At 50.4% G+C, this 288,358-nt stretch overlaps 1 protein-coding gene across 2 annotated transcripts; it reads right to left on the bottom strand.

Annotated features, from left to right (window-relative positions):
* Positions 1-104,376: 104,376 nt before the first annotated feature.
* Positions 104,377-273,976, bottom strand: MMP16 (matrix metallopeptidase 16). 2 transcript variants are annotated; one of them, XM_059673170.1, is made up of 10 exons: positions 273,531-273,972; positions 187,139-187,287; positions 180,871-180,993; positions 177,014-177,318; positions 148,896-149,057; positions 133,402-133,613; positions 118,660-118,798; positions 113,255-113,405; positions 111,042-111,157; positions 104,377-105,776 (listed from the first exon to the last, which is right to left on the bottom strand). In XM_059673170.1, the coding sequence occupies exons 1-10, from the start codon at positions 273,660-273,662 to the stop codon at positions 105,442-105,444; spliced, it is 1,824 nt and encodes a 607-aa protein (XP_059529153.1). In that variant the 5' UTR covers positions 273,663-273,972; the 3' UTR covers positions 104,377-105,441. The 2 variants fall into 2 exon arrangements, with proteins under 2 accessions (XP_059529153.1, XP_059529155.1); XM_059673172.1 differs by lacking the exon at positions 148,896-149,057 and having other exon boundaries at positions 273,531-273,976.
* Between the last annotated feature and the right edge of the window lie 14,382 nt (positions 273,977-288,358).

The following is a 288,358-nucleotide window of genomic DNA, read 5'->3' as shown; positions in this document are numbered from 1 at the left end:
TAGAATTACTAATTAACATTGTCATATAATCATCACTAATAATTTTCATTATTTCTCATCAGATTGCGTTCCTATCTGTTAGAAATTAGAAGTGATCCTAAAAGGTAATCCTTGCGCCTAGGTCCCCCATGCATGTAAAAGTGTTCTTACATAAACCAGTAAGTGAATGATTAGAAAGACAGACACACAGGCAGATTGATAGATACATCAACTGACTGGTTGATTGATTGATTGAATGATTTTAGAAGGAGTCTTATTGAAGAATTCTTTAAGAAGTCACCTCTCAGAATCTTTCATGTGTCTTTGCTTCAGGTTTCAGCAATTCCATATGGTTTAGGAAGACAGGTTTCTACAATTATTTTATTCATCTCAATTCCATGTTTTAACCACTTCAACTCTCTCATTTTCCTAACATTCACCTCTTATAGGCAGGAAGCATCTCTGTTAGGCATCTGCATTGTCAGGAAAAATGAAGAAATCCTTTGAAATTGGAAAAACAAATGACTGGATGCCCTATTGTTCCCCCTTCCATGTTGTCTCAAACTCCCACCATCTTTGAGCTAATTCATGACTCTGTAAGTGGCAGAAAACTGATAATTGTTGGACAATAAGTAATTGTTGTCCTCAGAAAGGCAGCGACTTTTTGTCTGGTGGGACACAGCTGAAGAATGCCTAGCGCCCAAGGGTAAATTTATACACATCACACCAACAGTCATTGTTACCTCAAGATGTGTGGTCATTGAGTCCCCCCAGAGAGAGTTGGAACATTTCACTGATTCTTCCATTAACTGATAAGTTAATTGAGATTTTGGACATATGTTCATTTTTTACTGATATGAGATAGTAATTTTCCTTTGAGTAAATTTATCCTGTGATAGCTCTCATTCTCCAGCCCTTTGACCCTTTGGTCCTTTAGGTGACTTGCCCCACCTCCATCTGAGTGCCCGTGAGGATGCTGGTGGATTTCATTGTGAAGGGGCAGAGTGGACCGGGGTAGAGTGTCGGGAAGATCTGATGATGTCAGAGAGGAAAGAACGGTTCAGGCTCAGTGTAGATTACTCACAACAAAGTCATGACTCCTCAGCATTAAATTATATTACCAACAGCTCTTTACATTACCTTTCTTTCATCCTCCAAAAAGTGCAGGAAGAAGGAACATTCTGACATATAAACATGGCAAATACATTGACACAATTGTCCATATAAATTAAGAGTCAGAGGACATTTGTGATGACCTTAGTCAATTCTCAGTCCAAATTGTTATGCTTTTATTTTCATTTTTGCTTTCAACATATAGGTAAAATCCAAGCTCATTTTATGGGACAGTTTTTTGTTTCTTTCAAAAGTTTGGAGCTTTATAAGAAGCTTTTAAAATTTCATTTCACTAAAGCAAAAAACAATTATGGCATCTATATCTGATATTTGTAGATTAAGTGCTTGAAAACTGTGTTCTAGCCCAACCAGCATGGCTCCTGAGCATTGACCTATGAATCAGGAGATTATGTTTCGATGCCCGGTCAGGACACTTGCCCAGATTGCAGTCTGGATCCCTAGTATGGGGAGTGCAGGAGGTAGCCAATCAGTGATTCTCTCTCATCATTGATGTTTCTATCTCTCTCTCCTTCTCTCTTCCTCTCTGAAATCAATAAAAATATATATTTTTAAAAAATTTATAAATATGTGCTCTGAAAATCTTCACTGAGATTTAAAGAACAGGTGTATATTTTGCATTGAACTTTTCTTATCTTTATTGCAATATCATTGACATTCCATAAAACTCACCCGTGGAAAGTCTACAGGTTAATGATTGTTAGTATATCCACAAAGGGAGCTGCACCTGCCACCACTTCCTACTTTTAGAACATTTCATCACTCTCCTATGGTAGTCAATTCCTCACTCCTGCCCATTGGTCAATTCCACACAATCACCATTTATTTTCTCTAGGGCTTGTCTATTCTAGAGGTTTCATCTCTACAAAATTATATACTGTGTAGTGTTTATGTCTGGCTTCTTTCACTGAGCATTGTGTGTTCAAGACCATCCATGTTGGACCATATAAGAATTCCATGTCTTTTTAATGACAAAATAGTATCCCATTGTATGGATATTCCATTTTTTACTTACCCACCCATCCGTTAATGGACGTTTGTGTTGTTTTAATGTTTTTGTTTGTTTGTTTTAAAATATATTTTATTGATTTTTTACAGAGAGGAAGGGAGATGGATAGAGAGGTAGAAACATCAATGAGAGAGAAACATTGATCAGCTGCCTCCTGCACACCTCCTACTGGGGATGTGCCGGCAACCAAGGTACATGCCCTTGATGGGAATCGAACCTGGGACCTTTCAGTCCGCAGGCCGACGCTCTATCCCCTGAGCCAAACCGGTTAGGGCTGTTTCAATGTTTTTAAAAATGTTTTTATTGATTTCATTTTTTAGGGAGAGAGGAATTGAGAGTGAGCGAAACATCAATGAGAAAGAAACGTGATTGGCTGCGTCCTGCAAGCCCCCTACTGGGGATTGAGCCCACAACCTAGGCATGTGCCCTGACTGGGAATTGAATCAGAGACCTCTCTCTGCATGGACAGCACCCAACCAACTGAGCCACACCAGCCATGGCTGGGTTGTTCTGACTTTTGGGATATTATGAATAATGCTGCTATGAACACTCTTTCTTGTACAAGTTTTTGTAGGGAGATAAATTTTCCTTTCTCTTGGCTACATATAACTAGAACTGGAATTTCTGGGTCATATGGTAATTCTACTTACATTTTGAGGAACTTCAATACTGTTTGCCAAAGTAATACAATTTTACATACCCACCTGTGATGTCAGAGGGTTCCACATCTTCTAGCATTATAACAAAACATGTTATTAATTTTATCACTATTATTATTGTCATCCTGATAGGTATATAGTGACATGTTGCTGGAATCTTGATTTCCATTTTCCTATTAACTAATGATATTGAGCATATTTTTATGAGCTTATTAGCCATTTGTCTGTCATCTTTGAAGAAGTGTTTATTCTAGTTGTTTGCCCATTTTATATTAGGTTACTTATCTTTTTATTATTGTGTTTTAAAAGTTCTTTCTATATTCTGGATACAAGTTCATTGAGAGATATTGTTAGTGCTTGGACTGTTTATCCCAGCAGAGATGTTGAAACCTAACCCCCAGTATCCTAAAAGGGGACCGTATTTGGAAGTAGTGTTGGTGCTAACATGATGTCAAACTGGAGTAGAGTGGTCCCTTAATCCACAATGACTCCTGCCTTTGTAAGGAGAGACTGGCACAGCCCCTGAAACAAACATCTGCACACGCAGGAGAGGCTGTGGAATTGGGCGAGCTTAGTCTGGAAGACTTCAGAGGCTCAGGGAAGAGCAGGAGTGCCTTGAGGAGCCTGTTGGTGGAAATGTGGATGTGAAAGGCAAGGCTGGTGAGAGCTCAGGAAGAAAGGGCACTGACTCTAGAGAAAGCCTCTAGCACCTTAGAGAATATTATCAAGGGCAGATTTTGCTAGAAATATGTTATAGGTGTAGAAATAATTTCACTCTAGACATACACATGTGTGTGTCTGTGTGCATGTGTGTGTGTTTATTATAAACTGTCCCAAATCTTCCTGACAGCGATGTGTAAGATATAGTGTGTGCACCAAATTATCTTTCTAATGTGAAAATGAAAATCTCAAACACAACTGCAACCAAGTCTTTCAGAGAAGACTTATATTTAGTTAGGCTTAATGCGTTTAGATTTTATGTTATGTCCGGAATTTACACACACACACATGCACAGACCCCGGAAAAACTCTTGACATGCACACAAGGAGCCATGAAAGTTTAATGGCAGCATTTAGAATAACAAGATGCTGAAGCTCGTGGAAAAGTGTGTGCATTGGAGACGAGGACATTCTGTGTAGCAATGGCAGGGGGAATCAGAGCCCTGGAGCTGCATACACTTCCTCGCAAACTTCAGGTTGAAGAGTAAGCTCATTACGGAAACACTCCCTGTCTGACGCTCCATACCAGGTGTGAGCACAGGGAAAGCCGCCGGAGGGCGTTTAAGGACAGACAACCCAATGCCGTAAAGGCAAGTGAGAAGGAACGCCAAGGCCCAGGGCCAAGAGAGGCCTGCAGAAGGGCTGATTCTAAAATTTGTAGTAAAATTTAAAGGACCTAGAATAAGCAAGCTCACTTGGTAAAAGAACCATGTCTGAAAGGGGTAGAGCTAATACTACTAGATTTTAAGACATAATGAAACGTCAGAAATCAATATAGCATGATATTTGCATCAAGATAGATCAATAGCCGAAACCGGTTTGGCTCAGTGGATAGAGTGTCGGCCTGCAGACTGAAAGGTCACAGGTTCGATTCCTGTCAGGGGCATGTACCTGGGTTGCAGGCACATCCCCAGGGGGTGTGCAGGAGGCAGCTGATCGATGTTTCTCTCTCATCGATGTTTCTAACTCTCTATCGCTCTCCCTTCCTCTCTGTAAGAAATCAATAAAATATAAAAAAAAGATAGATCAATAGATAGATGGAATTGAACAGAGTGCAAAAATATGTGCACCTACATAGAGACAAATTATTTGGAACAAAATATAAAGGCAATTTAGTGGAGAAAGGATGTTGTTCCAATAGGTGATACTGAAACAATTGCATATCCATAGTGAAATTTAATGGATTCCTGAACCAGGCACACAAATTAACTCAACATTGATCCTAGACCCAAGTGTAAAACCTAAAACTTTAAACTTCCAGAAGGAAGCAGAGAGAAAATCTTTGGGACCTTGGATGAGGCAAACACTTCTTATATATAATGTCAAAAACAAAATATAAAATAAAAATGATAAACGACCTCATTCAAGTTACAAGTCATCTGCTCTTTGAAAGGCACAAGTGGGAGAATGAAAGGTGAGCCTCTAACTGGGAAAACAATTTACAGAGAGCAGATCTGAGAAAGGACTTGCATTCAGAATATACAGAGAACACGCCAAGTCAATAAACAGGGAAAATGGCCAAAACGTTGAACAGTCACGTTACCAAAGAATACACATTAGATTTCAAATAGGCACATGGAAAGATGTTCACCATCATTAGGGAAAAAGAAAATTCAATCCATAGAAGATTCCACTACCCACCTCTTACAGGGTCTAAATGGACAACAGGGACTGTGTGAGGGGTTGGGGGGATGTGGAGACAGTTGGCCCCTTGTGTGCAGCTGGGAGGCCTACAAAACGCTGTAAGCACCAGGGAAGCAGCCAGACAGCTTACAATGTAGAGCACACTCCTAATGAACCCTCCCGCTGTCTTACTCCTACATACTCTCTCAGGAAGAAAGAGATGTCTGTACAAAGACTTGTGTACAAATATTCACAGCAACTTTATCAGAAATAGTCAAAAGCTGGAAACAACCAAATTGCTCATGGGCAGGTGGATGGAGATCTGGTGGCCTATTCATGCGGATGGAATCCGCCCGAGAAGTCACAAGAAAGGGACTTTGACTGTGGGGAACTGATATAGGGTTGAGCCTCGGACTGACCTGTTGGCAAAGTCACAAACAAGTCCCAGCTTATAACACTTGACCTTATAACACTCCCTAGATCTTATCTGGGAAGCTAATGGGCTGAGGGAAGTGCAGGAAGTGTAACTATGGTCAAAACAGGTGAAACTCACAAGAACTGTGTAACTATGGTAACCACTACCTTGTTTACCTCTGACTATAAAAAGTTGATGCGGCCTGAGCACTAGTGGAAGTCCTTCCTCTTGAGTTGGACTTACCCGCCTGGCCCCCAATATTCCCAAATTATCTCTTGTCTTTTCTCTTTCATTTGTGTGCAGCTCCTCTTCCAGATCCTGAACCCTGAACCACGTGGGACGTGGAGGGAAACATTTACAACATCGACACACTTAACAGGGGGTGGCTCTCACCCCTCTGCCGAAGAAGTCAGATAAAGGGAGCACCGCATTGGTCCGAGTCTGTAGAACCCTGTCATGTGTAAGCTCACCTGGATGACGGGGTGCTGGTCCTGGCCTCCGGGGAGCGATGACAGGAGGTGATGACGGGAGGTGGTACAGGACTTCAGAGACCAGGGACAGTTTCTAGCCTGTGATGGCCACAGTGTCACAGTGTCAGTTGGAAGCTTTGGGCATGCACCTTCCCTGTCCATCAGTCAGCTCTCAGTAAGGTGGTGAGGGAGTGAGGGCACAGGTGAGGCTGAAAGGATTCAAACTTTTGAACAGGAAGAGGAAATCATGGAAGTGTTACAGGAGTCAGCCAGTCAGAGGAAGACAACGGTCACATGATCTCCCTCACCTGTGGAATCTCATGAATAAACTGAACTACCAAGCAAAATAGAGCCAGACTCATCTATAGAGAGCAGGAGAGAGCTAGGGTGGGAGAGGAATTGAGCAAAAAAAGGAGAGAGAGGAGAGAGAGAGAGAGAGAGAGAGAGAGAGAGAGAGAGAGAGAGAGAGAGAGAACTCCTGGACATGGACAGTGGCATGGGATAATGGGGTGGCGGGGAGTGGGTAGAGGTGGAGGAGGCATAGATGGGATACATGGTGATGGGAAAATTAAGTTTAATTTAAAATTTTAAAGAAAGAAGGAAAATGCACATTTCAAAGGCATACATTTGTTGAGGAAATTAGGAGGAAGCCGAATGTGACACAGGAAGGCATGGTCCATCCCAGGCAGAGCTGCCATGCCCAGCTCCCCAGTGAACCGGGCCCCACCTCCACCAAAGGCAGCGCAGGGCCAGGGCGCAGGAGAGAGGTGCCTGCGGCCAGGAGCCTAGATGGCCTGCTGCAGCTGCCTGGCGATGAGGGGCGGGGACCATCAGGGACCGGGCGGCTGGAAGGGGACTGGCTCCAACCCTCGCCTCCGTCTCCCTCCCAGCATGTCTCTAGGTTCCAGGCGTCTGCTCTGCTGGTTCCAGTGAGTTTACTTTGCAGTTTTTAGATCTGCAGCAAGGCGGAGCATCGCACAGAGAGCCCCATGTTTCTCTCCCCTGGCCACACCCCTTTGTGTCTGAGACATGGCAGTGGGTACACATGACCGCGGGAGGCTTTCCTCCACCCAGAACCTGTGAGAAGTTGCGATGCGCACCCCTGGGCTCTGGGACCGGACGCACAGCCCACTGCACGCAGGGAGCACTTGGCTGGCCCAGGACAGACCAGAGGCCAGGCTGGCGCGCTGCCTGGGGTCAGAGCCACACAGAGCCACGCCCGCTCCCGCCTGTCCTGCCAGCTCCCCCAGAGGTTAGTCTGCTTTTCCTAGGAGCAGAGGGAAAAGGACAGTCTCCTCATGAAAGCCATTTGTCACCAGAAACAATCTTACTTAAGAAGGAAGAAGAACGTTCAATAAAGTAATTAGGAAGCTAAAAATGCTCTTTAAATGACAGCATTTGAAGCCCTCACTTGCCCTTTCCATCCAGCGTTGGCCGTGTCTATCCCAGGCCTGTGGCATGACTTCTACCCTGGAATTGTACGTGCAGGTCCCGCCGCTCATCTGACCTAGGAATTGGCAGGATTTGACTGACAAAATGAAAGCCAGCATGTTAGTCCTGTGACAGCTCTCCATCCACCTAGACGGTCCACCAGATCTCCATCCACCTGCCCATGAGCAATTTGGTTGTTTCCAGCTTTTGACTATTTCTGATAAAGTTGCTGTGAATATTTGTGCACAAGTCTTTGTACAGACATCTCTTTCTTCCTGAGAGAGTACGCAGGAGTAAGACAGCGGGGGGGGGGGGGGGGTTCATTAGGAGTGTGCTCTACGTTGTAAGCTGTCTGGCTGCTTCCCGGGTGCTTCTCGGGCCTAGACCTGCGTACGCCTTTCTCAGTAGTGACACCAGAAGTGTTAGCGATGATTTGCCCGCAACAAGGGCCATGTTGTCAAATTAGCTGTCACACCACCAAGTGCAGATAAAGCCAGGTCTCAGTTTAAAACAGAAAACTGTTTTCTAATGAAACCTATGAGCTGCTGGGGTGCGGGAGGGGAGTTCTGTACACAAACTGTTTAAAATAAATAACATTTTTAAATAAGTTGAATTGCCTTTAATTGGTTTACTTTTAGTCACTTTTGTCCACCTTATTACAAGTTCTTTTAAACTTAACTTTTTGTTCCTGGGAAATTTGTTGATGAGACACAGCTCGATTTGTTGCCCATCTCTGTTGGGGACTGTAGGAACAGTAACCTTGCAGTGTGAATTTCAGCGTTTTCAATTTCCCTTCTTGGAAATAATTTATTGTCACAAATTTCTGAACACCCTACCACACTTAGCACAATGGCCTTGCCCATAGTATATGACCAACAAAGATATGCTTTAAATCAGGTATGGATTTAAAATAGGCTATTTTTATTTTTCTGCTCTGTCCTTAACTTGAAAAATATTTATTATGCCTAAAATAATTTTGATTCTTGTTGAAATTTTCTTCGTAACACGCCACCAGTTGGAGTGAAACATTTATCTTGGTTTGATAACTGTGCTCATAACCACCACTAATCTAGGCAGGACCGTCCCAGGCGAGCTTGGGCCCTAATTTGTTTATCTGCTACATCCTCATGGAATCTTGGGCAAATTTCTTAACTCCCTCAATCCTCTATTTACTCCCCAGTAAGGGAGGTTAGGCAAGACCTGGTTACCCCTTTAACAGATGTGCGGGTAAGCATTTATCTATTTGATAGATAACTTTTAGCTAGACACATTTAATAGATAACGTTTCCTCCCTTAACGTAGAGTGTTGGATATGCTTTAGGAAAGGCGAAACAAAACCTGAAATGCTCCCAGTGGTTGGTGTCTACAGCACAGAGAGCACAGGGAGTGATGATGTCACACTCAGAGACAGGTGTGAGTCCACTCCAGAACGTTAGAAAGTAACTCGTTCCAGAACCACAACTTCACTGCGACACACACATGGGGTGTCATTGCTGTGGTTGAGAACCAAGAAATGAATGATCTGAAGTTGTTTCAGGGCCTATAATCTACTCTAACAGCATGTTGGATGCAATGTGTGACCACGGCCCCCCGCAGCCCCTGCCAACCATGGTGCTCGCTGCAGACAAAACCGGTGCCATCGGCTTCAATGCGCATTGTTTTCTGCCGCGGGAAGCCTTCCTGCTGCAGCAGCCGATGGCATTTGGCTGTCGTCCTGAGACTCAGCTTCTAGTATCACTGAGGCCCCTGCAGGGCCTGGGCCCGGAGGAGCCTCCCTCCACGGGCTCTATTAGCTAAGAACCTACCGCTTTCACTGGCCACCCACACGCGGCCACGTAAAGAAAGAGCACACACGCATGAACACGTGGCTCAATAACACCAGCAAAGTTCTGCTTCGCAGCAAAAATAAGTCTCCCCAAAAGCGTGATTGCAAGGTGTAAGTGACCAGTACTTCGAACAGCAGTCCGACAATACAAATAAAGTTTAGCTGGATTGGATAAATGGGTTTAATACAAATCACAGGGGAGTGCTGACTGCAAGCTCACCAAGGGCAAGGCGCTGTTTGTGTCCAGTAAACTGTCTAGAGAGGATTCAGAGAGCCGGTCACTGCTAACGCGCCCCTCTCCTCTCGGAGGAAGACTGTGCACATCGTTTTACTTCCCACTTGGCCAATCCCACAGGCCCTTTTGCCTCGGGCGGGGAGCACGCCAAAGGAGGTGATGTGGACGGGCGCCTGGAAGCTGCGTGTTCAGGGTGGGGCTGTCCTGTGTGAGGACGCACATGCTGCCCACCGTGCTGTCGGGAGGCGGAATGGTGTGCGCACAGGTCGGTCAGAGCACAGCGGTCCGCTAGCTGGGCAAGTCGCTGCCGTACAGCTGAGGGCAGCTCCCATGGCTCTGGAGGCGGCGGCAGAGCTTGAGTGGAGCCGAGGTCATTCTTCCCACTTCCTCTTGTGAGAAGCCATATGTTTCTGACTCTGAAAATGGCAATGAAATGATAACCTTGGAGGCTTTCAAGCTCTCCGCCAGACGCCCAGACCACGCCCTCCATGGACTGAATCCCTCACTCATGACCCGATGGGAAAGGAGTGGGTGGGAATAAGAGGTCCCAGACTTTTAATCTGTTTCTGATTTTTTAACAGTTCACTTGGGAGGAGACCAGCACATTATTTCAGAGTGGACAAAAACGGAACATTTTATGGAAATAGTGTAGTAATAGCCTGCTTCATTACTCAATAGAATTGTTAGCCCTTTTAGCAAGAGGAGATGGGCTCTTAGAAAGCCAGGGAGCGTGGGAGCACAGCAGGTCACATCTGGTTCACTCCTGACGGTCACAGAACCAACCCAGCATCTGGGGTTTGGAAGGTTTCATTCCAACTCAGAAATCTCTCCACGCTTGGCTTGCTTGTTTCCCTGCAGACATAGGTACTTCAGGCATCTCAACAAGTTGGACTTCCTTCCACTTTAAGAGATTATGGTACATGCGTCCATATATTTTAACACAATGCTTATTGACCAGTAAAAAAACAGAAATAATTGCAGATATATGTTAGCGGTGCATGAAAACAAAAATTAAAAGCATGAAGCATGTAAAAAATAAACAGAATTCTACCTTCCACTACGAAGAGACTCATTCTGTCGTGGGAGGAGCAGGATCCAGCTTACCCTGTGTGTCATATGACCTTTCTGCCCTGTGGGCCTCAGCTCGCCCCAATATCCAAAGTGTCAGATTCACCTACAGCGTGTTCCTCACAGTATCAGCGTGGCCAGGAGACCAGGGTCACAGCAAACACTGCACTGAACAAAGTTACATAGTCAAGGAAGAGGCTATGGCAACCTGGGAGAGCAGGCTGAGCCGGAGCTCCGCTGCGTTGCTGCCGGGCAGGAGGGCTTCTAGGTGCTGCAGGGAGCCCCAGGCGAGGCTGCAGCTGTCGTGGGGTGTCGTGGGAGGTGTGGTCGGTGGCTGTGTCAAACACAGTGAGTTTTTCCTGAGTTTGCAGATGTTTTTCCCGGGATTAGCCATCTGTGGTTGCCAAGTGACATTCCTACAGTGGGGCCCCTACACTCCCACAGACTGGGACACTGGCTCTATCTTCCTGCATGATGGCATTCCAGAAGAATGGCTCTAGGTCTGAAGGAAGACTTTCCTGGGGTGGAAATCTTTCAAGAAACTTTTAAAAACATTTCCATTCCAAAGGGACAGAAGAAGAATGTATAATTACACGTTTTCTAAAGCAATGCTCTAAGGCAGTGGTTCTCAACCTGTGGGTCGCGACCCCTTTGGCAGTTGAACGACCCTTTCACAGGGGTCGCCTAAGACCATCCTGCATATCAGATATTTACATTATGATTCATAACAGTAGCAACATTACAGTTATGAAGTAACAATGAAAATAACTTTATGGTTGGGTCACTACATGAGGAACTGTATTTAAAGGGCCAGAAGGTTGAGAACCACTGCTCTAAGGAAAGGGAGGTGAGGGCTGAGAGCCTGTCTAAAGTTCAGTCAAACTGAGAGGGGCGCTGGGCCCTCTCGGTCACCCCTTTATGGCAGAAAAGGTGCAGCAGTGGGCACATGGCCAAGGGACCCACTGGTCCTACTAACTGGACAGGGTGACAGTTCAGCGAGTGACCTTCCAGTACAGACTCGGAGGTAAGACTCTGCGAGGTAGGAGCCATTCTCTGAGATGCAGTCCACACCTCGAATCAGTCCACATGATGTGCTCCATGTCCCTGACAGGCAGAGCCCATAGGTCCAGGAACGGAGGAGTGGACATGGGAGCCGCCCAGCTTACCACCATTCTCTGGGACTCACTCAGGGAAAATGTCGCTGAAAATTCAATTCTGTGGGTCTAGAGGTCATGATTGTCAGAGCACAGGTGCCTTTCCGTGGGCTTGGCAGTGTTCACACTCAAGGTCAGTGGTGGCTGCTTCGCCACTCCTGGCCTCTCGGGCCTAGAGACCAGCAGGCTCCATTGACTGCCAACTGCATCTCTTCTCAACATGGAACTGAGCATTTGAACTTGGACACAGGGTGGGAATTACAAGTGGCAAATGCTATGCATGAAGGCTCCCACTCCACCCTCAGGGTTGGCTGTGAAACATTCGCCCGCCCACCACCGGCAGCAGGCGGGGACGGAGTCCTAGTGGAAGCATTGACCTTCACAACTTTAAAAATAAAAGTTGAGAAGATTGTATGGAGAGTTCACATGAGCTTTGCACCAGTGTTCCCTGTTACCAGTATCTTTAATTAAAATAAGTTTGTTATAGTTAATGAACCACTATTGGTACATCAACCAAAGTTCATACTTAATTCAGATTTTCTTACTTTTTACCAAATGTTATTTCCCATGAGCTCACCCTCAACCCCACCTTGGTTGTGTTTTCTTAGGCTTCTTGTTGTTACGGTTTCCCTGACTTTTATGACTTGACAGTTTTGTAGGACATCTCATAGTTGGGATTGATCCATCTTTCCACGACTGCACTGGGGTTATGGTTGTGGAGGACTGCAGAGGTAAGATGCTGCCCTGGAAGGTGCATACATGAACAGGGCTCATCACCACCGATGAGCCTCGATCACTGACCCAGTGCTGTTTTATGGGCTCCTCCCCCAGGAAGTCCCTGCCCCTCCTGCTTCCCTTTTCACAGCCCCTCCTTTAGAGTGGAGACTGGGCTCTGCCTCCTCGAGGGCGGAGTGCCTATAAATTGTTTGGAATTGTCAGGACAGAGATTTGTTGACTCCCCCTGTATTTATATCAGCGTGGTCTCATGGAGATTTATTTATCCCTCATCTGTCCTTGCTCAGATGGCCCCAGCTTTGGCCTTGGGAGTTCCTCCAGCGAGCTCCTGCCTGCCCCTGACACAGATCCAGCACCGAGGTCTGCCCGGCCCATCTTGCATGCTCTCGGCCTCTGTCCTAGACAGCCCTTCCTCCAAGGAGAGGTCATGTTCTTTTGTGGAAGTGGTCTAGGTCCACCATCTTGTTATTTGTCTCGTTCTGTCCCACTTTTCTTTGATCATTACTTCTTCATTTCTTTCTTCTCTTAGAACAATCAGGCATTTTTTAAAATATCCCATTTATCTTCCTCTAGGGGCATCTTAGTTTCACAGCCTTGTGTGTTTTCATCAGTGATACTGAAGATTTCAGTGTGCTTCTTGATTCAATAGTGCCTCTCTTATGTGTTTTCCCCGTTAAGATAAGCAAAAAACCTTGCAATGGTTTAACCCTATCAACTCCCTCTCACTTTTTGCACTATTCCTGTGTCATATATTTTCTACTACATGTTATAAATCCCACATTTTTCTTTATTGAATAAGGTATTACATATGTGTTCTTATTCCCCCACTGTACCACCACCCCCCACTCATGCCCTCAACCCCTGGTGTCTGGTCCATTGGTTAGGCTTATATGCATTCATACAAGTCCTTTGGTTCATCTCTCCCCCTTCACCCACCCTTCCCTACCCTCCCTCTGAGATTTGATGGTCTAATCGATGCTTCTCTGTCTCTGGATCTGTTTTTTGTTTATCAGTTTATGTTGTTCATTATAGTCCAAAAATGAGTGAGATCATGTGATATTTATCTTTCTCTGACTGACTTATTTCACTTAGCCTAATGCTCTCCAGTTCCATCCATGCTGTTGCAAATGGTAAGAATTCCTTCTTTTTTACTGCAGCATAATATTCCATTGTGTAGATGTACCACAGTTTTCTAATCCACTCATCTGCTGATGGGCACTTAGGCTGTTTCCAGATCTTAGCTATGGTGAACTGTGCTGCTGTGAAAAAAATCCCACAAGTTTTTAACAGCTAATTTTCTTCACTCTTATCCATACGTTTACCCTTTCTGCTGCTTATTTTCTTCTTCCAATTGTATTCCTCTGACTGGAATCATTTGGCTTCTTTCTAAAGAACTCACTCAGTGTTCATTGTAGTGCTAATATCTCAGCTTTAGTTTTGTCTGATAATATCTTTATTTTGCCTTTCTGAAAGATATTTTTACTAGGATTCCTCACAGGTAATTTTTCTTCTAGTGTTCTAGAAATGTATTTCCATTGGACTGCCTTTGTAGTTTCTCTTGAAAAGTCAACCATCAGTCTGCTTTGAAGATACTGTGGGGTTTTCCCACTGCTTTAAATATTTTTTCTTTGTCTTTGTTTTCACCGGTTTTATGATAATGTGCCTACATTTGGTTTTCTTTATCTTTTCTTCTTTAGGGAATACTGAATTTCTTGAATCTGTTGATTAAGGACTTTGATAAGTTTTGGAACAATTCTCAATCTTTGTCTCTTCAGATATTTTCTCTCTCTCCTTCTGATACTCCTGTTACATATGTGTGATGGTTAATTTTATGCATCGTCTTGATTGGCACAGACAGCTGGTGAATAGTATTTTTGAGTGAGTCCATGAGAGTGTCTCTTGAAGAGATGTACATTGGGCTGAGTAAAGAATTCAGATGGCCCCCAGCTGGTGTGACTCGGTTGGTTGGTTGGTGAGCCCATGCACCAAGGGGTTGCTGGCTCAATTCCCCATCAGTACACATGCCTAGGTTTCGAACTTGATTCCCAGTGGGGAGCATGCAGGAGGCAGCTGATCAATGTTTCTCTCTTTTTGATGTTTCTATCTCTCTGTCCCTCTCCCTTCCTTTCTCTAAAATTAATAAAAACATATTTTTAAAAAAGAATTCAGATGCTATCATCCCTGGAGAGGACTGAATAGAAGGAACAAACAGGGGAAGGAAGGGTGCGTTATTTCTCTGCTTGCGCTGAAATGTCCTCCTCCTGCCCTCAGGCGTCTGGCCTCCTGGTTCTCAGGCCCCAGTTCTCAGGCCTCTGAATCACATAGCTCCACTGGGTCTCTGGCTTGTGGACGGCAAACCGTGGGGCTTCTCGATACCCATAACCACATGAGCCAATTCCTATAGTAAATCTCTTCTTGTTTCTGTGTCTCTGTAGACCCCTGATTAATAGAACGTGTTTCAGATCTTTTGACTATTTCTCACATGTTTCCTTGGCAGAAATATAAAGTGTTTGTGGGCCATGAGAAGATTAACATTTTTTCCTGAAGAATATCAATAGCAAAACCAACAATCTTTCAAAATATTAGTGATGAATATCAGAATCCAGTGATAAAAGTGTTTTTACCTAATGTTAGGACAAAAATGAATAAATCTTATCATAGATGCTTACCTAACTATGAAATTTATTTTTAATATAATGTTCTGATTGTGAGAGGTGGTTTTAATTCTCATGTCAATGTAATTCAGAGACACCACCTGAAACCTCAGTTAATTTTCTGCCAAAAAAAATTGTCTTCAGTTTTATAAGCTAATGATTTAGGAGGAGAGATGCTAATACTTATAGGAAACAGCACAGTTGGTTGAGTTGCAAGCCATTCATTTGTCCTTGGCAAGACAAGGCAGGTTTCATAATGTTAAAAGTCATTTGACTGTACTTGGGGAGCGTCAAATTGCTTTAAATGGCCTGTCCTGTTATAATATGGATTTATTAGCTTTCAGCCATGTCCTCTAGTCCAAGGTATAGCTTAAACTATCTCTAAAGAAACACAGTTTTCAATAAAACTAAGTCCATACTAATGTTTATTGCTCACATAATGCACTTCCTTTTGATAAAGTTCTAGAAGATTAATAACATCAGCTGATATTTTAATATCGATAAATGTGCTTGAGTAAACACAAACATAGAAACATTTATATAGCTTATATTGAAGGAGGGAAGATAATTACTAAAACATATAAGTTCTATGTGTGTCTATGGGAGCTATTGCCTTCCAGTAGCCAGAAAACACAATCTGAGCAGTTAAATGTCTGGAAAGATTAGATTTAGCATTGAATAAATGTACTTCCATGTGTATATTTTCTATATTGCCTAAAGTATCCTCTGGTATTTTACTAATCTAGAATTGCCCTTCTCAGCTTAAATATACTAGAATTCCTCAGATCCTCTCTATTTGAATTTTGGTCAAACCATAAAGCTCTGTGATAGTGATTGGATTTGCAATCAGACAGACCTAATTTTGAATTCTCTCTATCATTTACTATTGGTCTGACCTTGGGCAAATTAATTTCTATGTAACTCAGTTTTCCCATCTTGAAAATGGGAATAATAATGTCTCATTCACTAAATTGTTAGATGAAAAGATTGACATAAATGTATGCAAAGTACTCAGCACTGGAACCAACACATTGCAAATATCAGGATTAATATTATCATAACTAATATTAACATGCTCCCTAAAAACAATTGTAGTTATAAGATATTGCTGTGTTTTTTATATGAAACTGCTACAATTTTTGCTCTAAAACACACACTTTTTGAGGCAAAGAAAACTAAGTTCCTTTTTTATAAGAATTAATATAAGGAATAAAGTGCTTTGCTGGCGTTTCATCATGGTTTTTGCCTATTAAAGTTTATGTGTTTTGGGTGTAATTCTTCATGTGCTGTCTTCCAGGCTAGCCCAATAGCTGACTCCTAGTGAGAGGTCATCTTTCTGGAGAATTTATTATATTCCATGTGGGAACTTGGAAGAGTCCCAACTCTAATTTTGCCAACCGAATCTCTTTATAAAACCTTACATCCTATTTCCTAACAACATGTTATAAAACAACAGGCTTTCCTTGGTAGAGGGGAAAGAAAAGGCCCTATTATTATTTTTTTTTTGCTAAGGCTCTATTTTAAAACCATAGAAATATTAAGTAAATAAAAACATTGAAATATATTTTTGTAAATCCTAGTTCTAGCTGTCGCTTACACCTACCCATATGCTCATGTGCCCACCCTCACAAGTACATACACATTACATGAAAGCCTTTCAAATTCCATCATAAACACACTGTATAACTAAATACACATGATAACTACACTGTATACTGATTGAGAAAGTGAAGAATACCTCATTTTAGAGGCATTCTTTTCCTATATCTCTGACAAAGCATCAAGTTTTTTAAAGTTTTCATAATTTAACTTGGGGATGATCTAAGGGTAAGTGCTTGTGTTTTTATTAGAGTACCAACTTGTTGGCTATGATTTCAACCTTAGTTGTTTTTTTCTGTAACCAAAGTTGAAGAATATAGTTACATATATATATTGTTTTTTTAGGTAAATATGCTTACCCTAGAAAACATATTTCTTGGCTTCTTAGGCTTTTGATGGTAAATGTCATAACACATTAACCCTTATTAACATATGAACTCTAGATAAAACCCAGCCTTCTAGGAAAGATGAAAAGTCTTCACTTTTTCAGCAATAAAACTCAGGACGCTTCAGTTGGGTATTTAGTGCTTCCTGCCACATTAGCCGTGACACGTACAGTGGCTTCTTCTGTCTGTGGTTCCACAACCTCAAACATGGCTCCATCCACAGCCTCAGATGGCAGCTTGGAAGGCTGCCACATTCCAGTCCACAAGAAAAGGAGAAGTATGAGAGTGAACTCTGCCCTTTAGGGGACCCACCTAGAAGTTTCACCATCCATCACTTCCAGCACAGACACTGGCCAAATGTGGTCATATGATCTCATCTGACTTCAAGGGATGCTGGGAACTGTAGTCTTTAGTTGGTTTCATGCACCCAGCTAACATTGAGGGAGAAGAGAAGGATGGCCTAGTTACTGAAGGAAAAAGGAATGACAGATATTTGGTGAAAGTCCCGGGACGTGGATTGAAGTCTTGGCATATTGCCACATGTCGTTACTTCCAAGAACCAACAAATATAAAATGTACAATTAATTTATGTAACACTATGGAAACACTGTTAAGCCATGACACAAAGAATTTCTTATTCATTAGTATTTCATTTTATATCTTTTGAAATTATTCTTTTAGACCAATTAGAAATGCATATAGTCAGCTCTGACCCAGTCATCAGTGGCCACGTTTTCCACTCAAGGGCTTAGCACAGTGCTTGGCACAAGTAAATGTAGTTTTATTATTACTATTTCTTGAATGCACTGAAATTGTGAAATCCATAGTCCCAGATATATTCAGCATTTTTTATTCTTACTTCAATATTGAAATTGTACAAATGTGGGACAAAAATAGTTTTATAGTTGTTCATATGGAAAAATAATACAGTAATTAATAAATAATAAGATAAAAATAAACTCTGTGTTTCACATACTCACAACTGTAAACCTACTTTTTCCCCATCCTGTATACTTTGCCAGAAAATTATCCATTCCATCTAGGTTTTCAAACATATTATACTATTTTGCAGTAATTACAATATTCTTTATTTCTTGATAATTGTTCTCTCTGAAGTACTTACTCATTCTTTCACTCTGTTTTATATGTATTTTTATTTTTCTTGATCAGCTTTGCCAAATAATCAACAATCTTCTAACATTGTTTTTATCTTGATTGTTGAGATTATTGCAGGGGTCCCTTTGTTTTCCCCCCATAGCTCCCCTCCACCCAGTTCCCACCCCACCCCAGGCCTTTGCCACCCTCTTGTCTGTGTCCATAGGTAATGCACACATGCAGATAAGATCTTTGTCTAGTCTCTTCCCGCACCCCCACACCCTCTCCCTCTGAGAGTCCTCAGTCTGTTCTATTTCCGTGCCCCTGGTTCTATTCCATTCGCCAGTTCATTCTGTTCGTCAGATTTTTTTATTCATTTGATTTTTAGATTCACTTGTTGATAGATATGTATTTGTTGTCACTTTATTGTTCATAATTTTTTATCTTTACCTTTTTCTTCTTCTTCCTCTTCTTAAAGGATACCTTTCAGCATTTCATATAATACTGGTTTGGTGGTGATGAACTCCTTTAGCTTTTTCTTGTCTATGAAGCTCTTTATCTGACCTTCAATTCTAAATGAAAGCTTTGCTGGGTAGAGTAATCTTGGTTGTAGGTTCTTGGCATTCATCACTTTGAATATTTCTTGCCACTCCCTTCTGGCCTGCATGGTTTCTGTTGAGAAATCAGCTGACAGTCGTATGGGTATTCCCTTCTAGGTAACTGACTGTCTTTCTCTTGCTGCTTTTAAGATTCTCTCTTTGTCTTTTGCCCTTGGCATTTTAATTATGATGTGTCTTAGTGTGGTCCTCTTTGGATTCCTCTTGTTTGGGGTTCTCTGTGCTTCCTGGACTTGTAAGTCTATTTTTTTCACCAGGTAGGGAAAGTTTTCAAATAGGTTTTCAATATCTTGCTCTCTCTTGTCTTCTGGAACACTCATAATTCTGATGTTGGTACGCTTGAAGTTGTCTTAGAGGCGTCTTACACTATCTTCATATTTTTGGATTTTTTTTTCCCTTTAGGTTGGGTGTTTTTTGCTTCTTCGTATTTCAAATCATTGACTTCATTCTCAGGATCCTCTAATCTACTGTTGAATCCCTGTATATTATTCTTTATTTCAGTCAGTGTATGCTTAATTTCTGACTGGTCCTTTTCCATTTTTTTGGCATTCTTACTAAGATCCTTGAAGGACTCACTAAGTTCCTTGGAGGTTTTTATAAGATTCTTGAATAACCTTATAATTGTGGTTTTCAACTCTATATCCAGTAGTTTGCTTTTTTCCATTTCTTTCATTTGTGACATGTTTATTTGTCTCTGCATTTTGGCTGCTTCTCTGTGTTTGTTTCTATGTATTGGGTAGCCGATAAGTCTCCCTGAGTTGATAGAGTGGCCTTGTGTAGTAGGTGTCCTATAGGGCCCAGTGGCTCAGCCTCCCCAATCACCTGAGGTGGACACTTTTGGTGCACCCCTTGGTGGACTGTGTGCACAGCTTTGTTGTAGTTGAGCCTTGAATGCTGTTGGCATCAATGGGAGGAATTAACCTCCAGGCCAATTGGCTGTGAGGACCAGCTGCAACTACAGTGGGAGAGCTGCTGTGCAGGAGACACCCTTATGGGGCAGGACTTGCTTCAGTGGGGTTTTGGTGCTCTCTGAGTCTGCCCCTTGAGTGTGACACTTATGGATGTGAAGAATTATAATCTGGTATGGTCTCACACTGACCACTGGGTACACTGGCTCTGGGGCCTCCAGGGAGGTGCAAAGTCAGCCACTGCCTGGGGCCACCCAGCAGGAGCTACAGAGAGATCTACAGATTCCTCCTCTTTGCATTGGGTTTGGAAGTGCCCAGACGAGGCCCAGCTGTGAAGCAAGGCAGGCTGGTGCTGGCGCTGGCCTTGGGTCTTTTATTGATAGCTTTGGGGCTCCCTGAATCAGCTGCTGCTTGTTTGACAGGTTTTAGGCTGAGGAAGGACAGGCCATTCATATGCAAAAGCCTCTGCGCACATCTTGGGTGGAATTATAAATTGGGTGGGACAGGGTCTCAGGGATTCTCCAGGGCAGAACAAACAGAAATGGTTGCCAGTTAGCCCAGCAATCAGGGAGGTCTCAGCACAGGAACAATGACCTGTGAGCACCTCCAAGCCGTCCCCATGTTCCTGCCCTGAAGCCAGGTAGTCCAGTTTCTCCCCATATGTGTCTGGGTCCCCCAGAGCCTCCCCAGCACTGGAGCTCAGAGCAAGCGGGAACTTGTAAGTTCAGTTCATGGTGTCAGCCATTTAAGAGGAGCAGCTTGGTCTCTAGCAGCCTGCGGGTCACTCAGCCCCAATCCGCACTGGTTTTTACAATCCATAGTTCTTACTCCCCGTAGGGACTTCTTACCCCAGCTCTGGGACTCTTGGCTGGGGGTCTGGTGTGGGGCTGGGACCCATCACTCCTCCAGACGGCCTCCGCAGAGGCCATCTCCCTAAAAAAGCAGCACACCCGGGTGCTGGACCAGACCGGTCCGTGCCTCCGCACCTCCTACCAGTCTCAATGCGCTTTCTTCTTTACCTCTCTAGTTGTAGGACTTCCACTCAGCCAGCTTTCCTGCAGTTCTGGATGGTAGTTGTTCTGTATTTTAGTTGTAATTTTGATGTGGTTATGGGAGGCAGAAAGTATAGGCATTTACCTATGCCACTATCTTGGTTCATGTCTCTTACTAACATTTTTAAGAACTATTTTCCAGGTTTTTTACTTGCTTGTGTTTTGTTGTGTGTGGGGATGTGGTTATTGTTCTTGATTTCACTGGTTTCTCCTATATATTTATTTTGACATTTTCTTTCTGTGTTGGCTTTTTTTTTTTAGCTCTAAGTATTAATCTGCCTTATGCTGTCTTTTTCTATAATGACTAGAGGCCCGGTGCACAAAAATTTGTGCACTGGCTGGGGCGGGGGGGGGGGTGTCCCTCAGCCCCACTTGTGCCCTCTCACAGTCTGGGACCCCTCGGGAGATAACAACCTGCTGGCTTAGGCCCGCTTCCGGGTGGCAGAGGGCAGGCCCAATCCCTAAGTGCCTGCCCCGCAGCTCCTGGTTGGGCTCAGAGCAGGGCCGATTGGGGAGTTGGGGCGTCACCCCCTGTCATGCAATGAGCAGGGTGGATCAGGAAGTTGCGATGCCACCCTCAGTCACACTCAGGGTAGGGCCAATTGGGGGGTTGGGATGCCGCCCCCTGTCATACTCAAGGCAGGGTCGATGGGGAGGTTGGGGCACCACCCCCTGTCACCCATAGAGCCGGGCCAATCAGGGGGTTGGGGCACTCCCCCCTGTGACACTCAGGGCAGGGCCGATGGGGAGGCTGCAGCTCCACCCTGTCACACACAGAGCAGGGCCCATGGGGGGGTTGGGGCACCACACCCTGTCACACACAGAGCAGGGCCGATCAGGGGGTTGGGGAGCTCCCCCTATCAGGCACAGAGCAGGGCCGATCAGGGGGTTGGGGCACCTTCCCCTTTCATGAAAAGAGCAGAGCGGATAGGGAGGTTGTGGCTCCACCCACTGTCACACACAGAGCCACAGGGCAATCAGGGGGTATGGGTGCTGCCCCCTGTCACACTGATCCCGGTGCCAGGAGGCCTCTCAGCTCCACTGATCCCAGTGCTGGGAGGCCTCGTGGCTCCACTTGACACAGGGACAGTGAGGCCTCCCTGCTCTGCTGATCCCGGTGCTGGGAGGCCTCGTGGCTCCACTTGACACAGGGACAGTGAGGCCTCCCTGCTCTGCTGATCCCGGTGCTGGGAGGCCTCGAGTCTCCGCTGATCGTGGTGCTAGGAGGCATATTACCATTTTACTATATAGGATAGAGGCCTGGTACATGGGTGGGGGCCGGCTGATTTGCCCTAAAGGGTGTCCTGGATCAGGGTAGGGGTCCTGCTTGGGTGCCTGGCCAGCCTGGGTGAGGGGATGATGGCTGTTTGCAGCTGGTCACACCCCCTTCAGGGTGGGGGTCCCCACTGGGGTGCTTGGCCAGTCTGGGTGAGGGGCTGAGGGCCGTTTTCAGGCTGGCTAGTGACTGAAGCTCCCAGCCTCTCCTTTTTTCCTTTTTTTTTTTTTAATTCTGGGATTTATTTACCTTCTATGGCTGTCACTAGAGCTGAGAGCTGGCTTTAGCTCAGACCTCGGCTGCTGAAAGCAGGTTTCTGGACTTTGTTTACCTTCTGTATTTGAAACTTTGTTGCAAGTCCAGCTCTGAGATCCCGGCTGACTGAAAGCAGGTTTCTGGGGTTTTGTTTAGCTTCTATATTTGTAACAATGTTTCTTAGAGAGCAGCTCAGAGCCCAGCAGCGGCAGGTGGGGAACCTTGGCTTCCTCCGTCACTGGAGCAAGCAAGCCTCCTCTTCGTGTCAGTTGCCTGGCTGCCGGCCGCCATCTTGGTTGGCAGTTAATTTGCATATCTCCCTGATTAGCCAATGGGAAGGGTAGCAAAGGTACAGCTAATTACCATGTTTCTCTTTTATTAGATAGGATATGTATTATTAGTTTCCAAACCGAAAGAATTTTTTAGTTTTTTTCTCAGTTGTCATTCAAGAGCATAGTCCATATGATGTGATTTTTGGATATGATTAAGGATTCCTTTGTGTCTTAGTTTGATTTTTGTGAATGTTCCATGTGTGCCTGTGAAGAAGTAGCTTTGTATTCATTGGAAGTAATGCTCTATGTATCCGTCCAACGTACTGTGTACATCACTTACAGCTATGGTCCTTGCATTGACAAACGTCCTTGGAAGGATCGGATTGACAGAGCATTAGATGCAAGCAATTCACGGACGTACCAAGGGATTTACTTATCTTGGGATTTCAAAACAGTGGCGTGGTCAGTAACGTGGCAGAGAAACTGCAATCCTGTCTGGAACTATGGGGTTGAAATTCCACAGTCCCCATCGGGAAGATGGTAGATCCTGAACACAGTGTCTGAGATGGAGAGGCTCCGCCAGCCCTGCAGGAACCGAATTCTCCCCGTGGGCCTTTTCTCGTTCGCAGGCCATGTGCACAGTATACTGACCGGCACAGGTATGTGCATGGTGCTGCCTCTTCCAGATCTAATTCACCCCATCCATCCAGCTTTTATAAAAGATGGCCATGGTGATGCCTTTCCTAGTTTATTAGTCTGCTTCTGTGCTTGTACTGCCAAGCACCCTCTGCGTCCCCTGTGTGTTCCTGTCAGCCTGGACGCTGGGCTGGAGGAGAGAGGGTGGTGTCAGTGACCGCCCCTCAGGAGAGTCTAGTGGGGGTGCTCCTGGGACATAGGCCCCGGTCTTTCTCCAGTGCTCTGTCTCCACTTACCCGGCAAGCCCCCCAACACTGTTACAGACTGAATTCTGCCTCCCCGACTCCTGTGGTGAACCAACCCCCCCATTTGATAGATTTGGAGACCGGCTGTGGGAGGTAATTAGCCTTAGGGGAGGTCACGATGAGGTCCTTGCCCTTTTAAAAAGAGAGCAGAGGCCATGGAAAGGCAGATGGGCCCCTGTAGAGACCCCTCCCAAGGGCGGGTCCTGCCTGCTAATTGATCTTGAACTTGCAGTTTCCAGAGCTGGGAGAAAGGCACTCCCTCCAGTGGCTCCCCTGCCCCAGGCTGGGAATTCTGTTCAGCAGCCAGAGCAGACAGGCACCTTCCACCTTCCCCTGCTCCTTTCCAAGACCTGCTCTCCTGGGCAGGGTGGGAGGAGGTGGGAGGGAGCAGACACACTCCTGTGGCCTGACAGCACCCGGAGGAATGCACCTGCTGGAGGAGAGGTGGGGACAGGTGGGTGAGAAAGCCTCTCCATGACACCTGAGCCTCTTTTGTTTTTTTGTTTTTGTTTTTTTTTATTGCTTAAAGTATTACAAAGGGTATTACATATGTATCCATTTTATCCCCCCGCCCTAGACAGTCCCCTAGCCTCCCCTATCACCCAGTGTCTTATGTCCATTGGTTATGCTTATATGCATGCATACAAGTCCTTTAGTTGATCTCTTACCCCCCTACCTCCTGCCCCCCAACCCTCCCCGGCCTTCCCGCTGCAGCTTGTTTTGTATTTTTAATGAATCGTTAGTTTGGGAATCAATTTAGATCAGTGATGGCGAACCTTTTGAGCCCGGCGTGTCAGCATTTTGAAAAACCCTAACTTAACTCTGGTGCCGTGTCACATATAGAAATTTTTTGATATTTGCAATCATAGTAAAACAAAGACTTATATTTTTGATATTTATTTTATAGATTTAAATACCATTTAACAAAGAAAAATCAACCAAAAAATGAGTTCGCGTGTCACCTCTGACACGCGTGTCATAGGTTCACCATCACTGAAATTTTAGATGTAGAGGAAAGTTGCATAAATAGTACAGAGTTCCTTCTGCGCAGGCCAGACCCGCCCTGGCCCCTCCCTCCCGCTCCTGCAGCTGGGGAAGGTGCTGGGGCCTGAGGGCCTGAGGTGCTGACTCCTCAGTTGCCGCTATTTTAGCTCTATTATCCCTCCCAGGACTGGAGAACAAGGATTTCTTTCTGAAATCCTCCCAGACCTGACCACACCCACTGTTCACTGCGCCGGGTGACCTTTGACTTCCTTCACCTCCGGTCACAGATGTCCCCGAGGGGCAGTCACCTGTCATTCTCCTTAGTGGGACTGGGTCTCTAACAGTCCTGCCTGCCCAGCCCCCACATAGCCATGGTAACAGACTCAACAGGGGATGGGCGGGAACCTTCCTCCAATGTGCGCTCTCGTGTCCCCTGACACAAGCCCACGGGAAACCAACGTGACTCCAAGGTGTCATAAGTGTGTGAAGGCAGATGCTGTGACATTCAGTAGTTTCACTTGTGAGGGAGCTTTCTTTCTTTCTTTACAAAGAAATGAGAGCTCCATGGTAGAAAAACTCATGTGGAAGTTGGGGACATCGAGGAAATCGGGGACCCCCAGGAATTCAGGGACCCCAAAGAATTCAGGGACACCCAGGAATTCGGGGACCCCAAGGAATTCGGGGACACTGAGGAATTCAGGGACACTGAGGAATTTGGGGACACTGAGGAATTCGGGGACACTGAGGAATTTGGGGACACTGAGGAATTCGGGGACACTGAGGAATTCAGGGACACAGGAATTCGGGGACACTGAGGAATTCGGGGACACCGAGGAATTCAGGGACCCCAAAGAATTCAGGGACACCCAGGAATTCAGGGACACTGAGGAATTCGGGGACACTGAGGAATTCGGGGACACTGAGGAATTCAGGGACACTGAGGAATTCGGGGACACTGAAGAATTCAGGGACACTGAGGAATTCAGGGACACCGAGGAATTCGGGGACACTGAGGAATTCGGGGACACCGAGGAATTCAGGGACCCCAAAGAATTCAGGGACACCCAGGAATTCAGGGACACTGAGGAATTCAGGGACATCGAGGAATTCGGGGACACCGAGGAATTCGGGGACACTGAGGAATTCGGGGACACCGAGGAATTCGGGGACACTGAGGAATTTGGGGACACTGAGGAATTCGGGGACACCGAGGAATTCGGAGACACTGAGGAATTTGAGGACACTGAGGAATTCGGGGACACAGGAATTCGGGGACACCGAGGAATTCAGGGACACAGGAATTTGGGGACACTGAGGAATTTGGGGACACAGGAATTCGGGGACACTGAGGAATTCGGGGACACTGAGGAATTCAGGGACACAGGAATTCGGGGACACCGAGGAATTCAGGGACACAGGAATTTGGGGACACTGAGGAATTTGGGGACACTGAGGAATTCGGGGACACTGAGGAATTTGGGGACACTGAGGAATTCGGGGACACTGAGGAATTCGGGGACCTTGAGGAATTCGGGGACACTGAGGAATTCAGGGACACCGAGGAATTCGGGGACACTGAGGAATTCGGGGACACTTAGGAATTTGGGGACACAGGAATTCGGGGACACCAAGGAATTCGGGGACACCGAGGAATTTGGGGACACTGAGGAATTCGGGGACACAGAGGAATTTGGGGACACTGAGGAATTCGGGGACACCGAGGAATTCGGGGACACTGAGGAATTCGGGGACACCGAGGAATTCGGGGTGCCATGGACATCAGGAATGTTGAGGTGCTGCCTGGCACATGGCGCCCTGATTTTGGAGGGACCAGGCCGTGAGCACTGGCCGCTGCCTTCAGGCTCTGACATGCAGGCAGCAGGGAGCCCACCTCGCAGGGTCCACTTCAGGCCTGGACAGCGCAGCGCAGGCTCGGGGTGTGGCAGGTGCCACGCCAGGTGACCGCAAAGGCTGGCCGGGGAGGAATGGGTTTTAGCAAAATCCACCTGCAGTGTCAGAATCCAGGTCTGGGTTACCCCAAGAGTGGATGTGGTGACTACCTCATGCACCAGGGAGAACTTGGTGCGGGGGGGGGGGGGGGGCGACTAGGAATATTTTGATTCTTGGTCCACGTGCTGGTTATGTGGGTTTCTTTAGTTTTCAGAAGTCATCCAGCCGGGTAAAGCGGCCGAGCATTTTTCTGCGTGGACACAGCACTTCCCAAAAAATCCTCCTTACACACAGGTTTCTGACCCTCCCCCGCCCCTGCCTCACCCGATGTTCACTGCAGTCATCGCCCTCCTGTGTGGCTGGCCCCATCCTTAGGCCTTTTCATGATCTTATACTTAAAACAAGTTGCTTCTCTGTTCATTTTGTCAGGCTCTGCCTCTTGGCATTTTTTTCCAAATACTAATGTAACAGCATCTTCTGCTTCCCAACATGCGTGGGAGAGTTTGGAACCATATTGATGTTCACCAAAACACGGCGTTTTTATATTTTGATGAAGAGAATGATGATATTATTTGAGATATAGCTGTCAATGGAGGAAGAAATCATCTTAGCCAGGTAACAACAGCCTTCTGTTCTTTCATTAAACCCATATCGCTCAATGCTTTGAAACCAAAGGATTTTTTTATAAAATAAATGTTTCTACGTTATGTTCAGTTGCTGAATTCATGGTGAAATAAATCTCAAATCTCCATTCTGGACCTGTTTGGTCCAAACAATTTAATTGTATGCTAAAGCCTGCAAGCATGTGCACCTCCCACATCCCAGGATCTGAAAGTCCCTTGGTACACTGGCGTACACCTGTGCACAGCGGAGCACGTTTGCTGGGAGTCCAGAGGGGACGAGTAGGCAGAACTGGGCCTGCTGCCTGCTCCGCACCCTTTCCCACCCATGTTGCTCCTAGCACCAAAAAGAACAGGCTCAGCGGACAGCGGTCACATTTCAGGGCCACCCTCCTTGCTTGGGTGGTGGATCTGCCATATAAAGGGCGCGCGCCCACGGGCCATATGCTAGGCTCCTGGCTGGTGGGATGGCGGGGTGCTCAGTGCAACTCATGATGCGCCTCCATTCAAGCTTTGCAGGGTGGCCGGCTGCTCAGAGTCCCCTGGGTGGGTGCTGACACGGTCAGCTCTGTGGGGACTCCCCACTTGTCTCTGACACAGCTCACCTCACGATTCCCCCTCCACCTCCGCTGCTAATCTGGAGAGTAAGCAGGTTTTCAACCCCATTCTGCTGGCTCCTCATCTTTCTCTGAGCAGTGCCCTCCTCGGGCTGAGCAGGAAGGTGTCTGGTCAGCGAGAGGCTCCTCCTCGGTCAGCCGCCCCTCCCTGCACCGCTGTCCGGGCCCATCTCCACACGGGGGTCCCCGCCACAGAGGAGGAGGACCTGGACCTGCTGTGTTCCTCGGTAAGCACATTGCTACCACGTCAAGAAGCCTTGCAGTTACTGCTTACACCTTAAAAACTTCAGCGTTAATGTGATGAACAAGGAATCATGTTCCTTCTGCTCTAAGTGTGCATTTCCAACAGGAGACATTAATAACAAGATTCAGATTAATGTTTGTTTTCTCCTCCTTTCCCACAGTTTAATAACTGCCCACGTCCTTCAAATAATTGACACAACAGTATTGCTTTTCCTAATCTGAAATTCCAGAGGGGAGTAGATTGGACCTGGGTCAGGAATAAGGACACGGTGATAGGATGACATCAGCACCATGGTTTCCCTGGTGTAAAGGCTCAGGAGAACTCCTTTCCTTCAACTGTCTCCTTATTGACCCATCGTTCATTCAAGTCAATATATTAACAATAACAATTGGTTATTTCATTGTGGGGAAATCTCCCATTTCACTGTTCCTCATCCTGAACTCCATCCAATCAAACTTTGATGAGGATTCTCATCCACAGGTCATTCCCATGACTGTCTTTTAATGTTATACACACACGTCAGACATACAGAGTTTACACACACGTGCACACACAGAGTATATGCACATACAGAGTATACACACATGCACATACAAAAAGTATACACAGATATGCACACAGTGTATACACATACTAGTACATGCACACACACAATACACACACACACAACGTTGTGGTAATTCTGGATAATGTCTGTGACTAAGACCCATGGTCATATGTGTGAGTTAGGGCCTTTGGCTGCTAAATGTGTACTGACTCTAAGGGGGAAGCCTCCAAATTGTGGTTGTTGGGGTTTCCATGGTGTCCATCCTCCCACTTGGCTGAACTGACCATCAATGAAAGCACAGGTGGGCTCTGGTCAGAGGACCCTTTCAAGGGCAGAAAGCTCTGGGATAAGGGGGAAGGCGCGCCCGGAGGGTGAAGGAAAGACACCTGCAGCCACGTGAAACGAGGAAGAGATTTAGTAGAAAAGGTTTTATTGTGCTTGGAATGTGTGTTTTTGTCTAAAAATACTCACATTCAACCACTAAGTCCCAAACACAGGGGGCTCTCTGCAGGATGAGCGCTTTCCTGCAAAGCCCTGTGGAATTGAACACAGGAAGGAATTTCAAAATAATGTGATCATTTTTGTTGGGGGTGTGATACATGTGATTTAGTTAAGATAGTATTTAAATTAGTACTTCATTAAAACTATTTTAAATTAATTTTTAAGCTCTAGTGCAGGGTGAAGGTTAGTATTTCCAAGTGATGAACACAGAGAATGGTAGTAGAGGAAAGGGTAGCAGTCATCTCAATTGTACTTGCAGCTGGCGAAGGGCTACATATGGGCCACAACCTGACCCAGGCCCCGGCAGGAAGCCCCGCAGAGCTGCCTGCCCGGAGAGGAAGCACAGCGAGGCTGGCGGAGCCCGTGGAGGGATGAGGAAGTGGACCGTGTCTGAACATCTCCCTCACAGGAGCATGTGCAGAGCTGAGGCTTGTGCCTGAATAAGAAAGGGCGGCTGAGCATTTGCAAGCTTGCTGTTGGAGAGTAGGAAGAGTTGTCCCCAGCAGAACGGGGAGATCTGGGGAAGCATTTCAATCCAGCCTAAGGAATCCTAACAACCCCATCTGTCTGCAGCGGGTGTGTCGCCTTCGTGAGTAAATCTCCCATTCACGTAGCATCGTGTTCATATTCTGAGCTGGGCACTCCCCTCTCTGTGGCAGATACCAGGTTCAATAAGACCTCCTTCATGTCATTAATGATTTACTTTCGAGAAAGGGAAACAGCATGCAAAAAATACCTTCAAACAGAACTGCAGTAGACAGTCACTGGCCTATTTGAAAAATCTCCCAAATCCCTCTTTAGAACAGGACTTGGCTAACAAAATGTGTGCCTGCCTGGAAGAAAATAAGACCAGCAGGAAATACTGGCTGACATTCCCAAAAACCAACTTATTACTTTATTGAATTTATTGTTTTTATTCCTTTTCAATGTTAAAATATTCATTTTTATGAAATGATGAGATTGTAGATGGTGGGTTGTTTGTTACTTTTTTTAAATATATTTTTATTGATTTTTTACAGAGAGGAAGGGAGAGGGATAGAGAGTTAGAAACATTGATAAGAGAGAAACATCGATCAGCTGCCTCCTGCACACTCCCCACTGGGGATGTGCCCGCAACCAAGGTACATGTCCTCGACCAGAAAAAAACCTGGGACCCTTGAGTCCGCAGGCCAACACTCTATCCACTGAGGCAAACCGGTCAGGGCTGTTGTTTTTTAATTTGATGTTAATGTAATATTAACGTAAAAAACCATTGAAACCTGTAAAGAATTTTTGTGAGTTTATTTGAGCCAAACTATCAACATATGCCAGGAAGCAGAACCTCAATGACTTGAGATAATGCTCCGGAGAATGGCGCGGTTACATTTGTATTTATACATTTGCAATCAAAGGAGAGACATAGGTGGGTTACATGAAATTCATTGGTGATAGATTAAGGAGGAGGGACAAAGCAAAGCAGGGAAACCCCTGGGATTGGATAAAAAGTGAAATGATGGACACTTGCTTAGGTGGGTGCAGGATCAATTAGCATGATAATAAAGGAATCTGTGGTCTCTGTCCTGGTGCCCAGCACATTAGGTTGTGCCCCAAGGGGTCCGGAAAAAGGGAGGTTACAAGTTACCCAGACATGTCAAGGGTGTGTTATCACAGATGCAAAAAGACAGACAGGCTCAGTGAAGGTAAAGGTTGACCTTGTCAGTGAAGATACCGGCCTAGGACATAACTGCCCACCATAACTGCTTTTAGTTACAGTTTAATTTCAGACCATCCTTTGTGGCGACTGTAGGTCTGAGTTTGCAAGACCCCATGCAGGCCTCCCCTGGGCTTGTCAGGTCAGCATGTGGCCCCTTTCATCCACAGTGTGAATAGGGGAGTTTTCAGCCACCATGTTCACTTCACTCCCTCTCTCGGATTTGGTCTGTGATGGTTGCCTTTGTAGACCTGGCCGGTCTCTGCGATGAGGCTAGCACACATTTTATTTTATTATTTTATTATTATTATTTAGCGCATTTTAGACCTCCCCTCCATCCGGTCTGCAGAAAGAGTACTTGCCGCTGGCTGGTGTGGCTCTGAGGGTTGGGCATTGTCCCGTGCACCAGGGGCTGCTGGTTTGATTCCAGGCAAGGCACATGCCCATGTTGTGAACTCAGGTCCCCAGTGGGGCCCCGCAGGAGGCAGCTAATGGCTGTGTTGCTCTCACATCACAGTGATGTTTTTCTCTCTCCCTCTCCCTTCCTCTCTCTCTAAAAATCAATAAAACAATTTTAAAAATAAATAAAACAAAACAAAAACAAGCAGTACTCTTCTGCGGTGTCTATTTCTCCCTTTTCTACGTAGAAATGAGAATGTCGGTAGAAATGTGCTTGGCAGCACATTTCCAGCAGAGTGAATGTGAAGGCAGGGCGTGTCCTGTTCCATCAGGAACTGTTACTCGCTTGGCGCTTTAGTCCAGTTAAATAAAGAGACATTTCCACCAGGTTTGGTGCCCCCCAAACCAGCTTTCTCCCCGGAGCATAAACGTTCATTCCGTGGCTCTTGGGGTCCTGACTGGGGGGTGGGGGGTGAAGCGACAATGTGAACTTGAATCTGGGTTCCGTGTGCATGTAACAGAATTGGCAGCAACCATGACAGGCTACATAAGAACAATGTTACACTGAAGTCAGAATTTTCACATGGCTTGAAATAAACCTGTCATTGACATTTCAGAGAGCAGACGCAGGGGTGTGCTCAGGTGCACACAGGAGCTCAGCGGCTCCTCCTTCCATCGCTGCTTTTCTTTCTAAGTTCCCCGTGGCAGTGGCACCAGGTGGCACATGTGGCCACAACATCACGCCCACCGCCCCGACTGCCGTGGCTCTATGGTGGGAGTTGCACAGGCTTTATCTTGAGCCTGACGGCCGCACGTGATGCCACGCTGTGAGCCTCGGAAGTTCATCACACCTTCTGTCCAGACCCTGAGGCCACAGTCCACTGACTCTGCAGTCACCAGTGCAGCTTCTATGTGCAGCCAGAGTTTTCAGTCGCAGTGGAAGGTTTGCATAATTTGTGGCTTTTGCTCGCCCCTCTGCTCATCTCGCTTTGGAAAACACATTAAAGATGCATTTGGGAAAAGCATTAATGCTGACAGCACCATCTCACTGCGTTTTGTTTTGTTTTTCAAAAGAATGGACTCCAGGGAAAGGAACGTGGCAAATGAAAGATCTGAGCACACCCGGGCTTTCGTCAGCCGTTTGCTTTGCTCGTGATGGAAACCAAACGCCGAGAGGAGGCGAGGCTGGGCGCGTCCTTGTGGGCAAAGCATGGAAAAGCCCGTTTTCAGGGATATTGATTCTCTTGAAAGGTGTTCACTATAATTTACACCTTTAGCCGAGGTCCCCTCTAGTGCTCTCCAAATTAATCTCGAGAACAACCAACCAACCTGAGTTATTGTCACGGAGCCTCCCCACCCCTTTAAGAGCTGCTGAAGGAAGTCGGTCGGCAGAAGCTCAGTCACTTCTGGCCAAACCCCCGGGTGTGAGAGGCCCTGACTGGGGGACAAAGGCGGCGCTGCTCCGAGGCGGGCCCCGGGTGCGATGTTAGCTAACGGGGACGTGCTGGCCTGGACCAGATGGTGCGAGACGGCGTCTGTATGTTTCAGGAAACAGTGTGAAATCGTGCCACCGGCTCCTATTTTCAAAGATCAAATCTTGACACCAGTTCATTTCAACACAAATGCTTAGGAGAGACCGTTTCTGCCAGGAACGCCCTTGATGTTGGGGCGGGGCGGGGGGGTGATCAGAGAGGACCTGGAGAAGTGTGTTCTGAGGTCACAGTACCAACCTAAGCTGCGGCAGGAAGTAACGGGAACAGGGGACACTATTCCGGTAACAGGGTAGGACCGGTCAAGGCCACCTTGAGGAGTGAAATACACCAGGTTTGAGCAACTCTCATGCAGCCTTCAGCTTAGAGGAGGTGCTGTGTGTGCCAATAACACAGAATTCTCCCAGGAAAGTCCAGCCCAGACAGGGACAGTCCAGCCCAGACAGGGATGGTCCAGCCCAGACAGGGACGGTCCAGACCAGACAGGGACGGTCCAGCCCAGACAGGGACGGTCCAGCCCAGACAGGGACGGTCCAGACCAGACAGGGACGGTCCAGACCAGACAGGGACGGTCCAGCCCAGACAGGAAGTCCAGCCCAGACAGGGACAGTCCAGCCCAGACAGGGACAGTCCAGCCCAGACAGGAAGTCCAGCCCAGACAGGGACGGTCCAGCCCAGACAGGGACAGTCCAGCCCAGACAGGGACGGTCCAGCCCAGACAGGAAGTCCAGCCCAGACAGGAAGTCCAGCCCAGACAGGGACGGTCCAGCCCAGACAGGAAGTCCAGACCAGACAGGGACGGTCCAGCCCAGACAGGGACGGTCCAGCCCAGACAGGAAGTCCAGCCCAGACAGGGACGGTCCAGCCCAGACAGGGACGGTCCAGCCCAGACAGGAAGTCCAGCCCAGACAGGGACGGTCCAGACCAGACAGGGACGGTCCAGCCCAGACAGGGACGGTCCAGCCCAGACAGGAAGTCCAGCCCAGACAGGAAGTTCAGCCCAGACAGGGACGGTCCAGCCCAGACAGGAAGTCCAGACCAGACAGGGACGGTCCAGCCCAGACAGGAAGTCCAGCCCAGACAGGGACGGTCCAGCCCAGACAGGAAGTCCAGCCCAGACAGGGACGGTCCAGCCCAGACAGGGACGGTCCAGCCCAGACAGGGATGGTCCAGCCCAGACAGGGATGGTCCAGCCCAGACAGGGACGGTCCAGCCCAGACAGGGATGGTCCAGACCAGACAGGAAGTCCAGCCCAGACAGGGACGGTCCAGCCCAGACAGGGACGGTCCAGACCAGACAGGAAGTCCAGCCCAGACAGGGACGGTCCAGCCCAGACAGGAAGTCCAGCCCAGACAGAAACAGGCCCGGCTTTGTTGTGTAAAAACCACATTCCTCTTTGCTTTGAAGCATCCCACAGATTCAGGCTCCAATCTCCATCAGGCTGTGACTGGATACACATTTGGGGTAAATACCTTGGTCTCCATGAGCACCCATTCCCGAAAATGTCACAAATAGTAGCTGTTTTCGAAGAGTATGACTTAAGTACCTGCTCTGGCTTTGTGGTATATATTCACTATGCATTTGTCAACTCTTTATTAATTTTGGGTGGAAACAGCATTGACCAAAACTCTACCAATCTTACGTTCATCGGAGGAAGCCAAGTCAAGAAGCAAGCCCCTGACACCCACACCGCCTGGCGGGTGGTAACCGTCACCTCTCTGCCCCCTCGACACTGGCTGGTGCTGCAAATTCCTGGGATGAACTCAGCGCACAGGCCCAGTTTCTGAGACCCCCGTTGCCAGGATACCACTGGGACCTTTTCACACCGTATTTTCCTTTCGGGATCCTACTCAAGAGGTGGGTCCTCCTATAACCTGGGACATAACGTGGGGCTCGGCTTGACAGAGCAGTCCCCCGACTGAGCTGCACGCAAGGAGCCATGTTCAAGTGAGCAGCGTGGCCTGGGCCATGACCACTGTGGGACGCTGGAGACCTTTGCTCTTTGAGGGCTCAGCCCTGGTCTGCTTCAAATTCGTCCACCTCTGCTGTGCTCAGTTCCTCAAACACTGTGGTCAGTGAGCGCAGTGCGAAAATGGCTGTGCTTCAAATAGGTTAATTGTGCTGCCGAAAAGGATGTGACGTTACCCAGGTGGGTCTAGAGTGGAGAAATCTCCTAGTTTCCTCCCAAACTGAACGAATAACCATCACAGAAAATCCAAGCACCATGGTCCCTGGACTCTGTGGAGCCACAGAAGGGACAAGCATTTCCTTTGGCTACGGAACGAGGGTGTTGCTTAGCAACAAGAATCAAGGTTGAATGAGTAGGTCAACGATGTCCAACAGACTCTAGTAATAGTCAGACCGCAGACCTGGGCTGGCAGACCCAGCCGCTTCCCGGAGGAAACCTGGATCCTAAAGCTCAGACGTCCAGCCTCACTGTGTGCTCCCAGCAACAGCAACTGATTTAACCTTGAATGTAACATAAAGTGACAGGAACCCCTGGTGAGCTCCATCCCACAGAGCCTCAACACATGGATGTCCCCGTGTTCAGGTTCAAGTTGACCAGGTCCGTTCTGTCTACTCGCAGGACAGAACGGCATCTGCTAGTAGCGGCATCTGCTGCCAGTCAGCCATCAGCCCACGCAGGCGGGTCTCCTCCCTGGGGCCAGCTGGTGTGTGGGGGACCCTTTGGTAAGATGGCATCACACCCTCCATGTCTACAACATTTTCATTCTCCTGAACAAAAAGTCTGGGAATCTGACCTCTGGGACCCTCATGTAAGGGGATCATAGGGCTCGTGTCTTTTTGGTGACTGGCTACTCAGCAAGTCCTCGAGGTTCATCCATGTTGAGACGTGACAGAAGTTCCTTTCTCTTAAACCTGAATGATTTTTCAATGTCTGCTGATGGCTCATTGTGCATAGCATTCATCTGTCGGTGAGCACCGCTTCTCCCCACCTTCTGGCGGTTGTGGATAATGCTGCTATGAATGTGGGTGTACAAGTATAAATAAAAGATTCCAAGGGAGTGCATGAAGCCCAACTGTCCTAAGAAGCTTCTGGATTTTAGTTCACAGATTCTGTGGATGAGGCGGAGCGGGCTCACACTCCGCACCCAGCAGCAACAGCACTGACCAGTCTTGTGTGAGCTTTGTTCCCGCTCCGTCCCACGCTGCCCCCAGTGGCCCTGCGTTTGTCTTCTGACCGCCCCTCAGCCTCCGACGCACATGACATGGGGCCTCTGCCCCCATCTAGGAGCTCAGCACAGTCAGGGGCCCCACAGGGACCCCAGGGTGGGGGACCACGCCGTTCCCTCCAGGATGGGTTTTAGTACCATTTCTCCAAGGAGAGTCCAAGTCCTAGCTAGTGTGTCCACTGAACCAGGGGTTGAAAAAATGCAAAGGATCTGAGACATGATGGCCAGCTGCTTGCTGAGACAAAAGCTGTGGCAATCTTAGATGGAGCTTCAGTCAAAGCACAAACAAAGGAAGCTGAGCCTCCCCGTGTGCCTGGGCTACATCTACAAACAGCTCCACTTCAGAGTAAAGTATCAGCCAATCCGTTCCTTACGCGTCAAAAGCCTGATTCGTCCGGTTTTTTCTTTTATTTCCTTCTCTTTCTCCGACAGGTGCTTAGAAGAATTGACCCAATCCACTGTTACAATACCATCTCCATGGACTCCGTTTAGAATGCTCCCTGCTTCAGGCTCAGGCTGTAGTCACTGAGCTATTAGCACCATCAAAATCCTTTCAAGAATCTTTTTGACTTAAAAGGGATAATGATTCTACAATAAATTCTTCCAGAACAAGAGGGTTTATTTCATCTCTCTTCCAAACCTACAGTAAAATGACATTAAACTTGAGGTGCTCCAGCACCTATTATAAGTAGAATTCCCTGCAATAAAGATTTATATGAAAAGTTAGTTCTCTTTTTCAAACGTTTAAATGTTCAAGTGTGTGTGATGCAGCAATATAACTCAGCATGTTTGTCTAGGGCAGTGGTCGGCAAACTCATTAGTCAACAGAGCGAAATATCAACAGTACAACGATTGAAATTTCTTTTGAGAGCCAAATTTTTTAAACTATATAGGTAGGTACATTGTTATTAACTTAATTAGGGTACTCCTGACGCTTAGGAAGAGCCACACTCAAGGGGCCAAAGAGCCGCATGTGGCTCGCGAGCCACAGTTTGCCAACCATGGGTCTAGGGGAGTTGAGATAAAATACTCTATCGAGAAGCCAGGAAAACATGGAATAAAATGTCAAGGTCCAAGTTCTCTGTGGATGAGGCAGAGGGCTGCGTGTTGGAGCCGAGAGGAGCACAGGCAGCAGCAAGGAAGTCTCAACAGAGACTTCCATTTATTATCGGAATTTCAAGGTCATTCGCTGTTCTCTATGGAGAGTATGAAATTAATTACTTTCTATTTCAGGGTTAACAATAAGAAGGCAATAGAGCAGAAGTGGAGATAAAGACGCATAGTTCAGTAAACAAGACTCTAATAAATTGTGACAGGTCGCGGTTGGCCGCATAGTCAGAAAGTGTACTGGCGCCCACCTGCGAGCATCAACTCTAATTTAGAGGTTGGGGGGTGGGGTATGCTTGAGTATTATTTCTTGAAGAGATATTAATTAAAAACAGCGTCTGCAGGTAAAAGAACCCTTCACGTATAAAAAAATATTCATGTGAAATGGACAATGGGACACGGACGTTGGAGCGGTCTCATCCGCCTATTGCTGATGGGACACGACCAGCCGAGGGCGCTGTCACTGTTCCTGGCTTGAGCAGCCTACGTATGATGTCACTACTAAAGGATGTCATCATTTACATATAGCATGACAGCACACATCCTATTCAAATTAAAATTCATTAAATGTTAATTATCTACAAAGTATTTGAAAAACTGATTTTGTTTAAAAATGCTGATAATGAGGGTATGCTTTGTTTTTGATATCTTGGTTTATTACAGAATGTGTAAAAATTCCTTTACACGTTAAAGTGAAATTATCCCTAAAAATCATACTCATTTCAGGTTTGTGCCGGGGACAGCTCCCCGCCCCCCCCCCCCCCGGCCTTGCCTCCGGGGGAAGAGCCGGTCTGTGTTCTTTCTGGACATTATTTTTCTTGACGAGTCCCATTGCAAGGAGTCCCTGGCCGCCGCAGGCTTTGGTGAAGTTGTGCCCAAACCGAACTGAATCCAGTGCAGCCAATGGAAACTGGCTGCCAGCAGCGGCCCAGCTTCTGGTGTCCTGACCTCTTATTTTTTGAGTGGACATGAGCCTCGAGTAAAGTATGGTCTATTCTTCAAAGGAAAATGCATTTCCAATGAAATAATATTAAGTTAAAAAGATCAGAAGGATCTTTAATTTTAAATGAATGAAAGGGAAATGTCTTTATCTCATTAAAGAATTGTCTCATCCATGTAGGGAATAAATTAGCAAAGAAAATTTAATTAGTAAAATGACAAATAATTTCAGTTTTGTATTGTAAAACAGTGGTTTGGGATTTTTGTAAAAATGAAACAATATTTCCCTTTGGGATATATAAATTCAAAACGTTTTAATTGATGTTTTCCATCTTCCTTCTATTTTTGTTTTAAAGTCGTCTTCAGAACTGTTTGTGATAGAAATATATTTTCCTCTCATCTGTCCACCTAATAGTTAAAAAGTTGTGTGTTGCTGATACATATACTGGGGATGTGAGGTTTGCCTTTAACAATGGCTGTGAAATAGTATGGACTGAGCAGGGGCAGCCTGACCTCAGAAACGTGCTTTTGTCAGCCCAGATGAAGACTGACACGTAGAAGATGTAAAAGGTCAGATATTACTAACCCGGTAACCTCACTGGTGTGTCCACCTGCCGTCCCCTGTGAAACGGACACAGGCAATGAATGATTTTGTTGACGGAGAAGTGTCTTGACTGCAAATCACCAGATGTTGGCCATCCCTCACTCCCAGCCATTGTGTCTCGGGCCCAAGAGGCCAGTGCCCAGCCTCGGCCGGTTGTGAGCGGTCAGTCAGCAGCCGTCCTGGAGGAAGCCCCCGAGCTGCCCTCGCACCTGCTGGGGCACCCGTGCGCGTCCTCGTGGTTCTGAGGAAATGCTCACACCTTCTGGACACGCAGGTGATGAGCTCCTGTGGGACTGGGAGCACGTGGTTCCCTTCCTACTTCTCCTCCTTCCGTTGGTGTGTCACAGTGCCTTCTCCGCCCCAGGGCCAAGCCCCAGTCCCAGGGCTGTCTCACCTCCGCGGCTCCCACCGCCAGCGCTGGAGCCCTCTCCATCACCCGGCGCCGGGAGCTCAGGTGCCTCCCTGCCACCGTGAGGAAGGACCCCGTTCACCTGAGCCGCCCAGAGAGCCCCTGTCAGTGCTCTTCCTACAGCAGCCTCTCCGGGTTCATGCTGTTTCTTTGTTCTGTGGGGCTCCAGGTCCCATGGGATGGAAGCTGAGGATGCTGTTTCCGCAGGGCCAGCAGCTGGTCGGCGGTTTACTGAAAAGACTGCTTTCCCGAGTGGTCGCCCTGTTCTCATTGCAGCGCCCGGCAGTGCCCCCAGCATTTCTGGGCCTCACTCCTACTCCTCCATTCTGACTTCAACACCACAGCAGTCCTAAATCTTTGCATTCAGTCTTGAAGACAGGAAGTCCGCCAACTCTTATTTTTCAAAACTGTGTTAGCTACGTGAGATTCTTGCCATGTCCATGTGCACTGAGGAACAATTGGCCAATTTAGAGGTGTATAAAGTATGAGTAAAACTCATCAAGCTATGCTTTAAGCGTGAGCGGTGTTTTGCACATGATGTTCTTAAATAGTGTAGGGCTTCACCTGCAGGGCGAGGGAATAGACATGCTTTCAAAACTCAATAGTGAAAAAACAAAATTTCAAACAGAAACTGTACAGAAGACAGGAAGCGACATCTCACCAGAGAAAAGCAGACACAGTGGCAAGTGAGCAGGTGGAAGGTGTCTTCACCCGCCACCGGAAGTGCAGATTAGACCCCGGGGCGTAGCTCACACCTCGCGGACGGCCGGGCCAACACAGGGACAATCCGGCGCTGGCCTGGCTGCCGGCCACTGGCCGGGACCCGAGAACCTGGGTCCCTCACTGACACAGCTGGTGGGGATGTTAAACTGTACAGCCAACCTGCAAATTGATGTGGTGTTTTCTTTAAAAACGAAATCTGTAACTACTATGTGACTTAGAGCTCGGGCATTTGTCTCTGAGAAATGAAGACTTATGATCTCACAACACCTTTAAGAGTGAATATTCCAGATTCGTGCCTAATCACCCCAAACTGGACTCCACCCAGCTTTCCCAGGACGGTGAATGGGCAGGCAGGAACAGCACTCCGCCGGGTGCTGCTCAGCAGTACCAGGGCAGGGCCATGCTCACACACACTCGGGGAGACTCCAGAGAATGCTGGGAAGAGCCAGTCTTGAAAGATTACCCAGCGTGTGACTTCGTTTGTGTGACATGGTCAACGTGACGGAATTCTGGAGCTGGAGGAGGGATTGACGGTTGCCCGGAGTTAACGAGGTGGGGGACCCAGAGGGTCCGCTCAGCAGAGCTACAAGGGCAGGAAGGAGTTCCCTCCCTCTCCTCCCTGTGACTCGGTGCGGCTGTCTGTCCCATGTCCCCTCTGGGGAAAGCAGATAAGGCGTGCATGAGCTCTCTCTGTATTATATGAATCCACAAATATCTCCAAATAAAGAGTTAGGATCCCCACACAGAAAATAATATCTCCCTGACACATGTGACATATAGAGACCATTTCTCTCTAAATTGTAGTGAAATAGGAATTTTTAGGGGTGCAATTGGCAGGTTTAGAGAATTTTTAAATTAAGGGGATACATGGAAAAAACAGAGGGCTACAGAGATGCAAAAGGGTACATTTCTATAAGACAAGGGAGTTGAGAGAGGCAGACGTTGCATTTCCATAAGACAAGGGAAGTGGGAGTAGCAAAAGGTCTATATTTACAAAATAAAGAAAGAGGAAGAAAGCCCAGAGGGAAAGGGAGAGCAATGAGGGAGGAGGGCCTCACACATCCCTATGAGGTTTGACCTTTGTGCTCAGGAGTTGCTATAGTGACCGAATCCAAGGGGATAGTGACCAGCCAGAGGGGATGTCACGGCACAAAGACCTGCAGCCTTTACAAACCGGGAAAAGGAACTCTTCCCCTCCCGACATGGGTGTCTGCTTGTTCCTCAGTAAATTTCCACCTGCACTAACCACCTTCCACCCCCGGCTTCATTCTTCAGCTCCGACGGACAAAGAGCCCGGAAGCCATCCTGCCCAGGGACACCGTGTGGTCCAGTCCCAAACTCCCATCAGCAGTGTGACTGCCTCACAGAGGGCGCTGGGAAGGCCGCGTGCTAACTGACCAGCTCAGGGAAAGCCTGCACCGCGGCCTCGCAAACGGAGACCTCGAGGAACCATCCACCAAGGATGGTCTGAAAGCCAACTTTTTAACCTAAAGAGTTTGTGGCAGGTCGTCATGTCCTCAGCTAGAATCTTCCCTGACAAAAGTCAAAACGGAGGACAACTCCCCTCTCCCAGGCCCCTCAGGCACAGCCCCGCCCGGGCAGGGGCCACACTGCTGTGCCGGTGCTGTCGACGTTGACTCCCCCTCCAGCTGTGGGAATGCCTGTGTTAACTGTCCACGTTGGCTCCCCCTCCAGCTGCGGGAAAGATGTGGCACTTCACTCCACAGACCCCAAGGCTTCCCCTTTGCTTTCTCCAGCCTCCCTAAACCACCAGGAATTTCCGGAACCCACTTACATCTTTTCTTTAAAATTATAACATATAAACTAAGGTATAAAGCTGCCATTCTCTGGAGCATTACCTCAATGTGTTGAGATTTTGCTTCCCGGCAATTGTGGACAGTTTTGCTCAAATAAACGAAAAAAAAAATCTTTATAGATTTGATTGTTTATTAAATTGACAAGACTTTATAAACTCTACTGCCATGTTACAGTTTTGGCTTTACACCAGGGGTGGGAACATCCAGCCCCTGGGCCGGGTGCCCTGCCAAGGCATTAGGGACAGGGACGAGTTAACTAAATGTTTGACCAAATATAAAAGGCTGACTTTTATGTTGATAATTTTGTGTGGCCCGTGAGTGATGTTATAGATATCCAAATGGCCCTTGGCAGAAAAACGGCTCCCACCCCTGCCTTCAATGGTCATGCATTTCAAAGAACATAATAGAAAAAGGCTGACTTTAGTATTTTCCCATGTAGACTGCTGGGGTCAGACCAGACCTGGGTTCAGCAACCTGGGTACTTGGGTTCTGGCTAGGAAAGAATTCAGTGCCAAGACTCAAACTGTAGAGAACATTTATTGGGTAAATCCCAGAGGTGGAAGTAATTCCTAGAAGACATGAGCTGAGGATACAAGTTACAGAGGCAAAGGGAGGGCCTTGGGGCTTGGGAGTGAGGAAGCTGATGGTAATGTGCCTGGGGGCAGGGGGAGGGGGAGGGGCAGGGGGAGGGGGAGGGAAAGGCGTGGGCGTGCTCCTGGGAGGGCGTGCTCACTGGGCCCTCCATCCTATGGGCTTTAAGGGTGGGGGCCTTAGAGGACATCCCAGGGAAGATCTCAGTAGAATATCCGGCAGCTTTCCCGGGGTGTCCTTTCAGGGCTCTGGTCTCCATGATGGATTGGCCGGCACCTGGGCAGGGGGTCACTGTCCAATGCAGCTGGTCCTGACGTCAGCCGTGGCTGGTTTTGCTGCTTCTCTGGGCCTGGAGCTGAGATACAACTGAGGCCTAGATGTTGTCTCTAGGGAGGGAAGGTCAGGGGTCCAAACCGCATGACCTGCCATATGCTAGGGGGGAGAGGTCACCCTGGGGGTGAGGTTCCCCCTACAATCGTCCTTTGCTAGGCACCTGGGGCCTTCCGCCTGGAGATCCTTGCTCTGCTCATGTCGAACTGCCCACCACACGTCCAGTGCTTTTGTTTTCACTTCCTAAAGTTCTAAACATAAAAACAGAGATTTACCTAGTCTCTTCCCTTTTTTAAGTGTGAACACTGGTCCTGTTTTTGTTTAACGCTGCATGTGTTTGCACGCGTGTGTATGTGTGTGCATACGTGTGCATGTTTCACGCTTTATTCCAACTTCATAACTGCTGCTGTGGAGCGGTTGGCCCGGCAGCTGTTCATGGGACCGGCACCTGAATAGCACCCGTCTTAACACTTTCCAAGGTTTAACCAGGAGTCACCGACCCCAAAGTGAGGATGGAGCCCCAGGAGGAACCCGGGAAGCCAGGGGCTCTGAGATGCTGTTCCCATCGTCATCACATCCAGGAACTCCAGGAAGCACGGGGCGGCCCACAGTCCCGAATTCCTATTCTACTCGCCTTGGCCTTCTAGGCTGTTCCTCCCGCCCACAGCACCCTCCCCCCTCCCCCCATTTCTACCCCTGGCTCTTTTATGAAAGTCATGTTCGAGGGACTTGCTGTCGTTTGGGCCCTGGCGTCACCGGGACAGACCAGGTTTTGCACCCACCACTTGCCTTCGGCTGTCGCTCGCCAAGTGCACGCCTCGTCCTCCACAAACAGTGTCCTCGCCGCTGTAGCTGCGCCCCGGTCTCCTTAGATGCAGTTCATCTGTGCCAGCTGTGCTTTGTACCTGAGTCATTCCCTTTCACATCCGCGTGCACACACGCAAGCACTGTGTACACGCACACACACACACGCACTCATGCACACGCACACACACCATGCACACACGCACGCACACACATGCACTCACACACATGCACTGAGGAAAAGGCCACCCTCCCTGAAGGAAGCACGGTGCCGTCCCTGCAGCAGACTTTGGATGAGTTAAAAAATGAAAATAAAAGTGATCAACTCCTCTCGCCTTTCTCTCTTCCAAATGAGATCATATTAATTTCTTCCTCTTTTGCCAACAGAATATATTTTTAAATTATCTCAGATCCTCTCACCTTTGCATCGAGATCAGGAACATGTGGCGTCCACCCTGAGACGAACACACACTGCAGTCGCTCCGGGCGGGGCCTGCGGCATCATGGCCACGCACACAGGTGCTTCCCTGGGAGCAGCATCTCAGCGTTAGGTCAGCTTCTGCTCATTCCCACCCTCAGCTCTGCACATCTTGGTCTGCGTGATCACTACGTCTCAGCAGCTAAAAGTCTGGAGTTGCCTAAATGTATTTCTGTTCTGTTCTGTCTCCAAGGAAATGGTTGTTATCCAAATTATAAACAGATTTCACTTATGGTTTTGCATTTCCAACTTATGTATGACTCGCTGCCACTGTTTGAAAACTGTGCTGTATTATGACTTTAGAATTAACATATTGTCCTATAGAAATAGTATCATATTGGGAAACTAGGTTATACTGAAGTGGGTGGAAAGATGGGCCTTTTGCTGAGTATACATATTTGTACAAATAAAACATATAAAGTGACTTCTTTTCTAAATAGAAGAGTATAAATCTAACTATGCTTATTAAGACCATGGCCTTATTTTATGGTTCAAAAGATGGACTCATGCTGGTAGCGACCACAGGTTGCATGCCCAGCAGCCAGTGGGCAGTGCCTGCTTCCCTCATGTGCAAAGGAAATTAATTTTGATGAGCAAGAGTGACATCAACATAACACATCTGTCCATACTTTCAATCTTTTAAGACATCCTGAAATACCTAATTAAGGCCCCAGAGGTTAAAATCCTGAGTCAGAGGAACAAATAATTTCTTCCTTGACCAAGTGCATTTTATATCATGGGGCCATTGGTAGTGATTATTTTCATTCTACCAATATCTACCCGGTAGAAGGATTAAAATTAAATGCATGAAGGGTTCACCCACGCTGCTAGAAAAAAGGAACGAGAGAAAACCAGTCGGTATTTGTCCCTCGGTCCAGTCCAATCTCATTACCAAAGATTGTGGCCTGAGAAAGACATACCCCAAAGAGGAAGCCGAATTATTACACTTTACAGGGGCTGGTGCTGGGCAGGGCAAACTCAGGAATGTTCTGCCCTTAGAAGAGCAGCTGGGAGAGTGCTAGGAAGCCCTGTGCTCTGCTTCCTCGTCCTAGTAGCCAATGGCCACCAGGGCTACCAGGGGCCTGCCCCAGGCTCTGCAGAGCCAAACCCCGCGGGAGCCATGCCTCCGGGGAGCCACGCCCCAGTCTGATGATAAAGAAGCAATCACATTTTTTTCGAAGTGTTGTGAAATTTTGTTGGCAAAGAGACGTTCCTGAAATGTCTGTAGCAATGTCTGTAAATTACATTTCAGAAAATAAATTCCAACTTTAAATAATGGAGTGATCCAATATTTAAATTTATCTCGAGGCAAGTAAAATTTAAAGTTTAAAAAGTATGTTGGAAAGTAAGTCCCCAGTAATCTGTTTTCCATCTTCTGTTTTAACTATAGGGTGTGATTTAGAGCTGGGCACCCCTATGAAGGAAATTCCAAATGTAGGAACTGGAAACCTTGACTTCTAATTGTCATGGAGCTTTGTGAGGTAGAGTTCTGGGTAACCATGACATACAAATAAAACTACATTATATGCTGAGGAAAATTGCAACTAAAGCCAATAGGCTGAGAAAAATCACCAAAATCTTGAATTTAAATGGTTATTTATATAAATACAAACGTTTTATGGAGGTAAAATTCACATGATGGAAAATTAACTATTTCTTTTTTTCTGTGTAAAATATTGGGCTTTTTATTTTACTTTTTCACTTGTCTTTTTTTGAGTGTCAGTTTATGGGTAAATCTTTATCAATTTTATCTTTAGCTTTTCCAAGTAATTTCAGTTAATATGTTACCTTTATTTTTGAAATTTATCTTTATTGTTGAAAGTATTATAGATGTCCCCTTTCCCCCCATTAACCCCTCCACCCCGCTTTCCCCACCGAAGGCCTATGGCACTACTGTCTGTGTGCATGGGCCATACATATATGCACACAAATCCTTTGGTTCATCTCTTCCCACGCCCTACAATGAGCCATTTCAAAGGGCACAACTCAGTGGCATTTAGTACGTTCACAAGACTGAGCACCCACAATCTCTATCCAGCCCCAAACAGTCCCACCCTTCATTCCAGTGTCGTCTGCCTGTGACAGAGGCACTCCAGCACCCTCCCGACTCCCAGCTCTGGCAAGCACCCACCGCCTGTGCTCCCAGTGGATGTACCATCTAGGACGTTCCACATACATGGGACCATACAGCAGGCGGCCTTCCCCGAGCAGCACCGAGCAGCACCGAGCAGCACGCTTGTGAAGGTCACGCAGGTGGCAGCACCTGTCAGGCTGTCATTCCCTCTCGCTGCTGCTGACACCCCGCTGAATGGAGGTGCCAGTCTGCGCATGCCCTCCTCTGTCTGCGGGGCTGGGCTGTCGCATGCAGCGCCCTCTGAACAACCGAGCTTACAGAGGGCTCATGGCGGCTGGTCCTGCCACCGGAGTACATGCTCTATGCCAGTGGCTATTAGTTCTTTTATAGAATATACAGTGGAATTTAAACTTAAAACGAAGAAACGTGGGCCAATTCTGCGAAAGCCATCCCTCCAACCTTCGTAGTTACTAGTATGTAGATAGAGGGTTTGTGAACTTCCTCACACCCAGGCGTGACAAGGACGTGTAAAAATGTTACAACCCTTTGCGATAGCATGGAGTGACCTGGAGAGCATCATGCTGAGCGAAATAAGCCAGTCAGAGAAAGACAAATATCACATGATCTCGCTCATATGTGGAATCTAATGAACAAAATAAATTGATGAACAAAATAGATCCAGAGACATGGTGCATGGAACAGAGTACAGAATCTCAGAGGGAAGGTGGTGGAGGGGGGTGGGGGGCGGGGAGTGATCAACCAAAGACCTTGTAAGCATATGTGCATAAGCCCATGGACACAGACAATAGGGTGGTGAAGACCTGGGGTGGGGGCAGAGGCAGGCTAGGAGGGGCCAATAGGGGGAAAAGGGGGACATATGTAATACTTTCAGCAATAAAGATAAAGTAAATTTAAAAAAAATAGTTAACAGCAAAAAAAAAAAAAGAGAGAGAGAGAGAGAGAGAGAGAGAGAGAGAGAGAGAGAGAGAGAGAAAGGTATAAACGAAGAAGAATCCTGCTAAACATGAGAGTAAGATCAGCGAGGTTGGTGTCGCCTTTCAGCAGGGCTCCGTGGGACACCGGGAGTTCACCTGCACTGTCCACCTTAGCGACAGCTCAGTGCCAAGGCCTTTAAAACCTGGCAGCACCTCACCCTCCCGGCCACAAGGACACATTGTTTTAGCACAGATGACCACAGAGGTGCAGGGTAACAGATTCAGATCCAGCCGTGCAAAGGGTAAGGAACGGGGAAGTGAAATGATTATCTTGCTTGAAACTGCCCCAGGGGCTTTGAGCACGGCCATTCCAGTGTCCTGACCCGGGCAGGCCTCCTGCTGGATCCTGAGCCATAGAAGGGATGTTATAAATCCTATTAAGTTCTTTCTAAATGATAACAACCTTAGGTAGTCCCCACCCCAGCCCCCACACAGTCACCCCAAAGAAGAATGGGGTGTATTTGGAGAGCTATGTAGCTGTTTGGAAAGACACAGTAACCCTCCTGCATGTGGGCCAAGAAGCTACGCAGGACGTGTGAGGCGATGTCTCCCAAATTAGACCAGAAGGCAGCCTTGCAATGTCACTCAGCGTAGGCTCTACCTCCAAACGCAGCCACTGCGGGCTGCCCCGTCCCTCCGCTTCTGATGCCTCTTCATGTGGCTCCTGCGGTGCCTCAGGGACTATTCCGGCGGATTCCGGATTCGCCGTCTGTGCGTCTTAGGCAGCAATGTCCCCTTCGCAGACTCTCAGGGCCGCGCTCCCCCTCCCAGCCTTTCCCTGGCTGGAGGCAAGGGGGCTCGCTGAGAAGGACCTGTCCTTTCCGAGAGGAGATGCTGAGTCCTGCGTTTCCTCCCTCGCGATTTGCCTAGGGCTTTCCGTCGCTGGCAGTGTGTTCTCATGAAGATAGGTACCCCAATATCTAAAACTACAGGGACATTTTAATACCTGAGTCCTCTCCCTAACAGTCCTGGTGAGGTCACCAGACAGGAATACATATTTCTCTCGCCAGTGGATTCTGAGGATATGAATTGTGAAAATGTCAGTTCTCTCCCAGGTCAACTAAAACCTCATCTCGCAAACAGGTGCGAATGTTAGACTTTGAGCCTGGAAATAACACCTGAGCCCATTTACTTTTCTCAGATAAATGGCAGTGTGACCGCAAATAAACAAAAACACAGCGTGTGGAGACTTCAGCTGCAAGAATATGAATTACATTCACCTCTGCTATTTATACAATAAAATCCCTTAGTTTTCCAAAAGACCGAAACTTAGCATCGTGAAATATTTCAATGGTAGCAGATGATCAAGTTATAGGAATCTCACCAACTCTTTGAAAATTGAATATTTATGGGAAAATGAGATGGGACACAAGTTGGCCGGCAGCAACTCCTCCATCGTCCACGTGGCTTATTTTTCTATTTGTAGATAAAAGCTCTGCTAATGTCTATAGATGTAGGCTGGGAGTGGCTACAAGGCCCATCAACCATAGCATTTTGAATTATTTATTTTGAAAACAGCACTGATAAAGCCTTTGTCATGGGATCTTAAGAAAAAAATAAAAACACAAGTCTCTGTCTGCACCCAAAGAAGCTTGGCCATATACACACCAGAGCACACACGGTGAAGCACACGCAGAGAACACGTGTCTACCCCCATCACTGGCTTCACGGCGGTGAATAAAGTATCTCCTGAGACAGTGAGTTCCCCAAAGGCCCTTGAGGTTAAAGTTCAGACACTACACAATCGAGTTCCCAGACTTTAATTCTGAGATGTTGAACTATGAGGTCGAGGTGGTGTCGAGCCACTCAGGATGCAGTGGCTGTGGAGTGCGTTGAGATTGACTATTCAGCCCTAGCCAGTTTGGCTCAGTGGATAGAGCATTGGGCTGAGGACTGAGGGTCCTGGGTTTGATTCTGGTCAAGGGCATGGACCTCAGTTACAGGCTCAATCCCCAGCCCTGTTCAGGGTGCATGCAGGAGGCAACCAATCGATGTGTCTCTCTCACACTGATGCTCCTCTCTCTCTGTCTCCCCCCCTCCCACTCTCTCTAAAAATCAATGGAAAATATCCTCGGGTGAGGATTAAAAGAAGATTGATGATTCAGCCCTGGAGACACCGTACCTACTGTCCAAGAGTCACCAGCCTCCCTAGTCACAGGACAGCTGGCTCCCCTGCCGCAGGGGTGTGTGAAACAGACACTGAGGGCGTTTAGTTCAGTAGCTGCTGCTCCACACCTTCCTCCTGACCTTCCTGCTGCCTTTGTTAAGGACCGTCCATTCTCCCTGAGACCCTCCCGAGACACTGCCCTTGCTCTCCTTCCGAGGTCAGCGGTGCTGCTGTGGCGCTTTCATTGGGTCACCGTCTCCGGCTCCTCTCAGGTGTGTAGGCCACCTGCACACTCACCTTCTGTCACACCCAGTTCCTTCATCCCACAGCCTCCACTCCGCTGATGTGCTGATGGATTCAACGATTCAGAGCCTGCCCCGAGCGTTCTATGAGTTCTAATAATGTATTCTAGCTCCAGCTTCTCACTAGAAGGTTCTACGAGTTCTTCTGCCATGCCCTCCATAGCTACCTGCCCCGATGAATCAAATCACCCCTTTCCCCACTTCCTGTTCTAATGGTGGCCGTGGGCCTGGGATGGTGGTTGTCTCACGTTCCTTCATGCCTCTCTGTTGTCACTGCTTGTATTTCATCTCCATTATTTATCTTCCTCTTAGTCCCACTCCCACAGCCTCCACCGGCCCCTGTTTCCCAGAAATCTCTGGGTTTCCTTCTCCTCCTTTCCCACAGCCCCATCCTTGTCCCTTTGTTTAGAACCTGTCCTGGCTTATAACTGCAGAGCCAGCTCCGAAGGTCCTGTCTGGTCTAAGGAGAGACCGAGTCGCTTTCAGAGACCACAGACCGAAACTATACGCCATGCAGCAGGGCCTGCACAGCAGGGAGCACTTGGAACTCCAGCTGCACTGGAACCAAGCCCCCCACCCCCTTATGAACCAAAGAAAAGGACAGGACAAACGGGAATGCTGGGACCTTTCACAGCTCAGGGGCCGCTGTCCAGGAAGATCTGTGCTGACATCCCTTTAGCATAAATGGCCAAGCTCCAAGGTCCTCCAATCAGAACTAGCTGCCAGGCCTCCCACAGCTGCTCCCCTAAACTCTTAAAAGTCCCTAACCTAGTGCAGCCAGCAAGACGGATCTGAGGCCAGCTGTGCCTCCCATCGTCTGCTTTGGGCCTTTTAGCTCAATCAACCTGGCCTTCCTCAAAATGCAGCAGATGAAAGACTCTGCAGGAAGGAGGACACGGCCAGGTTATGTGGCTGTCAGCAGGCTGAGGGCATTTCTGGGGTTTATCACTAAAGATATTTAAAGTTTTTGTCAATAGTTGACACATTAGAACTCCAATTTTAACTGCCCTATCCTATTGAGTAATCAGAATAACTTAGGATGAGCCAAATGTTGGATTCGGCCACAAATCTACCATCTATTTTCTGGCAAAAATCTGCTTTTCTGCTGCAAGTTCAGTATTTGGAACGTCAAACAACCAAATGCCTACATCAGGGATATCTTCCTGGAAACTGAACCTGCACACACTGATCATGCGATCCCACAGGCCGACAACAAATCGGAATGAGACCAATAGAAATTGATCAGGGGCCTATGAGCCACTTACATTCGTTTTTAATATCTGGATACTCACTTCCAAATAAGGTTAGCCTCCTAGAAATAGCCCAGAGTGAAGCCCTCTTTGGGTGTTTATATGGTGAAATTCTATCCATTGTATAAAATAGACATTATATTTATTATTAAATATTGTAAACAATTCTAATTTTATGTATGAAAACTCTTGTGAATAAGCTTCAAAACAAAGAGAGAAAAACCCTCCAGTTAATATAATTTTTATAAGAGAGTCTATTAGTTCAATAATGTATGAAAAATATGTTTGAGCCAACATGTTTATAAATGTTAAATAATAATTTGAGCGGAATAATAGAGATGAGATTTTAGTATAATTTTAATATTTATGGGGTTGTTTATGAGCCATATGTCTATTAAACATTAAGTAGTGACTAGCATTCATAATACTAAACAAAAAGACACGGCAGTCTTTGATTTTTTCATTATTTAATCTCACTTGGGCCACGCGTCTTCCCAGTAAAATAGTTCTGTTGGAGAATTCTCCATCTCTTGTCAAGATGAATTGAAAATCACCTAAAACTTACATGAGCAGGAAAAACCCCGTCATGTGTGACCGCCAGTCACATGCAGACGGATGGCCCACATACAAGTTGAAAGAAAACAGGGGCATATTCGAGGAAAAATGTCCCCCTGATATATTTGTTCTTAGGAAGCATTAAAAAGTGGACTTTGGGGAAACTTTTTTAGATATTTGAAACTGTAAACACAGAAATCCAAACCAAAGCTTGCTGAAATATTGGCCACTGACTGCCAACACCTCAGTGGTTCTAAGTGGAGGGTGTGGTGGCCAGGCTGATTCTGTGCGTTTATTCTGCCCCCAGTGCCAGGACACCCGAGGCCGCATGTGGCACCAGGTTATGGACAAGATGACTGGAGGAGGGGGAGGGGGAGGAGGAAATAGGGGCAGCAGGGTGAGGAGAGGGGGGAGGGGAGGGGAAGCTGGGGAAGGGGGCAGCAGCATCTCTCCTATTCCAGCTGGTGGAGGCAGGGGGAGGGGGCAGCAAGGGGAGGAGAAGGGGACAGGGAGGGGGTAACACAGGGCGGGGGAGGGGGCGGCAGCATCTCTCCTGTTCCAGCTGCACAGGCTGCTCAGCCCCAGCCCCGGGAAGTGACTGTGCCCTGTCTGCCCTGGGGGTGGGCAGGAAGGGCAGAAACAAGCACAAAGCACAGGGGGGCAGTTTTCAGCAAACACCATATTCCACCAAAGGATGGGCACCCAGAGAAGTGCCAGGGACCGCCAGGCACAGCTGCAGCATTTCAGTGAACGGGAGGGAGCCAGGCCACGGACTCAGACAGTTCTGCTCTAAACCCAGGTCACCCTGAGCCGCCGCAGGGCCTGGGTACGGGCCTGGGCTCCGAGCCTTAGTCTTGTTATCTGTGAAATTCAAATACCCACCTGAAAGACTGTTGTGAAGGCGAACATTTTTAAAAGTCCTTCCCAGTTGTGGTTTCTGCCCTCAGTCTTTCTCCCCAAATATTTCCTCGGTGAGATACCGGCACGAGAAACAAGAGTCACGTTTACCGCCTGTTTGCATCTTATCTATTTGCTTCTCCCCCAGTTCGCTATCTGCTCATGTGCTTGGCGCTGGGGAAGGGCTGTTTATACAAAAGTAATGAACGCTCTTAGCCCAGGACATAGACGCTGGTAAGCCCCAGCCTGTGCCGTGTGAGCTGCGCGCGAATCTGGTGGACGTGGGCCTGAAGAGCACAGAGGAGCGCTGGCCGCCGGCTCTGCTGGCTGGAGCATCGTCCTGGGCACCGAAGGTCAAAGGTTGCGGGACCAAGTCAGGCCACATCTCTAGGTTTCAGGTTCCATCCAGTCAGGGCTCATGGGGGAGGCACCTGCTCAATGTATTTCTCTCACATCCGTGTTCCTCTCTCTCCCACCTCCTCCCTCTTTAAAGACATCCTTTAAAATGGCTGACAGAACACAGGAAAGGAAAACTCCGTGTGGGGGCTGGGCCCTCGCGCCTCCTCCGCTGCAGGAGGCAAGGCCACCTCAGGGCTCACAGGGTCTGTGCCTGCCCTGGGCGCCCACAGGCCCTCTGCCACCTGCTGCGTTACCCGCCATCTTCCGAACCACACAAACTCTGTTTGCCAATCAGATGTTTTGTGGAAGCCAGTAATGACCCCTAAAGACACCCCGCCCCCATGCCTGGGACCTGAGGGTGTTAGTGTGCCTGGCAAAGGGGGGGGCGGGGAGGACTCTGAGATGGGAAGTTATCCTGTATTATCCAGGTGGACCCTCCCTGCAGCCACAGGGCCCTTATAAGAGGTCAAAGGCAGAAGCAGCAGATGGGATGATGGCAGCAAGAGCTGGGGATGATTTCCGGAAGGGGCTGCGATCCAAGGAGCGCGGAGACCTCCAGGCCAGAGGCGGCCACTGGACGGGCCGAGAGCCTCCCGAGAACTAGCCCTGCTGGCCCACCGCTTTCAGCAGGGAAGCCCCTTGCAGACCGCCAGCCGCCAGCCCGTCAGTGATCATTCCTCACAGCAGCTGCAGGAGCCTGAGCACACATGTTTCATGCTGAGCTGGGTCCCAGGACATTCCTTCAAGATGGGAGACACCCTGCCCACAGCGGAGTGGAGGTCTCCACCGGTGGGTGGGCAGCCTGCGTTTCTTTCTGAGGTTAGGTCATCTCTTTTCTCCACGACAGCTCCCAACAGCAGCCAACTCTTTCCAGCACAAATTTTTACTTAAAATTCACATTTCCCATTAAAATGCAGGCTTCTACCTTCCTTTATGGAAAAGGTGGAAATCCAGGTAAACACAGCATTCTGCATGGAATCAGTAGTTCAGAGTTGTCTCCTTGAGTCAGGTAGGCTATGTGGCAGTTGGAGGTCTAGGTGACACTCCCTCCCCCATCACTCACCTGCCAGGCCACCTGGAGGTCTAAGGGTCACTCCCTCCCCCATCACTCACCTGCCAGGCCACATGGAGGTCTGAGGGTCACTCCCTCCCCCATCACTCACCTGCCAGGCCACCTGGAGGTCTAAGGGTCACTCCCTCCCCCATCACTCACCTGCCAGGCCACCTGGAGGTCTAAGGGTCACTCCCTCCCCCATCACTCACCTGCCAGACCACCTGGAGGTCTAGGTGACACTCCCTCCCCCATCACTCACCCGCCAGGCCACCTGGAGGTCTAAGGGTCACTCCCTCCCCCATCACTCACCTGCCAGACCACCTGGAGGTCTAGGTGACACTCCCTCCCCATCACTCACCTGCCAGGCCACCTGGAGGTCTGAGGGTCACTCCCTCCTCACTCACCTGCCAGGCTAATGCAGACACTGGAGTTTGTTATCAATACTTGACACCATTAAAATGCAGGAGAGACAGTCAAACACTGCCTGGGACCCTGGGACCCAATCTTCCCTGAGGAAAGAGACGAAGAATGGGTCTGCAGAAACGGGAATGGGATGGGAATACCAACAGTGTAAATGAATCAACCTGAAAACAAATGATGTATTATTTTGTCATAAAAGCTTGAAACAAGCAGTGACATTCAAACCTCGTCTCAAGTGATGAAAAAATGAGAATTAGTGACAAGTATCAGGGAATGTGGCTCCTCCATGGATCCAAACCCTGAGACATCCTAGAAGTAAGAGGAACACCCTGGCTGGGGCAGCTCAGTGGGCAGAACATCAGCCTGTGCACCAGGGGCTCAAGGACTCCATTCCCGGTCAAGGGCCTGTCTCTGGGTTGCAGGTCCCATTCTCGCCCCCAGTTGATCTCGATCTGATCTCTCTCTCTCTCTCTCTCTCTCTCTCTCTCTCTCTCTCTCTCTCTCCTCTCTCATCTATCTCCTCTCTCATCTCTCTCCTGCACCCCTCCCTTCCACTCTCTCTAAAAATCACTAGAAAAAAATATCCTCACTCCTTGGTGAGGATAAGAAGAGGAGGAGGCCTGGAGGTGGAGGTCTCAGGCAGGCAGGGCTGGAGGTCCTGGGAGGAAGGAAACAGCGGGTCAGGACAGCGGGGGAGATCTGGGGCTGAGGTGGGAGGAGTGGAGGACAGGCTGGCGCTTGTGAGTGCTTGTTTTCCGTGCACAGCAGTGTCGGGCTAAGGCAGAGCGAGCTCCGTGGGTACAGGTGTGGCTCACTCAGTGCTGGGACCCAGTCCACGCTCAGCGCCTGATCCGGTCCACACTCAGGGCCTGACCTGGTCCACGCTCAGCTCCTGACCCGGTCCACGCTCAGGGCCTGACCCGATCCACACTAACCGCCTGACCCCGTCCACGCTCAGGGCCTGACCCGGTCCACGCTCAGCTCCTGACCCAGTCCACGCTCAGCTCCTGACCCGGTCAACGCTCAGGGCCTGACCCGGTCCACGCTCAGCTCCTGACCCGGTCCACTCTCAGGGCCTGACCCGGTTCACGCTCAGGGCCTGACCCGGTCCACACTAACCGCCTGACCCGGTCCACGCTCAGCTCCTGACCCGGTCCACGCTCAGCTCCTGACCCGGTCAACGCTCAGGGCCTGACCCGGTCCACGCTCAGCTCCTGACCCGGTCCACGCTCAGGGCCTGACCCGGTTCACGCTCAGGGCCTGACCCGGTCCACACTCAGCGCCTGACCCGGTCCACGCTCAGCTCCTGACCCGGTCCACGCTCAGCTCCTGACCCGGTCAACGCTCAGGGCCTGACCCGGTCCACGCTCAGCTCCTGACCCCGTCCACTCTCAGGGCCTGACCCGGTCCACGCTCAGCTCCTGACCCGGTCCACACTAACCGCCTGACCCGGTCCACGCTCAGCTCCTGACCCGGTCAACGCTCAGGGCCTGACCCAGTCCACGCTCAGCTCCTGACCCGGTCCACGCTCAGCTCCTGACCCGGTCCACGCTCAGCTCCTGACCCGGTCCACGTTCAGCGCCTGACCCGGTCCACGCTCAGCTCCTGACCCGGTCAACGCTCAGGGCCCTGTGCTGGTGCCAGTCTGTGATGGCGACTTGGCTGCTCAAACCGGCAGGTGTGGCTGAAGTTTGGGGAGCTGGAGCCCCCACAGGGACCTGGACCTGTCACACAGGAGGAGGAGGAACACTGAGGACACAGGAAAGCCGCCCTCCAGGGCTCTGCACATCCCTTCTTGCCCCAGACAGGCAGCGTGTGCAGAGGGCCTCTCTCCGCATATGTTTCCAGGAAACAGTGGCAGGAGCTGCCCTGGGATGCACCCGGGACAGGTCCAACCAGGCCACCAGGAGGGAGCATTCCTGTGCCTGCCAGGGAGGACACAGAGCCGTTTCCTCCTGACCAGGGGGATTCCTGGCCTTCTCCACTGGGGACTGGACAGGGTTAAGTTGTGGGGAGCCTCTGGGGTGGAGGGTGGGGGGTGGGGGGCGGGGAGAGAGGCCTGGTCTCTGCACTCTCTGCTGTGTGAGGAAATCAGCATTGCTTTGGCGCTTGCAAGGGAAGGCCAGTAATCTGATGTGCGCTGGTGTCCCTGCATTCCTGGAAAATGTCTTCCTTGTCCTCCAACCACAGGGAGCAGCTCAGCGCTGCCCAGGAGTTAAGATTCTCAGGAAAAATCACTCCCTCCGGCCTCTGCAAAGCTCCCAAGACTGGGAATCTGTTTCGTTTTACAAATGAAAGACCTGGGAGGGGAAATGCCTGGGAAATAGGATGAGAAGCTAAATAGGCAGGTTGTGGTCAGCATGACAGGGAACACATTTCCTCAGAATAAATGATCCCAATGATTCGTTTTTGTCCATTAAACGTGATGAGAAATGTGGGGAACTTCTGTATGAAGGGCGTTTGGAACATTCTGTTAAAACTTTGCTTCAGCCACGGCGTTCTCACCCCTCCCCAGCCAGCCTGCAGCCCCCCTGCCTCCGTGTGACCTCCTGCTAGTCGTTACTTGTTCCGGGCTGATGAACAAGCCTCCTGGGGTCTGTGGCCACTGGGGGCGGCCTCCTCCGGCTCAGAGAGTTTACTCACAGGCACCTCCCGCCTCGCTCAATGGAGGTCCCTGAGGCTTCCAATGTGGCCGTCCTGCCTCACACATTCTGCTCCATCTGCACAGTTCCTCATTCAAGGGGTTATTGTCAGCATCCCCACAGGCGGCATTCTCTTCCTCACAGGCCCCTACGTGCCCACGGGCTCCTGTTCCCAGGCCCCTGTCTGAGCTCGTTGTGCTTGAACCCTGGACCTTTCCTCAAAGCCTGGTCTTTTCCTGGGACCATCATCTTTTCCTTCTTTTTTATTTTTGGCAAGTTATTTTTATTTTTATTAATTTTTAATTTATATGTACTGTTGAAGTATTACAGATGTCCCCGTTTCCCCCCTTAACCCCCACCCATCCCTCTCCTGCCCCCTCCCCAGGCCTTCACCACACTTTTGTCTGTGTGCATGGCTTGTGCATATATGCATGTAGGTTCTTTGGTTCATCTCTTCCTGCCTTCTCTTCCCTATGAGATTCCACAATCTGTTCTATGCTTCAATGCTTCTGGTTCTATTTCCTTGGTCGATGCATATTGTTCATTAGATTCCACATATACGTGAGATCACGTGATATTTGTCTTTCTCTGACTGGCTTATTTTACTCAGCATGATACTCTCCAGGTCCCTCCATGCTGTCTCAAAATGTAAGAGATCCTTTTTTTTCACTGCTGCATAGTATTCCATGCTGTAAATTACCACAGCTTTCTTATCCACTCAGCTACTGATGGGCACTTGGGCTGGGTCCAGACCATAGCAGTTATAAATAACTCTGCTATGAACATAGGGGTGCATACATTCTTTCTGATTGGTGTTTCAGGCTTCTTAGGATATATTCCTAGAAGTGGGATCACTAGGCCAGGCTAGAAGGGAGTGGCAAGAAATAATCAAAGTGATGAATAGCAAGGACCTACAACCAAGATTGCTCTACCCAGCAAAGCTATCATTTAGAATGGAAGGTCAGATAAAGAGCTTCACAGACAAGAAAAAGCTAAAGGAATTATTCATCACTACCAAGCCAGTACTAATGAAATGTTGAAGGGTTTTCTTTAAGAAGAAGAGAAAAATATAAAAAATATAAACAATAAAATAACAAATACCTATCTATCAACCAGTGACTATAAAAATAAAAATAAATGAAAAGGAATCTAATGAACAAAATAAACTTATGAATAAAATAGAACCAGAGGCATGGAAACATGGAACAGACTGACAGATCTCAGAGGGAAGTGGTGGGGGGGGGGGCGTGGGAGGAGATTAACCAAAGAACATATGCATGTACCCATTACCTGTGGGCACAGACAACAAGGGGTAAAGGACTGGGGTGGGGCGGGAACCTGCTGGAGAGGGGCTGGGGGCAAGGGGACATCTGTAATGCTCTTAACAATAAAATTTAAAAACTAAAAATAAATAAACATACAGGCTCAAGAATTTGCTCAGCCCTGGGGGGGGGGGGCGGGATATTTAGTAATATTAGCTGCTATTCTCTGCAGAGCAATTGCTGCAAGCTTAGTCCTGCGCCTCCGCCACACCCCTCTACCCTCAGCTCTAAAGGTGGCCTCACCACCCCTTCCCCGAGTCTCAGCTCCCTCCTGCTTCTTGGTCTTTTATAAGCCATGTGTCTGATTTCCTTTTGTTGTTGTTGCTGTTGTCCTGAGTGGCTTTTCTTCTTTCTTCTTATTTATTTTTCTATTTCCCTGCAACTCACACTCACTGGTACCCCCTCCAGGACTGTGATTCGAATCCCTGCTCCTCCTCCCAAGGCCTGCACTCATCTCTAGATCACTGTCCTGAAGATGGCCCCTGGCGCTCAGTCCCTGCTGGTTCCTGACACAGAGCCCCTGACTCCACGAGCTTCTTTGTTCCCTGACGTTCTCCTGCTGCCCACAGACAGCCCCCACCCACTGCCCATTCTGAGACTGCAGAGCGCGACAGGCTTTCGACGCCATCTCGGTGGTGAGTTAGACTCTTCGCCTTCGCGATTGTCGTCCCCACTCTGGCTGTAAGGAAAGGAGTCTCGATTGAGAAGTCGCCACTAGAGAAGGTGAAGACTCAATGGGCCTCAGGTCTCCCTCACTCGCTGGACTAATTGAGGGTTTTCAGGGGCTGGAGGGATGGGGATGGGGAGGTGGTGGCAGCTAGTTCTAATTGGAGGACCTTGGAGCTTGGCCATTTGTGGTAAAGGGTGTCAGCACAGATATTCCTGAACAGAGGACCCTTGGTGCTAAAAGGTTCTGGAGTTCAAGTCCCAGGACTGTCCTTTCCTTTGGCTGTGAGGGGAGGACCGATATTTGGGTGCCAGTGCCGCTGGAGGTCCAGGGCTCCCCTCTACGCAGGACCAGAGGTATGACCTGCGGATTCGTCAGGACAGGGCCCTGTGGAGCTGGTTCTGAGGTTATAATTTTCTCCTTTGTGTTGTTTAACCCTCAACCTTGAGGGACATAGGGAAACCGTATCCAGGTTTTGTTACAGGGAGAATTAGCTTTCTGATGGAGTCAGGTTGGTTTGCCCATTGTGCCCCTCTTACCCCACTCTCACAATCCCACATGCCAATCCCTCCCTAGGTGGTCAGGGTAGGCACTGCGGGGTCATTGACAGGCAGAGCCAGCAGTGGCACAGGCAGCAGAGGCCAGTACATCTGTGCCCTAATGCAAGACCGCGATGATGCCAGACCGAGATGATGCGAAACCCAGATGATGCGAGACCCTAATGATGAGAGACAGAGATGATGCGAGACCCAGATGATGCGAAATCAAGATGATGCGAGACCCAGACGATAGGAGACACAGATGATGTGAGAACAGATGATGCAAGACACAGATGATGCGAGACAGAGAGGATGGGAGACAGAGATGATGGGAGAACCAGATGATGTGAGACCAAGATGATGCTAGACAGAGATGATGTGAGACGGAGATGATGGGAGACCCAGATGATGCGAGACCCAGATGATGCAAGATGGAGATGATGTGAGACTGAGATGATGGGAGACCCAGAAGATGGGAGACCCAGATGATGTGAGACAGAGATGATGCGAGACCAAGATGATGCCAGAGGGAGATGATGTGAGACCGAGATGATGGGAGATGCGGATGATGCAAGACCGAGATGATGGGAGATAGAGATGATGCGAGACCCAGATGATGCAAGACCGAGATGATGGGAGATAGAGATGATGCAAGACCGAGATGATGGGAGATGCAGATGATGGGAGACCCAGATGATGTGAGACAGAGATGATGTGAGACCCTAATGATGCTAGACCAAGATGATGCAAGACTCACATGGAGTGAGAACAATATGATGCAAGACCCAGATGATGTGAGACCCAGATGATGGTAGAGGGAGATGATGCAAGACAGATATGATGGGAGACCGATATGATGCGAGACAGAGATGAATGGAGACCAAGATGATGAGAAACAGAGATGATGCGAGAAAGAGATGATGTGAGACTGAGATGATGCGAGACAGAGATGATGCGAGTCAGCAATGATGCGAGACCCAGATGATGCGAGACCCAGATGATGTGAGACCCAGATGATGCAAGATGGAGATGATGTGAGACCGAGATGATAGGACACGCAGATGATGCAAGACCGAGATGATGGGAGATCCAGATGATGCGATACCAAGTGATGCGAGACCCAGATGATGTGAGACTGATATGATCGAGACCCACATGATGTGAGACCGATATGATGTGAGACCCACATGATGCAAGACTGAGATGATGTGAGACCGAGATGATGTGAGACAGAGATAATGCGAGAGAGAGATGATGCGAGACTGAGATGATGTGAGTCAGCAATGATGGGAGACCCAGATGATGCAAGACAGAGATAATGGGAGACAGAGATGATGCGAGACAGAGATGATGCGTGTTAGCAATGATATGAGACCCAGATGATGCGAGACCCAGATGATGCGAGACCCAGATAATGCAAGACTGAGATGGTACGAGACCCAGATGATGCAAGATCCAGATGATGTGAGACTCAGATGATGTCAGACCCCGATGATGAGAGACCCAGATGATGCGAGACGGAGATGATGTGAGACTGAGGTGATGTGAAACCGAGATGATGCAATACTGAGATGATGCTTGCAGCTGCTGAGAAGTGAGTGTCTCAGCCTGGACTCCTCTGGCTCCTCCCTGTGCTTCCTGACCATTCACTGCAGGTTTTTGGAGAGGAATCATGTCGTATAACTCCTGACATAGCACGAGTCCCTCTCCTCCAATAGGGTTACAGTGTAACAGCAGCAAAACAAGGAGAAGAAAGTCCAAATCCACAGAGCACTTAGTAACCTCCTTGCGCTTACCCTCTGAACATTCCACACGTTACTAGCTCAACCCTAGAAAACATCTTGTCATGTGGCTTTGATGATGATGAGTTTGGAGAAGCGGAAATGTAGGCAGGGAGCTAGCATTGCCAGATGCCCCAGCTGGCATGTGGAGGCGCAGGGCTCGGGTGGGAGGGGGGCTGGGGCAGGAAAGGGGGCGTGGCTGTATGCCAGGGGCCACCTCTGTGCTGCATCGAGGGGGCAGACCCTGCTTCCCCCGAATCAATCTTCCATCTTCCTTTGCTCACTGAGGAAGAAATGAGCATCCAGGCAAAGCAAGGGGACTTGGTGACTGCTGTATTTCAGGGGCTCCACAAATTGGGTGGTGGCTCAACTGGGGGGAAACCGGGCTTCCAGGACACGCCTCCGAACACCTGTCCCCCTGAGTGGAGAGACCCTTGTGTGGTCGCTGCCACCTAGGAGACCCAAGGGACCTCACCTCCTCTCATGCTGGCCTGCAACCCCAGGCACTGCAAAGGCCATGTTTGAATTCCGAGCCAGGTCATGAAAACCCAGTTCTCTCGCTGCCCTCCCGGGACCGTGCTGTGAGAGGTGTTGGCAGGGACCATGATTCCACCAACTGCCAGCACCCTGGCCAGTGGCCGAAGCCCCAGGGGACATCTCCACAGCAAAGGCCAGACAGAGAGCCGCATTAGAGCCGCCCTGCTAAGCTGCTCCCGAGTGTGTGACGCACAGGAACTATGAGCTAATAGATGGTTATCAATAAACCAGTGATGTCCAACTTGTCTCATCTCATGGCACATATGAACTAATTACTGAAATTCTGCAACACACCAAAAAATATATTTTTGCAGGTATAATTTTGATTCATTCACACCAGACAGCTATCATTGTGTTGGCTGTTGTCATTTTTTTAGCTGACAATCTAGGGGAAAAGAGGTCAGTGCCCTAATAGGTGCTGCATGTGTTAAAAACTCTTGCGCACACGCTTGAAAATTGAAGATGTAAGCTGCTAAATTTCTGTAACTAATACATTCATTTGATAAGTAATAATAACAATCTACACTAATAAAAGAGAAACATGGTAATTGGCGTACAACTGCTACTCTTCCCATTGGCTAATTAGGGAGATATGCAAATTAACTGACAGCCAAGATGGCGGCCAGCAGCCAGGCAGCTTGAAACTAACATGAGGCTTGCTTGCCTCAGTGACGGAGGAAACCAACGTTCCCCGCCTGCGGCTGCAGGCCTCTGAGCTGGCAGTTTAAGAAACATCGTAACAAATACCACCAGGCTTCAGCCAGCAGGATCGCAACATTGTAAGCAAAGGCCAGAAACCTACTTTCAGCAGTGGAGGCCTAAGAGCTGGAGCCACGCCTCAAGCTAAAGCTGGCCCAGAATAAAAAAAAAAAAAGGAAAAAAGGAGCGGTTGGGAGCTTCAGTCACCCCCAGCCTGAAAACAGCCCTCAGCCCCTCACCCAGACTGGCCAGGCACCCCAGTGGGGACCCCCACCCTGATCCAGGACACCCTTCAGGGCAAACCAGCCGGCCCCCACCCGTGCACCAGGCCTCTATGCTATATAGTAAAAGGGTAATATGCCTCCCGGCACTGGGATCAGCGTGACAGGGGGCAGGGCCCCAACCCCCTGATCGGCCATGCTCTGTGTGTGACAGGGTGTGGCACCCCCCCTCCCCCCACGGGCCCTGCTCTGTGTGTGACGGGGTAGAGCCATAACCTCTCCATCGGCCCTGCCCTGAGTGTGACAGTGTCGGCGGCCCAATCCCCTGATTGGCCCTGCTCTGTGAGTGTTAGAGGGCGGCACCCCAACTCCCCTATCGGCCCTACTCTGTGAGTGACAGGCGGGAGCTCCTCAACCCCCTGATGGGCCCTGCTCTGTGCGTGACAGGGGGGAGCTCCCCAACCCCCTGATGGGCCCTGCTCTGTGTGTGACAGGGGGCAGCGCCCCAACCCCCTGATAGGCCCTGCTCTGTGCGTGACAGGGGGTGGCCCCCCAACCTCCTGATTGGCCCTGCTCTGTGCGTGACAGGGGGTGGCCCCCCAACCTCCCCATCGACCCTGCCTTGAGTGTGACAGGGGGCAGTGCCCCAACCCCCCAATTGGCCCTACCCTGAGCGTGACTGGGTGGCATCACAACCTCCCAATCCGCCCTGCTCTGTGCATGACAGGGGGCGGTGCCCCAACTCCCCAATCGGCCCTGCTCTGAGCCCAACCAGGGGCTGCACCTAGGGATTGGGCCTGCCCTCTGCCACCCGGGAGCAGGCCTAAGCCAGCAGGTCGTTATCTCCCGAGGGGTCCCAGACTGCGAGAGGGCACAGGCCGCCGGGCTGAGGGACCCCCCCTCCCCCCCGAGTGCACAAATTTTTGTGCACCAGGCCTCTAGTAATAGTGATAACAAGCCCCCGATCAGTTATTGGACTGCCAAGAGCTAACCCCTCACAAAACAAAATAAACAAGGTTTACGGTGTTCAGAAGAAAGTCCTTGTAAACTAGAGCTGAAGCTCACTACTCACAATAGTGTGCAGTTTTTTGTTTGTTTTTTAATCCTCACCCAAGGATATAGTTATTGATTTTAAAGGTGTGGGGAGGGAGACAGAGAGAGAGAAGAACATTGATGTGAGAAAGGTTGATCGGTTGCCTCTTGTGCACGTCCTGACCTGGGATTGAACCTGAAGCTTGAGTATGTGGCCTGATCTGGACCCAAACACGCAACCCTTTGGTGCATGGGACAATACTGCAACCCACCGAGCCACCCAGCCTAGGCCAATATTATCTTGTCTGATGGATTTTTAAAAATTGAACCTTTCATAATAGCGTGGCCTTGACATAATAGAGTGGCTGGTTTGAATTACAGAACAGTAAGATGATTTATGGGCCTATACATCATGTTTTAGTACAAGTTCAAAAAAGGTGAGTTAAAGTACAGATTCTATAGGTCAAGCTGTGCCTCAATTTTGCAGGTTTTTTTATAATCTTGAAATTCAACTCCCAAGCACGCCAGCCCCCACATCCCACAATAAGCAATAGCAATCTATTAGGAGCCCTAGTGGTTTGGCTCAATGGGTAGAGCTTCGGCCTGTGGACTGAAGGGTTTCAGGTTCAATTCCAGCGAAGGGCACATGCCTGGATTGTGCACTCGATCCCCAGTATGGAGTGTGCAGGAGGCAGCCGATCAATGATTCTCATCATTGATGTTTCTATTTCTCTCTCCCTCTCCCTTCCTCTCTGAAAGCAATAAAATATATATATATATATATATATATATATATATATATATATATATATATATATTAAAAATCATTAGGAAAACCTGGAGAGGAGGGAGAATTGGGAACTGCATGACCCATGCACATGTTGCCTCCACAGCGGGCTCTCGGGTGGTGAAAAGTGGTGCCTGAGATGACAGGTCGAGGGGCACAGGTTCTGTCCTGAGCCGGCTGGATGGGATGCGTCCTCAGAAGATGGTGAGCAGTTTCTACCAGGGCTGAGTGGCTCTGGTGCGGGCTCCTGCTAACGCACAGAGCCAATTACTAAGAAGCAGGGATTATGTGGGACTTCGGAAGCGCTGAGAACACCATGTCCGCCACAGCGAGCATATTCATACCACGGCAACGCAAATCAGCGCATGAGTTTGGCTGTGATGGCTGTTTTTGTTTTTCTCCCCAGAAAGCCATTTACCAGTAATCTGAGCATCGAATTCAGATATTTGAAAAACTAAACAGAAAGCCAATCTTGGATTCCTATTTTCACAATTTCATTCAACTCAGGTCAGCTTAGCTTCCACTGTTTGAGTTTTTTTCCATGTGTAATCTGTTCTCTGGGGCCCTTGTCAGAAGAGGGAAGTAGCCTTTTCTGCTCTCAAGGATGGATCTCACTAGATTACTGAGGGCACAAAAAGGCAAAAGCAACATTTGATCAGAGGAAAACCTTTCAATGCTCAGCACTCCAGACATTCCCAGACAAGTGCCTGACCCATCTTGGGCCGGTATCGAACGCAGATGGGAACTTGCTACCTGGCAGCTTCTGTGACAAGGACAGATCAAATACTGCACTATTCAAAATGAAGTGCTGTTTGCATATCCAAAGTAGATACTATTTTAGATGTTCCTCATTCACCGATTTCTATGATTTATTTCAGGAATTATTTGAAAGGAAATAAAAGTAAATTATTTTTGAAATCTTAAATGTTTGTTATGTAGTTGCTGAAATGTGCCATATACTACCATATAATTTCATCTGTAAAAGAAAAATGTAAAATATGAATGTACAGTAAACAAAACAAGAGCCCATAGACATCCTGATATGATTCATTATTTATTTAACTGTCACAGCATTTTCACTAAAATCTCCTGACCCGATTCTGAACGTGTGAAGAAAGGATATGATTACGATTCAGAGCAAGAGCATTCTCTATTTCAATACGCAGCCATCCAGACCCCCGTCCGATCCGGACCTGCCTGCGCTGGCACAGGAAGTGCAGCCCCAGTGAGGAGAAGGAAGCCTCAAACTGGGAGAGTCTCACTCGGAGACACCAAGCGAGGCCGCACGTGAGCCGGTGATGGAGGCCTCACCTCAGGCCGGACTTCGTAGACCCAGACTGACATGGGTGGTAACGAATGCGGCGTGTCCTATGCAGAACCCACTCCGAGGCCCTAGGACAATGAGAGGTGCTGGTCTATTATTTGTACATGTTTTATTATCGTTAAAAACGCTCCTTCCAGAAAGTAGTTAGTCACTTCTCTTGGAGTTTCCAGAGGGTTCTGAGCTCGGTGTCTCTGAACTCGGTGTCTCGGTTACAGCAGCACAGGAAATGGCACGTGAGGCGGTTTACGAGTGGGGACACCCTTCACAATGTGTAGTAAATATGACGTGTAGTGTGTCTGCATGAGCCAAGGTGCTGGCAACAGCAGAATCAGTGCCCTCGACTCACACATTTGAGAGAAGCTCCCTATCTGCCATCCCTCCCCCCGCCCCAATGCTGAGCACAGCTCTCAGTGCCGTTTCCTGAGAGAAGGCGCAATGAATAAACAGTGGATGAACAGCTACTCAATGTTTGAATTCTTTCCCATGAAAAACACCCCCCGAAGGATGCATTGCAAACGTCCCACCGTATTTTGTGTTTTGAAAGACTTCTCACCCCAGGATCACATCAATGGCTACATTCATGGGGCTGAATAGCCAGGCAGCAGCCTGCACGAAATGACTCATCGCGCTGCGCTTTCCCTGGACCGGCTCGGGCCCAGGCTTGGCTCCAGGGACCAGCGAGGCACAGACAGGAGGGGTGGCAGGGCCGCTGGCGGTGGCGAAGGGCGGGGATCCGGCGGCCACACCGCCCTGTGGATGAAGGGCTCCAGTGTGGCAGCCTGAATGAACACTGCTTCCTTGTGGGCTGTGCACACACTGATGTCCGGTAGGAACGGAATCGGCACGTCCCCTGAGCCCACAGGACGGCATCTCCTGCAGCAGCACCTGCAGTGCCCATGCCCAGCTCCGCTGTGGGCCCAGCCGCCCAGGCCGCATGTCTGAGCAGGTTCCGGTGAGCAGTCCGGAGGCCTGGGCTCCAGGGGCCGGAGGGTTAGGCTCCAGTTAGTGGGTCTGCCTGTCAAAGTATTTTTCCTTATGTTTACAACCAGTGACTATACTGAGGTACAAAATTAATCAACAGATGCAGGATGACTTAGAGATGAAACTCTGGTTAGGGACTCACAGATGATATGATTTGTTAAAATTGGAGTATTTGTTTAGCTCTATCCTACCTCAGCCTCCTAACCACGTGGCTGCTGGGTCAGGGCTGACGTGAAGAGGAGAGGCACGCGGGAGGCAACCGTCTTCAGAATCTCGTAATGAATGTACAGTGAGAGCAGCAGGACCTCGGGTCTGTGGGCCTCAGGCGGTTTCAGTCCAACTGGAGACAACATCCCAGTTCTGTTTCAGCCCCAGACCTGGGCCAGTGGTGACACCAGGGGCAGCAGCACCATGGCTGGCATCAATGCGATGACTAATGACCCCCCTACCCTAGCACTGACCAATCAGTAGAGACCACGGCCCTGAGTCCCTCGGCCACCATGACTAGTTTTCCCTGGATAACCCGTCCCCTGGAAGCCACGGGGGAGCCAGGTCTGAGCACTAGCTCTCCTGTGCCCCCAGGTGTGGCCACTTCCTAAAACTACCCCCGCTGCCTTTGCGGCAGGATCCCGGCCCTGTCTGGCTGAGCTTCCCTGTGGGCACCCCAGCCTTTGGTCTGGCTCCCAGGGAGGTGTTATCAGTGCCCCATCTACAGAGAGAACACGGTGCTCAGCATGCACAGGTGGAGTAACTTGGCCCAGAAAACAATGGGCACCGGCTGGAGCCAGGAGACAAACGCGGGCAAAGGCGAGGAGCCCGGCCCGTGGCTGCACCGAGCGCCGCGGCTCAGGCCACAGCAGCCCCAGTTGAAAATCGTTTGTATCACCTCGAGGGCCGCCTGACGGATCCTGATCTGAGCATCATCTTCCTACCCCATGTGATTGTAATTCTTTTTCTGGCCTTCTTAACATTTCCAATTCTTATGTCAGCTCTCTCCAGGCCACCCAGAGCTTCCCAAGCCCTTCCATCCTCCCGCACTTCAGGCCTTGCCCCTGCTGCTACTGTGACAGCGGGCACTTCCATGGGGTGGCCTGCAGCTCGGCCCTTCTGCGCCTTCAAACCAAAGGCCTTGTGGGAGAATCCAAGTGAGCCTATCTTACAGGGAACCTCCCTCCATACAGGTGACTCTTATCTGAATCACGCGTCGTCAACATGAAGTTACGTGCTGTGGTGGTCAATACGGGATTTGGAGTTGAATCCACCCCCGACCGCCTCCAGACTGAGGCCTGCAGACCTTATCCCAGGGGACAGCTCTTATTCCATGTGAAAGAAATGCCCTACGGACCTGGCCAGGTGACTCCGTTGGTTGGAGCATCGTCCTAGGCACTGAAAAGACTTTTGGTTTGGTACCTGGGTTGCAGGTTTGATCCCTGGTCTGGCAAGTACAGGAGGCAGCCAGTCCATCTTTCTCTCCCTCTCTCTCTAACAATCAACAAAAACATGTCCTGTGCATACCTCGTGGACGGGCTGTAATGTTATGAAATGCAAGCTACTGGGACAGGCCCTGCCGCATTCATGCAGCCTCCCATGTGTCTGAAATGGGATTCCATGCCTGGAGGTGCAGGCATTACCCCGCCTCTGGGGGAGGGGGCTGGCAGCACCCACTCCGCCAGCACAGCCGCTTCCTGGCTAAGCCCACGCACAGAGGATCACAGCGAGATTCAGGGAAGTTGTCACTCCTCATAGCTGAGACCAGGAAGGTGGAGTTCAACCCTGAGTGACTCTCGCGGTGACTGCACCAGAGTGCGGTTCCCATGATTGAACTCTCTGAAAAACAAAAGCCAAAACAAACCATAGATGTAGGGTGTCCCCCCAAAATATGTACACACACTTTGAATAATTATAAAGGCAGTGTTTATTAAAATACATTTCATTTTCAAAATTGAGCTGTCAGCTGTTAGTGTATACATTTAACAACTGATAGCTGTTATAATTTTGGTTGTCCCAAAAATTATATTTATACTTAAAGCATTCAATTGTAATTATATTTATATTTAAAACACTCAATTGTATTACTCTTAATGCATTGTATAAGTACAAATTTAATTCTATGCCAATTCTGATGAGCCATTTAAAAATATTTGAATCATTCAAACATTTTTTCTGTAAAATTACTTCTGGAAACTGTACTTACAAAATGCTTTGCAGAAGAAATACTTTTGCTTTCTCAGCTACTTCTGTCCTACGGGCTCCTTGCAGTGACACCCCCGTGTGCCTGAAAGCGAATGTGAACACGCAGCCTTGGGTGGGCCTTGTAACCTCCCCTCAGCCACCCAGGTGGCTTCAGTCCGGCGGCCACAGAGCAGCGCCGTTTATCAGCTGTGATGTTCATTACTGGCCTCGGAAACGGAACAGATGTTCATTAATTAAATAAAGCAGAGGTCTATTTGAGGTTTTTACATTCACTTTATGATGCTCAAATACTTTTCCTCAGTGGGTAATATATTCTGGTTTGGTTTTGGTTTTTTGCTGTTTCTTATTACTTTGGGGAAGGACTTTCATTGCTACAAAGAGAAAATGTTTATATACCTAATAAATAGAAGCAGGGGCCCTAAGCTCCCTAAAACCAAAGTTCACCCAAGCACCAGCCACACTGCAGTGACACCACAGCTCAGCGCAGCTCCCCGCGGAAGCCCTCGGGTCCAGGTGCGACCCTTCCTCCACAGCTCATCCGCACCCACCCAGAGGCCCACCCACCCCGAGGCGGCACCCACCCATCTCCTCCTCTTCCCCCTCCCCTCCTCCTCCTCCCCTCCCCCTCCTTCTACTCCCCCCCTTCCTCCTCCTCCCTCTCACTCCCCCTCCTCCCCCCTCCCCCTCTTCCTCCTCCTGCTCCTCCTCCCCTTTCCCTTCTCCTCTTCCTCCTCACCCCTCCTCCTCCTCCACCCTCTCCCCCTTCTCCTCCCCCTCCCCCTTCTCCTCCCCCTCCTCCTTCTTCTCCCCCCTCCTCCTCTTCTTCATTAACATCAGTAGCAGCAGCAGTAGCAGCCTTTCCCTCCCCCTCCCCCTGCCCCCAGGCACGTTACCATCAGCTCCTCACTCCCAAGCTCCAAGGCCCCTTCCTTTACCTCTAGAACTTGCTTCCTGAGCCTGTGTCTTCTAGAAATTACTTCTACCTCTGTGATTTTATAAATAAATTAGGGGCCGGGTGCATGAAATTCATGCACTCGGGGGGGGGCGTGTCCCTCAGCCCAGCCTGCCCCCTCTCACATACTGGGAGCCCTCAGGGGATGTCCCCTTGGGGATAGGGCCTAAGCCACAGTCTGGCCTCCCTTTCTGGCCTTCCCAGGCTGATCAGGGGAAGGCACCAGCCCCATCACCCCGCTGCTACAGCCACTGCCAGTCACCACAGCCAGCAAGGTTTTTTCAACAACACGGACTCCAGTCCCTTCACCATGAAAACATGACAACTTTCTTTAGGCATTTTCAAGATGTGTCTTTCATATAATAATAATTTCTTTATTATTTTTTTTATCCTCACCTGAGGATATGTTTCCATTGATTTTTAGAGAATGTGGAAGAGAAAGGGAAAAACAGAGAGAAACATCAAAGTGAGAGGAACACTTTGATTGGTTGCCGCCTGCATGAGCCCTGACCTGGGCTCTGGCCAGGGAGGATCCTGCAACCTAGGTACATGCCCTTGGTCAGAATTGAACCCAGACCCTGCCATCAGCAGGCCAAGGCATTATCCACTGAGCCAAACCGGCTAGGGCAGGATATGACATTTCTTAGCCCTCCAGCAGCGGACCTTCGTTTTTTTTCACCAGGAGTGAGGTGAAAAACCCTAGATCACCTTTTTGGATTCTTATTACCCAAGTTACTAAGAATATTACCAGTGGCATACAGGGAGCTTAACCAATGAGCGGTCAGAAAAGGTGTTTCCTCTGTAGTTCACACCAATTGCTGGCTTGCCCCTCCCCCCCCCCCCCCCCCCCCCCCCCGCTGCTCGCCAGGCCTGTCGCCTCTGGCCCAGGCTTCAGACCTGGGCAGGGGAACCTCATCTCCCCTGATCACCGGCTCTGCCCTCGCCCAGGCCTGACGCCTTGGCCAGAGGCGTCGACCCCCATCACCCTCCAATTGCCAGATCTGCCCCTTGCCAGGGCTGACGCCTCTGTCAGAGGTGTCAGGCCTGGGCAGGGGACCCCCATATTCCCCCGATTCCTGGCTCTGCCCCCCACCCAGGCCTGATGCCTCTGGCCCAGGCGTCAGGCCTGGGAAGGGGACCCCCAGGCCCCTCCGATTGCCAACTCCACCCCCCTCCCAGGCCTGACGCCTCTGGCCCAGGCATCAGGCCTGGACAGGGGATCCCCATCTCCCCCCGATCACCGGCTTCTGGGGCTGGCCTGCCGCCCGGGATGGTGGCTGCGCTATCCCCCCCTGCCTGCAGTATGCAAATTAGCCGCCATCTTTGTTGGTGGTTAATTTGCATAGCATGCTGATTAGCCATTGGGAGGCGTAGCGAAGGTATGGTCAGTTACCATGTTTGTCTATTATTAGATAGGATTGTTTCTTACAGTCTTGGTCTTGCTCTAATTCTTTCCGGGCCAGAACCTGAATACTGAGGCTGCTGAACCCACTCTGGTCTGACCCCACTGCTCAGACACCTGGGGCCGTTCCCACCGCCCACAACACAAGGAGGGCAAGTCCATTACCAGCAGGGATTTCATGCGGGTAAAGGTGAAGGAAGACCTTCTGGAGAAAGTCTGCTTTGTGCTGAAATTTGTATAACAAGGGAGTTTGTTAGCAAACACAGGGTCTCTCTCTACACCTTCACTTTGCTTCTTCAACTCCTATGGGCTCATTTTCCTTCTATTTCTTCCTGCTGTGCTTGGAGCAGAGACCTCCCTGACCCGCCTTGTCCCTTCCAGTCCAGGCCGCAGCCCCAGGCCACTGGCAAGGGGTGGGTTTCTCTTACATCACGTGTCGACCCACAAGGCAGTCAGGATGTCACTGATGGGACAGCACACTGTGGTCAGAAACGCCCAGCCGCAGAAAGGGGCCTCGGCTCCATGACCCACCATTGCTTCACGTGTCACCGAGTGGCGTCCTCTGCCCTCCACCCTCAGGGCTTTCTTTCCCATGGTTACTAGGGGCCTGAGGGAAGGTGCGGTCCCATTCAAATTGTCTCACACCCAACTTCACGACAGCAAAGAAGCCGTTAGTCACAGACGTGCAGGCCTTGCGGACCAAGCACCTGCCAAGGTGTTTCCTCGGGTGGACAACGAGGTGGTCGAGGCCCGGGGCTTTGCGCCCCTTTGGCCAGACCACTCTGTCCACATCCTGTGAGGTCTGTGCATGGTCCGCGCTCCCCACAGGACCCCCTAAGTCAGCCTCTGGTCCCAGACACTGTTAAAGGCAGCTAGAAACCTCTGCATGCTCCCGGTCCGAGGAGTTACATTACATATTCTGTGCAGTGGCCTTTTCATCTACCATCTTGCTCATGTCAAGGGCACAGGGGCATCTTTTACCTTAAGCCAGTCTGGGATTATTCCAGAGAATATCGGGATTCTGGGACCACCCCCGTGGCCAGCATCTGTGTTTAAGGGCCGCGTGGACTTGGCCAGGGTGACTCTCCCACGGGCATTTGTTGCTTCGCTGGGAAGCTGGGCCGAGAGCCAGCAACGCGCTTTCTGGGGGAGCCAGTGTGGGCACATTCTGGCCCTCCTGCTTCCTGCTCCAGCCCTGCTGCTGCAGCTGCCCTCACAGCTCGGTGGGGGGCGGGGTCATTATTGGGAGAGGCACCGGTGCTGCCCACTGTTCCCAGAGCCTGGCCACGTCGGCTCCTTCTTCTGCTCCTTCTGGCTGCTCCATTGGGCTTTCTGGAGGTTTCAGTGTCGCGAGCGCCCCACGCCCTAAACGCGGGCTCCTCTATTGGTGATGGCGGTATTTCCCGGTGTTTCCACATCGTCACACATGCAGAAACGGGGAGCAAACAGCTCTTTGAGGCGGTGGGGACTAACCTAAGGGTTCCAGCAGCCCGGGCTCTCCCAGTACCTGGGGACTGAGGTCAGCATTGGGCACATGTGAAGCCTGCCCCTGGCATCCCTGTGTGGGTGGTGCAGGCCCAGGTTCAAACAAATTAGACAATAAAGCAGCTTATTTCCCTGAGACTGGACGGTGGCCCGGCGTTGGCGGCAGCTGGTCCCTTCGCCACTCAGGCTCTGCTCAGTCTCCCCAGCGTTGGCTCCTGCCCACTGGTCCCGCTGGCTCGCCTCCACCTGTAGACTCAGGAGGCCGAATTGCAGGGGGGGGGGGGGGACTGTCCCACATCACAGAGGGGTCCCCATTGCTACACTTAGGGAAGGAGCAAGGACCTGGGGAGGGCCGTCTTTGGGGAAATGGTTTTAACTTCTATAAAACATGACGCTATGGGAGGGTCCTTGGATAGTGGGAGGTGGGCAGTTGCTCCAGGGTCTGCCCTGCGATCGCCTCGTGTTGCCCGCTCATCGCTGCACCTGCAGGCCACTCCTCCTCCCCACGGTGCAAGGCGGACCAGTCAGCTCGTGCGCTCGGCTCAGTGCAGGTTCCTGATGGCACAGATGCCTGAGACTCCAGAGCCCTGGGTGGGTCTCGTGACCTTGACAGACACAGATCACCCAGTATCCCTGGCCCTGAAATGACCTGTGCACAGCCCTGGAGTCAGAACAGATGGCGTCACTAGAAAAACATGTTCAGGAAGAGGGAGACCGTCACAGTCATTCCGGGTTCCCCATGGTCATCGGGTCGCAGAGTGGTCATGGCAGGCACGCCAGCCTGGGCCATGGACCGGCTCAGACCGCCGGCCTCTGCATTTCCCGGAAAGTTCTTCCTGCCCATCACCATCGCGACCACCCAAGGGGATGGAGGAGAGTCCCCCACTAGTGGCCGGCGGACCCCTGCCACCCTGCGGAGGCCACAGCTTCGAGGGCAGGCCTCCCGGGCCCTGGCATCGGCTTGACGTGCCTGGGAAGCAGCCCCTGGAAACAACGGGTGCCTGGTACACTCGCCTCCAACAAACCCTCTGCGTGTGGCCCCACCACCAAAGGCCTCCTGTACTTCTGTTGTGAAGCCTGGAGCCTGACTCTGTCTATTTACTACTCCTTCTGCTGAATCCTCCTTCCTAACTGAATAGAGGCCCTAGGGATCAAGATAACGGGTTTAGGTGCGAAAGACAATCCCTTAATACGGTTCTGCCGCCCGTCTTCTGCTACGACGCTGAAACTGGATGGTGTGGAGCTACCCAAGGCACCGCTCACAGCCACACATCGCAGTTTAAGTTCATACAAAAGCCATTTTTGTGTTTAGTTTGGACTTTTCAGGCTCCTAGTTACAGCCACTCAGCCAGCTTGGAGCGGGCACAGCAGGGAGAGCGGGTGGGGCTGACGGCCTCCCTCTCCGTGGGCACGGGGCCGGGGCTCAGCTTCCTCGGGTGAGCAGCATCGCCACGCCCTGCTCTCTGGTGCCCAGGCCTCACCATGTTGCCGTAGCCGCGGTGCCGGTCGGTGTGGGCTGACCGCCAGGGCATGCTGAGCAGTTTTACCAATGGCCCTGGCACAGCCTCACAGCTTTCCAGCCAGGAATGTCTGCGCCCGGGGCCGGCTCCAGGCTCAGGTGCCGAAAGCACGGATCCCAACACGTGTGATGGGGAAACATCACTTTCCTGGGCTGGGTTTGTGGCCATGGGGATGTGGTCATGTTTATAACACAAACTCCAACCAGAAGCACGGCCTGAGGCGGAACTGTCTTTCTTCCCAAGGCCGGTCGGGGTGAGGCTGCCTCCCATCCCCATCCCCCTGGCACCTCCTGGTCAGACAGGCCCCCAGCGCAGGGGCCGGCGCTGCCGCTCACCTGAGCTGATGCACAAGTGCCCTGCCTGGCCGCGAGGGCTGCGGGACACACGGCTCTCGGCTGGCACCCGGCCGCCCCAGGCAGACTTTGTGGAGAAAAACTTTTCAAGCAAAACACTGCATGCGACAAGCTGGACACCAGAGGATACACACCAGGTGACTCGCTCTGTGTCGTTCAGAAACAAGCAAGCCAACAACTCGATGGTGTCACAGTGAACATGGAGGCACCCTTGCCCGAGGTGACCGCAGGGAGCAGAGGGAGGTTTCGGAACTTTCTAGAATAAAACAGTGTGCTAGTTTGTAAAATGCATCACACTGTGGTCTTGTGACCTATTCTATGTCTATGTTATACTTTAATGCAGGGCTCCTCAAACTTTTTAAACAGGGGGCCAGTTCACTGTCCCTCAGACCATTGGAGGGCCGGACTATAGTTTAAAAAAAACAACTATGAACAAATTCCTATGCACACTGCACATATCTTATTTTGAAGTAAAAAACCAAAACAGGAACAAATATAATATTTGTATTTGCATGTGGCCCGCGGGCCGTAGTTTGAGGACCCCTGCTTTAATGAAAAGGAAATCGGGGCCTTTCTGCAGACGCGGGAGACCACAGACCAGAACCCCTTCAGTCTGTCATCAGAACGAGCGGCCGGACTTCCCAGCCGAGAAACCACATGAGGCAGCGGAGCTCCGGGAGGAGCCTGCATCAGAAGGCTTCGCACGCTTCACATCGCAACGGATCCAGGACTAAACTTCCCTGGATACACATGCACATAAGCCTGAAGCATGTTTTAAATTTGGTTCATGAAATGAGATTTCATTGACATTTTACACTGTGCTATTTTAAACTAGTGCAATTTGTCTTGGACTAACATGGAAAAACAAAATGGCTATTGTTTTAAAAAAATGGTAGAAATATATTGTTGACAAGATATGAATTAAGTTTATTTTCTACAAACTGTCACTGATGAGGACATGGGTAATACCTTTCATGTTTCTGAAAAGTAATCTGTACATGGGGGGAGGGGATAATAAATATTATTTCTAAATAAATAAAGTAAACTAGTGCAATTTGAATTAACATAAAATGCACAGCATTTAGAATCATCCAACTTTTTTCTTCTTTTTTTGAATATTAATACATTTATTAAATAACTAGAGCTCCGGTGCACGAATTCATGCACAGGTAGGGTTTGACCTGCCCACCCTGATTGGGGCTGATCAGACCAGGCTGGCTGTGGGGGAGGCAATGTGAGGTTGGTGGGCCAGCCCTGCCCCCCAATCGGGGTGGGGTGGGGGGCTGATCAGGGGTTGGGCTGGCTGGGGGAGGGGCCACAGGCTATTGGCTGGCCAGCCCTGCCCCCTGGTTGAACTCCTGACCAAACTCCTGGTTGAGGGGACAATTTGCATATTAGCCTTTTATTATATAGGATTTGAATGTAATATAGGTTTCACAAACAGTTGACCCCTATCTCAAGCTTATTTTTTTTCCTTTATTGATTAAGGTATTACATATGTGTCCTTATCCCCTGATTGCCCCCCACTCCCACCCCCACTCTTGCCCTCACTCCCCTGGTGTCTGTGTCCATTGGTTAGGCTTATCTCCATGCATACAAGTTCTTTGGTTCATCTCTCCCCCTTACCCCCACCCTCCCCTACCTTCCCTCTGAGGTTTGACGGTCTGATCAATGCTTCTCTGTCTCTGTATCTGTTTTTGTTCATCAGTTTATGTTGTTCATTATATTCCACAAGTGAGTGAGATCACGTGATATTTATCTTTCTGTGACTGGCTTATTTCACTTAGCAAAATGCTCTCCAGTTCCATCCATGCTGTTGCAAATGGTAAGAATTCCTTCCTTTTCACAGCAGCATAGTATTCCATTGTGCAGATGTACCAGTTTTTTAATCCACTCATCTGCTGATGGGCACTTAGGCTGTTTCCAAATCTTAGCTATGGTGAATTGTGCTGCTATGAACACAGGGGTGCATATATCCTTTTTGATTGGTGTTTCTAGTTTCTTGGAATAATATTCCTAGAAGTGGGATCACTGGGTCACATGGGAGTTCCATTTTTAATTTTTGAGGAAACTCCCTACTGTTTTCCACAGTGGCTGCACCAGTCTGCATTCCCACCAGCAGAGCATGAGGGTTCCTTTTTCTCCACATCCTCTCCAGCACTTGTCGTTTGCTGATTTGTTGATGATAGCCATTCTGACAGGTGTGAGATGGTACCTCATTGTTGTTTTGATTTGCATTTCTCGTATGATTAGTGACTTTGAGCATGTTTTCATATGTCTCTTGGCTTTCTGAATGTCCTCTTTCAAAAAGTGTCTATTTAGATCCGTTGCCCATTTTGGAAACAGACAGATGTGCATGGACCCCGAGCAGGCTGCTTGCTTCTGGCCGCACAGCTCTGTGTCCTGGGAACTTGGATCTAGCGTGGGGCACTGGCCTCACAGGCAGGAGTGAGCCTATAAATGAACCTTAAAGCAGCTTCATATGGTTCCCATCCTGGTAAGTCCACCTGCAAAGGAAAGAGTTTTCCTCCATTTTCTAAAGAATAACAAAAACCAGTGAAGGAAAGGCCACCTGCTATGAAGCCTGAATGTGTGGAAGGACACAGACCTGAGGCGACTCATCCCTCCCCCATGGCCACTCCTGAGTGCCATGAGCCAGTTGTGTGAGACACTCCATGGCCTAGACCAGTGCATGCTAGCAGCTAGCTGTGTCTCTTCTATGGTTGATTTTTCAAATGTGACGGATATTTATTTAGCTTTAGAGTTCTTTCTTTCAGTAAATGATTGATATTCCTCTATAAAGGCCTATTGATACATTCAGTAGGTCAAATAATTAGAATGAGTTTAAAAGCACATGCTTGTACATGAGGGACAATCATCCTCCGTGGAAATGTTGCTAAACTTGAAGATCTGCCCTTGACCATGGACATTGGGTGAATTGCCAGGGAGGACATGGAGTGTGCCATGAGGGTGGATGGTAACTCAGTGCAGAGAGAAATCACATTTCCCCACCATGAGCAACAGTTCAAGCCCCTTGTCCAGAAACCATGCACCCTGAGCCGAGTCCCCATCCCTGAAGCAGTCCTTGGGCTGTGGCCAGGCCAGCACAGCCTTCATCGGTGCCGAGGCCCTCGCTCCCTGCACACAGGGCTTGGTGGGGATACATGGTGATGCCCCAAAGCAAGACTGGCTACAGTGCCAACCACTGAGCCGGTCCGCCTCATTCCTTCCACAAGGAAAACAAGGACAATGTTGACCTACCAGTTGCATATGCCGTGAACTCAAACAGGGAATTGGCAGCTTCCTCATGCCCCAGAAGCAGAATCTCAGAACCAAAAGAGCATGTGGCCCATTTTACACTCTCATTTCACAGGGGATGGAAGGCAGCTGCCTGTGGGCTGGAGGGGAGGATCTGGACCCACACAGACATCCCACGGGCCAGCAATGCCACTTCTTGGCTGCATCCCTGGATACATTATTAATATTACTGATAAATTATTGATATTACTGATAGCACGCAGCTCACGTTTACTGAGTACTTGTCACATGTCACGCGCTGTACCAAACACCTTGTATGCCTGCTCTTCTTTAGCTCTCACAGATGCACAGGCAGTGGCTTTATTCCCAATTTTTAGAAGAGGAATGGGGCTTGGCGAGGTGGAATGAATTGCTGACATGGGTAGAAGCTCTTGTGTGAAACTCTCATTCGTTTGACACTGAAGACCGTGCTATCACGGGCTACCCTGTCTGGTACTGTTTTCCATAAATGTCCTGAGCCTCGATTTTCCCAACTATAATGCTGTGTAAAGATAGCTGGTTTGTGACAATCAAATAAACACATGTGTGGCAGCAGTCAACCCAAACTCCAGTGATAACAGCTCCTGTTTCTCAACATGCAAGTAGTGATTTGCTCTTGTTGTTAAATCCCTGTGCACCACGTGGGCATCATGTTCATTTCAAGCTAATCTATCTAATAACAGGGTAATATGCAAATTGGTTGGGATGCTGTCACAATAACAACCAATCAGCAAGCTGCATGCACAGTGGATGGGCAGGGACTTGCAGCGTTGGGGACGCGATGGGCTCAGGCAAGCTGCCAATGGCCATTGCTGCTGTGAGAGCCCAAGGCTCAGGCAATGAGGGCTGGGCGAGGCTCAAGCAAGCCACAGTGGCCGCAAAGGCCGAGGCTCAGGCAGCCTCGTGGCTGGCAGTGGCAGCAGCAGAGGCGTGATGGGGGCATCACCTTCCCCTGATTGCCGGATCGCCTCCTGCAGAGGGAGGCCAGAAGCAGCAGCAGCAAGGGGGTTATGGCGATAGTGCCTTTCCTTGATCAGCCAGTCTCCTGAGGGATCCCAGACTGTGAGAAGGGGCAGGCCAGGCTGAGGGCCACACTCCCCCAGTGCATGAAATTCGTGTACTGGGCCTCTAGTTGCTACATAAAAATAATGAGCTTTGGCTGGATAGCTCAGCTGGTTAGAGCATTGTCCTGATACATCAAGGTTGCGAGTTCCATCCCCAGTCAGGGCACATATAAGAGTCAACCAATGAATGCAGAAATAAGTGGAACAGCAAATCAATGTTTCTCTTTCTCTCCTTCTCTAAAAACAATAAATAAAAATTTTAACAAACAAAATAAAAATAACGACTTTTGTCTGTGAATTTTTTTACAACTCTTTTACCTTTTCCCATTTCCTAGGACCCACGAAACCTGTTTCACACACTTCATGTAGGAAAATGAGATCATTTGAAATATTAGAAAGTGAGGAGGCAGCCTGCTCTGTAAGTCTGACACACTGAAGTCCAAGGGAGTTAGAATTTCTTGAAAAAAATGTGAGCAGAAAGCCCCTGGACCTGGCTTGTCCACCCTGCTTTGTGCCCTGAGATGGTCATCGGGTGTGGCTGGGAAGAGGGCAGCCCGTCTTGTTACCGTGACTGTGGAGGTCCAGGACCTCAGGCCTGCGGGGCCCACCAGGGCTGCCTGGGACCCACCCTTACAGGTGTTTCTCTAGATAATGAGCAGGGACTGATGGCCAGGTCAGGGGTCCCTAGCTCCTGGCACCCCTCGGCTTGCCACGGGCTGTGTGCAGCACTGCATGTCAGCATGAGTGAGCTCAGGGACGCTGGGGTGTCCGGCGGAGTCCTGGCTCGTGCCACCCAACTCTACAGCTCCGTGTCCTCAGCTCCACAGTGAAGAAGGGGGTAGAGGGTAAATGGAGTGACCTGTGAATGTCTGGCCAGGAAGTCATGAAGTCACATCCTCCATCTCCTTTTCATAGACGAGGCAGCAGGCGCTGAGAGCCTGAGACAGCACCAATGGGTTTCACTTGCGTGTCCAGTGGAATATTTCAGAGAGAATGGGGCCCTCCGAGCGTTTATCCAGTGTCTCCCCACTCTGGATCATGGTCCTCATCCCCACCCTGGCCTCCTGCCTCAGTTTCCCCTTAGAATTGCCAGAAGCATGCCCTGGCTGGTTTGGCTCAGTGGATAGAGAGTTGGCCCGTGGACTGAAGGGTCCCAGGTTCGATTCTGGTCAAGGGCGCAGGCTTGGGTTGCGGGCTCAATCCCCAGTAGGGGGCGTGCAAGAGGCAGCCAATCAATGATTCCCTCTCATCATTGATGTTTCTATCTCTCTCCCTCCCTCTCCCTTCCTCTTTGAAATCAATATATATATATATATATACCCGGAAGCTGCGGGTAATTGCTACACACCAGCCCCCATGTGTCCTGCTCCCTCCTGTCGTTTCTCACAGACCTGCGTCATTCCTGTTTAGATGGAGACCAGTTGGGGTTGTGAAAAGTATTTTTAAAATTGCTCTCTATGAGGTTAAAACATAGCAACCATCTGAGAATTAAACAAAAACAGGCTTTCAGTACATTTTCAGACTAAAGAGGACCACCCCCTGGAAAGTATGGATAGAAATGAAAGGTCAACTTCGCATCTTTTTGAATTTCATTTCCTTGCCTTTATCCATTAAAACAAACATTTCACTTTTTAGCTGTTTTTTAAAGTAGATTATCAAAGTTTCCAAAACTGTTTTTAGGTTTAGCACTAATATCAGCTACTCACAGGTCTTCCTTGTAGAACCTTCTTTCCATTGCCAACCGTGGATTCACGCTGTGCCACTGTGTGCAGTTGTTGTTAGCACAGCATGGGCTGGCAGGCCCTGGCGCGTACCTGTGGGCCCTGGTGTGTACCTGCGGGCGCTGGCGTGTATCTGCGGGCCCTGGTGTGTATCTGCAGGCCCTGGTGTGTACCTGTGGGCCCTGGCATGTACCTGTTGGCCCTGGTGTGTACCTGCGGGCCCTGGAGTGTACCTGCGGGCCCTGGCACATACTTGCGGGAGGGGTGGCCACCAGCTGGGAGCTCGCTTTATTGCAGCTGAAAGGTTGCTAAGCAAATAGGACCGAGGCATTCCCTTGGAGTCAGAGCCGATTCGCCATGATGTCCTTGGGCTGGAAGTGAGACCCAGGGAGCTGGGACCCCGGGGGCCGTTCCTGATACTGTAACCCTAACGTCAGTTCGGGAATAAGACTGTGAAATATGGATGGTGAGTCTGCTTCCTGACTGAGCCCCGCAGTCTCAGCCAGAGACTCAAAGGGCACCTCGTAGAACTCGGTGTCTGCCACCCAAGAACGCAGGCCATGGGCTCCTGAGAGCCTCTCTAAGCACCAGGGCACAGGGAGGTGGAACTGGCAGCCCCACTGGGGGGCAGGTGCCTTGATGGATGGCCCACCATAGCACTGGCTCTGTAACCAGTGGGGTGTGGGCTCCAGGGAGCAGACGGCTGGTGTGCACCTTGGGCCCCCAGGAGGGAGCTGGGGACCCACCAGGGCATTTATGTGAAGCCACAGTGACCGAGAAGGTTCAGAGGGAAAAGTTCAAGCCTGAGCCACAGGGTGGTGTGACTGCAGGAGCCTTTGAATGACCAGTAATTGGGGTGAGTTTTCTCAAAATGAAAAGTGCTGTTTCTTTATGAGAATGAGCCAGTGGTTGAATCACTTATTGCAAGTAAATCCTGGGTGGGAGGGTGTGGTGGTGATGTCATCATGGTGCCTTCAGGCTGATGTCACCACGGTGCCTTCTGGCTGATGTCACCACGGTGCCTTCAGGCTGATGTCACCACGGTGCCTTCAGGCTGATGTCACCACGGTGCCTTCAGGCTGATGTCACCACGGTGCCTTCAGGCTGATGTCACCACGGTGCCTTCTGGCTGATGTCACCACGGTGCCTTCAGGCTGATGTCACCACGGTGCCTTCAGGCTGATGTCACCACGGTGCCTTCTGGCTGATGTCACCACGGTGCCTTCAGGCTGATGTCACCACGGTGCCTTCAGGCTGATGTCACCACGGTGCCTTCAGGCTGATGTCACCACGGTGCCTTCAGGCTGATGTCACCACGGTGCCTTCTGGCTGACGTCACCACGGTGCCTTCAGGCTGACGTCACCAAGGTGCCTTCTGGCTGACGTCACCACGGTGCCTTCAGGCTGACGTCACCACGGTGCCTTCAGGCTGACGTCACCACGGTGCCTTCAGGCTGACGTCACCACGGTGCCTTCAGGCTGACGTCACCACGGTGCCTTCAGGCTGACGTCACCACGGTGCCTTCTGGCTGACGTCACCACGGTGCCTTCAGGCTGACGTCATCACGGTGCCTTCTGGCTGAGGTCATCACGGTGCCTCTGGCTGACGTCACCACGGTGCCTTCAGGCTGATGTCACCACGGTGCCTTCTGGCTGATGTCACCACGGTGCCTTCAGGCTGATGTCATCACGGTGCCTTCTGGCTGAGGTCACCACGGTGCCTTCAGGCTGATGTCACCACGGTGCCTTCTGGCTGATGTCACCACGGTGCCTTCAGGCTGACGTCACCACGGTGCCTTCAGGCTGACGTCACCACGGTGCCTTCAGGCTGACGTCACCACGGTGCCTTCAGGCTGATGTCACCACAGTGCCTTCTGGCTGATGTCATCACGGCACCTCTGACTTCTGTAATCATGGTGCCTTCTGGCTGCTGTTTTGGGTTCACAGCTGCTCACTCATCAGGAGAGACATGAGCCCTTCCCACAAGGGCTCACCCAGCACCACATGGGGCTGGAACCCATGCCCTTCCACCTGTAAGCCCCACAGTGGATGCCCTGGCATGTTCCCCAGCACTCGATTCCAATGGAGCTGTGTCCCTGCCTCAGCCTCCAGGAGGAACCGCCCCGCCAACACTTTGATGCGAGGAATCTGTCCTCCGGAACAGATGGCATGAGAACACATTTGTGTTGTTTTAAGGCACCACAGGGGCAGTAGGAGACCAACACAAGTCATCCCCACAAAGCAGCCTCTTCTGTGAGCTGTGGGAAAGAAGGAAAATGATCTTGGGCTTTGTTCCTCTCTCCGGCCCAAATGGCGAATGACCTCAAATGCTCTGTGAGCAATAGACGGGCCGTCCTGGAAGTGGCTCAGGACATGGGCAGGGGTGAGATGTTGGACCTGCTCGTCCTGGGTCAGCATGCTGAGTCCTTGCATCTTGGTGTCTCTCCACCTGGCTGTAAATGAGCCAGGGCCTGCCCCCCTCAGAGGGGACCGTTTACCCTCGGCTGCTAAGGCTGGTAAATGCCGTGAAGATGATAAACACTAGTCTTTATTTAGTCAACTAGACAAGAGGACAGTTAACTGAAAGTAAGACAGGAATGTGCCTCACAGCAACACATCTAATGGAGCTCTTGTAGCTCCAACCAACAGAGACCTACTAGGATATGTAAAATGCTGTTTCCATAATCTGCCCTATCACAGTGATAAATTAAGGCTTAGGGCTCCCAATGCCTTCTTTATCTCAACTGCTTAAATCCGATTGCTTTAATTAAAATTGCACTGAGAATGCATTTTCCAATTTAGACTTTCAGAGGCCATTGGGGGTTTGTTCTATTACATCCCAATCATGTTACCATGTTTAAAGAGTCACCACTTAATTTTCTCAACAGTAAAAAGCAATTTTTTTTCCTTAAATTAATAGTTTTTGTTTCAACGAACAAGTCACAGCACAGAGCTGGTCACAAAATTAGCAGTTGCTAAGTGAGTGGTGGATGGAGATATTTTATAACCATTTCAGCTCTGAAATCTACCCTTACCTTTTGCTTGAGACATAAAGAGACATTATATTGCAACAAGAAGACATTCCAATTCAGTAAAGAGAGTAGAAATAATAAGTAGAGACCACTGGGTCCATTTGGCATTTCATGGTGACTGAAGGATCACCTGCATGCTATTTGTATTCCCAGTGAGGAATAGGACAGCAGCAAAGAACCCCAAACCTGGTAACTAGCCCCATGGGAATAAATGTGGGTGGTTGTGATATGGGTCCCGCACATCCATCCTTTTTGCAGACATTCTAGGTACTACAAACCACCAACTAAGAGAGACCCTCTACCTCAAGGCCATAGCCAACCTCCCTTCCTCCTTCCACCTTCTCTCCCTCTGCTCCTTCCTCCCTCTCTTCCTTCCTTCCTTCCTTCCTTCCTTCCTTCCTTCCTTCCTTCTCCCTTCATTCTTCCTTTTCTCCTTCTCTTTTTTCCTTTCTTCCCTTTGTGTTTTAATATAATTTCAGAATTACAGAACAAAATCAAGAAGAATTTAAGGAACTCTTATATACCCTCAATGAGGAACAAGGAGAGAATTACCTGATATCTGCCATATCAGACACTAAAAGTATGGAGACTCCTTACTGTTAGACAAGTCCATGTAATTGGAATATTAATAGCTTTTATTATTCACATTAATTATAATACTGTATGATAATGACACATGAAAATGTAAGCCAAAATAGTTCCTGTTATACTAGTTTCTATTTCTGTTATTAATATCTTACAAAATGTCACCCTTTTTAAATACAAATTTGTTTCCTTTTTTCATTTTGATTGATATTTTTAAGTTATTTTAAGGAATTTAATTTTAAAAATAAGAATTGGTTCTGACTGGTGGTGAGAGTTAGAGATCAGGCTAGTTTTCCCTTAATTAGGTGCTCAAAATATTCTGTTCCTCCACAGAATGCATTCATTATTTTTCCTTAGGAGGGAGCATGTGTGTTCCAGGCAGACAATAAGCTCAGAGGAGATAATAATTTAATTTCATTAACAGTGACACCACAGCAGTGTTTAATTTATAAGTGTAATCGCTGAATGGCCGTGGAGTTTTTAAATTGCAAAACTCCAGAAAGAAAGAAATGGCAGGGCACCTGCCTGGGAGCAGGGGCACAGAAAATAAGAAAAGACAGCCTTTGCCATGGCCCACAGCCTCTCCTACACCAGGACAAAGAAAGTCATTGGTCTGAAAGATCGAAGCTCTTAGGAAGGCTAGAGTTTCAAACAGGGCTCTTTAAACCTTCTCACCCCTTAAAGGTGTTCAGGATGGAGGGTGAATGTGGAATGATTGTCAGGGTGGCGGGCCCACGCAGAGACCCACCTCGTCTCAGAGACACAGCTGTGCATTTCAAGCTCAGCTGGTTGGAAACTGAACACAGTCCAGAGCCTAGAGCTTAGAAGGCAGGAGGCTGGTACAGGGACCGGTGGCTGCCGCCTGAGCTGGGCCAGCCAGAGCCTTGCCCATTGGCCCGTTGGCCCAAGGCCATCCCAGACACAGGGACATGCCCGCTGGAGAGCGTGGCCAGCGGTCAGAGCTGCAGCAAGGGACATGCTCTGTGGTAAACAGGAGAGGACAAAAACAGCAACCCTTTCAACAGCAGCAGTGGATCTCAGTGGCGCACAATGACCTTTTCATCCATCAATTAGGTTACAAACTAGAAAGTCACGGCAGGTGAGGATGCTCCGCCCGTCACTTCAGGGCCCCGTTTCAAATAGGAACCACCAGGGCGGGGAGCAGGGCCATGCCGTGACTGATGGCGGCGACTGCACACACTCACCTGAGGAGGGGCCGCCTCCTGAGCAGCCAGGCTTGACTGCGGTCCAAGTTGAGCATCATTGTCGGGATATTGACTAATTCACAGCCACAGGCAAGTTCAAATGGGAGCGTTTCTAGTGCCAAAGCTACAAAAAGCCTTTCACTTAGAAGAACAGACACTCGGCATCACCTCTTCATGCTGACATCTTTGTCCGTTGCGTTAAAAGCACCTGACAAGTGACACACCCGTCCCCACTGTCCGTGTCCCCCGGTGTTGGCTTGGCGGCACGGGAAATGATAGCGTCTGTTGGATAAGCAAAGAACGTTCTCAGGGAAGAATTACCCAGCAATGGCCAAGGCTGTTTCCAAACCTTGGCCAGACACCAAGAATATCTGAGGCATTTGTTAAAGGAATTCAGCAAGGCCGAGGTGAGGCTCAGGAATCCACGTGGGCCGCCCCAGTCCTTAAATGTTCCCTGTAGTCAGCGCTCTGGAGAAGCAGCCCAGCGCTGTGTTTAAGGGCGACGCTCTACAATCAATACCTGAAATGTGTGAGCTAAGAGATGAAACTGTTTTACCCCAAATAGTCCTATTGGTTCCCGACTGTCCCAGTAACTCCGTGTCCACATCTCCACGTGGATTCCTAACGGGACCTCGCCATCCTGATTCCCGCAGCCGGCATCCAGGGAACCTGGGACGGAACTGCCAGCAGCACGGCCATCTCAGGAGCTGGAGGGCAAAGGGCCAGGGGGCTCCCACAGCTCACTTAGTGGTGTGCTGGGCTCCTCACCACACCTGCCCCCAGGGAAAGAGGTTTCCTAGATAAACATCTCAGTAGCTTTGCTTCTAGTTTAAATACTTGAATGTCTACTGACAAGCCAGCTGACAACGTCACAGTGCTTATATTTTCAGAAAAAAAAGTTCTCACATCTAAAGTCTCTTGATATTTTATAGCCAGAAAATTCGAACCATGAGCAACGCCATTGTGGTCCTCGCTGTGAGGAAGCATCGCTGTGACAGCGACTGCCCTGTTTCCAAGAACAGAGACAAGGAGGCCTGTCCTCAGCACATTGGTGACTGATTCCAGTCCATCCCGGCGACTCCCAGGCCTCTGGTAAGACTCACGCGGAGCCTGTGGCCTCCTGTGGACATTTGAGGCCCCCTCCAGCCACGGCGGGCAGGGAGTCGACCTGGAAGAGTCTCTCCCGCCTGCTCTCTCTCCAGAGCCGTTCGAGGGGGCCATCAGCATCTCAGGTGACATGATGCAGGCGGCTGTGCAGCTTGGGGAGGTGGCCCTGCAGGCGCACAGATACGTGTACCACGCTTTCCTGCGACCTGTCTGCTCTGGGTGCGCCTGGAGGGAGCCGTGGCGCGCTTCCCCTGGGGACGGGTGAGCTATTCGCTCAGTTCACAGCAAGTGCCAGCAGCCTGTGGCTGGAGGCCTGGCCTCCCGCAGGCAAGCAGCAAGCCAGGAGTGACCTTGCAACGTGAGAACAGTCCCCTGATGAGACTTCATGCCCCTGTCTCTGAAGTTGGCTCTGTCCACTCTGCCAAAGACGAGTGTGGCTGTAAGTCGATGCTCTGGGCAACGATGGCCGAGAGCAAACGCCTTGCGCCAGGGATGGACGCCTCTTCTTGGGGCCCCTGCTGACCAGCAGCCTTGACTGTCCAGGAAGCCAGTCACAGGCCGTGTCCCCAGGTGGCACTTGTGCCTCCTCCTTGATGGGGGAGCCCACTGATACGTTGTGTTATCAGCGTACGGAGGATGCTCTCACCATCCTGAGGAAGAAGAGCTTTCTGTGCACAGGGCAGAGGTCCTGGGACACGCATCCTGCACGTCGGCCACTGGCCCTGTGGCGCCCGGCTCAGCGGGCCGGCTTCTGTCACCAGGCTGACTCCTTGTGGGGGTGACAATGGTTCATTTCCCCTCAAACTAAACGATAAGGAGGATCTGGCCTCACAGGAGGCAACATAGCAAAGGTGGACCGGGCCCAGCGGGGAGGCTACTGGCCGTGATATTCTCCACAAAATTGGATACAGTTTTAAAAATCATCCCCGGCTCAGTGCTGCAGGCCCGGTGACAGGGCTGTGCCGTGTATGTCGGGGCAGAAACCACACCTCGAACGCCTTCCACGCGTCAAGTCTGCCTGATGGACCAGCACGACATCCGCCATCGCTCCCAGGCCCTCCCCAAGCTGCCTGGCTGGCCAGCGTGGTGTTCGTGCGTGGGGCAGTTCGACAGGCTTTGATGTTTGGAAGCTTTGACAATGGCCCTCACTTTTCCACGTCATTCCCGGTCCCTGGGAGCTGCCTACTCATCATGTCCCAGCAGCACAGAGGCCCCACCAGGTGCCTTCCTTAGGGAAGCACCAGGGGATTGTGGGGCCCCCTAGGGTCACCTGCCCCATAGGACACCGTGGAAGACCAGAGTGCTGCTTAGGCCCCTCGCGGTCAGCTAGAGCAGCGTGGGTGCAGACATTGCCCTGGAAGCCTGGTCCCACCTTGCCCTCGAACAAGATCACGCTGAGCAGCGCACCGGTGCTTGGGGCCGGTCGCGGGGAAGGCAGAGTCCAGCTGTGGTGACGCTGGAGGCTTGTCCTCAGCGGCACCTGGAGGCACCTTTTCTGTCCATAGACGCCCAGTCTCCGCACCCTCAGGTCTGAGTAGAGTTCGGGTCGGCCCAGGGCCCTCCAGCTCGCTGCGAGGGCGGACATGTGGGCGGCTGTACCGCGCAGGTGGGACTGGTCGGGATGCTCTGCTTTGGTCTCGGGGCATTAATGATGAACACCCTACCTCCAAACACCCAGGTGTCATGGTCACTAACCCCCCTTGCCGTTATGAGTTAATTATAGCAACGTGAGCTTTCCTGTTCTTAGAGTCGATCATGGAAATGGAGTTAGAGTCCTTGTTGGAAGTTGTAAACTTGTTTCACCTGCTTGTTCCCCCCGCCCCGGCACCTCTTTCCGGTGGAGGACACCCACCTCCTGCAGGGGCCCGGCCTCATCGGGCACGGGGGCAGATGCGGCGAGCCCTGCGTTCCGTCTCCCTACGTGTTTGGGTTCTTCTTATTCTACCAGGACCGTTTGTGTCTCTTCTCCAACTTCCTGAGCCCACAGAGACCTGTTTTCCTGCAGGTCCCCAGAGCCTGGGTGGTGGAAAGCAGCGAGACTTTGTAACTTGGGTTATGGAAGCTGTTTCCTCCAGTGTTTGACATTATAATTATTTCCTTTGCAGGGAGTGTTGGAATACAACTATAGTTTTTAGGCCTGGAGACAATTAAATGTATTAAGAATGAGGCAAGAATTTTACTAACTTCTCTTTTTCGAGGCAACTCCACTGAAGAGGGGGCCACGGGGCTGCACACGAGGCAGAAGCAGCCCCATCAGGTTGGGGGAGGTGCACCGAAGCTCCGAGTGGACCGGGCGGGATTCGGATGCTATAACCTTCTCACGTCAACAGCTGCATTTCTTCTCTTGCTCAGCCCCAAGATCTTCACACACGACATCGAAGGAGGCTGTGAACTGCAGAACATTGAAATCCAGCAGCGCTGGGTCAGGGGAGGGCAAGTCCTGGCTCGCTCAGAACTGTGGCTGAAAAGGAAGAAATTCATAGTCCTTGGTTTTCAGCAAATGCCCAAGCCAAGCAAATAGGAATTTAACTTATGGTTTTCTTCCCTCCTCCTGCCATGTGCAGGCAGCCCCTGGACCCTCTAACACCAGGCCTCCAGCGCTCCTGTTCCAGCGGGGGTAGGAGATGATTTATTCATCTGCCTGCCAGGGGCTAGTCATTATGTCCCCAAAGAAAACAGGTGAATTCTCGCCATTCTATTCTCACCAGGACAGCTAGAGCACTCCTCGTCCTCCTGTCCACCTTGGTTGGGCTCAGGTGCCTGCCGAGACAGCGTCCCTGCCTGACTAGCCAAGGGCAGCGGGTCGCTCATGGAATCACAGGAGGGCTGGTGGCAAAGGCGGAGGCATGGAGTCCCTTCACGACCTCGCCTTTGCCTGTGCCTTTGAACTGGCTTTGCACGGTCTCCTCCATGTGCACTGGGCTCCTGTTCTGGAGTAACTCGTTTCCCGCGTGTGCTGTGCACTCACTCTGTAAGCCGCGCTTCTACCTAAACAATCCCTTCCTGCTGCTCAACTGTCAACCTTTACTCTTGTTTTCTCCTTTATCACGTCTTCCCTGACAACCCGGGTGGTTACCACCTGAACTCTCTCAGGATCTGGTTGCACCTGTAAGCCTATAATATTCCTCATGCTCCATTACAGGTTATGTTACATGGTGCTATGTATCTCATGTTATGTGATTACAATAAAGTTAATAATTTAAGTAAATTTGACTGCCCTATGTAGCTTTGCATAGCCTATGCCCTGTTGTTGCTAATATTTGAAATGTAACAAATATTCAATTAATAGCAAATGATTAGACAAATGAAGCAGCTTCATATTTTTTTTTGGAAAGAATATAATTCTACTGTAACCCCAATAAATTGACAGGCGACATGCCAATGTCATAGTACTTTCTTAATGCTTACAAATACTTCTCTGCCAGCTCTTCAGCCCTCCTGTTTCTGAGCACCCTCTTTCAGGGGGAGCATGTCCTGGAGGTGGCTGGCATCCGGCCCCTGTGTAACGCGGCTATTGCTCACCCGTGACCTTCCTTTGAAGACTAGTTCACAGTCAGTGAAATTAAAAGGCCTGTCTTTCCTAGGCTTTTATCAGCCAAAACAATTGACCAAACGTCTCCCTAAGGAACGGGTTAAGTGTCCTTGGAAAGCAGTTGCCAGTAGTCACATGGCCCCTTTCTCTCTGCTGAGGGAGGGGCCACAGGCACTGTAAGGGTGGGATCCGACACACGGGAACATGCGGGAAGTGGGTGAAAAGGAAAACAGTGGCACCATGAGTGTGAGGACTGTCCCGGGGCAGCTGTGTCCATGAAATGTGGGCATGCTGACCATTGCTTTTGTGCTTTAATGTAGGGTCAGATTAATGCAGTTACGTCATTTAGAACTCATTATTCTAAAATAATGCTGTGAAAAAACATCGTAATGCCCACCTGCCCCCCTCATAGTCCTCTGCTCCAAAACCTCTCTCTCTCTCTCTCTCTCTCTCTCTCTCTCTCTCTCTCTCTATATATATATATATATATATATATATATATATATATATATATACTAGGGGCCCGGTGCACGAAATTCGTGCACTGGGTGTGGGGGGGGGGAGTATCCCTCAGCCCAGCCTGCCCCCTCTCACATACTGGGAGCCCTCAGGCGTTGACCCCCATCACCCTCCAATCGCAGGATCGGCCCCTTGCCCAGGCCTGACGCCTCTGACAGAGGTGTCAGGCCTGGGCAGGGGACCCTCATTTCCCCCCATTACTGGTTCTGCCCCCAGCCCAGGCCTGATGCCTCTGGCCCAGGCATCAGGCCTGGGCAGGGAACCCCCAGACCCCTCCAATTGCTGGCTCTGCCCCTTGCCCAGGCCTGATGCCTCGGCCAGAGGCGTAGACCCCCATCACCCTCTGATCACCTGATCGGCCCCTTGCCCAGGCCTGACGCCTCTGCCAGAGGTGTCAGGCTTGGACAGGGGACCCCCATCTCCCCCCGGTCACTGGCTCTGGCCCCCGCCCAGGCCTGAGGCCTCTGGCCCAGGAATCATGCCTGGGCAGGGGACCCCCATCTCCCTCTGATCGCTTGCTCCACCCCCCGCCCAAGCCTGACGCCTCTGACCCAGGCTTCAGGCCTGGGCAAAGGGACCATCATATCCCCCAAATCCCCAGCTCAGCCCCCCACCCAGGCCTGATGCCTCGGCCAGAGGAGTTGACCCTCATCGCCCTCCGATCACCAATCACCGGATCGGCCCCGTGACCAGGCCTGAGGCCTCCGGCAGAGGTGTCAGGCCTGGGCAGGGGACCCCCAGCTCCCCGCAGTTGCAGGCTCCGCCCCTGCCCAGGCCTAACACCTCTGGCTGAGGCGTCCGGCTCGGGCAGCGGGGACCCGCAGCTGCAGCGGCCCCACGATCGTGGGCTCCTCTTTAGGCCCAGGCAAGGGACCCCTAGCTCCTTGGACTGCCAGCTTCGACCGTGTCCAGCTCCCATCCCTGGCTCCACCCCTACTTCCTGCTATCACTGGCCAGGGCAGCAAAGGCGCCTGATTCTCCGATCATGGCTGGGGGGCAGGGCAAAGGCGGCCCCAGGGCCGCCTTTGCCCTGCCCCCCAGCTCTTAGCTCCCCGCTGGGTTTCCGATCACTGTCAGTGGCAGGGGGCTTTTTCCTGCTTTCCCTTTCGCCTCCCTGCATTGTGCCTACATATGCAAATTAACCGCCATCTTGTTAGCAGTTAACTGACAATCATAGTTGGCAGTTAATTTTCATATAGCCTTGATTAGCCAATGAAAAGGGTATTGTCGTACGCCAATTACCATTTTTCTCTTTTATTAGTGTAGATGTATATATATATATATATATATATATATATATATATATATATATATATATACTAAAGGCCTGGTGCACAAAAATTTGTGCACTCGGGGGGGAGGGGGGTCCCTCAGCCCGGCCTGTGCCCTCTCGCAGTCTGGGACCCCTCAGGAGATAACGACCTGCTGGCTTAGGCCTGCTCCCGGGTGGCAGAGGGCAGGCCCAATCCTAGGTGCAGCCCCTGGTCGGGCTCAGAGCAGGGCTGATTGGGGAGTTGGGGCACTGCCCCCTGTCATGCACAGAGCAGGGCAGATTGGGAGGTTGCAACACCACCCTCAGTCACACTCAGGGTAGGGCCGATTGGGGGGTTGGGGCACCGTCCCCTGTCACACTCAAGGCAGGGTCAATGGGGAGGTTGGGGGGCCACCCCCTGTCATGCACAGAGCAGGGCCCATCAGGAGGTTGAGGAGCTCCCCCCTGTCACACACAGAGCAGGGCGGATCAGAGGGTTCGGGCGCCGCCACTGTCACACTCAGGGAAGGGCCGATGGGGAGGTTATGGCTCTACCCTGTCACACACAGAGCAGGGCCTGTGGGGTTGGGGGGTGATTGGGGTGCCGCACCCTGTCACACACAGAGCAGGGCCGATCAGGGGGTTGGGGAGCTCCCCCTTATCAGGCACAGAGCAGGGCTGATCAGGGTGTTTGGGCATTGCCCCCTGTCACGAAACAGAGCAGGGTGGATAGGGAGGTTGTGGCCCTGGCCCCTGTCACACACAGAACCACAGGGCGATCAGGGGGTTTGGGCGCTGCCCCCTGTCACGCTGATCCCAGTGCCGGGAGGCCTTGCGGCTCTGCTGATCCAGTGCTGGGAGGCATATTACCCTTTTACGATATAGGATAGAGGCCTGGTGCATGGGTGGGGCTGGCTGGTTTGCCCTGAAGGGTGTCCTGGATCAGGGTGGGGGTCCCCACTGGGGTGCCTGGCCAGCCTGGGTGAGGGGCTGAGGGCTGTTTTCAGGCTGGCGGGTGACTGAAGCTCCCAACTGCTCCTTTTTTTCTTTTCTTTTTTTTTTTATTCTGGGCCAGCTTTAGCTCTGGCTCCAGCTCTGAGGCCTCTGCTGCTGAAAGCAGGTATCTGGTTTGTTTCGGTTCTATAATCGAAACACTGTATCATCTCCAGCTCTGAGATCCCAGCGGCTGAAAGCAGGTTTCTGGGTTTTTTTTTAGCTTCTATATTTGTAACTATGTTTCAAACTGCAGGCTCAGAGGCCGGCAAGGCAGGCGGGGAACGTTGGTTTCCCCTGTCACTGAAGCAAGCAAGCCTCATGTTCACTTCCAGCTGCCTGGCCGCCGGCCGCCATCTTGGCTGGAAGTTAATTTGCATATTGCCCTGATTAGCCAATGGGAAGGGTAGCGGTCGTACACTAATTACCATGTTTCTCTTTTATTAGATAGAATATATATATATATATATATATATATATATATATATATATATATATATATTTACAATTCATTAATATTTTTATTTTGAGTTGTAATCCATTATTACTTCAAAAAGATCCACTTCAGGAAACATCCAATGGATGCTGACTTACCATTAAAAGTAAGTCATCAATGTTTGATTTATAATACAGAATACACAATAAATTATATTTACATGCAATTACTAGACTATCACACACAAGGTAAAAAAAATACACTATTTTTATGTACATTTTTTAAGATTTACATTTTCATATACAATTTATAAAATTTAAAATTCTCTGTACAGAATTTCATGTGTACAGAGTTTATAAGTCCATTATTCTTATGGCTGTACCACCACACAGACATGCTCAAAAGTGTAACACTACACACACTTAAGTTTTCTTTTCTTTTTTTACTTTATATTCAATCTTGGCACCCATACACTAATACCATTATTTTTGAAATGTGAATTACAAAGGAAGTAAAATGTAATCATGCAGACTTTTTTTATATATGAAAATGAGATAAAATGTGCTACTTGATCAACATTTACCAATTCCACAGTTACCCAGTTCTGATCAAACCTCTATTGATATTTTTGTCTAATCTTCCCCCAACCCCTCCTGGAATTGAGCATCTCAGGAATTCTAATTATACATCTACTTTTACCTTTAACTCAATCCATTTGAGGCCTCATCTCTTTATTTCCAACTTGGTTTCCTCTCTACCCTCCCCACCCTCGCAGAGTTCACTGTCAAGCCTACAACAGCGTTCAGGACTGAGCACTGAGGTGGACCTTTCTTACAGATTTTCAAGACGGTTTCTGAAATGAACAATTATCTTGCTTTTAGACTCGCTTTTTAAAATATTTTATTTACTAGAGGCCCAGTGCACGAATTCGTGCACGTTTGGGATCCATCCGTCTGGCCAGGCCCAATCGGGGCAGATCAGGGCTGGGGGGAAGGGAGGGGGCATTTGGCTGGCCCTGTTCTTAATCAGGGTGGGAGAGTCCAATCAGTGGCAGGCCAACAGGGGGGAGGGGCCACTAGGTTGGCCAGCCGGCCCCACCCCCTCATCCCCAGTTCGCTGGCCACAGTGGGCATCATAGTGACCGGTCATTAGGTCTTTATGGCCGTTATGGCAGCTGGCTTCATATATATATATATATATATATATATATATATATATATATATATATATATAGATTATCAATTCTCCCTACACCTTCCAAGGCCTCCCAGAGAATTTCCCACTAGGTTATTTGCATCATGTAATTTATTGGTTTTACTCTGTGTGCATGTAGGAATGGCAAGTGCACACACATGCACCCTCATACACTCACACACACATGCAGACATGCTCATAGACACACACATGCACACACAGAAACATGCACACTTGGACACTCAGGCACATGCACACACACAGGCATACACCTGTACAGGAGTCACCACTCTACTTCCATTTGGACTAGTTGCTCTCCCGGGTTCTTACCCTAGGATTTATCTTTGCTGGTGTAACAGGAAATTAAATTGGATTTCCTATGAAATGGATGCTCTGTTTCTCAGATCTCATGTACTGTTATTCTTCATTTATTTTGCAGTTTTCAGGAGTATGTCCCACAGTGGCTTCCTAGGTTAGAGAAGAGCGCTCAACAGCCTGAGTCAGGGAATGGCAGTCCTGATGGTGCCACCTTGGGCATGCTGCCGTCTGGCTGTCTCTGTGGCTGGAGCATGTCACAGCCTCAGTCTGTCTGTGAGTGTCTGGGGCGGGTGCATGTCACAGCCTCAGTCTGTCTGGCTGTCTCTGGGGCAGGTGCATGTCACAGCCTCAGTCTGTCTGGCTGTCTCTGGGGCAGGTGCATGTCACAGCCTCAGTCTGTCTGGCTGTCTCTGGGGCAGGTGCATGTTACAGCCTCGGTCTCTCTGGGTGTCTCTGGGGTGGGCGCATGTCACAGCCTCAGTCTATCTGGCTGTCTCTGGGGCAGATGCATGTCACAGCCTTGGTCTGTCCAGGTATCTCTGGGGCGGGTGCATGTCACAGCCTCAGTCTGCCTGGCTGTCTCTGGGGCGGGTGCATGTCACAGCCTCAGTCTGCCTGGCTGTCTCTGGGGCGGGTGCATGTCACAGCCTCAGTCTGTCCAGGTGTCTCTGGGGCAGGTGCATGTCACAGCCTCAGTCTGCCTGGCTGTCTCTGGGGCAGGTGCATGTCACAGCCTTGGTCTGTCCGGGTATCTCTGGGGCGGGTGCATGTCACAGCCTCAGTCTGTCTGGCTGTCTCTGGGGCGGGTGCATGTCACAGCCTCAGTCTGTCCAGGTGTCTCTGGGGCAGGTGCATGTCACAGCCTCAGTCTGTCTGGCTGTCTCTGGGGCGGGTGCATGTCACAGCCTCAGTCTGTCCAGGTGTCTCTGGGGCAGGTGCATGTCACAGCCTCAGTCTGCCTGGCTGTCTCTGGGGCGGGTGCATGTCGCAGCCTTGGAAGAACCTCTCGCCAGCCCTTTGCAGGACCCCTTTGCTTCTTTCTTCCTTTTGATGGAACTTCTGTGTCTCTGAATTCAGGGTTCTCTTGGGTTTTCATCACTTAGTGGAGCATATCTTTGTGCTGAGAAGGCTTTCTCCGCAGACGGGGGAGAGCCTGGGTTGGTTCAGAGTCACCCGCCTGAGAGGGACAGAAAGGCCACCTCTCTGCTACCTAGGAAACGCCAGGGGACTGGGGCAAGGTGCCTTCGAGGAGGGGCTGAGACCACAGGTAGGCCAGGCGGGATCTTTTTTGTAGAGGTGCTTCGCACCAGTGATTCCAGGATTGAGGTTAAGAACATATAGGGAACTTCCGTAAATTCACAGGAATTACTTAGGAAGTTCGATGTGGAAGGGGAAAGAGCTGAACTGTCATGTCCAGGAGCCAGCGTTTCACTGTGGGCTGCAGGGCAGTGGGTTCGGAATGGGCTCCGGTGCAGACGGGGAGGGAAGGAGGACCCCCACGAAAGGCTGAGGCCCCATCGGCATTAAATCCTGTACCCAGTAAGACAGGAAGTTAGAAAGGCTAGATTTAGTATTAAATATACCACTTGAGGACACAAGTTAAGAGGAGTGGCAAGGAGTGCAGGAAACAGGATGGAGGTGGGACAGCCCTGGACATTCTTGAGGGTGGCTGAGGGCATCGAACTGGTTTGAAGCTACACCATTCAAATACTTCCTGTAAAAGGTTTACAATAGGCAAGTACTATCACTCCCTCAAAAAATCACATTTATTGTCCATTATGTGCTCAGGGTGTTATTAGCGCTACCTGGGTTTTTTGTTTTCTCCACAGAAGGTGACTAATTTGGTCCCTGACTGTGGCAAAAGTCATGCGAGGAGGGTCATATCATCATATATTTTTACATCAAATAAACAACTCAGGTACCTAAGAGCAAAAGATGCTCAGATGGGTAATTTTAACTTATTTTTTTCCTCTTTGATACAAACACACACACAAAACCAACGACAAGGGATAGTCATTTCCTGGATTCAGACTGATATTGGCGGTTACACATCTGTAATAGCCTTATAAAAATAGGGTTATCTTTTGTGTGAAAGCCTCTGGAATCCTATGGAGCTGGAGTGAGCTGGCTAAGCATTAGGTTCTGATGTGCTGGTCTGTGAGTCCTCCTTTCAACTCTCTGAGATCGACCTCCAAGCTCCTGGGTCTCACCCTGGACACAGACTCCACACTACAGTTCCCCGGTCCTCTGGCCCACAGCTGCGGACAGTCCCCAGGGACCATCACCCTTGCCCAAGTTCCTCCTCTGAGGGGTTCACCATTTGTGAGATTCATTTCTTGGTTCCCAGATGTGGCCCTGACTTTGCCCAGGAGAGTAAGTTGCACTTTGTTTCATTCCCAATACCATTCCTAAGTCTTCCTAGAACTCAGATGCCCCTTGGGGACTCTTGAGCCATCCTTCTGATTATCAGGAAACTTGTGGTTGAGCACTTGGCTACATGCCACTACTTGGTATTCTAAGAAGATGAACATGAAAATGTTAAGTTGGAGTGTTTTCCTCTCTGTTCTCCAAGTCGGTTCCATGCCCATGGCCACCCTCTTCTACAGGCCTATCCTACCGAGAATGAGAGGGGAAAGCATCCTTACAGGAGATGCGGACAAAGACTTGATATAAACATCAGGCCCTTGCGTTAAATTTACCCCGACGGCCACGATGTATGACTTTAAACAGTCAATTATACTCACTTATCTGACACTTCTCTTTGTCATTCTCAGGTGGTGATGCACTCCCAACATATTGTAGGCTCACAGGCACCTGCTTCCTGCCGCATCCCTGGTCACACATACCATCCAGTTAGTAGTTCAATGATTCTCCCATTGCCAATTCAGGCAAACACACAGGAGATTTGGCCTGCATTTCTCAAGGGTTTTCCTTTTCTGTTTTATTGTGATTAGGAAGACACAGATAGGAAAGGCGACCTCTATAGATCACAGTCTAAATGTTTACCCCAAATGCATGCATGCCATTCACCCAGTGAGACCACAGTGTCTGGGAGCCATTCTCTGTCCTCCTGTTTATTAACAGTGGTTTAGTTACAACACATGAATGGGTGGTAACTACAGAAGAAGCCACAGTATGCAAAACCAGGTAGCCCTTCCCGAGAGTAAAGCACAGCAGACAAAAATGCCCCTCAGATCCCTCCTCGAATAGACACAAAATAAATAGCAATTAATAAATACAAAAATCCATCACTGCACAGCCCTTTACGCTTCAACTGCTGTGGCAGGAACCCCGTCGATGATTCCAGCTCATGACGTGCGTGTGGTCAGGGTCGCACAGCAGTCAGAGGGTTACAGCATTGTAACATATGTGTGTGGGGGAAGGTCAGTCATGTTAATGGTCTACGATGATGAGAGCAACAGCATGGACCCTCGACCTTTAAGGAGGCAACACTATAGGAGTTAGAGAGAAGGTTGGTGAGCTGACACATAGACTAGCCAACATTTTATTTAACAATGTGCTATGCTGTCTTGATTTACCAATAAAGATGTGTGAATAATAAACACTGTTCAATGCATTGATCAATAAAACTAATGGAAAAATTATTTAAGCACCACAAGATTTCCGGGTTATATTTGACAGTCATAATATATGTTAGCACCATTTATTTAGCCATATATTTGCACACAAATGAGTTTTGTGTTTGTCAGCAAAAGCTATCTGAGAAAACACACATTCATGCCAGATTTAAGATGATATAAATGTATAGAACCCTGTGTGAGCAAGAACCACTGGCAACTAGAATCCTGAAAACCCACTCAATGAATAAATGTGTTCTTTCTTTATTTTCTTGCACACGGGAACCTACATATTATCAACAACTCCATGGAATTGCGCTGAGTGGGATGGGAGCAATCCAGAAGCTTCAAGTTGGATGTGATAATCTCGCCAAAACCGAAAACAGCATGGGACTGAAGTAAAGGTGAGTGCTGTCAGACCGCTAAGTTGGCGGCCTGAATAGTAAATAACCTAGTGTCCCCTCTGCTTCACAGCTTCCTGCTATTTCAATGAAATCCGCATTCAGTTTATGCACCAAATTCTTTTAACTTCCCAGAATCACAATAGAGAATGGAAAAAGGTTTTCTTAAGATGCTATAAAACGTGTATTGTTATTCAGGAGACAACGTCCTTTTCAACTGCTTGCTTATTCTCATTCTGAAAGAGAAATGTCTGTGCAATATTTAAAATATATATAGTATTTATTTGACAAACTAAATTTATGGGAGTTTCCCTCCTTAATCTACTTAGTAATATATTATATATATTCCAAACCTATATTACCTGATAGCTCATAAGGATGGCAATAATCACAATCACTACCAGGTGGTCCTCTATTGGAATCGTGAAACATGATACAGGTATACAGGTGTTAAAATCTCTTGAAGATAGATTGCTACTCCCATAAGGCAGGCAATTTTCTCAATGTCAATAATTGATTCTTTTAAAAAACCATTGATTGACTATGCACTAAGCAGATTTTAGGTTGTCAAAAAGTCATATTAATGCCAAATTGAACTAGTAAACTCCATTTATTTCCCTCCTATAATATAAAACAAGATATATTTGTTTAAAATTATATACCTAAAAAATATTTCAAGACTTTTAAGCCTGAAGCAAATTTTTATGGATGAGTCTGTTGAACCCCTGAAAATAGAGGTTTTTCAAGAAATGCTGATAACAGCATTTCAGCTATACAGCACAAAGCTGTCCCAACCCCATCCTCTTATTTCCTCTCTTTTTAATATATATGTAATTCTATATAATAAAAGCCTAATATGCTCAATGTCCAATCATTTGACTGTTCAACCAGTCGCTATGATGTGCACTGACCACCAGGGGGGAGATGCTCCGACCTGTAGGTTAGCTTGCTGCTGGGGTCCGGCCTATCGGGACTGGGCGAGATGGGCTGGACACACCCTGGAGCCCTCCTGTGGTTTCTCCCCACCTTGATCGTGAACCTGAGGGGTCTCTCAGCCTGGCCTGTGCCCTCTTGCAATCTGGACCCCTTGGGGGATGTTGGAGAGCTGGTTTCTGCGCGATCCCTGCAGGCCTTTAGTTTACACATAAGGAGAAGCAGAGCAATGAATCAAGAGGTTGGGCATTCATGTCCTCATGATGTACTTTAAACACAACTATTTTTGTATGTACTTTTTCTGTGCAATGATTTAAGACACATAATTCAGAAGCAGACTTCTTTAGCAGGCTAATAAACAGACAGCAGCAGTCATACCAGCATTCCACGCTCCTGGGGAAGTAGCTCTAGAAAAGGTAGAACCCAATGCTAGAGATTGGGGGCAATGGGGTGACTGGGTCTACCTTTTGCCTGAAACCTGAGGCGGCTGCTGAGGACAAAGGTGTGTTGTCTGGGAGCCACAGCTGAGGGCTCACTTTTGCTTCTCACAAAGGGCAGGGAAAAGCAAACTGGTAAAAAGAAGGTACACATGGAAAGAAATGCAAAGATAGGCACAGAGCGCATCAGAGACCAGATGGCACACGCCTCCCAACCAGAGTATTTCTGGGCGATAAACAGAAAGCAAACAAGTAGTTCCGAGTCCGAGGAGCAGGAAAGCTGGGCACCCCCACTCCCTCGGCTTCCAGCCGGTGACACTGAGAGAGAACTGTGTCTCTGGCTGCAGAGGGATGGTGAGTTCCACGTCAGCTACAAGGAAGGAGGTGGCCTGGAACCCAGCGCCTCTGTCCCCAGCAGCAGCAGTGCCACGGAGCTGGAGGGAGGGCGATCTGCTTTGTGGTGTTAATCCAGGGCAGCGAGACTGACGCAGATTTTAGGATGGAATCATTCATTCAAGTCAAGAATCCTCAGTGCAGCGAGAATCTCATTCAAAGCGACACATTGGGAGGGAGGGAGGGCGAGTGAAGCGCGCGCCCGCTCACACCAGCTCACACCAGGCTCCTTGGCCGCCTCCTGGCCAGAAACATGCGTTCCTTCTGAGGTGGCCGGTGAGCAGGACTGCGCTGTCCTGGGGAGCCTCCCCCCCCCCCCGGCCCTCGGGGCACCCCACGGCTGTGTGGGTCCCATCATGTGCGAAACGCGGCACAGCATCCCGCCTGCCTGTCACCAGCGCTACCGAAATGTTCTATTCCGAATGGTATTTTTTTCGTGGAGAAAAACAAGTGGATAAATACTCAGATGCATCTTCATGGTCAAAAAGGCCATCCTTTCACTCATGGCACCTGCTCTCCGGTCCCGCAGTGACGTCAGGGTTAATGACCTCTTGCTCTGATGCTGAGTGGCCCTCGAGCAGGATACAGGGTCTCATCTTCCTCTTTATTTTGTCGCTTTTCTTCCCTCCCCAGGGGCGGAGGACCTGCTCTGCAGAGACGCGCGGCGGGTGCTGGTCAGCGCGTTCCAGCTGCCCGTGTCGGGTCCTCCGGGGCACAGCGCCCGGGATCCCGCGCCTCCCAGTGTGAAGAGCGACCCTGTCATGTTCAAAAGTCGGACGGCTCATGTTCCCTGACAGGCTCACAACTGTGTTTCCAAAGCGAAGGCTGCCACCTCGGGACTCGACCAGAAAATTGAATGAAATTTTACAATATCACAAAGGTTTCTCCCTCGATTTCTGTGAATTTGTTGACTCAGTCTTCATTCTTAAGCTTTCTATGCTGTTGGTTTAAATTTCAAAGCGGACAGATGTGTAAAATGGTGGAAGTCATGTGCAAGTGGGTGTTATTCATCTGACCTGAACTACCCCAGCGTCATTTCAAAATGACGCCGTGGAAACAGACGAGAGGTGGCCTGAGCAGCACATGGCAGGCCGAGGCCGCGGTCCGGAGGCCAGGAGGCTCGGGGTCTGCGGGCTGTGGAGGCAGATTTCCGCCCAGGGACGGCTCCTCTCAGGGCGCCGGCTGCGCCTGTCCTTCCCGGAGGGGTGACTGACACCTGGTGCTGACAGCTGCGGCCTGAGGGTCAGGTGTGCTTACCCGGGGGCTCCAGGCTCATGGATGGGCCACTTCGCATCACTGGTGTGAAGAGAGTGAAACTGCACTTTCTCGGCAGTTTTATCTTGTGAAATAAGATTTCCAGTTGCACTAGGTGTGTGCTACAGTAGGTTTCTATATTTTACAAAAGACTTATTTTTCCTCCTCCTCCATTTCCTTGATGTCTCATCAACATCATACTCAGTTTCGTGTGTATGGTGTGGGACCAGGCCTCTTTATTACGTAAAGTTCTAATTTTTAGAACAGACCTATGAAGCTTTTCTGATGTAGCTGTGGTTCCCTCGGGCAACGGGGAACCAATGGCATGGAGCCCGCTCTGCCGTCCTAAGCTGCAGCCACACAGGTCTGTCTCGGGGGGTGTTCTCTCGCCACCTCTCCCAAGATCACCTGGTGGCTGAGGCTGCACATGTAGCCATTTATAATCTCTCACCTGAATGTCAGTCCTGGTCAGACAGAAGTCTCTGTTTGGCATCTGTCCTATTCTGGAATGTTGCTCCTAGGACCCAGTCCACACATCAGCCGTGTGTGGACTCCCCGGGGGGTTGGGCAATGTCCTCGCATTTTTAGATCACACACAGAAAGGGGATAAAAACAAGCAGCGAAGCCATGAAACAAACACACTGCATGTCAGGAGAAGCTCACAGGCCATCTGACTAGAGAAAGTTCTCTCTGCTTCATTCAGTAAGTTGGTCTTTTTCCTTTATTAGTAGTTATTTTTGTAAGTTATTACTTAGTAATTTATTACATCCGATTCAGAAGCTGCGCCCTCTGGCGATGACAGAAGTTGTCCTCACAGAGTCCTCTGCCTGATCGGGCACCGAGGCTCCCTACAGGCACCGTGCCCGCCTGCTCTGACCGCGGCCCTGACACTGCGCTCTGCCAGGGCCCGGCGTGGACTCACTGCTTATGGCGATAAAGACGAATTGGCTATGTTAATTCTTCTCAGTCCTGTTAATATTATATAGAACAGCAGCATTTGGCTAACATTATAAACTAGGTAGTTGTTTATAACAAGTAATGAAAAATTATGAAACAGAAGAGAAGTATTTGTTGTGCTTGTGAGTGTTTTCATTTCAGCTTGGGAAACCCTAGGATAGCCTTTCCGTGGGCGAGTGATGGGAGGTTGTGTGTCTGTTGACACTGAACGGCCCACTGCATGGCTGACCCACGGAAGCCCCCTCTCCTGGTGTGCTAGGTCACTGAGTCCCGCTCCCACGGCCGTTAGGATTGAGCTTCTTTTCCCCACACCCCATGAGAGAGGAGTCAGCAACCACGGAGCGGCCTGCAGTGAACACCTGGATCCGTGCTCGTGACTACGTTACGCTCCACGTCCTCTTATCCCCGGTCTCGCGGCCTGGGGCTGTGAAGGTCCCAGGAAGAGAGGCTGTGCTCGCCTTGTCCTCCCACCTCCGCTCCGCTCGTGCTGAAGTGAAGACGAACCCACACTCGCCTGTGACGTCCTAGAATCCAGGCGTGGAGCCTCCCCCCTCAGAGGCACCGTTGTTTTCTAGCCTCGTGCACTGAGTCTTAGGGTGAACGAGGATATTGTGACCAACGAGTAAAGAGGCAGAAGATTGCTTCATCGGTTTCTTTCTCATTTTAAAGAAAAAAAAAATCAAATGTCCATGTAGGTTAATGGAATTCCTCAATGATTCACACACGTCATCAAGCGACATAGTTCCTCATTTCAGTCTCTAGCAAAATGTGTAATTCCCCACCAGAGTTCCTCCTGGACAGTGAGGTCCCGAAAGGAGTGAACCTCCCACTCTCTAAACACTGAATGAGCTTGATGTGCAGACAGCCCTTCAAGCTGAGTGGACATGAACTTGGGAGCACCGGAAACAGAGTGGCCTGCAGGGGGCGCTGGCCCACATACAGCGCCTCCCACACCTGCTCAGTCCATCTGCATGTCCTGCCTTCGTGGGGAAGCCACGCCTCTGTTTGAACTGGTCTTGTTCCTCAGCCTGACGCCGGATGCGTATAGGACCGTGCGCGGCCCTGCAGTCACCACGCTCCCAGCCCCATCATAAACGTGGACCCGAAAGGCATCCCATGCCTCATGCTACATGGAGGACACGTATGAAGTCAAGGCGGCCAAACTACCCATTTCCAAATAAGACGGTATCCCTACTCTCATTACACACCACCTGGCAGTGGGTGTTACTAGCAAACGAAGGAGAAATTCCTGCTAGTATAAAATTCCTGCTTTGTATAAAGCCACACTGGCCATTAAAGTATTTTGAAGTTTGTTTTCCCACCTCTTATTTTATATTTGTACTAAAACGATGAATTTAGACTTGGAAGTATATTAAAGGAAAACGAAGTCATTTCTACCTGCAGGGCATTTCCCGAGGGTAAGAGCCAATGTCCATCCACACACCGGACCCTGCTCCGCCCGCCTCTCCGCACCACAGCAGCTCCGCCTCCTGGGCTGAGAGAGAGAACTGGCCCTCCCTGGGGAGCCATCCTCACTTCCTTCCTTTAAGGCCAGTTTGCAGGTCAAAGGGCAAAGGGCAAAGACATAGACCAGGACTCTTTAAGAGAAATGTTTACATCAGACAATGTTTACGTTGTTGTGAACGACAGTCAACAGGTTAGCAATCAAGTCCAAGGCACGCTGTTCATTGTCACAAAGCTCACACCTGGAGGCTGGCTTTCGGGGCGTCCCTCTGACCTTCTCTGATGCAGCCCCGCCCGGGGCCGCCACGCCCCCTGAGAAGTGGGCTCTGAGGATCAGCAAGACACCTGCCAGGGCCAACCTTCCCAGCAACAGCTGCTGACAGCACCTGCTCCGCAGCTCGCGGGAGTGGCGCCACTGTGGCTAGGACACATGGCACTCAACAGTGAGAGGCTTTGGGGGTCCTGGCTTTGTTGGTGACCACCGCCGGCAGGACATCCTCATCCCCAAGTCGGCACGGCAACGCCCTCCCGGTGCCCCACGCCCTGCGTTCCCCTGCAAACCCCAGGCAGCGGATTTTAAAACAGAAACTCCCCATGTCTGACCAAAGGGAGAAAAGACTTGGGCTGTTAGCATCAGCTGTTCAAATAAAGCTTCACTCTTACAAGATACATAATAAAATACCTTTTTATTTGCCAGGAAACCTTTTGGCCAGTCACATGGTCTGCGTCTGCCATGAATGCATGTCCGTGGTACTGTAAGTCACTTAAAAATTACATGGGGTTTGGAACACCTGCTTTGAACAGCTGACCTTCCAGAACCTGCTGCCACCAGAGCCTCGTTGTTCAGATTCATCAATGAGCAAGAAAGCAGCCCGCGAGGGGAGCTGACCTGGCGGTTCTCAAAGGCTCGTGCTCCACGCGGACCTGGCCTAATGCACAGCTGCCCCTTCCAACGCCTCAGGGGCACACTGCTTCTCACTTGCTAGAATGATCTTCCTGACAGGCCCAGGGGAGGCCCGGGGCAATGGCCTAAACAGCTTGGGGGGTCCCACAAGGACAAAGGCGAGGTGGCAGGGAGGGTCTGGGACACTCCCCACAATCCGAACCCTGTCTGAGTGGAGCTCTGAGCACAAGGGGACGGGCGAGGGCCTGCGAGATGGGGTGGGAGGGAAGGGGTGTCTTTAAGGCTGTTACTATATTGCGGAGATTCTGGCCTCTCGGCTGGAAATGGCCGTCCGGCCCTCTTGGCCGCTGCCCAAACAGGCTGGCGTGGGCGCCCAGGGTTGGAGCGCTCTTCTTTGGAGACAAAGCTGGTCTGGGTCTCATGCTCTCCTGGAAGTTCAGTTCAACCTCTTACAAATTTCTTGGTTGCAAAGCAAAAATGCGTGGGTTTTCCGGTTTGCTTTTCTCCCCCCAGGAACGGGCTCAGACTTCAGAAGGGCATCCTGTTCGCACGTGTAGGAAGAATCTCCCCCGGTTTCCATCCTGAAGATGTGCCGGTGCCGAGCGTGCAGAGGAAAGGCCTAGAAGGAAGGACAAAGAAAGACAAAGACGCGGGCGCGGGGACCTGCGTCAGGGGACCGTCCCCGAGACCGAATTCCACCCGCGCAGGACCAGCAGCCTGTGGTGCACGGTCAGCCCCGGCCAGGCCGCACCGCCCGCTCTGAGCGAGGAGCCAGCATCGCAGCCCGTGTCTGGACTCTGCAGTGACCGCGCAGGGACGCGCTGGCCGTCACACCCACTCCTGCATGGAGCGCTTGCAGTACAGTATGTGGCGCGGCGTCCCTTTGCGCTTGAACTGGAGCACGGTGTAGGCCAGCGCCAGCAGGCACAGCGCCAGGATGCAGGGGATGACGATGGCCACGGCCCGCACCGTGCCCGCCGTGTTGTCCAGCTTGATGACTATGTCCACGTCGTCGGGCGGGCTGTGTCCTTCTGTGTGTCTGTCTGTGGGTCCGTCACAGCCCATAAAGTCCTTCAGGATGGATCTGGGGTATCCGGGCTCCACCTTGAGTATCTGGTTGTTGAATTTCCAATACTCCTTTCCTTTGTAGAAATATGTGAAGCCTGGGTGGGAGGAAACAGCACACAGAGGAAACACTTATTTGTGAAAGTGGGTGAGTGAGACGATCAAACAGACTACGTAAGCCCTGGCCAGGTGGCTCCATTGTTAGAGCGTCGTCCCCATATGCCAAGGTTATGGGTTTGATCCCCAATCAGGGCACATACAAGAATCAACCACTGAATGCATAAATGGAACAACAAATCGATGTGCCCAGGACCCTGTGCCCAGGACTGTGCGCTCGGTGCGGGAGGCCCAGCCCGGGAGCAGGGCTCGCTGCTAAGGGCATAGAGAGACAGGCCAAGCACCTCTACCCCGTCCACACGTCTGCCCTGGAGGGAGACTCCATCCATGGCTGGCTCCCAGGACCGAAGGCATAGGACACACCCCCGTGTGACCGTATCCGTCTGCGCGGAAGAGGCTGCCACGCCTGCTAGAGCGCAGCTCTGTCTGCCGCAGGTTGTGGCTCCTCCAGGAAACCCCTCAGGGGGCTTCTCACCATCTGTGCCTCCCAGACAATAGGCTGCCTTTCCTCATCTGAACCAGAAATATGAACAGATCATTCATCTCCAGGCTGAGGGGGTTCTTGTCTGCCAGGGGTTCTAATAAGCAAACAGGCATCGCTAGTGCTTTGTGCAGGGTCTTCATTTTTGGCTCTAGGTCCCTCATTGAGCCTCCTGTTTCTGCCCTCACTTTCTTACCCACTTAGCCGCTGTTAAATTCATGTCACTTACCTGTACTTTACAGAACTTCAAAGCCATTATTAATTAATCCCTTAGATCTACAATTCTATCTTTAATAGCTAACATATATTTCACGGGGAGAAAGGGTCTGAGGAGGCCCGGGGTCTGGCAGTGCATGTGACCTATGCTCCAGACCATGAGGATGCAAAGCTCACCCTTCCCAGCTGATGACAATTCGACTACAGATAGGTGTGTCTTCTGGAGGACTGGCTCTACGCTTTTGTTGGTTTCGTTGGCACACCTCCAGTTTTCCTTCCTGTCCATAACACCTTCAAATCAAGTTTCTTTGTGACCATCCTTCTTGGGTTTAATTCGTGTTTTTATTTTTAAGAATAGTTTATTGATTTGTTTTAAAGAGAGAGGAAGGAAGAACAGAGAGACATCAATATGAGAGAGTAGCATCCATCAGCTGCCTCCTGCTCGGTCCCCTACTGGGGATGAGCCTGGAACCTGGGCATAAGCCCGGATGGGGAATCCAACCAGCAACTTCTCCCTGTTGAGATGACGCCCAACCAACTGAGCCACACCGGCCAGGGCTGCATTAATTCTTGCTTTGAGATAAAATTCAAGAGACCAAAAGAAATACTTTACTGTCATAAGTACTTAAAAACGATACTTGGGGAGCTATGTGTTTTGAATAGTATGCCTACTTTAGACTGAACGCTCATTAATGGGTTTTCTTTTTCCTCTGTTATTGAGCACTTACTATGGAAGAAGAAGTCCTGTGCTAAAAAAAAAAACCTTAGAAAATGGCATCTTTTACCCCTTATAACTACTCGGTCAAGTAGAACTAATTACCTGTACTTTCCAGGCAAAGATACTGAGGCTCAGAGATAGTTCAGCCTCATATGTCCTGAACACGAAAGCTTTTTCTAAGACTGGGGCCTTTTGCAGAGCGCCTGCCCCTGAACAAACACTCCTCGGCCACACAGCACAGGCTGTGACAGACCGCATCCTGACAGACAAACGGACCAAACAACTCTGACATCTTTCAAAAATGCAGGCCCGGCGGGCCGCTGCTCCCGGGCCCTCCACTGGGGAAGCCGCTGTGCCAATGCCGATGCCAATGCCAGAGAGCGTGCCGTTGCTTTTCGTGGTGACGGGGAGTTTCTCAACCAAGACCACTTGCCAAGTGAAAGCAGGCTGTGCCGATTCAAATCTGTCTGCGGGAGCTGCTCTTCGATGACACTCATGACCCCAGTGCGACCATCAGCAAGCGTGGGTGCAGCCACGGGGCGGGCCTGCTGAGCACTGGACACAGGACGATGGGGCTGAACAAGGGCCTTGATCTAGAATTCCACAGACCCTCCACACGGGCTACTGAAAAACTGGAAGCAACAGCTTCTGGTTTCGGTTCAGCCTAATTACCAGGAGCTACCGGGTATCCTGTGGAAATCCAGAAGTTTCCATTTTCATGTTGATCCGATCCGCAGGCCAGTTTCACATCACACACTCCAAACACAGAAGTCGAATTGTAGTTTACTGAATACATGTGTTAGAGATAAGAAGTCCAGTCGGTAGCAATTAGAGGGGGGAAAATGTACTTGAGAAGGAGCCAAAGTCTTCATAATAGAAATTTGTTATACCTCAAAACTCACCTCAGTCAATAATTCAGGACTTTTTCCATTTATGCAATGTCAGTTGGTTGAGAAAATGTTTATGTATTCATTTTTCCTTTTTAGGGTGGATTTGATGTAATCTGCTTACTTACTAAGAGTAGCTACTTCAGAAGAATTTTAACCTAAATTATCATGTTTTAGGAAATTCACATGTCAGAAGTAGGCTGCAATTGGCAAGACAAAATGCAGCACTGTTAAAAGTAGCATCTTGTATTAACCTTGACATTGCATTTTCAAGAGCCTTGGCCAGTGTGGTGCAGTGCGTTGGGGCTCCACTCCCTGTCAGGGAACACAGCCAGGCAGTGGGTTCCACCTCCGGCCAGGCCTTGGACAGAGGCAGCCATCGGTGCTTCTCTCACATTGAAGTTTCTCTCTCTCTCTTTTCTTTCCATTCTCTCTAAAATCAATAAAAACATGTTCTCGGGCGAGGAATAAAAAACAAAAACTGCATTGTCTAAGGAGAGGACCTGAAATAGCTAGGAAGTGGGGCTTTACAGCAGTTAACGGAATGATTTAAAGGGGGTAAATACAGAGTCTTTACTACACGTTTATATAAGCTAAGTCTCACAGGATGGGAAGTGGCCTAGCCCAATCATCAACGCTGCTGCAGTAGCTATGCATGGTGCCAGGTGGGTACAGACTTACCCAGGGGTCACCTCATAAGCTATACCACTGAGTCAACTGTAATTACAAAAATAAAAAGTGGAGGAAAAACTTGGGCTGTAGCTTAAACCCTGTGGAATGGCGAGTGCTGAGTCTTCCCATGCCCTGTGCATGAGTCAAATGCCACTTGGATTTTTGCAGTTATTTCTGGGGCTGAGAGCGAAGAGGAAAGTAAGAAAACTGTTACATTAAGATGGCTACAGGTGAAACAGATGGCGACGGCTCAGGAGGCACGTTCCTGACTGCCTGGCCTGTCTGAGCCCCACACCCGGCCACATCGGGAGGCTGTGATGTTGGGAAAGAGGGTTAACTTTTCCTCTTCCCTGGAGGCCGTGATCGAGCACCTTCCTGAGGCTGGAAGTTCCGGGTTAGTCTCACTGCTTTTATTCTCGTGACAAGTCACTTCAACCAGCTGAGGTGCTCTCCTCACTATCTGTGCCACAAATGAGGGAAAGAGGTATTTGTGTTGGGCAGTTGATGAGAACATGAATCCATACAGCACAATCGAAGTCTGGGAGGCAGGCACCCAGCAAGTGGCATCAAGAGGTCCTAGTGCATTGGTCAAGGTGGCAGAATTAATACCAGGATGTATTACAGGATGGCATAGTCCACTTTAATGCAAAAAACAGCCTTCAAAAGTATATATCTAAATTTTAAGGACTGTAAACATAATTATCATTAGGAGGGAATTCCAAGGGAGAAAGGCCTGCGTGGGAGGGAGGGGGATAGACAGAAGTTTGGAACGGAATCATCTCTGATTTTACGGCCAACAAATGCCACCTGCATGGGCGTACTCACAGGGAGGTCCTGTGGGTCTGAGTGTAAACGCAAACATGTTGACTGCAGAATCTGAGCTGCCTCTTTCATACACACATAATGGAAGCAACAGAAGAGTCTGAGTTTAAGGTAAGAGGCCACGGCACGAGACTTGAGTAGAGAATGAAAACGGGGAGGTGGCTGTGGGGAGATGAGACCGAGAGCTCCCCGATTCGGGATACTGCGCTTACAGAACCAGGTTCAGGCTGCTCTCCCCACTCCCAGAGCGCAGCTCTGAGTGGCGGCAGGGAGGACACTGATTTCAGCAGCTCACATCTGGAACGGGCACTGGGGGACCGCCTGGCAGAGGTGATGGGCGTGGGCACTGACGGTCGTAACCTCAGATTGTGAGTGCAAAGATCAGCATCAACAGTGGGTATTCAAGGAGGGTTTCCCCAAAGATGAAAAGCGAGCTGCTGAGAGGTGCCGGGGCGGGCCAGGAGACACAGATGCGCTGAGCTGGCACCTGCAGGTTTTGCTCGTTTGTGAGCAGTGATTTCCCCAACATGCTTTGTGTCTCTGTCAGTACTTTACAAAGTTATTCTTTGCTGAATGAAAAGAAAACATTCATTTCTGAATACAAGGAAACAGTTTTCTCCTTCTGAAGCTTAGCGTTAGGTGGCAGGCAATGCACATTTTTCCGGTATTTTGGACTCACAGGGCATCATTTTCTTCTGTTTCCTGTGATAAGTCATCTGATGGGTGTTTCTTTGTTATTTTGGAATGCTGTCTTCTTCCCTCCCCTTGTTCTGGGAAACTGTGCTTAGACTTTATTTTGAATTACTATTATTGCAGTTTAGTCTTATTTAGTATCCCTGGTGAGGGAGAAGTGTTCAGCGGGCCATGCACCATCAGGGAGCGTGGACTGCCCACCGCCTGGCTGACTTCCCTCAGGATCCGGCTGAATCCCAAACCCTGAGAGGGCACCCGGGCCCGGGGGCCACTCTGGCCCGCTGCTCATTGGTGATCAGTCAGGCCTGGCGTTCTGAGCGGATCCTCCTGTCTGCTGAGGACCTCCACTAACAACATGCGTGAAAATAACACCTTCAACGTGCCCTGGGCCTCCGCCACGTACACCATATCGTCTCTGTGACAGCTCCTGCCCAAGGTGTGTGATTATCTGCACATGGATTTTAATAGAAAAATCAGTGACACTACTTCACTTGATCTTAGCCAAAAGGCCGAGAAGCGATAGTGACGCTACTTCAAAGGTATCCACACCCCCCTTTTAAAAAGTTATGTTCCCTTTTCTTGTACAAACTAAAATAAATTAAGGTTAAAAAGACATCTGGAGCAGAATGTGAAACGTAACTCGAGGAAGGGATGGTCGTACACATGGTGACGCGATGCAGCCTGCAGGGCACTGCCCAGTGACCGCGACAGCGATGGCTAGAACGCACACGCCCGAGGGGCGTGCGGCCGTGCCTACCGTTCTCCTTGTGCACGAAGGCTCCCTGCGGAGAGTCGGGGATGCCCTTCCAGACGGTGATGGGCTTGGGGTAGCCGGGGTCCATGGTTTTCATTTCCTCACTGTACCTCCAATACCTACAGATGACAGAGAAACAACACACGTGTTGGGAGGTGATGTGCGCAGCGGCAGCGGACACCACCCCTCGCTGCCTGCCGCCCGGACCTGCAATGATCTCAGAGCTGACTTAGCCTCTGGGGAGACAGCGGGACCAAAGCACGGATTCTGTTTCCTTCCCTGTGTCTGTGAACACTGGGTATGTTATTGTGCACATAGTCAGTCTGCTAAAGTTAATAAAAAATTACATTTACAATCCAAAAGGGTAGCATCAACCTATGTATTTTTTAAAATCTTCCTCAGGCAGCAGAACACTTTTTTGGGAAATAATCTCAAGCAGAATCTTGCTCCATTTATTCCTTCTGCAACAGCTGAGTGCGTGCTGCATGCCTGGCAGTATAGTAGGTGCTGGAGACACGCGTGGAGGGAGGGACAGCTGTTCTCCCTGCCTTACGTGTGAGGGGCGGGAGGGGCCAGCGCGATGCCAGCAGGTGCAAAGAGCGAGTAAGAAGTGACAGCAGACGGAGTTACCCAGGAACACGGGCCAGCCCTCCAGCGCTGGGACAGACCCCTATGTTCTCAGCCTTGCAAGCTGATGTCTGGGGTGTTCTAAGGATCAGCAGTAAACTCGCCTATTTCAGGGCAGACAGAACGTTCTAGGCATGATGTGATGTGATCACAGCACACCCCTCAGGGGGATCCACTGCTCCTGTTCAAGAGGAGGGTGCTGGGAGGAGGATGACCAGCAGGCAGGTTACAGCCAGTCCTGTCTGGTTGTAAAGTCTTCCCTTTCCTCTACATGCAACGAATGCTCCCCAAATTCACCTGACAACCATTTCTAAATGCCGCTGATCATCGGCTAAAGCTAGTGTTTGACCAACAGGTTTGAAAAATCACACACTTTGTGCATGAACTTGGAACTAGCTGCTTTGGCTAAAACCATGAAAAAATTATTTTCTGGTCTTTTCTGGATACTTCCTGGGCCAGGATGGGGGTGGGTCCTTGGTCCACGGGCTGGGCTCCGGGGGGAGGTTCTGCTGTAGATCCCTACCAGCCTCCCGCAGGTGAGGGGCACACGGCCCTGCACACGGCAGAGGGAAGTGGCTCCAGGAGGGGCCCCAGGACAGCCGCAGGCCGCGTGTCCCGCAGGAGACAGGTGTGTCCCAGGTTCACATCACAAGAAAAATTGAGTGTGCTCTTCCGTTTGATGCTAGTGTAATCCCACAATCACAGAAACAAACCTGTATTTTGACTTCTTTCTTTGAAAACATCTGAGTTTCTCCAAGGTTAAGCCTAGCGTGAAGTACGGCATAGAGCCTGGGACTCAGTGGTGAGGAGATGCTGAGAGGTGAGCTGGGACACTGCATCCTAGAGCTGAACGCGATGAGGACCAGTGTGGGTCCGAGGGTCCAACTGTAGCTCAAAACGGACCGGGCAAGCAGGGACCCGTGGACGAGGCCCCGCTGCGCGTGGGACAGAGGAGTGAGAGGCCTCCCTCTGAACTTGCGGAGCTGCTGAAAGAGCCTCCCTTTCAGCTCCTCCCTCTCTGTGGTTAGGAGCTGTCACGAGATCCCTGCTTGCAACACGATTACATGTCCAGCATCTCGAGCCTGTACCTCCGCCCAGGTTTCATGCAGAAAGAGGCCAATGGGAGGTAGAAATAAGTAAAGACAAATACATTCTCAATTTCTCAATATTTTCCCTCAAAAATACATATAAAATATGTAAAATGTTAAAACAGGTAAGTATTGTAAACATATACCATAAGGAAGAAAGCTTTTGCTAAAAAGAACTTTTGAACCAAGGGAAGTACAATGATAAGAAACCGCAAGGGGAGGGGAGGCCAGGTAGCCTGGCCTCCTCAGCTTCCGGCCTGTCAGGCTACAGGGAAGAGAAACAAATGCACGCCACATGTTTGAACTCATAAATGAGTCTCCTGTTTGGGAGAGGAAGATTTATGTTGCTTGTTACTTTAAAATGTGTTAAAGACATTTCGATTCCAGATTTCCATAGCCGATCTCCTCACAACCAGCTCTTTCCCCCACACAGGCCTGCGGTAGGCGAGAGACCAGCCTCTCTAACCACTGAAGGGCCTTCCCTGGCGACTGCATACTGACCTGTTCCCCTTGAAGAAGTAGGTTTTCCCAACGTCCTCCCACCAGATGGCGGAGTCAATGCCGTGAGGGGGGATCCCGCTGCCGAGAGAGACCAGGTCGTGCGGGTAGCCCGGCTGCAGCGTAGTGTCCTTGAACACCCAGTACTTGTTACCTGTGGGAAGTGAGTGCAAGTGCACAGCACGCTGATTCAGTGTCAGAACTGGGAACGCGCCCGCGGACAGTGCATTCCAAACGGTGCCCGCGACACCCACAGGTGGCTTCGCGGCGCTCACGTGTGGAACCCGCACATTATTTCTGAACACCCATGTTATTTCTGAAGTGGATATGGTGAGTAACTATTTAAGAACCCAGTCAGCATGGTGGACTCAGTTAAGAAACAAAGACAGACCTACAACTGGCCCCATGCAACCGTCCTGAACCAAGGATCACGGATGCTCTGTCTAGAGCAGTGGTCGGCAAACTGCGGCTCGCGAGCCACATGCGGCTCTTTGGCCCCTTGAGTGTGGCTCTTCCTAAGCCTTAGGAGGACCCTAATTAAGTTAATAACAATGTACCTACCTCTATAGTTTAAGTTTAAATAATTTGGCTCTCCAAAAAAATTTCAATTGTCGTCCTGTTGGTATTTGGCTCTGCTGACTAATGAGTTTGCCGACCACTGGTCTAGGGACCCAAGGCCCTGCTTGGTCCAAAGCTGCGTTGTCTGCATCCTGCCGCCCTCAGACGCTGAGCCCATTAAAGCTCTTCTCTGAGAAAACACTTCCTTGAGACCAACCCCTTCCCTTCATGGTCAGCACCCGTAACCCCGCAGTCGTACAACCTCATCCACGTGTCTAGCTGTCCCCACCCCTCCGTGTGAGGGAGGAGAACATAACTGACCTTAGTTTAGAATCACAGAGCGGGCAAAGTGCTAGAGGGAAGGAACTGCAGTCCGTTTACTGCTGCTTTGGAATGATCTACAGACAACAGTCTGCAGGCCCTGCCCCGGAGGCTGCCCACTCTCCCGCTGCGGCTCCGCTCCCGGGACCCACCGCTGCCTTCCCTGCACTCGGCTAACACCTGCTGCCTGAGCGCCGGCGCCTCCCAGGGAAGCCATCCCCCCCCTCATTTAGTCTTTGTGTTGAGGTATAATTGACATGGAACTTTACATTAGTGTCAGGGGTGCAATGTAATGATTGCACATTTCTATAAACCGGGAAATGACCCCACAATAAGCCTCGTTACATTACAACTTTCTTTTTCTTGTGCTGAACGCTCAACATCTGCTGCTGGAGCACCTTCCACGTGTGCAGCAGTGTCAGTGACTGCAGTCCCGTGCTGCCCGGCCCGGACACGCTGGCTTGTCATGGAAGTGGGACTCCTTGACCCTCTTCGCCCAGCGGCCTCACAAGCCTCCTCCACCCGGCAGCCACCAGCCTGCGCCCTGCATCTATTACTGTCGTTTGTTTTGTGTTGCAGACTGCACACATACGTGTAATAACACAGTGTTTGTTTTCCTCTCTCTGCCTTATTTCACGTAGCATACCGCCCTCTAGGACATCAGTGTTGATGCAAATGGTAAGATTTCATTCTTTTTTAGGGTTGAGCAGTGTTTATTTATCCATTTACCAATCAATGGGCACTTAGTTTGCCTGTATGTATACCTTGGCTATCTGTAATAATAAAAGCGTAATATGCTAATTAGACCAGAGGTCCTTCCTTCTGGACAAAGCCACAGTGGGCGGGGCTGCGGCAGAGCCCTTGCGTGAACTTCCGGCATCGGGCCTCTAGTTGTAAATAACACTGCAGTGAACACTGGGGGTGCATAGGTCTTTTCACATTAGCGTTTCAGTCTTCAGATAAATACCCAGCAGTGAGCAGCGGGGTGTAAGGCAGTTCCGTTTTAATTTTCTGAGAAACCTCCGCATGTTTCCCATCACGGCTGCACCGTCTGCATCCCCACCTGGAGCACGAGGTCCCCTGTGGCGTGAGCATGAGAAATGCACACAGAAGCTCCATCGGCCTGCTGTCCAGGCATCACAGGAGAGGCCCATGTGTGAGAAAGAAGGTGACAGTTCCGCCAGGAAATTCTTATTATTGTATAAGCCCTTTTTTTTTTTAATGTGTTTTGGAAATACTTCCTTGGACTGTGGGTGTTTTCCATCTGGACAGGGAGAAACAATCAGACTTCCACTACAGAAGACATCAATTCCCTTTTTTTTCCTGCTAGAAGCAAACCTGGGGGATTTTTAAAAAAATACACTTATATTCTCTTTTAAAAACAAAGCAAGACAGGAAATCACCAGCAAGCATTTGTCAGGTGGCAAGATGAGATCCCAGCAGTTAATTGTGCACAAAATTAGGAAAATCAACACCTTGCCTGCATATTTGTGGCACAGAACTCAAGAAATAACTCAATGATGATTACGAGTTATAAATTTAACTCTCCAGTCTTTACTAAGGACACATAGGGAGACAGTTCCTTCCGCATCTTGATGAGGAAAGATTTTCACATCACAAATTGGAAGTGACTTCATTTCTGTTATTTAGATGCTGAGTATATGAGATTCATAGTCAACTATTTTCCTTTTTTAAACACAGGAGGTGGATGTGTACCACCTTGCCACTCAACAGTCTGGTTCTCTAGGAAAATATCGCCTCCTTGGCAGGCAGAGGCGTTGACTGAATTCATAGGCGCTGCCATCACCAGGAGCAAGTGGAACAAGCTGCTCCTGGTGGCACTGCTCTGGGCAGAAAGTAGAGGGAGATGCCAGGTCTGATTAAAGACAGAGAAGTTACAAATAATACAAACAGCCTTGCTTATCGTTTGGGGCTGGAGAGGACATTACAGATTATACACTCCAGTAATTCTTTAGTGAGATCCATCCACCCACCCACCCATCCACCCACCCACCATCCATCCACCCACCCACTCATCTATCCACCATTCATCCATCCATCAATCCATCCATCATCCATCCATCCACCCATCCATCCACCCACCATCCATTCATCATTCATCCATCCACCCACCCACTCATCCATCCACCCACCCACCATCTATCCACCCACCCACTCATCTATCCACCATTCATCCATCCATCAATCCATCCATCATCCATCCATCCACCCATCCATCCACCCACCATCCATTCATCATTCATCCATCCACCCACCCACTCATCCATCCACCCACTCATCCATCCACCCACCCACTCATCCATCCACCATTCATCCATCCATCATCCATCCATCCACCCATCCATCCACCCACCATCCATGCATCATTCATCCATCCACCCACCCACTCATCCATCCACCCACTCATCCATCCACCCACCCACCCAGTCATCCATGCATCCATCATCCATCCATCCATCCATCCACTCATCCATCTGGTATCTGTCCACTAAGAGCCTAGTATAGTCCATCACTGAGGGAGCTGTGGATACAATGATGGAAATACTCAAGGTGCTCAATACGGTGCAGTTGAAGGACTGGCAGAGAGGCCAGACACTAAACAAAGAATCCCACGAAGAACTTTTAAATTACATGCTTATTCCTGCATCGGAAAATGTCGAATGGAGTTTTAAAAAAGTTTATCAAGGGACAGGCCGTGAGAGCCGGCACAGGGTCAGGCACGCTGCCAGCCGCCAGCAAGGAAGCAGGCTGAGTACCCCTCCTCCTGCTCCTGCTGCTCAGGAGACAAAGAAGAGTTGGGGGCCTCCCCATCACGGACACAGAATCCTGGACGCCAGGAGGGCAGAGTTACTGGGCACTCGCTGAGCCAAACAGGGGCCATGCAGGCACATGTCCCAGCTGATGCTCCACCTGATTCCCCGCGAGGAATGCCAACCACGTTTCCAGTGGAGGGACCGGGCACAAGGAGTAAGTAACTCGGCCACTGCACAGGGCCAGTCAGCGTGTGAAACCGCATCTGACTGCAGCCCCCGTGTCCTCACGGCCGAGGCCGGACCCGCGTGTCCTCGAGGCCAGACCATCCCCCATTCCTTAAGGGAGAGTCGGCGAAGACAGAATGAATTGTAAGGACTCTTGCCTTTGCCTGGAAGTTCAGCCTCACTTGGTACCAGTGCCCCAAAGGCCAGGTCTCGTTTCCCTCAGCCTCGCTACAAACGCTGATCCTGAGGTCACTTGCTATTTGTTGTTAGGAGCCCCCTGTCTTTGCCTGTTTAAGCTCATTTCTGTCCTTTGGGTCCTGGGCGACACAGCCCCTCCCGTGGGTCTGGACCGGGCTCCCGGGGTTGGCTCAGCCGCGCTGCACACAGCCTGCGGCGGCTCAGCCCGGCTCTGCCCGGCCCCACAGACCTGAGGTTATTGTTCTGAGCAGAGCAAGTGCTGGGACCGGCGGGCCAGTCCCCTGCGCTCACCCTGCGTGCCAGGCCCTGAGCAGCGCCACCAGCAACGCCTGCCACTCAGGCAAACAGCAAACAATGCATCTCACGGGACAGAGTGAATCCTTCATGAGCAATTTCCTAGTTTATTGTAAACTATTTAATATAAACTGATTAAATCAAGCAAAGTCTGAGACGGGAACTAGATTTCATTGCATAAAACAGCAAGCAACTTCAAAAATCTTTTAAAAAGAAACCCAAACCCCTTACTTCATGGAAAAATGGCTTTTTGTTAGATTGTTGGTTGTTTTTTTGTTGTTGTTGTTAATCCTCACTGGAGGACATTTCTTCCATTGATTTTAAAGTAGGATTTTTTTTTCCTTTTAAATGTTTTTATTGATTTTAGAGAGAGAGCGAGAGATAGAAAATCAATGACAGAGACTTCTATTGGCTGCCTCCTGCACACTCCCCCCAACCCTGGGGATTGAGCCCCAAAATTCAGGCACATGCCCTGACTGGGAATCAAATTGGGGACTTCTTGGTGCATGGGTCGATGCTCAACCACTGAGCCACACGGGCTGGGCAATTTTCCATTTATTTTAGAGGGAGTGGAGGGAGAGAGAGGGAGAGGGGGAGAGAGAGAAGCACGGATGCTAGAGAGACACATCAGTTGGTTGCCTCCCACACGTGGGATTGAACCTGCAACCCAAGCACATGCCCTTGACCAGAATCGAACCTGAGACCCTTCTGTGTGCTGGCTGATGCTCTAACCACTGAACTACTGACCAGGGCAGGAAAAATAGCTTTTAAATCATTCATTCATTCATTCATTCATCCATTTCATTCATTCATTCATCCATTCATCCATTTTACTTTTTTTGGTGCTTTTAAGCAAAATCTAAAAAGTCTACAAATTTGACTTGTACATGGGATACCACATGGAAAAACATAAATGAAAGAATTAAAATTTAACTTCACTGAATTTGTGTTTCTAGGCAGCACCAGTGGTCCCTTCCACCAGCAGGAGTGCCGGGCCACCTCCTGATGGTGCAGTGGACAGGGCAGGGGCCGCCTCACCTTTGAAGAAGACGAAGTTGCCCTCATTGTTTTCGTACACCGCGTCGATCCCCGGGGGCAGGCCGCGCCAGAAGTAAGTGATCTGCATGGGGTACCCGTCCATGACCCTGTTGTTCCTCACCCGCCAGAACCACTGGTCCTGCAAGCCAAGCACAGGAGGCGTCAGCATCACCCAGGCCCGCGCCGAAGCCACTGCCTCGCACACGCGGAGCAGCACGACACCTGCCCCCACTCTCCCGGGGCTTCCAGCCGCCCTCCCAGCGCTGACCCACGGGGTTCCAAAGGTAATGGAGAAGTCTCATCCCGGCACTGAGGTTACACCCAGGGCCTCCCCGGGGGAGGGGGGAGGGGGTGCAGCCCAGGCCCTGCCAGGCGGAGGGAGCCAGCTTCTGAGCCGGAGGCAGGAGGGGTGGTGAGCACCACAGGGCAGGGATGGCGCCTGCCCCCACCTGCACCCAGCGCCCTGAGGTGTCGTGGAGTCCTCTGTCACCGTCCACTGTGTCCTGCTGGGGCGATGAACTAACGGCCGTGGAGAATGACCAAGTGGTCTTGAGGAAGTGTGAGCGTGGACCCCAGGCTTGGGCACTGCCCACCGATTGCTCCCACACCCTGTGCAGGGGGCCATTTGGTGGTGGTTTCCTGGCTGTGCAAACACGCGTGAGTGTGATGTGCTCCCGTGGGTCTATTTCTTCTTTTGTTTCTCTTGCCCAAGGAGATACATCAGAAAAAAATATGGTTACGAGAAGTGTCTGAGAGTTTTATGGTTTTGAGTCTAACGTTTATGTCTCTAATGAACAATAAACTAACAAACAAAATAGAAACAGACTCATAGATACAGAGAACAGACTAACAGCTGTCAGAGGGGAGGGAGGCTGGGCGGCTGGATGAAAAAGGTGAAGGGATTAAGCAGAAAAGAGAAGCAAAAACTCATAGTTGCAGACAACAGTGTGGTCATTACCTACCGGGTGGAAAGGGGTTGGGGGAGGGGGAGAGGGTAAAGGGGGTGGTGGACACACAATGCAATATACAGAGGATGTATATCGAAGTATACACCTGAAACCTATGTAAACTTATTAACCAATGACACCCCGATAAATTCAACAAAAAAGAAAAAGACAGATTCTGTAACTGTGTGTGGTGATGGATGTTAAAAAAATAAAGTGGGTTCCCCGTTCAGTGACGGTCCTGAGCGGAGAACACGGTGTCCTTAGCTCACCTATCAAGAATTCCCATCCCTTGGTTTGTTTTTTTTAAATATATTTTTATTGATTTCAGAGAAGGAAGGGAGAGGAAGAGAGAGAAACATCAGTGACGAGAGGGAATCATTGATTGGCTGCCTCCTGCATGCCCCCCACTGGGGACTGAGCCTGCAACCTGGGCATGTGCCCTTGACCGGAATAGAATCCGGGACCCTTCAGTCTGCAGGCCAACGCCCTATCCACTGAGCGATACCGGCCAGGGCCCATCCCTTTGGTTTTGACCCCCCCCAAAATGTGACATTTACAATAAAAACTAAGTCCCTGCTGGATAAAGTGTAGGCTCTTTTGACTCGATGTACCCAGGGCAGTGTATCCAACTTAAATTTTTAAACATCGAATCCAATTAGTCACCTCAATCATGTTCTATACATTTATCATGTTTTATTTTCTTCATTGACCTGTTGTTCTCTGAATATTTGCTCATACTCCCTGCCTCCCAGGGGGCTGGAGCCCCCTGTGCCATTGGGACATACCCCTGGCAGCCCTGGTCAGCATCGAGCCCCAGACAGGGAGGAACAGCCGGCGAGGGGCCGGGAGCCACCACTCCGTGGCCGGGTGCAGGGCTGGACCCACGGGAACCCTCCAGGCCGTCCGCCCGAGCCCTGCCCTCTGTGGGACACAACCCCTGTCACCGCCCTCTGCTCATCCTCCCCTCCCGGGAGCCTCCTCATTCTCTCTTCCTCCATGTCCTTACACACTCAGCACAGGCATCGGGGACATTTCCAGGAAGCCCTGCCCGCTGGGTGAGCTGCTGTTTGTCCCCACGGCGTGCAGTGTGTCCCGGGCCAACGGGCCATGACCGGGTCCTGCTGTGGCCGGTGGACAGGAGTCTCATGTGACACAGGCGGAGGCCGAGGTTTAATGGTGCCATGGAGTACTGCTTTCAGCTTCCTCTCTGGTCATATTCTTTCCCCCAGACCTGCCCACAGGGCTGAGGAAACTGGGGGCCGAAAGCCTGGGGCAGTGAGCAGTGACCCACACGGAGAGAAACCGAGTCAGAGCCCTCTGCCTGCAGCTCGGAGCGGCGAGGCGGGAGCAGAGGCGGCCACGAGGGATGGGCCCAGGGAGACACAGTGAGCGGGCAACAAAGGAGGCCAGGGCTGGGGAATGAGAGGTTGCCTGAGAGACAGGGTGGGCTGGCAGAGAAGCCCCCGCAATTACTCAGCAAGGAGCTGGGGGTCCTGAGGGCGGGGCTCGGGTTCAGGAGGCTGTTGCCACAACAGGGCGTTACCAAGGCCTCCGCTGCCTCCTCTGCCGTGCTCTGGGGAGGCCTCTGCTCCCCGAGTGGCTGGGACGTATGTACTGAGGTGGGGAGCTCAGCAGGTGAGTGCCTTCCTTATGCTCAAAGAACATCCTCAACAAACAACGCCATTGTCACACGGCAGTGACGGCTCTAACCCAATGTGTGTGTTTGTGTGTGTGCATGTGTGTGTGTACGTGTGTGCATGTGTGTGCGTGCGTGCTGGGGACCTCCGTGGCCACCTGCGCTGTCCTGGGTGATGCTGCGACGCTCCCGTCCACACTGACTGGTTTCCTGGCTCCTGTGTTGCTAATCAAGTAATTCCTAAATGCAGCCAGGGTCCAAGGCACGGGAGAACGTCCACTGAGATGGGCTTTGGGTCGTTATGCTTCCCGCGCCCATCTTTAGCAGAAACACTGCAACTATTTTTAAGTTTTGAAACAAATGTTCAACTACAGTTGACATTCACTTAGTTGCAGGCGCACAGCATGGCGGTGAGGCATTTATATACCTTACGGAGCGACCCCGGCGAGTCCAGCACACAGCCATCGGTGTCACATAACTGCATCATCAACATGCTGACTATTCCCCACGCGGCGTGTTGGTCCCCTGGCTGTTCTGTAACTCTTGGTCTGTACTTCTAACCTCCCTCTTTTCACCCAGTCCTCCAGCCCCACTCATCACACTGACGGGGGCGTGGGGTGCGGCTACCGCCCTGCAGGTGGGGTCCGCTGAACCCCGGGAGGGAGCACAGGCAGAGGCCCAGACCACCCCTTCCGGAGGCCTAGCCGCGTGCTTAGCTGGGTGCCTTTCCTGCCTCTGCGCTGCTGGTTAAACCACAGGGTCATCCTGTCTTCCCAGGGACCCTCCCTCCCCCCCGACTGGAGCAGCCCCGTGCCTGCCTCGCCCCGCGCCTGCCTCACTCCCGCTGCCCTCAGCAATGGCACATGAGGCACATTCATTGGACTGTGACATGGTGACGGCCCCTCCCGCACGACGCGCTGCGATGCCCCAGACCCTTGGAGGCGAGCGGGGCAGGCCCGCATGAATATTTATCGCACGGATAAATCAATCAGGTGTTGGGCGGGAAATGGCCACTGAAGGCATCGCGATGGAAATCAGCTTTTGTGAAAGGTAAGGGCACTTGTCCCAATAAAACATTTGCTTTTCTCTCCCAATCTGGTCTTTGTCATTTTTCGTCTCCAACTTTATTTCTGACGTTAGCCACCCGAAGTGCCACGCTGTACACACACCTGGCCTGCGGGAGAGGCGCCGAGAGCCAGCTGCGCGAGGCCAGGTCGGCCGTCCGGGCGGGGCCCACTCCAGAGACGGCGGCATCTCTTGGGGACACCGGGGACCAGTTCAGTCTCCTGAGCAATGACCAGCGCCTGTGAGCTCAGGTCCTAACGCCCGAGGAAACCCGTGCAGGTGAAGTGTGGGAAGGGGTGCACCTGGGCGCTGTCCCGCGAGGGGCACACAGGCGGCTCCTCCAGGGCATGTCAGCCTGAACGGGAACCGCGGGGCCCGAAACGCGGGGACCGCGCCAAGGCCCACCGAGCGCCCAGCTGTCGAGTCTCCGGGCTCCCAGAGACCGTCCCGTGAAGACGGCAACTGTGTCCGAGGCTCCTTCTTACCGCGGCTCCTGCCAGACATGCCCTCAGGCATGAATACGTCCTATTCCCTGTGGTAGCACTGCCACGCAGGAAACTGACAGTGTTACCGCAGCGGCCGCATCGGCCGGTCTTTGTGACCGTCGTTTGGGAATTGAGTCCTTTCCAGCCTGAACTACGCAGCCAGGCCCTGAGCCCGGGCCCAGCCCCCGCGGCTCGGCCACCTTGCGGGGACCACAGCGCCCCCCCCCCCCCTTCCCCAGCCTCCCGAGCACACAGCGATTATGACCTACAGGCTTGTTTCCTTTTATAGCCACATTTTTGTTATTCTTTACATTTTATTACAAATGAAATTTTCCTGTTTTAATATTGATTGTTTTTTCTTAGAAAGACTGAAATAAGGGATATACCCATGATGAATTACTTTCACAAAGTCTAACTTATGGAATGGTTCATGATATTCAATCTCTAAATACTTATTCAGGATTCTAATCCTATAATTTATTTTTGATCTTCTATTTGATCTTTTGTTTATTGGATCATAGGGGGTGAGGTTGATATGCACAATAAAAATATCTTAACCAGTCGCATGAAAAGTTTCAGGATTCAGCATAAAGGTTTCTCTGTCCTAAGGGACTTCAGAATTCTGACTGGGGAGGTGATGGCTGAGGGGACCCGAGGAGCCAGCTCTGACATCAGCTGCTGTAAGCTTCAGCTCCAGGGTTTAAACGGTCTTTGCTTCACGTTCTGACCATGAAGACCTGTGGCTCACTAGCTTGTAGTGTAGCCAGGAAACACACACACGCTGTTCCAGGCGGGTGTGGCCCAGCACACGCTGTTCCAGGCGGGTGTGGCCCAGCACACACTGTTCCAGGCGGGGTGTGGCCCAGCACACGCTGTTCCAGGCGGGTGTGGCCCAGCACACGCTGTTCCAGGCGGGGTGTGGCCCAGCACATGCTGTTCCAGGCGGGTGTGGCCCAGCACACACTGTTCCAGGCGGGTGTGGCCCAGCACAGGCTGTTCCAGGCGGGTGTGGCCCAGCACACGCTGTTCCAGGCGGGATGTGGCCCAGCACACGCTGTTCCAGGCGGGATGTGGCTTAGCAACCACCATGTACTTCACAGAAAACTCCTGTCCTTCAACAGGGCAGATTAATAATGCGATGCCTCTTTTTTTTTCTGAATACAGTTTCAGTAAAAACTATACGTACGGAGGAGAGAGAGGTTGGAACTTCTTTAACAAAGTCCCATGTTTGGATATTTCTCACCCAACGCTGGCGGGAGGCCTCCTGCCTGGGCCTCTGGCTCCCCCACAACTCCAGCGCCTGTGAGGTTTACAGGTAAGACCTCGTTTAAAAAATCCAATGCTGACTCACGTGTCTCCGCAGCCAACATCTGCTCCACGCTCTCCTGAGCTCGGTGCCCTGCACCCTGTCCCCACCTGGTCACTTCCGGCAGGTCTGCCTGCAGAACAAGCCTCGGGCTCCCCACCGGGCACGCAGGACCCTGGTGATGTGGCGCCTCCCTCCCCCCCACCCCACTGTGTCTCTCCGGCTGTTGCTCAGTTTCTTGCCTTGAGGTCCAAAGTGACTTCATTCAGTTTGCACAGCACCATCTCCTCATCCCCAAGCTTGGCAACTCTGTGTGGTTCTCACAGGTGCCGGGAGAGGCCCCACAGCTCCCTCCCGGTGTGGCCCTGCATGCTCCCGCGCCTATGCCCTGCCTGTGGCTGCAGTCACCGTCAGGTGGTGGTCAGTGACTGGTCCCCGCCCCGCGCCTGTGCCCTGCCTGTGGCTGCAGTCACTGTCAGGTGGTGGTCAGTGACTGGTCCCCGCCCCGCGCCTGTGCCCTGCCTGTGGCTGCAGTCACCATCAGGTGGTGGTCAGTGACTGGTCCCCGCCCCGAGGCCACATCTCCCGGCCCTGCCATCGGGTCATGCTCAGGCCTCGCTCTTATTTGGTAGCCAGTCTACACTTGGTTGAATTACAGAATTTAAAAAAAAAAATCATACAAGAGGGGGTGGGCGGCCCTCGGGAGCAAGGGTGCTAAGGAATGCAGCCCCACTCTCCGTGGCGGTCCCCACGGCCACCCACGCATGCTGTGGGTGCTGACGGGCAGGAAGGGCCTTGCGGACGCTGACAGCGTAGCTTCTGCCCTCACTCCCGCGCCACACGCTGTGTGAGCCTCAGTCTACTGCCTACTGTGCTCGCTGAGCTGACAAATTTTCCCAAATGACAGCTGCAGCGGCATCTATATATAAAAGCCTTAGTGACTGGACGACCGGATGACCGGCTGGTAGCTATGATGTGCACTGACCACCAGGGGGCGGATGCTCAATGCAACAGCTTCCCCCTGGTGGTCAGTGCGCTCCCACAGCGAGAGTGCCACTCAGCTGACAAACAGGTGCCAGATGCCGGGCTCATGGCTGGCAAGTGCAGGTGCGGTGACACAAACCTTTCCAGCGGACACGCCCCCTGCGCACCTGAGCAGCAGCAGCAGGCGCTGCAGGGCCAGGATGAGCGGGAGCGGCGCTGAGTCCAGCCAGGGCTCAGGCTCCTCCCCGGCCGCCTGCCACTTCCCGCACTACTTTGGGCTGAATCTAGTCAATTAATAAAGTTCTCTGGGTTGCCTGCCAAGTATCTTGACACTTTGCATAATTTTAAAAGCATTTCTATAGTAAACTGAATAAATTCTCACCTTGGTGCCTACAAAACAACACAACTAGAAAAACAAACATCAGCTGACTCCCCAGAGGCCGTTGCTATGGAGACAGCAGGCCCCCTTGCGGACGTCCTCGCTGGCCAGGCTGACTTGCTTATCACACTTGTCCCTGCAGGTTGAACAGGACATGCCCAGTCATGGTCGAGGGAAAATTCCAATGAAAACGTTAGCAGTGTCTGCCCACCTATAATTGTGAAAATGATTCGGCTTCACCATCACTTATATTCCAACTGACAGTTATCTTTTTAAAAAATATATATTTTCATTGATTTCAGAGAGGAAGGGAGAGGGAGAGATGGAAACACCAATGATGAGAGAGAATCATCAATCACCTGCTTCCTGCACGCCCCACACTTGGGATCAAGCCCACACCCAGGCATGTGCCCTGATGGGGAATCAAGCCCTGACTTCCTGGTTCACGGGTCAATGCCCAACCACTGAGCCACACCAGCTGGGCTTTAGTACCACTATATTTTAAGCTATTAAGTGTCTATTCATCATCACAACAGTACACGGTTTAAGAATCCACTCATAATTCCATCAATCTTCAGTTTGCCTAACATCATTTTCTTATAATTTCCATGCCTTGTCAACACACATATTTCAAACAATGCAATTTATGATACATACATTTTTATATTTTGCTATATTTTATTTGCATATCCATCATAATCGTGTCTCTCTGTTTTTCATATAATCTCCAACTTTAAACTTCCAAATGACTGCATTACACTCCACTGAGTGGATGGACTATATGCTCCGCCATCACCATGCTACTGGATATTCCTGGATAGTTTGGGTTGCTTGCAAAATGTGTTCTACTGGCAAGAAAGCAGCAGAGTGAATGACTGTGCATGGGCTGTTATTGTGGAAACTGTCTATTGCAAGACAGACTAACGCTGCAGTTTATACCTGAAATACTTTTTTAGTCTTCATTTGCTATGGATATTGTCTATAGCTCTGTTAGATAATCACCTAAACAATATATATATATATATATATATATATATATATATAATATGCTCTGAAACTTTAAAGCAGCATAAGAAGCACATATAGAAGAATTAAAAATATAAAACAGTCAAGAACCTCCATGGTGGGAGTGAAGCGCGGAGAGGACGGAGTTGGAGCAGAAGCTGTGCTGGTGGAGTAAGTTGTTATGAATGCAGCCAACGACCAGGCGCTGCTAGTCCAGTGACACGTATGGGCCACTTCTTCTGTGAGGAACATTATTTTTGAATTATATAGTCTAAATTCTTATTAGAAAAGCTATATATGTATTTTGTTACTATGGCTCAAAACATCTTCCTTATTCTTGTTAACAGTTTTTATTTGTTTTTGTTGATTTCTATGGAACTTTTCAGTTACACTATCTCACAATCCTATCTAATAAAGAGGGAATATGCAAATTGCCACCACACTGACACAAAAGATGGGGGCGCCCAGTCCCCTCAGCCCTGCTTGTGGGGGAGTGGCAGGTCCACGGTGTGGCTGGACCTGCCTTCAGCCCCCCAGCCGCCCAGGGCCGGCCTGAGGCACAGGCAATCCTCCCATGTTGGCTGCCCAGCAAATGCCTGAGGCCGCCCGGGGCTTAGGTAACTAGGGTCGGCCGTGCTTGCGCTGCCGGCAGTGGCTGCAGCAGAGGTGTGATGGGGGCATCGCCTTCCCCTGATTGCTGGGTTACCTCCCACCTCTGAGGGCTCCCAGACTATGAGAGGGGGCAGGCCAGGCTGAAGGAACCCCCTCCAGTGCATGAATTTTCATGCACCAGGCCTCTAGTTTGTAAATAACGGTGGTGGGCAGCTCCCTGGTTTAAATATTTATACATGCCAGAGTGTCTTGCAACAGATGAACAGCCGGGGCTACCAAGGAACTTGGAGAACGGCTGCGTGTTTAATAGCCTCACAAAACCGCCAAGACACACATGTGCTTCCTGGGATGCTGTGCGCAGACCCTCACCTCCCTTTGGGGGGCAGATTGAGGCTCCGAGGGGCCCCAGTCCCTGGTCTGAAGAGCTGGCCCGAAGCTGGGAGGGTCCTTTTTTTGCACTAAAAGAACTCTAGGTGTTGGAGAGTTTTCTTCCTTTTCTTGGCTTCAGGATGACTCTAGTTAGGCTGCTTCCTTTCATGTACACCCGAGCCTGAGCACCGAAACCCCGCCGAGTGCTCCTGCTGCCTCCTCACGCCACAAAGGGGCTCAGTGCCCCGTCCTCATCCGCCCCAAGGAGGCTGAGCCGCTTCCCTGGGCCACGCGGTCTCCAGGCAGCACCCGGACACGCCCAGCACCGCCTTCAACCCCTCTCCCAAGGACAGAGTGGCTTTCCGTGTGGAGTTTCATCTCCCTGTGCAGGTGTGCCGGTCCCAGAGGCGAGGAAGCTGCAGGGAGGCGGAGCTTCATCCTCCTACGTGACCAAGGAGAAAGTGGGCTTCATTTCTGTTCCCAGACGGAAGGGAAGCACTCAGGTGAGCACACCTGGCACTGATCCCAGTGTCATCAGATCCCCTGCGCAGCCGCCAGGAATTACGGGAAACTCCTGCTGTAAAGAAAGCTTCCTCTCTGATAAGAAAACAGTATTGCCTGATGATACTAGTTTTAATTTATGTCAAGATTGTCTTTTTTTAACCTAAAAATGATACATATAGAATTTGAGTAAAGAATAGTCCTGGAACCTCTGGGCAGGGACTGACCCCGAGCAGCATGGAGCACTGTCCATATCGTTGCATCAGGTCAGTGCTGCATCCACAGGAGATGCTGGGTTCAATTAAAGGGCGTGACCCCGAGCCCAGCCATCCGCTCGAGCCCTGTGGAACCCAGTGAACCAGCCCTGCCCTAGGGTGCCTGCACTGCCGTCGATGGACACACCGTGGTGAGAAACACTGAGAGAACAGGAAGTAGGGCGTGCTGGCTGATGCAGACAGTGAACAGCAAAATCTCGCGAAGAGGCTCTGGCTGAAGAGTCCTGGGAGAGGTTGGGACAGATACGTGAGGAGGGAGCTGAGGACAGAGCCAGCGAGCTTTCTCACTAGAGACATGGAAACCAGAGCAGGGTGAGGGCTGAGGAGATAATGTGGCTTCTAATCTGTGCTGAGAATTTATAGTAAAAAAAAGTAAAAAAATCAAGCTACACTAGAAAGAGTGACATCAAATAGTGGGTGACCCTAAAATATCAAAGGGACCCTGAATCAGGAGCAAACGGTGAGCAGTCAGGCTGCGTCTGCGGAAGGCAGGGAGCAGGGCGGCCAAGGGTCCAGGAGGAAGACCAGGTTTGGGGGCATGACACTCATTGGAGGTCAAGGTCGTTGGGCCTGTGTGGGTACCAGGGAGCAATCAGACCAGAGTCAGCGACACAGGAAACAGAAGCTGGGGCTCCATCCTGGCAGGCGTTCCCATCCTCAGTGGACGTGGGACCATCCACGCAGAAAACCAGACGTGGGCTAGGAGCAGCAGGGCTGGCTGGGGCTGTCTGCACCGCATCGCCAAGCCCCAGCCCCCACAGTAGGGGCTCAGTGCAGATTTCCTGCATGCTCACTGGCTGAAGTAGACTGTGAAGCTCACCTTTCTCTGGAAACTGCCTTTACCTCTTTTTGGTGGTGAGCCTGAGTGTGAGAAACACAGTCTGGAATCAGGAGACCCGTGATCAACGACTGCTTACAAACCTGCCGGGGTCCAACCCCAGCAGGTCCAGGGGTTCCCAAAGGTGTGGATGGAGTCGGCGAAGAAGGAATGACACGGAGACAGCGTTCAGTTGATCAGCAGCCTAGCCAGGATCTCCAGCCAAGTTCTGGTCTCGATCTCCAGAGAGGTTCTGCTTCGGATCTCCAGCGAGGTTCTGTAGCCATGTTCCCTCGCTAGGTTCTCCAGCCAGGTTCTGTCCAGGCTCTCCAGTCAGGTTCAGTGTCCAGGTTCCAGTCAGGTTCTCCTGCCAATCTCTGTAGTCAGGTTCAGTCCAGGATCCCTTGCCATGTTCTCCCGCTAGGCTCTGTCTCTAGGCTCCGAGGCCAGTCCCTCTCCAGGATCCTCCAGCATGCTCTCTCCAGCGAAGTTCTTCTGTCTCTAGTTCTGTGTTCTAAATTCTGTCTCTTTCTATCTTGTTACATCTGTATTTATACCAGTTGATTCAATCCTATCAATCTCTATTACAAAGGTTAGGGCGTTTCTTATCTCCATTCCAGGGAGTTAAGATTATGTAGCTTAAGCATGATTGTTCGTAGTTAAAGTGATTAATTACCCGCCTGGCACTTAGTTGAGGGGTTTTATTCCCTCCCTAACTTCAGGGGAAAATCCCTACCTGGGGGAACAACCTTTCTTGGAGAGGTGACCTTGGTTAAAACACAGTGCCAAGAAGGTGAGCAAACATATTAAGAACCGTATGCCATATATGCCAGGTCCCTTGAAACAGCAAGGATGGACCGGCTCCCGGCAAATTTCCCCTTTTTTATTTTTTAAAAGCAAGCATATATGTTAAAAGATCAATACAGAGTCTTATTTCTTTAGATTCAGTATGGCACATCTTCTTAATCTAAAGATCAATACAGAGTCTTCTTTCTTTGCACTCAGTATGGCACATCTTCTCAATCTAAGAATCAATACAGAGTCTTCTTTCTTTGGACTCAGTATGGCACATCTTCTCAATCTAAGAATCAATACAGAGTCTTCTTTCTTTGGACTCAGTAAGGCACATCTTCTCAATCTAAGTTCTGTACTATCCACCTTCTTACCCTACTTATCCTCTATAGGGGGGTCTGTAGTACCCTGGTGGAGTCCTATCCGTCCCGAGCGTGGGGGTTCTCAATGGGGGGGGGGCTTACCCAGGGGAATCCTGTTCCAGGGATTCCCAAAGGTGTGGACGGAGTCGGCGAAGACTATCCACCCTCTTCCTACGGTGGAGTCCTATCCGTCCCGAGTGCGGGGCGCTTACCTAGGGGAACCCTGTTCGGGAGCCATATGCCGGGGTCCAACCCCAGCAGGTCCAGGGGTCCCCAAAGGTGTGGACGGAGTCGGCGAAGAAGGAATGACACGGAGACAGCGTTCAGTTGATCAGCAGCCTAGCCAGGATCTCCAGCCAAGTTCTGGTCTCGATCTCCAGAGAGGTTCTGCTTCGGATCTCCAGCGAGGTTCTGTAGCCATGTTCCCTCGCTAGGTTCTCCAGCCAGGTTCTGTCCAGGCTCTCCAGTCAGGTTCAGTGTCCAGGTTCCAGTCAGGTTCTCCTGCCAATCTCTGTAGTCAGGTTCAGTCCAGGATCCCTTGCCATGTTCTCCCGCTAGGCTCTGTCTCTAGGCTCCGAGGCCAGTCCCTCTCCAGGATCCTCCAGCATGCTCTCTCCAGCGAAGTTCTTCTGTCTCTAGTTCTGTGTTCTAAATTCTGTCTCTTTCTATCTTGTTACATCTGTATTTATACCAGTTGATTCAATCCTATCAATCTCTATTACAAAGGTTAGGGCGTTTCTTATCTCCATTCCAGGGAGTTAAGATTATGTAGCTTAAGCATGATTGTTCGTAGTTAAAGTGATTAATTACCCGCCTGGCACTTAGTTGAGGGGTTTTATTCCCTCCCTAACTTCAGGGGAAAATCCCTACCTGGGGGAACAACCTTTCTTGGAGAGGTGACCTTGGTTAAAACACAGTGCCAAGAAGGTGAGCAAACATATTAAGAACCGTATGCCATATATGCCAGGTCCCTTGAAACAGCAAGGATGGATCGGCTCCCGGCACAAACCTGGTCACGGGGCGGAGGACAGCTTTTCTGATTCTGTTTTCTCACTTGTAAGACAGAGACTAGCATCCATCTTGCATTTTCATTCCAAGTTTTTGAGATTAAAATGCCCAGCATACACCCAGGCACATGTGAATGACCCAGAGTCCACGGGGCCTGTGAGCTAAGAGGGGGTCTCCCCAGGCACGCTCTCTTCCCTTTGATCAAATCTTCCGCATTTCTGAGTGTGTCATTGGTTACTTTGTGCTGCCATTACCACATCTATATTTCCTCCCTCAGCACACGGACTTCCCAGTACACCAAACACTAGTCTCCTTATCGTGCCCAGGAAATTAGACTCTGCGTAGCCAGTGTGGCCTGTTTCTCCTGATCCTACAAGAACTGAAGCTCCCACCTGCCTCGCGCCCGCAGCACGAGCTCCCAGCAGGGCCATGGTGCCCGGGATGCTCTGGCACATGCTGCTGCTCGTGGGAACTGGGGGATGAGTTCAGAAATTATGAAATTATGTGACAAATCCATCGGCAGGTGGAGCGTAAAAGAATGGAATGCCTGCCAGAAGTTATCTTCAACAGAAGTAATTCTTAGAAAAAAGCAGAGACCAGTGGAACCAGAAGTTAACTTCCGGGAGAGGCTAGAAGCTCTTTCCTGTAGAGCAGCTCGCCAACTCGTGGTCCGCGCGCCACTGGTGTCCGTGAGGTTGGAAAGGCTGGCGACCGCTGCTGTAGAGTTTTGATGAAGTTATCGGGGAGCGGGGGGGTCCGAGAAGAATTCAAACACGGGTGATTCTCATACACCTGTCTTGCTAACGGAAATAGCGGCTCCTGCATGCTCCCCGAGAGGTGGCCCAGCGACCTTCCATTCCCAGGATCCTGGGCCGGCACCTCGTCAGGGGCTCACTCCTCACTCGGCTCCCAGTGAGCAGAGCAGGGAGTCGGCGAGAAGGACCGTCAGACATGAAGACCCGCATCGCCTCCGAGAGTGCGGTCTAAGGGCTCTAACAGAGTCTCAGAGCCGTGAGGTGGGCATGTCGGTCACACACTACGACACCACGGGGTGACGACCGGAGTTCAAACTCAGCCAAAAGGGTGGAAGCAGAATCCCTCGCTTGTCATGGGGCGACTTGCAGGATAAACAGAAATGACCTCATAAGCTTTTTATCGGACTCCTTGCATCGTAATTCATTAATCTGCTTAAGGCGGGCGGGCGGGCGGGCGGGAGACAGCTGCTGGAGCGCTGCAGGACCTTCCAGAACGCAGGAATCTGTCCCGGGCGGCAGCCGGGAGCACAGTCCACCAATCACACCCTCGCACCAGGAAGGGAGCAGAGCGCTCTGTCTCTAAACATTACATGAAATCTGTCTTTCTACGTACAGCCCCTGGCAGATAGGAAACCCTGCATAAGTCAGAAAATATTTCACTATTTATTGATTTGTGAGCACCAAAAATGAGGGCACATTATTTTTAAATGGATGCTATTGGTAAAAATGTGGCTCTTTTAATACTCTAATGCTAATGTAAAACATGTTTTTCATTAATCTTTAAGATCAGTTTACAAATATTGAGGGAGAAAATGACTTTTCAGTATTATTCTATATTCACGTTTCAATATTATGTGACTTCCTTTACTACATTGTGTATTAGTGTGATTGAGAACCCATGGCATTAAAAAGCACATTTATCAAAACGCAGAATCTGTTTTAGCTTCTAACCTTTAAGAGATAATGTGAACTAGGTAAGCACAGACGCCTGACTCGAGAACACAGCAGTGTGTGTGTGTGTGAAACGAGAGGGAGGCCTCGTAGAGAACAATCAGCTCACAGGCCCCAGGAGACCAGGTCAGCGCTCTCCTGGACACCACGACAGGGCTCTCCTCCAGACGGGCCTGCACTGGCGCCTCCGGGACCTCGCCGGCAGCTCCTCGCGGGGTGTCCACTGGGCTGGCCGTCTGTTCCCAGGACGGCATTTCCTCACCCTCACCGCCCAGCACCTCGGCAGCTCCGGTGAGTGCGCCCGGCAATAGGTGGTGCCGTGTCTCTGCTGGACACTGACGCCCGTGGGTGCCTTTAGTTTTTAAGACGCTTTTGTGAACCTTCTGGTTGTGAGCCGTCTGGGAAGGTGGCGTTAGAAGGCACGAGGACTGATTTTCGAAAGCTACACCGTGGGCCCTTCAACTGCCCGTGGAATGAGAAACCCAGCTCCTACCTTGAACACAAACATCTCCCGGCGGAGGATGGCCAGCGTGTTGAAGTTGCCTTCGCAGATGCTGGGCTTGGCCCCGGGGTAGGCAGGCCTGCCGGTGGGCGGCCGCGGCGGCTTGGGCCTGTCGTTCCTGCGGGGGTCGGCTGGGGGCACGGAGCGGTGCGGGGGTGCTGTGGGCAGAGGTCTGGTCGGTGGGGGGGTCTTGTCCGGCGGACCTGAGGGAACAGGAGGACAGCACTGGCTCATTTAAAGCTGGGGGTCTGGACAACGTGCCCCGAGAGACCGCCGTCCGCAGAGGCACATGCAAGGGGCCTTTACAATCGTGCATTTCTGAGAAGCAAACTGTCTGACCCAACACACCATGACCGCGTCGCTCGGAAACCGGGAGCACAGGCTCCCTCGGGGCCCAGCAGCCGGGCTTTCCTTCGTTAACCTTTAACGACAGTTTTCAGAGCTTCGCCACAGGTCTCTGTGGAAAAGCTGTTTTCAAATCCCTCTTGGAAGAAGGTGGTGTATAAATAATAAATAAATGAAAATGAATACTGGAACCTCACATGTAAGCCCCACCAACGTTTATCCTAGGTTTCCAGGGACAATGATCCTACGCAAATATTTCTAAAACATAAACATTAACGAATTAGTGCTATGTCTCCAATTATAGTTTATAATCTTTTCCCGACTCTTACCATTCTCTTCTCAGGAAATGCTTGGACTGATTGCTAGAACAGTTTCATGTGAATACAGAATCGGAAACTCCCTCTGATTAAGGCACCACCAGAAACACCAATGCAGAAGGGTTTCTAAAGAGAGGGCTCTGAATCAAGCCAAAGTTTACACATGGAATTTGGTGCAGATGCAAATCATCATTCCTCGAGGGATTTGTGTTTCTACAAAGAAGCAGTGACAGAGAGATTAAAAATGGTGCCCTAGCTGGTTTGGCTTAGTGGATAGAGAGAGCATTGGCCTACAGACTGAAGGGTCCCAGATTTGATTCTGGTCAAGGGCACATGCCTGGGTTGCAGGCCCGATCCCCAGTAGAGGGTGTGCAGGAGACAGCTGATCAATGATTCTCTCTCATCGTTGATGTTTCTTTTTATATTATGATGATGATGATGATGAAAAACATATAAAATACAATATTCCATCTCCCCCCCACCCATTGTAGTTCACATTCAATATTATCCTGTATTAGTTTCAGGTGCACAGCACTGTGGTCAGACAATCATATACTCTACAGAGCAGTGCCCTGATATTGCAAATACCCCCTGGCCCGTACTTAGCTATTACAATGTTATTTTTTTCCTCCATTCACCTCTCTCCTGCCACTCCCACCCCCAGCAAATGCCCTCACCCCCTAGTGACTCTAGGGACTATGCCCATGGGTAATGCTCATACGCCTGCATACAAGTCCTTTGGTTGATCTCTTACCCTCACCCCACGCCTTCCCTCATAGTTTGGATGTCTATTCCATGCTTCTCTGTCTCTGGCTCTATTTTTGTTCATCGGTTTATGTTGTTCATTATATTCCACAAATGAGTGAGATCATGTGGTATTTATCTTTCTCTAATTGGTTTATTTCACTTAGCATAACACTCTTCAGGTCCATCCATGATGTTGCAAATGGTAAGCATTCTTTCTTTTTTGCAGCAGCGTAGTATTCAATTGTGTAGATGTACCACAGTTTTTTAATCCACTCATCTGCTGATGGGCACTTAGGCTGTTTCCAAATCTTAGCTATGTTGAATTGTGCTGCTATAAACATAGGGGTGGATATATCCTTTTAATTGGTGTTTCTAGTTTCTTGGGATATATTCCTAGAAGTGGGATCACTGGGTCAAATGGGAGTTCCATTTTTAATTTTTTGAGGAAACTCCCTACTGTTTTCCACAGTGGCTGCACCAGTCTGCATTCTACCAGCAGTGCACGAGAGTTCCTTTTTCTCCACATCCTTGCCAGCACTTGTCCTTTGCTGATTTGTTGATGATAGCCATTCTGACAGGTGTGAGATGGTACCTCATGGTCATTTCAATTTGCATCTCTCAGATGATTAGTGACTTTGAGCATGTTTTCATATGCCTCTTGGCCTTCTGTATGTCTTTTGGAAAGTATCTATTTAGGTCCTTTGCCCATTTTTTTTTTTGATTAGGTTGTTTATCTTCCTCTTGTTAAGTTGTATGAGCTCCCTATAAATTTTGAAGATTAGACTCTCATCTGAGATAACATTGGCAAATATGTTCTCCCATGCAGTGGGCTTTCTTGTTGTTTTGTTGATGGTTTCTTTTGATGGTTTTCTTTTGTCCCATTTGTTTATTTTCTCTTTAATTTCCATTGCCCTAGGAGCTGTATGGGTAAAGATATTGCTACAACAAATGTCTGATATTTTGCTGCCTGTGGTTTTCTCTAAGGTTTTTATGGTTCCCTGTCTTACGTTTAAGTCCTTTATCCATTTTGAGTTTGTCTATGGTGTAAGTTAGTGTCCTAGTTTCATTTTTTTTGCATGAATCTGTCCAATTTTCCCAACACCATTTATTGAACAGACTGTCTTGACTCCATTTTATGCTCTTGCCTCCTTTGTCAAATATTAATTGAGCATAATGGCTTGGGTTGATTTCTGGGTTCTCTGTTCTGTTCCATTGGTCTATATGTCTGTTCTTGTGCCAGTACCAGGCAGTTTTGAGAACCGTGGCTTGGTAATACAGCTTGATATCTGGTATTATGATCCCTCCAACTTTGTTCTTCTTTCTCAGGATTGTTGTGGCTATTCGGGGTCTCTTTTATTCCAGATTAATTTTTGGAGAGTTTGTTCTAGGTCTGTGAAATATGCTGTTGGTATCTTAATGTGGATTGCATTGAATCTATAGATTGCTTTGGGTAGTATGGACATTTTAATGATGTTGATTCTTCCAATCCATGAACACAGTGTATTCTTCCATTTGTTTATGCCCTCCTATATTTCTTTTTAAAACATCCTGTAGTTTTCCGAGTACAGGTCTTTTACCTCCTTAGTTAAGTTTATTACTAGTATCTTAATTTTTTTGTTGCAAAGGTAAATGGGATTGCTTTTTAAATTTCTCTTTCTGTAAGTTCATTATTGATGTATAAAAAAGCAATAGATTTCTGGGTGTTAATTTTGTATCCTACTACATTACTGAATTCATTTATTAAGTCTAATAGTTTTTTGATGGAGTCTTTAGGGTTTTCTATGTACAATATCATGTCATCTGTGGATAATGACAGTTTTACTTCTTCTTTTCCAATTTGGATGCCTTTTATTTCTTCTTCTTGTCTAATTGCTATGGCTAGCACTTCCAGTATTATGTCAAACAGGAGTAGTGAGAGTGGGGATCCTTGTTTTGTTCCTGTTCTTAGAGGAAATGGTTTTAGTTTTTGTCTATTTAGTATGATGTTGGCTGTAGGTTTGCCATATAAGGTTTTTATTATGTTAAGGTATAACCCCTCTATTCCCACTTTGCTGAGGGTTATCAAGAAAGGATGTTGGATTTTGTCAAATGCTTTTTTTGCATCAATTGATATGACTATGTGATGTTTATATCTCAATTTATTTATGTGATGTATCATGTTTATTGATTTGCGAATATTGTACCGTCTTTGCATCCCCAGAATAAGTCCCACTTGGTCATGGTATATTATCTTCCTAATGTATTGCTGGATCTGATTTGCTAGGACTTTGTTAGGACATCTATGTTCATCAGGGATATTGACCTGTAATTCTCTTTCTTTGTGGTGTCTTTATCTGGCTTTTGGATTAGGGTAATGCTGGCTTCATAGAAAGAGCTGGGAAGTGTTCCTTCCTCTTGAATTTTTTGGAATAGTCTGAGAAGGATAGGTTTTAGTTCTTCTTTGAATTTGGTAAAACTCCACTGTGAAGCCATCTGGTCCAGTGCTTTTGTTTGCTGGAAGTTGGGGTTTTTTTTGTTTGTTTGTTTGTGTTTTTTTTTTTTATTACTGCTTCAATTTCCTCCATAGTTATTGGCCTATTCAGATTTTCTGATTCTTCCTGATTGAGTTTTGGAAGGTCATATATTTCTAGGAATATGTCCATTTCTTCTAGGTTATCTAGTTTGTTGAAATAGAGTTTTTCATAGTATTTTTTAAACAATCCTTTGTATTTCTGAGGGGTCTGCTGTTATTTTGCCTCTTTAATTTCTGATTTTGTTTATTTGGGTCCTCTCTCTTTACTTCTTGGTGACCCTGGGTAAGATTCATCAATCTTGTTTATCCTTTCAAAGAACCAGCTCTTGGTTTCATTGATCTTTTATATTGTTTATTTTGGACTCTATGTTATTTATTTCCACTCTGATCTTTATTATTTCCTTCCTTCTGCTCACTCTGGGCTTTTCTTACTGCTCTCTTTCTTATTCTTTAAGTTGTAGGGCTAGGTAATTTATTACAAATTTTTCTTGTTTTTTAGATAGTCCTGTTTTTTAGATAGGACTCTCAAGACTGCTTTCACTGTGTCCCATAGATTTTGGATTTTTGTGTTTTCATTGTCATTTGTTTCCAGGATGTTTTTAATTTCTTCTTTGATCTCTTTGGTAACCCAATCATTGTTTAATAGTATGATATTTAGCCTCCAAGTGTTTGAATTTTTTATTGTTTTTATTGTAGTTGATTTCTAATATTATGTCATTGTGGTCTGAGAAGATGCTTGATATGATTTCAATCTTCTTGAATTGGGAGAGACTTTGCCTGTGTCTCAATATGTGGTCTATTTTTGAGAATGTCCCATGTGCACTTGAGAAGAATGTATATTCTGTAGCTTGTGTGTGAAATGTTCTGAAGATGTCAATTAAGTCCATCAGATCTAGTGAGTCATTTAGGACTGCTGTTTCTTTGATGATTTTTTGTCTAGAGAATTTATCCAGTGATGTCAATGGGGTACTAAAGTCCCCTACTATGATTGTATTGCTGTTGATCTCTCCCTTGATATCCTCCAGAAGTTTTTTATGTATTTGGGTGCTCCAACATTTAGAGCATATATGTTTATCAGAGTTATATCCTCTTGTTGTAGCAATCCTTTTAGTATTATGAAGTGGCCTTCCTTTTCTCTTGTTATGGCCCTCACTTTGAGGCCTATTTTGTGAGATATAAGTATTGCTACCCCAGCTTTTTTTTCATTTCCATTTGCCTGAAATATATTTTTCTATTCCTTCACTTTCAGTCTGTGTGAGTCCCTTGTTCTGATTTCGATCTCTTGTAGACAGTATATGTATAGGTTATGTTTTCTTACCCATTCAGCCACTTGATGTCCTTTGATTGGAGCATTTAATCCATTTATGTTCATGGTTATTATTGATAGGTACTTGTTTGTAGCCATCTTCATTCTTTGTGCCTGTATTCTTTCTTGCCTTTTTATTTCTTCTTTTTACAATAGCCCCTTTGGCATTTATTGCATTGCTGGCTTGGTAGTGAAAAACTCCCTTAGACTTTCTTTGTCTAAAAAGCTCCTAATTTCCCCTTCAATTAGAATCACAGCCTTGCTGGATAGAGTATTCTTGGATTCGGTCCCTTGCTTTGCAATGCTTTGTATACTTCATTCCATTTCCTTCTGGCCTGATGTGTTTCTGTTGAAAAAACATTTGATAGTCTAATGGGAGATCCCTTGTACATAACTTTCTGTCTCTCTCTTGCAGCCTTTCAGAGTCTCTCTTTGTCATTAACATTTGCCATTGTAATTACAACATGTCTTGTGTGGGTCTTTTCGGGTTCATCTTGTTTGGGACTCTGTGCTTGTGTGACATTTTTTCCCCCAAATCAGGGATGTTTTCTGTCATTTCTTCAAATAGGTTTTCTAATCCTTGCTCCTCTTCTTGTCATTCTGGCATGCCTATTAAATGTATGTTACTTTGTTTCATTTTGTCCCAAAACTCTCCTCCTGCTTTCTAATTTTTTCCTCCAATAGCTGGTCAGATTGGGTGTTTTGCTGCCTTATCTTCTAATTCACTAATTCGGTCCTCCACTTCTTCTAGTCTACTGTTGAAAACTTCCATTGTGTTTCTTACTGTAGCTATATCATTTTTTATTTCCTCCCGATTCTTACATAAGTTGTTGATTTTTCTCATCCATCTGGTTTATGAACAGTATGACCATTACTCTGAATTCTTTTTCTGACATATTGCATGCCTATGTTTCATTTAGTTTCTTTTCTGGGAATTCCTCCTTTTCTTTCTGTTGGGGGTTGTTTTTTATCTCCCCATTCCTGCTAACACTGGTCCAAAGCTTGCTGGCTGGATGTGCAAGGCTGGGCTGACACCTTGGTCTTGGGGGGCAGGGAATGCAGACAGAGGCTTGCCTGTGGGACTTACAGGGCAGGAGCCGACTCCTCGGTCTTGGAGACAGGGAACTCAGCCAGAAACTCACCTGTGGGACCACAAGAGCCGGGGGGATGCTGCAGGCTTGGCGGGTGGGAAAAAGTTCAAGACTCACCAGCAGGCGCTTGGAAACTACACAATGGGCTGGCGGGAGACAAGTGCACTCAGGGACCCTCAGGAGCCCACATCCAGGAGGCTGGAATTCAGGTGTCTGGGTCTGCAGCTGAGGTAGAAGATCTTTGGCTGGAGTGCCTATAGGGCCCATGATGGCGTCTGAGGCTAGTCTGGGTGGTGGTGAGGCTGGGCTCCTAGTCACAACAGCTCTCTCCTTCAAGATGGTGTGGTTTCTGTCAAGCCGGCCACCCTGGGAGTGATTTCAGCAGTAGCAGAGGCTCTCTGTCTAGGATAGCCTGGTCTGCCAGCCCCTGGATGTCCTGCAGGGTCTAACTGTCCCTCACTCACACACACACCACACACGTCCACACATTCCCCTTTCGCTCCCTCACTCACTCACACTCTCTGTCATTTCCATTCTGCTGGACACCATCTTCCTATCTCATCATCACTGATATTTCTATCTCTCTCTTGCCCTCTCCCTTCCTCTCTGAAATCAATAAAACTATATTTAAAAAAATGGCAGTAGAGTAAGTGGATGCTGCACAGACATGCTCCCAGGACCAAACTAGAATTACAACTAAAATATAGGAATAATACCCTAACTGGTTTGGCTCAGTGGATAGAGCATTGGCCTACAGACTGAAAGGTCCCAGGTTTAATTCCGGTCAAGGGCATGTACCTTAGTTGCAGGCACATTCCCAGTAGAAGGTGTGCAGGAGGAAGCTGATCGATGTTTCTCTCTCATCAATGTTTCTAACTCTCTATCCCTCTCTCTTCCTCTCTGTAAAAAATCAATAAAATATGTTAAAAAAATAAAATAAAATATAGGAATACTCCCTGAAAAATCAACTGAAGACTTCCTGGAGAGAACCCTCATAACCAAGGATGGAAAGTGGAGACCGCATAGAGACTGAAGTTTCAGAGGGATATCTCAAATGTGGGGTGTTGCCACTGAGAACTCTGGGGGTTAATCCCCAAGCTGGGCCCCCCATCAGAGAGCACCAAAACTGAGAAGGGTATGCACGTAACAACTGGCTGTGAAAAGCAGCAGGGTTGCAGTAGTCTGCAAGGAAGAGACAACTGTTAATGTAGACACCCTCTTAAAGGGGCAATGCACAAAAGCTGTGGAGCCATCCACCTTGTGCTCTGGCAGAGGGAAGGCAGAGTGGACTGGAGCTGTGTGAGCAGAAGCCAGTGTTGGAGGCTCTGGGATTAGACCTCAGAAGGCAGACACCCTGGTTTCATATGCTGAGTCATTCCCTCACACTGTGGAGGTCATCTATCTCATGCAGATAATTGCTATCTAGGCTGTTTTGCCTGGGGAAGACAGGTTACCCACCTTGGGAAACACCTTGTCCCATGGTGTGGAGTTGCTGAGGCCCATTAAGAGACTGAGAATAACAATTTGCCTCCAGGCAAAGCAAGTGCCCCACCCTGATGGGAAAAACTCTCACACCTGTGGACAATTGCCTGAGGGCTATTCAAGACTAAATCCAATCAATCTGCAAGAGGAGGCTGTCTCTGAAGGCGTTGAGTCTTGGTCAGAAACAATAATTGAGCCCTAGCTGGTTTAGCTCAATGGATAGAGTGTTGGCCTGTGGACTGGAGGGTCCCAGGTTTGATTTTGGTCAAGGGTGTATGCGCAGGTTGCAGGCTCAATTCCCAGGAGGGGGCATGTGGGAAGCAGCTGATCAATGATTCTCTCTCATCAATGATGTGTCTATCTCTCTCCCCCTCGTCTCTCTCTCTCTCCCCCTCCCTTACCTTCCTCTCTGAAATAAATAAAAATATATTTAAAAGGAAACAGTGGTTGACACTGTCCTAACTAGAAATTTAAAGGTGTATCAGATCTACTTAATAATCAATCACAAACCCAAACAGGCATCCAAAATGTGGAGAAAAAGAAATAACCTCCAAATGAAAGAACAAGAGAATTCTCCAGAAGAAGACATAAATGCAGTGGAGATAGAAAATTTATCTGACATAGAATTCAGAATAATGATGGTAAGATGTTCAACAGCATGAGAAAAGATACAGTAACTATGAAAACAGAAATAAAGAATGAGATAGCAAAATAAAGCCCACACTGGAAGGAATACATAGCAGATTAGGGGAAGCTGAGAATCGGATCAGTGAATTTGAGACAGGGTTGAAAAAAACCACTCAATCAGAGAACCAAAAAGAAAAAAAAATAATTTAAAAAAAAACAACAGGAGGACAGCTTAAGGGAGTTGTGGGGCAATGCGAAAAGTAACAATATCCACATAGCAGGTGTGCCAGGTGAGGCAGAAAGGGCTAGAGAATGTGTTTGAAGAAATAATGGCAAAAAAAGTTCTCTAACCCGATGAAGGAAAAAGTCTCACAAGTTCAGAGGCACATAGAGTCCCAAACAAGAAGAACCCAAACAGGCTCACGCCCTGACACATCAAAATTAAAATGCCAAAAATTAAAGACAAAGAGAATCTTAAAGGTAGCAAGAGAAAAGCAAAGGGTTATCTACAAAGGGGCTCCCTTAAGGCTGACACCTGATTCCTCATCAGAAACTACAGGCCAGAAGGGAATGGCATGAAGTCCTCAAGGAAATGGAAAGCAAGGATCTAAGACCAAGATTACTATATCCAACAAGGCTATCATTCAAAATAAACAGTCAAATAAAAAGCTTCCCAGACCAAAAAAAAAAAAAAAAAAAAAGGCTAAAGGAGTTTATCACAACCAAGCCAGCATTACAAGAAATGGTAAAGGGACTGCTGTAATGAGAAGAAAGAGAGAGAGAGAAGCCTAGGCATACAGAATTAAAAAGGCAAGAAAAAAGAAAAGAAAAAATTAAAACGGCAATAAATAAGTACCTATTAATAATAACCTTAAATGTAAATGAATTAAATGCTCCAATCAAAAGGCATAGGGTAGCTGAGTAGATACGAAAACATGACCCAACTAAATGCTATCTACAAGCAACCCACCTCAGAACAAAACACTCACACAGAATGAGATTGAAGGGATAGAAAAAAATTTTCCATGCAGAGGTAAAAGAAAAAAAAAATGCTGGTGTAGCAATACTCATATCTGACAAAATAGACTTCAAAAGGAAGGCCATCACAAGAGACAACAAAGGTCACTACATAATAATAGATCCAACAAGAGGATATAACCCTGGTAAACATATATGTACCCAATATAGGAGCACCTAAATATATTTTTAAAAAAATATTTCTAGAGGACTTTAAGGAAGACATCGACAACAATACAGTCATAGTAGGGAATTTTAACACCCCTCTGACTTCACTGGATAGATCTTCCTGACAAAAAAAATTAACAAGGAAACAGTGACCCTAAAGGACACACCAGGATCAGATGGGTTTAATTGAAATTTATAGAACATTTCACCCCAAAGCTACAGAATATATATTCTTCAAGTGCTCATGGGTCATTCTCAAAGACAGACTACATGTTAGGACATAAAATAAGTCTCTACAAGTTCAAGAAGATGAAATCTTGTCAAACATCTACACAGATCACAGTGGAATGAAATTAGAAATCAACTACAGTAAAAACACCCCAAAACATTCAAACACCTGGAGGCTAAATAGCATGTTATGAAACAATGAATGGATTACCAATGAGATCAGAAAGAAATAAAAAACTTCCTACAAACAAATGAAAATGAACACATAACAACCAAAAATCTATGGGACACAGCAAAAGCAGTCCCAAGAGGGAAGTTCATAGCAATAGAGGCCTACTTAAAAAAACAAGAAAATTAATAATAAACTATTAACCCTACAACTTAAAGAACAAAAGGAGAACAAGAAAAGCCCTAAGCAAATAGAAGGGAGGAAATAATAAAGATTAGAGCAGAAATAAATGTCATAGAGACAAAAACAAAACAAAACAAAAAATCAATAAAACCAAGAGCTGGTTCTTTGAAAGGATAAACAAGATAATGAACCATTAGCCAGACTCATCAAAAAACAAAGAGAGTGGACCCAAATAAATAAAATCAGTAATGAAAGTGGAGAAGTAACCACTGACACCACAGAAATACAAAGGATTGTAAGAAAATACTATGAACAAATGCCAACAAGCTGGACAACATGGATGAAATGGAAAAATTCCTAGAAAAATACAATCTCCTAAAACTGAATCAGGAAAAATCAGAAAACCTGAATAGTTCAATAACTACTGATGAAATTGAAGCAGTAATTAAAATAAATAAATAAAAGAAACAAACAAAAAAAACTCCCAGCAAACAAAAGCTCTGGATTAGATGGCTTCACAGGGGAGTTTTACCAAATATTCAAAGAAGAATTAACACCTATACTCCTTAAACTATTCCAAAAAAATCCAAGAGGAGGGAATACTTCAAAGCTCTTTTATGAGGCCAACATTATCCTAATTCCAAAACCAGATAAAGACACTACAAAGAAAGAGAATTATAGACCAATATCCCTGATGAACATAGATGCTAAAATCCTCAACAAAATATTAGTACATCAGATCCAGCAATATATTAAAAAGATCATACACCATAATCAAGTGGGATTTATTCGGGGGATGCAAGGCTGGTACAATATTTGCAAATCAATAAATGTGATACATAACATAAACAAATTGAAAGGCAAAAACTACATGATCATATCAATAGATGCAGAAAAAGCATTCAACAAAATCCAACATCCATTTTTGATAAAAACCTCAGTGAAGTGGAAATAGAGGGATCATATCTCAACATAATAAAGGCCAAATATGACAAACCTACAGCCAATATCATACTCAATGGGCAAAAACTAAAACCATTTCCCCTAAGAACAGGAACAAGACAGGGATGTCTGCTTTCATCACTCTTATTCAACATAGTACTGGAAGTCATAGCCACAGCCACCAAACAAGAAGAAGAGGTAAAAAGTATCCAAATTGGAAAGGAGTAAGGAAATCTGTCATTATTTGCAGATGACATGATATTGTACAGAGCAAAACCTAAAGACTCCACCAAAAAACTACTAAACTTAATAAATAAATTTGGCAATGTAGCAGGATGCAAAATCAACACCCAAAAATCAATAGCTTTTTTTTAAAAAATATATTTTATTGATTTTTTACAGAGAGAAAGGGAGAGAGATAGAGAGTTAGAAACATCGATGAGAGAGAAACATTGATCAGCTGCCTCCTGCACATCTCCCACTGGGGATGTGCCCGCAACCCAGGTACATGCCCTTGACCGGAATCGAACCTGGGACCTTTCAGTCCGCAGGCCGACGCTCTATCCACTGAGCCAAACCGGTTTCGGCAATCAATAGCTTTTTTATACACCAATAATGAATTCTCAGAAAGAGAAACTAAACAAATAATCCCACTTACCATTTCAACAATAATAATAAGATACCGAGGAATAAACTTAACCAAGGAGGCAAAAGACCTGCACTCAGAAAACTATAAGACTTTGAAAAGAGAGATAGACGATGACATAAACAAGTGGAAGAATATACAGTGGGGCCTTGACTTACGAGTTTAATTCCTTCCGTGACGGAGCTTGTAACTCAAATTACTCATCTGTCAAATCATTAAGTGAACGAGTGAGACATGTGATGCTGGGCTGATGTGGTGTTCACTGTGACGTTCGCTGAGCCAACTAGCGGTGGGGTATCTGAAGCTGGCTCATAACCCAAATTTTAGCTTGCAACTCAAAGCAAAAAATCAGCCAAGAGACGGCTCGTATCTCGAAAAACTCGTTAGTCGGGACACTCGTAAGTCAAGGCCCCACTGTACCATGCTCATGGCTTGGTAGAATCAGCATCATTAAGATATCCAATCTACCCATGGCAATCTAGAACTTCAATGCAATCCTTATTAAAATACCAACAGCATATTTCATAGATTTAGAACAAATACTCCAAAAATTTATATGGAATCAAAAAAGACCCTGTATAGCTGCAGCAATCCTGAGGGAAAATAAAACAAAGTTGGAGAAATTACAATAATGATTTAAAGTTATACTACAAAGCCACCATAATCAAAACAGTCTGGTACTGGCACAAGAATAGGCATATAGATCAATAGAACAGAACATAGACCCCAGAAATCCACACAAGACATTATGCTCAATTAATATTTAAGAAAGGAGGCAAGAGCATACAATGGAGTCAAGACAGTATCTTCAATAAATTGTGTTGGGAAAATTGGACAGAAACATGCAAAAAAATGAAACTAGGCCACCAACTTATACCATACACAAAAATAAACTCAAAATGGATAAAAGACTTAAATGTAAGTTGAGAAACCATAAAAATTTTAGAAAAATCCATAGGCAGCAAATCTAGGACATCACTCATAGCAATATGTTTACAGATACATATCCTGAGGCAAAGAACACTAAGGAGAGAAGAAACAAATGGGACCACATCAAAATAAAAAGCTTCTGCACAGCAAAAGACACCATCAGCAAAATGAAAAGGGCGCCCACTGCGTGGGAGAACGTATTTGCCAATGATACATCCAATAACGGGTTAATATCCAAAATATATAAGGAACTCATACAACTTAACAAAAGTAAGACAATCCAATTAAAAAATGGGCAAAGGGCCTAAATAGATACTTCTCCAAAGTGGACATACAGATGGCCAAAGGACATAAGAGAAAATGCTCAAAGTTACTAATCATCCAAGAGATGCAAATTAAAATGACAATGAGGTATCACCTCACACCTGTCAGAATGGCTATCATCAACAAATCAACAAATGACAAGTGCTGGCGAGGATGTGGTGAGAAGGGAGAGCCCTAGGACTCCCACTACTGGTGGGAATGCAGACTGGTGCAGCCATTATGGAAAACAGTATGAAGTTTCCTCAAAAAAATTAAATATGGAACTGCCATTTGACCCAGTGAACTCACTTCTAGGAATATATCCTAAGAGACCCAAAACACCAATCAGAAGAATGTATCCACCCCTATGTTCGCAGCAGCACAATTTAAGATCTGGAAAGTGTCCATCAGTAGATGAGTGGATGAAAAAGTTGTGGTACATTTACTAGTTCACCATGGAATACTGTGCAGTAGTAAAACGGAAGGATCTCTTACCCTCTGAGACAGCATGGAGGGACCTAGAGAGTATCATGCTAAGTGAGATCACATGATCTCACTCAGATGTGAAATCTAATGAGCAAAATAAACGGATGAACAGAGAGAATCCAGAAACATGGAAGCCTGGAACAGACTGTGGACTCTCAGAGGGAAGATGGGGGAGGATGGGTGGGTGGAAGGTAATTAGTCAAAGACCTTATATGTATATATGCATAACCCATGGGCATGGCCAATTAGGTGGTGAGAGGCTGGGGCAGGGTGCCGGGGTGGGCTGGAGGGTGTTAATGGGGGAAAAGGGGGACATATGTAATACTTCCAACAATGAAGATTAAAAAAATAAATGAAGAGTATTCCAAGATAAAAGAGAGAGCGAGAAGCAATGACCTGCTTGCACATAATTTGCAGACCTTCTGTCTAGACCAGCCATGGGCAAACTACGGCCCGCAGGCCGTATCCAGCCCGTTCAGCTGTTCTAAACGGCCCGCAGAGCCGAAAGAGCGGAGGGTTCTCTTGCTCTCCCCTCCGCTCCTTCACCAGCAGCAGTGTTAACATGGCAACATCGGGAAACACGGCCGCAGCTCCTTCTTCTGAGTCCAGTTTAAGACCCCATTGTGGCCCTCAAGTCAAAAAGTTTGCCCACCCCTGGTCTAGACCCCTGACTCGGCCCAGGAAGGACCTGCTAGCTACCTTGGATACTCATCGGCGCGTCCAGTGTCCCAGAAACATCGCCTTTCTGAGTCTCCCCCAAAAATCAAGGGTCACACACAAGTGGATCTGTGCTTTTCAAATCTGTTTTAACCCTGTGAGAATGCTTACCACTGAGATATTGCAGTTGACGAGCTAACGAATGCACACAAAATTAATGAACTTAAATGACGCCCCTAAGACTGCAGGCAGCCTCTCCTGGCACTGAGAAGTGGAAGCGGGAAGCGCACGTGCCAGTTTAGCACAGCACATCCTCCCTCTGCAGGCGATGAGCGCCAGGAACTGAACAGCCCTGCGGCATCAACGCCCTCCCGCGGCCAAGGTTCCTGTGAGGGAGCTGGGGTTGTAGTCGACATGTGTAATAGTCCTTTCCCTTCATCGTATTCTGCATTCTAGACTGAACCCATAAATAAAAGTGACTGCACTGCACTAGAAGTTCACTAGGGTTACATGTGAGTCAGCCTAGCCGTCTGTTAACGCTCACGCCCTTGTTCGTTAACTTTCATTCTTAGTATTTATAGGCCTTTGAGGTCATTTCATTATGTCCAACCAGCAAGGGTATTTGCTGCAACTTCAAAAGGCATTGTCTATGAAATATCTAACAGCAGCATCGCAACCCGGGAGACAACCTGTGCGTCTGCCCCAAAGTCTCAGTATCTTAGAAGAAAATCTTCTATTTCTCGCTGTTTTTATTGGTTACATTCATTTATCACATGTTTTTACCTGAGCTTAAACACTAAACTTTATCAGAGCTTTGCTATGACTACAGGTTTCGATGGAGCTCAGTGAGAAAATCTTTTCCGTGTTACAAATTCCTCCTGATCTGTCTATCAGGCATCTTGGATTACAGCCAACAACACCTGATGGACTGAAGCCTTCTGCCAACAGGTCAGACTGTTTCCCTAGTATTTGTCTCTCAGATATACCGAGAGCACCTACTTCAAAGAAGCAGGAACAGCAGGAATTCTGGACTCCTCGGCAGGGTTAAGCAAACAGAAGCAGTGGTTTAAAAAATACAACCCATTTTTATACTTCAAAAAATAACTCAAATAAATTAATTTCTTAAAAAGTATAGAAGTCCTGCAGGTGGCTGGACTGGTTAGAGCATCACCTGAGAGTCCACGGCAGTAGGTTCAATCTCCAGTCAGAAGCAACCAAAGTCCGCGCCAATAAGTGGAGCGAGGAGCTGGCCTCGCTCTACCTCCTCCTTCCCTCTCCCTAAAGTCTATACATTCAAAGCAAGAACAAGGCAGAAGCAGCGGTACCCACCGTAGATCTTCTGGATGCCCTGCAGGTCGTCGCTGGGGAGCTGGAAGCTGTCGGTCTCCATGTACTGGTAGAACGGGGCCATGATGGCCGTGGGGTCGTTGGAGTGCTCCAGGCCCAGCGCGTGGCCCAGCTCGTGCACGGCCACGAGGAACAGGTCGTTTCCTGTGCGGCGAGAAGACAAGGCTGACTGAGGAGCACCCAGAGCAGCGCCGGGCGGACACTCGAGTCCTCCACATGCACCCAAGAGCAGTGGGGGCATTGTGACCTCCACTTGCTTTCTCCCTGGATGTCCTGCCTGTGCTGGTTCACAAGGGGGTGGGGAGGGGGCTGCGCAGGACGCCACACGCATGCAGGCACGGGGAGGGATGGACAAAGAAGGGGAGCTGAAAAAGCACAGCAGCGTCAGAAATGGCTGCTCCTGCGTAGGGAGGTCGGGCTCTGTGTCTGCCTGACCAGCCTGCGACGCAGGAGCCCTTTGGTGAGCCCCCTGGACGCGGTTCTAACAGACTCAAGAGAGCAGGGCAGCCGTGCCCGCAGCAGCAGAGGAGAGAGGGAGGCTCTGGGACAAGCTGCCCTGTGCCCAGTCATCCTTGTGTTTATGGAGCTGCAAATAGAACTCGGGTCATTATTTACGTATTTTTCCTGCTTATATCATTTTTTAAAATTAAAAAAATTCTGTTCCAGTTGACATATAACATTACATTAGTTTCAGGTGTACAACACATTAACTGACATATAATTTACTAAGTGATAAGCCACTAAGTCTAGTGCCCACCTGGCACCACAGAGTTGGCACAAGATGACTGAGCATGTTCCTAGGAGAATGCAGGCTGTCACGTGAAGACTTATTCTTCCTCACTGACTTAGAATGTGTGTAGCCTCGCCGTCCTGGTAACTACATATGCTCTGTGACTACAAACTCCAATCAATTAATAGTGGAGCTGATTCCATCCTTTAAGTCAGAGCAAATCTCAGACCAGCCCTGCAGTGCTGAGGGCACAGCAGGCGGTGCAGGCTGCGGGGTGCACTCATCCCTGGTCCACGGCCCCTCACTGTTCACTGCATGCCTACATGCTGCAGGCACTGGTTTAGGCCTCACTGACACAGATGAGAGCACATCATACAGAAACCCATAGCCTCAAAAAGTTATATTCTAATAGGGGAGACTGGAAAGAAACAGGATAGGAAAGTAAGGCATACAGGTGTTACACAGTGAAATGATAGAGAGACATACAGGTGTTACACAGTGACATGATAGAGACGTACAGGTATTACACAGTGACATGATAGAGATGTACAGGTGTTACACAGTGACATGATAGAGAGACGTACAGGTGTTACACAGTGACATGATAGAGAGACATACAGGTGTTACACAGTGACATGATAGAGACATACAGGTGTTACACAGTGACATGATAGAGAGAGAGACGTACAGGTGTTACACAGTGACATGATAGAGATGTACAGGTGTTACACAGTGACATGATAGATAGAGACGTACAGGTGTTACGCAGTGACATGATAGAGACGTACAGGTGTTACACAGTGACATGATAGAGACGTGCAGGTGTTACACAGTGACATGATAGGGAGAGAAGTACAGGTGTTACACAGTGACATGATAAGGAGAGACGTACAGGTGTTACACAGTGACATGATAAGGAGAGACGTACAGGTGTTACACAGTGACATGATAGAGAGAGATACCCAGGTGTTACACAGTGACATGATAGAGAGAGACGTACAGGTGTTACACAGTGACATGATAGAGAGAGACATACAGGTGTTACACAGTGACATGATAAGGAGAGACGTACAGGTGTTACACAGTGACATGATAAGGAGAGACATACAGGTGTTACACAGTGACATGATAGAGACGTACAGGTGTTACACAGTGACATAAGGAGAGATGTACAGGTGTTACACAGTGACATGATAAGGAGAGACGTACAGGTGTTACACAGTGACATGATAGAGAGAGACATACAGGTGTTACACAGTGACATGATAGAGAGAGACGTACAGGTGTTACAAAGTGACATGATAGAAAGAGACGTACAGGTGTTACACAGTGACATGATGAGGAGAGACGTACAGGTGTTACACAGTGACATGATAAGGAGAGACGTACAGGTGTTACACAGTGACATGATAGAGAGAGATATCCAGGTGTTACACAGTGACATGATAGAGACGTACAGGTGTTACACAGTGACATGATAGAGAGAGACATACAGGTGTTACACAGTGACATGATAGAGAGAGACGTACAGGTGTTACACAGTGACATGATAGAGAGAGACGTACAGGTGTTACACAGTGACATGATAAGGAGAGACGTACAGGTGTTACACAGTGACATGATAGAGAGAGATATCCAGGTGTGACACAGTGACATGATAGAGATGTACAGGTGTTACACAGTGACATGATAGAGAGAGACATACAGGTGTTACACAGTGACATGATAGAGAGAGACGTATAGGTGTTACACAGTGACATGATAGAGAGAGACGTACAGGTGTTACACAGTGACATGATAAGGAGAGACGTACAGGTGTTACACAGTGACATGATAGAGAGAGACGTACAGGTGTTACACAGTGACATGATAAGGAGAGACGTACAGGTGTTACACAGTGACATGATAGAGAGAGACGTACAGGTGTTACACAGTGACATGATAGAGACATACAGGTGTTACACAGTGACATGATAGAGAGAGAGACGTACAGGTGTTACACAGTGACATGATAGAGATGTACAGGTGTTACACAGTGACATGATAGATAGAGACGTACAGGTGTTACACAGTGACATGATAAGGAGAGACATACAGGTGTTACACAGTGACATGATAGAGACGTGCAGGTGTTACACAGTGACATGATAGAGAGAGACGTACAGGTGTTACACAGTGACATGATAAGGAGAGACGTACAGGTGTTACACAATGACATGATAGAGAGAGATACCCAGGTGTTACACAGTGACATGATAGAGAGAGACGTACAGGTGTTACACAGTGACATGATAGAGAGAGACATACAGGTGTTACACAGTGACATGATAAGGAGAGACGTACAGGTGTTACACAGTGACATGATAAGGAGAGACATACAGGTGTTACACAGTGACATGATAGAGACGTACAGGTGTTACACAGTGACATAAGGAGAGATGTACAGGTGTTACACAGTGACATGATAAGGAGAGACGTACAGGTGTTACACAGTGACATGATAGAGAGAGATATCCAGGTGTTACACAGTGACATGATAGAGACGTACAGGTGTTACACAGTGACATGATAGAGAGAGACATACAGGTGTTACACAGTGACATGATAGAGACGTACAGGTGTTACACAGTGACATGATAGAGAGAGACGTACAGGTGTTACACAGTGACATGATAAGGAGAGACGTACAGGTGTTACACAGTGACATGATAGAGAGAGATATCCAGGTGTTACACAGTGACATGATAGAGACGTACAGGTGTTACACAGTGACATGATAGAGAGAGACATACAGGTGTTACACAGTGACATGATAGAGAGAGACGTACAGGTGTTACACAGTGACATGATAGAGAGAGACGTACAGGTGTTACACAGTGACATGATAAGGAGAGACGTACAGGTGTTACACAGTGACATGATAGAGAGAGACGTACAGGTGTTACACAGTGACATGATAGAGAGGAACGTACAGGTGTTACACAGTGACATGATAGAGAGGAACGTACAGGTGTTACACAGTGACATGATAGAGAGGAACGTACAGGTGTTACACAGTGACATGATAGAGAGGAACGTACAGGTGTTACACAGTGACATGATAAGGGGAGACAGGCAGAGGGCGGGAAGCTGGAGGGCACATGGAGCCAGGACACGCATAACTTTGGACAATGGTGACATGTGGCTTCTAGTCTGAGCGGTGGGGCCCTGCATGGTCTAAGCAGAGCGGGGATCCGCTGGAACGGACAGTGACCAGGACGCTGTGGGACCCTTGGGAACTAGAAGCAGGGTGTGCCAACCTGGGACGTCGGCGCCAAGATGCGGGCGACCTGGCCTGAAGCAGGAGTGGCGGAGGCCGAGGGAAGCAGTGACATCCTGGGTGTATTTAGAAAGGAGGACGACAGGGCTGCTTAGAGAACAGAGTGCAGGTGCGAGGAGAGAAAACGGGAAACAGCCCAGGCGAACTGCTTGTGTGTGTGCGTGCATGTGTGTGTGTACGTGTGTTGTGTGTGTGCGCATGCATGTGCGTGTATGTGTGTGTGCGTGCATGTGCATGTTGGTTTGCTTGGTGAGGGTGAGCGTGGGCAGCATCACCAGCAGCTCATCCGAGTGTTCAGTCCAAGATGCCGTGGGAGTGGGTTCTGGCTCCGTTGCAAGAAAAGGCACTTCCTGAGACTCAGGGCGCGTGATCTTTATTCCCATGGAATCGAACGACTGGCCCCTTCCCCCCGTCCTGCTGTGAAGAGCCCAGCCTGTCTCGGGCAGGGCCGGATTAGGCCACGGCTACTGTCTGCTCCACGGGAAAGCCCGTCCAGCCCAGCACGGTGGCTTAGCGGTGCTCCCACTGCCGTGCATGGCGTGTGGGGTCTGCCGGGCCGGAGCCATGCAGCTGCTATACCACAGGGCTGTGGAGGCGCACAGGCGAGTGCGGGTCACAGAGCCAGTGTGCAGGGAGCAGGAGCGAAGAGAGGGGCTTCGCCGATGAGCCCTGCTTGCCCTCTCCAGACAATTCTTTTTTCCAAGTTAGACTGACAGCAGCACCTTCCCTGCCTCACTCTGCCTTCACGTCATGCACCCCTTGTGCTTTCTTCCTGTTATGAACATTAATACACCGTCTAATTATGCTGATAACAGCTCCACCTCTGACGGGAAGGAGGGCAGTGTGCAAGGGCCCCGTCTGGCCGGTGGTGGGAGCCCTGGTGGGCCCTTAAGACTCTTCTGAGGCTTCCCTGTGCTGAGACAGGAGGTCCTGACTGAGGAGACGATGGAGGCAGGAGCGAGGAGAGGCCAGGCTGGCGCCCAGGGTGCACGGGGGCTGCGGAGCGCTGTCACCGCACTGGTGCTCAGGGACCGAAGGGAGGGGGGTCGCTGTGCGGAGGTCTCTCCCAGCCTCAGCCCACGGTGTGTGTGCGACATTGGGTGACGACTTCACCGGTTTTGGTATCAAGGTGAACAGGAAAGGGAGCGAGAACAAAGGGGCTGTGGGTATGTGAGGGCGTGACTGCTCGCTGTGCATGTATGTCCCACAGGCAGGAAGCAATAACACTGTGGGGTGAGGCAAGTGATGAAATCAATTTAAGACCAACTCCCACATCCTGACGTCCAAGGATATTTGTATCACGGAGCAAGGGAGTGGGCGGGACAGATGCTCAGCGGGGGTCAGAGCAGAGCCTGGGAACGGGGGCTGGTTAGACTCTGACCATCAGAGCAACGCCAGGGGTTCCGGGCGAGGATGCCCAGCACCGAGAGGCCAGCTCCAGATGAGCATCAGCATCACTGAAAGGAGATCCTGAAAGGACGTAAGGGACTGGGGTTAAGGCTGCGCTCCCACTGCCTGCCAGGGAAGCCCGCATTCCTCAGCGAGGTGAAGGGCCCTCCTCGGGCCCGCCTCCTCCCAAGGCCACCTCCACCTCCGTCCGGCACAGGGCATGTGCTTTTCAGTGCGCGGGCCTCTGAGCTGTCTTCCTGGGGGGACCCCCTTCGGTGTGCTGGAGGCGGACGGAGCAGGTGATGAGATGCACCAACGCCCCCTCTCTGCGGAGCCTCCCGGGTACGTGGCCTGTGCGGCCTTGGCCTGCCGCTCCTTCAGCAGCCCCTCCTCTGCCCTTGGCGCTGACCGCACCCATTCTTCGGCAAATCTTCCCCATCTACATTGAGTTCTTTAAAGACCGAAATGCTGCAGTGACCAAGGCCAGAGGGCTCACGCAGACCTGCCGGCCGAGCGAGGGCCCAGCCCCACGAGGGAATGAGCGGGCAGTTTCTGGGGGGAGTACTGCTCGGAGTTGGAGCTGCAGGGTAGGATGCAATTTCCACCTGGACACGGGGCAGGACTCCCCCAGCTCTGCTGAGGTGTAACTGACAAGGAAATCGGCACCACATTAAAAATGCACAGAGTGGGGACTTGATACACATGTGCTTGGAACGGACTCCCTTCACGGAGCGAATGAACACACCCGTCACCTCGCACATCCACTTTCGTGAGAACCTCGTTTCTGCTCACGTTTCAATTACACAACAGTGATCACGGCCGCCACTGGGTTTTTCACGAGGTCCCAGGCCTTCCTGTCCACAGCTGAATGCGTGCCCCCTTCACCAGCCTCTCCCTCCCACCCACCCAGGGTCTCTGACTCTCGTGCAGAGGACTGGAATGGAAAAGAAGGATGAGAGACTGAAGAGGCAGCTACTCTCACTTGGCTTCAGACAACGAACTACAGTGCCTGACACGTGTCGGCAAATACCTGTGGTCACAGGTACTAAAGGGGACCCGTCCAGAGGAAATGCCTGGGGGCGAGAACGGTTTGCTTTCACTGACTGTCCTGGAGGAGCTATCACGGGGATGGCAAAGGTCAGGCAGGGGAAATGAAAAGGCACAGGACTGGCCGGCCGCCATGGCTCAGTGGTTGAGCATCAACCTATGAACCAGGAGGTCACAGTTTGATTTCTGGTCAGGGCACATGCCTGGGTTTCGGGCTCGATCACCGGGAGGGCGGGAGGGTGTAGGAGGCAGCAGGAGGGTGTAGGAGGCAGCAATCAATGATTCTCTCTCATCATTGATCTTGCTATCTCCCTCTCCTTCTCCCTTCCTCTCTGGAATCAATAAAAATATATTTGCATTTACTGGAAAACAGGAATTTTTTTTCTAAAGATGCTACTCTGAATAAGAAACCAATGCAATGTGGCTACTGGGGTCACACAGTGAGCGTGTTCCAGTCACAGACGGAGACACACACAGGAGGAAGGAGGGGCACTTATGAAGGTGGGGAACGAGGCGTGTGTGCACGCGTGCAACATGGGAGCAGACCTCAGGCGTGTCCACAGGCATGCACAGCTGAGAAGGCGGCGGGAGAAAAGGAGCCACCGGCGCTTTTGGATGTAGAATATAGAACACAGACTCAGCATGCGCACCTTTAGGATTTCAAACCAGATGCCTTTGCTAAGATACACATCTGACATCACAAGGCATTAGGGACAGAGCTGCCCGCCAGGCAGCCAGGGAGTGTGGCCGCAGGTGCTCCCGTGGGCTCAGGTCAGGGCCGTCCTCCCCCAGGCACACCGAGGACCAGACACGGATCTCAAGCAGCCGAGGACCCACCAGGGACCTGAGCACAGGCCGGGGCTCCCGGGACCAGGAAGAGCCCGGTGATACCTGAGCTCAGTGCTGGCTCCGAAATACCTGTGGGCACTCTTGCCTGCTTTTGGCCACAGATGCAACTTCCTGGTCAGAGCCCCAGGGCCCTGTACAGGGTTACACCTCGTTTTTATTCTTCACCTGCACAACCTGCTGCCTGTGCACCCGCTCCCGCCCCAGCGAACAGGCACGGGGTGCCTGGCTCTGGGGCGGCCTCAGGACCCCTGCACGGTTCTCACAGGAAGACAGTCTCTGAGTCACATGTGGTTCGTATATTTGACCAATAAGAGAACCAACAAGTGAAACAAGTACCCGCAGCCGGTCCTGCATTTCAGGGACCTGCTGCCCTCAGGTCCAGCCAGTGCTCCGTCCACCCGGGTCCCAGGGCGGGCACTACTCGTCTAAGGAAAAGCGAGGCTGCAGGGCACTGAGAGATCGACAGGAACCGCCACTCGCCACAGCACTGTAATCAGAAGCCCTGTCCGAGAGCTCCGAGTAAGTGTCACTCTCCAGATGACTGGCAGGCACGTAACTAACCCTGCACCACAGTGTAAAGGGAACATTGTTAAAGAAAGTGCCGCCCTGTGACTTGAATTCCACTAGAAACAAAAGTTGCTGTCACGTGGTGAGCTTTAGAGAATTAAAAAGTGCCCGGCCGCTTTCCTCGGGTGAGGGTCACAGTGGCTCCCGGGGCTTAGCACTGCGTCCCAGGTCGCGGTTCTGCGCACGCTGACGGGGGCACCCAGGCCAGGGTCAGCCTCCGGCTCCCACAGGAGTCCGCTGCTGCCCGCGCCCGGTGGGCTGGCAGCTCACTGGCATCTCTGACCTCCAGTCTCAGAACCCCGGCTGCGTCTGATGAAGGATCACGCATTCACTATCACTTTCGTGTCATCATTACGTCTACGTTCATCTAATGTTCCTTCGCCATCCACGCATTCCACATGCTGTGCCCTGGGAGGACCACATACGCCAAGTATTAAAAAAGGATGACGCAGCGCGGCCAGAGTGGCTCAGTCAGTGGGAACGTTGTCCTATGTGCTGAAGGGTTGCCGGTTCGATACCGGGTCAGGGCATGTACCTGGGTTGTGGTTTGATCCCTGGTTGGGAGCGCACAGAAGGCAACCGGTCAATGTTTCGCTCTCTCTCCCTTCCTCTCCCATGTCCTTGGGTGAGGATTAAAAACAATGACTATCAATATTCATACATAAGAACTGTGATAAATAATTCTAACGCGTGTGATCCCATGAACCTGCTCAAACACTGGCTCTCAGCGGCCCCACCGACTCGGTCTGCTTTCTCTCGCCTCATTCCTCGGCTCCCTCGTCCCTCTCAGCTCACTGCCAACCTGAGTTTTGAATTTCTCATTTCCTTGCTAATATCTTGACATTTTCTGGCATTAAAATATAAGGAAATCAACTACCCTTCTAATAGGTCTTCCAAATATCATTAAGTTTTTTCAAAGGTGTACAGCCACGGAACATTTAGAGTCTTAATCCATAAGCACTTAGAACGGGTCGGCACGATGCACACGCTGGGCCTGCACGCGAGGAAGGGGACGCTCTGGGTCATGGAGACCCGAGTACCTGTGTGCTTCCTTCAGGCTCTGGTTTGACAGGAAGTCCGTTTTTCAGCGAGTCAGGCATGTCCCCTGTCTTCACTAAATGCAGGGAATCTTGCGAAGCAAAACCACGCGTGGCTGCGTCACTGCACAGCACCGTTCACAGGATGCCGCCCTAATGCGGAGCTGGGGCAGGAGCCTGAGATACGGCCGGCCTTGGGCCACGCACCTGCTCGGGGTCAGTCTCTGTGCTCCCGCGCTCCGTGGATGGAGCCCCCCCCTCTGCAGCTGGGACAGAGACCCGTTTCACAGACTAACATGGAAGTTAATGGATGATACACTCATGGGAATCCCATCTCCTGCAGGTGTGGACGGAGGGAGGCCCATCCTCCCCCATCATAATGCGGAGGCGCCCGCGACAGCCCCTGTGGCCAGGCCTCAGCCACCGTGACTGTCATTCTTCAGGAAGTTACTGATGAGCATCTAATGGGCAACATACACTCACGAACAAACTAGAAACAGATTCGCAGGCAGAGAACAGGTGGGCGACTGTCAGAGGGAGGAGGGAAAGGTGAAGAGATTAAGCAAAAATTAAACATGTGGAATCACAACCCTGGTGACTACGGTGCCGCCCCCACGGGGAGGGCCCTGCTGCCGGCTCACCGGGACGTTTTATCAAAAAGCCCACGTGAGTGATGTCGGGAGGGCATAAAGCACACATGCCTGCGGCACAGACAAGCCAGAGGTGCCGGCGCCAGCGGCCACGGCCTGTTTTGGAACATACACCGGGTCCTGCAACAGGCTGGGTGTCGCTAAGCCTCTTCCTCATCTACTCTCTAAGTCTGCCGTTAGGATGGGGAAGCCAAACTGGGGGACAAGAATGAAAGAAAAAGAAAATTTCCGAATATAGCCTCAGAGGCCAACCCAAAAACACTGCCACCCAGAGGCTGAGCCACAAACTGACGCTTTGCTAAATACAAATTAAGGCAGTCTGGGAAACAAATACGGCCTGCTTTAAAATAAGGACTGTGGTTTACAACACAGAGGAACAGTGTATCACAGGGAAACTCAACACTCTCCTGAATACCTGGCAGGTCTAAGGTGAGCCACACTGAAGAATAGAAGAACCGAAGGACCTTCACTACTGCAGTTTTTTTTTTTTTCTTTTTTCACCTTTTAACTAAGAAACCAATTTTTTTCCCTTTTTTTCCATTTTTTTTCTTCTTTTTTTTTTCTTATTTTTCCATCACCTGATTTTACCCTTTTAATTACTACCTTCTTATTTTTAACCAGTATTATTACTGCTACCATTTTACCATCTTTTAAAGTGCCATTTTATTTTCTCTTTATTTTATTTTGGGATTAGTGTTCTCCATTCTATTTTCATCGTTATATTATTGGTTGTTTCTAATTTGCATCCATCTACAGGGAGATGTTGCTGGAATTTGCTGGGATTAGTGGCGGTTCTATAGGAGTATTCTCCTCATATAAAAAGTCTCTTCCCCTCTTCCACTTCATTCTCTCTTTTTGCTCTATTTTTCTTTTCTTTTCTCGCTTTTATTTCCCCCCCTTCTTTTTCCCAATTTCATTTTTTGGTCCCTACTTTTCTTTTCTTTTTTTCTCTTTTATCTTTTTCTCTTCCTTCTTCCTTATCCCCTAATTCTCTTAATTCGGGTGGTCACCTTTATTTGGGGTTATTAATATCGTGAATATATTTGTGTTTAGTGCCTGGTACGTGGTGCCTTGTTGTGTTGTATTCTGTGCCCTTAAATCAACGCAGCAGATCCAAGCAACAGCAGCCTCCTGAGCACCACACCCTCTGCTAAGGAACAGCAGCTGTACGTGAAACCGCCCCCACCAGCCAGAAGAACCACCACAGCTGTGAACAGCACCCACCAGAGGAGCTGCTGCCAACTGAAGAGCAGCTGCTACCGCAACCGCCCGAAGAGCAACCACAGACCAAGGAGTCACTGCCACCCAGGGAGCAGCCACTGAACGACTCAACGTCTAGATATGTCAGTGAGATCAAACATGGGTAGACAAAGAAACCCCCAAAGGAAAGAGAAGGAGGACTCTCCAGAAAAGCAGCTAAGTAATACAGAGGCATGTATCATGTCAGAAAAAGAATTCAGATTAAGGGTCCTAGAGTGCATAAACCGGATGGAGGAAAAAATCAACAACCTCTGCAAGAAGCAAGAAGAAACAGATGAAAAAGTCAATAACATATGGAAGAAGCTAGAAGAAACAGATGAAAAAATCAACAACTTAAGTAAGACCCAAGAAAAAATGAAGAGTAATATAGCTGCAATAAAAAACACCATTGAAAGTATCAACAGTAGACTAGGAGAAGCGGAGGACCGAATTAGTGAATTAGAAGACAAGGAAGCAAAACACACCCAAAATGTACTGCAATTGGAGACAAAAATTAAAAGACAGGTGGAGAGCCTAAGGGAGCTTTGGGACAACATGAAACAAAACAACATACGAATAATAGGGGTACCAGAACAACAGAAAGATGAACAAGGATTAGAAAACCTATTCGAAGAAATAATATCAGAAAACTTCCCTGAGGTGGGGAAGAAAAAAGTCACACAAGCCCAGAGAGTCCCAAACAAGGTGAACCCGAAAAGACCCACACCAAGACACATCATAATCACCATGGCAAATGTTCAGGACAAAGAGAGAATCTTACAAGCTGCAAGAGAGAGACGGAAAGTTACATACAAGGGATCTCCCATTAGATTGTCAAATGATTTCTCAACAGAAACACATCAGGCCAGAAAAGAATGGACGGAAATTTACAAAGTGATGCAAAGCAAAGGACTGAATCCAAGAATACTCTATCCAGCAAGGCTATCATTCAAACTTGAAGGGGAAATAAGAAGCTTCACAGACAAAAAAAGGCTAAGGGAGTTTATCACCACCAAGCCAGCAATGCAAGGAATGCTAAAGGGTCTGGTATAAAAAGAAGAAATAAAAAGCTCAGAAAGAAAACAGCCACACACAAAAAAAAGAAATGTCTACAAACAAGTACCTTTCAATAATAACTTTAAATGTAAACGGACTAAATGCTTCAAACAAAAGACATCGAGTGGCTGAATGGATAAAAAAGCATGACCCATACATCTGCTGTCTACAAGAAACCCACCTCATTAGAAGGGACTCACACAGACTGAAAGTGAAAGGATGGGAAAATATCTTTCAGGCAAATGGAAAGGAAAAGAAAGCTGGGGTAGCAATACTTATATCGGACAAAATAGACCTCAAAGTGAAGGCCATAACAAGAGATAAGGAAGGCCACTTCCTAATACTAAAGGGATCAATACAACAAGAAGATATAACCCTGGTAAACATATATGCACCCAATGCAGGAGCACCCAAATTCATAAAAAAACTCCTGGAAGATATCAAAGGAGAGATCGACAACAATACAATCATAGTAGGGGACTTTAATACACCACTGACAGCACTGGATAAGTCCTATAGACAAACAATCAGCAAAGACACAGCAATCCTAAATGACTCACTAGATCAGATGGACTTAATAGACATCTTCAGAACACTTCACCCCAAAGCCAGGGAATATACGTTCTTCTCAAGTGCTCATGGAACATCTTCATAAATAGACCACATATTGGGTCACAAGCAAAGTATCCCCAAATTCAAGAAGATTGAAATCATAAAAAGCATCTTCGCAGACCATGATGGCATAATATTAGAAATAAACTACAATAAAAACAACCCAAAATACTCAAACACCTGGAAGCTGAATAGCATGCTATTAAATATTGATTGGGTTACCAATGAGATCAAAGAAGAAATTAAAAACATCCTGGAAACTAATGACAATGAAAACACAACAATCCAAAACCTATGGGACACAATGAAAGCAGTCCTGAGAGGGAAGTTTATAGCTCTACAGGCCTATCTCAAAAAACAAGAAAAAATGGTAGTAAATCATCTAACTCTACAACTCAACGATTTAGAAAGAGAGCAACAAGAAAACCCCAGAGTGAGCAGAAGGAAGGAGATAATAAAGATTAGAGCAGAAATAAATGACATAGTGACCAAAAAAACAATACAGAAAATCAATGAAACCAAGAGCTGGTTCTTTGAAAGGATCAACAAGATTGACAAACCTCTAGCCAGACTCACCAAGAAGCAGAGAGAGAGGACCCAAATAAACAAAATCAGAAACGATAGAGGCGAAATAACAACAGACCCCACAGAAATACAAATGATTGTTAAAAAATACTATGGATAGCTCTACTCCAACAAACTAGACAACCTGGAGGAAATGGACAAATTCCTAGAAAAATACAACCTTCCAAAACTCAATCAGGAAGAATCTAAAAATCTCAACAGGCCAATAACTATGGAAGAAATTGAAGCAGTCATCAAAAAGCTTCCAGCAAACAAAAGCCCAGGACCAGACGGCTTCACAGGGGAGTTTTACCAAACATTCAAGGAAGAACTAAAACCTATCCTCCTCAGACTACTACAAAAAAATTCAAGAGGAAGGAACACTTCCAAACTCATTCTATGAAGCCAGCATCACCCTAATACCAAAACCAGGTAAAGACAACACATTGAAAGAGAATTACAGGACAATATCCCTCATGAACATAGATGCCAAAATCCTCAACAAAATCTTAGCAAATCGGATCCAGCAGTACATCAGAAAGATCATACACCATGACCAAGTAGGGTTTATCCCAGGAATACAAGGATGGTACAATATCCGCAAATCAATAAACGTGATACATCACATAAACAAATTGAAAGAAAAAAACCACATGGTCATATCAATTGATGCAGAAAAAGCATTTGACAAAATTCAACACCCATTTTTGATAAAAACTCTCAATAAGGCGGGAGTAGAAGGATCATACCTCAACATAATAAAAGCCATATATGACAGGCCCACAGCCAGCATCATACTCAATGGACAAAAACTAACACCATTTCCCCTAAGAACAGGAGCAAGACAGGGATGACCCCTCTCACCACTCCTGTTCAACATAGTACTTGAAGTGTTAGCCATTGCAATTAGGCAAGAAGAAGAAATAAAAGGCATCCAAATTGGAAAAGAGGAAGTAAAACTGTCCTTATTTGCAGACGACATGATATTATACATACAAAACCCTAGAGACTCAATCAAAAAGCTACTAGACTTAATACATGAATTTGGCAATGTAGCAGGATACAAAATTAACCCCAAGAAATCAGAGGCATTTCTATACACCAATAGTGAACTTTCAGAAAGAGAGATTATAAAAACAATCCCGTTTACCATTGCACCAAAAAAATTAAGCTACCTAGGAATAAACTTAACTAAAGAGGTAAAAGACCTCTACTCAGAAAACTACAGGACGTTGAAAAAAAATATAGAGGAAGATATAAACAGATGGAAGAACATACCGTGTTCATGGATTGGTAGAATCAACATCATCAAAATGTCCATACTACCCAAAGCAATCTATAAATTCAACGCACTTCCCATTAAAATACCAACGGCATACTTCAGAGATCTAGAACGGACTCTCCAAAAATTCATCTGGAATTAAAAAAGACCCCGAATAGCTGCAGCAATCCTGAAAAAGAACAAAGTAGGTGGGATCTCAATACCAGATATCAAGATGTATTACAAAGCCACTGTTCTCAAAACTGCCTGGTACTGGCACAAGAATAGGCATAGATATCAATGGAATAGAATAGAGAGCCCATAAATTGGCCTGAACCAATATGCTCAATTAATATTTGACAAAGGAGGCAAGAACATACAATGGAGCCAAGATAGTCTCTTCAATAAATGGTGTTGGGAAAATTGGACAGATATATGCAAGAATATGAAACTAGACCACCAACTTACACCATACACAAAAATAAACTCAAAATGGATAAAGGACTTAAATGTACGACAGGAAACCATAAAAATTCTAGAAGAATCCAAAGGCAACAAAATCTCAGACATATGCCGAAGCAATTTCTTCACTGATACAGCTCCTAGGACACTTGAAACTAAAGAGAAAATGAACAAATGGGACTACATCAAAATAAAAAGCTTCTGCACAGCAAAAGAAACCATCAACAAAACAACGAGAAAACCCACTGTGTGGGAAAACATATTTGCCAATGTCATATCTGATAAGGGCCTAATCTCCAACATTTACAGGGAACTCATACAACTTAACAAAAGGAAGATAAACAATCCAATCAAAAAATGGGCAAAGGACCTAAATAGACACCTTTCAAAAGAGGACATTCAGAAAGCCAAGAGACATATGAAAACATGCTCAAAGTCACTAATCATCTGAGAGATGCAAATCAAAACAACAATGAGGTACCATCTCACACCTGTCAGACTGGCTATCATCAACAAATCAACAAACGACAAGTGCTGGAGAGGATGTGGAGAGAAAGGAACACTTGTGCACTGCTGGTGGGAATGCAGACTGGTGCAGCCACTATGGAAGACAGTACGGAGTTTCCTCAAAAAACTGAAAATGGAACTCCCATTTGACCCTGTGATCCTACTTCTAGGAATATATCCCAAGAAACCAGAAACACCAATCAGAAAGGATATATGCACCCCTATGTTCATAGCAGCACAATTCACCATAGCTAAGTCTGGAAACAGCCTAAGTGCCCATCAGTAGATGAATGGATTAGAAAACTGTGGTACATCTACACGATGGAATACTATGCTGCTCTAAAAAGGAAGGAACTCCTACCATTTGCAACGGCATGGATGGAACTGGAGAGCATTATGCTAAGTGAAATATGGCAGTCAATGAAGGAAAAATACCACATGATCTCACTCATTCATGGATAATAGAGACCATTATAAACTTTTGAACAATAATAGATACAGAGGCAGAGCTGCCTCAAACAGATTGTCAAACTGCAGCGGGAAGGCCGGGGAGGGTTGGGGGGCAGGAGGTAGGGGGGTAAGAGATCAACCAAAGGACTTGTATGCATGCATATAAGCATAACCAATGGACATAAGACACTGGGGGATAGGGGAGGCTAGGGGACTGTCTAGGATGGGGGGGGGATGGACACATATGTAATACCCTTTTTAATACTTTAAGCAATAATAAATAAATAAATAAATAAATAAATAAAAAGAAAATTTTCTTTTTTAAATAATAGGAATGCTTTTATCTGGCCATGATTTATCCAACATGTTCTGTAATGAAACCTCATTCTTTTAATCCTCACAGAGGGTGTTTCTATTGATTTTGAGAGAGAGAGGAAGGGAGAGAGAGACATCGGGCGGTGGCCTCTGCGTGCACCCTGCCCGGGATAGAGCCCATAACCCAGGTCTGGGCCCTGCCTGGGAATTCACCTCGCACCTTTTTGGTTACAGGACAACGCCCAGCGACGGAGTCCCCTGCCAGGCGAAGTCTTCTTTCTTAACGAGGGAACAGAAATGAACAGGCTGGGTACCCACCTGCCCAGAAGGGAATTCTCACAGGACCCCTTGAGGTGATGGGGTTACCCGCAAACAGCAACCGAAGAAACAAAGGTTGGAGAAAGAACTTGTCGAGCTGGGAAGTGGCACTGCACCTCGGAACCCAGGTCTGTTTGAACCCGAAGCCCCGTTTCTGCGCTGAATATGACCTTCCATGAATTAATACCCGCCACCCCCCAAAACACAGACTTGTCTGGAGTAAGCGTCATCGCCCAAACCGAGGTGGGAGACGTCATGTGGCCGCACGGCACAGGGAGGCACAGGCGCAATGCTGACTCCGAAAGGACGGCACGCCCCCGACCGTTGCTCAGGAGCCTGATTTCCATGAGCTTTCACGACAAGCAGTAAAAGTACCGTCCACGCATGTCCAGCTGGGAACAGAAGCCATCACAAGCAACAAAGGCTCCCGGGAGCCCAGCCACATCAACCCGAGGCACCTGCCGTCGGGTCACCTGGGCGTGTGAAACCTCACCACCACGACACCTCCCTTCCTCGTCCTCCCAGGGACACCTTCCCAGCAGCTCTCCCTTCCCACCTGGCTCACCGCCTGCCCACGGCCACGCTCCTGCAAACCCCTGCCACACAGCTGCAGGCGTGCCCTCCGCTTCCCTTCCGGCCGCTACGGGGCAGTGCCCCCTGGTTGTGGCCCCGCCGCCTCGCTCAGTGACTGTCAGGAAGAAGGAGTTGAACAGGAGTGGCCCCTTTGTCCCCGCCCATCACTTCCTGTGCAGGCACTTATCAGGGACCGATTGGCAGAAGCACCCAGACCTTCCACAGCCTTCCCCTGGCTGTGCCACTCTGCCTCCTGGCTTCCTAGCAGTCGGCTGCTCCTACACAACCCACCTCCAGCCATGTAGGCAGGCATCTGCACGTTCCCCCAAGTCACTCACCCACCCTCAATTTTCAAAAAGTAGGAAATGAAAGATTTTCTGTGTAAGAGTGAGTGTCAACACTTGAAAGCCCTAAAATATGCTGTTTTATAGCTGCTTTTTGTAAAAAACTTCAAGAACGACATTCTAGTTATTCACTGCTACCAGGGCTGAGTGAGGTGTCTCCTCTGAGGCCGGTGTGTGCCTCTGGGAGGCCTGAGGCCAGAGTGCCCTCCAGAGAGGCTCACTGGCAAACTCGTGCTGGTGACTGGAGAAGTCCCTCCTCCTGGCTCTCCATACGGCCTAGGCTTCTACAGAACAGAGTGATGGGGCTCTGAGGCAAATATCTTGAGGAGGAAAGATGGAGAGAGAGAGAGAGAGAGAGAGAGAGAGAGAGAGAGAGAGAGAGAGAGAGAGAGAGAGAGATCCAATCGTGAGTTCTTTGCATGACCCAACAGCACCACCACATTCTACTCATTAGAGACGATTAATTCAGTGCCCCACAGCCACTAGAAAGGAATCACACAGCTACAAAGGGACAGTGTCTGAGTGGTGTGTGGACACATGTTAAAAGCACCGATGCGGACACGTGCCTTAGTTGAACTCAAACTGTAATTTATTCAATTATGGAAACCAGGAAGATAAAATTAATCTGGTTGCCACTGTTGCTGTGAATATAATTCCACTAACTTGATTTTTATGGTAAGATACTGAAATTAGTTAATTTACACTAATAAAAGACAAAGATGCTAATTGACCATACCTTTGCTACGCCCTAAGCCATGCCCACCAGCCAATCAGAGCGACTATATGCAAATTAACCCAACCAAGATGGGGGCTGGCAGCCATGGAGCTGGAGCAAGCAGGAGGCTTGGTTGCCCAGGCAATGGAGGAAGCCAAGCTTCCCACCAGCCCTGAGCCGGCTGAGGCCTCTGCTCATGGCAACAATGTTTCAATTATAGAAGACAAATAAATCCCAGATACCTGCTTCCAGCCAGCCTCCACTGGGAGCTCGGGTGGCTGGGGGTTATGGCCAGCCTGCAAACAGCCATCAGCCCCTCACCCTGGCTGGCCACACCCTCATGGGGTGAGGTTCCCTGCTGGGGGGCTTTCCAGCCTGAAAACTGCCATCAGCCACTCACCCAGACTGGCCAGGCACCCCAGGAGGACCCCACAACCCTGAAGGAGCTGTGGCCAGACTGCAAACAGCCATCATCCCCTCACCCAGACTGACCAGGCACTCCAACAGGACCACCCCCCACCCTGAAAGGGGTGTGGCCAGTCTGAAAACAGCCCTCGGCCCCTCACCCAGGCTGGCCAGGCACTCCTATATAATAAAAAGGTAATATGCAAATTGACCCTAACAGCAGAATGACTGGGAATGACTGGTGACTATGACACACACTGACCACCAGGGAGCAGACGCTCAATGCAGAAGCTGCCCCTGGTTGTCAGTGAGCTCCCACAGGGGGACCTCTGCTCAGCCATAAGCCATGCTAACAGCTGCCAGTACAGCGGTGATGGTGGGAGCCTCTCCTGCCTCCTCAGCAGCGCTAAGGATGTCCGACTGCAGCTTAGGCCTGCTTCCCTGCTGGCAAGTGGACATCCCCCAAGGGCTCCCGGGCTGCCAGAGGGATGTCTGACTGCCAGTTTAGGCCCGATCCCCCGGGGAGTGGGCCTAAGCCAGCAGGTGGTCATCCCCCAAGGGGTCCCAGACTGTGAGAGGGCACAGGCCAGGCTGAAGGGCCCCCCGAAGTGCACAAATTTTTGTGCACTGGGCCTCTAGTCTATATATATATATATATATATATATATATATGCCTAAATGACCATTACGACCAAATGACTGAAACGACCGGAATGACCAGTCAACCAGTCACTCTGACGCACACTGACCACCAGGGGGCAGACTCTCAATGCAGGTGCTGCCCCTTAGTGGTCAGTGCCCTCCCACAGTCAACTTCCCACGGCCAGCCAACATCCCCCAGTCTCTCCTCCCTCCCCCCAGCTGGGAAACCTCCCACAGTCCCTCCTCCTATCCAGAAGGCCCCATCCAGCAGCTGGCAGGCCATGCGGCTGGCAGGCCCTGATCGGGACTGGGCGAGACAGCCCTGATAGGCCCTGATCACCAGCCAGGCCTAGGGAATTTCATGCGCTGGGACTTTAGTATCTATATATATAAAATCCAAGCGACCGAAATGATAGAATGAGTGGAACGACTGTAACAACCAGAACAACCAGTTGCTATGATGTGCACTGCGGCAGCCAACTGGCCCGATCGGGGCCCCGATTAGCACCCCGTAACCACCTACAGCCCCTCCCCCTGGCCAGTCAGGCCCCTGGATCGGCCCCCCTCTCTGATTGGGGGTGGGGCTAGCTGGCCAACCGCCCAAGGCCCCTCACCCCTAGTGGCCTGGCCCTATTGGCCCCTGTCAGGGCAGGCCAGCTATACCCCACCTGTGCATGAATTTGTGCACCAGTCCTCTAGTTTTATATATTCTTCAAAAGGCTTAATAACCTTACTGAGTGCATTTCCTAACATTTTGATGAGAAGGCACTGCTGCCTGCAAGAACTCAGAAAACCAATTATTTCACATCAAAAACTTTGAAGAAGAAAAGGGATAAAATGCTGCCTGCTAAACCACATTCAGTGTTTGAATAAATTAAAGAACACATTTGCATACTTTAATAGGGAAATTTTTAAACTCTGAAAAGACAAAAGAGTGGATATACCATTTGAAAAGTCATCAAAGTTAAATATCTCATAGCCTGGCTAGAGGGGCCTGGGCCTGGGCGAGGCTTTAGAGCCAGGGGGCCGCCCCAGCAGAGCTCACCAGCCGGGCGGCTAGTGGTGAGGTCCCGAGTCCTGCCCCCAATGAGCGTGTCCTCGTGTGTACACAGGCTGACCATCTCCATAGTCGCTTTAACATTCCCCTCTTCCTATGTCACTTGGCCAAAATTATACTTTCCCTTCAATTCTTAATTCAGATGCCTTTTTTTTTTGCATGAAAACTTCCTGACAGGTAAAATTCGATTAAGATCAAATAGTATTCTGGGCTTCCATACTCTTTGCAAGACCCATTTCTGATGATGGATCCTAGTTATGTGCTATTTGATACATGGAAGACAACATTACTAGCATCTATGCAAATTATGAAGCATGATACTAACATAGTCCTAAAAACCACCTCCCTTTGGGAGCCCCGCCATCCCCTGCCCCATCTCCTGGTACGTTGGTCCCTATCCCGTGCCCCACCTCCTGCGGCTGGTCATCCCCCAGCAGCTGTGGCATTCCCCCTTGCTGTGAGAGGGCATTTCCACACCTGTATCTTTAATTGCCCTTGTTTTTGAACCTCAAAACAAATGGAATCACAGTATATGTCTTGTCTCCTGTAACTTTCCTTATTCCCTCATCTTTCTCTCAGAGCTGTCTATGTTGTTGCTGGTAGCAGTCATGACACATTTTCCTGCCATTCGGCGTTCCACATGTTCCTGTAAACTATAGGTATATATTAACCTCCTAACACAGACCTGTGGGTGGTTCTGCTTCCTTTGCTGTTGGAAACAATGCTGGTGTGAAAAGACTCTGCTGGTGAACGAGGGCACGACTCTGGTCAGACGACCAGCGCATCAGAAATGAAACCCGTGAATCCTGGGCTCTGTCCCTCATCCCCCAGGGCACACACGTGCTAGACAGTGGGATTTTGTTTTTATTGATTTAGGAACTTTGCTTTGGAACTGGCCCATTCAGTCTGTTTACATTCATGGAGGTTAATGATCTGTTTGGAATTTTAAAATTATTTTATTCTAATCTTTTTAATTTGTTCTGTTTTATACCATTATTTTTCTTTTCTTGACATTTTAAATGTATACTCTCCTTAAAACGTATTTTTTATTGGTTATCCTTAAAGATTGACTATGTCCACTTGAAAACATGTAAGATTTATTCCTTACCCTTACTATTAAACAATATAAGACTTTTAGAATAATGTAATGCTGTCCATTCCTTCCCTGGTTTACCTGCTATTACTATAAAAGGAACTTCTGTCTCTTTTTAACTGCACAGATTATACATTATTATCTTACTAGAGGCCTGGTGCACAAATTCATGCACCAGTGGGGTCCCTCGGCCTGGCCTGGGGGATCAGGCCGAAACCGGCTCTCCAACATTCCCTGAGGGGTCCTGGATTGCAAGAGGGCACAGGCCAGGCTGAGGAATCCCACCAGTGCACAATTGGGGCCAGGGAGGGGTGCGGGAGGTTGGCCAGCTAGGGAGGGCTCCAGGGTGTGTCCGCCCCACCTCACTCAGTCCCAATTGGCAGGACCCCAGCAGCAAGCCAACCTACTGGTCAGAGCGTTTGCCCCCTGGTGGTCAGTGCACGTCATAGTGAGTGGTTGAGTGGCCTTAGAATATCATTAACATATTACGCTTTGATTGGTTGAATGAATGACTGGATGACCAGACACTTAGCATATTCGGCTTTTATTATATAGGATAGATAGAACATTCATTAATTTCTTTGATCAAAATTCTTCGTTTCATCGAAGATTCTTCTTACAGGCTCCTTCTCATCCTGTACTACTTGTCTTAGAAAGCCTCTTTCTTATACATGTTAAACGAATGGTCAGTGTTCTCATTTTTTATTCTTTTTATCCTAATCCTTGAACAACAGTTTTGTCTGGTAATTCTAGTTTTCTCTTAGCATTTCAAAATATTGCACTGCCTTCTGGCTTCTGTGTTGTTTGGTAGTTTCCTGTGTGGCTGTAGGTGAAAGGTCATCCTTGATTTTTATCTTTCCTTATCTGTCTTACCTGCCAGCTCACCCATTCACCATTCACCCATTCACCATTCACAGAGTCCCCAGGAGTCAGAGCCAACTCAGGGGCACATGACAACTGGCATGTGTTAATATTTATTCATGAATCTGATTGCATTAATTAATTTTACAATGAATGCAGTGACTCTTTTGAACTGCATACTACTGGTCTGAATTTAGAACGAGGCATTTTTGCTCTTCTGTGGTGGCTTATCTCTGTCACTTTAATTTTTCCACCCTCCCCGCCTTCGGGAGAACCCGTAATCACAAGCTGGATTGATCCCCGCGCCTTCTGTACGTAGTCCTGAACCTCATGTCATTTTACCTTCCCGTGCTCTCCTGGAAACGCTTGCCCAGCTCTCCTTCCACATGACAGGCTCTGGTTTTGGAGTATAACAGGCTTTCTTTTCCTGCTCCCAGCAAGCCCTTATGGGCATTCTGAGTTGTTTCCAATATTGTTTTCTTGGTTCACTTGAGAAAATATTTCAGCGATACATTTTTCTCCTAAAAATGGAAGCACTATTCCACTTCCCTGATTCTTTAGGTCTGTGTAATGGCTTCATTGCTGTTGTTGTGCTAACTAGGGAAACCTGGGCAAGTCACCAAACTTCTGGTGCCTCAATTTCCTTGCAAAATGAAAGTAATTGCACTTCCTATTTTATAAGTCTGTTGTGAGTAATGCGTGAGTTAAATACCTAAAATGAATTCACAGAGCACCGGGGACATACCGAAAGCCCCATTACCTCTGGGTCCTCATGTTATTTGCATTTTACTGTTTTCTCCTTTCACAGCTTCGAATGAGAGACGACAGCCAGTAGAGAGGCTCTGTCATTGTCTCTGGACTTGCCTCCTTTTCTCCTGCATTTGGTCAAATGGCCTTTCAATGAAAAAGGTGGAGAGTGGGCTGAGGGCCAGGCCCACAGGACACACCGCAGGGCTCACAGCTCTCCAGGCTCAACTGCTGGCAGCTGCAGTCCACGGGGGCTGCATGGGCTGTTCCTGCTCCTGGGGACAGCTCACCAGCTGGGGAGGAGGGACACTGTGGCCACTTAAAGTTTCAGCCCTGGCTGGTGGCTCAGCCAGTTAGAACAGCATCCTGTGCACCAAAAGGTTGCCAGCCTATCCCTGGTTATTTATGCAATCAACCAATGAGTGCATGAATAAGTGGAACAAAAAACCTCTCTCTCTCTCTCTCTCTCTCTCTCTCTCTCTCTCTCTCTCTCTCGTTCCAGCGGGGCCCCTGCAGGCGGGCTGATGCCCCACATTGGCCAGGGTCAATCTTCTTTATTCCGTCTCCTAATTCAAATGCGAATCTCTCCCAGACACCCACACAGACACAGCCAGAGGTATTTACCGGGAACCTGGGCGTCCCTTAGCCCAGCCCAGTTACGAGTAAACGTAACCATCACATGATCACGTGGAGGCAGATTTACGTGCTTGACATCCCAGAGGAAATCCAGATCAACGTTTCTCTTTTCCTGGTGTTTAAACAGACACCATCAGAGCACTCATTGGCAGGGACTTTTCTGACAATAAACACAGCCAAAGGCATGCCTTCTTCCTGTCACTAGAACTGCAACACAGTCAACTCAGATCTGCCTCCAGACACTTCTTGGTCGCAGTTCTCTGCCATGTCCACAGGGAGCCTTCTGCTGAGAATTACCCATTTGAGATCCCAGGACGGGGACAGACACCTGTCTGATTAGGAAGAGGCTTTGTGACAAGCCTGTTTACATGGATAGCGCCCTTTAAACTTCATACCGTCGCCAAGGAAACAATAGATAATGACTCGCAGAAGGAATCTTCACATTTCGCCAGAGGTAAAATTTCCATCTCGCATTCAGGCAATGGATACTTTTCAAAAACCACATCACAGTAGCATTTCCCACTGGGAATTACTGTGCATGCTTTGCTTAGCCACTCCATAACAGATTTTTTAAAAACTCTTTTAGAAAAGGCATTTTTAGTAGGTGTGTGTGTGTTTATTTGTTTAATGTAACGATTGCATAATGTACTTAATCTTAACGGGCTTTAGGTTGGGTTTTCAAAAGGTATCACGAGTTTGAGCAAATTGATGGTAAGGCGGATAACAATGAATGAAGAGCTACTGGCAGCTTAAGACACTGTTTATCTCATTTGAGGTTGATGGGATTCAAATTGCTTTCTTAGCTGAGCAATATGCGGTGGAAAAGGAGCCGCACTTAGGCGGCTCTCCATTTGCATTTCTGCTAAATTACTCTGCTCTGCTTTCTAAGACAAGTGACTAGGGCCTTGGCCGGCAAACTGAGGCTCGCGAGCCACATGCGGCTCTTTGGCCCCTTGAGTGTGGCTCTTCCTAAGCCTTCCTAACCCTAATTAAGTTAATAACAATGTACCTGCCTATATAGTTTAAGTTTAAAAAATTTGGCTCTCAAAAAAAATTTCAATCATTGTACTGTTGATATTTGGCTCCGTTGACTAATGAGTTTGCCGACCACTGGACTAGGAGAGAAAACTATGTTCCCGGGAAGTAAGCCAGGAGCACGGGGACTAGACGAAGGATGTTTATCAGTGAAGACGTCAGAAGCGCGCCTCCCGTTTTCCTGATACAAAGGCAATCAGAGTTGGGATCAGCGCAGACAGACACTGATGCTCCCCATGCTCACCAGCTCCCACAGGAGCCAGAGGCAGCCCTGAGATAAACAATCCACACTCCCCAGACCCACCCCTCCTGCCCTGCTGCTGTCAGGGGAAGGTTGGAATTTCAATTAGCATCAATCTCCATGTGATACATCTTGAACAGTCAGTTAACTGCTTCCTAATCCCTACAATGTGAAACACTATTGTTTTGCAAAGGCATTTCCTTTAAACTCACAGGGAAAAAATTCCTATTTGACCAGTGAAACAATATTTTTCTCCAAATCAAACACTAAATATTAAATAATTGCTTTGTTTAGGATTTTAATAATAGGCCTATTTACAAAAATTGTTATACTTGGACAGTATAAGTTCAGAGGCAATTGAATGTGTCCACGTAGAATCTGAGTCAACAGCCCACTGGCTGCACTGGACACCTCACTAGTGTTTTGGAATTCTTTCCCACATGTGTATTCCTTGGAAAACTTCTTACATCATACAAAGCACATACCATGAGCACTGGTAACACGGATCCCACTCAACTCGGTGCCAACATTCCCATTTCCTATGTCATCTCAAATGTCCCCATAGATTTTTTTCTTAAAACTTCCTTTTTCCAAAAATATTGGCTGATGCCTAAGAAAACTGCTGAGAAAGGATACACCTAGAGGATTTCTGCAGATTTCTTATTTCAGTATTTCAGAAGAACATATGGGTATTTGATAGGTACCATCTCTTTCAGAGAAGATTTTAAAAATAATTTTAAATTTATGAGGCCACAAAGCACAATTAACACAGCTTCAGAGATATAAATGCAAAGTAGCGTCTTAGGTCTGGTACCGTTACGACCAAGGGGTCATTAATAACAGGAAAGAAGCAAGGGAAGGCCAGATGTTAGAGGCATGTCACTTGGGCAGCTGCATCGGAAAGCTACACCTTTACACTCCCCGGGGTCCAACAAGAGGAAGGTGGACTCATGCCCAGTAAAGCTGGGTGGCTGGGGAAGGTACCTGACTGTCCACCACACCTGGGGACAGAGGCGGTTGGCCAGTCTGGGCACAGCACGGCAAGTGCTCGGAAATCTGGGACATGGAATCCCCTGAACAAAGGAATTCGATCTCTCGTGCTTAAAAGATCAGACAGAGGCCTAAAACCAGGACTACAGGCTTTATTAGAGGAGAAGCACCTGCTGGGCTGTCTCGAAAGGGGAGGACAGCAGCACCTGCAGGGGTGGGCACGCCTTCTGAGGGGCGGAATGGGAAGGGGTGGGGGCTCAGTGTACTCGGCGCACGCTGATTGGTGGCTTAATGTATGGTCCATATAGGACAAGGGCTTAGGGTATTTGGCAGGTGTGGATTGGTGGTCCAATGTATAGTCCATATAAGGTACATGGTTAGTCACTCAGGTATTTCCGGGCTGCAGCGTCATACTCCGCCCACCAGTTGGGGGGAAGGGAGGATCTATGAGTGCTTTTGAGGCCCGTGGGACTCTTGCTGCTGGGGGAGGGCCCTCCTGCACTCTCCCGTGTGGCCCGGGGCCATGTGGCCCCCACACAGTGGACCAATGACGGACTAGCCAGACGCTGACGGGATCCAGCTCAACCTGAAGGGAACCTGGGCGCTGGCGGGACCGCAGCCCCAGCTACGCTTCCTCCGGGACTGGATGGAGAGAAACGGGACTTTGGAAGCTCAGGGATGTAATTCCACAAAAATAAAGCTTTCACCCACACCTGGTCCTCCGGTGGGTCTCTGGAAATGTTATCCCAGCGGCACCCCAAGAACACCACATCCACCGCTAACAGCTTCTTTATTGGAATGAAGCACGATTTTCTCTGTTCAGAATTTCTGAAGAAAGTCTCTCCCCGGGAGGCACATGCAGTTTTGACTGTCTCCGCAACATTCTGATGGAACTGCTGTTTTCCTCAGACAGTTAGATGCAAACATTCCTTCCAGTCTTTAAAATAATTTTAACAATTGAAGACATCTGAACCAGTTCATTAGCATGCCTGTGGGGTTTTGATAAAAATAAAGTAAGCCCAGTTTATTTTACACGACTAATGCATCAGGCCGGCTCCCGTTGGGGGCTGCATTGCTAGCTGCTCAGAAAGAGGTCGCACAGGCCCACAGAGCATGCCCCAGCCCGGACTCAGGAGCAGAGCGCCAGCGCCCAGGCAGGCTCCTGGGCCGGCGCCAGAGAACGGGATCAAACACAGGGCAGTCTGAGCCCGAAGTTCCTGCTTTTCATTCCGCCGTGGAGTTTCCCACCATCTGCGTCTAGTCTCCAACCAGTTCTTAACAACAAAACCATCATTTAATATTATAGCCAATACTCCTACTGACAATAATTCAAAACAATCTTGTGTAATACTAGATATTTTGGGGGTAAAACATGAGTAGTTATTGCATTTTCTTTCTTTGGAATCTGATGTGATTTTAAGTTTAACTCGACCTAACCCATCCTGTAGTCCTACACGGTGTTTGACTGCTGCATGTTCTAAAATCTCATGGGCAGTGTCCAGCTAACGAAACCTCATGAACCAACACCGCTTGACGTGATGGCTGGGCTTCCCTCATCAGAGAGAGTGAGAGTGCTATGAGCTGGTTAGTTGTTATGAAAACGAGCACACTTGTATGTTCAGCAGCACTCTCCTATGTGGGGAGAAGAAAATATGTCATTCTTGTTTGCAGGGGCTGGAGAGAGGCTGCTTTGGAACCTTGTAACCCCAGGATCTTCAAATTCCGTGACTGTGTTTTAAACATAAAACAGAAGATGGATTGTTGTCTGGGAAGAAACCATGCTTCTTATTTCAAGTAACTGCTCCTTTTGCACTGAGGACTTTAGTTTCACATTATTTTTGCATATCGACTAATTATAAGATTAGAAAACTGATAGATGTGTCAAAACACATTAGCGAGAAAGTGGTTTTTCATAAAAATAAAGAAGGATATAATACAAAATAATAACTTTTGTAGTTGTATTAAATTGGGAGACAAAAGGAAATGGGTAAGAGAAGAAAGGGGCAAGATTCACAGAGTAGAATGGTGAAGATTGAAAAGAAAGTAACAGGAAGGAGCCACACAACAAATGTCAATCAGGGTGCAGTGTCGAGTGGAAACACTGGAACGGAGTGTGGGAAGCGAGGCTGCGTAACACGCACCCAGACTTCAGTACTAAGTGACACGGCACAAAACCAGGCCTCTCATCTCCCATCGAAAGACCGCATGAAAGACCACCATGACCTAGAGGCCCATAAAAATTCTTATTGCAAAGGTTATGAAAAGCCTCACGTGTTGTTTCATAATTTTAAAAACAAATGTAGAGTCAGTACCGTAAGTCTGAGAATTACTTGGCGTCCAGAACCAAACATAAGACAGGTGTTTGCTATGAAAAGAACCACATGCTTACCGTCGTGATTCGGATTTCCCAGTGTCCACGGCTCGTCGGAGTCAAAATGAGTGTCTCCCCCGATTCCTGGTCCCGGGAAGTAGGCATGTGCCAAAAACCCTCCCTCTCCATCGAAGGGAGAGCTGTCTCCATGGAAACCAGATGCAAAAATGATGGTTATATCCACGTCTCGCTTGCCGTTTTCTAACTCACTGTAGGGCACTTCTTCGAATGTCAGGGGAGTCACGTTCTGCCACACGTCGAAGGCACGGCGGATAGCTCTGCGTGTCTCAGGGTCCCCCACTTTCGGAGTTACGTTCTTTATACTGAAATTTAGAGAAAAGAATAAGGCGCATGGCTTCGTTCCAAATAGTCTGACTTAGAGATTTTGATCTATTCAGTGAGTAAAATAATGAATAGGAGAAATGAATTAAAATCTATGCTTCCGTAGCTAGAGCTCACTATATGGGCCGTCTGGTTCTCCGCGGCCCAGCATCCTCCACCCCCGCTGGAGTGGGGGTCCCTATGGAGTGTGGGGCGGCAGGGCCTCCAGGACACGCCGGGGAGGGGGGAGGCACTGCCGAGGGTCAGAAGGTACTGAAAGAAAAGCCCAGCATCTTCCTGGGAGCTATGACTTCCAGGGTCAGTGCTGTATGCCCCCCGCCATCCTAGCCAGGCCTTTGCGCACCTATGGCCACCAGTTCTGCAGACACCGTTATTTCTCAGTTTTAAAAGAAAAGGCCAATTAATTACTGTTTCTGATGTTCTATTGTTTTCTTATTATATACGTAATTTGTTCTAGCTAAAATAGGCAATCTGAGCGAACAGCTTTTTAATACAAACATTTAGCAAGTATATAAATTTAAAGAAGTAAGTTGGGCATTATTTAATTAGTTTATTTGTCTTGATGCTAATAACAAAGATAAAAATTATAAAATTTTCTCAATTTATTTTGCATTAATCAGATATTTCTCTTTTCTCAGTTCTTTTTATATTTTTCTAAATAGAACATGAATGAAATAAATATACGTACGCATATTTCATATTGTTGTAGTATAAGTTTGTATCATTTTTGTGGAAAGCAATGAGTAACTTCCACAAGAAGCATAAATAAATCTCAGACTCCTTCAACCAACAATCTTACAGCCACGAATCCATGAAATCTCACTAAGGAACTATCTTAATATATGAAGGAGGATAGAATATCCAAGTTAATATTTATTGCAATGCAATAATAAAAGAAGTGGGATCTAAATGATTTATGATAATGGAGTGATAGTTCAATGATGGCGTCTCCATTGCGTGTCGTAATATATACAGAACTTAAAATTAGTTTTGTCTTTTTAAGGCACTTGGCAGCATGGAAAAAGAGTTGAGATATATTTCCCAGTGGGAAAATTATACGCAGACTATATTTTAACCCTATTGTAACAATGTCCAGATGGTACATATTCTTATAGATCAAGAAAATGAGGAAGGAAACCACATGGAAAAGAGTAGGAGAGATGACAAGCGAAGACCAAGGTGGGGACAGTTGGGCCTGGGCCAGTTCAAGGAACAGCAACACGCAGCCTGGCCAGCAGGGGGCGGTGTCGGGCCAGGGGCCAGAAGGGGCAGCATGAAGACAAGGCAGGGCTATGGGCCTGGCTTTTGCTCCAGGTGAGAGGGGAACACCTGGAGCGTGGACCTGGTGAGCAGAGGAGTGACACTGGACTACAGGTTAAACCAACAGCTGCGGTCACCATGGGGGAAACAGCAGATTCACGGGCAGTAAGAGTGGAGCAGGGACACCACGGGGGCTTTGGGCCGGGACCAGTGGGGACATTGGGAAATGCTTGGATGTGGACAGACTGTGTGGACACAACTGCCAAGATGCACTAATGGTCAGACACGGGCTGTGAGAGAGAATTAGTGCCAAGGAAGTTGCCGTACTGTCCACCTGAGCCCACGGATGGTGTTGTGAAAGGCTCATGCCCTCAGGGAGAAAGGGGCACAGCATTTCCTTGTGGGTTTATTTATCTCATTTACTTATTCTTTTGCTTTAGGCCCCATTCTGTGTGATGTCATCAACTCCATTCAGAAGGGGGCCTCCGACACCAGCTTACCCCGGGGGCTCCTGTGTGAGGGCTGAGGAGGCACATGGTTCATGCTGAAACTCCGACTTTTCTCCAAATTCGTTTTCCTAGTGGTCTGTCATTCCTTCCCACACTATGGGCCGCAGAAGTCCCCATGCTTAGGCAAGTGTTCTTGCGACACACTCTCTGAAAGCATGCAGACCGCGGGGGCCCCGCTTCCTGCCGCACTGCCTGTGAACATGCTATCCCCTGTGATGACCCGATCATGTACTTAACCTGCAGTCCAGTGTCACTTCTCTGGACAAGAGACAGAGCTGGAAGCAGGCTTCTTCAGAACTTCTCTATTGTAGTGATGAGAAACAATAAAAAGAACAACAACACAATTAGACAATGACAGACATGATGGTGAGGGCTGAGGAGGCCGGTGAGTGCATGATGAGGATGATTTCAATGACAACAGGAGCCACATGTGCCTAGCACTGAGTTCTCAGGGGGGAAAGGGACAGGTAGCAGCCTTGTGGTGTACAGGACGATGATCCAACCAACTGAGCCACATGGCCAGGACAACACTAAAATAATTTTAAAGAGCATCATTGATATGTAACAGAAAATGGAAATGTATAATGTGTTCATTAAAAGCATAGAAGGCAGAAAAAGGGAAGACAAAAGACCACCACAAAGAACAACAGCAATAGGCAGCAGAGAGTTATAAATACAGCAGATACTAATCCAACTATATCAATGATTGCTTGAAACTGAATGGTCACTACACACCAGGGAAAAGAGAGAGAGAGGATTAAGAAGCTAACAGCAGTGACGTGCTGCCTATGAGAAACCAACCTTAACTATCCAGACATTGTAAGATTAAAAGTACAGGGATGAGCATACACCACACTATACTAATCAGAATAAAACCGTAGCAACTACATTAATTGCAGAGCTGGATGGAGAGCAAGGAACATCACCAGGGAGAAAGAGCATGCTGTGTAATGATAAGGGTGTCAGATTTTCACGAAGACATAGCAGAATGTAATGTTTATGTGCCAAGCCACAGAACAACCAAGCACATGAGGCAAAAGAGGGGAAAATTGCAGGAACATAGCTAGACGACTGCACTGTCTCAGTTGGAGCCTGGACCGGCCCTGCCTCAGTAGCTGGCAGCCCTGCAGACGGGAAACAGAGGTGGGCACGGGGAACGGACCCCTCAGTCAGCTCACTCATCGTGGTCAGCCTCACTGACACTTCATCTGTCAGAAGACCCGACGGACCGCTCACCAGAGGAGACGTAAAGCTGGCCAGCAAGTGCATGAAAAGCGCATGTCATTAGGAGCTGCACACCTGCTAGACTGTCAAGGAGGGCCCACAGCACCCAGCACCCTCCTCGCAGCACTCTCCAGGCGGCTTCCTGCAAAGGCACTGCATGTGACCAGGCTTTACCGTCACACGGACATTGAAAGTCCCAGCTATTCAAAGACATTGTGTTTAAGTGGCAATTACCTGTGCGGTCACTTAGGGTCTTTTAGATCGTGAACTCTAGTGGGAGAACACCATGTGTCCGGGTAGGCGGCAACGGCCCCTCAGAACACAGGTGTGCCTTCGGGGCGCTGGGAGGTGCAGTTCACCGCAGCGCCATGTGGGCCCCCAAAGGGCAAGCCGCTCTCTTTCTCTATCCTGGCTTTCCGTTCCTTGCGTGAACATTGTACCACAACAGGTCACCCTGTAGTCAGCGTGTGCAAGGTGTCAAGAGACATCTAACTGAGCAGCAGTGACACGTGGAGACGGGACGTGGCCCGGTGCTCCTACCTGTAGGTGATGTGCTTGTGCTGCCACTTCTGGCCCGTGAGCGCGTATCGCTTCCGGCGGACGCTGAACCTGGAGCCGCCTCTGGTCTGGTCAGGCACCCCACACCGGGGCCTCTTCATCCAGCTGCAAGAAGCAGGCCTCCGTTAGTGAGCAGCCTCATCGCTAACCTCAAAGGACACCAGCGGGAAGCCGTCTACGGTGGGATGAGGAGACCGGAAAACCAAAGCAGAAACCCACCCACTTTCTTGTGGTTTGAATCTAAATAGAAAGCACATTATTTTTCCTGAATGATCAAGATTCACTAGCTTACATCACAGAGCTTTTAGATATTTTTCTCTCTCTAATTTATTTTGAGCCAGTGGTAGACTGTCTTAAAATGAGACTTTGAAAAGAAATTCTCAGTAAGGTCTCCTCCAGCTCTAACATTCAACAATGTTAAAATCTATGACGTGACCTTAAATTCCAGCAGCTAAGAGGGTGTGCCTTGCACACAGAGAGCTTGTTTAATAGCATTTGCCTTCCCACCTTTTCTTCTCTTCACTTTCATTATCCTAATTCCTAAGTAAGAGCCATACGATAACCACATTCCATGCTTAAGTAATGTTTTCTCCTGAATATGAGGTTAGCACCACAGAAGTAAGGTTTACGTGTTTATATTAAGAAAATGAAATGCTGCTTTTGGTTATAAACTTTGAACATTTCACAGGTGCAGCCGTCTGCAATCCTGGAGACACGCTGACTACTGCTGTTTTCTACGTGGTCTTGCTTCTTCTCCAAACAGAATGGTTTTCCTGCTGCTGGAACGTTTTCTGTAGTGACTCATAAAGGGCTCTCCTGCTCATGACCCCATTTAATGTAATGTTACCAAGCTGGGGCAGACTCTATGGTCCCACCGGCTGCGGGAAGCGGAGATCAGGAAAGAATCAAAGAGAAAGAGAGCTCTGGGTGTGGACAGCAGCGTGGGGCTGCGAGTGGGGTGCCTGGCGGTGGAAGAGGGCACAGAGGGGATCAACGGTGACGGGAAAAATAAAGCAAAATAAAGAGAGTCCACTTTTGCTGTATTTCACCAAAAACTTAACAGTGTCTACCAGCCGTGGGCAAACTCTATCCGGCCCGCGGAGCCGAAAGAGCGGAGGGTTCTCTTGCTCTCCCCTCCGCTCCTTCACCAGCAGCAGTGTTAACATGGCAACGTCGGGAAACATGGCCGCAGCTCCTTCTTCTGAGTCCAGTTTAAGACCCCATTGTGGCCCTCGCGTCAAAAAGTTTGCCCACCCTGGATACTCTTGAAAGGGACGAAGCTCCTGCAGAGAAGACTGTCAGCGAAGTCCGTTTGTGGGAATAAATGACACGGTCTGCATGTGACGTGGATAAATCAGCTTTTACAAACAGAGACACGCTGCCTGCAGCAGTGAAACCACGACTCGCTTTTCCAGGCAGTGGGCGGTCCCCTGCCCTGGCCCCGGCAGGAACGTGGCCGTGGCATGGCTGACCTGCCCTGGGCCTGGCAGGAATGTGGCCATGGCATGGCTGACCTGCGCTGGGCCCGGCAGGAACGGGGCTGTGGCATGGCTGACCTGCGCTGGGCCCGGCAGGAACGTGGCCGTGGCATGGCTGACCTGCTGGGCCCGGCAGGAACGGGGCCGTGGCATGGCTGACCTGCCCTGGGCCCGGCAGGAACGTGGCCGTGGCATGGCTGACCTGAGTTGGGCCCGGCAGGAACGGGGCCGTGGCATGGCTGACCTGTGCTGGGCCCGGCAGGAACGTGGCCGTGGCATGGCTGACCTGCCCTGGGCCTAGCAGGAACGGGGCCGTGGCATGGCTGACCTGCTGGGCCCGGCAGGAACGGGGCCGTGGCATGGCTGACCTGCGCTGGCCCCGGCAGGAACGTGGCCGTGGCATGGCTGACCTGCTGGGCCCGGCAGGAACGTGGCCGTGGCATGGCTGACCTGCTGGGCCCGGCAGGAACGGGGCCGTGGCATGTCTGACCTGCTGGGCCCGGCAGGAACGGGGCCGTGGCATGGCTGACCTGCTGGGCCCGGCAGGAACGGGGCCGTGGCATGGCTGACCTGCTGGGCCCGGCAGGAACGGGGCCGTGGCATGGCTGACCTGACGGCCCCACCGAGGTGACAGCTGCTTCAGAGAACCACCTGTGTGTTTATCCAAGTCTCCAGATCCAAGGAGATGTCCTGAAAGCACTCATTCCGCAGGCTGTCGGCCTCAGAACTGGCTGAGCTGACTGAGCAGAGGCTGGGCCCGATCCTACAGTCACCCCGGCATCCCAGGACTCTGAGGGTCCCCTGGCCTGACGCACCGGGCGGGCTCTGCAGGCCCCCCTGGTGGGACCCCTGGCATAAAACCACATGATGAGGAACCTGAAGAGCCATTCCTCTTCATTACACATGCAAGACTGCGGTCTGGACCCAGACGCCAACACCAGGCATTACTGGTGGGCTGAGGATGAGGGAAGCGGTTTTAATATATGGGTGTTTCGTTAATCACATCAACAAAATTATAATACTCCTCAGGCAAGTACTTATCCTTACCTATTGTACTGAAATAATAAATAATACCAAGTTATTAAAGATGCACAAATGTACTTAATGCAGAATGCATGTGGTCACATATTTAGCTAAGGAAAATATTTAAGGAAATGCTCTAAGTGGAGAAATAATTTTGAAATGGGTAGTGGGATAAAATTTGACAAAATGGAATTAGTTGTTATCAGAATCAAATGTATGTTCAATGAAAATATATTCTCTAAAATTACATTAATAATCCACAAAATTAAAAGGCGAAGTTGGTAACTGAAAACGATTTCACTGTGTTGCCCTCGCTTCCATTTAGGCCGCGGACATGCGAGGGAGCTCCTCCGAGCAGCCCACTCCCCAGGGCAGGCCTCGCCACGCAGGTCCCGGGCTGATCGGAATCTCTGTTGGACTCCTTAGAAATTTCGTTGGCTTTTGCATATAATTTTGTCTTATGTTCCAAGTGTTTGTTCACTTATTTACTCACCCTGATCCATTCATCCTACAATATTTCTGAGCATTTATAACACGCTTAGAGAAGCAAGGCCAGAAGCCCTCGCTGAGTTCACACACCATCGGCCAGACATGCCTGATAAACAAGGCTCCCAACACGGCTGACTCGTCTCCATAGACACCTGCCACGTGTGTGGTTTACATGTAGTAAACACACAAGTGTTGTGCCTGCCCCAACCTTGCACCAACTGCTCTGATGCCTAATCTCAGCCCAAACCAGAGCACCCCCAATGCCTGGGCCGGAAGGCCTTGCAGGTCCCACTGCCCTGATCTGCCCCCCATCCAGGAACCACAGCGCAGCCTCTGCTGCCGCCCACCCCCCAGGTGCCTCTCCCCTCCGCTGTGCCGGCCTCCTCCTCCTGACTGCACTCCCCAGGCACAGACCGTCCTCCTCCTGTTCGGCCATGAAACACCCTGTAGAAGGACTTGGACACAGGCCTCCTTAGCTGGGTCTCTTGCCCTCCGCTTCCCCAGGCCACGCAGGCCCACAGCCCGGCCTCCCTCTGCGTAGTGCAGTGGCCCGTGCCAGGATCACCGTCCCCGCCCTGCTCCCACTGAGAACCCCCACACCATCACATGCAGCTCCTTCAGGCAGAGCTGACGCAGCAGGGCTGTTCGGTGGGTTCCGACCTGCATGTCTGTCTGGCCTGGGCATCGGGCTAGGGAGCCTGTGGGCCTGGGCCAGGGCCACCCCTGCATCGCTGCAGTGAGGCGGGGGCTCAGGAGCCCAGTCGGCAGCCTCTGCATGTGCTGACCTGCCCACTGTCCAGCAGGTTCCCGCGGACTTCGTCGTCCTCCCAGCTCTGCGCCTTCAACAGAAGCTGCCTGGGCGGACACCGCACAGGCGCGCTTACGGGCTAGACTAGCTCATCAGGCAGATGCTGACGTGCAAGCATGAAGCTCGGACAGGCCTGACCTGACACCAGCAGAAACTTCATGCAAAGAAGCCTTAGTGAGGGTTGGTCAGGCTGAGAATATCCCACCTTAACTTCACCAGTACTGACACCCACACACTGTGGCACGGAGCTATCAGTGGGCATTGTTTATTGAAATATGTAAAACCCCAACAATATGATCAAAGGGCATTCTGACAGGAACCGTCTCTGTGGTAAATTGGTCTCAGGGCTTTTACGGGACTGCAACATTTAAAACACTTTTCAGGGAGGGTGGGGGCAAGGGGAAGAGATCAACCAAAGGACTTGTATGCGTGCATATACGCCAAACCAATGGACATGGACAACAGGGGGATGAGAGCATGAGTGGGGTGGGGGAGGTTGGGGGTTCATGGGAGGATGAGGACACACTTGTAATACCTTAACCAATAAAGAAATTAAAGATAAAACAAAAACAAAAACACACTTTTCATTCCGGAGCAGGCAGGCTTCCTCGCACGTTTTTAAAGTGGGTGAGAGGCCCCGTCGGTGAGCGCAGGGCTAGCGCCCGCTCCTCTCAGTGTGTCATGGCCACTGGGGGCTCTGGGTGCCGCAGCCATTTCTAGAGCAAGATGAAGTTGTTGTGCAACCAAATGCTAGCTGCCCCCAAATACCATTTTGATAAATCCTGTGAATACCCGGGACAAGGGCGCAGACTCTGCTTGCCAGAGTGAACCCCGTGGTCTCCCTTAAGGTGACAAACATCCCAGGAAAGAAACAGGCGCTGACAGGGGTTTGGGGGGGGCAGCAGGGGAGTCGCCTTGAATGTGCTATCCCACCAAACTGCAATGCAAACACTCTGACACATAAAAGATAAACTAAAATTTAAAAATGTCTCCTATTAACATTGTAAAATCGTATTACACTCATGTTCATTATTGCCGTGACATGTCTTTCTCTCCTTTTCTTCATAACATAAGTGGTTCCATTTATTAAGGAACTTAAGTGCGCTTTCTCCCCAAAATTAGCTAAGAAACCCATTATTTGAAAGAACTGCTGACATATATGACAATGAGCTCATTTTCATATATGTATTTATTACTATCTTTCCAACCCCAATGCTGATTAATATAAAAGCGATATAGAACGCCATTTAAGGTAACACCTTCATCTGTGGCGTGAAAATGGTTCCTTTCTTCAGCACGATACAGAGGTGACCACAACTGGAAGCACTGCTTTTAAGTGCCCAAGAATTACAGACTGAATGTACTAATGTCTGCCTGCCGAAGGAGAGCGGAATTATTTAACTTAAAAACAACTGATCTTGCCAAGAGTCTAAAATTAGATAAAAGTTTATAGCTACTCAGAGTGGATCCTAAGACATTTCAGCAGAGAGGAGTGATTTCGGGCCTACAGTTGCAGCCCATAGTGGATGTCCTCTGACTGTCCCCGTAACCGGTGCCGCTGTGGCGCGGGTGGTTTCTTTATCGGAAAACACGGAGAGAAAAGTGCGCCCATCTCCCCCTGTGGGCGTTGATGGGTGATGACCACAGGGCGTGACGACCACAGGGCGTGACGAGGGAGATTTACTTTGTGCCAAGACCTCGAAACACCCAGGGGCTCCAGGAGGGAAGGAGCCTGTCCCTCTGCTCTCCGGAAGCCATACCGCCTCCACGCTGCTGGGACCTGCAGGCACCGTGACCGCCGGGCCCCTAGCAAAGAGCTGAGGTCCCTGAGCTGCCTCTGCCTCCTCCAGAGGAAACGCCCCGTGGAGACGGCTGCTGAGGGGCTGCGTGTGCGAGTGACTGAGGCCTCCATCAGTGAGATGACAGACACTATTCAAGAGCAAAGAAGCAACTGAAGGCAGAGACTTTCCAGGGAAAACCCTCCTTGATTAACTGGTGGGGGCAATTTTCCCCTGTGGACCATCAGGAAGCTGAAGACTGGCTCTGCCCTCTCCCCCAGGGCCCTGGTTTGGACAGTTGCCCATCTCCCTTGGGGTCAGAGTTCTAATTTGGCCAATTTCAAGTGGCTGCTGGGCCACGACTCAGCAGGGAGCAGATGTGCCCTGTGCCCTCCCAGCCAGACGCCTGCCAACAGGTCACGGACACCCCTCTTGTCCTGGCTGCAGCAGGGCCCGCTCTGACTCCCACCCCCGGGCACAGTTTCGTTCCTGTTTTGAAAATGTGTCTCTGACATCAGCTGAGCAAATCTGACCTCTCACAGGACTGAGCTTAAACAGGCTCAATTCCAAAGGCAAGTTCCCAAAGAGCGACCCCACTGGAGGTCGCCGGGTCATTCAGGTTTTCAGGACGTGGTCTGGCTCAGGGGCCCCGAGAATGTGCGCGTGTGACTTACTCGATGGTGTTCCTGTCCACCTTGCCCGTCATGTTGATGCCGTAGAACTGCTGCATGGCCGCGAGGGCCGACTGCATGGCCTCGGCCGAGCGCAGCACCGCCAGCCGCGGCTCCGTCGGGGGCAGGTAGCCGTACTTCTGCAGCCACACCTGCAAGACAAGCAGCTCCTTTGGGATCAACGTCACCACCAGCAAGGATTTCAGGGTAACGTGTACGTCCGCGTGGACCTCTAAACGTCATTTCCTTCACAAAGGCATCTGTTATTTAAGGGATTTACCTCTTTTCAACTATTAAGGGCTTTGATGCCTTCTTAACATATAGTCTGTACTTAAATGTAATCTCAGTGGTGGTTACAGGTATTTCTAATACACCTACAAACGTTAACTGAAAAAAAAAAAGATGATTCATTTGTTGCATTCAGACTGTTTATAAGGCATAGTAAATACTGGCTAAAATCATAAATAAGATTATTCCTGCCCTCTGGGAAATCCACCTCTCACATAAAGGATGGCATGTTTCCATGCTCTGACCCCGGGCACCCGCTGGCAGGAGAGGTGAACGGGCAGCTGCCCCCGAAACTGCCTGCTTCCCGAGCACCGGGCCTGAGATGCGCTGGGATGAGCTGTGTCCGCACAGGGAGGCCACGGGGTGCCGTCCCCACACTCTGGGGACAAAAGGTCTACCCACTGCTGCTGGCTGTCTTTGAGGACCGGTAACTGTTTCTCATGCAGGGAATGTTCTTTCATGTGTAAGGCGAGTCCCTTCAATCCAACTTTCCAAAACAATCAGCCGATCTGAAGGAGGTCTGCCCTCCCTCTGAGGACCTCATGGGGTTTATTCCTCTTTGCCAGGTAGGAGCCACCTGGGAGTCCCTGGGGGAGAGATGGCGGCCTGCGCTCCATCCCGGTGGGGACTACAGCAGCAAGTCAGAGTCCTTTAAGGCTGGATTTTTAAAAGCCAGCGTCTCAGGGGGAGGGGGATCATCAGCAGAGAGCGGATGCTTCCTGGTTTTAGGTTCTAGGATTTGTTTCAAACGCACAGCCCTATGTTCAGGGCACATCCCATGGTGCGGTCGCTCCCTCAGGTGTCCCCAGGCCTCCCGGGTTTCTGGAAGTGTGCAGCAGCCTGTGGGCCTGAGAGGTGGGTCGAGAGCCCGGGGCACAGCCAGCAGGCGCTGTGGATGCAGGCGCCACCCCCCACCCACCCCCCCGCGAGGGCACTGGTCCTGTAATGATGGTCCCAGGAAGCCCCAGCTTCCCGAAGCCTGACCCTCTTCCATGTGGGCCTTGCAACCAGCACACAGGGAGTGCCCCTCTCGGGGAACATGAACAGCCACGTGGAAGTTGATTCCACTAAAGGAAACTGACACTAGACATGTCAACGTCTTCACATGTGAAACAACTGTGAGGTGGAATATTTTGTGATATTTTCAAGAAAATGATCCCTGAAGGTGCAAAACTATCAGCACAACTTGAAAATAAAACATTTATTCCAAAAGCATGAAGGTTCATAGCGGAAACTGCACCCAGTGAACTCACCCACTAGACCAGTGGTTCTCAACCTTCCTAATGCCGCGGCCCTTTAATACAGTTCCTCATGTTGTGGTGACCCCCAATTTCATTGTTACAAATTGAACATAATTAAAGCATAGTGATTAATCACAAAAACAATATGTAATGATATATGTGTTTTCCGATGGTCTTAGGCGACCCCTGTGAAAGGGTTGTTGGACCCCCAAAGGGGTCGCGACCCACAGGTTGAGAACCGCTGCACTAGACAGTGACGACACAATGACACTTGTCTCACCTACACACTCTCAGTTACCTGTCAAAGGTGTGTGGTCTGAACAGATGCCATGGTTTCTGAATGAAGGCAGTGTATTATTTACTAGGAAACCCACTCAACCCCGCCTTCCGTGCAACTTCCCCCAATCAGAACACCCCAGCTTGATTTTAGTAGTACACATGCACTAATATCCTGAATTTGAACTCTTTTATTGGCAACACTTTGTTTGCTGGAGAGCTGACTTGTTGCTAGGCTACTTGTGGGTGCCAAGCTACTGGCAACAACATTTATGAGTCAAGAGAAAACCATTAATAATAAATCCTGTGATTTATGTACAACTAGAAAGACCATAAAATGTATAAATTTTAAGCACATAATCAGAAAATAGCATGTTCTAAAAACTATTAAATTTATACCTCAGCCTTTAAAACAAATGAATTAGAATAATAAAAAATGAATTTGTGGAATATGATGAACAGCATAAACTGATAAACAAAAATAGATCCAGAGACATAGAAGCATCAAACAGACTGTCAAACCTCAGAGGGAAGGCAGGGGAGGATGGAAGGGGCAAGGGGATGTGGGTAAGGGATCAACTAAAGAACGTGATGCATATAAGCATAACCAAGGGACACAGACAATAGGGAGGTTGAAGGCCTGGGTTGGGGGGTGGGGGTGGGCTGGGAGAGGACAATGGGGGATAAAGGGGTATATGTAAAACTTTCAAAAATAAATAATTTTAAAAAGAATTGTGATTTTCTTAAAGTTCTCTTTTATGTCATTTAGCATGAAAAGCTGTTTTTCCAAATGAGTGAGAAGTGAGCAATTCTTTTCAATTGTAAAATATCAAGTAAGCTATGAGACCCTCCATTTTATGGTGAAAGTTTGTTTCATGGCCAACAAACAGATCAATGTCATTAAGATTATGGGTCACCTTGAGTTGACCATTCTTAATGTCACTGTTATTTGTTAATCAAGACACCTTCTCTAACATCAAGAATCGACACAGAACAGACTGGAGGTTGCGGGAGGGGGGGCTTGGGGCTGCATAAAAGAAGGTGAAGGGATTAAGAAGCACCAAATGGCAGTTAAGGTCAAGCACAGGGTGGGGCGTGTGATCCGTATAACATGGATGTCAGGTGGGCCTGGGGATGCTGGGAAGACGGCAAAGCATATGATCACCTACCGCTGCGCTGCACACCTGAAACCAACATGAAATAACACTGAACGTAAACTGTGCTTGAAATAAATAAATAAGCGGCAAGAGAGCACTAAGACAATGGCCGGGAGTTGAAACTGTAACACACCTTCCACAAGACAGTGGAGACTCCCACATGACTGCCACGGCGTCAGGTTCAAGTGTGAAACCAGCAACCTTTCTTATTGGCGCTAAACCTTCCACAGACAACCTTACTCTAGGTCAGTGGTTCTCAACCTTCCTAATGCCGCGACCCTTTAATACAGTTCCTCATGTTGTGGTGACCCCCAATTTCATTGTTACAAATTGAACATAATTAAAGCATAGTGATTAATCACAAAACAATATGTAATTATATATGTTTTTTCCGATGGTCTTAGGTGACCCCTGTGAAAGGGTCGTTCAACCCCCAAAGGGGTTGTGACCCACAGGTTGAGAACCGCTGCTCTAGGTCAATGTGAGAAAGCAACGTTCCCACCTACAGTGACTTGCAGTATGAATTGGACCACGGTGCTTCTTTGCACACATACTACTCAATATGGAGACTGCAGATGGAAACAGACACTTGCTTCACAGTCTTTCATTCGCCAAGGGGGACCTTCTCTTGGGCTTGCTTGTGTCTTATAGTCCATCATTGCACCTGCTGAGATCCCAGAATTCTGAGAGTCTGATCATCTCTGGTCTGACAGAGAAAAGATCTGGACCAAATACCCCTAAACAATACGATGTTCATGCTCCTGAGAAGATGAAGTTGGTCAACAAGGTGACATAAAACCAGCCAGACACAAGCTGGAGGTACACCCACTGTCACTGGAAGGAAACCACTGTGGCTGCAGGCACAGTGCTTCATCCAGACTGACTCTCAGTGGCCAGTGAGTGAAGGTCAGGTACACACACTGGTCTGCAGTCATCACAGAAGAACAGGAGACTCTGGGGTCAGAACCTCATTCTATTTCTATGGAGTGAAAACCTCTGGTTGCATAAGCATAGCACAGTACGCAGCCACCACACTTCATCATTCTACAGCAGTGAGCTAGAGGCAGTTTGGGAAATTGCAAAGAGGAAGACTTTCCCTTCTCTCTCTTTTTTAAATTTAGTTTTTATTGTTGACAGTATTACGGATGTCCCCCATCACCCCCCCAACTTTGTCCCCTCTACCTAGCATCCTTTACTACTAATTGCAAACTTATAATATCTTATTGATAAAAAAATAAATTAAATCTACAAACTAATATTTGAAGGTAACCTCCTCACCTTTAAAGACTCTACCATGGACATCCATCCACACACATGGTTATTTGAAATATATCCCAGTTTTCAGCATTGTTTTAAAATATTGCTTCTCTGGGACAATTGGAGATAACAAATTTGCCTCCTGAGATTGTTTGTCCCTTTGGTATTTTTTTCAAATTTCTCAAAATAAACATAGTGGGTAGTTGAGGAATAATTTCCTCTCATGTGCATTTGGGAAAAATGACATGAAATTTGTAGGGCTCATGGGAGGATTGAGAATATATAAATGCACGACCATAATTCTTGCTCAGTACATCATGTGTTGTGCTCATAACTTCTCTGAGTTCTTGAAGTTGTTTCTGATTGAGTTAAGATCTGTCCTTGGAATGAGGCAAGACTGAAAATGCAGGGGAGGCCTGAGTGGCCAGAGTTGCGAGGAACGACAAAACATGGAGGGTGAAGAATCACCTACTTCTTGGAAATTGCCCAAGTGCCAAAACAAAAAGGGGAAGCATGACAAATCTGGCAAATTGCTTGGTTTTGGTGTCTTTGCTTTGTTTTGCTCACTGGATGGACATGTGCATTTGAGGGCGATGAAAACAAATTAAGAGGAAAACAATTTCCTTCAGCACAACTTGACGCCTTTTACTGTCCAGGCTTAGCTTATCTCATCTTCACTGGAACAACCACCTACAGAACCTCAACTGCAGCAGCAAAATCTAACCTTGAATTTCACCCTGCATGACACATTCAGATACCTTACAGACAAAACACATCTCCTGCACTTAGTTATTATTCAAACGCAGGAATCGATGGGAGAGAGGGCAAGAAGACATAGTATGCAACAAAAGATGACACCTAAATACGAAATTCTGGACTGACAGATATTGCCTTCATTAGATCACAGTATTGCAACAGTGGGAATTGTAACCCACCCACCATTCTTTTGATACTATTTTTGTAAATGCTGACTCTGCTTCATATGTAAACAACATATTTGTATAAGAATCCTAGGGACTAACTTCAAAAGATACAGACTGTAACCTTAGTCATCTCAGCTCTGGAAGATTTGCTGTCCTTCAACCGAAGAACCAAGATGACATAAAACCAGGATGACAAAGACCAGGATGATGCACACCAGACCATCACTTGACCAGTTTCAAGATCCTTTTCAATTAGACTATGCTGGTCTGCAAATAGAGAACTTTCAATCCTTTCCCCTCGATTACTGCTGTCCCTCTCCCCCCTTTTAAAATCTCTGCCTGCACTGAGTTGTTGAGACTGGCTTTGGGAGGGTAGTACACCATCTTCTCAGGCGGCTGGCCCTTGAATAAACCACTTTTCTTCTTGCTGGTGAGAAAGGAAAGCACAAGTTTGGCTTTCACTGTGACAGGCAACTGAACCTGTTTCAGTTATAGTAAATGCAGACTAGTAGGCACCCAGGGCTTCAGTAAATCCATTCAGAAAGAATGTCTTTATCACTAATATTTCATGTAGCCATATTGTGAAAGTCTGTATTAATTCACTCAGCAATCCACACTCACATATTGGGTTAATGTCCTGGAAGATGGTTATCAACAAAAGCAAGGAGTCCCTGTGACTAATGGCAATGCAAGCAGAGAATGTTTAGAATATATATTCTTATTTAGTCTCTCAGGCCAGTATTAAGGGCCAGAGAAGTCAGTTTTCCTCCCATGGCTGAACCTAGTAAGTTTATCAATGCCTTAAGATAAAATAAGCTACACCATCCTTTACAAGGGCGAGTCCCAATGCAGACCCCCACAGCACATAGAGAAAACATCCTAAAATGATGTTCAGACATCTTTCTAAAAGAAATGATCATGTGATTACAGTAATGAATTTATTAGGGTAGAAATATATGCATTTTAGAAATTATAGACGTTTTTTGGTGGAATCTTTAGGGTTTTTCTATATACAGTATCATGTCATCTGCAAATAATGACAGTTTTACTTCTTTCTTTCCAATGTGTTTGCCTTTTATTTCTTCTTGCTGTGGCTAGGACTTCTAGCACTATGGTAAGAGTGGTGAAAGTGGGCGTCCCTGTCTTGTTCCCGATCTTAAGGGAAATGGTTGTAGTTTTTGCCCATTGAGATGATGACATTATTGGAGGAAGAGAAAAAGGAGGAGGGTTTGTAATTTATTTCATCTGGAAAACCACTTTGCAGAACATGGTGCCTCTTTGTGACTGAGCCAGTGACTCAGGTCAAATTAATTTCCAGAAATGTGTGATGTGGCCAATGTACAGCTCATGTACCCAGGGACCACATGACCCAAAAGAGAAGGCTTGGCATGGAGGAAACGGGCAAAATTCCTCTATACGGCACCGATTCAGTGACAGTTACTTCCATTTACATATTTACATAGTTACATATTTTCTATTATTTGGGGACAAGATTTTAAAAAATCATTGACTTCATGTGAAATTTTAACATGTTTACTAAAAAAGTTTAAATCTATAATAATTAGTATTCTGATATAATTAACTTTCTTGATGAAATGCAACTAAAAGAATGCATTTCAATAGCTAAGTTCTCAATGTCATAAAGTTATTTTCCATTTTTCAGTATAAATTTTCTAAACATATTTGTTAAATTCTGTTCTTAAATTAACAACTAAAAATAAATCACCCTCTATTTTGTTGCATCACCAGCAAAGTTAGTAAAAGCTTAAGGACTTTTCCCCTGAAGTACAATATAGTGACTAGCGATAAAGAATGGCAGGATTTAGGTCCTAAATTTTCTAGTTTAAAAGTGGCTATAAATATAAATTATAACTACCCATTAACCAAAACATTAAGCTGATGTGGGAGTAGTCATTCAGAATGGGTGAAATTGAACATTCATAGGCTAAGCTGATGAGGCAGAAATTAGCTTTTCTGTTCATTCAAAAAGTAAATGGCTCTAGCTCACCACCTCATCCCACCATGAATGAGTCAGGGTATGAGACTGCAGATAGAGAGCAATTCCATTAGAATTTCAATGTGTATTCAAATGGCTTCTTAAATGACATGTGACAGTGGGAGAACAAGAAGTAGCTCTCTGAACATGCCACTGATCAGGAACCCCTGCCACTCGCAAGGATGTGGCAGAAAGGAAGAGCCGGCGTGATCAGAAGGGCCCTGCTCCTCACCTTCACACGGAGTCTCTATTTGGGCAGGAAGGAAGAGGCTAGGGGACAATGGCAGGGCCAGGCTCACAGCCACGCCTGCTGCAGCCTGTGCTTTTTTCCTACAAGGCACACGTTTGAGCCTAAGTCGGGAGGGGATCCATGTACCGTGCTGCGCAGTGGGGGCAGAGCACGCCTCACCCACCCCCACCCCCAGCCCCACCCCGAGGAGGGACTGCACTGAGGCTCAGAGCAGAGCTGCATCGCGTCCTTGTGATGCGGGCACAGGACTCGGGGGTTCCCGTCCTCTGCAGCCACACGTCCTGGCACTAGACCGCCCACAACGTGGGGAGTAAAGCTCACTTTTATCCACACGCAGGTGGCGCCAGGGCCCTCGCTTGGACAGACTTCATGTCTACCGTGTCCTGAGGGAGGAGGGAGGGCCCCAGGGCGGAGGGTCTGGAGCATCACCTGAATGAGGTTCTCGACCCCAGCACATCACAACGTATGGCTAGTTTCTGAGACAGATTAAATGAATGTACAAAATTATATCATCTTTTTAAAAATATGTGGTTTTTAATCGATTTTTTAGAGAGGAAAGGCGAGGGAGGTAGAAACAGCAATGAGAGACAAACGTCCACAGACTGCCTCCGGAACGTCCCCCACTGGAATCGCACCCACAACCCGGGCATGCGCCCCACTGGGAACTGACCATGACCTCTGGGCACTTGGGCCACTCAGCCAACTGAGCCACACTGGCCGGGCTCGATTATGTTATCTTAAACAGCAGACATCTATACTAATAAAAAGGTAATATGCTAATTAGACTGGACATCTTCTGGACGTCCTTCCAGACAAAGCCACAGTGGCGAGGGCCCAGGCAGAGGTGGTTAGGGACAATCAGGCCAGCAGTGGAAAGCAGTTAGTGACGATCAGGCCAGCAGGAGAGAGCAGTTAGGGGGCAATCAGTCAGCCTGGGAGAGCAGTTAGGCATTGATCGGGGCTTTCAGGCCAGCAGGGGAGAACTGTTAGAGGGTGATCAGGCTGGCAGGCAGAGGCGGTTAGGGGTGATTAGGCAGGCAGGGGAGCAGTTAGGGGGCGATCAGGCTGGCTGGGGAGAGCAGTTAGGCGTTGATCCGGGCGATCAGGCCGGCAGGGGAGAGCTGTTAGAGGGGCATCAGGCCGTCAGGCAGAGGCAGTTAGGGGCAAACAGGCAGGCAGGCAAGTGGTTAAGAGCCAGCAGTCCCAGATTGCGAGAGGGATGTCCGACTGCCGGCAGTCGGACATCCCCCGAGGGGTCCCGGATTAGAGAGGGAGAGAGGGTGCAGGTCGGGATGAGGGAACCCCCCCCCCCCTGCATGAATTTCATGCACCAGGCGTCTAGTGTTACAATATTTGTGATATGATGGGGAATGACAAGAAAATACTTGGAACCATACAGACATGTCTGAGTTCTCTCATGACAAAGTACTTGAAAAGTTGTCAGACTAAAATTCTGCATTTCTGCTACAGGAAAGCAAAGTGCTGTCCGTGCCAAGGGTGGGTGCTGCGGAGCTCACTTCCAGGGGGCTGCTGAGGCACGGGCTCAAAGGACACGGAGCCCACCCGGGGAAAGGGGTGTCTGAGGAGGGGACAGAGACACTGCTTGGAGAGCAAGGGGTCCCAGGCTGAGGCAGTGTAAAGACCTGTTTGGAAATGTTTCCATTATCACATGACGTTCTACTCAGAGACATAAATGCATCGTCTATGAAAACTCTGATAATTTCCTATTTTAAATTCCCAGCAACAGAATTTTCCACCTACAAAATAACACAGCCAAAGAATAATTACAGTGGGTTTGAAGCCCGTTGGTTAAAAATAGAAAAATGTGCCCAGTGGTGTGGCTCAGTGGTTGAGTGTTGACCCGTGAACCAGGAGGTCACTGTTGGATTCCTGGTTGTGGGCTCCATTCCCAACAGGGGGCGTGCAGGAGGCAGCAGATCAATGTTTCTTTCTCATCAATGTTTCTGTCTCTCCCTCTTCCTTCCTCTCTCTCTAAAAATCAATAAAAACTTTTTTAAAAAAATAGGAAAATGCTACATCTTCTGATTTATCTTTAGGCCCAATTGACAGGCATCAGGGAAGACGGAAATTTACCATCAGAATTTTACTAAAACCCTGCCTAGCTGAGGGACAGGATTCCAGCACGAGGCTCACACGTGCAGCCAGCGGCCAATGACACAATGTTCCCACTCGCAGCGCGTATCCTGTGCAGTGTCTATTTGGCAGTGGCAATTTTTAAGAAGATTAGAAATAAATGGATTTTGAAATTGCTGTATTTCAAACTGTTGAATCAGCATTTTCAAAATAAAGAGGCATATTCCATTATAGAACTCTCCAAGAAAAGGCAGGATTAGTGATAGTTCTAATGAGAGCGAAACATAAATATGATTAATAAGTAAAATACTGAAATCATTTTTAACTTTATGTCATTGCTAGCTCATCTTACTACTCTATTTTGAGCATGTTTTAGAACATACACTATTTCATTTGTTCATGCTTATTTCATCTTCTTATGAATATAATTATGAGGAAAGGAGGATGAAGGTTAAAAATAACTTTTGGAGGAGTGATATCCAAGGTGTGGTGGTAGCTGATCTCACGGAAGGAAACTGCTGTACTTTTAAAAAGAAAGCCACTGCCCGAAACCATCACTCGCCCAGGGCCCCACGCACGGCCCCAGGGGACGAGCAGACAGCTGTCACTCTCTATGTTCTGTCCCCTGACCGTGACCCACGCTCTTCCTCTCTGCAGGGACTATGGCAGTGTCCCCCGTCCTCGGGAACAAATTCCTGAGAATGCTCCCAAGTGTCCCAGACTCCGCCGGGCATCCCTGTCCCTCTGCCCCAGAGTCTGCCCCGGTCACAGGGCCACCGACTGCCCGCCCTGGCTGCCCGCCGCCAGGGACTGACCTTTAATCGTTAACAAGTCTGCTCCTTAAGCACGGTCATCTCGGCTTCATGAAGGGCAGAATGAAACCCAGGAGGGTTGATGAAAGACCGCCCGAGGCAGGGGTGGGAACCGTTTTCTGCCAAGGCTGTTGGACATTTATAACGTTGTTCGCTTACTATAATGCACTTCCTATAAATTTATGTTGCTATGAAAAAGCTGAATTTCGAGTGCTGCCTGCGGTTGCCTTGGCAGGGCCAGCCCCAATGATTTCTCGGGCCTCACAGGACCCGCAGGTCGGACGTTCCTTCCCGGATCCGGGTGCAGCGTGAGGGGCAACGAGGCTTCCAGCCACGGGACCCACTGCGGCGCGCTCTGTGTTGCGGGGCTGCCCCTGAGCACTGGAGGCCCAGGCGGTCCAGTTGCCTCTCAGGGAGAAGCTCACCCACAGGAACTGACTTCCTGCCATGAAAGGACCAGGGCTATGGTGACACATATGTTTCGGGTGTGACACCAACTCCAGGTTCCGGAGCTTGTCAAATGCCATGCACACAGCCTCACACCTCCCATAATACGCTCTTTCTTTCTCTTTAAAAGAATGTATTGACTAGAGAGAGAGATTGGGAGGGGAGACAGACCGGATTTGTCCTTTCCCTTATTTCAGATTCACTGGCTGGTTCCTGGATGTGTCCTGGCCGGGGTGGAGCCCGGAATCTTGGTGTATCGGGACCACACTCTAACCAACCCAGCTCCCCGGCCCGGGCTCCTGTCACATCCTCATTTCTTCGCCGGGAGACTTCCCGCGTGGGCACAGCAGCCTGTGGTTAGCACAGCCAGCCGCAGCCGCGCCCGAGACCCCGCCTCCTTCGCACAGGCCAGTCGTCCACAGCAGTGCGAGTCCTCCGACGCCAGTCACCTGTGCCTGCACGCCCTTGCTCATCTCTTCCAGTTAATCCCTGCAGGACCACCCACCTGCTAAGGACAGGCAACTTACCCCCGTCCCGCCACCTGCCCACAGGGTCCTGCTAACACTGCTGTTGACACCGAAAATCGACGAGTCGACCTTCATCTCCTCTCCCTCCTCACCCGTGACTGATCACAGGCATCAGCATCGAAGGGCTGTCAGGTTGAGAACTGAAGTTTTGTCCGACAATGGAGACATTTTATGTGAACAACTTGGGCGAGAATCGAATTGTTTGAGATGTTCAACTAAGGTTTAACTATATATGTAACCTAGACTTTTAACCATTTTTAAGTGGTTGGCATTTACTTTATGGTCTTTATGTTCACATTATGCATCTGACACCACTACCCATTTCCAGAACTTCATCTTTCCAAACATTGATTCCACCCCGTGACCCTCCCCCAGCCCGTGGCAAGCGCCGCTCTACCTTCTGTCCAGGAATGTGGCGACTCCAGGTACCTCGTACAAGTGGAATCATACAACATGCATCCTCCTGTGTCTGGCCCAGCCCATTAAGGGTGTTTTCAAGGTCCATCCACGTTACAGCATGTAGCATGTAATGCTGTTAATGCTGAACAATGTTCCTGTATGTACAGACCACATAAACATGGTCTGTGTGGTTCCTGCTTTTCCGTTCTCCGGGGCTCCGATCTAGAAGCGGAACTGCCAGACTACATAGTAATTCTATGTGTGATTGTTTAGGAACTAACATACCATTTTCAACAGAGGCTGCGCCTGTTGCATTCTCACCAGTAACACAACGGGTCCACCTTCCCCATATTCTCACCAACACTTGTTTTCTGCTTTTTTTGCTTCTGAGAATAGAAATTCAAATGGAGTGAAGTGGTATGAGTTGTCTTTTAAAAATGCAGATGAAGGAATATCATTCATGTGGTTATATCCCCTCCGCCGTTCACCAGCATACAGTTTACCAGATCTGTGTCCTGACTTCATAGAGAATTCCGGCTCCTCCCTGTGGCCTCCCCTCCACGCACAGTCGCTGGTGAACCTTTAACTTCTGTCCACTGTGACCTCTCCTGGCATTCCAGCACCTGGTCTTTTTTAGCAGAACAAGCGAGACGCTTTCCTGTTTGGGGCACTGCATTCACTCCTCCTTTGTAGGAAATACAAACACCTTCCTCCTCATCCTTCACTTTTCAGTTCAAATCAGACTTCTGAGAAGCCCGACTGCCCCTTCGCACCTCGTAGCTCCCGCGTCTCTCCATGGAGCTTCGTGTGTCCACGTGTTTGGTCTTCGTCTTTCTGTCTCGTTCGGCAGGGCAGACACAACCCCCAGCGCCGTGTGGGCACGTCTTCTGAACCTGACCATGGGATTCCCAGGGCTGGTGAGGGGGAACCATGGGGGAGGCTCAGCCGGCCAGGGTGGGGCCACACCAGCCACGCCCTGCTTCTTGCCACTGTGTTTACTCCCCATTACCCCGTGCCCCGCCCACTCACACACACACACACACACACACGCAGCCCCCCGGGAGCCCCACCACAAGGGGGAGAAACCCCAGGCATTGCACGCTTCCAGGGTGAGCAGCGGGCAGGCACCGGGTGACTCCAGGGCCTTCAGAACCAGGAGTGAAGGAGACAGAGCACCGGCACCCGTGCCGTCGCCCACTCACCCCCCATCCGACGCCTGGGGACAGAGTCACAGGACTCGATCTCACTGCTTGAGACTGCTTTCCGGGAAAGCAGCGACATCCTGCCCCTGAGCGCTCACCTGAACCACCAGGCACCGTGTAGCCTCCAGCACGTGCGCTCCGGGTTCTCCCCACAGGCTGGAGGCTGGTGTAAGCTTCGCCTCAGAGGCGCGGGTATGGATAAGGGCCCATGAACTCTGGCAGCAGAGCCAGGGGGCGTCCAGGGACAGGAGTCTCCGGAGACTAAAATGGCCCCATCTGCAGGCGCTGCCCTGAGCACCTGCCCGGGTTCCGCCAGGTTAAGGGCCAGGTGCGTGGCCATTCCAGGCAGGAATCTGTGTCCTGCTCACAGCGCAAGCGCGTCCCGGACAGAAGGGCCAGCAGGCTGAACAACAAAATATGCAGGAGCACACAGAACCGGCCAGCCCGGCGGCCGTGGTGCCTGACGGCCCGGAGCACTGGCACCGGCGGGCAGGAGTGAGCACGGTCGCCCCATAGGCTGCCTCTCCTCAGCCAGCGCTGCCTCCTGGCACAGGGAGGGCCTCGCCCAGCCCTTTCCATTCCCCGAAGGGTAAGGAAAAGGCTTCATTTCACCGAGCCCAGTCCACAGAGGTTCCGGAAGGACGAAACTTAGACGGTAACTGTGAGGGGAGGCAGGAGAGGGAGTGCGATGAAGCTCGCTGGAGCTCCAGAGGAGAGAGTGGGCAGAGGAGGAAGAGGGAAACACTCCCTCCAGCTTGGCTACGGGCTCCCCAGCTGAGCCTCCAGACACAACCCTGTGCTTCCAGCCCTTGAAAGCCCCCTTCGCCCCTGCCCCAGGGCACGCAGTTCTGGGGAACAGGAGCCTGTTTTCAGGGGAACAGCAGGATGAGAGAGTTACGGTGTGTCAATGATTAAATGCTTTGTAAAGTGAAAAACTCTTTCAGGATAAGGTTACCTGTGCCGTACAAGTGCACAGGATTTGGGGTTGGCGAGTGGAAATTAAAGTCCCTCAAAGGTCAGAGAAGGATCCCAGATCTCCAGGGAAGGAGGGCTTTCCTCAACAAACAGAAACTTCTCCTGTGATGCCGCTAAGTCTGACTGAAAACCTACTGTGTGCAGCTGGGGGCCAGGCCTGGGGCACATGTGAGGACACAGAAGCGCTTGGTGTGCGGGAGCCAGACTGAGGGAGGCTGGGAGGACAAATGTTTAACAAACGCCCTCTCGGCTGTGGACAGAGTGTGGCCATACCTCACCAAAGGCCCTCACGCAGGTTTAGAGAATCATAAGACACATGAACTGATTTCAAGTTAACCTGAAATTTGAAATGAAAGAAAAGGTAGCAAAGGAAACAGACAGGATCTCGTAGTCAGGAGAGAGACAGCAGGCAAAGACGCCCAGAGCAGGGCAGGTAAAAACACAAATTCTGTGATGTCGCCCCGTCAAAAGGAGGCGCCCAGTGCCTCTCCCCTGGGTCATGGTGGGCAGGACTGGCCTTTGGTCATGAGAAATGATAAACATGATGCTGCCATCACCAGAGGCTACGGGAGGAGAGTGCCAGCCACCATCCCGCACCGTGTGACACGGAGCCCAGGCCACACGTGGAGGCCACACCACGTGTCCCCACTGACAGTCTCACCAAAGGCCCAGCTAACTGACCAGCACTCAGGCGGCACCAGCTGTGCCACTGTCCTATGGGCGCGTGTGCCACTGTCCTATGGGAGCGTGTGCCACTGTCCTATGGAAGCGTGTGTCACTGTCCTATGAGCAGAATGCCGGCTAGTGGACACAGAAGCAGCCATGAATTTGCCATCCAGGAGTCTGTAGCCAAGCCATTGGAGAAACCAGCAGGGATCTTTTGTGGGCACCTGGAGACGGACCACGCCTCACCCGGCAGAGCTCTGGTGATGGCCACAGAGCAAGAACGTGCCTTTACAAGCATCTAAAAACATTAACTCCCTGACATCCATAAACAGGCTCCCCTGCCCCTCGCCGCCCTCACGGCCACCCCTGGGAGCAGGTGCTCCTCACTCCCACTGGAATCCCATCACTCTCCTCAGCGCCCCATTCGGTTCTGGTGCTACTCATTCCATTTGGATCCGTCCTCCTTAGGACCAGAGATTAATTATCTGAAAATATCATTTCCTTTTTTTAACCTTCCTGCTCAAGGCACTGATTGCTATCACTGAACGGCCTGAAGAGCCCGGATCCTTGCATTTAATAAACTCCAGACGTCCAGGCACCTCCACGTCTGCAAACAACTCCAGGCACCTGCGTGCTCCCTGCGCATCGTCCGGACTGTCTGTCTACGGCCACAGAACGCTTTTCCGGACTTGTCTGTGTGAACACCAGCACATCCCCTGCTGTCCCGCCCTGGCCAGGGTGCCTCAGCCGCGGGGCCAGGCTCCTGCCCGGCTCACTCCTCACCTACCCCGGCCACGCTGGCATCATCGTGTGCAGGCAGCTCGCTGGGCTCATGGTCTGAGCTGGGAATGGGCACGGCCTTGAGTCTGGAGGACACAGGCTCGAGCCAGGATCAGACACGGGCAAGCTACAAGCTGGAGCAGCCACGGCCTGTGTGTCAGGTGTACCCGTGCACGGAGGTGATCATGCCACAGCCTGTAGGGCTGTGGTGAGGGTTCGATGCCACGTCCCTCCCACAGAGCCTAGCATCGGGTCACACACACGGTTCACAGAAGCCCAGTTACTTACAGAACATGGTTATATCCCCAAATACCTGAAGAATGCAGGCAATTTTAGGTAAATGTACATTTTTGTTACACTCGACAAAACTATGATCTCTATGTCCTCTAAGGAGAAACCACAAGCCAAAAGAGAGCTGTTCCTCTGCTGTCATGTGACGTGGATGACATCCCAGGAGCCTCTGGGGCTGCCCTCTGGGCCGGGCCCCAGAGCCGCACCTGCATCTGCGGAGTCCTGCTCCCCGGGCTCTGGCCTCACGCCTGGCGATCGAGCAGAACACGTGGAAGGCCAGCTCGGAGTCGGCCTAGCACTGATGCTAGCTTTTCCTCTTTCCTTCTCAGAACCTCTCCCCAGCTGCATTTATGTGACCTTTATAAATGCTCCCTTCCTGTAAGTCCACAAGTCCATGGACCAGCTCTGCTGCTGGACCAAGTGTGGCTGACCCACCTGGGCTGAGTCAACGCCCGCCCTCCTGCTCGACGGGAACCAGGCAGGCACCTGTCTCCGTTCCTGGCATCGTGAACAACCACACGCACAATGAACAAAATGGCAAGGGCCCTGCTATTTGAGGGCAAAGGTGGGATGGGGGTGGGGGGAGGAGGCCAGGAGAGAGAGAGAGAGAGAGAGAGAGAGAGAACGACACACCAGCAGCCACGGCGCCCCAGAGGCAGGCAGCACAGAAGATGCGATGCGGACGCCAGGACACGGGAGCCAGAGCCTCGTCGAATCTGAGGGGAGTATTTCCGGTCACATCCATCAAGGCCGATCACACTTAAGAAAAATCCTGAACCCCAGCATTACCGGCATCGGCAAGCTCTCCGACAACAGGCCTCCTGCCACCTGTGACGGGAACATACATTTACCCAATGTGTGGGAAACAATCAGAAATATATTAAAATAGACGCAAGTGCCCTGTGAGCCTGCAGAGCTGTTCGAGGGAGTGTTCCTTAGGAAATCCTCGCACACGTGCACCGGGAGGTTGGGTAAAACTGCTTGAAGCCGTGTTTCCCTAACAGCAGAGAGCTCGCCGGCAGGCAGCTCGCTCAGAGCGAGGGAGCAGAGCAGCTGTGTGCTCAGCCCTCAAGCGGCTCCAAGTGGCGGAGCTGCCCCTGGAGCCCCTGCTTCCCTCCCCTCGCCCCCAGCAAGTGCGTCTCCCCTCCACGCGTCTGCACAGCCGTCCGATGGCGCTAAGGCGGCCTCCTAACCAGCTATCACTCATGTTCCCACTGGTCTGTGTCCTCTGGCCTGAGGGACCGGGAGGGAGGGGCCGTGCACACAGAGCAGCTCCCGCCTGAGCAGGTGCTGGGAAATAGAGGCAGGACAGCGAGGCTGGTGGAGTGCCATCCTCGGGACCAAGAGCCAGGCGGGGCCTGTGACCAGACAGGAGAGGTGAAGGCAAACTACTGATGAGTGAGACACACAGCCACTCACACACACTCTCTCTCTCACACACACACACACACTCACACACACACTCTCTCACACACTCACACACACACACATACACACACACATACACACACACCACACTCATACATACATTCATATTTACACACATTCTCACACATACATAATTCACACACACACTCACACACACACACTCATATATACATTCATATTTACACACACACACTCTCACACACATACACATTCACACACATACATACATTCATATTTACACACATTCTCACACACACACATAATTTACACACACACACATTCACACACATACATGCATTCATATTTACACACATTCTCACATACCTCACACATAATTCACACACACACACACAGACTCACATTCATACTCATACACACAGACTCATATTCACACACATTCACATTAACACACACTCACACATACATTCACACTCACACACACTCTCACACATACACACACTCACACATTCATTCACACACAGACATGCTCACACACATTCATATTTACATACATTTTCATACACATACATTTGCACACTCACACACATACATTAACACACAGACTTACATGAACACACACTCATATTTACACATTCTCGCACACTCACACATACATTCACACTCATACGCATACATTAACACACACACAGACTCACAGTGACTCACAGTCACACACACTCACATTCACGCTCACACACACTCACACCTACACACAAACACAGTCACAGCCACACCTGTATGCCAGTTTGTGCACGCTCAGAAAACTGCCGTGTGTTTACACAAGAAATCATCAAAAATGTTCACCCTCCTGCGAGGCGTTTGTGGGTAGAGGGCACACAGAAGATTCCATTTGGGCACTAGTCAACTTTTCTGTGATTATGATTTAAAAAGACCCAGAAAAATGTGCGAATTCAGAGGGTGTCTGGTTACACACGACTCCCACGCCGCCGCAAAGCCAGCCCAGAACAAGGCCCTGTGAACGCACGTCAGGGACGGGGCTGGTCCCGTTAGGCAAGGAGCCCGTGTCTGCAGCGAGATCATGAGACCACTAACCCGGCCACACGCCGACTCTCATGTTGCCTCTGTGTCCGTGTCGCGTTATTCTGCCTGGGTAGGTACTGCCATTGGAACTGAAGGTGCGCCCGCGACTCCCTCTGGGGATGGGGAGAAGGCTCTGGGGAGCCAGGCAGGCGACACTGGTGTGCGCTCGACATCTCGCCTCTTTCACAGTCAGCGTTGCTCACGGAAACATATTCCATCAAATGGACAACACTGGCCTCGGGGAGCGGGCCGGCCTCAGGTGCTGCCAGGGCAGACTCACCTGGATGACGGTCTGAGATCTGGGCCGAGGCCGAGCACCGACGCACCAGCACTGCCCACGCGGAGGGGGATGGGAGCGTGGCTGCTGGCAGCGCGTGTTCTTGGGTCCCGATCCCACATGCTCCTTTCTCATGAGCTTCCACAGGAAACACGTTCTGAACCTCGGTGCTGCCCAGTGCCTGGCGCTATGGTTCCCAGTAGCCGTCAACAATGGCAATGACAGTGAAGTCTCCACACGGTGCTCAGCGCCGACGCCCTCGGTAATTCCAGGCGAGCCTCCCCGCAGAGGCCAGGGCTGCAGAGCGCATCCTACCCAACTCTCCACCCAGACAGCTCCCGCCCAGACAGCTCCCGTCCAGACGGCTCCCGTCCAGACGGCTCCCGGCTCCTGGCTCCGCTGAGCCTTCGTCACTGCTCCTCTGGCCCCAGAGCAGGCAGACTGGACAGCGTCTACCTGTTCATGCAGGTGAGCAAACACCAGCATCCATCAGCCAAACTCACACGTGGAGGTCCTCGGGACGCGCTCTTCTTGTCTCTCAACCGCTCGACCGGCCGACATGCCTGGCTTACTGCACCCACCTCGGGCCCACCTCACCTGTCCAGCTCCGCCTCAGATCAAAGCTGAAACGTCAAAGAGCCCGCGGCTCCACACCCGACCCACCTCCCAGCTGCTGTGGGCCGGACGCTCTTCAGTAGCAAACCTCCCGACACTTGAAGATAGCACAGAGCACCTGGCCTGATTCCAACCCTACAACCTACACCCAGCGCACACGGAGATGGGCACATGGAGAGGGGCACACGGAGAGGGGCACAAGGAGAGGGCGTGCACGGAGAGGGGCACACGGAGAGGGGCACACGGAGAGGGGCACATGGAGAGGGGCACACGGAGAGGGGCACACGAAGAGGGCGTACACGGAGAGGGGCACACGGAGAGGGGCACACGAAGAGGACGCACACGGAGAGGGGCACATGGAGAGGGTGTACATGGAGAGGGGCACACGGAGAGGGGCACACGGAGAGGGGCACATGGAGAGGGGCACAAGGAGAGGGGCACATGGAGAGGGGCACACGGAGAGGGGCACAAGGAGAGGGGCACAAGGAGAGGGGCACATGGAGAGGGGCACACGGAGAGGGGCACACGGAGAGGGGCACATGGAGAGGGGCACACGGAGAGGGCGTACACGGAGAGGGGCACACGGAGAGGGGCACACGGAGAGGGCGCACACAGAGAGGGGCACACGGAGAGGGCGCACACGGAGAGGGGCACACGGAGAGGGGCACACGGAGAGGGCGTACACGGAGAGGGGCACACAGAGAGGGGCACACGGAGAGGGCGTACACGGAGAGGGGCACACGAAGAGGACGCACACGGAGAGGGGCACACGGAGAGGGCGTACATGGAGAGGGGCACATGGAGAGGGCATACATGGAGAGGGGCACACGGAGAGGGCGCACACGGAGAGGGGCACACGGAGAGGGCGTACATGGAGAGGGGCACACGGAGAGGGCGTACATGGAGAGGGGCACACGGAGAGGGGCACACGAAGAGGACGCACACGGAGAGGGGCACACGGAGAGGGCGTACATGGAGAGGGGCACACGGAGAGGGCGTACATGGAAAGGGGCACACGGAGAGGGCGCACACGGAGAGGGGCACACGGAGAGGGTGTACATGGAGAGGGGCACACGGAGAGGGCGCACACGGAGATGGGCACATGGAGAGGGGCACACGGAGAGGGGCACAAGGAGAGGGTGTGCACGGAGAGGGGCACACGGAGAGGGCGTACACGGAGAGGGGCACACGGAGAGGGGCACACGGAGAGGGCGTACACGGAGAGGGGCACACGGAGAGGGGCACACGGAAAGGGCGTACACGGAGAGGGGCACACGGAGAGGGGCACACGAAGAGGACGCACATGGAGAGGGGCACACGGAGAGGGCGTACATGGAGAGGGGCACACGGAGAGGGCGTACATGGAGAGGGGCACACGGAGAGGGCGCACACGGAGAGGGGCACATGGAGAGGGCGTACATGGAGAGGGGCACACGGAGAGGGCGTACACGGAGAGGGGCACACGGAGAGGGCGTACATGGAGAGGGGCACACGGAGAGGGGCAGACGGAGAGGGGCACACAGAAGGCGCACACAGAGAGGGCACACACGGAGAGGGGCACACGGAGAGGGCGTACACAGAGAGGGGCACACGGAGAGGGCGCACACGGAGAGGGCATACACGGAGAGGGGCACACGGAGAGGGAGTACACGGAGAGGGGCACACAGAGAAGGCGTACACGGAGAGGGGCACACGGAGAGGGGCAGACGGAGAGGGGCACACAGAAGGCGCACACGGAGAGGGCGCACATGGAGAGGGGCACATGGAGAGGGCGCACACGGAGAGGGTGCACACGGAGAGGGTGCACACGGAGAGGGGCACACGGAGAGGGGCACACGGAGAGGGCGCACACATGGAGCGGGGCACACAGAGAGGGGCACATGGAGAGGGGCACACGGAGAGGGCGTACACAGAGAGGGGCACACGGAGAGGGCGCACACGGAGAGGGCATACACGGAGAGGGGCACACGGAGAGGGAGTACACAGAGAGGGGCACACAGAGAAGGCGCACACGGAGAGGGCGCACAAGGAGAGGGCGCACACGGAGAGGGGCACACGGAGAGGGGCACACGGAGAGGGCGCATGAGGACTGGGATGAGGACTGGGATGAGGACTGGGGGTGAGGACTGGGGGTGAGGACTGGGAGTGAGGACTGGGGTGAGGACTGGGAGTGAGGATGGGGTGAGGACTGAGGATGAGGACTGGGATGAGGACTTGGGGTGAGGACTGGGGGTGAGGACTGTGGGTGAGGACTCGGGATGAGGACTGGGGTGAGGACTGGGGGTGAGGACTGAGGATGAGGACTGGGATGAGGACTTGGGGTGAGGACTGGGAGTGAGGACTGGGGGTGAGGACTAGGGTGAGGACTGGGAGTGAGGACTAGGGTGAGGACTGGGGTTAGGACTGGGGATGAGGACTGGGGTGAGGACTGGGGGTGAGGACAGGGGCGTGAGAACTGGGGGTGAGGACTGGGGGTGAGGACTGAGGATGAGGACTGGGATGAGGACTTGGGATGAGGACTGGGAGTGAGGACTGGGGGTGAGGACTGGGGTGAGGACTGGGAGTGAGGACTAGGGTGAGGACTGGGGTTAGGACTGGGAGTGAGGACTGGGGTGAGGACTGGGAGTGAGGACTAGGGTGAGGACTGGGGTTAGGACTGGGAGTGAGGACTGGGGTGAGGACTGGGGATGAGGACTGGGGTGAGAACTGGGGGTGAGGACTGGGGTGATGAGTGGAAGGTGAGGATGGGGGTGAGGTGGCAGGGCAGCAGACTGGCCCAAGAGCGGGGCGCAGTGGATAGAGCGTCGGCTGAGGACTGAAGGGTCCCAGGTTCGACTCCAGTCAAAGGCACATGCCCAGGTTGCAGGCTCAATCCCCACTAGGGGGCGTGCAGGAGGCAGCCATCCATGATTCTCTCTCAGAACTGATGTTTTAATCTCCCTCCCTCTCCTTGCCTTTCTTAAGTCAATAAAAATATATTTAAAAAATAAAAAATAAATAAAAATATCCTGTTTTGATAAAATAATTGATAAATGTATTATCCATTTCATTCCCAGGACAGAGTGACCACAACACAGGCAGGCCCTCCCCGCCCCCCGCCCCCGTGGATGGCCCCAAGCTGCCTCCCCTCCCCTCCCGTGCCTGGCTGGTGCAGGAAACGCGTGTGGAGGTGACATGACGCGGAGCTTCCCTTCAAGGAGTGTATAATCAAGGGCAAGTGAAAGACTTTCTAAAAAACCATTTATTTCCACATAAAGAGGAGATGGATGGTGTGACTCGGAGACTACGGAAAGCGGCTCCATGGGCAGAGGCATGTGGTGTGGGCCTGAGACAGACTCTGAGAGTGGGCAGCGCTGAGCTGCAGAGGCGTGGCAAGGGCCACAGGCCGAAGCTGCACAGCTCGGAGGGCGAGGTCCTGGGAGAAGGTGCTCTGCGTGGCCAGGGCCCAGCGGACAGGGGGTGAGCGCCCCACCTCCCAGCAGCCCGGGGAGCGAGGCACAGTCAGGATCTGAACATTGAAGCTCACACCTGGCCATGCCAGGGCTGTCCCGGGCACCTAGCGCGGCTCCTAACTGGTCTGCCTCCCTGGCATCGACGGGCAGCTGAGGTGAGCCGAGGCCCACTCTCCCCTGGGCCTTCTTCCAGGATTTAATGGAGGGTTCAGGCACGCCCTCAGGAGGCATGTCTCTGACTAGAATATTCTCGATCATCTCAAACTAGGGCAATAAAATAGCTACAAATACTGTAAACACGTTTCTTTGGTTACTGCGTCTCCACCAACAGTTACCTTTCCCTGTTTGCACATGTTCATTGCTTGCACGAGGGTTATTTAGGTGGTTTATGCAAATCATCAACTATGTCCTTTGCACATGGAGTGCTGAAAAATAAAAATTTAAAATATGTTTTTATTGATTTCAGAGAAAGAAAGAGAGGAAGGGAGAGATATAAACAACAATGATGAGAGAGAATCATCGATTGGCTGCCCCCTGCATGCTCCCTACTGGGGATACAGCCCACAACCCTGGCATGTGCCCTGACCAGGAATCAAACTGTGACCTCCAGGTTCATGGGATCAGCCACGCAGCCAGGCTGAAAAGTAAATTTTGATGATTTCATCCCAACCTACTATTGACTACCTTATTCTGTTCTTATTTTTAGGATGGTCTGAATGAATTAACTATTTCAATCTAAAAATAAATCCTGTGCTTGAACTAGAGAATTAAGCACATAATTTCCCAAATTATAGAACTCTGTGTTCATGACATGCTCATGGACCATCCATGAAAAGCACAAATAATCCCATAGCTTGATGTGCCAAATGCTGAATTAAGCAAAGATAAGCAGGCTCTTTCTGAAGGACCTCAGGGACCCAACAGGAACTGAAAATCAACAAGAGAGCGTTCCCCAGCCCGACTTGACCATACATCCTTTATGTGTTTTTCCGCAACTCCCACTAACATCACTGGACGAGGTGAGCTGGTCCCTGGCCTAAAGGATTAGATGAACCTCTGATATTTTCTGCCATTTCCTGAGTGAGGTGTTAAAAAAGTCCCGATCAACATTTCAAATCACTTACCCACAAGCAGAGCCTGTTTAAATATCTGAAACACTTTCATTCATTTCACACAGAGGCATAAAGGGTTCTTTCACACCAAAACGACATTCTGCACCCCCATAATTTATGATTTAACTAGCTTTTATGTGGAAACATCCATCACGTGCTTTATCTGTTTACAGCGAATAAAAATGCACCGAGAGAAAACAGAATAGCTCACACTAACGTTATTTAGTTCAAATTAACACCTCCCATGAAATGTCTCCATCATACAGTAAAAACGTATACAAATGGTTGCTTGTCCATTTTCTGCTCTTAAAATTCATCCGGTTTATCATTTCATCCAAATTAAGTTGAATTTATTGGAACTGGGGGTTATGTATAATCCTTAGAAATACTTCTTCATAATTACTGAAAATACTTTTTAAAAATTGTTACCATCTTTCTCTAAGTGTAATGAAATATTTGAATACACACAAATACGTGGAAATGCATGTGCTGGAGAAACAATGTAAATGAGGAAATTAACCCTGCCTGTCCAGCTGTGGCCATGAGGGTCAGCTCCGTGTGCTGGCTCCCATGGTTACATCCATGGGCACTTGTTGGCACATGCAAACACCCATAAACACAGACACATATCCACAGCCCATGCACACCCAAACACACACAACTCTCCATATCCCACAATTACCCAAACCCACAAACACACCCTTTATCAACCCTACCACCCTCACACCCTCCGCCATCCACGCCACGCTGCAGATACAAACACACACATCCCATCCCCCCCCACACACACACACACACAAACATGCACACACAATTGTGCATGGGGCTCACGTTGCATATAAATTGCTCCTGGCCTTTAGTGTTATATCATGAACATCTTCCGATGCCATCGATCCTTTAAAGCGTGAAGGGCAGTGGTGGGCCTGGATCTCAGGCGGGATCTACCATCAATGAAACCGCCACATTGCTGAGATTCCGGTGGCTTCAAACCAGTCATTGCGAACAACACGTTAAAAGGTATGAAGAATTCCGAGTTTTCTCCTGTGAAAAGTTCTGGAAACGCTCAGGTGGGTCGATGTGTTTGGATAGGGTCAGGTCAGTGGCACCCGCCACGCAGCCGCTCACGTCTCCCGTGACCTGCTTGGGAGCAGCCGCTTCCCACACCCTGCTAACACTGTGAGCCACAGTTGTGTTTGCCAATCTCTTAGGAAAAAGAGCATCTTACTTTTTCCAGTTTTATTTATTAGGTTGTTAGAAAGATTGGACTGTGTGTCCATTTCTTGTTTATTTTTCTACTTCTGTGGCCCCCTTTTTCTTATATAATAAAATTGTAATACTTTTTCACATAAGTTAGAACTAGTTTCCTAACAATGTGTCTGTCCTTCAGCTGCCTCGCAGCATGTATCTATGGGCCAGTCCATGGAGTGATGGACACACGTGCTCCGAGCCCGCGGTGCCCCAGCCGCGGCCTCACCCCAGGCTCACTCCCAAGGTCTCCGCGCTCCCCCAGCCGCTCCACGAGCAGCACCTGTGCTTGTCTTCGCTCACGTCATGTCTTAGTCCCATACGGTTCCCTATCGTTCTCACGCAGATCAAGTCTCTCCTCCTCACCTCTTCCCCGTGGAACCCCTCCTTCTCAGGCTCCGAGGCTCCCTCTCCTCCCCACCTCGCGCCCCTCCTGCTGGGCTCCCAGCCATTGGGCCAGTCTCTACTTCTGTCCCAGGTGTAGGCTGGGTCCTGAGGGCACTGTGTCCACCCCGTCCCCGTGGGACCCTCAGAGAAACCGGCTTCCGGAAACTAGCACCTCAGCAAGAGGACTCACGTGGCCTGCTGTGATTTCTGGCTCACTTTTAAAAAACGGTGAAAATATTTAAGAACACTAAAACAACTAGGGATCCAATATCCAGTTTACCTGTTCCTCCCTCCTACCTACAAATGAACAAAGCTAATCTAGAGAGAATAAACAAATCAGTCAACTTCCTTTTGTAAGTAAAACATCCCACAAAATGGACGGATAAGAAAATGAAAATGAATGGCTGTAGTTAGATCTGCCAGGTCAGTTTTTCTCTCAAAGGCAGTTAAGTATCTTTGCTTTTAGATGATTGGTTAACTCTTGGGGGAAATACTTTAATCCCTTACAATACACATATGCCATAATTAATTCCAAGAGACCTACAGGGTCAGATACGAAACATCAAATCACATTTTTGTGAAGTAATAGTGAGCAGTCATTTACCATCTTATCAGGGATGGAACTGGAATTTTCATGCCTAAAAGGGATGGAAAATGACCACAGAAATAGTGACATAGTTTTACAACATCAAAATTAAATCTCTCCAACCAGAAAGAGGTGTAGAAAATTACGAAGATAAATATAAAGGGATTTCACGGAGCCAAGATAACCCGTGACCACACCTGGCAGCTCAGGGTGTGTCCCACCGGCGTGTCCTGGCGTGGAAGCTGGTGTGTTTCCTGCCGGCTCACAGGCATGACGGGTCTGAACAGCTACAGAATAACACTGACTGCTCCAGGGCCGGCCACTGCTTCACAAACAGACCCTTCACGTCTGAAGTCCAACCATCCATTTTATTTACCTTGAAGTGCAAACTCCCTAAAACATGTGAGAACTTCAAAAATCGTTGTCATGTTGTTTCTTAACGCGACTTTCACAGGCCCAGGCTTACAATCTTCAGTGGCAAATGGAGAACCACACAGCCACGATTTTGAAGTTGGCAAAGACTACAGACAGAAAATTCCTAGAAGCAACACCAATGACTAATGAACATGAAAATACTCAAACAGGATTCATCCAGTAAATGCAAATAAAACCAAATACTGTTACCCTTATAAACTTAGCAATGATCTTAGCTTCCTCGGTGCTGTGGATATATGTCTGTGTTTATGGGTGTTTGCATGTGCCAACAAGTGCCCATGGATGTAACCATGGGAGCCAGCACACGGAGCTGACCCTCACGGCCACAGCTGGACAGGCAGGGTTAATTTCCTCATTTACATTGTTTCTCTAGTACATGCATTTCCACATATTTGTGTGTATTCAAATATTTCACTACACTTAGAGAAAGATGGTAACAATTTTTAAAAAGTATTTTCAGTAATTATGAAGAAGTATCGCTGCGGAGGGCTGAGCGGCCACACCCTCAGGAATAGTCCCGCAGGGGGCGCCACGGTCACCACCTGTGTGCACTTCTAGGAAAGGGTTATGAGAAAATAATGAGAAACCAGAAAGATGCATTTGTGCGAACATTTTCCTGAAAAATTCTTTTTAAAAATCTTTGTTGTTGAAAGTATTACATGTGCCTCTTTTCCCCATTGACCTCTTCTAGCTCGCCCCCACCCCCTGCCCCAGGCCTTCACTACCTTATTGTCTGTGTCCATGGGTCATGCATACATATATGCATACAAGTCCTTTGGTTGATTACCCCTCCCCACCTTCCCTCTGAGATTCCACAGTGTTTCATGCTTCTTTGTCCCTGGATTTATTTTGTTCATCCATTTATTTTGTTCATTAGATTCCAAATATGAGTGAGATCATGTCATGCTCATCTTTCTCTGACTGGCTTATTTCACTTAGCATGATACTCTCCAGGTCCCTCCATGTTGTCTCTAAGGGTAAGAATCCTTCTTTTTTACAGCTGCATAGTGTTCCATGGTGTAAATGTACACAGACTTTTTATCCACTCATCTACTGATGGGCACTTGGGCTGTTTCCGGATTTTAGCTACTGTAGATTATGCTGCTATAAGGGTACATATATCCTTTCTGATTGGTGTTTTGGGTTTCTTAGGATATGTTTCTAGAAGCAGGATCACTGGGTCAAATGGCAGTTCCATATTTAATTTTTTGGGGAAAAAAATTATGTTTTCCACAGTGGCTGCACCAATCTGCATCCCCACCAGCAGTGTACTGGGGTTCCCTATTCTCCACATCCTCACAAGCACTGGGCATTTATTGATTTGTTGATGGTAGCCATTCTGACATGTGTGAGTTGATACCCCACTGTCATGTTAATTTGCATCTCTCTGATGATCAGTGACTTTGAGCATTTTTTCATATATCCCTTGGTCATCTGTACGTCCACTTGTGGAGAAGTGTCTATTTACGTCCTTTGCTGGTTTCTTAATTGGATTGTTTATCTTCCTTTTGTTAAGTTGTATGACTTCCTTATATATTTTGGATATTAACCCTTTATCAGATGTATCTTTGCCAAATATGTTCTCCCACACAGTGGGCCCCCTTTTCGTTTTGTAGATGATCTCTTCTGCTGTATAGATGCTTTTTATTTTGATGTCGTCCCATTTTTTATTTTCTCCTTAGTTTCCTTTGCCCTAGGAGATGTATTGGAGAACATATTGCTATGAGAGATGTCTGAGATTTTGCCGCCTATAGTTTCTTGCAGGATTTTTATGGTTTCCTGACTTACATTTAAGTCTTTTATCCATTTTGAGTTTATTCTTATGTATGGTGTAAATGGATGGTCTAGTTTCATTTTTTTTTTGCATGTATCTGTGTAATTTTCCTAACACCATTTATTGAAGAGACTGTCTTGACTCCATTGTATGCTCTTGCCTCCTTTGTCAAATATTAATTGAGCGCAATGGCTTGGGTTTATTTCTGGGTCTCTGTTCTGTTCCATTGATCTATATGCCTGTTCTTGTGCCAGTACCAGGGAGATTTGATTACGGTGGCTTTGTAGTATAGCTGGATATCTGATATTGTGATCCCTCCAACTTCGTTCTTCTTTCTCAAGATTGCTGCAGCTACTCAGGGTCTTTTTTGGTTCCATATACATTTTTGATTATTTATCCTAGATCTGTGAAATATGCCATTTGCATTTTGCATTAAATCTAAGGATTGCTTTGGGTAGTATAGACATTTTAAGCCAGACTCATTAAGAAACAAAGTGGGAGGACCCAAATAAATAAAGTCAGAAACGAAAGCGGTGAAGTAACAACTGACACCACAAAAATACAAGGGATTGTAAGAAAATACTATGAACAACTAATACCAACAAGCTAGACAATGTGGATAAAATAGAAAAATTCCTAGAAAAATACAATATTCCAAAACTGAATCAGGAAGAATCAGAAAACCTGAATAGGCCCATAACAACTGATGAAATAGAAACAGTAATAAAAATAATTTAAAAAACCCAAACAAACAAACAAAACAACCCATCAAACAAAAGCCCAGGTCCAGATGGCTTCACAGAAGAGTTTTACCAAATATTCAAAGAACTAACACCTATCCTCCTCAAACTATTCTCAAGAAATCCAAAAGGAAGGAAAGACTTCCAAGCTCCAAGCTCTTTCTATGAGGCCAGCATTATCCTAATTCCAAAACCAGATAAAAACACTACAAAGAAAGAGAATTACAGGCTAATATCCCTGATGAACACAGATGCTCAAATCCTCAACAAAATATTAGCAAATCGGATCCAGCAATATATTTTAAAAAATCATACATCCTGACCAAATGGATGTATTCCATGGATGCAAGGCTGGTACAATATTCACAAATCAATAAACATGATATATCACATAAACAGATTGAAAAACAAAAATCACATGATCATATCAATAGACACAGAAAAAGCATTCGACAAAATCCAACACCCATTTTTGATAAATACTCTCAACAAAGTGGGAATAGAGGGGTCATACCGCAACATGATAAAGGCTATATATGACAAACCTACAGCCAACACCATGCTCAGTGGGCAAAAACTAAGAACAGGAAGAAGACAGGAATGCCCACGTTCACCACTCTTATTCATCATAGCACTGGAAGTCCCAGCCACAGCGATCCGACAAGAAGCAAACATACAAGGCATCCAAATTGGAAAGGAGGAAGTAAAACTGTCATTATTTGCAGATGACATGATACTGTACCTAGAAAACCCTAGACTCCACCAAAAACTGATAGATTTAATAGATGAATTTGGCAATGTAGCAGGATACAAACAGCCAGAAATCAATGGCATTTTATACATCAAAAATGAGTTATCAGAAAGAGAAACTAAAAAAAAAAAAAAAATCCCATTTATCATTGCAACAAAAAAAATTAAGATAGTTAGGAATAAACTTAACCAAGGAAGTAAAAGTCTTTACTCAGAAAACTACAGTATGCTGATTACAGAGATAGTGAAAAATTATCTTAATAGACATATCAAAATAACTAAATATAATCAATTAAATTGATCAAATACTGATAGCTTGTCAATGAAATATTACACAGCCATTAAAGTAACTTTTACAAAAGCTAGTGACATGATAAAATGCAATGTTAAATGTTAATAGAAAAATATCAAGAAAAAATATGTAGGGTGTGTGTAGGAGGCAGTTGATGGATGTTTTGCTCTCACATCGATGTCCACCTTTCTCTCTCTCTAAAATGATTAAAAATACCTTTTAAAGAACACCTCCATCTGCAAAATATTGCTGAGTTGAGGTGGGCGATATATTTGTCAGAGGCTCAATAAACATTATTTAGATATTTTGCTTGAAATATCTACGATGTCAGCTTGAAACCAGGAATAAAATTCCCCTTTTGGTCCTTCTTTGTAACCATCCTAGATCTGAGAAGAGAAATGGAATTGATAGACCAGAAAGGCTGAGCAAACGCACCGAGAACAGGTCTGCCCTCCTGCGCGCTGAGCCAGGGCTCGCCCAGCCAGGCATCAATTATTACCTTTGTCGTCACGGACCAGCGGAACGCAGAGCCCAAGCTTACCCCGGCTCTCCTTCCCTGACATCCGCAGGCAGAAGCTCGGGTTCCGCCCAGGAAGGTGCTAAAGAGCATGTGTCCCACGGTGTTGAAAAATGAACGTCCAGTGATGCAGAAAGCAAAACCTCCAGGACCCAGGTCACAGCTAAGTCTCGCAGCTCTCTCCCAGCAAACACTCAGGACACCAGCAGGGCCCCCAGTCTCACGCAGCTGAAATATCACCTGTGCAAACAACCAGCAGATTCCCTCTCCTCCATCCCTAAACACGTCCAAGTCACCAAAGTGATTCTAACGTCTTTATTTTAAAACTAGAGGCCCAGTGCACAAAATTTGTGCATGGGTGGGGACCCTAGCCTGGCCAGCCATCAGGGCCAATTGGGGCCAGGCTGATTGGGGTCGGGCTGATCAGGGCCTGCCAGCTGTGGGGAGGGGCAGGGGAGGGGGAGAGGACTGCAGGAGTTTGGTCACCAGCTTCTGGCCCCAGTAGGGAGCTGGCCCTCGGCCTCCCTGGAATAGGGGCTGCATCCACCACCACCTACCCCCGGTTACCTGTCCCTGCCTAGGCCCCGAAGGCCCCGGTATGCTGTGCCGCCACCAAGGCGGGCGGGCCCTGATTGGGGCCTGTCGGCCAGGGGGTTGGCCACCGGCCCAGAGGAGGAAGGCAGCCCTTGGCTCCCCTGAAAAAGAGCAGTGTGCGTTGCCACCCACCCCTGGTTCCCCATCCTAGCCCAGGGCCCAAAGGCCCCGGCAGGGTCGGGAGAAGAGGCAATGCTCACTGGGCTGGGCATGGAAGGAACGGACGCTGTATGCCGCTGCTGCTGCCGCCACCATCAGCATCCTACCACTGAGCGGTTCCCCACCTCGCCCCCTCCTCTTTCAAGGCCTCGCCACCACCCCCGGTTCCCTGTCCCAGCCCAGGTGATTGGGTGATCAGGGCCTGCCGGCCAGGGGAGGTTGGCTGTGGGAGCGCACTGACCACCAGAGGGCAGCTGCTGCATTTAGCACCGCCCCATGGTCGTCAGTGTATGTCATAGCAACTGGTTGTTGTGGTTGTTCCAGTCACTTAGGCTTTTATATAGACACTAGAAGCCCGCTGCACGGAATTTGTGCACTCGGGGTCGGGGGTAGGGATCCCTCAGACTGGCCTGCTTCCTCTCTCAGTCCAGGAGCCCTTGGGGGATGTCCCACTGACAGCTAAGGCCCGCTCCCCGAAGCCATCAGTCAGCCATCCTTAGTGCTGTCATGGCTCTTCCGCCACTGCCACTGCGCTTGCCAGCGCTTTAAGCCTGGCTTCTGGCTGAGCGGCGCACCCCCTGTGGGAGTGCACTGACCACCAGGGGGCAGCTCCTGCATTGAGCATCTGACCCCTCATGGTCAGTGCGTGTCATAGCGACTGGTCATTCCACTGTCAGGCCGAAACCAGCTTTCAGACATCCCCCGAAGGGTCCCAGATTGCAAGAGGGCGCAGGCCAGGCTGAGGGATCCCAATGGTGCACAATTGGGGCCGGGGAGTGATGTGGGAGGCTGGCCAGCTGGGGAGGGGCCATGGGAGGTCTCCAGGGAGTGTCCGGCCTGTCTTGCTCAGTCCCAATCAGCCGGACTCCAGCAGTGAGTTAACCTACTGGTCAGAGCATCCGCCCCCTGGTCAGTGCATGTCATAGTGAGCAGTTGAGTGGCCTTAGCATATCATTAGCATATTACACTTTGATTGGTTAAACAGCCAACTGGATGACTGGACACTTAGCATATTAGGCTTTTATTATATAGGATAGATAGGTTTAAGTGAAACACATCCTGTATTAGGATGTGTCCACTTAGAAATCTTTCCCCCAAATGTTATAATGTGATGAACATGTGATGTATGTTTCTAGATTTTAACCTTGAAAATGCTATACTTGCCGTCATCGCCATATCTAAAATCTAAGAAAACAGTCAAGAGTCGAACATGGAACTGCTGCTCTGCTTCCTGAATCAGGACGCTTTAACCTCCTGGGTCCACAAACCATGGAAGAGGGACGGGAGGGAGGAGGCCGTCGCCTCAGCATCGGGGTTCACAGGGGCAGGAAGGCGGGCTCCCCACCTCCGCACTGCTACCCTGATGGGACTTACTGCTGATGTGAACACCTGAGAAAGCTTTCATCTCCGATGCCACAGTGACTGTTAAGGACGTAGCCAGCCACACAGAAAACTGCTCCAGGCGGGAAATGACTGCGATGCCCAGGCCCCGAGGGAGACCTCCTAAGACACCCAGAAGCAGCCAAAGGGATTCCGAAGCCACGCGCCCCCCTCACCGCACAGGGAGCAGACGGCACACCTGTGCGTCCTCCTCGTTACAGACACTGCGTCACAGAGGGCATTTCCCAACGGGACGGCCCGGCCCTTACAGAGCCCAGCCCACAGCCAATGCCGCGGTTGCCTAAGCATGTTCGTTGACCAAGAATGCACTCGGGCCCCACACGTAATGTTAACGCTACGGGTACTGAGCACCATCCTTCCCCAGACCGGCCGAGTGCTCAGCACAGGCCACAGGGCCCGAGCTGGCCTGGCCGCCCTCTCCCAGCAGCAGCCACGTCAGGACGTGGCTCGGGCGTGTGGGCCCTGCGTGGCCGTGGCTGTGGCCTTGCCTGCAGGTGGGATAAGCTGGCATGGGGACAGGACTGGAGGGAGAGGCGCAGGCCCCAACGCTGGAAATGCCACTGGAATTCTCTTTGCAGTAAAGCGAGACTTTATAAGTTGGTGTGTCCTTCCACTCTAAAAGGACCCTGCATATGTAGGTTATGAATTACATATGCACATCTATGCACACACATAGTGTATGACATGTGCATGTGGATACATAGGTAGCACACATACGAAAAGCCTAACGTTCTTCTGTGGGTGACGTCCTCTCCTCCTCGCACCGGGGCGGCAGCACGGGCGGAGCGGCGCTTCTAAAGGGGCAGCGAAGGGGGACCTGCGGTGCAGACTCCGATGCCCGCTCCTGCCCACTTGCTCTCTGGACCGGCTCTGCTCACCCAGGGAGATGTGGACAGAGAGGCAGATGTGGCACCTGAGAGAGCACCTGCCCCGACAGGCACATCTAAGCGACGAGACTGCACACTCAGGAAGCAGGTCCGTATGTCCGCATCCCCGATCGCCGAGCGTCCGGCTACAACAGGACAAGAGACTGATAACCAGAATGCTACGGGCTCCTGCCTCAGACCCCTTTGTCTGCGCTCTCCTGGGACTCTGATGGGACTCTTTTCCACGAGACAAAGGTACCCGCCCTGCTCCTCCCACACTCTCTCCACGAGGATTCAGCTGTGGCTTTAGGCTTTAGCAGATCTCATCGCAGAAGGCAAGCGAGACGGTCACTGCCACCTACAAAATGCGATGGCGGCGCCTAGGGTTCTACCAGTCCCACGCGCCCCTTGCGTCGTCCTTGCCACCACCAGTCTGCCAGTGATGACCCGATTTCAGACCCCTGTGTCGCTATACGCAAAGTCTGCTGAGTTGCAAATATCGAGAATAAATCATCTCCCACTCATTTCTGTGTTTGCAGCCTCCTAATCTGGGGCTTCCTTCCCCAGTCTGTGCAGGCGATTCTGACTCATATTCCTGTGGAGGGTAAGTGGCAAGTGGTTGGAACCCTGTGCAAATCCACCACAGGGGGAACCTGCCGTCACCTCTCTGTGATGGAGCACTCCTGAGCCCTGAGAAGGAAGGACTAGCTGACACCTGCCACAGGGACAGACCCAGAATGGTGTGCTGAGCGGGAAAGCTAGTCCCAAAGCCCTGCATGCAGAACCACTCTGCTCAAATGAACCCCATACAATGGGACCAACGGGACAGGACGCAGGTCTGGCTGCATTGGGGGCGGGGGCAGCAGGGACAGCACTTATTCACAAAAGGAAACTACGAATGCACCCACGAAGGCCAACCTGCACTCCCATGCAGTGTCCCCTGGGTCAGCCATGCCCAATGAGGCCATTTCCAATGAGTAGTGGAAAAAAACCAGCACAGCACTCTGTATCCGCCCAGCGCCCCTAAAACCACAGCACACTGTACCCGCCCAGCGCCCCTAAAACCAGCACAGCACACTGTACCCGCCCAGCGCCCCTAAATCCACAGCAGCACACTGTACCCACCCAGCACGCCTAAATCCACAGCACACTGTACCCGCCCAGCACGCCTAAATCCACAGCAGCACTGTACCCGCCCAGCGACCCTAAATCCACAGCAGCACACTGTACCCGCCCAGCGCCCCTAAAACCAGCACAGCACACTGTACCCGCCCAGGGCCCCTAAAACCAGCACAGCACACTGTACCCGCCCAGCGCCCCTAAATCCACAGCACACTGTACCCGCCCAGTGCCCCTAAAACCAGCACAGCACACTGTACCCGCCCAGCACCCCTAAATCCACAGCAGCACTGTACCCGCCCAGCGCCCCTAAAACCAGCACAGCACACTGTACCCGCCCAGCACGCCTAAATCCACAGCAGGACTGTACCCGCCCAGCGCCCCTAAATCCACAGCAGCACACTGTACCCGCCCAGCGCCCCTAAAACCAGCACAGCACACTGTACCCGCCCAGGGCCCCTAAAACCAGCACAGCACACTGTACCCGCCCAGCGCCCCTAAATCCACAGCACACTGTACCCACCCAGCACCCCTAAATCCACAGCAGCACACTGTATCCACCCAGCACCCCTAAATCCACAGCAGCACACTGTACCCACCCAGCGCCCCTAAATCCACAGCAGCACGCTGTACCCGCCCAGCGCCCCTAAATCCACAGCACACTGTACCCGCCCAGTGCCCCTAAATCCACAGCAGCACACTGTACCCTCCCAGCGCCCCTAAAACCACAGCACACTGTACCCACCCAGCGCCCCTAAATCCACAGCAGCACACTGTACCCGCCCAGCGCCCCTAAATCCACAGCAGCACACTGTACCCTCCCAGCGCCCCTAAAACCACAGCACACTGTACCCGCCCGGCGCCGCTAAATCCACAGCAGCACACTGTACCCTCCCAGCACCCCTAAATCCACAGTAGCACACTGTATCCACCCAGCACCCCTAAATCCACAGCAGCACACTGTACCCACCCAGCGCCCCTAAATCCACAGCAGCACACTGTACCCACCCAGCGCCCCTAAATCCACAGCAGCACGCTGTACCCGCCCAGCGCCCCTAAAACCAGCACAGCACACTGTACCCGCCCAGGGCCCCTAAAACCAGCACAGCACACTGTACCCGCCCAGCGCCCCTAAATCCACAGCACACTGTACCCACCCAGCACCCCTAAATCCACAGCAGCACACTGTATCCACCCAGCACCCCTAAATCCACAGCAGCACACTGTACCCACCCAGCGCCCCTAAATCCACAGCAGCACGCTGTACCCGCCCAGCGCCCCTAAATCCACAGCACACTGTACCCGCCCAGTGCCCCTAAATCCACAGCAGCACACTGTACCCTCCCAGCGCCCCTAAAACCACAGCACACTGTACCCGCCCAGCGCCCCTAAATCCACAGCAGCACACTGTACCCGCCCAGCGCCCCTAAATCCACAGCAGCACACTGTACCCTCCCAGCGCCCCTAAAACCACAGCACACTGTACCCGCCCGGCGCCGCTAAATCCACAGCAGCACACTGTACCCTCCCAGCACCCCTAAATCCACAGTAGCACACTGTATCCACCCAGCACCCCTAAATCCACAGCAGCACACTGTACCCACCCAGCGCCCCTAAATCCACAGCAGCACGCTGTACCCGCCCAGCGCCCCTAAATCCACAGCAGCACACTGTACCCGCCCAGCGCCCCTAAATCCACAGCAGCACACTGTACCCTCCCAGCGCCCCTAAAACCACAGCACACTGTACCCGCCCAGCGCCCCTAAATCCACAGCAGCACACTGTACCCGCCCAGCGCCCCTAAATCCACAGCAGCACACTGTACCCTCCCAGCACCCCTAAATCCACAGCAGCACACTGTATCCACCCAGCACCCCTAAATCCACAGCAGCACACTGTACCCACCCAGCGCCCCTAAATCCACAGCAGCACGCTGTACCCGCCCAGCGCCCCTAAATCCACAGCACACTGTACCCGCCCAGTGCCCCTAAATCCACAGCAGCACACTGTACCCTCCCAGCGCCCCTAAAACCACAGCACACTGTACCCGCCCAGCGCCCCTAAATCCACAGCAGCACACTGTACCCGCCCAGCGCCCCTAAATCCACAGCAGCACACTGTACCCTCCCAGCGCCCCTAAAACCACAGCACACTGTACCCGCCCAGCGCCCCTAAATCCACAGCAGCACACTGTACCCGCCCAGCGCCCCTAAATCCACAGCAGCACACTGTACCCTCCCAGCGCCCCTAAAACCACAGCACACTGTACCCGCCCAGTGCTCCTAAATCCACAGCAGCACACTGTACCCGCCCAGCGCCCCTAAATCCACAGCAGCACACTGTACCTTCCCAGCACCCCTAAAACCACAGCACACTGTACCCGCCCAGCGCCCCCAAAACCACAGCACACTGTACCCGCCCAGCGCCCCTAAAACCAGCACAGCACACTGTACCCGCCCAGGGCCCCTAAAACCAGCACAGCACACTGTACCCACCCAGCGCCCCTAAATCCACAGCACACTGTACCCGCCCAGCGCCCCTAAATCCACAGCAGCACACTGTATCCACCCAGCACCCCTAAATCCACAGCAGCACACTGTACCCGCCCAGCGCCCCTAAAGCCACAGCAGCACACTGTACCCACCCAGCACCCCTAAATCCACAGCAGCACACTGTATCCACCCAGCACCCCTAAATCCACAGCAGCACACTGTACCCACCCAGCGCCCCTAAATCCACAGCAGCACGCTGTACCCGCCAAGCGCCCCTAAATCCACAGCACACTGTACCCGCCCAGTGCCCCTAAATCCACAGCAGCACACTGTACCCTCCCAGCGCCCCTAAAACCACAGCACACTGTACCCGCCCAGCGCCCCTAAATCCACAGCAGCACACTGTACCCGCCCAGCGCCCCTAAATCCACAGCAGCGCACTGTACCCTCCCAGCGCCCCTAAAACCACAGCACACTGTACCCGCCCGGCGCCGCTAAATCCACAGCAGCACACTGTACCCTCCCAGCACCCCTAAATCCACAGTAGCACACTGTATCCACCCAGCACCCCTAAATCCACAGCAGCACACTGTACCCACCCAGCGCCCCTAAATCCACAGCAGCACGCTGTACCCGCCCAGCGCCCCTAAATCCACAGCAGCACACTGTACCCGCCCAGCGCCCCTAAATCCACAGCAGCACACTGTACCCTCCCAGCGCCCCTAAAACCACAGCACACTGTACCCGCCCAGCGCCCCTAAATCCACAGCAGCACACTGTACCCTCCCAGCGCCCCTAAAACCACAGCACACTGTACCCGCCCAGCGCCCCTAAATCCACAGCAGCACACTGTACCCGCCCAGCGCCCCTAAATCCACAGCAGCACACTGTACCCTCCCAGCACCCCTAAATCCACAGCAGCACACTGTACCCTCCCAGCACCCCTAAATCCACAGCAGCACACTGTATCCACCCAGCACCCCTAAATCCACAGCAGCACACTGTACCCACCCAGCGCCCCTAAATCCACAGCAGCACGCTGTACCCGCCCAGCGCCCCTAAATCCACAGCACACTGTACCCGCCCAGTGCCCCTAAATCCACAGCAGCACACTGTACCCTCCCAGCGCCCCTAAAACCACAGCACACTGTACCCGCCCAGCGCCCCTAAATCCACAGCAGCACACTGTACCCGCCCAGCGCCCCTAAATCCACAGCAGCACACTGTACCCTCCCAGCGCCCCTAAAACCACAGCACACTGTACCCGCCCAGTGCCCCTAAATCCACAGCAGCACACTGTACCCGCCCAGCGCCCCTAAATCCACAGCAGCACACTGTACCCTCCCAGCGCCCCTAAAACCACAGCACACTGTACCCGCTCAGCGCCCCTAAAACCACAGCACACTGTACCCGCCCAGCGCCCCTAAATCCACAGCAGCACACTGTACCCTCCCAGCGCCCCTAAAACCACAGCACACTGTACCCGCCCAGCGCCCCTAAATCCACAGCAGCACACTGTACCCTCCCAGCGCCCCTAAATCCACAGCAGCACACTGTACCCGCCCAGCGCCCCTAAATCCACAGCAGCACACTGTACCCGCCCAGCGCCCCTAAATCCACAGCAGCACACTGTACCCTCCCAGCACCCCTAAATCCACAGCAGCACACTGTACCCTCCCAGCACCCCTAAATCCACAGCAGCACACTGTACCCGCCCAGCGCCCCTAAATCCACAGCAGCACACTGTACCCGCCCAGCGCCCCTAAATCCACAGCACACTGTACCCGCCCAGCGGTCCCGACTGGTTCACAGGCGCTGAGGGGCGAGGCGGGTTTGTGGGACTTGGGAGATGACAGGGTCCCCTTACCCAGCCTCAGCAATCACAGGGGGCATGAGAGGCCACACTGAAGCAGGATGGGATGAGTGGCCGTGGCCATGTGTCCTGGCTGACAAGCCCGGGCAGGGAGGAGTGACCTTCCTGGAGCACCGCAGAGGGCTCTGCCAAGTCACTGAGTCAGCCCCTCCTGTCTGCTTCCAGGACAATCCGCCCTCACTGTGCAGTGCCTCCTCCGCTGGCCACCGTCCCACAGCACGGACGCCTGGGTTTTGTGTGGTGCCCACACCCCCAGGGACATGACGTGCACCCCCGGGGCTGTGCCCTGCCTGTCCTGTCCCCGGCTGACTTGCCCTAACTTCTAGAGCAGGGAGTGCACAAACTGGGAGCAATACACATGGCTTCCCCCATGAACGAGGGCGCGGACTGAGATTCAGAGCAGGCAGACAGGGAGGTTAAAGCAGTCACATCATGACAGGCTCCCTCCATGACACGCGTGTGCACCTGGACTGAACAATAAACGTACTGGGAGTCCCCTGCACGGACGGGACCTGGCAGGGCAGCACGGGCAACGCCAAGGCTTAGGGGCGTGCCTCGGGGGCCATGGGCCTGGGACCTCCCTGGAGGAGGCAGCCTGGAGCTGAGATCTGGAAGGCGGTAGAATGTCCAGGGGACGCAGGGAAGGACGCATCAGAGGGGTCACGTGGGTGGAGGCCCAAGGGAGAGAGGGACTCAGTGCCTGGCCAGGCGGCTCAGTTGGGTAGTGTCATCCCAATGCGCCAAGGTTGGGAGTTCATCCCTGCTCAGGGCGCAGACAAGAACCAGCCAATGAATAAGTGGGACAACAAACACCTCTCTCCGGCTCCCTCTCTCCCTCTCCCTCTCTCCCTCTCTCCCTCTCTCCTTCTCCCTCTCTCCCTCTCCCTCTCTCCCTATCTCCCTCTCTCCCTCTCTCCCTCTCTCCCTCTCTCCCTCTCCCTCCCCCCCCTAAATAAAAAGTAAAAAACATTCTGGCCATGTGGCTGAGCATCGACCTGTGAACCAGGTCAGGGTTCGATTCCCAGTCAAGGGCACATGCCCAGGTTGCAGGCTCGATCTCCAGTGTGGGGCGTCCAGGAGGCAGCCGATCAGTGATTCTCTCTCATCATTGATGTTTCTATCTCTCTCTCCATCTCCCTTCCTCTCTGAAATCAATAAAAATATATTTTTTAAAAATAGGCTGCACATGTCTCTCTTAGCTTTAAATCCCAGCACCTGACACAAGGCCAGCACAGGGAAGGCGCATGAAACAATTCTTCTATTAAAGTGCTACGATCAGGAACAAAGTTCTTTTCCTTTCCTTAAATTAAAAGCAATACACATTTAAACGTGATACTACTAATTTCATTTTGAGCCACTTGGTCAATTACAAGCACCTGTATTTTTCCTTGGGCTCAACCTACTGTCCCTGGGGAAGGCCTCGCAGGGCCCAGCTGGTGACCGGGCTGGGGTGAGGGCATGGTCAGAGCCTCGGCAATCCCCGGCGCCCTGACGGCCGAGAGGCAGGCGGTGCATGGAGAAACATGTCACCTCTGAAATCCTACAAAGCACGTTAGAGTGCCAATCAGAGGCCCCTGATTTTTCCCAAGGAGCCTACAAAATAACCCATGTGTGGTTTTTGGAGCACTCTACCTGACCCGCAGCCTGGGCCCTGACAGCTGTGACTCTCCCCAGGGTGCACTGCCCCCCACCCCTTGCTGACAGCTGTGACTCTCCCCAGGGTGCACTGCCCCCCACCCCATGCTGACAGCCGTGACTCTCCCAGGGTGCACTGCCCCCCACCCCTTGCTGACAGCGGTGACTCTCCCAGGGTGCACTGCCCCCCACCCCTTGCTGACAGCGGTGACTCTCCCAGGGTGCACTGCCCCCCATGCTGACAGCTGTGACTCTCCCAGGGTGCACTGCCCGCCCCCCATGCTATTTCTGGCAGGATGTTCCTTATCCCCATCAGGACAGTGGGATTTTCATTTCTACACTCAGCTTTCAAATACCAATGCATTTCATTGGCTTCCCCTTCGAACTGTTTTTCCAGCTCCTCAAACAACAACAACAACAAAAACTGGTATCCTATGTGTTCAAGAAAAAGAATCAATAAATTTCCAAAATCTAATTTCAAGATTTAGGTAGAAATGAACTTTATTATCAGTTTTACTAAGAAGTTTTCAGAAACAAGTGTTTTTCTGCTTCTTTTTCTTTTAATATATTTTTACGGATTTCAGAGAGGAAGGGAGAGGGAAAGGGTGAGAGAGATAGAAACATCAGTGATGAGAGAGAATCATTGATCAGCTGTCTCCTGCATGCCCCCCACTGGGGATGGAGCCTGCAACCCAGGCATGTGCCCTTGATTGGAATTGGAATCCACCCTGGGACCCTTCAGTCAGCAGGCCGATGCTCTATCTACTGAGCTAAACCGGCTAGGGCTTTTTCTGCTTTTTAATGGAGAAAAGGATAAAATTTTACAAAATTTAACAGAAATGCAGGGATGTGAATCACACTTCACATTGTAAAATTTTTTTTTTTAATTCCACTATTCTTTTTTTAAAATTTATCTTTATCTTTACTTATCTTTATTGTTGAAGGTATTATAGATGTTTCCATTTTTAACTTGCACTCCCAAAACATCCTAAAGGCCTAAAACAAGTGAATGAATTTACAATTCTCTCAGACTATCCAGTCTGAACAGTGAGCCCCGTCATCGCAACATAACTGATGACGCACCTCCCGCCACGACACCCGGTGCTGTGTCTCCGGCCTGAGAAACCCAGCTTTCTTCATGTTCATTTCCTCAAAATAGGAACCACGCATTTTAAACTTCTTTAAACCAGAGGTCAGACTCTAACATAAACCCCGATGATCGCCTGTCTTTACTGAGCACCCACCATGTCCCAGTCATGTCAGAAACACACCAACAGGCACAGAGTGGCTACGTGACTTGTTGAAAGTCACACAGCAAATCTGTCTCCCACCACCTCTTGCTCCTCTCAAGGGTCACACAGGACATCAGTGCGGGCCTAAGGAGCTCTCATGGGCCTCAGTGCCTCTGGCCTGCGTTTCCCAGCCAGCCCGTCACTGACGTGTGCCCAGGCTCTCGGCCGGGTGCTGGCGGCCACTGAACTAAACCCCGGACAACGCCTGTCCCTGACGGTGCTGGTGACTGACCACCTGCGTCTCCAGGTGGAACAGTAAAGGGACACAAACACAGGCTTGCTCCTGACACTCACACAGGATCTGTAAGTGCTCAGGGCTGCGTCAGCCAACTGCAGTCCAGGCACTGACAGCCTACCATTTTGACTTTCATCGCTGTGTTTCCCAGGAGTCACAGTTCCCCCCAAAGTATATTAGGACCCGGTACTGTTTTGGCAATTTCATTTTCCCTCTTTTCTTAAATAAGCATTGAATTTCCAACGTGGCTTTTCCTATACGGCTTTGTGTGGTTTCTGCTGCATGCACTGAGCGTGTCCACACCAGGTCATTTCCAGGCCACGGCCGGAGGGCGCGGTGCCGGCTCACGCCTCTCATTCCGCACCCTTTTGTTCACACCGCAGGGCACTTAGAAATCCCAATGGGCTGCCTTCTCCCCGTCTTCCCCGTCATCTAGGTCACTGGGAAGTTCACTGGTTGTAAAGGGGGTGTCCATAGAAGCCTGGCTAATAGAAGGATCATGTGAATTAGGCCCCTGATGCATCTGACCAGATTAGGCATTTGCAGGCAAGTGCTGGCTGAGCCACAGACCTGACCGACCAGTGACAGCCCGGGGGACCCGCTCAGACACCGCACAGAGAGGGAGCGGGGATTCCGACAGGGCCGCCCTTTAGGAAGGCGGCTGCTTCGCTAATTAAAGACTATTCTGTTTCTCGCATCTACTCCCTGCACTTTATAATACCACCGTCAGTTACTCACAGAGGAGCCGGTTAAATGCATACCAGCTTGCATCTGACAGTGTTGTTATTACGATTATCCATAATGACATGTATTTAAACAACGCTGCATGGCTTTCCAAGCCCTTCATATACAGTTAGCTCTACACACATCTAGTTGTCACCATGCCTGGTTGGCATTTCCCAGGGCAGAGCCTGGCCCTCGCTGCTCAGCGGGGTCTCCCAGAGCTGCAGCGGGACCCCGTGGACATGAGGGCTGCTGTATAACGGGATGAGCCTGGGGCTTCTGTGGGGGAGTGGGGGGGTTGCTCTTCAGTCCCGTAACCCAGTCTCATACTGAGACAAACATCAGGCAAATACAACTAAGACACATTCTATAAAAGCATCTACCGAGAGGACTCGAACTGTCAGTCATCAGGCTCAAGAAAAAGCTGAGACCGGTCAGTACAGCAGGGAGGAGCCCCAGGAGGCGAGACAGCTCAGTGGGAACCGGTGTGGGGGAGTGGGGGGGTCCTGGAGCAGGAAGTGAGCCAGGTACAGCTCAGGAAACTGCCTGAGCTGCAGCGCCAGTGCCAACAGCGGCCAGTCCTGGACCCCTAGTCCTGGCACGTGGGCCTCAGGTGCTAATGACACGAGAACAGGGAAGTCGCTGGGTACCATCAGTGTTCATGTAAATCCAAATCTATTCCAAAACACAGCTTTTATTTAAAAAACAGGGGAAAGAATTCACACACACACACACACACACACACACACACACACACCCTGTCACAGCGGGAAGCGGGGCTCCGCGGGCCTCACTGCCGGTCCCGGGAGAGGTGCAGTGTGAACCCATCGAGGGTGGTCCAGCCTGAAGGCTGTGTCTCCTGACATAACAGCTGCCCCGGAACAGCGCTCATCATAAGCGCAGGCCTGACGCATCCTTGGAGTTAGAAGGAGACCTTTAGTTGCCAAAGGACGAGAGCACGCAAGTGTCAGCTGTGGAGTCTGTGCCGGGGCGTGAACACGGAGCCCGCGGCCCTGCCCGCCGGGTGGGAGAGGCCCGGTACCCGGAGCCCTGGGGCCTTCCTGCGGGCAGGCGCTGCTCAGGCACTGGCTGCCACTGGGGCAGGCCCCAGGCGGCTTCCCTCGCTCCCTCCGGCCCCAGCTTCTCACTTGCCCACGGGGCACCAGCTCCTCTCTCCGCCTGGCTGGGCCCCAGGTGGTCCCCACTTACCTGCGCACCCACTGAGTCCCTGGCCTATGAAGTCCGCCTGCCTCCTGCTGGCAGCTAGCGCCTCCTGCTGGCAGCTAGGGCATTTCCTTGGTAATATTTTAACCCAGCATTCTTCCTCGGGGCTCCCTTGTACATTTCCTAAGCCAAGCTTATAACCAGTAACTGTCTAAATAGTTAAAAAATAAGAGGAAAACGCTTGCATCATTTCTTCAACAAAGACAGGATATGTTTGTATTTGTAAACACAATTTTATTAATTTAAATTAGCCTGATAAGAGCCCATCTTCCCAGCTAAATAGTAAGTGGGCTAATGTTCTTTCTTCCCAAAATAAAAAGAAAATGGTCAAGTGTGTTTTCCATCACAGCCTCCAGCGTCAGCTGCTCTAACTCTGTGGTCAGGTGGCCTCAGGCTTTGTTTTCTCTCGTTTTCTCTCGTGAATGAAGTCTGGCCAGGAGGCGGCTCTGGCCTCCTTCCCACCCAGAAAGTCATGCAGGCGGTTCCTGAGTCTAAGGCCCACCTTCCTGTGCCCCAATCACATTCTACACATCGGCCACAGCCCCAGCGGCCGCGCCCCCTGCTGGTGCCCCAGCCTCTCACACCAGGGCCTGCGCCTGGGCCGCGGGGCACAGGGGGCACCGTGGGGTAAACAGAAGAGCTGCCACCTGGGGAGGGTGGGCTGGCCTGGGACCTATGTCCAGAGGGGAGGGGGACGCTTCCAGGCGCACGAGCCAGCAGGGCCCAGGGGATCTGCTCCCTGGGTTTCTGAGGTTTGCACCCCGGCCCTTCCTCTACCTCCTCAGGACATCCAAGAGGAAGCAGAGCTGAACGGCGGGAGCAGGGAAGGCGGGTGCTGTGCAGGGGCATGGGGCTTCCCTAGCAGGACAGGCCAGGGGACGAGGACCGCCTGGAGGGAACGAGGGAAGAGGCACTGATCAGATACGAGGCGAGCGGCCCTTGCCCACCGGACTCAGCAGGGCTCTTGCTCAAACTGGATTTCACAGCAAGTGACAGACGGGCCCAGAAGTCCGACTGAAGTCTGGTCAAGCAAAGAATCCCTGTCACTTACCCTTCACTCAAAAACAGCTCCTTCAGTGAATGCCGGCTCTGGCGCTAGGCATCTTCCCAGCCCAGGGCTGGCGGAGCCTGGCAGGCGGCGCCACGCCCAGGTTTGTTGAAACTCAGAAAATGGTAAAAGGCACCTGGGGACGTGCGGCTATGCCAGGATCAGTCTGGCCCATCCCACAGGCTCCATTGGTGGCAACAACGTGAAAACGGCTGTGGGATCTAAGCTAAGGACACAGTGATCTGAGGCAGACGGTTCCTAAAGATGCTTTTCACTTCCTGGAATAGGTCAGGCTGTGAAAAGGTCAGAGGAGGTGGGATGACTGAGCGCAGCTAAGCCTACCCTTAAATAATAAACAATATTCAATCCACCCCTAGAACAGCCTGTGAGAGCAGCTGGGCCCTCAGGACACCCTGTGAGCACAGCGGAGCTGGCTGCCTGGAGAGGGTGTCCGGTCTGACTGTCCGCGCTGTTAGCAAACTCAGCTCCAATCCGCCCACATCAGGCCTGGCTCTGAAGCCACCCAGACTCTTATACCCACCTCCCTCCCCACGAGGGCGCCTCCCTCCCCACAAGGGCGCCTCCCTCCCCAGGAGGCCCCCTCCCTCCCCAAGAGGGCCCCTCCCTCCCCATGAGGCCCACCTCCCTCCCCAGGAGGGCGCCTTCCTCCCATGAGGGCCCCTCCCTCCCCAGGAGGCCATTCCATGACTGGGGCAGGAGCAGCTGGGAGCACAGCTCTGAGGAACACAGCTGCCCACTCCTGGCTGGATACAGGCTCCCTGGCCCCTACTGCCCCCCCCCCCCCGCCCAGGCCCACAGCAGAGCAGCACAGGGTCCTTGCTGGAGGGCAGGCAGGGGTCTGGGGCTCCAGGTCTGCCAGCAGCTGTGGGGTCCCAGCCACTGTCGGGGACCGCTAACTCCAAGCACATGGGCACTGGCAGAGCAGGTCAGGCACGGAGCGGGGCCAGAGTTCCTGGGGCCGTTTCCTCCATGTGGCCACAGCCCTGGTCTGTTTGCAGAGAAATCTCTGCACAAATGGCTGCGAGAGATATTGGATATTTCCTAAATATTCTCAAAGCCCCCTTTGTGGCTCCTCTAAGAGCTAGTATTTTACAGTGGAAAGGACCCCGATGTCAGCTCTTCAAGCTCAAGTATCTCATTTCACAGTGTGAAGCTGGGTCCCACTGTGTTTCCATGGACAACAACGAAAAAACGTAGAGGAAGCGAGATATGGGACCCATGATCCCTCCTCCCAAACCGCAAGGGGGGGGACACATGGCAGGGGTGGGAGCAGGGCAGGGGTGGGTGCAGGACAGGGTGGGAGTGGGGTAGGGTGGGCCTAAGGCAGGGTGGGCGAGGGCACGGGGGGCTCGGGGAAGGAGTGGGAGCAGGGAAGGAGTGGGCGTGGGGCAGGAGTGGGCGCGGGGAAGGAGTGGGCGCGGGGAAGGGGTGGGCGCGGGGCAGGGTGAGCGCGGGGCAGAGTCTGAAGGTGCTGTGCTGGGTGAGGTCAGCCTTGCCTCTAAAGTGCACCCTGAGGACGAGACGCGTCTTTTCTGAGAATCCAGAGGTGGATCCATGGAACCCCCACATGAAATCCTTTTCATGGATCATGTTCCCCCACAAATGCCTTCCTGGGGGAGGGAGATGTCCGAGACCAGGGCTGGGGGGCAGGGCCACCCGGCTCTTGCCTGCCGCCTGGGTTTCCAATCACAGTTCTTCCATCCTTCCCCTTTCGCCTCCCATCATTGTGCCTATGTATGCAAATTAACCGCCATCTTTGTTGGCAGTTAATTTGCATATCACCCTGATTAGCCAATGGGAAGAGTAGCGAAGGCACGGTCAATTACCCTTTTTGTCTTTTATTAGCTAGGATATATAGATTACTGTATCGTTTTCCATACAAACAATTGCAAATGTGCATTTGCCCACCCCGTATTTCCTACATCCACCATGCTCGGAATCATTCCAGGTGGGCACACACCCTCTCGGGGTCTGCCATCTCTGGGCTTATCTCTGGGACAGTGAAGCCTGCTCTAATTTTCTTTTGAATTTGCTGCCAGGAATTCCACTAGCACATGAGCTCCTGCGGACGGGCCATCTCTGCTGGTCCCCGACGGAGGCACCGGGCAGAGCAAGGCCGGTGTGGAGGAGGCGTGGCAGCTCAGACCTGGCTCCGGGCTAACACCTCCACAGGTGAACGGAGTCCCTCCCTGCCTGCCTTCCAGATGGAAGGCGATGAAAACGCAGACACTTAACATCAGAAGCTAAAATAGGTTTTCAATTTCAGAACTATGAATAGCTGAGCAGAGTGAGTTTCCAGGGAGTGTCCGCGAGTTGCACCCATTCCTTCCAGCCCACACCAGGCCTGGCCTGCCACTCACCTCGGAGCCTCCCAGTCCTTTCCTAAGTGCCTGCCTCCGTGGTCCTCTGTCCTAAAGCGAAGGGGGTCAGGGAAAAGAGCAAGACTCCGTGAAACCTTGTGTGTGGAGAGGACGCCTTTGGAACAAATCTCATCCTTCGAGTCCCACACCTCCCGGTGCACTGTGTTAAACAGGTGTTTACAAATGAGAGGGAAGAGAAAAGGCTTATAACTGAAAATATTTACCTCCCCGACTATTCTCCTTGCTCAACAACCAAAAATGTTGTCATTTCTTTTTATAGAGAGGAAGCCTGGTATACAAACAGATACTGCAGAAAAAATAGAGAACCACCACTGGTAGAAATTAAATAAAAATAAAAATACTTGACTGAATTCCATTTCACTTACTTAAGTTGCAAAGCCATGATCTGGGGTTTCACCTCCATCCAGAACATGATAATTGTGGAAGCATCGTGAAGCCTAAAGAGCCGCAAGTGGGTCTGCATGTGGAGGCACACGGCCCCTGCCCCTCCCCTCCCCTCCCACCGCCTGTCACCCCGTTACAGACGGAGAAGTTGCACCCTGACACCGAGTCTGGGGCCTTGTCTAGCAGCTGAGCTGTCACGCAACCCTGTCTCTCTAACTCCAGAGCCAGCACCTCGAGGGACCCAAGGGCAGACGCTGCCTTGGCACCTGCACAAACATCTGGCAGCGTCTGCCAAGCCCAGGTTAGAGTTTTAGAAAAAAACAGGGAAAGGCAGAAATCGGAATGTCTCAAAGAGAGCACAGCACCCACACTCAGAGGGTGAGGTCAACACACGGGCAATGTCTGCTGCCAGCAGCACACAGCTGGTGCACCACGGGCCCCGAATGCTGACAGACAGCAGCCCCTGCCACCGCCTACAGCAGTAACAGCTTTAGAGAACAGCCCCCCAACCCCAGACTAAGGACCAAAACTGTGGAAAAGGTGAGATGCACAGAGAGATCATCCACCTTATCGGTATTTATCAGAGAAAAAGGAAGTTCCCGACCTCTGGGATTCAGCTGCCCTAACAATGGAAGGTTGATTCCATGAACGATTACTGTGTAGCATGAAAGACATTGATTATGATGAGATAATTTGGGGAGAGAACAGGCTGATGGGCAGGCTGGCCCAGAACAGCTCCCAGGCAGGCCCTGCCTTGCTCACCCAAGTTTCCTGAGAGGACACCTGGCCCAGCCACACTTCCCGCCCGGCCGCTCAGGACACACTGCCTCACCTGGCCCAGCCACAGGTCCCACCTGGCCGCTCAGGGCACACTGCCTCACCTGGCCTGGCCACACTTCCCGCCCGGCTGCTCAGGGCACACTGCCTCACCTGGCCTGGCCACACTTCCCGCCCGGCTGCTCAGGGCACACTGCCTCACCTGGCCCGGCCACACTTCCCGCCCGGCTGCTCAGGGCACACTGCCTCACCTGGCCCGGCCACACTTCCCGCCCGGCCGCTCAGGGCACACTGCCTCACCTGGCCTGGCCACAGGTCCCACCTGGCCGCTCAGGGCACACTGCCTCACCTGGCCCGGCCACACTTCCCGCCCGGCTGCTCAGGGCACACTGCCTCACCTGGCCCAGCCACACTTCCCGCCCGGCTGCTCAGGGCACACTGCCTCACCTGGCCTGGCCACACTTCCCGCCCGGCTGCTCAGGGCACACTGCCTCACCTGGCCTGGCCACACTTCCCGCCCGGCTGCTCAGGGCACACTGCCTCACCTGGCCCAGCCACACTTCCCGCCCGGCCACTCAGGGCGTGGCCCACCCCACCACTCACCTCGCCTCTCAATTCAGACCCTCCAGGCCACTGGGCAGAAAGACAGCAGGCAAAGGGATTCGCCAGCATCAGCCACCTCTAAGGCCAGAGAAGCATGCAAAGCCCTTCCCTCAGCCAGGTGTCATGCGGATGTAGACACATGCACATGCCATGTAATGCCATGAATGAACTATAGCTGTCATATGTAGAACTATATACACATTCACATGCATGCCATATACAACACATATATACCATATATGGACTCTAATTATCATATATAGAAATAGATACACATTCATATACACATCCTATATACCATATGTATGCCATGTATATACTATATATACCATATATGCCATATGGACATAGCTAGATGGGCCATGGAACCGTCTACGGATGGAAGAATGGTGCACACATTATAATATTTACCCCCCAAGGCAAACTTGTGAGGTTACAAGTAAGTAAGGGCTGTGCAGTTGCCTGTCACAGCACTCCACGTCCTGAATCCACTTCACAGCTCCCCACTGTCCCAACCAATCTCTGCAAATGGTCAGTGGCCCAGCTACTACAGTGCAGCCGATGGCCCTGGCCCCTGGCCCAGCTCCGGGAGTGACCTCTCCCTCGACCCCGGCCCCACAATCCAGTGAATCCATATCAGTCCCATGGGGACCCACTGAAATAGAACCCTGTTTAGGTGGAATTCAGAGAAGCCACACCATAGGAGGGGCTCGTGCGTGGCATCTTTTAAAATGCGTGTCCGTTTCACGTGTTTGCGGATACTAGGGTAACTGGTCTTAGGCGCAGGCATAAAACTTTATGTCCTGTTTCCTTTTTCTAGTTAGAATTAAGCACAGGGCACCTCCACTGTGCTTACGGGATTAAATGGACGGGCTCATGTTCCCACGCGAGACATCAAGGCTGCTGGGATGGCCCGGCCTCCCTAACCTGCCCCTTAAGAACTGTGCCCCAGCCCCACCAGGGCGACGCCAGAGGACTTCATTAACGCCTGCTGGCACATGCACCGCACTGCCATTCACATGCCGTACCCTCACACGGGAAAGTGAAGACCAGCTCGAGTCATGTAGTCAAAAACCACAACGCTTTCGATGAATTTAGAACATCTAATGTTGTAACTTCCTCCGAAACACGTCCGACCACTTCTGTAAACACCAGGCGGAGGAGGGAGGCCTGGCGACCGGGCGGGGCTGGGAGAACAGGGTCCAGGCATGTGTTCCCTCTGCAAACCACAGAGCGAGTTAGGAAATTGAAAGCAAAATAAGAGCATTGATTGAGAGTCCACGTATAGTTCACAACAACAGCAACAGACCTGTCCCTGGATATCAAGAGTAATCGCCTACACAGTCTGTAAGGACGTGGAGCCGGAGAGGCGCTGCAGTGAGCGAGACTTCGCAGCTGTCTGGCCTAAGCTGCGGAAAGTCTTTGGCATAAAACACATCAAAGGCACCTCCCATTCATTTCCCTGGTATGGGGCCAACTGTCATCTCCTCCAAGTGTTTCCTAAAATCCCTGGGAAAGGACAGCTCTTTATTCTGTGCCTCCAGCATCTGTTGGTCTGTCCTTTAACTTCCATCAAACCTGGTACTTTTTGCATAATTGACTGCCATCCACCAGAGCTTCTACAAAGAGTTGGCTCACTTGAATCAGAACCCAAACAAGTGCAGACACTCAGCCACTATGGAAAGATGGCCAGGGGCACATGGTCCTTGCTCGCCTCCGTACACACCCGGGCCCTGGCACGCACCTGGCGTTCATTAGCTGTATGAACACAAGGAAACAAGGCAGCCTTGACTTGTACTCAGGACAGTTTAAATCCCAGGAGAGCTTAACATAAAATGAATGAGGAAAAACACGCTCTTCCATGGGGCAGTGGACCAGGACTATCAGACCAGACAGAAGAAATAAGTAGTAAGTTTGGATTTAAAACTGACAGAAAAGAGAAAATACTGACAAGAAACCTGGGCTGCGTACGGCCCATTAGAACTTCAACTTTGCAAGGAAGAACACTAATGGGTGCCTGACCCTTGATGTGCTTCACACTGTCCCCCATGACTTGGATTATGGAAGAAAATACAGGGACTTCTCTAGATCTGACTGTGACGAAAATAAAAAATGTTTGGGTGAAGCGCTCACAAGAGAAATCCAGAAAGAAAATTATTTCTGCACAAGCACACACAAGGCATCGTCAGCCAGGGTCAGAGTTCCGGAAGAGCGATGCTCACCATTCCCGATAAAAGTGTTATTACAACCCTGTAGATGCACTGTCCACAGATACAATAGCTTAAATGGAAAAGATCTCAAAATTGAGAGTCCCAGACAAAAAAAAAAAATGTTCCTTAAAAATGAAGTCGTGTCCTGGCCAGGTGGCTCAGCTCGTTGGAGCACTGTCTGGCACACTGAAAGGTTACGGGTCGATTCCCAGTCAGGGCCCAGGTTTCTTTCTGTCTCAGATCGAGGTTTGTCTCTCCATCTCTATCTATCTATCTATCTATCTATCTATCTATCTATCTATCTATCTATCTTCCTCTCTCTAAAATCAATAAACATGTCCTTGGGTGAGGATTTTAAAAAGTAAAGTGGTAAGAGGGGCAGCCAGATAACAAAAAAATAAGTATAAATATGTAAACTTTGTGTCTCTGTGTTGCATTATGGTCTGGATTGGAGCATTTGGTCTGTAACTCAGGAACCACTTAAGTTCTCATTTGTACATCGATGGAATAGAGGCAATACCTACTTCACAGAGCTCCCATGGAAATTGAATGGCATACAGTGAGTCTGAACTCAATGAGTGTGTGAGTGCATGTGTGTGTGCATGTGTGTGTGCGTACACTGCTGGTGCCACACGAGTAGTTGCACTGTCATTGTCATCAAGGTTGTCATATTTGAGCAGCAGCATCATTCTCACCAGCATCACCTCATCATTCTCATCATCAGGTCTTCACATGATCCCCGGAATCGCTGACCCTTGGCCAAGGAGAGCGTGCCTTCCAGCCCCACCAGAGCAAGGAAAGAAGGAAGAGGTAACGCTCAGGCTGAACATGTGCACAAGCAAATGCCTTGAACTCTGCTTTGTTTCTGCTGAAAGAGCCCCAAGGTGACTAAGAAAGACCTGAACCCCGAGACAGAAAAGAACGCCCTGCGGTCACCTGTAAACCCAGGCAAATTGCGTTCTGGGGACAGAACATGATGAATGGAGTACAAGGTGACCTATAATGAATGGGCTGATTGCAAGTACATGTGGTCACAGGACGATGGTGGGCATCTGCGTTGTCACACGGAACAGGAAAGCAGCCAACACCTGGAGCACGCCAGGGCGAAACCGAGGCGGAAAGGTTGGCAGGGGAAAGCTTAGGATTGCCGGCCAGGGTGCCCCGATCACCGTGAAATGGAGCAGAGGTGAGCGCACAGGAAGGGGCTGAGGTCAGCGAAAACAAACCTGCCGGACACGGACAGCAGCTTAGACTGTGCGACCTCAAGATTTCTTCCCCAGAGACTGAGAATCCATGTCCCTGGGTCCCATTGGCTTAGACAAAGGAAAGGGAGCCACACGCGGCAAGGCTCCTGGGCTCCGCGTGGCGGAAGGCACCTGGCTTGCTGGGCAGGGCTAAGCAGGAGGAAGCTCTGCCGACAGGCGGGCCCTGAGCCCAGTGACCCGCAAGGAGAGCAGGGCTTTGCTTGGCCTCGTCTTGCACAGAGAGATGCTTACATTCTGCAGGATGGCACCACTCCACACGCCAATCGAGTAAATTACACAAATGGTCATCTACGCACATGACATTCCTAATTAGAATGGTTGAGTCAATTCTAAGTTCTTTCGAACATGTTATGAATTCTAAGAGGTTTTCCCTGTGAAATACTTTTTTCTGATTCAAATATTTAAAACTAGAGCCCTGGTGCACAAAATTGGTGCACAGATAGGGTCCCTAGGCCTGGCTGGTGATCAGGGCCCATAGGGGCCTTCCTTTATTCCACACCACCTCCTGGTGGTCAGCACACTTCATAGCAAGCGGTCGAACTCCTGGTCGGTCAAACTCCAGGGGGGACAATTTGCATATTAGCCTGTTATTATATAGGCTTCCCTGTGATCCCATTGCTGAGTGCTTACAAATACTACGAACTGTCAGTCAGCATCTTCAGATCAGATGCCTCCCATGCACATTGCTGTTTCCTTCCAGGAAGGAGCTCCACAGTGAAGAGGAGGGCTATTATCCAAGGTTCTTGATACTCACAAGACAGAGAGGAGAGGCCTTAGGGAGGAGGGAGGAGGGAGGAGGGAGGAGCCAGGACAGGCTGAGCCAGAGACCCAGACAGAGGAGCTTCTTGAACGCAGGACTCAAGTGAGAAAAACACAGAGAGGCTGCGAGATGGAGAGTGCTGGGACTCCGCTCAGAGTGAAGCTGTGAGGCGGTGGGTGAGCGGACTCCAGGCGGGTTAGCGTGAGAGACGGAGGGGAGGGTGTGGTGGGGACAGAGAGAGAATACAGGGGATGTTGGTCTGCAAGCCAATGGGCACGACTGAGTGAGAACAAGATAGCCCTGGCACGAAGCGTCACCCTCATCACAGTCCTTGCGCCATCTGTCCCTCGTCATCGCGTCACCAACACTGCTGACATCCACGTGCCTCTCTCTGTATGCGATGCCCTCTACTCAGTGCGCATACAGACTCCTGGTGGTTGACCTCGGAGAGGATTAACTTGACAGGAACAGCTGCCGTGTGGAGCATGGTTTGGAGAGTGGGGCACAGGACCCTGCGGACGGCAGTGGGCGGGCAGCAGGCTGAGCGCCTGCAGGAGGTCTGTGAGGAGGGATGTGGAGGGACAGTCACTCAACCTGAGCTCTTCCCAGCCCCAGCCACGGGCTCGTGGGCTCCGCTCAGCGGCCGCAGTGCCGGAGCTGCTCTGAGTACAAGGAAGAAGGAGCCGGTCCTGTGCGGGGTTGGTACTCGCCGTCACTGATGGAAAACGCCCTTCACCTCTAAGTCACAAACAGGACAGCCCTGGAAGGGCCACGCATCACTCTGCATCTGTTCAAGCAATTCAAGGCTCGGCCAAGTTTCATTCGTTCTGCTTCCATGTGTAAAGAAAAGAATATTACATAACAATTCAGCTGGATGTGGAAATCCCATACATCTGATCCTAATACACTAAACCGGATGAGTTATCTTTATTGTTAGCTAAGCATTTTTTCACTTGGTAAGATTTTTTAGCATAAAGCATCTTACTCGTGTGTGTGTGTGCTGAATATTAGCGAAGTGAGAACATGGGAGGGACCCACACAGCGAGGAGTGAGCTGTCCCTGCGTTGGGCTGAGAGCAGGTGAAGTGCACAACCAGCTGGCCTCAAGCCACCCGAGTGGGACGGAAGATGTTCCATTTCTGCACTTTCACTCTTCACTCCCCTGCAAAACATCCGATTTCTGCACATGAGCACAAGCCCCGCAGCCCAGCACCCATCGCTCTGGCCATCTCCCCGCCTGGTTACCCTGTCCCTGTGCGTAGGGTCCCTCCTTCACATCCTTCAGTTGCTCAGGCAGCAGAGGGTCCCGGAGTCTCAGAGCTGCCTCTCTGCCGCTGTGCTGTGGGCTGACGTTCATTCAAGGTTAGGAAGATGCTAATCTAGATCCTCAGTGTCTTCCAGAGAGAGGACGGGGACAGCCGTCCTTTTCTCTCCGGATCTGCGCGCTGGCATCATGGGCGGGGCAGGTGCTGTCCCTATCCTGAAAGTGAAGGCTCACCGCCTACAACAGAGCCCGGTCATCGGGTGCTGCGCTATTGCACAGGAGCACAGTCCACAGCCGCGACCCTGGACGGAGCCGCATGGAACGGGTTGTGGCTGGCGGCCCACGAGCTGAGGCTGCGATGAGCAGGGAGCTCTACACACCTACCTGCAACTGCAGCACGGCTGGTGGCAGCCCCGCCTGCACCCTCAGAACAGGCCTCTAGCTCCGGTTTGGAGAACCTGCACACAGTAGGTCCGTCTCTGTCCGCAGGCAGTCACCGCTGCCTGACGCGTGCTGAGCTATTCGAAGGCGACCTTCCCCAGCCCCACTAGACGGCACTGAACCCCAGAGGCACTGAGCATCTTCGTGTGGAAGGCTGACAGCGGGACGCACCTGCATCAGGCCAAGCACGCGCAGCAGGTAGCAGCCAACTCTTCTTCCGTCCCCAAAGCCACAGGTTACACGCCCGAAAACCCGCATGGAGCGGGCCAAGTGCCAAGCACACTTGGGGGCCACGGTCCAGAAAGGGCCCCGTCATCCCTGACCCTTACTCTGTCCCTCCTCCCGGCCTTACAGTTTCAACCGTCCCCAGAGCAGATGAGGGCTGGCGCCCACGGTCCGCTGTGCTGTGCCCCACTCACCTGACCCCCGGCCACCTGGGCCCCAGGACGAGGACCTGAAATTTGAGCTGGAACTTGTGAAGGATGCCAGGGGCACACCCATCGCCAGGGATGTGTCAGGTCCTGGGAGCCGGGCACCTCACCACGTCGGTGCTGGGACCTCAGTGGCTGCCGCCCCAGGACCGGGAGGTGATGGGAAGCGTGAGGTCCCGTGGGCGCAGGTGGCGGTACCCAGGGGCCGCTGGGTACCCGGTTCTACTCAGAAACAGCTGAGGCTCCAGGCAGCTTGAGATGCTTCCAGATGCTCAGGACTGACACCCTGGCAGCACGAAGGGATTCGGACCCGGGACCTGCCCGCTCCAACCCCATGCTGGGGCGATGTGAGGGGCACCTGGGCCATTGGTGCTTGGAAATGACCACAAGGTTCGAGCTCACGTCACAGGTTGTAGATCAGCCAGGTGCTGCTTCGCCCGATGGCCCTGGACGGTCAGAGGAAGGTGGTCCCCTCCAAGTGGCCCCACAGCGCAGGGTGTAATGGAGACAGGACGCATGGCTGCCTGGGACCAGCACCCAGATGCGAGGCTGGTCAGACCGAAGCAGGACCCAGCCCTGAGCCACAGGTCACAGGTCACAGCCTCACCCGGGGCCACGGCCGTTACCCGGGGCCGGACATCAGTGCCTTTACTGGGCCCAGGGCCCCAAGACCTGGCCCTACACACCCATGGGGAGCCCTGCCCGCACCATGCCAGGCTGCCCATCACGGGGAGACAGCCAGCGCCCCGAGCCCGTGTTTGCCCAGCTCTCTCCTGGCTGCTCTGTGGACCTAGGAAACCCTGTTTTCCTGGAAAATAACTGCTCATCCTTTGGAAATGGCTTCCTGAGCGCATCCTGACATCCCCCGTTTCCCTGCCAGCACCCAGCACAAGCAGCTCCTGCACACGCCCAGTCAGACCTGGGACACAGCTGCTGCTGCTCCTTGCACTAAAGGCCTGCAGAGATGGCAGGCCTCTGACACAGACAGGGACAGTGCACCCTGGAGGGCAGGAGGCAGGAACCCTTTCACAGTGAGGACACCCAGCATAGGAGTGAAGTTAAGGTCCTGGCCTGAGTGCCCCCAAAGGGTGTGCTGACCCCATTCTGTGGCCTCCATTCCCAGGAGAAGGCCACACAGGTGGAGGGAGCACAGGTGGAGGGAGCACAGGTGGAGGTAGAGCAGGTGGAGGGAGAGCAGGTGGAGGTAGAGCAGGTGGAGGGGGCGCAGGTGGAGGGAGAGCAGGTGGAGGGGGCGCAGGTGGAGGGGGCGCAGGTGGAGGGAGCACAGGTGGAGGGAGAGTAGGTGGAGGGAGAGCAGGTGGAGGGAGCGCAGGTGGAGGGAGCGCAGGTGGAGGTAGAGCAGGTGGAGGTAGAGCAGGTGGAGGGGGCGCAGGTGGAGGGAGAGCAGGTGGAGGGAGAGCAGGTGGAGGTAGAGAAGGTGGAGGGAGTGCAGGTGGAGGGAGAACAGGTGGAGGGAGAGCAGGTGGAGGGAGAGCAGGTGGAGGGAGCACAGGTGGAGGGAGAGCAGGTGGAGGGAGCACAGGTGGAGGTACAGCAGGTGGAGGGAGAGCAGGTGGAGGGACCACAGGTGGAAGGAGCACAGGTGGAGGTTGAGCAGGTGGAGGGAGAGCAGGTGGAGGTAGAGCAGGTGGAGGGAGCACAGGTGGAGTTAGAGCAGGTGGAGGGAGAGCAGGTGGACATAGAGCAGGTGGAGGTAGAGCAGGTGGAGGTAGAGCAGGTGGAGAGGGCGCAGGTGGAGGGAGAGCAGGTGGAGGTAGAGCAGGTGGAGGGAGCGCAGGGGGAGGGAGGGCACAGGTGGAGGTAGAAGAGCAGGTGGAGGGGGCACAGGTAGAGGTAGAGCAGGTGGAGGTAGAGCAGGTGGAGGGGGCGCAGGTGGAGGGAGAGCAGGTGGAGGTAGAGAAGGTGGAGGGAGCGCAGGTGGAGGTAGAGCACAGGTGGAGGTAGAGCAGGTGGAGGGGGCGCAGGTGGAGGTAGAGCACAGGTGGAGGTAGAGCAGGTGGAGGTAGAGCAGGTGAAGGGAGCACAGGTGGAGTTAGAGCAGGTGGAGGGAGAGCAGGTGGAGGGAGAGCAGGTGGAGGGAGCACAGGTGGAGGTAGAGCAGGTGGAGGGAGAGCAGGTGGAGGGAGAGCAGGTGGAGGGAGCACAGGTGGAGGGAGAGCAGGTGGAGGGAGCACAGGTGGAGGGAGAGCAGGTGGAGGGAGCGGGTGGAGGGAGCGCAGGTGGAGGGAGCGCAGGTGGAGGGAGAGCAGGTGGAGGGAGCGCAGGTGGAGGGAGAGCAGGTGGAGGGAGCACAAGTGGAGGGAGAGCAGGTGGAGGGAGAGCAGGTGGAGGGAGCGCAGATGGAGGGAGCACAGGTGGAGGGAGCACAGGTGGAGGGAGAGCAGGTGGAGGGAGCACAGGTGGAGGGAGAGCAGGTGGAGGGAGCACAGGTGGAGGGAGAGCAGGTGGAGGGAGAGCAGGTGGAGGGAGCGCAGATGGAGGGAGCACAGGTGGAGGGAGCACAGGTGGAGGGAGAGCAGGTGGAGGGAGCACAGGTGGAGGGAGAGCAGGTGGAGGGAGCACAGGTGGAGGGAGAGCAGGTGGAGGGAGAGCAGGTGGAGGGAGAGCAGGTGGAGGGAGCACAGGTGGAGGTAGAGCAGGTGGAGGGAGAGCAGGTGGAGGGAGAGCAGGTGGAGGGAGCACAGGTGGAGGGAGAGCAGGTGGAGGGAGCACAGGTGGAGGGAGAGCAGGTGGAGGGAGCACAAGTGGAGGGAGAGCAGGTGGAGGGAGAGCAGGTGGAGGGAGCACAGGTGGAGGGAGAGCAGGTGGAGGGAGAGCAGGTGGAGGGAGCGCAGGTGGAGGGAGAGCAGGTGGAGGGAGCACAGGTGGAGGGAGAGCAGGTGGAGGGAGCACAAGTGGAGGGAGCACAGGTGGAGGGAGCACAGGTGGAGGTAGAGCAGATGGAGGTAGAGCAGGTGGAGGGAGCGCAGGTGGAGGGAGCGCAGGTGGAGGGAGGGGTGCATCTGAGGGCACCATGGGAGGAGGGTGCAGTGCAGAGCAGGACTCCCTGGCAGGCAGCTCTGCACCTCATGTTTATGCTCCGAAACCAGTCCTCCCCGCCAGCCAGGGACGCCATGGCTCCCCCCTCCTCCTCCTGAGGGGCAGCTGTGCTGCTTGTTTTGTGTTTTTATTTTCTCTGCCAACAAGGCCTCCCCCAGTCTAATTCCCACTCAGCCGGAGGCGGCACCAGCAGGCCATGCCTCGCTCTGCCTCTGGGCCTGGTGCTGGCCCTGTCCTGCTGTCCACGGCCACCCCGGCTCACCCTCCTGCAGCCAGGTCACTGCTGCTTCTTACTAGCCCTGTGTCCTGGCTGTTAAGTCCCAGCGGCACAAGCACCTTTTCCTCCCTCTCCGTTTACTTCCCATGAGATCTAGAGATGCGGTCCCCAAGGCCTCCTGTCTCCCTCCATGGACGTCCGCATGTCCCAGTACCATGGGGCTCCCCCTCTTCCTGTCTCACCGGAGATAAAAACCTACAATCATATCCTTACTGTCCATGTCACCTCCCCCAACGGCTCCTACCCAGGCTTTTCCGTGTTGATAACGTGGTGAATGTGTACACAGTACACCTTACACGTAGCCACGCCCCCAGCACCCCACCCCGTCCTCCAGAGCTTTCTCAATGGATTTTCAACAAACACACACAGGGCCACCTAACATCCTCCTTCCCTCCCACGAGCACCTGGGCTCCCATGTCTGTCTCCTCACAACCTCGCTACAGTCAGGGAGCCCGAGGTGCGGGCAGGCGTCCTTCCCAGGGCCCAGGGAGCTCCCCCACCTCTTGGTGGCACACCTTCCCCCTCTCCCCGCCCAAGCACCCCCCTTCTCCTCTTGTGTTTCCTTCGCATGTTCTTTTGCCAACACAAAGCCTTTCAGTAGGAGGGTCCTGGAGGCTCCCGTTGTCCTCGCCTGTCTCCACAGCACGCTTCCCTCCCCCACGGTGACCTGGCTCAGCCCTTCACTCCGGTCCCTCCTGTGCCTTTCGGACTCACGTGTGTACGCGATGGCCCAGCCAAAACTTTCTTTGAGCGCAGCTAAGTGTTCAGTGCTGTGTGCGCGTCACTTCCTCCGGTGCCTTCCCTCCACTGTCCAGCACAGCTAAGTGTTCAGTGCTGTGTGCGCGTCACCTCCCCCGGTGCCTTCCCTCCACTGTCCAGCACAGCTAAGTGTTCAGTGCTGTGTGCGCGTCACCTCCCCCGGTGCCTTCCCTCCACTGTCCAGCACAGCTAAGTGTTCAGTGCTGTGTGCGCGTCACCTCCCCCGGTGCCTTCCCTCCACTGTCCAGCACAGCTAAGTGTTCAGTGCTGTGTGCGCGTCACCTCCCCCGGTGCCTTCCCTCCACTGTCCAGTCCAGCTCGCTTTCCTCTGAGGCTTCCTCTGAGCTTGTCTAGGAAGGCTCTTGGCCTCAGGGACTATCACTGTCATTCAACTGTGACCGGGGGAGGCCAGGCTCAGGTGGGCCCAGCCCCGCCCCGTGCACGTGGCCAGCAGGGCTACTTGTGAATGGATCAATGAACCACTGGGCCCTAAAATATTTGTGGGCCAAAGTCTTTCAGCAACTACTGGTGGATTTTATGTCCTGAATGTCCCTCCTCTCTTCAGTGTGTGCCAGGGCCTTAGCCAGCGGAGTCCCGCCCTGGGTTCCTCCGGAGCAGACACAGGGCTCACCCGCATCCGCCTGGCTCACTGCGCTCTTTCTCCATCTGCTGTGGAAACCCCATCCCTGTGCCCTGGCCACCCAGGGCTTTCACTGCTGCAGGGGCCCAGCCAGCCCAGCCAGGGTGCCTGACAAGCCATCCTCACCCAGCCTGCACTCACTGCACTACCTCCCCTACAGGCCTCTCTGAGCTCCAGCATGCCCTCCCCTCCCCTCTGCCCTCCCCTCCCACCACTGTGCCTGGTCCAGGGCCTGGAGCTCCACCCTCCTCATATTTCAACAGACAGCTCCTGCCCATCTGTAGAAGCCGGTCACAGGCCAAGTGTTCAGAGAAGCCAGCTGTGGCCGGACCCGCCCCCTTGCTTCTCCTGCCAGGGGTGCACCCTTTCTCTCCCTGTAGTGCATCCATATCCCACTTCCCAGTCCTGACACAGCTCAGGGACATCAGGGACAGACAGCCCCGTGGGACCGTCGTCCCCCCCCGCCCCCCCGACACACAGGTGCTCAGGCTGCTGAGGAGCAAATAGGGACCATGGCGCGTACGCGAACAGTAACATCTTCAACGAACATGTGCCGAGCGCCTCGCCTCAGTGCCCACACCAGAGCCGCGGTGGCGGGTGCATCTGTGTCCGGCAGGGCTCGCAGCGTTTCTGCGTGACTATCACAAAACGGGTCTGAGGTGGGTCCCTGTGTGTCCCGTTTCACAGATAAAGAAACTATGGCTCAAAGCAGTCCCCAGAGCTCCCCAAGGTCCTCTAAACAGTCAGTGAAAGGGCGTCATTAACACCCAGGCGGCTCAAGGTTCAGAGTCTGGCTACGTCCCTGAATGAGCGATGATGTGCACACGTCAAACATGCCCGCGCACACACGTGCAGCCCTCAACTCCATGGACAGGTCTTGTGCGGAGCTCCCGCAGGACCGGGTGCATGGCCTCGGCCAGCACCACACACAGCCCACATGCTCGCCGCACAAGTCTGCCGGTGACCCCACGTGACCATGTATGTCACAAACATCACACATGCAGAGGCTGGAACGAAGGCAGCGGCCCATCCCTGCGAGCCTGGCAACGGCGAGGGACGCCTCCATTCTGTGGAGCACGCTCTTCCACGCAGTTAGGTGTGTGCGGGAACCAGTGCATGGCCGGGACCCGGGGTCTCTGTGGAGAGGCGAGCACAGGCGCTGGACCTGGACAGCAGGCCGTCGGCACCGAGGTTTCAGGCGATGCTGGGCCCACCCGAGACCCGAGCAGCACACAGAGGGTGGACTGAGCGCCCCGAGTGCGCAGGCGCCCAGCGGCGGCTGTCCTCCCCTGGGCGCGCGTCTTCAGGGGCAGTGATGCTGCAAGAATGCCCAGGAGGCCACTTTTTCTACCCCCGGAACAGGCAGACGTGCCCTCGATACAGTGATCGGTGCCGATGAGGACGAGGTAAGGCAGAAACTCTCATGTGCTCCTTTGGGCATGTAAGTCGGTGCCACCCTTCAGGGAAGCAGGCTTACTATGCGCCAGATGGGAAATGCCCGCTCCGACTCGCCACTCCGCCTTGTAGGAATTCAGTTCTGGGACTTTAGTTCTAGGAAATTCTGGAGATGTGTGTGAAGATACGATGTTCACTCACTAGTCTCTGATTCCTTCACACACGCTTCTCCTTTCATTCAACAAATAGTTACTAGATACCTCCTTCGGGGAAATACCGCCCTCTCAGGCCTAGAGGCCAGTCAGACAAGAAAGCAGAGGGTTGAATGTAGGTGAGGAGAGGAAGGGTCCCCTGCAGAGGCAGGGGTGGGGACAGCTGGGCAGGGGGCCGGGCGATCGGAGAGGGAGGACAAAGGATAGCAGCCAAGGTCCCAGGAAGCAGACCACCATTGTTACTTCTTGGCAATTTCCAAACTCTCTCCGTGGTCAGAGCACCATCCCGACACACCAAGGTTTGGGGTCGATCCCTGGTCAGGACACATACAAGAAGCAACCAACGGTGCATGAACACGTGGAGCAAGTCTATGTTTCTCTCTCCCCTCTTCTCTCCCTCTCTAAAACCAATCAGTAATTTTTCATAAAAACAACAATAAAATAGAAAATAGCTGCACCGTGTACATGTCCTCCTGACAATAGAACCTTGAGAGCAAAATCAATAGTTACTAAGGAAGAGGTACTACCTCTTTCTTAAAAACTAACACCAGTAAGAAACACATTTGTGAATCAGACGTTAGCTAAAGTCCTTCACCCCCTTTTAATTTACCTGCTACTCATGTTTTATGTCACTTCACAGTGTGAACAGCTTTAACTCCTAGCTGATGGGGATGATGGAGCCTCTGGGACTCTGAACTGAAGACCCTAGAAGATGTTCACCCAGGAACCTGCCCAGACTCCAGGCCACCCGCAGGCCGGTGTCCACACTCCCCACCCAGGGGCCTGGGAGGGCCCCTCACCCAGGGTGCCACTACCACCGTCCTCGAATGGGGTTGAAATAACACTGGTTGCCATGTCCCCAGTTGTCGGTTAGGAAAGCAGTTTTGAAAAGCAATGCATATTACCAAGCTAAATACGCAGCAGAAATCGTATGACTGCAGAAGTAAGTCTATATGACATAAGAGGTGCCTAGGTCTTAACAAAACAGGTAGTGTCACGTGGGTAACAAGACAGGTTTCCTTCGCGGGTCCTCACGGGAGCCAGCCTGTGAGGTCCGGAACGTCGGCTAATTCCTCACCACCGTCAGATATGCACAGGAACACTTTGTGGTTAATAAGAAACTACATTTGTAAATTAACTATTAACAAGGGCCTATAAACCTCCGTTAGTTTAATCTAAATGTCACGCTATTGTTTTAACAGCAGTGACAGCAGCTCCCATTCCCAGGCGATAGCATGCGTTTGAAGGAGCTGTGAACTGAGGTGATGCCTGTGTAGTCAGACCCATTAGCTGGGAAAAGAACTGCAACAAACCCAAGGCAGCTACCTGTCCTTTGTTAATAACATTATCATCTAAACAACAACATTAAGAAGCAGTTGTTTTTTAAAAAATATTTTATTGATTTTTTACAGAGAGGAAGGGAGAGGGATAGAGAGTTAGAAACATCGATGAGAGAGAAACATCGATCAGCTGCCTCTTGCACACCGCACCCCCCACACACACACTGGGGATGTGCCCGCAACCAAGGTACATGCCCTTGACCGGAATCGAGCCTGGGACCCTTCAGTGCGCAGGCCGATGCTCTATCCACTGAGCCAAACCGGTTAGGGCAAGAAGAAGCAGTTTTCAAGTTTTAATACATTACTTTCTAAAAGTGACCATCACCCGCTTTCTTTGAACTTGAAGAACTAATAGCAAAGGTAGACCGGAAATACTTTGAAGTGTATGCTGCGTCTTTTTTAAATCTCACTTAGTCCTCAGGACTTTGTGAGCTGGGCACTATTCCCCACTCTCTATAAACAGGCCACCCTTTTCCTAGAAAAGCAGGTCATTTCATGTTGTCCGGACGGCACACAGAAGTGAGGCTGGGGCTGGAGTTCAGGCCAGCAGCCCCCGCCCAGGTCTCTGCTCCTCAGGGAGGCACCTGCGTGCCTGCACACCCACTTCCCATGTTGGACGGGCAGCTCTGTGTCAGGCCCTCTCCCAGGCGCTCTAATCTAATCAGCAAACAGACAGGCAGCGTAAAGAGGATCTAAAGACCCTGCGAGAACACCTCAGAAATAGGCCGGAGCCCGCCCCCACCGGCAGCCGGTGAGCCGCGATGGCCCCTGACACAGGAAGGCGCTGCCTTCCTGACCGACTTCACGCCAGAGGCTCTGTAACTCCCAGCGTCGCACGAACTGCGGAAACCTGACAGCCACAGCGTGTGCGCACGTGTGCTCCGACCCACAGCGCGCCGGCTCGCGTGACACTACCACAGTCAACATTTGGAGCAGGGACCTATACTGCAAGGCTCGTGAGCTGGTGAATAAGGCCTGCGTGTGCATGTGTGTGTACATGTCTGTGTACATGTGTGTGCATGTGTCTGTATGCATGTGTGTGCATGTGTGTGTGCATGTGCTTGGGTTTCCTTTTGCTGGATTTAAAATTTTTACTGTCAGCAATGATGGGGAGGCAAGTCCACTTAAGGCTCTATTCCTACTTTCGAAGGATCAGGGTGCAGTCCCCCATCCACCTTACAAGGTGCCAGGCATGGGTTGGGACATGGCGTGAAGGACATGGAAGCCAACCTGCCCGCTCCCGGGCGCGGCTCACCCCCAGAGGGCTCACGCTGCCCCACAGGCTCCTGGCTTACACGTCTCCTCGCAGTTGGCAGGCAGGCTGCACACCGAGTCCCCATCGTCCATCGCTAACCCAGCACGTGGTTGCTGTGCCTAAAACCCAGAGTCCAGGTTCTCCGAAGCTCAGGGGGAAACTGCGGCTGAGCAACACCCCCACGCGGACACGGCTATGCAGCAGCACCCCCATCTGAGGCCAAAGCGGGCGGAGCAGGTGGATGAGAGGGGACACACACCTGTGGCCCTCAGAGCCCACAGACTCTCAGAGACTTTCAGGGAAAGCCTTCACAACAGAGAGCAGACCTCGCGCCTTAAAGGAGCCACGGAAGTGCTGTGGAGGGGGGTCTCTGGCTCCCGAAGGGGCGGAGTCTATGGGAAGGTGGTTCCAAGTCCTAGCTGCCCCGTGTCCCCTCCACTGCAGCCTGCGTCCAGCCCCACTTCCACAAGTGCTGGCTGGCCTGTCCCCCAACGGCTCCGCGCCTCTTGCTCTTCCGTCTAAGGGTGTGGGAACGCGCCCTCCTGCCCCAGGGCTCATGGAGAACATGCCCGGACGCAGCCCAGGCCTGGGGACTGGCGACCTGCTCAGTAAACACAGCTACTTCCCAAGCAGAGAGGCCGCGTCCATGCAGGCCACTGGGAAGACACTCAACCGCACACACGTCCACTGCACACAGGTACCCCGGCATGCTAGGGCCTCTGCACAGGAAGGAGGAGGAGGAGGGGGTGGCGCACCGGGCGACACCAGGGTGGGAGGCCGCGGGAGGTCTGCCTGAGGACAAGCAGACACACTGCACATCCGGGAGCGCCGGGCCGCACATTTCTGTCCCCGCCCCACACAGCGGCAGAGAGGGCCCGCCAGGTGCAGCCTGGGAGGCAGAAAACAGCCCCTGTGATTGCCAAGGCGACACGGCAAGAGGCGAAGCAGAGGCCCCTCAGCCGGACTTCAGTTTAGGGGAGAATTGGGAACACACCCTGCCCCTGCCCAGGTCCCCGCCCCTGCCCAGGTCCCAGTCCCTGCCCTGCCCCTGCCCAGATCCCAGCCCCTGCCCAGGTCCCAGTACCTGTCCTGCCCCTGCCCAGGTCCGAGTCCCTGCCCTGCCCCTGCCCAGGTCCCAGTCCCTGCCCTGCCCTGCCCCTGCCCAGGTCCGAGTCCCTGCCCTGCCCCTGCCCAGGTCCCAGTCCCTGCCCTGCCCTGCCCCTGCCCAGGTCCGAGTCCCTGCCCTGCCCCTGCCCAGGTCCCAGTCCCTGCCCTGCCCTGCCCCTGCCCAGGTCCCAGTCCCTGCCCTGCCCCTGCCCAGGTCCCTGCCCTTGCCCCGCCCCTGCCCAGGTCCCAGTCCCTGCCCTGCCCCTGCCCAGATCCCTGCCCAGGTCCCAGTACCTGCCCTGCCCCTGCCCAGATCCCTGCCCAGGTCCCAGTACCTGGGCAGGGATGGAGCAGGGACTGGCCGGCACCCCAAGACCCACAGCTCCACGCACAGCAAGTGATAGCAAGCAATGGGGACCCAACTGTGGGCATGCGGCCACCTTCCCTGCCAGGTACCGCGTGCTAGGAAAACACTCAACCGCACACACAGGCCCACGGCACAAAGGTGACAGCACGCTCAGCCGTGCGGGAAGCAAAGGCCTGTGAGCGAGGGAGGAGGAGGAGGAAGGGAGCGGCTGCGGCCCACCCCTCACCCCTCACTTCACACACACGCAGTGGGAGCACACGGTTAGAAAACCAAATGAATTTCAATGCCTGATTATAACTCATTTTAAAGGATCTGCTGGATTTTTACTTATTTTTTTGTTTATCTTCCCCCAAGGATATTTTTCCATTGATTTGTTTTTTAGAAAGAGGGGAAGGAGGGGGAGACACAGGGAGAGAAACATCCATGTGAGAGAGACACCCTGATTGGTTGCCTCCCACACACACCCCAACTGGGCCAGGACGGAGCCTGCAACCAAGATACGTGCCCTTGACCGGAATCAAACCCGCGACGCTCTAACCACTGAGCACCGTCGAGACCTCTGCTGGGCTTTTTAAACATGGACAGCTTACAGGCAGAATTGTCTTTGCTCATTTCTAACACTATGTGTCTAGTTTAAAATTTGCTCAACACGAACCCAGTGTGTTTTTTTTTTTCTTTTTAAGCTTAAGCTTTTAAAGTCACAGAGTCTGGGGGCAGTAGGGCAGGGAGAACCTCCATAGAGAAGAGGGGTCCCCAGGAGCTCATCCGGGCCACCGGCCCCCCAGTCTGCAGCCAGCCTGCTGCCCAGGGGCAGTCCCTCTCCTGGCCTCTTCTCCTCAGGAAGCAGCGACTAAACTCGCTTCAGGCTGTTTATCCATGTGTGTCCCTGTGACCAAGAGGCAAACAATGGAAGTCCTGCCAACTCCATACCCTTCAGTAAGCAAACCCCTGCCCGGCCCTCGCCCCCGGCCGGGTCCTCTGGGGAACAAGCCAGACGGGGGGGCCGGGAGCGGACCTGACCGTCACCCTCCTTCCGCAGTCAGGGGAGCCCTGAGTACCCCACACGTCCCTGTTGCACAACACAGCAGGGACCCGCGACCTCCGGGGGCCTGGGGCTGAGACCTGAACTCACCACTGTGTCCAATGAGTCAGTCCAGGGCGATTTATGACAAAATGGACAGGCGGCAAGGCCTCCTCAAATGGTGACCACACCGTCCAAGCGCCTGGGAACACAGGCAAGAGCCCTCCTCCCCACGGAGCCGCTCCTCAGCCTCTGCCGCCGAGTCCGCCAGGGGGGCTGGGACCTCAGAGCCAGGCACACGGACCCCCTGTGCTGCCTCCTGTCTGCCCACCCCATGCCCAGCGCACGCCCAGCGCAGGCTCAACATCACTCCCATGTGTCCTCATGGACACAGCTAGACCGCAGGTCACACCCCGGCATCGCTCCCCTCTAGCGAGGCCGCGGGAAGGCCAGGTGCCCAGCACGTGCCCAGGCTCCCCGGAGAAGAGGCCTATCTGTCCAGCGAACCAGCCACCACACTTCACACAGAACAAGGCACCCAGCCCAGCGGACAACCGGGCAGGAATCCCAGTGCTGGCGCTGGTGTCCCTGCAAGGCCACAGTCATGCTTTCTCTAGGAAAACATTACCCAGCAATCGCCAGGCTCAATGCAGCTTCATCCCCCAGCCTCACCAGAGAGAGGGAGAGAGGAGGGGGAGAGAGGGGGAGGGGAGGGGGAGAGAGGAGGGGGAGAGGGGGGAGGGGAGAGAGAGAGGGGGAGGGGAGGGGGGAGAGAGGGGGAGAGAGGGGGGAGAGAGCAGGAGAGAGGGGGGGAGAGAGAGGGGGAGAAAGGAGGGGGAGAGAGGGGGAGGGAGGGGAAGAGAGGGGGAGGGGAGGGGGGAGAGCGGGAGAGAGGAGGGGGAGAGAGCAGGAGAGAGGAGGGGGAGGGGCGGAGGGGAGGGGGAGAGAGGGGGAGGGGAGGGGGAAAGCGGGAGAGAGGAGGGGGAGAGAGCAGGAGAGAGGAGGGGGAGAGAGAGGGAGGGGAGGGGGGAGAGAGGTAGAGGGGAGGGGGAAGAGAGGGGGAGAGAGGGGGAGAGAGAGGGGGAGAGAGGAGGGGGCGAGAGGGGGAGGGGAGGGGGAGACAGGGGAGGGGAGGGGGGTGCGAACATGACCTCAGCACCCAGGCTGAGGAAGGCTGCTGCTTCTGTGTGTCTGTTTTATCCTGACCCAAGGATATGCTTTTCATTGATTCTAGAGAGAGGGAGGGAGGAAGAGAGAGAGAGAGACACCAGTCAGCTGCCTCCGACAGGCGCCTGGACCAACCTGGGATCGAACCCTGGGTATGTGCCCTGCCTGGGAAGCGAACCTGTGACCGTTCGGTACACAGGGCAATACTCTAACCACTGAGCAGCCCAAGGCAGGGCTTGTTCCTTTAAGAGCTGAAATTGGAGTGACTGTTCCTCCAGCCAACGGCATGGCCTCAGTCGGGAGCACAGAAGGTCTCACAGTGGGGCAGCCCGGAACAAGCCACAGATGACTTTGCTGGGGGTGTGGACAGGCAGGAGGCGGGAAGCTGGAGTCACTGGAAGGAGGCACCACCTGCAGCTTTACCTGTGCCTGACAATAAGGCATTGAAGTGTAGTAAGTCATTCGCTCTACCTCGCTGTAAAACAATGCCACCCGTCCTCTTAAACCCAGGTCTACAGAGGATGAGGACTACCTCTCACTGGGCTCCTCCTTCCAGGTGAGTGCGGGCAGAGGGAAGGCCTGGCTCGGCCTCGCTGGCTTTGCGACCCGCACCCAGCACCTCTCTGCTCTGTAACTGCGGTCCCTTCCTGAGGACAGAGGGCAGAGCCGGAGCCGGGCTGGCGGGTTCTGGAAGCAGGAAGAACAGCTAAGCTCCTGCGAGTGTCACTCTGACTTACTTGCTACGAAGTTCAAAAATAAGATGAAAATCTGAAGATGTGCATGAAAAGCGGATTTATTTCCCAAATCACTCTGAACGCTCTCCTTCAATGTATGCACATGCATCTCTCCGACGGCCGCAGCACCATGTGCACAGGGAGGACTGTGTTTGGCTGTAACATTGCAGATCCGTGTCGGCGCACAGCAAACAGGCTGTTCTCTCCGAGCTCCCAGCGCTGGGGGACTGGCTGGGGGACAGCGGGTCGGCAAGGGAACTGCCCGAGACAAAATCAATTTGTCAAAGTCTGCATTTAGCAGGCATTTGCCGACGTCCTAATATTTTCTCTGTCCTTTTGCCCCATTCAACGGGCTTTAGGAAATACATGAATAATGAATTCACACATCTATGATCAAAGGGCTAAAACGGGGTATTGTTTCACACGGCATTTGGATCAATGGTAGGCAAGAGTCCACATGACAAGGCAGGCGCTCGGGGCCGTCTCCGTGCGGAGCAGACGCCCGTTTCCCACACAGCCTCCTCCACTATGGGGCCTGGCTCTGCGCAGAGCCACCGGAACCTTCTGTGAGCCCTGCTGCAAAGGCCAGTCCCAGCCACGCACCTCAGAGCACTGAGCCGGAGGATGGGAGGAAGAATCAGGGAAGGAAAACAGCCTCAGTCCGGGCTGTCAGATCTCCAATAAAATCAGGCGAAGAAGTTTCCAGAAAAAAAAAAAAAGTTGCTCATTTGCCGCCTCCTGAGTGAGTGTCAGCCCAGACGATCGCGTGGACCCCACCTTAGCCTTGTTGCTGTGTCTTTCTCAGCGCAGGCTCTGGATTCCACCCGTTCACTCCCATCTCCGCCCTCTGCTGCCCAGAGGAGACTGTGCTTGGTGACGGTCTCACGCCTTCTCCATGAGACTCCACCAGTGACAACAGTCTGCACGCAGGTGACAACCACCTCAGAAAACACCAGGTCCTACTGTCCCAGCCCCTCCTCTGTGCACACCCCTGCCCCTCCTCCTCCTCTGTGCACACCCCTAACCCTCCTCCTCTGTGCATACCCCTGCCCCTCCTCCTCCTCTGTGCACACCCCTATCCCTCCTCCTCTGTGCACACCCCTGCCCCTCCTCCTCCTCTGTGCACACCCCTATCCCTCCTCCTCTGTGCACACCCCTATCCCTCCTCCTCTGTGGACACCCCTGCCCCTCCTCCTCCTCTGTGCACACCCCTATCCCTCCTCCTCTGTGCACACCCCTATCCCTCCTCCTCCTCTGTGCACACCCCTGTCCCTCCTCCGTACACACCCCTGCCCCTCCTCCTCCTCTGTGCACACCCCTATCCCTCCTCCTCTGTGCACACCCCTATCCCTCCTCCTCCTCTGTGCACACCCCTGTCCCTCCTCCGTACACACCCCTATCCCTCCTCCTCCTCTGTGCATACCCCTGCCCCTCCTCCTCCTCTGTGCACACCCTTGTCCCTCCTCCTCTGTGAACACCCCTACCCCTCCTCCTCTGTGCACACCCCTATCCCTCCTCCTCTGTGCACACCCCTAGCCCCCCTTCTCTGTGCACACCCCTATCCCTCCTCCTCTGTGCACACCCCTATCCCTCCTCCTCTGTGCACACCCCTCTCGCCCGTCCTCTGTGCACACCCCTCTCCTGCCTCCTCAGAGAAGCATGCGCATCCAGCTCCCAGCCTTGGAAATGCCCCGAAACCCAAGTGCTCTGGTGAAGAAGGGGCAGGAGAGGCCGCTCTGTGCGAGGCGGAGGCTGAGTGCGTCCCAGGCCCGCTGTTCTCGGTGCTGCTGCCAAGGCCAGGAGTGTCCAGCAGCAGGTGAGCTGCATCCCTGGGCTGCCCGCTGAGCGAAGCCCCCAGCTGCCCTGCCCCCTCGGGTCCCTCAGATGAAAGCAGAGCAGTCTGAGCCGTTTCACCTTGTTGGTTCTGACAAGGCCTCAGGGCAGGAGCAGGGCTGGTCGGCATCCACTGGACGCTCCTGGTAGTCAGTTCGGGGGAAATAAGTGGATTCCAATGTCAGTGGCTGTTTTGGAAGCATTTTACATAAATTAAAGATTTAAGTTAAAAAAAAAAAAAAAGAAGAGACACCCTGCCTGGTTTGGCTCAGTGGATAGAGCGTCGGCTTGCGGACTGAAGGGTCCCGGGTTCGATTCCAGTCAAGGGCATGTACCTTGGTTGCAGGCACATCTCCAGTAGGCGGTGTGCAGGAGGCAGCTGATCGATGCTTCTAACTCTCTATCCCTCTCCCTTCCTCTCTGTAAAAAATCAATAAAATATATAAAAATATTTTTTAAAAAAGAGAGAGAAATAAATAAATGATTTTAGAAACAGTTTTGAAATGCTGGGGATTTTTGGAAGAATAATAGAAAACTGAAACCATAAATGACTAACCTGAAAAATAAAAAGAATTAGCCAAATCAAAATACATCAATAAATCATTTTATTATGCATGACAAAGAATGGGTCAATTTTGTTAACACATAATAAAACTATTATAAGTCAGTAAGAAAGAGAAAACAAAATAAAGACAGGAAAAGGAAGTTCTTGCAATAAAGAGACATGAATGTATTAAAATATTGTGAGAATGACACATATTGACATTACTTTGAATTTGTATAAAATTAGTGTTTCATTCATGTTAATAAACAAATTAAAAGTACCAGGAGGGTGCGGAATCAACCACACTCAAGCACCAAGGGTAAATATTAAATTGACATATTTGGGGGACAGTAATTTGGCAGACTCCCCCAGAATTATAAATAAAAACAGCCCTTAATCCAGCAACCCCACTTCCAGAAACATCGTTAGCGAGGCTCACACACCTTAAGTAGGCAAAGGCAGGGCTGTTTGTCATAGAAACAGCCTTGGGAACAGCCTGCCTGTCAGCAATTAGGTTGCAGTTAAATAAATCCCCACATAAGTCATGAGTTGCCATGGCAGTGTAAGGCTGTCTTATATGTCCTATTTTTCTGCATGAAAAGTTCTCCAGAATAGTGTTAAGAAATGTATAGAACATTTTAAGTAATGTGTTTCCACAGAAGGAAGAAGTGAATTTTGAGTGAGAAAGAGAGAGAGAGAGAGACAGAGATGATAGAGAGATAGAGATAGAGATAGAGATAGAGATAGAGATAGAGATAGAGATAGAGATAGATAGAGATAGAGAGAATGTGTGTGTGTCTGTCTAGAAAATTTCTGGGAGTAACTCAAGTAACAAGAAGAAAACCATTTAAAAAGAATGGAACCTACACACTTTGGCAAATGATGGTCCTCACCCGAGGTGCACTGTTTCGCCATCCCCATCCCTACTGTGACCCATAATAGAGACTCACTTTCCCTGAAACAGACGGGGTGGGGGGCGGGGGTCTGGGGGGGCTTCTGCTCTCAGGTCTTGCTGGCCGCCTGCGCTTTTCAGCCACAGCCAGGAAAGCCCTGTGTCCTCCCTGTCCCAGCCTGCTGGTCCCCAGAGCAGGCGCCAGAGGCACCACCCAACCTCACACCTGAGCCAGCCCCTGCCAGGCCTTCCATGCGGTGCCTGCCAGACCACTCACCACGCTCCGGTTTAAACAGAAATTACTTAGAAGAAATCGAAAGTATTCGGTGACTATTCACGCGTAGGGTTTTATATGCTCATGGTGCAAGGTGGACAGCATATCAATGTTTCGTCATCTGTGTGCCCCAGAGAGGCGTAGAAGTGAGTTAAGAGATCCAATGAAATACAAGGAAAATTGTCTTGCTTCCTGCTGCAAATGGGGCGTTGCCGCTTATTAACAGTAAGAACTTCGAGTGCCGTTATTGAACTCGAAGAGGTTATTTTCCCGGGGAGTTCTGATACAGCCTCTGAGAAGTCACCAATTGTACCAGTTTTCCTTCCCAGCCAGGAGGTAGCGTATCGATGTGCCCTCCGTGAAGGAAAAGAGACAATGGGTGTTTACACAGAAACACTGACGGAGCATGTGGGAGGGGCCCAGAAAATTCCACAGGTCCAAGCTATTCACTGGCTAACCGTTCATCATGCGGATAATACAACTACTGATGATTAGAAGTTAAATGATTTTAATAGAGTCACTGAAGCAAAGAGTAAACCAGAAACTCGCACCATGCACGTAACTCCCCTCTCGGCGCCCCTGCCGCTCCGTTCCGCGGCGGCACACCGCTGACCGGCCACCTGGACGCTGTCCCGGCACAAAGTCGTAGTCGGCAGAGAGACAGGTATGAACCTATTACACAAACCTACAACAGATTATTTTCACACTCATTCAATGTACTCTAACACAGGATGCCAAGTGCAACCGTACGCTCCAGGCAGAGAGAAAAAGCATTAATTAAATCCCTTCCATTTCTTCCCCCGGGGACGCGACTCTGGGCCCCAGGGCTCCAGAAGACAGGAAGGTCAAAGGGGAGAGGCGCGCCCGGCCTGTGTAGCTCAGCAGTGGAGCGCAGACCCGTAGCCAAGGGGCACCAGTTTGATCGGGTCAGGGCAGGCTCCAGTGTTTCCCGCTCGATCCTCACTAGGGGGGTGCAGGAGGCAGCTGGTGGGTGGTGTTTCTATCTCTCTCTCCCTTCCTCTCTCTCTGAAAATCAATAAAAACATTTTTTAAAACTACCTGGCTGGTGTGGCTCAGTGACTGAGTATCAACCTACGAACCAGGAGATGACAGTTCCATTCCCAGGCCAGGTTGCGGGCTCCATCGCCAGTTAAGGGGCTTGCAGGCGGCAGCCGATCCATGATCCTCTCTCATCACTGATGTTTCTACCTCTCTCCCTGTCCCTTCTTCTCTGAAATCAATAAAAATATATTAAAAACAAACAAAAAATTGAGAGGAAAGGAGGCTCAAAAGAAGTCAATGCCTGGCTGTGTCCTGGCGGAGCCCTGGCCGCGGAGGAGGCCTCGTGGACGTCCGGATCCTCCCGTCCCTCCACGAGCAAGCTCTGGGCGCCGAGCACCGCCAGCATCTGCCTGGAGGCGAGACAAAGCACCCGTGACCATGACTGTAAAGGGCTTTGAAGAAGAGCAGAGAAGGTTATTACAGAGGCTTCCCGGGCTCCCGGATGGGTGGGGGCGAGGCCTGAGGCCGGCTGTTGGCTGGGCCTGTGGGAGTGAGGAGGGGGCGGAAATGATGGCAGGAGCACCTGGAGGACTCTCAGGGGATGGACGTTGGTATATTCAAGAGAAAATGGGAAACAGTGTGGCTGCTAGAACCCTGCTTCTCACAGCTTGGTCCAGGAACTTCTGGGGGTCCCAGAGCTCTCTGACACATCGACTAGGTCCATGGTTGGCAAACCGCGGCTCCCGAGCCACATGAGGCTCTTTGGCCCCTTGATTGTGGCTCTTCCACAAAATACCACATGCGGGCGCACACGTACAGTGCAATTGAAACTTCGTGGCCCATGCACAGCAGTCGGTATTTTGTGGAAGAGCCACACTCAAGGGGCCAAAGAGCCGCATGTGGCTCGCAAGCTGCGGTTTGCTGAGCCGCAGTATGCCGACCACTGGACTAGGTTAAAGCTATTATAACATAATGATATTGAATTCTCTTTCTCATTTGCTTGCAACTGAGAGGATCTCTGGTTTTTAATATTCAAGTGTGAATGCAGAAACAAATATGAGAATTGAGATATCTTTTTTAAGCCTGACATTTAAAATATTTGAAAAATGTAAAACAATGTCTTTCTTTTAATCCTCACCTGAGGATATGTTTTCCATTGATCTTAAGAGAGAGTGGAAGGGAGGGAGGAAGGGGAGAGAGAAAGAGAGAAACACTGATGGAAGAGAGACACATGGTCTAGTTGCCTCCCGCATGCAAGGGCTGTGGATCAAACCTACAACTGAGGTATGTTCCTTTGGCCGGGAATCAAACCCAAGACTGAAAAAACACTGGCTTAGGCCAATGTCTTCTTTTTAATACTTTTAATAATATTTACTTTTCATAAAAATGTTATCTACGTTAAGATAATTATTATTATTTTTAAATGAATTTCTAAATAAATATTTTGAAAGTTCCCCAGATTTAAATGTAGTCCTATACATGGGCATGGATGTACACCACAGAGCACTCAGTCATTCCAGGCCTCGCAGGGGCCTTGGTCGGCGGCGGTCAGGCTGTGTCCCAGGGGCAGAGGCTGGAGAGGGAGGTGTCTGAGCACGCGAGGCCCTGTGACGGGGACCAGACACAGGCTCGGGAGAGGTGCAGCGCAGGCCACACCCATGGACATGTTGAGGATGCACCTCGCAGGGAGGGAGGCTGGAAGCGGGGCTGAAAGTGGGCCATGGTGCCCACTCTCCCAACATGAACACCAGTGGTGGGCAGTGCCAGACACTTGGGGGACGGGAGGAAATGCTGGGCCCTGGACACACAGGAAGGACATGTCAGGAAGGGCGGGAATGCAGCGAGAGCCGAGCGAAGGGAGGTGAGCTGGAAGTGCACACTGCAGTGGTCTTCCTGCAGGCGTGGCCAGTGCCAGGCCACACACAGCCCAAAGGAGCAGTCCAGAGGAGTGCAGCACCAAGCCCTATCCGCCTAACACTGAGAAGGCAGATTGCAACTTCTCTCCCACCTCAACCAGCTCCCCCCCCCCCACCCCCCCAGTCCTTATCCGAGCGGTTCCTCAGGTCGGGTACTCTGGGCTGAGAGCTGGAAGGCATTTTCAATGCACTATCGATAAGCTTCAGCAGGCACGCTGAGACCATCCCCACCTACCAGCCAGTCTCCAGCCGCTGTCACCATTCGCTCCTGCCCGCTCAATCCCAGGCCAGCACTGACCTGCTCTTCTTGCTACAGATTAGTGTTGGTTTACTATCATCCTATATAATAAAAGCCCAATACACTAAGTGTCCAGTCGTCTTGTCATCCATTCAACAAATCAAAGTGTAATCTAATCTAATAAAAGACAAACATGCAAATTGACTGTACCTTCGCTATGCCTTAAGCCACGCCCACCAGCCAATCAGAGTGACTATATGCAAATTAACTCAACAAAGATGGCGGCTGGCAGCCACGGAGCTGGAGCAAGCAGGAAGCCAAGCTTCCCACCACGGGGCTCTGAGCTCCACTGAAGGCAACAAAGTTTCAATTATAGAAGGTAAATAAATCCCAGAATTAAAATCCCAGACTGCGAGAGGGTATAGGCCGGGCTGAGGGACACCACCCCCCCCTGAGTGCCCAAATTTTTGTGCACCGGGCCTCTAGTATGCTATTAATATGCTAAGGCCACTGAACCATCAGAGCTATGACGTGCTCTGACCACCAGGGGGCAGACACTCCGACCAGTAGGTTAGCTTGCTGCTGGGGTCCAGCCAATGGGGATTGAGCAAAATGGGCCAGACATGCCCTGGAGCCCTCCCAGGATCCCTCCTCAGCTGGCCAACCTCCCACATCCCTCCCTGGCCCCCATCGTGCACCGATGTGGTCCCTCTGCCTGGCCTGCACCCTCTCGCAATCTGAGACCCCTCAGGGGATGTTGGAGAGCCAGTTTTGGCCTGATCCTGCAGGCCAGGCCGAGGGACCACACTGGTGCACGAATTCGTGCACCGGGCCTCTTGTTTCATATAAATGGAATCTCAAGGACATGCACCTTTGGTCTGCCTCCACCCACTTACAGTGACTTTGAGATTCATTCATGCTGTGCCATGTATGGTGACTAAGCTGGATGTCGCTGGGGGTTGTTGTGTGCCTGTGGTGGGCCTCTGGCTGTCTCCAGGTTTTGGACTGCATTTAACATTTCATGTCCTGCCTGTGACTGGGGAGGAAGGCTTTCAGCTTCTGTGAGCCTGGAAAAGTCTTTACTTTTCCTTCATTTTTGAAAGATACTTTCACTGAATATAAAATACCAAGTTGACAGTATTTTTTTCTTTTGGCATTTTCAAGATGTTCCTCTGGTGTCTTCTTGTTTGCATTATTTCTGACAAGAAATCTGTCATTTTTGTTATTCCTCTATATGTAAAGTGTCTCTCTCTCTCTCTCTCTCTCTCTCTCTCTCTCTCTCTCTCTCTCTCTCTCAATATTTTCTCCTTGTCATTCAGCTGACCAATCTGATTATGGTGTCATTTTATTCATGAGGCTTGTGCTTGAGAACCATGAGCTTCTTGGATATAATGAGTTTACGTATTTTCCACCAAAATAGGAAATGCTTTATTCATTTTACCTTCAAACACTCTCCCTGCACCTCCTGGCAGGGACTCCAGTTACACATCATTGGCCACGTAAAGCCGTCCCAGGCATCACTGATGATTTGTTCACTTTTTAAATGTCCTTTTTTCTCTGTTTCACTCTGAATAACTTCCATTGCTGACTTCAAGTTCACTCTTTCTTCCTTTAGTAATGTGAAATCTGCTTAAATTTCCAGTGCATCTTTAATCTCACATACTGTCATTTTGATGTCTTAAAAGTTCAACTTGAGTCTTTTTCAATATCTTCCATGTCTCAGTTTTTGAACAAAGGAGTAATGCTTGTGAGTGGATAACATATAATTCAAGATGACATAATAGTGTATGTAATTCAACAGTATATGTAATTCAAGATTTAATACCCTATGTCATTTTACCTGGATTACCAATTTTTCTAATGAGTGAAACATCACTAAACCATCCTGATCAGCCAAGAGTTGGTTCAGAATCAACAACTGAACCCTCAGTGCCTACTCAGCTGTTACCAGGCAAGCCGGCGGGGCAGACAGCAGGGGCACTGTGCACACTGACACCCCTTTTCCACGTGCAACAGAAGGACAGTGATGGAGCCGATCGCTCTGTCTTCTGGAACCTGGATGTTGATTCTCACCTGGAATCCTGGGCGGGAGCCTGGGCTGCGCAGCCGCCAGCAGCGGTGACGCTGAGCTGCTCCCACAGGTCTCGGCAATTCCTACCCTCTCTGTGCCTCAGACTCAGAGAAGCAGCAGGGCTACCCCACCGACGCAGAAGCTGTGACTGACGATCTCCGAGGCACGCGGCAAATGTGGACCTGATTACCGTGGTCTCTACCGGCACCGAGCAGGTGGTTGAGGTCAACCCCAGGTGCTCCTGTTTGGAGGGTCGTTTGGACCCTTTCTGATAGACAGTGGTCCTGGCACAAAACGTTTCTGCCCAGCAGTCATCCCTGGAGGAGGCCCCGGGCCGCCTTCAGGAGATGCTGTCACCATCCCACTGTGCCGTTCAGCCCGTACCACTCACAATCCACGCGTGAAAGGTCAGGACCAGCGAGGCTGCAGAGGAAACTGTGGGGATCTCGACAGAGCAAACACAGGGTCACTGAACCCGAGCTGTTGCTATATTCACGGCCCCTCCTTCCACATGCGTGTTTTCTGTACCTCGGAGGGGATTTCCTCGGCTTTGTCCTCAATCTCATGCAAATCATTGCGCACACACTGGGTTCTGGGAGTAATGAGCCTATTCTACTTTATTCCCAATGAAGGAGGGGGTGGGGTGGCTGCAGGTGACAGCCACTCGCTTTCTAAGCCTTGTCTGCAGTGGAACTGAGCCCAAGGGAGAGGCAGTGGGACAGTGAGCGGGAGCTGCGGGCAATGGTGTGAAGACGGACAAGTCAGGGACATCAGAGCCTCACACAAGCCCAAGGAACTAATCCGTACAAGCAAGGGGACCTGTTAACACGGGTAGAGCGTCCAGTGTGGAAAGCTCCCGTGGAAACAGTGCCCACTGACACCTCACGGGCTCTGAGTGCGGGCAGCATGCCACTGGCATCACCTCAGGTGCGTGCAATCGGGGCTGGAGACCACGTTCCAACCCACACCCAGCTTCCCCAGAAAAGGGACGGTGCTGCCCCTTAACTGAGGCACGAAGAAGCCTGCCCTGCACCCCCACTCCCTGGGGAGGCCGTGGGGTGTCTGTCAGCTGAACCTCACTCTGAGGCCATCTCTCCCAAGAGCGTGTATCTGCAGGGATGTGGCTCACCTCACCCACCTGTGCTCCCCAAACCAACTAGATTTAAAAGCTCTAACAGAACAGGGAGGTGCTGGTGGGGGACAGTATCGTAAGGTTGGCACCCCCACTGCATTGTCATGGCCTCTTCTCAGGTCCTGACCTCCATCGGATCAGAATAATCAGCAAGGCTCCCATCAAAGAAGAAAAAACACTGCTCCCATTTTTGTGGCTCATTTCTTATATATTTTTATAGAGAGAAATAGGTAAAGCCTATGTTTTAATATCTGCTTTTGTTAAAAAAAATATTTATCCAATAGAGTCATATAGTAAACATGAAGGATATAACTTTCATCTCAAATGCTTTGGAAATGGAATGTTTGCTATACACAATATAAAAGGCAGGATCAAATTAAATGTATCCCACCTGTGACCGATGCGTCCTTGTAGCTGAAATAAGAATTCAGGAAACTCGGGCACTACAGTGTGGGTGCTGACCACACCCAAGGCGGGGGCATGGCGGGCGGCCGACAGTCCTCCTCAAGGGCCATGGCCAAGACATGCTGGTTTCCTCCCAGTTCATCAAATATGCAATCAGAGCTGTTGAGTGGCTCTCAGCAAACCCAGCTCGCGTCTTCAATAGTGAGCTACGCGGTCCCTGATTTTCTTAAGCTCTGTGACTGGCTAGGATTCACTCGGAGACTGATTGCCCCCATGTCCTTGACTTTAAACCAGGGCCTTCCGCGTCACTGGCAGCCGTGCACAGCTCACGAGCGCCCCCTGCCTTCCTTTATATTCTACACCTCAGGTCACTCCTGCAGGGTTTTTCAACCTTTTCATCAAAAGGGCACAGACTAATTACTAAAATATTGCAGCACACCAAAAAATATATTTTTTGCCGATCAGACAAAAAAGTAGGTATAATTTTGATTCATTCACACTTATGGCTAGTGTTCTGTTGGCTGTTGTCATTTTTTTGTCTGACAATCTAAGGGAAAAGAGGTCAGTGCCCCTGACTAAATAGTCAGGTACTGCATGTCTTAACAATTCTTGCTCTGGCTGGTAGCTCAGTGGGTTAGAGCATTGTGGTCCCAATATGCCAAGGTTGTGGGTTCAATCCCTGGTCAGCGCACATACAAGATCCAACCAATGATGTATAAATGAGTGGAGCAGCAGATTGATGTTTCTCTCTCTCAAATCAATAAATTAATTTTTTTAATTTCCTGCTGCACACCCGAGTGCCATGGCACACTGGCTGAAAATCGCTGACTTAATGGAAGGTGGCGTGGCTCTGAGACTCTTGGCTAAGCTCCTGGTATGTGGCTCGTGGAGACAGTCCTTGGATCCAAACCCAAGGATGCACGTGCCAACGGTCGCGGTGAAACACAGACAGAGAGCGCCCGTTCAGAGCTAACTGCCGGCAGGGGTGCGGGGGGGCAATCACATATGGTTTCAGGAAAATCTATACATAACTCTCCCAGGAAAAAGCCAAAGGAAGGCAAAAGGAAAGCAGGCGTCCCACACATTGTTACTTAGCATTTCATCCTTGTAGCATGAAATATTTCTGCTGTTCACATCAGCTGCACATTTTTTAAAACAAATGCAATCTGATTTTTCACATTCAAAATCAAAAGTGTTGTAAAGCACAGAAATAACCCTCCAAGAGCCACGTGCCAAAATCCCTCTCCACAAGGGCGGCGGAGCGCACGCATCGCCCGGGAAACACACGTCCCGGCGGGTGGACAGGCAGGCAGGCGGATGGATTTGCATGTCAAGACCCTTCGTATCCCCCCAAAACTCAGATTTTGCTCTTATTCCAATTTGCCTTTTTATGATTGAAGTTCCACTTAGAAATGGTGTATTTTTTTCAAACTAATATCAAGCCACGTTTTTAACATTAAATCTTTAAGTTGCCTACCTCGGCCAAAAATTGATTTTAAAATTACATATAATTTGCTGTCGGTGTTTTGACTCCTCAGAAGGCCAGGACTATTTCCAACACAACGCACCCCATGTCGCCACGGACGATGACAAACCTTAGCTGGAAGCCGAACAGTCTGCCCGTCACTATGTGCATTTCCGAAGCACCTCTCCACCCGCCTCTGTGACCCAGCGGCCCCAAGACTTACAGAGTCAACGGGTGGACTTCCCCTTCCACTACGTAAACCACAGCCCAGAGGCTAAACAGAACAGAATTTCAAGTTTGGAATGGCCACCGTGACGGCTTAGCTGAGTCCTCGTGTTTACATATAGAAGCAGTGACGAAATGACTCTCCAAGATCAAAGCCATGGGAGCCCAGAACCGAGGTCAGGCCCACACCCGGTCCTGGTCCAACCCGGACACCACACCGCTCAGTACCCTCTATGCCAAGGGGACATGGTCAAGTGTGTTGTGTTTTCAAACAAATTCATTGTCAAATTGTGCTCTTAATCCCTACACGTCTCCACAAGAAGAAGAGACGTTAATACCTATTTGCTCAGCCGCCTCCTTCCTCTAGCAATTGGACATAAAAAGGCTCTTATGCTCTGGATTTGGGGTGTAACCCAGAGCTCTAAGGGACACATGGAACCCTGCCCTGTGGGCTGGAGGCACGTGGGCCTCGGGCCAGTGAAAATAAACAAGCCTTCACCTCATAAAGGCCTATTTATCTCCCACGGTTTTAGGAAAAACGGACAGATTTCAGCAAACTCAATCTTGCAAAAGAAGTGTGAGCTGAACTTAACATTCTATGATAGTCGCAGATGACAAGACAAAATGTGAAAATCACGTTGCTGATCCAAACTGTCTAAGAAAAACCCATGGGAAGAAAATGTACTGGTATTGGCTTGGTTGACTTTCAGTAGATTACACTTTTCAAAATTAAAAAAGCATGAAAAGAAAATCTTCCTAAACCAGGTGGTATGTCCTAACCTGTTAGACTTTTGTGTAATTAAATACTATCATGCCAGTTACCTTTGAATCACCATTTATTTTTTATTAATGATAATGATAATGAAAAAGTATTGTGTTTAATCATGTGAAGGCATGTTCTTATCTATCTATCATCTATTTTTTATACATCTATGTATCTCTCTAGCCATCCACCCATCTATTTAATGTGATCTAAATCATAAAAGCAACCTTAGAAGGCAGATACCGTTAGGATCCATTTCATAGATGTGCAGACCAAGGTCCACAGAGATTAAATTGTCCTTGTTGACTTAATAATGTACTTGTAAGTTGAAGGGCTGAGAGTAGAACCCAGCAATGTAGTGCCAAAATTATGCTCTTAATCCCTACACTTCCCCACAATGAGAAATGCAATGGCTATTGCTCATTCACAGACACTTAAACTATATGGTGATGGAGAGTAACATGAAAAATTACTTTCTCAACTCGAAATCTACATACTGAAGGAGCATAAAAAAGAAATCTTACTCTTCTGACACTGAATAAATTTAATTAATTATTCAAATGTTTAATGGCTCCTTTTTGGTTCTGAAATCATTGCAATTGGTCATTTATCAAATATTCTGAAAAGGTGACACTTGGAGTGGGCTGTGGAAAACATGTATATAACATAACTGATCAGTCCAACCTTAGCGAGAAGAACTTTGCCAACGAGCAAGTGCATCACAATTTTCTTGTTAACAACCTGACAGAGCGTGAGTAAGAGAAAATAAAAACTTTACATTTGTTGTTTTCAAACTGACTCCAGAGATTAAGAAAAAAAAGAAAAAGCTGTTATTGAACCCAACCCTAACCTCTGGCAGGGGAGAGGCTGAGAGAGCCCAGCGGTGCGGCCAGGCGGGGCGGGGCGGTTCTTGGCTGTGGGTCCTCAAGGGCAGGAGGCAGCCTGCCTGGCTGGCATGGGCTGACCTGCAGGGCCTCACGCATGCCCCCACTGGGGTGTCCTGACAGGCAGCTCTGAACAGCCCGGCAAGTAGAGGGCGACCTGCAGGAGCAGCGGAGGGCGAGGACCACAGAGCCTCCTGGTCTCTGGGTCATGTCTCTGGCCTCTGACATTCTGAGGGCCCTGGGCTGCGGGTGAAGCTGGTGCCGGGCACAGCTGGAAACCTTCATGCACCAGCTCTGCTGCCCGGCCCTGCGGGCAGACACGGTGGGTGCAGGGAGAGTCCCTACTCAAGGCCAACCCGGCCGTGCGGACACCATCCTTCCACGACCGAATAACGCTGCTCACTGACATGAGGAGGAGACAGCGGATCTGAAACCAGTGGCAAACACATGCCATGTTAAACCCGCAGGACAGAGTCGCCCTCTATGCCTCACCACCCAGTTTCCAGCAGCAGAGCTCCTCCCAGCAAAGGCTGCTCGGCCGGACCTCCGGCCCGACAGGAGTGAGTGAACCCTAACGCAGTTAAAGGAACACGTTGCAGGAAAAGCAGAGGAAATAGTTGCACTCACGAGTCATAGCATTTGTCATAAAATATCCTTTTGAAATCCAGAATCTCTCTTCTCTAATTAAAAACAACAAAAGCATCTTTCCTTTATTAAGATTTTTGTCACAATAAAATACTCATTTTGTCACAATAAAAGTGCCAGGCAGAGGGCAGACACTCCCTTTGGACCCTCTCCGCCGGCCAGTCTCTCCTATGCCTTGATAAGTGCACCAGACAATTACGTTTTGATTTTACATTAAATTGGCTTCAAATAATTTCCGTATTAGAAATGTGTGCTATTGTTTTATAAAAACAATAAAAATATGTTGCTCAATTATTTAACATTTGATAAGCTGTCAAGTTGATGAAAGTTAGTAGCATCACAAACTATCCAAATCTCACCACGGAAAGGTCTGCAGCGTAAAACCGAAACAAAACCACCCGGATCCAGAGTCCCGCGAAGACAAGGAAAGTTTTCTGGCGACAAAATGACCTTTCGGAGCTGACATCGGGTCCCTGCGCCCACAGGCTCTCATCCGCAGTGACCGGCACCGCTTGCCCGGTCATGCCAGCGACACCCCCTGTGCCCTGCGAAGTCCTCCGCGGCGGCGGCCCCGAGGTAGACCCAACCCCAGGCCAACCTTTGAACACGCACACCGAGAAGATGGCCCAGGGCGGGCGCCGGCTCCCTGCGGAGAGAGGGCCCAACTGCGTGTCCCCGCCTGAGCCGCCTCAGCTGCATGCATCCCCGTTTGCTTCTTAAAAACAAAACCAACCAACCAGTGTGCACACTCTCTCCCGGACCAGGCTTCCTCCACCCATGACACACGCCTCTGGCTCTGAGACTGACAATTTCCAGTGTCGGTGCTCTTAGAAACCAGACTGGAAAGAGTTAGCATGAATGCCTCCACCCACCCTCCCACCTCCAGGAGAAAAAGAGAGACTTCAAACCTTAACTTGGGATGGGGTTCCCGCTGGCCATGCTGCTGAGGAAGAGAGCACTGCAATCCCAGTGAGCAGGGAGGCTCTCCCAGAGCTCCCTCCACCTGCAGCCTGGGTGTGCCCAGGACGGGGTGCGCCCAGGACGGGGTGCGCCCAAGATGGGGTGCGCCCAGGACGCGGTGCTCAGAGCTCCACACTGAGGACACCACCTGTTCACGCAGGCCCCCCTTGACCGTCGCCCACAGGAAGCCTGGCCCGCTTCACACTGGAGCAGGAGGAGCACCAGCTGTGCCCGCTCTGAAGAAGACGCAAGGGCCTGTTTCCCATCAAGGTTTCCTGCTGCAAGAAGCAGCGAATAAAAGTGCCAGGCAGAGGGCAGGCACTCCCTTTGGACCCTCTCCGCCGGCCAGTCTCTCCAGGGGCTGACCCAACCAGCGGCCACACTCAGGACTGGAAAGGGAGCCGTTACCCTCACTATCCTAACCCCAAGGAAGGCCATGCCCGCGCGCTGCGAAGAAAACTGCTTGGGGAAAACACAAATCATGAGAGACAATCTCCAAATCATCACAAATCTCCATGAGAAAAGCTTTCTACATTTCAGAGGACACTCACTTCTAATCTTTCAATAATCAAACCTTTGCATAGTATAGTAAATATGGGTGGAATAACTTAAAAGCTCTAAAAATGGGAAAATACCTATTTTTTCCATAAACCACTCCTCCATATATCTTGAAAAAAGAGAAGATATAATGGAAATTTAAAAATATTTTTTGTAAAAGCATAACTTTTTCTTGCATAATAATATCTGCACTGACTGAGGGATTCCAACTATGAAGAGATACAATCAAATGAATGTTTAGCCTCAAAAGGGAAATTATTCATCATGAAAACACTGATGCTACCCCCAAGGATGTCTGCCAGCAGGCCTCCCTGGCTGCAGACCTCCAGTGCCCCCCCCCCCCCAGCACCAGCTGCTTATAAGACTGTACCTGACAGCCTGCCACCTTCTTCCTCCAGCCCACGCACTCACTCCATCCTCCTCTCAGCCACATGGCCTCCTGCTTTAAATTTGCCAGAGCCTCCGTCCGTGGCATGTAACTCCCTAAGTTCGCATTTGCCATCATGAACCGTCTGACACTCAGCACTTCCCATCTCTCTTCCGATCCAGAAAAACAAAGTGGTATTTTTCAAAGGGTTCACCCTCCTTGGTTTTCAAGTTGGGGTTTTTGCATAATATCATCATCCTTAACATCTGTAAACTTCTTTCACTCATTCAATAATAGTTGTTACTTTTTCAAATACTGTTTCTCTACCACCCACACTTAGTGCACCGCCCTGAGCATGGTTTCCAGAAACCCAGAGGAAGTACCGGCAGCACGTGCCCTCGCCCCTGGACTGGGCACTCTGCACGCCAGTCTGTTCAGGGAAACTGTTCAAATGCTGTGCAACAGGTCCTGCTATTGTGCAAACACACGCCCAACAAAGTGGCCATGAGCTTGGAAGGGTCAGCAGCATAAGAAAAAACATGCCAGGATCCTTCAGACTCGTTCCTAATTCTCCTGAGATGTCAGGAGGCAGGCCCAGTGAACCGCAGCATTTTCTGTGAGACCCTCTCGCTGCTTCTCCATCCTGTGCACGGTGAGCCTATGGAGCCCAGGCGGACACCAGCTACCAGCGGCTTCGGTGCCAGTGCGGACCAGCAGGCCACTTCGGCAGAGGTCTAAGTCCTTGCCCCTAAGCTCCCTCCGGCTTTGGGTCTGTGATTCCAGCGCTGCCCAGGCAAAGCCCAGGACAGTCCAAAACCTGGCTGTTTTGCCAGAGGAGTGTGAAATCAAATTAAAAACACACCTCACAACTATTCCATTGGGCCACGTTGATGTTCTAGGCGGGGGAGGGGAGGAGGACATACAAAAAGGGCCCATGCCACGTCCTCCGTGTCTCCAGCTCCAGGTCCCCGGCATTAACTTAGGTCTAAACAGAAAACGCCTCCGTCTGGTCAAGTGTTTTGTCACAAAGCGGCGCAATTACCCAGAGCAAGTGTCCCCCTGCCCTCGGATGTGATGCTAACCTCCTTTGTTAGCCTCGGACGGGAAAGGTTCCCTTCCCGGAACAATGCCCAGGCGGCCGGCATGCCAGACGCCCGTCCTGGTCCTGCGTCCTGCGTCCTGAGCGGTTGGTTCACCCTGACCTGGAGCTGAGCTGCTTCCCTGAGCCCGCGACAGCCTCTCCCGGTGGCAGCAGGACGCACCGCTCAAAGCATCCTTTGTGCCGCGGGGATAACGGACTTGGTCTGCGCGAATCCATCACCGAGATGGAGAAGCGCAACTAGGTCTGTCTGGCTGGAGGGGACGCCGTGCAGACCCAGCGGCTCTGGGCAGCCAGCACCCGGGGACTCCAGCGTGTCAGGAGCGGCCCAGCCGGGAAGGCGGCCGCCTGGTCCTTACCTCCACATTGAAATACTGCTCCGCTCCGCAGACGGCAGCACATACAATCCACAGCAAGGTTTGCAAGAAAACCGTCCCCGAGGGATGCAGGACGTCCAGCCGCCTTCCAGCGCCCAGGGCGAGGAGGATCATAGTGGACCGCGCTCCAGGGACCCGCGAGCTCCCGGCGCGGCCCCCTTTCCCTCCGTTTCCTTCCGAAGTCCCGGTGGGAAGAGCCCGCGGGTTCTCGGCCGCCGCCGGGCTGGGCCGCGCTCGGCAGCCCGAGCCACGCAGGCAGGTCAGCGGCGGCCCGCGGTCACCATCGCTGCCGAGTGCCCGGCCCGGCCCCGCGCCGCGTCCCGCCCGCGCCTGCCCCGCGTGCGCCGGCCCCGCCGCCTCCGGCTGGGCTCCTGCGGAAGGGCCTCCGCGGCGCGCGTCCCCCGGAACGTTCCTCCATCTGCATAGCTCCGCCCCCTGCCTTCCCGCGGGTCCGCGGCGCCGGCGGGCGGGGGCGCGCGCGCACACTGCCTCGCGCGAGCACACATACAGCCGCACGCACGCGAGCACGCACATCTCACACACAGACACACACAGATCTGCACGGCAGCCCACACAGCCAGGCGCACGCGCACACACATCTGAACACACACCCACATCTGTGCGCGCGCACACACACACACACACACACACACACTCACACTCACACACACAGGCACAGTAGGACGCCCACGGCCGAGCACGCGCGTCTAAGGGGTTGCTGGGGGGAGCCTGCACTGCACGCGCTTTGGAGGCGACAGGGCCCTGGGTGGGGGGGGGGGCGGCGCTCTTGAACAGACCTCCATCCCTACCCCGCAGCAGGCCGGTCACCTCGCCCAGCGCACCTAGCCCTTAGAAGCCGGGCGCCCATCCTGCCTGGGGCCTCAGGCGCGAGGGGGCGCAGCCCTGCCTAGTCCTGGAGGCCACCGTGTCCCCCGTGCAGCGGCCAGAAGGTGGGGTTGGTCAAGTTTGGGATGCAGGATTGCAAGTCCTAGCGGCCAAACTTTTGTGGGGTCTAACGACCGAGCCTGTGGCCTGTTGTCCCCCCGAGTCCCCTCCAACATCGCCACGCCCGGCCCCCGGACTCCAGGGATGGGCACGGGGTTGGGGGCAGGGGCTAGAACACAGACGGGAGAAAATGCTCACTTTCTGAGGCGCGTCCGGTCGGTGAACACACCTGCGCACTGGATCCAGGAGTGGTCCTAGGTGCGCGCCCTCGGGGAAGGGGCGGGGCGCGCTGGGCGGGGAGCGGGGGCGCGGCCTGAACGCCGACCGCAGCCCGGGTGGGGAGGAAGGTTGGAGGAGGGCTGTCGCGGGAGGAGGGCGTTGCCGGAGTGGGGGAGGGACTGCTGCTGGGGGCTCCCAGGCGGGAGGGGGGGGGGGTGCTGCGGCGGGGGCGGGGGCGGGGGCGGGGAGAGCGGCAGTCCTGGTGGGAAGTCCTCCATCCGGGTGGGCGGACCTCCAGGGGCTGCCTACAGGCCGGAGCCGCAGCAGTGGAGGCTGGGACCCGCAGCCCGGGCAGGTGAGGGTCCGGCGGGAGGTGCGGAGGAGGAGAGGCGGCAGGCACGTGCGTGGGGCCAGGCCCGCAGAGCGGCAGCGGGCGCGGGGGAAGGCGGCGCGGTGGCCACTAAAGCGGCCCCAGGTGAGGCGGACAGAAGGCCGGGGCCTGTGGCAGGGCCAGCAGTGAAGCCCATTAGAGCTGCAAGAGGTCAGGCTTGGTAAGCAGATGGAAAACGTTGAAAACACCTCCAGAAATTGCAGTGCAAGGTAATAATTTATATCCTAAAAAGAAATACAATAAGCTGAGGAATGGGACTGTGCAGCTAAGGCTTTAAAATCTGTAGGAAATATGACCCGCCCAGTGTGGCCCAGCCTCTAGGGCGCCTTTCCCGAGAGTCCGCTCTGTGCAGGCGGGTCCTGTGGGCAAGAGAAGCCGTGATCCAGGAGCCCTGACGCCGACGCACAGCATGTGGAATCCAGTCTCCACGCGGGCAACTCCTTTCCTTCGCGATCTCCGAGGTGGCGGTTCACAGGCGGGCAGGACTCTGACCCGCTTTCCCATTCCGAGGGCAGTGCGTTCCACTCCACTGTCCACATAGAAAATAGGTCTGCTTTGAAGTTTTACAACCCACAGGTTAAGACAACTTACAGAAAAGCGAAATAGAGAGCGACACCGAAAACATGGAAGTTACAGAGAAGTTACATGTTGCCCTGTGTACATAAGGTAACAAAGTGTGGGCGGAGCATTTGGCAATCAATCAAGAATCTACAAGGTTAAAATGAGGGGGAAGAGATACAAGAAAAATATGTTCACCTGGCAAACTGCGAAATTAGGGAAGAGCCGGAAAAAAGTTTATACATTGCACCTGACAAAGTGCAAAATGGCGGGAAGAGTTGCAGAGAAAAGGTCATGCTGGTCCTAACCCCGATCTTGGGGCGGAGGGGGCAGCAGGATGGACAGGAGATGCAGAAGGAGCCGCCTCGTGCTGAGTGAGCGATGACAGGAGCCTGTCAGTCAGAGACCCGCATTCCAGCCCAGAGCAGAGGCTGGCATCAGTGTCACGGAGGAGGCGATACCGGAGGGCTTGCCAGGAATCACTGAGTGACATCTGATCAACTGGCAAACAAGGGTTGATAACCCCTTGAGAGGACTCAGTGTCCAAGGAGGATTAGCGTAGACTGGCCCGGGAACGCCTGCGTGAGAGCAGTTAAAGGGCGAGCCCACGGTGCCCTTGGGACCTGTGCTTTCCAGCAGCCTCCCTCGGGGAAATGAAAGTAGGGAATCCTAAATTCAAGAAATAATCTCAGTTAGTGGTGAGTACTAATGGCAATTTTTTACAAACATTTATCAAATTCATTCGTCTGCATTTAGTGAGCAATGAATGTGTCAAGAAATGTTCAAGGTTCTAGAAATAGTAATAGAAATAAAATTATGAGAGAGACACATGTCTTGTGGTAAGGACTTGGGTAATTACAAATGCAGGACTCAGAGGAGGGAGAGGAAGGAGTGGTGGTCCTGAGTCCTTGAGGAAGCAGCGTGCTCAGGGGGTGTCTTGAAGAGAGTAGAAACCCCCCAGTGGGCCCGAAAGGAAGGCCGTTCCAGGTCCGCATGACCGAGGGGTAGACACACCAGCTGTGCCTGGACCTCACAGATGCTCTGTCAGCATGGAGACCAAGGTGTGGACAGCCAGGACGAGGGCACAGGGTGCACAGGTGTGCAGAGTTCCCGGCGCCACTTCAGGCCTGTGACTTCTCCCTACAGCAAGCATGTCTCACTAGCAGCTCACAGGCTGTATGCAGCCCACAAGGAATATTTTTGCGGCCCAGCCAATATAACGGCATGTAAGAAACATTTTAATTAAAATTTCGTAACTTAATTTTTACAATATACTGTTATACATAATTATTAATAATGAACTACAACGTTCACTAATGACTGGTTACTATCATCATGTTGCATTCATTTCCCTTACACGCCTTATGTGCAGGTGCTCCATTTCTCTCCACTAATACTGGCAGCGAATATTTTAGCAGTCATTAGTTTTGGACTGACTTGTTTGGTGTGCGCAACAGGAAATATTCCACTTTCAGAGAACAAGAAAAATAGGTTTATTTGTGTTACGCTTATTAATTTGTGCAGTTATTCAGTGTCTGGTAAGTTAATGTTCAAGAAAAAAATATTAATTTTTATTAAAATGTTCTGTTATTTTATGTGAACGATGACTCATTTGTTTCAGCCCTTTGTATTCAGCATGTCTCTATTGGAATAAACCTACGTTTCTATGGAAATCGAAGCTTTTGTTTGTTTGCGGCCACAGACACTTACACCTTGTTCGTGGGGCCCCTGGTGGCCTTGGAGGGTGACATGCTTGCCCCACAAGGATTCTTGGGAGGCGACCAATGACTCAGCACCACCTTTGCTGTGTGTTTGCCAACTCTGGAAAGAGCGCCTTCTAGAAGCTGCCCCATGTTTCACTTCCTGTCATATCTACTGTCTTTGTAGACCTCCCATCTGTGCTAGTCCAGAAGCCTGATGCTCCCCCTCCCCACCACGACTCGGCTGGTACCTGTGCTAAGGGAACCCCTGTCGGTGTCCTCCCGTCTCTGGGTTGTTAGTCCATCTTGTGTTCTCGGGGCAGAATGAGGAAGCTCCTTGGATCTCAGTGGTGGAGCTTCTCTGTGGCTGACCTTGGAGAAGGACTCGCTGCCCAGCACAGTCAGCTACCAGGTCGACCATCGCCTGCCCTTCAGAGGCTAATGGATTCTCTCAGCTCCGAGCTCTGCCCTGTGTGTGTCCTCTCCCTTTCTTCTCACAACTTGCACAACCAAAGGTGACTCTCAGAACTCCAGGTGAGTGGCATGTCGGGAAGTGGAGGAATTGTAAGGACTTCATTTGGGAGGGAAATAATATTACAATTGTCATTGGACCAGATTTCGTAATAAAATAGAGCCTTGGAGATGAGGGCCACAGCTTGGAAGTCACATAAACGTTTTTCCTCTACCACCTCCATTGCGGGCCTCACCCCTGCTGGCACCACTAGAGCTGGTGGTGTCGTCGGAAAGCCGGCGCACGTTGGAATGGCCTGAGCCGCGGGCACGGAGCAGGGCTGCGCACAGTGGACCGTCACCTGGAGCCTGCTTGTAAGGGGGCTCCCCTGGGGTCTTTTCAGGAATGCTGACTCCCTGGCCCCCCGGGACTGGGGCCCCCCACACAGGTGAGAGGCGGAAGGGAGCTGCCCTCTCCACCTTGATGGTGGTACACTTTGCTGGTGTCCTTCCGGGACTGACGCTCTTTGCACCTCCGTATTTGAGTGTCACTCAAATATTTGACTTTCTGCTCATTTACTTGCCCATCCATCGCTCCCTGGACACCCACTGGTGTGAACGGCCAAGCGCTGAACAGGAGGAGGGGTGCGTGCAGGAGGTTACCGCCCACCACATCAGTTTGCTTAGGGCCGAAGACAGAGAATGAAGTCTTGGACTTTAAACTTGTTTCCATCAACTTGAACTTACCATCAACATAAACGAAGAGCTGTCAGGAAAAACACAGAGAAAGGTTTTAGCAAAGTGAGTGAACAGCAGTGGCTCCGGCGCCTCCAGTTTCCTCATCGTGGGGCCGAGGTCTGAGGTGGCCGGGGAACCTGAGGGCCCAGCACATGAGAGGAGAGAAGGAACTGTGGGTGCATCGCCTCACCCTGTCAGGCTGGGGGCCCCTGTCCATGCCCAGAGCTGCCCGTCACCCTGCAGGCCCTCCACGGGCTCTGCATCGCACTCAGGACCTGTTCCCAGGGTCCCCTGGGTCTGCGAGGCGAGGCTCATTGCTCTTCTCTCACTCCCTCACCCTCTGGTAAGTTCTACCTGTTGCTCTGCTTTAGTAATTCCCACATCTCCAGTCTTAAGCTCAATCCCATGGTCTAGAATTCACGTCATCCCTCTCCCCTAAACTCAACGTCTCCCAGCCAAGCCTGTCACCTTTCCCTAGCTGGGGTGGCCCCCTGTTCCCCATGTTGACCTGGGCCTATGTTTCAATCTGGGTCCACATTTCCACCAACCCCTGGGTGCACCCCTCTCCCGCACAGCGCCTCCCAGCCCCTGGCCAGGGCCTGAAGAACCACCGGCTGCCCCTGGACCAGGGCCACACAGGCGGTTCCGGTCTGCAGTTACCCACGGAGCCCTCCCCTCACTGTCTTACCAAGCAGCCTCAGCGTGGACTTGGCATTGAGAAGTCAGGAGGACATGCCTCAGGTTCTCTCCTGTAAGTTCCTCATCGAGCCTCCATCTCCTCTTCAGAATCCACACTGTCCAGGGGCAGGGCTGGAGGCTCAGGAGGTGCAGTGAGTCAGGCGTTTGGTAGGAGATGTGCACCCATGGCTGTCTTGAGAGAAGTGCATGGCGAACTGCACAGACACGCCAGGAGGCACCGGGAGCAGCCCGCTGAGGTGTGACCATGACCAGGTCATGTCCGTCACCGGGTGGACGGTCCAGACGGTCACCTGGTCCTGGGTCAGCGTGTTGGCGCGAGGCGACCTAGGGCGAGGAGGACAGGCGGCGGGCGGAGGAGAGGGCGGGAGGCCCCGCACAGCGCAGGAAGGTCATCGAATTCCTAAAGGTCATTTTCTTCATCTAGGTCCTAGATTCCAGGAAGCGGGATGTCATGCTCTCTGGGCAGCTGTGAAGATTAGAGGAGCTGTTATGCTGGGAACATTCTGTACATGTTTAAATGCTCAGGAACACAGGGATTATGAGAATGTGTGACTGTTGCACACCATACCTACGGCAAGTCCAGGCAGAGACTCACCGGGGCTGGTTAACAAAGGAAGTTGAGAAAAAGAAAGAACGGTGTTAAAAATGCGCCACGTGAAGAGGCTGTGAGGAGATTTCTAAGGGCTCATGCTGGAGAGCAGCAAGTGCTGGGAGTTGCACTGACATCGATGGGGAGGAGAAGGTTTTCATTTCGCAGCAGAAGAAAGAGCCGAAGAACCACAGCCTCACATTGTTATCAAAATACAATTAGTCCCTTTGAACAATTCCATCGTATGTTCAGTGTGCTTCTCATCAGGTCAGCGGCAAAGAAAAGGAAGTGAGAACAGAAGGAAATTAGATCAGCACTTACAAAAGCCATAGAATCACAATAAAGTGTATGATATAGAAGTGAATATTTTATATTAAATTAGAGGCACTGGATTGGAATCTGAACTCTTGGAGTTCAGAGAACCTTTTATGAGCAAATTTCCAACAACAAGGAGAAACTAAACATCTAAGTTGAAAACCCTTTTCCTACATAAAGAACAACAATATAGTGAATTCGGTGTCCTTGTGGCTATAATTCCAGGGAAGACAGTGATGGCGGATGAGCAAGGAACTGGGCAGCCTTGTCCTGTGTCTCTAGCATCCTCATTCTGCAATGGTTTAGCCTCCTTGGCTTTCATGCCCTCAGTGCGGGAAAGGCAGCATTGTTCCTATGTTGCTGCTTCTCATCAAGGAACGTAATATTCATGCAGTTATAAAATCCCCCAAGAAAGTCACTTTCCTATCAAACATGTTGGTGGTTGCCATTGTCTTTTTAATGTCATTACGTTATCTGATTCTGCTTACACTGGAATAGTTGTGTGTTTATGGCATCACAAGGTCAGAAATAAAGGACTTGCTCACTGTAAAGTATAAAGCAATCAGTGTCTGGAAATCTGGAGACATACAAATTTATTTCTGAAAAAAGTAGCCATGGACATTTTAAATGAGCTAAGATTTACAGGATTTCTGTATGTATCATCACAGTGTAAGCAATAAGATAAGAGCGTAAGTCAATGTCAGCAAATCATAACTTGACTCTGTGGCTATTCTCTGTAAGATGAAAACTGATCCAAATTAGAGTCTTAAAAATGAATTAGGAAAAAATCTACCTAAGCCACTTACACGGTTTTCCTCACCAGCAGGCATCGTCCTGTGCTTCTGAGTGAGGCCACTGTCACAGCCCCGGAGCAGGGCCTTGGCTTGGATGCGCCCAGTTTCCATGGGACAACAGGTCCCACCCAGGGCAGAGCCCACATGCTGCGCAGCGAGACCAGAGCAGGAGTTCACACGATAAAGCTTTTGAAACTTTAATTTACCCCCATGAAAGCTACATCTGTGTTCACCCATTTTAACTACTTCTAAAAAATTCTTGGTGCAGTTATTTTAAAGATAACATTTATTTTCTACTTTTAAAGAGTATTACTCAGACTCTTCTTTTACTTTGGAAAATAAGATAATGAAGTTAGCTGGATATTGTTTACATGGAATGTTGCTTAATTTTCATTTTTCACATTGACAGCAAACTTCACAGAACCCTGAGGACTCGTACATGTTAATCCAAAATGTCTAGAAACAATCCCCACTAGTGGGCTTGGCCAGCCTCCAAACAACCATCATCCCCTCACCCAGGCTGGCCAGACACCCCAGTGGGGACCGCCACCCTGAAGGGGGTGTGACCAGCTGCAAACAGCCATCACCCCTCACCCAGGCTGGCCAGGCACCCCAGTGGGACCCCCACCCTGATCCGGGACCCCCTTCAGGGCAAACCAGCCGGCCCCCACCCGTGCACCAGGCCTCTTTCCTATATAGTAAAAGGGTAATATGCAAACTGACCCTAACAGAAGAAAGACTGGGAATGACTGGTCACTATGACACACACTGACCACCACGGGGCAGACGCTCAATGCAGGAGCTGCCTCCTGGTGGTCAGTGCACTCCCACAGGGGGAGCTCTGCTCAGCCACAAGCCAGGCTGATGGCTGCCAGCACAGCAGTGGTGGTGGGAGCCTCTCCTGCCTCCTCAGAAGCTCTAAGATGTCCGACTGCAGCTTAGGTCTGCTCCCTGCTGGCAAGTGGACATCCCCCGAGGGGTCCCAGACTGCGAGAGGGCACAGGCTGGGCTGAGGGACCCCCCCCCGAGTGCACAAATTTTTGTGCACCAGGCCTCTAATATATATATATATCCCTATCAGCAGAGTCATCCAAATATTTCCATTTAAAAATGAAATTAAAAACATAAAAGTTCATGATTTGGGATACTAACCAGGAGCAGAAAAATATATTTGAAATATGCTTATTTTAAACAAAATAATACATAAATTGTTATAAACACCATGAAATGGAGTATTATCTAGTTATATTTCTGTTATTATAACATAATGCCTTAAGTAGTGGTTCTCAACCTTCTGGTCTTTTAAATACAGTTCCTCATGTTGTGACCCAACCATAAAATTATTTTTGTCGTTGCTTCATAACTGTAATGTTGCTACTGTTATGAATCGTAATGTAAATTTCTGATATGCAGGATGGTCTTAGGCGACCCCTATGAAAGGGTCGTTCCACCCCCAAAGGGGTCGCGACCCACAGGTTGAGAATCATTGTGGCTTAAGGTTATTAAATTCACTTTTTCAAATTATCCAAGTTGTATTTGTCATTGATACATGTATTTAGCTGTACCTTACATTAATAAAAACGTAGGACCTTACTTCCTGCCTGCTGGGATAGGAATATGTTCTGCAGAGAACAGATCCACACCTCCCTCAGAGAGAGTGTGGGCTCCCCAGTCCCACATGGAGCACAGAGCTCTCCCCGCCCCTGGTCTGTCAACACTGTGGCCTCAGCAGGGACAGTGCGGACATGGGAATGGCACTGAGATGGCCGTGTGCCAGGACCCAGGCCGGGCAACCTTTCTTTGCTCCAAATATTCTGCTTCTGAAGTGAAGAATTTGAATCAGGTCATTTCTGAAGTGCCCTGCCTTTCTCAGACCTGCGGGTGCTTAAGTCCAGGTTAACTCAAAAGTCATAATCAGTACCTGCCTGGCTAAGAAGGCGGCGTTTACAGCATTGGACTGGATATAAATGTAATTTAACCTAATTTATTTTTGCTAGTTTAGCAAGTTTCTCTCCTGGCTGTACTAAGTCAAAGTAGTTTTCAGTTCACAGGAGTTAACTGCAGAGGCGCGGAGCGATGCCAGGGAGCGTCCTTAGCCCGAGCCTCTGGGCCCCAGCTCCTCCTGCGTGTCTGGGTGTCTGTGGCCGCGTGTTCTTGCCTCGCTTCACCACTAGGGGTCATCGTGACGCGGGTCTGAGGGGAGAAGCTTTCAGCCTGAGGATGTTTTGGGTTTGTATTTTGTTGTTCGTTTTGCCTTTTCTTTATGACGTACATAACTTCAAAGATGACGTCTATGAGAGACGGCGTTCGTGCTGCATGCCGATGACATCGTTCTGCCATAGCACATACTTCTATGGAAAGAGGGAAAAAGCACGTGTTGTTTCCCATCCCACTCAGTCGCTTCAGATTCAGCGTCTGCTTCTCATTGCAAACTTCCTGCATTTGGTTTTCCTTTTGTATTATCAGTTGCTCCAGGACATCAACAGAATTTCTAAGTGTTTTACAATAATTCAGTATATTGATTTAATATAAGGTGGCTATTCACCTATTTGTTAGTAAATATCCGCGTTTTTAATTCTAATAAAATATATTAGAGATAAGTTATAATAAATAATACTAGATTACTTATTATAATACTGTTATTATAAAAGTGAAAATAGGTAATTTCCTGGTGACGAGTACATGTACATCAATAAGAATTTTGTCAAGTTAAATTTGGCGATTTCTAATTTTCTTGATGTAAATGTTATTCATGTCTCCTGGTGGACAACTTTAAGTTTTCACTTTCAAAATTATAAAATGATTTTTAACATTGTTTGACTGGAAAAAAAACACACACATTTATAAGACAGACCTATAAAAATTACTTTGGTTAAAATAGCAGATTCAGCCAATAAACTACAGGACTCAGTTCAAATTGAATTTCATATAATTTTTAGTGTGAGTATATCTCAGTATTTGGGTCATACGGTACACTAAAGAATTATCTGTTGTTTACCTGAAATTCAAATTGACGGGGCATCTTGCATTTTATACGGCATTTTTTCTTAGGGTGTAAATATGTACACACAGTCGGTTAAAGCTACTCCAAACTACGTGTACATATAACACTACTAGATGTATGGCCCTAGCCCCTTTTGGCTCAGTGGATAGAGTGTTGCCTGCTGATCAAAGGGTCCCAGGTTTGATTCTGGTCCAGGGCACCTACCTCAGTTGCAGGCTCCTCCCTAGCTAGGGCCCTGGTTGGGGCATGTGCAGGAGGCAACCAATCGATGTGTTTCTCTTACATCAATGTTTCTCTCTGTCTTTGCCTTTCTCTTCCACTCTCCCTAAAAATCAATGGAAAAATATCTTCAGATGCAGATAAATACATACATACATAAATAAATAAATAAATAAACAAACAAACAAACAAACAAACAAACAAACTAAACTATGTATGTGTATATATGACATATATGAGATAGAATTTCTTCTCAGTTCCTGGAAGTCAAACTTCAGACTTCTTAAAGCCTGAAGAAAGAAAGACAAACAGAATTATAGGAGAACTAGAGACCCAGTGCACGAAATTCGTGCACTTGGGGGTAGCCCTCAGCCCAGCCTGTGCCCTCTTACAGTCTGGGACCCCTCAGGGGATGTCCGCCTGCCAGCTTAGGCGGCAGGAAGCTTAGGCCCGCTTCCTGTGGGCAGACATCCCTCTCACAGTCCAGGACCCCTAGCTCCTTAGCACCTGTGTGCTCACTGCTCCTTACTGCTCAGCTTGCTGCTCCTTAGCACTGCTATGGAAGCGAGAGAGGCTCCCGCCACCACCACTGTGCTCACCAGCCATGATCCCGGCTCCTGGCTGAGCAGCGTTCCCCGTGGGAGCACACTGACCACTGGGGGGCAGCTCCTCCATTGAGCATCTTGCCCCCTGGTGGTCAGTGCACATCATAGCAACTGGTCTTTCTGCTAGTTGTTCTACCATTTGGTCGATTTGCATATTAGGGTTTTATTATATAGGATGGTGGGGAGGAAGGAAGACTGGGAGGGAGGGAAGGAGGGAGGGAGGGAGGATAGTGAGAGGGAGGGAGGGAGGGAGGACAGTGAGAGGGACAGGAGAAGAAGTAGACACATGTCTCTGACTCTGCAAAAGTGACCTGTGACCACCTAGCAAGAGAAGTCAGCAAGCACCGTGTTGGCGAAAGGATCATGCTTAACACTCAGACACGGCTTGACTTCCTCCCAGAGGAAAAGCACCACTCACTTGGGCAGGCGATTGCACACCTGAGAGGGACGCGGGAGAGGAGCGGATGCCACAGGGGCCATCGGAATCTCGGAATTGATAGAGAAAGATTAAGGAGACACACAGAGCGCAGGCGGCCATGGCGGGAGTGGAGTCTCCGTGGGCATGGGAGTCAGGGACTCGAACCAGCGCTGGGCTCTGTGAAGGCAGAACAGCTGGGCCGGCCCTCATTGCTCCGGAAGCCAGTCTGGCATCCTGTGCCCATTTCAGCCTTGGCGCCATGGATTGACCCTGCAGCACCTTCAGGGGAGGAAGGAGAAAGGCGATGGCAAAACCGTTTTCAGTTCATGTAACCACCCAAAATACAAACCTGTTTGCCGTAAGTCTGAGACTTCAATGGTATGAGAGAGGGTGTGGGCTTTTCCGGAAGTCACACAGCAAGTACGGGTCAGGATTCGACTCCATGTCTTACAACAAAGGCCCGTGCTTGCTTCACTTCTCACAGGGATCATGGCAAACAATGTGTCCCTGTTCAGAGAGCGCGTCCAGGCGGAGATGAGTGAAGATGCGGGGCGGGAGTGGAGATGGCAGGGGAGGTGCTGCTTACTCATGGAGAGCAAACCCATGCTCTTCGCTTTAGAGCCAGCTCATGGGAAGGTGAGCGAATGCCCTTCTCCTGATCCCATTCCAGGAGAAAGACAAAATTGTTTCCTCTGGAGATTCTTAGGAGTGAGTCGTGTACGAAGAGATTCTAGGGAAGTCTGGGTGGCGTGGGATATGAACCCTGAGGAGGTGATGGCCTGGGGGGCCTCCCTCCAAACTCACACACTGAACATGCGCACTTCTCTGTGACCAATTACAACTCAATAAAGCTGACAAAAATGGATGCACAGTTGAGATATTTCCATTTAAGAAATACAACAAATCAGTCACAAATTTTTTAGCAAAACAAAGGAAATTTAGCTTTACATGGTGAGGAAACAACTATCGAGCTTGAAATTGTGGAATTATGGGCAATTTGGAAAGAATTGAATGTAAAATGTACAAAATGATGAACTGTTGGCCATTTGCACACACATTAATGCTGCAATTAGTAAGTATCACCACGACCACACAACCATTACCTGTGTATCACACTACTCAGAGTTTGGGTTACTTTTAAACTGGCACTTAAAATGTAATAAATTAAACATGATTTATCAAATAAAATTAATTCAAGCACTTAAACTAATTTTCAAATATGCTTCAACATTGAAAATATAATTTAAATATTGGTTATGAACACTACCTGAATTTTTTCAATTTAATGCAAGTGATTTATCATTTCCCCACGTCCACACTGGGAAGAGGTGTCTGCCCCGGTCAGCACACTTGCCTTACCGGCCTCTTCCTGTCTCTGGAACGACGGCAGTAACACGCTGACTTGCTCCATGGAGCCCTCCACCCTTCCTAAGGCCTTGGCACAACGCCGAACCCAGCTTATTTGTATTTGTGCACAATGTCCTATCTTCTTCACCTAATTACCCTTTACTTGATTTTATACGCTTTATGTGAGCTATTTCAGAAGTCACATCTGCCCTCCTATTGTTTATATCTGCAACTTTAATGGATGGAGTTAAAAAATAACCTCGGGCTTTGATTTAAAACGTCTAACCTTTCACAGTCCAATGCGCCCTCCCAATCCATCAGCTACAATGTCACCCATTTCCCAGCAGCCACGGCCTAGTCTGTTCCAGAAGCGGCCCTGAGCTGCAGTGTGTGGGTCAGGGAGTCCAGCTCATAGAAAACACTAACGTTTGATTCCAGGAAGCGCGCGGAAGCACAAGACAAAGGAGAACATAAGATATCACAAAAGTAGCACAGGGTGACCTGGATTTAGGTAAAGAACATAAAAGAGACAGTTATCCAATTTAAAACAATAATAACAGTTCCAGGTTGACAGAAGGAGAAAAGGGAAAACAAACTAAAGGGAAGGAGGGAAGAGGGGATCAGAACTGATGCTTGTAGAAACAGGCTACGGTGAGCCGTCATCTCCGCGTGGGATCCTCCTAAGGTTCTATGAGGCTAGAGCTGCACAGGCGAGGAGAAGGACTTTCATTCTGGAGAAACTGTGGTGTGTGTGGGGGGGGAGGGGGGTGGGGGGCTGGGGGGGTGGCCCCACGCCTAGCTCTGGCCCCTGCCCCGGGAATTGCCGGCCCCACACCCCACGCCACGTCCGCCTGAGCCCAGCGCTGCAGGGGCCGGCCCGCTGTGTCCCCCCCCTCCCCCCCCCCCCCCCCGAGCCCGCGGCCAGCGCGACTGGCCTGTCCTGCCGTCCCTGCCCGTGTTCAGGTCCAGGCCGTGGCTGTAAGTCAGCTCTTCCGGCCACTCCCCGCAAGGGCTCCCCTGGACGGGCAGGTGGGGAGCTGAGCTGCTCCACGCGGGGGTCCGGGGGTCCTCCAGGCTCGTCTGTCTCCTGCAGGAGAGGGGTTCCATTCCTGCCTTAAAGGAGGAGCCAAGGGGCAAGGCTGGCAGTGGCCGCAGCTCCCAGGCGCCCAGGCCCCACTTCTGAGGCTGCCGGCCGGGCGCGCTGGGCTGGCAGGCAGGTGTGGGCAGTGTGTCCAGCAGCGGCTTCAGCGTGGGGAGCAGCGGGGCGGGGGGAGAACCCGAGCAGGAGCAGTCAGTGGTTATGGGAGGAGGGCTGCACAGTCAGGGAACCGGGGCAGGGGCCAAGCTCTGCACAGGAAACCCAGGCGCTCCCGCGAAGTGCGGGGGGAGGAAGAGGGATTCTGGCAAAATGAATGGCTGTCCAGTCTGGGAGACCGCTGGGTCCCCAAACGTCAAGAATCACCCTGCATCCCTGACTCTGAATAAAGTAGGAAGCAAGAAAAACAGTTTAAGACACTTCAAACAAAGTGATCAAGACATTTTACAAACTTAACAGAAATTGTTTAGTGTAAATGCTTTAATGGTGGGAAATTCCCTAAAATTCACTAATTTTTTGCTTTTGTAAACGATAATTAAATCAGGTTGGAAAGCAGTGTTTCCCTTTGAGCTACAGTAATTACCTGAGAAACTTATACACAGGGAGGGAGGGAGCGAGGGAGGAGGGATTAAGGAAATTTTATATTTCTTAAAAAAATTTCTTTTCTCAGATGTTAGCTCATTAGTTTTTCCCTATACCCCGTCTTTAAACATTTTACAAAGT

Source organism: Myotis daubentonii, chromosome 17, assembly GCF_963259705.1.
Source record: "Myotis daubentonii chromosome 17, mMyoDau2.1, whole genome shotgun sequence".
NCBI lineage: Eukaryota > Metazoa > Chordata > Mammalia > Chiroptera > Vespertilionidae > Myotis > Myotis daubentonii.
Note: the sequence above shows the minus strand (reverse complement) of the source record. Positions and strands in the feature narration are given on the sequence as shown.

Bases quoted from the DNA above. Each gene is read 5' to 3' on its own strand.
- MMP16 (XM_059673170.1), bottom strand. From the start codon at position 273,662: ATGATCCTCCTCGCCCTGGGCGCTGGAAGGCGGCTGGACGTCCTGCAT. The intron at 177,319-180,870 runs GTAGGAGCACCG...TCTAAATTTCAG, and splicing joins CACAAGCACATCACCTACAG to TATAAAGAACGTAACTCCGA. The intron at 133,614-148,895 runs GTGGGTACCGCT...CTGTTCCCTCAG, and splicing joins GGGCATCCAGAAGATCTACG to GTCCGCCGGACAAGACCCCC.